The 288,358-nt window shown below is 38.9% G+C and overlaps 13 protein-coding genes, 1 long non-coding RNA gene and 3 pseudogenes across 18 annotated transcripts; 7 read left to right on the top strand and 10 right to left on the bottom strand.

The window, feature by feature from the left end:
- Positions 1-18,048: 18,048 nt before the first annotated feature.
- LOC129763737 (U4 spliceosomal RNA) lies at positions 18,049-18,222 on the top strand (annotated as a pseudogene).
- Positions 18,223-19,117: 895 nt separating this feature from the next.
- On the bottom strand, positions 19,118-21,615 carry LOC129774308 (phosphatidylinositol-3-phosphatase SAC1). Its single transcript, XM_055778025.1, has 6 exons — positions 21,420-21,615; positions 21,252-21,343; positions 20,739-21,185; positions 19,945-20,675; positions 19,615-19,884; positions 19,118-19,544 (listed from the first exon to the last, which is right to left on the bottom strand). Exons 1-6 carry the CDS (start codon positions 21,452-21,454, stop codon positions 19,344-19,346), a joined length of 1,776 nt encoding a protein of 591 aa, XP_055634000.1. The 5' UTR covers positions 21,455-21,615; the 3' UTR covers positions 19,118-19,343.
- A 7,712-nt stretch (positions 21,616-29,327) lies between these two features.
- LOC129763079 (protein NATD1-like) lies at positions 29,328-30,131 on the top strand. The gene is made up of 2 exons (XM_055761836.1): positions 29,328-29,619; positions 29,684-30,131. The coding sequence occupies exons 1-2, from the start codon at positions 29,377-29,379 to the stop codon at positions 29,798-29,800; spliced, it is 360 nt and encodes a 119-aa protein (XP_055617811.1). The 5' UTR covers positions 29,328-29,376; the 3' UTR covers positions 29,801-30,131.
- A 17,752-nt stretch (positions 30,132-47,883) lies between these two features.
- On the bottom strand, positions 47,884-60,177 carry LOC129761779 (aminopeptidase N-like). Its single transcript, XM_055759538.1, has 10 exons — positions 59,765-60,177; positions 59,419-59,703; positions 58,682-59,355; positions 58,549-58,623; positions 50,342-50,422; positions 49,971-50,279; positions 49,726-49,906; positions 49,070-49,661; positions 48,741-49,018; positions 47,884-48,686 (listed from the first exon to the last, which is right to left on the bottom strand). The coding sequence occupies exons 2-10, from the start codon at positions 59,665-59,667 to the stop codon at positions 47,979-47,981; spliced, it is 3,147 nt and encodes a 1,048-aa protein (XP_055615513.1). The 5' UTR covers positions 59,668-59,703; positions 59,765-60,177; the 3' UTR covers positions 47,884-47,978.
- Positions 60,178-79,312: 19,135 nt separating this feature from the next.
- On the top strand, positions 79,313-93,290 carry LOC129774873 (aminopeptidase N). The gene is made up of 8 exons (XM_055778909.1): positions 79,313-79,443; positions 88,466-88,547; positions 90,050-90,972; positions 91,032-91,110; positions 91,168-91,931; positions 91,991-92,374; positions 92,432-92,746; positions 92,798-93,290. The coding sequence occupies exons 2-8, from the start codon at positions 88,476-88,478 to the stop codon at positions 93,063-93,065; spliced, it is 2,805 nt and encodes a 934-aa protein (XP_055634884.1). The 5' UTR covers positions 79,313-79,443; positions 88,466-88,475; the 3' UTR covers positions 93,066-93,290.
- On the bottom strand, positions 79,431-102,866 carry LOC129774865 (uncharacterized). Its single transcript, XM_055778899.1, has 3 exons — positions 101,318-102,866; positions 80,994-81,897; positions 79,431-80,938 (listed from the first exon to the last, which is right to left on the bottom strand). Exons 1-3 carry the CDS (start codon positions 102,825-102,827, stop codon positions 79,558-79,560), a joined length of 3,795 nt encoding a protein of 1,264 aa, XP_055634874.1. The 5' UTR covers positions 102,828-102,866; the 3' UTR covers positions 79,431-79,557.
- A 17,153-nt stretch (positions 102,867-120,019) lies between these two features.
- On the bottom strand, positions 120,020-131,926 carry LOC129761905 (tubulin alpha-2 chain). The gene is made up of 5 exons (XM_055759749.1): positions 131,766-131,926; positions 121,831-122,053; positions 121,456-121,757; positions 120,457-121,134; positions 120,020-120,394 (listed from the first exon to the last, which is right to left on the bottom strand). The coding sequence occupies exons 1-5, from the start codon at positions 131,766-131,768 to the stop codon at positions 120,251-120,253; spliced, it is 1,350 nt and encodes a 449-aa protein (XP_055615724.1). The 5' UTR covers positions 131,769-131,926; the 3' UTR covers positions 120,020-120,250.
- A 19,654-nt stretch (positions 131,927-151,580) lies between these two features.
- Positions 151,581-152,970, bottom strand: LOC129762939 (nanos homolog 3-like). Its single transcript, XM_055761572.1, has 3 exons — positions 152,812-152,970; positions 152,343-152,750; positions 151,581-152,275 (listed from the first exon to the last, which is right to left on the bottom strand). The coding sequence occupies exons 2-3, from the start codon at positions 152,736-152,738 to the stop codon at positions 152,003-152,005; spliced, it is 669 nt and encodes a 222-aa protein (XP_055617547.1). The 5' UTR covers positions 152,739-152,750; positions 152,812-152,970; the 3' UTR covers positions 151,581-152,002.
- A 5,534-nt stretch (positions 152,971-158,504) lies between these two features.
- On the top strand, positions 158,505-159,475 carry LOC129762492 (uncharacterized). 2 transcript variants are annotated; one of them, XR_008740642.1, is made up of 4 exons: positions 158,505-158,605; positions 158,667-159,053; positions 159,109-159,158; positions 159,218-159,475. It is a non-coding gene; the product is annotated as an uncharacterized LOC129762492 (long non-coding RNA). The 2 variants fall into 2 exon arrangements; XR_008740641.1 differs by having other exon boundaries at positions 158,566-159,053.
- Positions 159,476-162,534: 3,059 nt separating this feature from the next.
- Positions 162,535-164,381, bottom strand: LOC129771942 (26S proteasome regulatory subunit 4). The gene is made up of 2 exons (XM_055776095.1): positions 164,257-164,381; positions 162,535-163,944 (listed from the first exon to the last, which is right to left on the bottom strand). Exons 1-2 carry the CDS (start codon positions 164,257-164,259, stop codon positions 162,631-162,633), a joined length of 1,317 nt encoding a protein of 438 aa, XP_055632070.1. The 5' UTR covers positions 164,260-164,381; the 3' UTR covers positions 162,535-162,630.
- Positions 164,382-167,741: 3,360 nt separating this feature from the next.
- Positions 167,742-172,988, bottom strand: LOC129761676 (uncharacterized). Its single transcript, XM_055759407.1, has one exon. The coding sequence runs from the start codon at positions 172,986-172,988 to the stop codon at positions 167,742-167,744; it is 5,247 nt and encodes a 1,748-aa protein (XP_055615382.1).
- A 7,612-nt stretch (positions 172,989-180,600) lies between these two features.
- On the top strand, positions 180,601-181,994 carry LOC129765825 (zinc finger protein-like 1 homolog). Of its 2 annotated transcripts, none has more exons than XM_055766270.1 (5): positions 180,601-180,801; positions 180,861-180,972; positions 181,038-181,231; positions 181,297-181,504; positions 181,563-181,994. In XM_055766270.1, the coding sequence occupies exons 1-5, from the start codon at positions 180,700-180,702 to the stop codon at positions 181,844-181,846; spliced, it is 900 nt and encodes a 299-aa protein (XP_055622245.1). In that variant the 5' UTR covers positions 180,601-180,699; the 3' UTR covers positions 181,847-181,994. The 2 variants fall into 2 exon arrangements, with proteins under 2 accessions (XP_055622245.1, XP_055622238.1); XM_055766263.1 differs by having other exon boundaries at positions 181,560-181,994.
- Positions 181,940-184,395, bottom strand: LOC129765815 (sperm-associated antigen 1). Its single transcript, XM_055766253.1, has 3 exons — positions 182,591-184,395; positions 182,387-182,514; positions 181,940-182,322 (listed from the first exon to the last, which is right to left on the bottom strand). Exons 1-3 carry the CDS (start codon positions 183,333-183,335, stop codon positions 181,978-181,980), a joined length of 1,218 nt encoding a protein of 405 aa, XP_055622228.1. The 5' UTR covers positions 183,336-184,395; the 3' UTR covers positions 181,940-181,977.
- A 2,127-nt stretch (positions 184,396-186,522) lies between these two features.
- On the bottom strand, positions 186,523-263,570 carry LOC129765802 (aminopeptidase N). 3 transcript variants are annotated; one of them, XM_055766239.1, is made up of 12 exons: positions 263,432-263,566; positions 262,733-262,972; positions 251,180-251,247; positions 240,757-240,789; positions 212,042-212,201; positions 211,293-211,577; positions 201,355-201,494; positions 200,633-201,293; positions 191,688-191,880; positions 190,388-191,625; positions 190,182-190,325; positions 186,523-188,873 (listed from the first exon to the last, which is right to left on the bottom strand). In XM_055766239.1, exons 3-12 carry the CDS (start codon positions 251,223-251,225, stop codon positions 188,618-188,620), a joined length of 3,156 nt encoding a protein of 1,051 aa, XP_055622214.1. In that variant the 5' UTR covers positions 251,226-251,247; positions 262,733-262,972; positions 263,432-263,566; the 3' UTR covers positions 186,523-188,617. The 3 variants fall into 3 exon arrangements, with proteins under 3 accessions (XP_055622214.1, XP_055622211.1, XP_055622223.1); XM_055766236.1 differs by having other exon boundaries at positions 262,733-263,570; XM_055766248.1 differs by lacking the exon at positions 240,757-240,789 and having other exon boundaries at positions 262,733-263,568.
- On the bottom strand, positions 216,160-216,321 carry LOC129763882 (U4 spliceosomal RNA; annotated as a pseudogene).
- LOC129763802 (U4 spliceosomal RNA) lies at positions 242,950-243,119 on the top strand (annotated as a pseudogene).
- A 3,011-nt stretch (positions 263,571-266,581) lies between the features above and the next one.
- Positions 266,582-269,591, top strand: LOC129761674 (uncharacterized). Its single transcript, XM_055759406.1, has 2 exons — positions 266,582-269,293; positions 269,565-269,591. The coding sequence occupies exons 1-2, from the start codon at positions 266,582-266,584 to the stop codon at positions 269,589-269,591; spliced, it is 2,739 nt and encodes a 912-aa protein (XP_055615381.1).
- The last annotated feature ends 18,767 nt before the right edge of the window (positions 269,592-288,358 follow it).

Genomic DNA, 288,358 nt, shown 5'->3' with positions numbered 1-288,358 from the left:
TGATTCTCTTCCAATCAAATTTCTGAAGGCAATCAATCCACTTGTGATTAAACCCATAACCCACTTATTCAACTGCATCATAACAACAAGCATTTTTCCCGAGGGTTGGAAGAAGTCGAAAATAATTCCGATCAAAAAGAAAGCTAATTTGGACAGTATTCAGAACCTACGTCCAATAAGTATACTTTGTGCGTTATCTAAGGTATTCGAACGGATTGTCAAAAACCAAATCTGCACTTATATAAATCAAAATAATCTGTTAAGTTCAATTCAATCCGGATATCGTCCTAAACACAGTACAAAAACTGCTATGCTGAAGGTATTTGATGACATTGGGATGGTCTTGGATAAGGGACGACCAGTTGTTCTATTACTTCTGGATTTTTCTAAAGCCTTCGATACAATTTCCCACGAAATGCTTTGCAAAAAATTGGCTCAAAACTTCAATTTTTCTAACCATTCAACCACACTTATTCAATCATATTTAACAGATCGAACCCAGACAGTTTTATGTAATGGAGATTTTTCTAGATTCCTTCCTATATGCTCTGGAGTACCTCAGGGCTCAATTCTAGGACCAACATTGTTCTCCTTATATATTAACGATCTTCCTCAAGTGTTGAAATTTTGCAAAATTCACATCTTTGCGGACGATGTGCAAATTTACTATGATTGTCAGGATAATTCGGCAACAATGGTTTCAAAGAAAATCAACGATGATTTAGCCAGAATATATGCATGGTCGAACATGAATAAGCTTGTGTTGAATTTTAATAAAACCAATGCTTTATTCATAAACAACTCTCAAAACAACATCATACTAAAACCGACGTTGCAGTTTAACAACTCAACAATAGAATTTGTTGAAGATGGTGTCAGCCTTGGCATCACTATTCAATCCAACTTTAGTTTTGATAAATATATATTCAAACAATGTGGGAAAGTGTATGCTGGTCTTCGTACATTGTATGCTACTACATCTTTCCTCAGTGCGGATATGAAACTCAAGCTTTTCAAAAGTCTTGTATTACCTCATTTCATCGCTTGTGATTTCCTGCTTTCCGAATCATCAATGTACGCTCAATCGAGATTACAAATAGCATTGAATGCATGTGTACGATATGTATTCAACTTGAATAGATTTTCCAGGGTTTCTCATTTACAGTATCGTCTGCTTAATTGCCCATTTATAAAGTTTGCGCCTATGAGATGTTGCTTATTCTTATTTGATCTTGCGAGAACAAGCCATCCTGGCTATTTACACGAAAAATTAAATATTTTGAGAACCGCGCGCGCAAGGAAATATGTTATCCCTCGACACTCCACTTCCAAATACGGCAATTCATTCTTCGTGAGAGGTGTTTCACATTGGAACTCATTACCCAATAATCTTACTCTAATGAATTCGAAATTTGCATTTAAGAAGAAATGTTTAGAGCACTTTAACCGTTAAATTAGTAGAATTAGTCAAATTGAAATCATAAAAGTTATATTAGTGACGCACTGTTCTGTATACAAATCATTGTAGCATTTAAATGAGACCGAAGTCTCAAGTTACATAATACAAATTAAATAAATAAATAAATAAATAAATAAACGCCTCATAACGCCAAGGGAATTGACCGTTCGTATCTTCACTTTTGATCGATTTTGACTTGATTGCGATGAAACTTTTGAAGAAAATGTATCACTTTTGGCACTAGTCGTACTGCGACTTTTCTCATGCCCAAAACATAAATCAAAATATAACGAACGGTCTCGTGCAAGATATTTGATTCACGAGTTAGCTTTCTCAAACTTAAATGACAATTTCCGAGCACCATTCCTGTTTATTCTGTCGAAGCTTTCATCAGTTTAAGAGGTAGATGGTCTTTGACATAGCAAATCGTTTATCGCTTCTCGGCAGTCTTTGAATGTCTTATACCATTTATAGACCGCTAATTTCGACATAGTTGAGTAACCAAATGTACTCTGAAACATCTTCAACGTTTCGGCACAAGAAATATTGTTTGGAACACAAAATTTCACACAATAACGTTTGCATTAAAAAAAATTGACAAAAATTGCCTATTTTTGATTGGTTTATCTTCACACGTACTGACGAAACTACCCATGCAGTATCATAGAAACCCATGAATCAGCAGAAAAAAATTGACAGCTCTATCAGTCGAACTCAACAGTGACGGTGAAAACAGTGAAGCTACTCCGTTCAGAAGTGGGCGCGTTCAAAGAACGAATTTGTGGACGCCGGATCCGCCCGTTCCGGGTGTTATACAATAGTGCCACATCTTGGCACTATTGTATAACAACCAAAGCATCGATAGACAGCCCGGTTTCAGACGGCCGACGACTCTGTGCGACAAGAAGCTCCAAAGGATCCTGAAGAGGAAGATCGAGGGAAAAGTGGCTACATCGTTGCGTGCGCTTGGCCCGGAGGTCGGTCCAACCGCCTAAACAGTGAAAAAGTACCTGGTGAACATGGACATACATGTCAGGAAGCGGAAATCCCGTCCACTGGTCCCGGAACTGCAGGCAATGACGCAGCGGCAGCGACCAAGTCAATTTTCCCGGCGAATCACGACGTGGCGTTGGTGATGGTAGGGCATTTCGTATTTTACTTCCCCCAGGAAGGAAGTGAGCTCTGAAGTGAAATTTATTTCACCCACCAAGTTCACTAAGAAGGTACTGCTGTATCTGACAATCAGCGAGAAGGGAATGTCAAAGCTCCGGACTGACCGTGAACGTGGAAATTTATAGTACGAAGTGCCTGCCGGAAGTTGCGTCGTTCATCAAGAAATACCATAAGGGCGAAGACGCGGTGTTCTGGTCGGATCTGACGTCGGTCCACTACTCGATGCGATCGTTAGAGGAGATGGAGCAGCTGAATATCAATATGGTACCCAAATCGACGAACCCGCCCAACATCCCATCGAGAATTTCTGGGGAAACCTGAAGCGTAAGATCTACACCAAAGATTTTGTCGCGAAAAATTGAGAAGGAATTGATAAATAAAACGAAGAAAGAATTCAAAAACATGCCTACAAGCATGTCTTCGTCCGCCATGGCGAATGTTAACTGCCGGAAGGCCGCTCACAAGGGCGTAGATTTTTTTTACAAGTAAGATACTATAATTACCTTCCATGGGAAATTTATCAAACTCAATTATTTGTTCTAGTTTTCTTTTATCATCATCCGAAAAAAGTCCTTTTTTTTTAAACAAACGTTAATGAGTTTTTAGATAAAGTGATAAAGAAAAAAAAAGTTTCCTTTCATGATGATTTTTTGTAAAATTGATTTTTCGCACTTATTTCAATAGTAATTACAACTATCCGATTACTGTTTCAACTCGTGAAGAAACGGCTGGGCATGACTGAATATGTTTAGCGACTGTATTTGTTAGTTTAAGGTGTTGAAAATATGTTTCTTTAGCATGCTTGATAATGGAAATGAAAATGCTTTTCAGAAAAAAATGCAATTCAATAAACGATTCGTTGGGAACCATTGACGAAAAGAATCTTCAAATGATTATTGATTACATAATACCTCCAAAAATTTCAACTTGTTTTTAGTAGTACGATTGATCTATTTCACCTCGGTGATCAATTTGCCCCCGGATGACGGTACTTTAAGTTTGAATAATGTAAGAACTTTATTCGGTGGATGAATTAACTATACCAGTTCTGGATGAGCGGAGGAAATGAAGTTTAAATGGAAAATTTCCGTGGAAAATCGCTTCAGAAATCGCTTGGTTCAAGTGAGTTTTGCGATGAACGCGTTAGCAACTCAGCGTGTTCGAGCCGTAACGTGATTTTTCGAGTGATTCTTATACCTTTCGCTAGTGAAAACAGTGAACTTATTAGTTATGTTATTCCGGAGATGTGCATGCAATCAGGAGATGCAGTGTGTTTCATAAATAATCCCAGGCCCACTGACAATAGCGAGCCAATAAAAATCATAATTATTACCTGTGAAGTGCCAAAATTCCCTCGGCATTAAGGTGATAATAATCACCTGCTCAATCAAAAAGACCTTGTGAACAGTGCACATTGGTCAAGATTTTTGATGCTACGATCACAACATTTTTCGAATTGGCGTTCACAATCACCAACGCTAGCTTAACTTAAATCCTTAAACCATCATTTCCCATGATGTAACAAGCCTGGCTTTTGATGGTGTTCCACTGAAAAATGATGTACACTCGGAAGAAGACCTTGAAACGGTTCGACCGAAATCCCAATGACGAGAAGAATACTTCAATCGTCAAAAAACTGTTGGTCCATGATCAAATGCGTGATCAGTGAAATTAACATAAAACAGGCGGAACAATTTGTTCGGCAAAGGTCAGCAGGACTACCGCAATGTTAAAAAGTGGAATCACACGGTGGTGGCAATTATTTGCTTTGATCATTAGACAACATCAAATAGAGATTGGTGTATGACAAAATTTGTGTACGCAAATAGCGGGCAAATTTGGACAAGATATTGCCGCGTATGAGCATTAGCAAGATGAAATATATGATCTTAGCATACGATCATATGATCTCAGAAAAAGGGTTTTAAGAAGGCTGATTATCCTACCTGACGGAGTGGTGATAGATTATGTATGGCTGGTGAAAATCATTTATTGCATAACAATCAAACGACCTCACTTTTTGCGGTGACAGCACAGTGTTATTGTTATCGATCCACTTATGTTTCAAATCTAGCTAAGCTAAATAAAATAGACAACCGGCTTACTCCATACCTTCGGGCCAATTTCTTTTTTTATGGATGACAAACTTGATGCCGACACCACGAGGCGTTTCCCACGTGGTATTTTTATACGCGACGCGGAGTCTGGTTTTAGCGTGCGGCTTTCGGAAAAGGAAATTGAAGCAGTTCAGATTGACTGACCTTTTGCGCTAATTGTGCAACTGGGGACAACCCCAAATTTGCACAAATTTATATTAAAATGCCATTACCGGGGTTCGGTCGTTATTCTATTTTGTGTGTTATTTATAGGCGTGTGTTTTAAACAATTGCTTTTAGTATTGATTTTATCTAGATTCTGACAAAAGTGTTAATTCTCCTCCAAATTCAAGTAAAAGTAAAAGATTGGGTGGTATTTGCGATAGCGAAGGTACAATGCGGACATTTATCAAAGTTTCTCGTTGACATGAATCTCAACCAGATCAACACGCTTGAAGGCCATTTTAAACTGTTATAATTTGCATGAAAATAACTACTTGACGTTCTTCGAATACTCACAAGAAGATCTCAGAATAATTTAGACTAACGAAACTGTTGAAGAACACAAGTTCAAAAAAGTACAATAAAATGTTGCGGTTCAACACATTTTTGATGAATAATATTCAAATCTCTGGGAGGTCACGACCGGTTGCTGAAACTTTGTCATCTGTCGCAAAACAGACAGCTCAAATGTCGCAAACATTTGTTTCACAATCGAAACAATAGCGAGATATTTGCATAAAATCGCAATCTCTGTCGATGGGGTGTAACCAGATGTGCGTTATTTCAAACACTCAGATGCTGTCCATCATAGGCAAGCAGCGGATGGACGAATGATTAGCTGCACCTCATGAGGGTCACAACTTCTACTCGCGTTGACGCTTCCACCCTCCTGCACCCACTTGCTCCTCCTTCAAGGATGACTCTCCGTTGACTTCACCAGTGTATTACAATGGAGTGCCACTAGGAAAATGGACTCTGTAGAATCGCCCGTTGACCTTGCTGAACCGAGAAGAAATTTTGTTCCATTGGATGCGCGTTCGCAGATGCTGCTACCATGCTATCTCCCCCAGCGGACAGCATTGTGCAATGGATATGTGAGATGATAAAAGATAGGTGCATGGATATCGATGAACGACACGTCGGAACTACGCTCTGCCTTCCTGGGTACGTGTTGGAAAGGGCAACATGTACATACCTTTCGCAAACAAGCGTCTCTTTCGAAGAGACGCTCAGTTTTGAGCGAGAAAAATGAACTGGGGTCTATTTACTTTCAACCAGTTTCTGCCTCGGAATCAAATAAACTTTATTCAAAAGTAAAAAAAGGCCAGCTCCAATTACAAAAAAAAGGCAACGACAGTATGCGACGAATGGAAAGCACAATTGTGATCAGCTATTCTGCACAGCTTTTCAGTAAACTTAAATGAACTCGTTGCATAAAACTGCGAATATTTATAATGTTTTTTTTTTGTGTTAACTATTCGCGCATAACTCTGATATATCACGGTTACGTGTGAGGAAGAAACGCGAAGCTGACTTTTGGTTAAGGTCCCCTCAGTGACTAGCTGCAATTCAATGCATCCTAACTTCTCCGTGTAGTCTTTTTCGGCAATAAAATTATAGTGATTAAGATCAATGGTTGTTTTATTACAGAGTTCAGCGTTCCGTTGTTCGTCTGTTCCGGATTCAATGTTTTTGACCACGGGCTCTTGCAAGTGTATGAGATGGAATTTACTGTTCATTTCAAATACTGTCTTTTGAAAAAAGAAATTTGTGAGTCTTTGCTGCCGTCTGTCTAGGGACCACATAAGGTTGCAAAAGAGTCCACGTTCTTTTGTTTGGCATATTCGAGTTCAGGCCAAAGCATTTATGCTTTGATGATCCATTTCGGGAACATTTTCATTCGATTCAGCCGAATTGAGGATTATAATAGTCACAGTCTTAGTTTAAGGCCATTTAGATTAGACTTTTTATTCGTTCATCATTTATTCCGAGATATCGAACATTTTTCAGTCCCACTCTACTGGCATGGTGCACAAATTAAACCTGCTCCCTCGCCTATAGTGACGAACACACCCGTTAGAGAATGACCACTGCCCGGTCAAACCAACTGTAGGGGATTGGAATTGAACACATAAACAATATAAATTGAAAAAATATAAACAAAAAAATATATATGAATAAAATAAACGGAATGTCACGAGTTTGAAATATGTATGTACAGAAAAGTTGTAGAATTAATACATCAATGAAATTATCATATTTGAGAGCCCCTCGTTCGTACTCGCATGCGAACGAATATCGATGAGAAACATGAGTGGAAATGAAACGTTCGAGATTCTCTTGGCTACTTTCTCGGCGAACAGACGTGCAACACGTAGAGTCTTCGGCTACGGTTACGAGAATGGCGCAGTAGACGCTTCCCAACGGTAAGTGAAAAAAAGTGCATTTGCTGTTAAAAGTGCAGTGCATCTAAAATGAAACAAACATATGATTTTGGCCATAGATTTTGTGTAGTTTGAGAAATGAACATGCCTTAGCCAACAAGTTCAAGTGCAAATAAAATTAAAATGTAATATGTATATATATATATATATATATATATATATATATATATATATATATATATATATATATATATATTTCAGTGCGAGAAAAATGGCGAAAGACCTTGTACCTCGATAATATGCATAGGGCGATTGGTCCCTTTCATTTTTGCATAAATGTATCATATTGGGCGACAGGTCCCAATTGATTAAAGAATCATATGGGCGATAGGACCCATTGAATAAAAAAAAGATGATAGGTCCCTTGCATGAGAAAAAAAATGTATCGGACGATAGGTCCCATGCATCTTAAAATAAAAGCGTTGGGCGATAGGTCCCATGGAACAAGAAAAAAAGGAAAAATACTTGTTATCGATCATGTAGAAAGAAAGTGTTGTAGGTAATGTGATTATTATTTCGAGTGTCAAAGTTATATGAATCGGCATAATAGAGTATTAGTGATACTATCACACATATGTTCAGCGGAATTGGACTAACAATTCTTCTCCGTTTCGGGTTTGAAACGAAAACAAACCATCAGGAGAAAAAAAAGATGCACTGCAAAATAATGTGAATAGAGTGTTATTTGGGGCTATGAGCGACATCACCGATTTTAATAAAAACTTATCAGCTTCCAGTGTTCGGAACGATGTCATATTACTGTCATTGTGTAAGACAGTAATATTAAATTCATGTCATCTATTCCTCAAGTGTCGATATCATCTATAAATATCCCGGAATGCACTCTATCCGAAAGAAGAAACTAAATTCATAGATACACTACTGCGGGAAGGGCCTCTTAATCATTCATTGAAGCTGGCGGTTATTGACGATGAGATGATAAAGTTCACGATTTTCAAAGTTAAAGCCGAACATCGACTGATGGGAATTTATCGGAATACTAAATATGATGATAACGAACCGAACGTTGAGGAAAAACAATTTGAAAATGTTATGTCGTTATGTCGACCTCAATATTATTTTGAATCGTTACTACTATCTTACTTCATCGTAGATTGGCACTGATGATGAAAAAAAAACCAGATTAATCTGATTTTAACCTTCATTTCATGAGTTAGAACAACCTTCAATGTATGTAATTTTAGTGAAGAGAACGAATTCCATAGCGGTGCATTCCAGAACAGAGGAAGTTCGTATAGCTGCTTGAAAATGAAAAATCGAAAAGGAAGATTCACCGACTTAGTCGATAAAGTTCAGGAGATTGAGACTATTCGTATTTCACGCGATTCTTCACGCAGAAATACGATGTTTCCGATCGTACAGTTATCGCTTCGGTTAGCGCAGAATATCCTTCGAATTCGTATAGTCGAGAACGACCTTATCAAAGTACTGTGACTCGTGCATATTTTCCGTATCGAACAGGACATTTCCCTAGAACTCTCTACGTCTGTCCTGGAAGTGATCAGCTAAGAAATACCACAAGACAAATGGAATCTACTTCCATCAAATGATGCTAGATATGTAATAGTGCTCATCATTTGCCTCCTGTATGCATTGATAAAATAGAAAATGGGTTATTTTCAGAGAGCATGCCGTTATGCTAATAATTTTCAAACATTAAAGAGATCAGCAGAAGACAACGACTCACAAACAAATCAGATTCAAAAATGATTTGCATCCTTTGCAAATACATGAGGTGATCCAGAGATAAAAGAATATGTAAATGTTCCTGAAGTTGAATTATTATGAATTATCCGTTTATCTTTCCTTATAAAACAAATCGAATCGAAAAAGAATTCCTTAATTATTCCATTCTATGTTGTTATTGAAGTTATGTATGTGAAATAAATACAAATGAAAATGCACTTGAAGGTTCATGTTCGTAATCTTTTAGCATCTAGTAAAATTTTACTTCTATTGTTTCGACAGTTTGAATATGATGCGAAACAGGATGATCATTTGATTGCATCGATCTCGAGTACAAATTACGGTGCTGTGGTACATTCTCATTGATTCAGGAGCTCAAGTCAGCACACTGTCAAAGGATAATTTCTGCTTAATGAAGAATAAGGAACAGTACAAGCATAAAATATTCTACATGCAATTTGAATCAGACAGTCCATTCAGAGCGTATGCTTCAGTTGGAAAGATCCATGTAATGGCAAATTTGGAGCTTATATTTTCATATCGGAAGATAGGCCAGTTCTGATTAATAAATGCATATCCTCAGAAAAACTCTTACTTTATTAGTTAGGTCAACAGAAATGAGTTATAGTGTCGGGATGTTGGGATTAGAAGTCCCAATGAGAGACAATGATAGATTAAGGACAACTTACAAAACAGAAAAGATTGTTATGTCTTCCCTGAATTTAACATTTCACCGGTCAAAATAATATTTGACAAATCGAAACCACTTTGTAGAAACATTTTTACGAATATTCCGCCTGTAGTAAAACATCTTGTTGAACGGAGAACTCGACAGATTGTTCTAGCTGACATTACGCCGATAGCATGAATACATCGTTTTGTTCATCAATGATTATTGTGTCTAATGGTAAAGACGACATACGTTTGGTAATAGACTTGAGGGGACCAAGCCAATACATTCATAGGACACCTTTCGTTATGTCATCCTTAGAAAAATATTGGCCGAGTTAAATGGAGCAACTTGGTTCTCAACGATTAACCTATCGAACGCGTTTTTTTTTCACATAGAACTCGACGATGAATCTCGACATTTGACAATTTTTTTCACCGAATTTGGAATGTTTCGTTTCACTAGATTTCCTTTTGGGTCTTTGTAATGCACCTGATTTGTAGAAAAAAAAAATGTGACCAGTTATTTTTGATTATATGGTAAGTGTGAAGAATAATTCAGATGACATTTTCGTTTATGGAAAATTAAGCACTAAAATTTGAAGATGGTGTTGCATAAATTACGAGAGCATGATGTTAAGCTGAATTATTCCAAATGTTTATTTGATAATCGGGTCGTGAAATTTATTGGTTCCGTATTGACTGGGAATGGCTGGATGGTAGAGGAGAAAACAGGAAGTGGGTTATATCTATGGTATAACCGCAAGGGTGACGTAGGACTATCGTTGATTTAGAGATCATTTGTATGAAGTTGAATCTGAATTCATTCTGAATGAATTAATATTTGGAGAACTTCGAAAACGAGAGCGTTATGTTGGAGGCACAAGGTTTTATGCATCCAATATTGGATACGGAAATATCCTACTGATGGGGAAGAATAATCTTCAGAAGCTATCCTGTTGATTGCGATTGATTGAAAAATCACAAAACCTAATGTATTTGGTCACAGGGTTACATGGATAGAAAACATTAAAATAAACTCTTTCATATGAATGTAATTTTAAATTCCCAGAGGAACTGGCAGATTATTTTCAGTAACGATTATATATTTCCACATTTTCCTCGATACTGGAAGCCCACCAGTGGTGCTAACTCCCCTCGGCGTATTCGCATGCGAACGAATATCGATGAGAAACATGAGTGGAAATGAAACGTTCGAGATTCTCTTGGCTACTTTCTCGGCGAACAGACGTGTAAGGCGGCGGTGACACTGGATGCAGAAAAGTGGTCGTACGAATTGTATGCGATAGTGAAGCTAAACAACCACATTGAGTTGTATTGGTGTGGTTACATTGCTTCCCCCTTGCTTCGCTCGTATTCGTCAGCTTCTATCGAACAAAATTGTTTGTTTCTATTCGTACAATCAAATTTTCGTGCGTACTCCTATCCAAAGTAACCTTAGCCTAACACGTAGAGTCTTCGGCTACGGTTACGACACCAACGTCCGCAAGTTCCTAGACATTCGGAACCATGACTTAACAACTTTGCAGCTCTCGTAAGGTTTGCTTCCCGGAGTGTTCACATCCATCGACGGGCCAATCGATGGTGTATCTAGCAAGAACACAAGAACACATGGCGATGCCCTTTCAGAGAACAGCAAACGCTAGGGCCTCACTCTGCCCGTGGGGAAATGGATTATTTCCGATCTACTCGCAGTCGTAAACTCCCTGGAATACTTCTACCATTTGCTACCCTGAAGATTTCACCAAAAAAAAATGGGTGGGTTATATCTATGATATAACCGCAAGGTTGACGTGGGACTACCTTAGCTTAGTAATCATTTGTTTGTATTGATTAAATTTTTGATTGAATGAAACAATTTCCGAATTCAATTGAATTTAATATATTTGCGTTGTGAGACCGTGTTAGGGAAACGACCCATAGTCTGCACAAAGGCAAGTTAGGGAAACGACCTCTAGACCAAAGGCAAGCGAGTTCAAAAGTACTCGCAGTTTGCATGTATTTGCAATGCCGATTTCCCCAGACACCTTGGTTTGGAAGCCTATATTGAGGAAACACATTTTAGTCGGAACAAAAATGCCCCCGACTTGCATGAATTTGCAATGCCAATTTTCCCAAGCTCCTTCGATTTGAAGTCTGTGTTAGGGAAACACATTTCGGTGGGAACAAAAGGTCCCCCGACTTTCATGTATTTGCAATGTCGATTTCTCCAACGCTGCTTGGTTTTGAAGTCTGTGTTAGGGAACACACTTCGGAGAGAAAAAAAAGTCCCCCTACTTTCATGTATTTGCAATTCCGATTTCCCCAAGGCTGCTTGGTTTTGAAGTCTGTGTTGGGGAAACCGTAAAGCGGGCCAATCAAAACGAGGCAGTTAGGGCGTTTAGATAACGCTAAACATTCTACATTTATTCAATTGTTTATCTAATGAAAAATAACATGTTATTAATTGTGATAGATGCGTAGAAATATTCCCTATCAATTGATGCAAACATCTTTCCGATCCAGTAGAAAATGTTCGAGTTATAAGCATTCGAAATCTTGAATTTTTTCCTGCATGTTCAGTGTTTATGTTTTCATTTTGCCCCCCCATATATTCCGGTTAGACGTAGTCCCACGTCAAAAAAAACTCTGTCATGACAGACTCGATAGGAAGATACAAAATACAAAATAAAGAGTCCAGCTCGCATCTCAACCAAGGTCAAATCGGCGAGACTGGTCCAGGTAGGTCACCCACCTCTTGAGAAAATTACACCACAGGAAAAGCGAACCTGCTGTAGATTCATACCCACAATTGGATAGAACGTGATTTCCTGAGAGAATGACCTTCCCAGCCTGGTTGTTCCGATCAAGAAACCAGACAAAATCGGACACTCGGTGGGAGACTATCGCCCCATATCATTGACGGCACCAAGATTTTCGACCGAACACTTGAATGAACATCCGTCACACAACTTTCCTCATTCGAAAATCAGCTGAGAAGCTACTGGGGACTCAGTACCTTAACCACACCGTCCGATACTCGAAATGCCTACTTGTACTAGGGAGGGTAGGGAGAGGCGTATCGGTACCCGTCCTCAATACCGGTTACCGCCTCCCAAATGTTGTCTCAGCAGAGGCGGCGGTCGCCTTCATTGTTTCGACACACCACTCAGATCGATGCATTGCCGTATGTACTGATTTGGCCAGGGTCGATATTGGAGAGGCCGAGGTACCTTTGGATGGGGAAATGGTCAAGGATGCCCAACAAGACACATCATGAATGTGGATTTCGGCTTGCGTCGGTGTTCCACGTCGGTGGAAAAGCACGACAAACTCGCCGAGTCTAGAGTTGTATATCATAATAAGTTCTGGATGAACGGAGGAACATGAACTCCAAGAAAATTGGTATTAGGATATATTAGGAACACTCTTGGAGACGTTAGTTTAGTTTAATTTTCCAAATCATAATTCAAACCAGCGCACACATTATCATACCGAGGGTTGGGGTTCGATTCCCGCTCTGGCCAGAGAACTTTTCGTCAAAGAAAATCTCCCGACCTGCGCTGGAACATGCGTATTCTAGAGTTAGCCACCCAGAATACAATCAAGGCGTGGCATAGGAAATCTCAATTTAGTACTGATAAGCTAGCTCCAGCTTGCAGACAGCAGTCTATCTCAATGCTGATGTCAGACACAGCTGCTCGATACAATGCACAATGGTCCAGGAGGTGCATTTAAGTGGAAATTAGTATTCAGAGCTCGACAGTTATTCTCTAGACAAAAACTGTCTTCGACGAAGTTGTTACATATGAAAGAGCGCTCATTGTTATGTTGTCAAAAATAGGGTGACCAAAATTGTCGATGAAATAAAAAATATTACTTTCTTATCTTTATAGATAGAGGTAAATATAGTTCGACAATGTTGTGGCCTCAGTTATTTAATACATTATATTACACCTCCCGGACCATTGTGCAATGGTAGAACGGAAAAGAGATATTGCACACAATGGTGCAATTTTGTTCGCTGAATGCATGGCGCCTATTTTCATGTCGTCTGATGGAGAGTGCTTCTGCATTTTTGCACCACATTATTTTTGCATCTGTACTGGAGTGTGAAAATTTGGGTTACTTTTGGGGAACAAGGATTTCAGCGTCAATACCTCTGTGTGTTATGACAATCAATTTCAAAAGATAAAAAAGGTGTATGAGTGATGTTCGTTAGTTACTGGTCCAAAATCTTTTTTTCCATAGCTCCAAAACTGCTTTGAGAGCAAACTATTAAAATAAATAAAAAATATTGTATTGATGTATTGAAGGTATTACAAAAATCTAAAAATAAGCTTGAAATTCCATCGAAGTCAATATTGATCGGCGATCGACGCATGTCGTTGAATAGCGAAGTAAGCATAGTGCACAGTTTGCAATGATAGGTAGTGACAAAGCAGATAAGAAATATTAAAAAGGACGTGTCGCGTCGTTTTTCACACCGTTATGCAGAGATTGGTGGTGTATGATTGAATCACACGTACGAATCGTTGATTTCATGCGTTGACAAATATATAACGGTGGTGGGGAAAGAAATTACTTATTTACTTACTAACTTAACCTAACTTTACCATATTATATAGAGCATGAAATTGAACTGGTTGCTGAAGAATTAATTGTCTAAGATACACCGGCAGACCGAATTTTGTACGTCTAATTAATATATGCTTATGAACTATTGTGAAACTAAATTAAATAAAAACTTACAGCTAAAGCCGAGTTACAACGAAAAACAAGGTTTGTGACTGGCTCGAAGAAATCGGTCCAAACACAATCTAAAAACATAATCCAACAAATAGAATAACGGAAAAGAAGGGGACCAAATGGATCGCACACATATCTTATCGTGCTAAGTTCGTTGCCCTTAGGATGCAGTTATGAGTCAAAGTCAAAGTCTAACCAGGTTGTATGTGGTGAATCGCAGATAAGCGATAGGTAGAGGATTTATATGCAAAGGAGTAAGAACGTTTATAGTTTTCTCTTTCTTTCACGCATTAGATTTGAATTTAGGCTAGAAAAAGGATAGAATAAAAATTGTATGCAAACCCAAGGTTCTCTAAATAAAGTAAGTAGTCTTTGGAATCGTGTCGTACGATTTAAGTCCGAAATTTCCTGTTGAATCGACTGACGAGAGTTCTTCAGATCCGCAGCAATAGTTGTATAATTTGCGCTCGGAGTTCGTGAAGATTTTGTACTCGTTGATCCTCCTGCTTAGTTGAGATTTAATAGATTGATCAGCTCTCGTTCGTTGCTCGTTCCGTACGGAATTGGTGCGAAGGCAGTCAATTCAGTTTGTTCCAGGAACAAGGGTGATTCACTCGATACATTTCCGTATTCAACCCTGTAAAGTGCCAGATTCGCAAGGTTGATTCCTTCGCATCAACCGAGTTTGCGTATTGGGCATCATTTACAGGTTCGATGTGAGTCGTCTTTATTCTGTTGTATTCGTCTCTGCCCTTAGATCAATGTTATGGAGAGAAGAATCGGAAAACTCTGAAGAAAGGTCTGACAATTCGAGAAATTGAATTCTCATATGTTTTACAATTATATCTTAATACACGTTGTTAGTCCATTCGATGTTTGCGCTAATGTTCGAAAGTGGAAATGGATTTTTATGTGAAATAACGCACTCTGATCTATATAGATGAAAATGGAATGCCTAATATGTTGCCAAGCGCGAAACCCGAGGAAGGATATAAGTTGTCTTTATTTTGACGTGGGATTACGTCTAACTGGAATATAAAGGGTGTGTCACATCAAATTGCATCACGGAAAAAATTCGCCCAGTAGACCGATCCTTTTGAAAATTTTAGACAGTAAAATAAAAACTATTAAACAACTTTTGGCATTTTCTTTTTATTCATACTTCGAGCCCAAGCCCGTATGCTCGCACCTTCCTCTTTACCCCGTCCATAAGGTTCTGTACAACGTCAGGTTGTAGTTTTTTTTTGAACAGAAACCCATTTTCTCTTGAAGTCCGCCTCCGATTTGACTTTTGGGTTCTTCCGGAGGGCCTGCTTCATAATCGCCCAATATTTCTCTATTGGGCGAAGCTCCGGCGCGTTGGGCGGGTTCATTTCCTTTGGCACGAAGGTGACCCCGTTGGCTTCGTACCACTCCAACACGTCCTTTGAATAGTGGCACGAAGCGAGATCCGGCCAGAAGATGGTCGGGCCCTCGTGCTGCTTCAATAGTGGTAGTAAGCGCTTCTGTAGGCACTCCTTAAGGTAAACCTGCCCGTTTACCGTGCCGGTCATCACGAAAGGGGCGCTCCGCTTTCCGCAAGAGCAGATCGCTTGCCACACCATGTACTTTTTGGCAAACTTGGATAGTTTCTGCTTGCGAATCTCGTCCGGAACGCTGAATTTGTCCTCTGCGGAGAAGAACAACAGGCTCGGCAGCTGACGAAAGTCCGCTTTGACGTAAGTTTCGTCGTCCATTACCAGGCAATGCGGCTTCGTCAGCAGTTCGGTGTACAGCTTCCGGGCTCGCGTCTTCCCCACCATATTTTGCCTTTCGTCGCGGTTAGGAGCCTTCTGAACCTTGTATGTACGCAGGCCCTCCCGCTGCTTGGTCCGCTGGACGAATGAACTTGACAAATTCAGCTTATTGGCGACATCCCGGACCGAACTTCTCGGATCACGTCTAAACTGCTTAACTACGCGCTTGTGATCTTTTTCACTGACGGAGCATCCATTTTTGCCGTTCTTCACCATCCGGTCGATGGTTAGGTTCTCGAAGTATCGTTTTAGTACTCTGCTGACCGTGGATTGGACGATTCCCAGCATCTTACAGATGTCCCGATGTGACAACTCCGGATTCTCGAAATGAGTGCACAGGATTAATTCACGACGCTCTTTTTCGTTCGACGACATTTTTCCAAATTTACGAAAAATTGACAGTGAAGCAAGATATAATTCCTAAAAATTAAATTTATACAGCGTTTTTTCCGTGATGCTATTTGATGTGACACACCCTTTATGGGGTATACAAGAAAAACCTAAACACAGAACATGCAGGAAAAAATTAAATATTTCGAATGCAGTTATAAAACTCGAACATTTCTTAATAAATCGGAAAGATGTTTGTATCAATTGATAGGAAACATTTCTACGCATCTATCACAATTAATTAAATGATATTTTCCCTGAGATAAGCAAATGAATAGCTGTAAAATGTCAAGCGCTGACTAAACACACTGCCCCGTCTTGATTGGCCCGATTTACAGTTTCCCCGACACAGCCATCTTCTTGGGGGAAATTGGCATTGCAAATACATGCAAGTAAGGGGAACCTTCGTTCCCGACGAAATGTGTTCCCTAACACAGTCATCAAAACCAAGGTGCCTTCCATTACATGGCGTTTGTTCAAAATCCTTACTTACACAGCAAATATGTTGAATTCAGTTGAATTCGAAAATTGTTTCATTCAATCAATAATTTAATCAACACAAACAAATGATTACTAAGCCAACGGTAGTCCCACGTCAACTTTGCGTTTATATCATAGACATAACACACCCATTTTTGTTTTATTCATCTCTGCCCGTAGATCAATGCTATGGAGAATAACAAATGAACTTTTTTAAAAACTTTAAGGTAAAAATTGTTTTAAAAATTAGTTTTCATATGTTCTACAATGACATTGTTGTAATTCCAATTGGATTTTGGATTTCAGATTTATGCTTCGTGTTCCGTTAGTGTGAAGCGGAAATGGCAATGAATTACGCGCTTTGAAGATAAGAACTTTTCTGTAGCAAACATGTATTTCATGTTACGGAGAAACATGTTATTTGCAAGTGAATTAAAAATCTTGAGCGTGAATTGTGTTGGAAAACGAACTTGTATTATAATGACGAGTTTTGGTAGAAATACTAAAAAGAAAATTTGCGGTTAGACAAGTAGGTACACTTGTGAGATGCAATAACTTTAGAGGGAAATGTAAAATACATTAATCGTTTGACAATTCTTCCGCGCACGTATTCTACAAGTCCACGGTAAATGAATGAAATGACCAAGGCATCATGTCATACGTGGAAGAATAACGGACAGTCAGGCTTAGTCATTGGATTCACTTGCTACAATGAACGATGTATGGATTGACCTAAATTGGGATTTGTTTATATTTGAGGGGTTTAGAATGAAAGAGGTGTAAGTGATTTGATCGATTTCTCTACATCGACTCTCTCTTAGGGTCATAGCTTAGCTGCAAATACATTCCCAGCTGTATTTACCAACGTGGAAAATAGGTCAGAGCCTCATCTATCGGATTCTATAGCAAACTTAAATTGGAACGTTTTTACAGTTGAGTTATTAACTAAATAAAAAGTTGATGAAGAGAAATCGATCAAGTCACTTACACCCCTTGCATTCTGAGCCCCTCAATTGAATTCGTAATTTGTTTCATTCATTCACTAGTCTTAATCGATATTTTAATCAAGGCATCACAATGATAGCTTTGAGCAGTGGCGATATCGTACCCAATGAAGAACATCTGAGGTGCGATTATTGCTAGTTGTAAAAACACAAATGATTGCTAAGCCATCGGCAGTCCTGCGTCTACCTTGCTGTTATATCATAGGTATAATCCATCCATAGTTTTTCAAGAGCTTTAGTGAATTTAGAAGCGTGTTCGTATTTATTGGCGTAATGATGATGATGTTTAGAATTATAGAGGTTTTAAAAGAATCTCAGACTTATGGAACAGTCGTATGTTGACGCATTGTTTCCGGGTTAAGAATGGCTTCAAAGTGCAGCGAATTTCAAGTCGGATCTGAAGAAGATATTTTTCAGCGATGAGAGCTGCGTTCTTTGGTGGAAAACTGAAGGTGGAAATTTGTTCCGCAACGGCTGCTGTCGACGCCACCACTCCACTACATACCCGATTCGATTTGGATTTTCTGTTGGATTCTTTGTGTGGACACCGACTGGACAACATCGTTGCTGGACGGGCTGGACGGCGAGGGATCGAGTGCCTTTCTCAAGGCAAGAGGGCGGAGGTGGTAGCGCTGGAGTAGAATAGAGTAGAATTTTCAAAGGGCCTTTCTCAAGGCTAGAGACGAATGAACTGCAAAAGTTTAAAGTCTCTATAATACAATACCTTCCTTCCTTCCTTTTCTGTTGATGTTCTGAGTATTTTTGGGAGCGTGCTAATAGATACGGAAACATTACTTGGATATTCAGTAAGTTCAGAGTTTCAGTGTCGCTCTAGACAACGAACAATTAACAGTACATGTTCATTCTGAGAGTTAATTTGGAAATTTGCGTAAATTGGCGTTCTTTTACTTCGCTAAACGCTCACTCAGTTTTATCAAATGTTTGTACCAAAGAGATTCATTCTTGAAGTTCTGGCTTGGCTTGGACACCACCCTTCTGATAAGTGTTTGTGACCCTTCTGGAAAAAAAGTACCGCTGGTCTAGTCATTTACCAATCCCCATTTATTAATGCGATCCAAATTATGGTTGTCATTCGCCATCCACGAGTAAACACCAGTGCATCGAGTGTGTGCCTCGAACCTACGAATTTATTCTTGTTGTGTTTTATTTAATTATCGTTTACAATTCTGATTGTGAATGTTACCTACATGGAACTGTAAATATCCAAAATATTTACAACATAAAACCGACTAACCACCGAAAAGGGAGGGACATTTTTTATGCACTTTCGAACCTTGTGACCTATAAAACATTAGAAAACCAACGAAGATACCAATGGGTAAGTGCTAAAACTGTTGTTTTCAGCAATATCGTCAAGGTTCCATTTTCGTCCGCGTTGGTAGCAGCTTAGGCCAGTCGACGAATTCTACGCCGTATTTGAGGATTCCAACACCGGTTAACCCCACCATAGAACCCCAGAACAGGATGAACAGCGAGTTCTCCGTGTTGTATTCCTGTGGATAAACGGCCGAAGTGAAGAACATGGCAAACGCGAATAGCAGGACCACTGGGAACTGAAATGAAAAGTGAGGAATAGTAATATTAAAGCATTCTTTTTTCAATTTTGATGTCAGTGCAACTCACTGTTCCATATTTCCAGCCCTTCTGGATGACCAGCGGGCACGACACGGTGAGACCCTCTCCATCCTGGACAACATAACTGCCCAGGAAGAGATCCAAAGCATCCTGTCGGAATCCATCATTGAAATTGTTCTTATAATACCGCGTCAGGGAGTTCATCCCATCCCGGAGCAGGCCCATCTTGGTTCGCTTCCCGGTGCGCGTGAAGTCCGTTTTCAGGGCGCCAGTTCCCGAGTACTGCGTCGATACCATGTCCGCGTTGTCTGCCCAAACCTGTGTAGATTTTCGGGTGATAAAACGTTCATTCAAATGAAAAATGTGTTTCATAATCACCCCCTTGAAAAGCCACTCGAACGTCGAATGTGGATCAATCTTCTGGCCACTAGTCAGCACACCAAGCTTAATCAAAGACTGCTCCAAGCTCCGCTTTGCTAGCATACTCTGCACGACATTCGTCCGGTCGAGACAATCGATGCAGTTGGTCCTGAAGACGCCATCCTGGGACGATAGCAGCGTTCCGTCGCGCCTCAAATGGAACACACTGAACTCATCCTGTTCGTGCGCCAACCGGGCGATCAGATTATGCAGTCGGTCGTATCGCATCTTCCGACACTCCGCGTGAAAGTCATACGACTCGTACCGCACATTCTGATTGCCTAACGTGGAAATCGTTGTAGCGAAAGCCTTCTCGAGAACATCCTCCGCCCCGCGATGATCGATCAGATTGACTAAAACCTGGCGCCCATAGTGAATCAGTTGGGTGTCCAAATGCTTTGAGCAGGCGATCAAGTGATCCCGGCCGGGCACCAACTCTGGGGGCGGTTTGTACTTGAGATTTGGAGTCTGCCTCCAAAACAGAGGAATGCTTCCACGCGTTTGCACAAAGGATATTTTATCACCCCGAACATCGATGATTTGCTCCGTTTCGACGTAGTTTGCCACGTTCCCGGTTTGATCTATGCCCCGGCAGAATAGACGCGTACCCGCCCGATACACCGATCGCCGTGAAATCAGAGTCCACTGGAAATTGTGTCCGTTGACCACAACATCATTCACCGATACAACTGAAAACGAGGAAAATATATTGCAAAATATCGATTACAACGGCCAATTTTAATTCTACTTACAGCCCAGTATGATCGGAAGACAGTACTGCCTCAGCTCCGGCCTGTGGAAATGTTTCAACAGAAACCCGTTCCACACGAACCTGGAATCCGCTCGCTCGTACAGTCCGGTTTGCATAAAATCTGGCGGCATCGAGTGTAGCCTCTGCAGCGTGTGTGTGATGTCGTACGTATAGGAAAAATAGTAATACGGTGTGTCCAGCACCTGCCTGATCATGCCCAAATAAACCCCATTTTGAACCTTTTGCGTTTCACTCAAATGCGTCAACGAGGGAACAAATGGAATGATATCGAAGCCTGCCAGCCTCCAAATCACTTGCGAATTGATAATCCCAACAAATATCCGATGGGTCACCACAATCAGGTGGAATCCACTTATCAGCTTGATCACCCCGAGGATGCCACATACTTTACGAATCTGAATTCCGTGGGGAAGCTGGTTTGTTTTCACTGGAACAATCAATCATCATTGGACAATATTATTTACATTCTCGGAAAATCATTGCCATCACTCACCTTGGAGGGAACAGTCTCTGCTGATTCGATCGATAATAAGCACTTCGTTCTTTCCGTTTGGTTCGATGTAGAATTTGTCGGCTGTGATGTAGCTGCAATCAAATCGTAAGAATATTAGCAAAATATGTTGTTCCATCCCACTGCAACATCTCAGCAAGATATACTTACAAATTCATATCATCGTGAATGTCCCAGAGCGTCATTTTCGTCGTTTCGTGTTTTTGCTCCTTTCTATACACTACACAAAACACGGAAAATCAGAAACTTAAAACGAGAATTTTGCCTTTTGCTATTCGATTGAACCACGAAAAATCGATGACGTGATTACGCGAATGGCAACAGAATGAAAACAAAAACGAGCTGTCATCGGGTCAGGGGTGGAAATTGCGAAAATGAGCGCAAGATCTCATTAAGCTGGTAACATAAACTAACCAATTTTTCAAAAAAAAGTCATGTAGAAAGAAATATCTAAACATATTGGATTAATTTATGATTTATTTTGTAAAAAAGCCTGAAACATTGAGTTATAATCTAGCAACAACCGAAACTACGGTCATGCTAAGAACATCAGCTTTGAAAATGTCCTATCTCGAATTTATGAGGTTCGCTTGAGCTCTATAAAATTACGAGGATAACCATTATCTCGAGGTGTGATGGGACAGAGAAATGAATCGCAAAGGGGACTCGAAAACACACTGTCTTCAACAAAGCTTGCGGAGTACCGGAGCGGCCTCCACAATAATCTGCTCTTGCTGTATTATTGCGAGCTCTGGCACAGCGAACTGTTGCATGAACATAAGTGCGTATTTCCGAGTCATCATGGCGTGATTCATTTGAAATTATGGAATAAATACGAGATAGCCCATCTCACTTCGGTTGTACGATAATAAGCCATAATCAGGGACTGAGGGTTTGAATATTGGTGCATCCGCCGTACTCGCCCGACTTTAGCCCAGCATGGTTGACTTGCTCAGGTCTATGGAATATGGAATTATGATCTAAGCAGGAATTGATAAACTTCGTCATGGAGCATTACTTTATGGTAGATATTTTGACGTAGGATTACGTCTTTCGGGAACATATTGGGGTATAAATTGAAAATCGAAAATCGAGCACATCGTGAAAATTGTCCAATTTCAAACGCTTATTGCTCAGTCATTTCATGATGGATGGATGAAATTTTTGCTTCAATCGATTTCGGCACTCCATAACAATTTTTTATATTGAATAAAATAATATATATCATGAAATTAACTATCGAATAATTGAAAATTCTCAACCCCTATACTAACGGACATACCCACTTCTGATTGATCGAAATTGACGACACTTATGACGGTTCCCTAACAGAGACATCAGAACCAAGCTGCCTGGGGGAAATCGACATTGCAAATACATGAAAGTAGGGGGAGCTTTTGTTCCCACCGAAATGTGTTCTTTAACAGAGACATCAAACCCAAGGTGCCCGGGGTAAATCGGCATTGCAAATATACGCAAGTCGAGGGCATTTTAATTTTGCAAGTAAGAAGAAATAAAATATAAATTTGTAACTTTAATATTGGTTGCTTCGTGAAATTTCATATAAAATGACTGATCATGTATTTTGAAAAATTTACCACAAGTGTAAGTGTAAAATTATATATGTTAGCAGTTGTGTTTAAAATTAATTGATATGGTTGGTGTTAAGTCAGACCGAACCATATGACATTTTTATGATTTCGAGAAAAACGAGCCTGAAGTTTGGTGTTCTAAAGGGTTTTCATAGAGCATTCAGAACAATTTCGAAACGTTATTTCTGCTGCATGCACGATTTTTCAAATCTGATACGACTAATATATAGGAAATTTCAGTTTTGCGACTTGGTCCCCTCTGACTTAACACCGAGCATATATGAAACGATTTATTTCAATTTTCATAAATAAATATCAAGGTATGTTCCCGCTCGAGAACGGGTCGTTCGGTTTAAGCTGTCTGTTTCGTTGTGTTCATTTTCACCCAAGAAAATTCCATACGGCGAGAAAAATTGGAAAAGTGAAGAAATATTCGAAAAAGTGATTTCCCATATGCTCTACATATAGTATTAGGTGTTGTTAGTCCAATTAAAATTCACATTGGGTTGAATAAACACTCAGAAAGTAAAAATTATAAAACAAAATTACGTTTTCCATTTCAAATATGTTTTCTCTATATTGAAGTATTATGTTTTTACTGATGATAAAAATTGATAATTGTGTTCGGTATTGGTAATTATCTTATAGTACATTGATGAGTTTTTTTTTCTTTATTTCATACACACATAACACAGGAGGCATCTCGTCTAGGGTCGAAGATGGCGGTTTTCATCATATCTCATTCCACTTCGGCATCTTCTATCTGATACGCACCATCCAATGACTGTTTACCATCCTTCTGTCATCATTACTGTCATCAAAACTCGGTAAACACTGGTGGAGTGAATAACCAATACCCAACAACCAAACAAAACCGCCCTTTTCAGGGCCACCAAATCATTATCAAATAGTTCAATGATATAATTCTTCAAACATATCCAAAATCAACAGATAGCCTAACTTTCTCTAACTATGTAAACAACTATTCTAGGTTTATTCTAAAGACGTGGTTAGACGCATTCTTCAAAATGAAAGAGAAAGAGCACCTTCTTCGAATGCAGAAGTAAATAGGAAAGGAAAGTACAAGTCCACACGTTGTTGATGCTCAACATGTGTTTACCAATCAAACGCACCACTTCGCTCGGTTCACGTCGGATTACGCAATCATAAATAATAAACAGACCCTTAACCCAGTTTGGAGCTTTGGGTGCCGTTATGACGCTTTATGATTGTATTGTCCGGCGCCCTCGTGGGAAATTTATTGCCTTAGGAGCACTGACTATTAGAAAGCAAAACTACGTGTGTGATTTTGAGTAATTATATTACAGTTTGACCGAAACAACAGTCGAAAAAGACTGGTTTCAACCCGTCTTCGTCTTGGTCACATTTTCTTTACTCAATTCTATTTAATGATCACAACAGAACAATTCTTATATTTAATTAATCATCCGTTCCCGTAAACCGTCTGTTGTCATCAAGGACTTAAGAGTCATTATCAATCGAAAAGAATCTCAAGAAACCAATTGCAATGCGTTTCTGAACGAAAAAAACTTCTTTGATGAAATTTAACTTAACTATGGGAGAAGCATGAATCGAAAAATTTAAAGTCTCCGTAAACAAAAATACGAAGAAGAAACACATACCTCAACCACGATTCATCAGCCAGCTAGCAACCGAACGGCTGCAGCAGCGGCAGCGAGACTTGAAAATGGTTTTAGTTTTCCGAATTGGCCTTTTTCGATGCCTAGCATGCGAATGAACTGAAATCATTTGGAGCCTCTATAATTCATAACCAAACCAACCAAACGCATATTTCATAGCGAACCTTTATTCTGTTCAACAAACGCACAATTCATTGCATAGACGTAGTCCTATATCAAAAAAGGGTCTTGGATATGCCGCTTCAATTATTTCAATAAACCATTCCACATCTGAATGAACGCAGCATAATATAACGGCAAAGTATAGGAAAAAAAAAACATTTAGTCCTGGGTCATGCGGAGTCAATAAAATTTATTTTTCAAGTGCATTTTGCTTGGAAAATAAATTTCTTGCACCTTTTTCCCCATGTTGTCTCTTTCCGCATGCTGTCGGATGTTTGTCCTATAAAACGAGCAAACGTTTTCGTGACAACGTAAGACTGCAATATATGGCTTCTCGTTAGAGTGTTTTACTGAGGCACATCAAACGAATGTTTGCTTACTTGGGAGGAGTGGTTTTTATAAATATTTGTTTTGGATCATTGATGAAAACTGGATAGTCTGTGAGTAAGTTCGGATTCTTCATGAATAAATGAATAAACGTGATTTCACTACCTGACTTACAAGAAGAGAGCAATACAAATTAATAGCGAGAGATAAATATGTGCTGTTTTATGAGCATAAACGAGAAATTTCTAGGACTCGTGAATGTATAATTTCTCTATTACCGAAGTATGCTGCGATTCACTAGAAGATGATTCTCTCACATATTAAGATAGCCAAACTCTTCTTCGTTACCGGATTAGGCTAGGCGCAAACTGAGAAGCGTATAGCGCTCGTAAGCGAACGCGAGACTACCAACACGACTCATACGTGCCACAAACGTAGCGTGGTGGAGCGCATATTGAGTCGCAGTTTGGTGTAAATGACATGCCACTCGCATACAATGACTGATTAACCCAGAGTTGCGCGATATATTTATTTACTAACACAATCACCCGACCAGTACAGCCATACAGTGTCAAACCCACGGCGCTATATGATTGTACACCAACACAACTACCACAACCGGCATGACCAGCACGAGAAACTGTGGTTCAGCCACAGCGTCGCGCGAGTCGTGTCTCACGAGCGCTCCACCATCTCGCGTCATCTGGCCAATTTGCGCCGTTCTATCCCAGCAAACATTAAATCCTATAACTTTGCACATGATAAGTCACATATAATTTCGTATCAAATCACAATCGCATAAAATATCAATCAAAATATCGATCATATATATCTAAATTCGCATAAAATGCAAAAACACGATTTTCCATGTCATCGATGGATTGAGTGGTAACGTTGTCGTATCAAATCGCATATCAGTCCAAAAAGCATCGCATATCGTTATATACGGCTTTATATGCGTACAAAATATGGCATATACGTATATCGCCTCCACTTTTGTGTGTATATGCTAGTTATCTGCATCATATATCATACAAATGTGTCTTGGTTGTATGTATATCGCCTCCAATTATAGCTATTCATACGACTTAATGTTTGCTGGGATCTGTTCCCAGCAAACATTAAATCGTATAATTTTGAACGTGCCAAGTCTTACAAGAAATCCGAATAAATCATAATCGCATATAATATCAATCAAAGTATGTATCGTGTATATTTGAAATCGCATAAAATGTAAAAACTCGATTTTATATACCATTATCAAATTAAGTCACATATCGGAATAATAAACATCAATTTTATGATGTACATTGTCGTAAAATATATTTAATCCGCATCATATGCGTATATTACGCTGATGCAGTTTGTGTGTCGTATAAGCGTATAATTTAAATCGATTCAGTACTGTAGAAAATCGTGTTGCATGCTGAAGAAAATCATGAAACAGTAAATCATATTAGATCCTAATAAAGGACATATTACATCATATTGAAATGTCAATGAAATGCTGACCCAGCAAACATTAAATCGCATAACAAGCGTATATATAACATCATATGCCCTAAAATTTGGTTGGCATATAATGCGCCTAACTGACATATGCATGCAAAAGTGGAGGCCATATACATACATGGCAAATGCTTACCGAATTTGTTTGGATGAATATGCAACTTTGACCGGCTATAATAGCGATTATGTTGGAATTGAATTGCGATCTAATATGAATATATTCATGAATTGTCAAAGCACCAAATACGACTTTTGCCATACTTATATACGATATATTACAGACATAGAAAAAAACTAATGGCGCAAAATATTTTCGTGAAACGTTTATTACAACCTCACGAATCGCCATTTTTACATATGAGTATTTATGTTCGTAGAAATAATAATTGTTTGATTGACTTGTGTTGGGAGTGGAATATGTTTAAAATGCCACAGAATGATGTTTGGTGAAAACTGCTCCTATGTGGGTTCGAACTCCGGTCGTCTGGATTATCATCCACCAGCTATCTCGCGCGGCTATCTGAAATTTAATTCAACGGTTAAACGGTTAAAACTTTCGAGTGCATCAGCATTTCAATGACATTTCAATATGATGTAATATGTTCTTTATTAGGATTTAATATGATTTACTATTTCATGATTTTCTTCAGCATGCAACACGATTTACTGCAGTACTGAATCGATTTAAATTATACGCTTATGCGACACACAAACTGCATCAGCGTAATATACGCATATAATGCGGATTAAATATATTTTACGACAATGTACATCATAAATCTGATGTTTGTTATACCGAATTGCGACTTAATTTGATAATGGTATATAAAATCGAGTTTTTGCATTTTATGCGATTTCAAATATACACGACACATACTTTGATTGATATTATATGCGATTATGATTTATTCGGATTTCTTGTAAGACTTGGCACGTGCAAAATTATACGATTTAATGTTTGCTGGGGATGCACTCGAAAGTTATAACCGCTGTTGAATTAAATTGCAGATAGCCGCGCGAGATAGCTGGTGGATGATAATCCAGACGACCGGAGTTCGAACCCATATCGGAGCAGTTTTCACCAAACATCAATCTGTGTCATTTTGAACATTCATATTCCACTCCCAACACAAGTCAATCAAACAATTATTTTTTCTACAAACATAAATACTCATATATAACAATGGCGATTCGTGAGGCTATAATAAACATTCCACGAAAATATTTTGCTCCATTTGTTTTTTTTCTATGTCTGTAATAAATCGTATATGAGTATGGCAAAAGTCGTATTTGGTGCTTTGACAATTCATGAATATATTCATATCAGATCGCATTTCAATTTCAACATAATCGCTATTAAATCCGGTCAAAGTTGCATATTCATTCAAACAAATTCGGTAAGCATTTGCCTTGTATGTATATGGCCTCCACTTTTGCATGCATATGCCAGTTAGGCGCATTATATGCCAACCAAATTTTAGGGCATATGATGTTATATATACGCTTGTTATGCGATTTAATGTTTGCTGGGTTTTCATTAGCCACAAAAACAGGCGCTATATCGCGCCAAGTTACTCGCGCTATATGCGTCTCAATTTGCGCCTTGCCTTAAGGCCCATTTATACGTTGCTAGTAGCTGACTTGACAATGAGCAGCTACTGACCCGGTGGACTCGCTTGACAATTGGTTGACTCGCCTTGTCCGTTCACATAGTGTGAGCTGCTGGCGAGAAACTAGATACTACGGCACGGGTTTACCTGGGATGCCAGGCGATTTTTCAAATGTCCATCAAATAGTCAGAAACAGCAATCAGGTCCGAATTTGTCAAATGATTGGTCCGAAATCGACTTCTTTATTGGTAGTTTTCATCTTAGGTTTTCAGTTGAATGTATCATTACACAATTTTATAGAGATTACAGAGCAGTGTTGAGAATAACACCTGAACAAGTGGAAAAACTGTTGAATTTAATTGCTCCACAAATACAACGCCAAGATACACTCATGAAGGATGCTGTACCTGCAAGAGTGATAATATAAATGACATTGATATGCCTTTCTTCTGGAATATTGTTCAGATTGTTGTCGATATTTTTTAGAATCTCGAAAGCATCCATAGCTAAGATAATTCCGGAAGTATGTGATGCTTTAAATGATAGTCTAGAAGACTTTTTAAAATTTTATTCACACGCGTCAAAAATTAAAATAATGAATGAAAATGTACTTTTTTAAATCGAATATGTATTCTGTTTCTTAGAACCTTACTTTTTTTCGCAAGTTGTGAGTGAATTTTGAATGAAAATTGTGCCTGATAATGATTCTATATTAGACATTCTCCAGAAAACTATCTCAAAAAGAAAGCGTGCCCCGCCAGCGTGCAAAACAGAATAACAATGATTTCGTTAAGAAACTATGAGGGTTTTATTTGTTTTTCCAATAATTTTCAAGTCTATAAATATCTTCGCATATTTTCAAATATCTTAAAAATAGAGACATTTCTTTACATTTGGCATCCCTGATTCGAACGCTAAATTCTGTTTTTGACGTTTTGAAGCATGCGAGTGCGAGTAAATTCAAAAAACTTTGAAGTAGCTCGCACGCCGGATCACACATGACAATAACTGGCATGATGTGTTCACACGGTGTGAGTAGCTGCACTGCAGTAACTGACTAGACCGACTCGTATGCTTGCTCGCACCGTCTGAACCCGGCTTTAGGCCGTGAGGTTTTTTTCGTTATGGAAATTAACACAAAGCTAGACATTTTGGTATTCGTGTGTAATTGCAATAAAACAACATTGGCATCACTGCTTCGATTGATGTTTACAAAATATATTTATCGTCGTTATCAATAGTGGTGATGCTGTCGAATGCTGCACTATCGAAAGCGCGTTATTTTACGCGTCTCTCGAAGGCGCAATTCTGCTCGAGTGTTTTAAAAATCCAGCATGACCCTGTGCGCTCCGAATTCAACGTATTTCTAAACGACCACAAGGCTTACTTGAGTTACACAATCGACGACAGAAACAAGCGGATCAGTTTGAACCACACGGAAGTCCCGGAAGTGTTTCGCGGCAAAGGAGTTGGAAAGAAACTGGTTGAGGTGGGTGCCTGTTCCAGTTCATGTACTCCATGTATGTTTATTTAACGAACGATACGTTTTACAGGCTGCTTTTGACCATGCGAGTCGTGAAGATATGCAAGTGAAGATTGTGTGCGAATTTGCTCAAGAATACTACGAGAGGAATGAGGCAAAATTAAAACATATTAGAAAAGAGGATTGAACAATTTAGTTTATGGAAATAAAACTGTATACTATTAGCTCACTGTACATTGTTTTATACCCTTATATTCCTTATCATTTTAAAATTTCGTTGTCTTCATCTAAGGCTGTGTTTGAAATCGTTTTAGAGATCATCAAAAGGGATCGAGTTCGTACTTATCACAACATATGTTTTCTGCAGGTAAAACCGGTGTGGCGCATTAACCCATTAACGACCAAGCCAGTGGCGTAGCGTGGCCGGGTGACACCTGGGGTGAGTTACTAGGGTGTCACACCTTCATAATACTTAGTTTTCTTTATCAAATGAAAAATCAAACTTATCTAAACAAGAATCGTATTTATTGTGATATTAGATAGGACGAACAAGAAATCACAATGTCTTCATGCGTTGGTCACAGGGACTGACAGTTACAAAATAATTAAATTAATAAAATATTGTTTATTTGTGGATGTCGAAATGTGACTCAAATCAAATTTATCAAATACATATCTTTGGGAGCTGAGATCGACATTAATATTGTACAAGTGCTTCCCGTGCGCTTTCGCTCCCTTGTTGTGTGTTAAATAGAATGCGCAGCAATAACGGTACGGGGCTTAACGTGTTAAACATGTCTGACCCTTCATTGACCGCAAATTTTAAATTAATTTAAACTCTGGTAAGCCTTTCTACAATATGCCGCAGAAACGTTTGAATTCACTGTAAGATTTTACATCGTTTCTTGGAAGTCCCAGTTCATGATGAACTATAACACATCCAATGCAATCTCATTAATTACAACAATAGAATTTATTTCAGCGATAGAGCAACAGAAATATTTCAAGTGTCTCCGGAGTCTTGGAATCTCTAGTAAAAGCTGTGTTTACGAAACTTCGTAGTTGTCAGATCGTCAAATCGATTCTTTCAGTTCACTGTTAGGTACTCATAACATGTGTCGAGCTTGAATTGTTTAAAAAAATTTGGGTTTTTCTTTGGACGATTTTGAACGTTCTTGTGTCCCGATGAAAATGATCAACGCACTACAACATTCCCTCCTCCATCGTTGGACCGGATCCGGAAGGTCTTTCGTCTGGTTTGCTCATATTATGAGGAATTCTCCTTCCAGTAGCAAATTTTTAATCGTTGGATTTTAATAAAACCTTCTTAATGACCATTTCGACTAGACTGTTCCTTTCAACAGGGGAAAAATTACCAGTGCATTGAGTCTGATCACAACATTACTCAGAGATGGTCCTTTGTTTTGCAAATTTTCTGCGCTAGATCTACTTCATGTAAAGGGTGTGTCACATCAAATTGCATCACGGAAAAAACGCTGTAGAAATTCGCCCAGTAGACCGATCCTTTTGAAAATTTTAGACAGTAAAATAAAAACTATTAAACAACTTTTGGCATTTTCTTTTTATTCATACTTTCGAGCCCAAGCCCGTATGCTCGAACCTTCCTCTTTACCCCGTCCATAAGGTTCTATACAACGTCAGGTTGTAGTTTTTTTGAACAGAAATCCATTTTCTCTTGAAGTCCGCCTTGTTGTGATTGCAACTACTGTGCCACCTATTTCTCGATACACCTTGGCTCTTCGTGCTGTCATGTTGGTATTGTTGGTTGAACGGGTGGCAGCCCTGTGTGAAGAGGAAGCAAAACGGTGGACAACACCATTTTTCATTCGTGTTTAATTATTCAAAGTGTGAACATCGTTCGAATAAAGATTATTTGTTTGTCGTGATTAGTTTAAACTTGTCCTTTCAATTCCGCTGGAAATAACAGTCCAATAGGTTATGGGCCCAGTTGATTGTGGAAAGGTTCAAGTTTTGCAGTTCTTCGTCGCGAAAAAGTGTTTATCGTGAGATTGCGTGTCAAGAGTGAACGTGTCCGTGCGGGTCGAAAACAAGATGGCGGAAACACACGTTTCAATTGAGAAGCTGAGTGACCAGAACTACACCATTTGGAAGTTTAAGATGCAGCTTCTGTTATCACGTGAGAAAGTGCTCAAAGTTGTGTCCGATCCAAAACCCGAGAACGCTGATGCTACGTGGTTTGCGAACGACGAGAAGGCGAGGGCGCTGATTGGTCTGGCACTGGACGATAGCCAGTTAATTCACGTGATGCAGACACATACGTCGAAGGAGATGTGGGATGCTCTCAAAGGTTACCATGAGCGGTCATCTCTTTCGAGCAAAATCCACATCGTGCGCCAGATGTTTGCTACCCGGTTGCCGGAGGCTGGTGACATTGGAGAACACCTGAAACAGCTTACGTCATTGCGGCTTCGTTTGATTGCACTTGGTGAAGAGATGAAGGATCCATCGTTTGTGGCCTTGATGCTATCCAGCTTGCCTAAATCGTATGACGGTTTGATAGTGGCACTGGAGAGTAGGCCTGATGTGGACCTTACGGTTGACTTCGTTAAAGGGAAACTTTTGGATGAAGGTCGACGTCGAGCACAAGATAGTGTGAAATCGGAGAAAGCATTGGTGTCCAGTGGTGCTAGTGACAATCGATTTAAAAGTGACAAGAAAAATGGCAAGAAAGAAAAAGTTTGTCATTACTGTGGGAAAGGAGGCCATTTTCGGCGGGACTGCAGAAAATTGATAGCGGACAGGAAAGAAAGGCCTGGTGAAAAGGCGAACGTGGCCGTAGAGGCTGAAGAAACAGTGGATCTGTGTTTGTTTGTTGGGAAAGCTGAAGACGCTGGGTTGTGGTATTTCGACTCAGGTGCTACTTCCCACATGACAAACGACGCGTCTCTCCTGAAGAACCTGGACAAATCGAAACAGACAGGAATCTCGCTGGCTGACGGTCAGTGCATTAAGTCACTTGGCGTAGGTAGCAGCAAACTTGTGTCCGTGAACGGAAAGGGTGGCCGGATGAACGTTTCGCTGGACAACGTGTACCACGTACCATCGCTAGCAACAAACCTGCTTTCTGTAAGTAGAATTACCGATTTGGGGTTTCAGGTTTTGTTTGAGAAGAACGAGTGCAGAGTCCTGAAAGGCGAAAATGTGCTTCTGGTAGGCCAACGTTAGGGCGGCCTATATCATCTGACGCAGTTTCAAGAGCAAGCCAAGTTAGCAGATTTTAATCACAGAGCTTCGTGTATACATCTGTGGCATCGTCGTCTTGGGCACCGTGATACGGAGGCATTGTTAAAGATTGTTCGGAACGATTTGGGACACGGTTTGAAAGTGGATCGATGCGACGTGAAATCTGTTTGCGGTCCCTGTTGTGAAGGCAAGTTGAGCCGTGAATCGTTTCCGAAAGTGTCATCGTCGAGGGCTACCGCCGTTGGGGATTTGGTGCACACCGATTTGGGAGGTCCGATGGAGGTGTCCACAGTGCGTGGTAGTCGATTCTTCATGACTATGGTGGATGATTACAGTCGCTATACAGTCATCTACCTGCTTCAAAAGAAGTCGGAGGCTGAAGATAAGATTCGAGAATATTGTGCACTGATGCATACCCAGTTTGGACGTTATCCGAAAGTAATACGATCGGATGGCGGTGGAGAGTTTGGCAGTCAGTCTCTCCTACAATATTTGACGGATCGTGGAATCGTGCACCAACGAACTGCACCGTATTCCCCACAGCAAAATGGGGTAGCTGAGCGCAAAAATCGGTACCTTGTTGAGATGATGCGGTGTTTGTTGGCAGATTCGCAAATGGATAAGCTGTTCTGGGGGGAGGCGATTTCGACTGCGAACTATCTGCAGAATCGCTTGCCTACATCTTCAGTGGAATCTACACCGTACGAGCTGTGGTATAGGAAGAAACCTTCGTACGGATATCTTCGTGTGTTTGGATCGGAAGCCTATGTGCATGTTCCAAAGGAGAAGCGTCGGAAGCTTGATAAAAAGGCCGATAAACTAGTGTTCGTTGGTTACGCCGAGGGGCAGAAGGCCTATCGCTTCGTGAACCTGGAAACGAAAGGAATAACTATAAGCAGAGACGCAAAGTTTTTGGAACAACGTGATGATGATATTTCCGAGAAGGAGCTTTCGAAGACAGGAGGAGTAGTAGTGGTGTCACTTGAGCCTACTCCATATCCAGATGAAGCAAACGCAGATGTAAGCGATGCCGGTACTAATAATTCTAATGGAAGTGAACCCGATCTTGATGAGTCGAATTACGATAGTGCGACCGATGATGAGCCGTCGTTTCGAGGTTTTCCCATGAATGGAACAGCTCGTAGATCGTCACGTCCGAGCAAGGGAATTGCGCCTGTCCGATTCATTGAGGAGGCATACGCAACGGGTACTATGCAAAGGGAAGTTGAACCCGGGAATCTGAAGGAAGCGTTAAGCTGTGAAGAAAATGCTAAATGGAGAGCAGCAATGTCGAGTGAGTTGAGATCTCACGCGGAAAATGGAACCTGGGAGTTGGTGGAATTACCTGCCGGACGGAAAGTAGTTGGTTGCCGCTGGGTCTTCAAATTGAAGCGGAACTCAGCTGGTCTGGTGATCAAACTTAAGGCGCGTCTGGTGGCTCAAGATTATTCGCAGAGATTTGGTGAAGATTATGACCAAGTTTTCGCTCCCGTTACAAGCCACACAACTCTTCGCGTGTTGCTTTCTGTGGCTGCCAAGAATAAAATGACACTCAAGCACTTCGACATAAAAACGGCCTACTTATATGGAGAGCTCGAGCAAGATTTGTTTATGCGGCAACCACCTGGATACGAGGTAAAAGGCAAGGAGCACTTGGTTTGTCGCTTGAAAAAGAGCATCTACGGGCTCAAACAGTCCGCGCGTGGCTGGAATCAAAAACTGCAAAGTGTTTTGGTGAATATGGGTTTCCAGCAGAGTAGTGCTGATCCGTGTCTGTACCAGAAGTTGGAAGATGGTAAGAGAGTTTTCCTGTTGGTGTACGTGGACGATATAGCTGTTGCTTGTGAAGATGAGAACAAAATCAACGCAGTGTACCAATCGTTGAAGAAGCATTTTGAGGTCACTGATCTGGGACATTTGAGTTATTTTCTTGGTCTAGAAATTGAACGACAGAACGGTGACTACAGTGTGAGCCTCGAAGGCTATATTGATAAACTGATAGACAAGTTTGGTTTGAAGGACGCAAAAGTTGCTAAGACGCCAATGGACGAAGGTTTTTTGAAAGTGGAAGATAGAAGCGCTGTTTTCAATGACGAAACCAAATACAGAAGTCTCGTTGGTGGTCTTCTGTATGCCGCGGTGTGTGCGAGACCGGACATAGCTGTTAGTACAGCGATACTTGGCCGTAAAGTGAGTGCTCCGACAGAGGCTTGTTGGGTTGCGGCAAAGCGAGTGGTTCGCTATTTGAAAGCAAAAAAGCATTGGAAATTAGTTTACAATGGAACTGGAGGTGGACTGATGGGCTTTGTTGACGCTGATTGGGCAAGCGACGCGATGACGAGGAAATCAACAACCGGATATGCGTTCTTCTATGCTGGTGCGGTTGTTTCATGGGCCAGTCGTAAACAGACGTGTGTTACTTTGTCTTCCATGGAGTCAGAGTATGTAGCTCTCAGCGAGGCTATGCAAGAGTTGATCTGGCTGCAAGGGTTAATGAAGGAGATGGGGGCACCCGTTGATGATCCCATAACGGTCATGGAAGACAACCAGAGCTGTATAAGTTTCGTGAACTCCGAAAAGATCAACCGTCGGTCTAAACACATTGAGACAAGAGAGCGTTTCGTTAAGCAGCTGTGTGAGCAGGGTCTCCTCAAGTTGGAGTACTGTCCAACTGAGCACATGGTAGCGGACGTGCTTACCAAGCCTTTGGGAACAACGAAGCAACGTAGGTTCTCAAGTATGTTGGGCCTGTCATCAAATGGTGGCACTAAACGTTGAGGAGGAGTGTTGTGATTGCAACTACTGTGCCACCTATTTCTCGATACACCTTGGCTCTTCGTGCTGTCATGTTGGTATTGTTGGTTGAACGGGTGGCAGCCCTGTGTGAAGAGGAAGCAAAACGGTGGACAACACCATTTTTCATTCGTGTTTAATTATTCAAAGTGTGAACATCGTTCGAATAAAGATTATTTGTTTGTCGTGATTAGTTTAAACTTGTCCTTTCAATTCCGCTGGAAATAACAGTCCAATACGCCTCCGATTTGACAACTTTTGGGTTCTTCCGGAGGCCTGCTTCATAATCGCCCAATATTTCTCTATTGGGCGAAGCTCCGGCGCGTTGGGCGGGTTCATTTCCTTTGGCACGAAGGTGACCCCGTTGGCTTCGTACCACTCCAACACGTCCTTTGAATAGTGGCACGAAGCGAGATCCGGCCAGAAGATGGTCGGGCCCTGGTGCTGCTTCAATAGTGGTAGTAAGCGCTTCTGTAGGCACTCCTTAAGGTAAACCTGCCCGTTTACCGTGCCGGTCATCACGAAGAGGGCGCTCCGCTTTCCGCAAGAGCAGATCGCTTGCCACACCATGTTCTTTTTGGCAAACTTGGATAGTTTCTGCTTGCGAATCTCCTCCGGAACGCTGAATTTGTCCTCTGCGGAGAAGAACAACAGGCCCGGCAGCTGACGAAACTCCGCTTTGACGTAGGTTTCGTCGTCCATTACCAGGCAATGCGGCTTCGTCAGCATTTCGGTGTACAGCTTCCGGGCTCGCGTCTTCCCCACCATGTTTTGCCTTTCGTCGCGGTTAGTAGCCTTCTGAACCTTGTATGTACGCAGGCCCTCCCGCTGCTTGGTCCGCTGGACGAATGAACTTGACAAATTCAGCTTATTGGTGACATCCCGGACCGAACTTCTCGGATCACGTCTAAACTGCTTAACTACGCGCTTGTGATCTTTTTCACTGACGGAGCATCCATTTTTGCCGTTCTTCACCTTCCGGTCGATGGTTAGGTTCTCGAAGTATCGTTTTAGTACTCTGCTGACCGTGGATTGGACGATTCCCAGCATCTTACCGATGTCCCGATGTGACAACTCCGGATTCTCGAAATGAGTGCATAGGATTAATTCACGACGCTCTTTTTCGTTCGACGACATTTTTCCAAATTTACGAAAAATTGACAGTGAAGCATGGCCAACGTGATCTATACACTTTTATCTGATTATAAGCGAAAGCTGAAGATATAATTCCTAAAAATTAAATTTCTACAGCGTTTTTTCCGTGATGCAATTTGATGTGACACACCCTTTAGTACAACGCATCAGGAGTACAGATAAAACAGAAGTATGAAATCATAAAATTCTGATAGAAAGAACCGTGCATTTGACCCAGTATTTGAGTCGCACAATACTCCAGTGGCTTAAATTTCACAGCATTATAATGAGCATCGAGTTTGTGATAATCTTTTAACAACACACCTGTGTGACTCAGAAACATTTCTCAGCGTTCAGTTGAAACTGCGAAAAATAAGTAAACAGATTAAACAGCTCTAAAAATGTCACATACTGTAGAGTCTTAGCAAAATCATGCTATCCTCATAAGCCCAAAAAGTTGTCTACAAACCCTATGGATACGGTCTTTTTTTTATGTTCGACACTCAAATAATCAAGACAAGTTTATTCAATCCTCCGTTCATCCGAGTTACCTTTTCCGTGATATAAAAAATTATAACGGGAACACTTAGTGAACTGCCCAAATGTGTGCGAAATTATATTCTACCCCTTGGGTGCTTTCACAAGCAAACTCTTTTGCATGTCCGTTCATCACGACAGTAAAAGAAAAAAACAGACAAAGGTTGGCCAGCCGACGCATCATGTATCATAGGGGAACCGCGGGTAAGACGGACAGTGGGGGTATGATGGACAGGTGGTTGATTTGTATAGTTGCATTATGAATTTCGAATATCTGTCGATGGGAACCCCTTCTACGTGCTATTCTAGAATATTTAATCCATCCTATGACAATAAATATTAATCAAAAGTGAAATAGGGAAACAAAAACCGAAAATCATACATGATTCCGCGTGTGGATGTAATTTTTGCGGCTACGATATTAAGCATTTTGAGTGATTTAATTGCAAAATTGAATTCGCTGATATATTTCGGTTTGTGAGTTGAAAGAGAAGCGATATTAGGTATGTACGGAAAAGTAAATTCTTTCGTAAGTGGTAAATTTCAATTATTGAAATAATTGCACTGTGGGGTTGAAATGGACAGTCACATCCATAATCACATCCAATGCATGATGGAAAGTGAAGGGAATAATATTGAACTCTCTTTCATATTGCTTTCTCTTTTTGTTCTATTTTAGCTACTGGACGCACAAACACAGAGAGAGAGCGAAATTATTCCTCTCGCGAGCGATAAACTTCTACGCTTCGTATATTATTGACCTGTCCATATTTCCCCCACTACGATAAAAATGTTCTACTTTTCGGCTTGTTTTAATTTCAGTAAAAAACATGGAAAAACACATTTTTATAAAAAAATTGGCCAATTATTTCGAAAACCAGTATATTGAACTGTAATAAACTGCTTTTAAGTTTTGGAAAACATGAGTATTTAAAAATACAATTGAAGTTTTCCTTAACATGTCCGTCTTACCCCCATATCCCCTACATCAACCGCAGACCAATCGAGACTGGAATGAAATTTCAAGAAGCTATCGCTATTTATAGTGATTTAAATAGTTTGCTTTCAAAGCAGTTTTAAGCTATTGAAACAAGTTTTTATGACCAATAAGTAAAAAAAACATCTCTCGTAGATCTTTTTTCTTTCGAATAATGTTATTTTCCACTTCGTTCATCCGGTAGAGAGACATTAATTCGAGAATTTACACCCTAGTACAGACATGAAAGATGTAGTATGACGAAATAATGAACATAAAAAACCGAGAAAGATTCTATAACATGGACTGTTCCATAGTGACTTGTTTTGTTAGATAATACCATAAGTAATAACCGGTTACCTCCATTCAAATAATGATTTTGAATGAAATTGATTTTTTGACGCCAAAACCTTACCATATGCTTTCCAAAGCCATGAAAAATTATCAAAGTTGCTGTTCGATTTCTCGGAAACTTGGCCTAAAATTGGTTAATTTTTTTAAACTTGTAGATTTGATCAAACAAATTAGAAGCTTAAATACGTTTTTCTTTAATATTTTATGAGGCAAAAAGTTTTAATACAGGAAATGTAAAGTAGAAGCTGCACAACCGAGCGTCTGTACTACAGGTTAGAGGCGTCTCAAACAGCGACGGTAAGCTTTGCAGCTTCCCGAGGACTGGTAGTTCAAAGTACCTTCTTCCCCCGCAAGGACATCCATAAAGTCACATGAAAATCACGTGACCAACGAACGGCAAATGAAATTCATCAGGTTCTCGTCGACAAACGTGGAATAAGGCGCAACATCTCTTGAAGAGGGTTGGTGAAGAATCCGCACACCCATCAGAGAATCCGCAACGAATACACTAGGAGTGGAGGAACCAATCGCCAGAAACGCCTGGTATGATGAGGTGGAGGAGAAAAATCGTACTTGGGTACCTGAGGGCCCGGAGGGGGGTGATCTTGAGCAAACACAGACGGGCTAGGAACGACATGAACACGATTTTGAGACGAAAGAAGCGCCAACAGGAGGTTCATGATCATGGACAGCTGGAAGAGCTGTTCAATGAAACGCGGAAGTTCTACGAGAAGGTAACTCGATCCCGCAGAGGCTATATGCCGCAAGCCGACATAAGCACGGATGTAGAAGGAAACCTGATCACGAACGAAAGTGAAGTGATCGCAATGTGGAAACAGTACTTCGACGAGCACCTGAATGGAGATGCGAAAGCAGAGTGTGAACTGACCCGGGTGAGCCAGCAGCAGACAACGGGGTACTAGCCCCCGATCTCCATGAGATACAGCGTGAGATTGGTAGGCTTAAAATAACAAAGCCACCGGTGAAGACGGTCTACATGTAGAGCTCTATAAACATGCTAGAGAAACGCTTGCTAGAGCACTGCACTGGGTTATTTCCAAGATCTGGGAGAAAGAAAAATCACCGGAAGAGTGGATGGAAGAAGTCGTCTGTTCTATCTACAAGAAAGGCGACAAGCTGGAATGCTGCAACTACCGTGGCATTATGCTCATAAACGCCACATACAAAGTATTCTCCCATATTCTATCCCAACGTCTATCACCTTTAACGAGGGGGTTCGTGGGTCAATAGGAGGTGGGCTTTATTGGATCCCGCGGTACCACGGACCAAATCTTTTTAATCCGACAGATTCTACAACATGGCCACGCAGCACGTTTTCATTTTCTTCAGCACAGCATACGACATAATCTACTGAGAACAGCTATGGCAAGTAATGCACGAACTTCAAACAAACAATCATTAGCTGTTATTAAACTAGTCCGTTGAATGGTTGAAGAAAAGAATTGAGTGCTCAATATTTTTTTAAACATTATTTTGTTGATCTCCAAAAACTTAAAACATACGTCTTTTGTGTTCAAGTGCCGCTGGTAAGACTAAGTGATCCATTACATTTCGTATTACATAAAATTCCATATTCACAAAAAATATACTTTTGAAAGAATAAAAACTATATCTAATTTTGACTGAAATATTCTACACACGCTCTCTTAAATCTCACTGCTGAATCTATTAATTGGATATAAGACGGTAACTCATTCCATATACTAACACCTCTTACAAATAATGAGCTTCCATAATGCGATGTACTGTAACGGGGGATTAAACATTTTCTACCTCGCTGGCTTTTCATAGGCATCAGTTTTGTATACAGGTATAGAGGAGTTCGACTAGATACTAATTCATGTAATAGGATAACCGATCGCATTTTAGAAAATTTATCTAATCTTGAACCTATTAAAAAGTGCTGCAAGTGAGTCACGCTTGCAAACCGATTTAAATTGAAAACAAAACGTATGCAACAATTTAATGCAACCCTTAGTCGGTTTATGACGTTTGCTGGGGCTTGCATTAGTACAAAATCAGGGAATAAAAATGCGGGTAGATTAGAGTTTTGAAAAGCATCTGTTTAGTCCGAGAACTAAGAGAGACTTGTTTTCCATCTAAGAGTTCTCAAAGACGCGTAGATTTTTCCACATTGTTTTAATACAAAGGCATCCGATTCAAAATTACTGTGAATTGTCACTCCTAGACTCACGACTTCATTTGAGAATAAAATTCTACTATTATGAAGCGAGATGTTAAGTTCACTGAAAACATTTCTGCTTCGAGAAACGAATATTGCTTGCGTTTTCTGTGCATTTAGAATAAAGAATCAATAAGACGATATGCCAGACTATATGTTGTATGAAAGCTTATTCAGACTAAATTGAAGCTTTTGTAATACACCAGTGAAAAGTTTTAAGGTTGCTTCTTATCTTATCTTCTTTGTATTTAAGAGGCTTTAAACTTTGCAGTTCATTCGCCTCTACAGGTTGCTTTATTTGTTCAACAACTCTTGAAAAAGCTGAACAGACGCAATTTGAGTCTGAAATATATCTTTTATTCGATTATTTACACTCTGCTCTACCTGGACGAACCGAACATTAGCTGTAATAAAATCAATCAGTTTAATAATCGTTGAACAATAGTATTTAGTGCTCAATAAGACAATATGCTGAGCTATACGTTGAATAAAAGCTTATTTATACCAAATTGAAGCTTTTGTTCAACCATCGATGTTTACCGTATGCCAGAGAAACGATTTGAAAACGTTTATTCAACTGCAGCTTTTGTACAACACATGACGGACTACGAAAATGAGTATTTGCTGTCAGTGTTTTGAAGCTTACGTTCGACTACTTGGCATTATATTTTTAAGTGTTCTAATGGAGTAAATGGTTTGATGGAGGATCATCGATGCAAAGGTCGTAAGTTTTCAAAAATCTATCAGAAACTGAAGTTTATCTAGCAGCTGTGAATGACTCTAACAAGTGTCCGTCAAGGTTCTAAAAAACTAATTCTATTTATAGAAATTTGGTAGAAAATAACTCAGGCAGACAAAGATCATTTGCGATATCGCAGTCTAAGTAGAGTTAATCAAATCAGAACATGGTCGAATAGACGTTTTTACCACACTTTGGGGTTTGATAAACGTTTTCTATTTGACTTTAAACTGCATTTAACGAACAATATTGACTATAGCTTAATAATTTCTCCTAATTTACTTGAACAATGCTCGAATAGAAGTTTTGATGACAATTAGTTCAGACTTTATAAAGCATAAAGCTGAATAAACTTTTGCATGACAAAAACATTGATAAAATTACAGAAAAATAATTATATATCACACCTGTTTTCGCACTCAATGCAAAACATCCAATTGAAACCTTTTGTTTATCCAATTGCCGGTCCAGTTAGCAAGCGAATGTAGATAACTGGGCTTCCTTTCTCGCCCAGTTACCGAACGAATACCGAATATTCAAAATTTTTGTTAGTTTTTTACTATGGATATGTAATTGTAGATCAATTTCATTGTACTCAAGTGAAAAAGAAGGCTCTATTCTATTCAAACATCAAATGACTTAGGTGAAACAATACCATTTTGAGAGATGAGTCACTACTTAATGGCCAACAAAGCTAAAGTGTTCGACAAAACAAAACAATTTGATACAAAACGGTACGTTCTTCTTTACCATTATTCGAAGAAAAAAGTTATAATACAGATCTGGGAATTCGGAAATCCTTCAATTTTTCTTTATAATCGATTGGTTATTCTGTTTGCTGAACCATCCTTTAGTGGATGAGATTTAGGAGCCAAAAATTGTCAGGAAACGAAAATAAGCTTGATGTTTAGTGAAATGCAACATTATGTGTTTTTTGAAGTAGAACTACGTCTTTCATTAAGGGTGTCAAATCAGAAAACAGGTCACGTTATTATGAAATAAAGTTAACGTTAATAACTATTTTTGCCGCGAACGGATTTTGGCGATTTACATACTAAACTAAACTGACCAGACGTCCCGCATTTCAGCAAAATGTCCCGCGAAACGTCCCAAATTTGGCAGAAGAAACGAAAATGTCCCGCGATATCAATATATTTCAAAATCACAATTTGATCATGTTGATTTTCTAAATGGATGACCCACAAAAAAAACTTTTATTTGACAGACTGTTCAAGAGATCTTCCAATGCATCCAAAGATTAATACGTTGAGCTGGTTTCATCGCACCGACAGTGGACTTTTTGTTTAGAAAGTCTCAAATGGAAACGACAGCAACAAAATTAGAAAATGATTTTTATAAAAGTCCCCTATTGATCCGCAGGGACCAACGTGAGTCAGACGAAAAGTTCATCTTTGGTTCCCTAGCTCGGTCAGGGCTTAACGTGTTGAATAAGCCGGAATAACTAGTGTATACGGGACAGGAAGAGACAGGGTTGTTTGATGAAGTATCGTAAATGAAACGCTTGGCGGCCTTACGGAAGTTGGCTGGAACCTCGGCCGATGAGAAGATGTATGTTAGCGTGTTCTTTTACCTTTTCGTGGCTTTGGTGGTCGGCTGTCTCTCCATTTTGGCCATTCGCCCAAAAGTTTTCTATCGGTCGCAGCTAGGGGATGTTGGGAAGGTTGGCGTTTTATCTCCAGCCGATCCATCCTCCAGTGATCTTTTGGCATAATGGGCTGATCCCAGGTTCGACCACATCACCTTCGCAACTTCCGGCAAGCACTTCGTACTGTATATCTCCCAGTTTACCATATGACTCGAAAGAAGAGCGGCTTGGACATTCCCTTCTCGTTTGTCAGAGAATGACCTTCTTGGAGAACTTGATGTGGGTGATATATTCGTCGCCACCATTTATCTGGGGAACGTAAAGTATCCGGTCCCTTGCACTCGTTGAATTCTATTATTAAACACGTGTCGTCTTCCATTATGAGCACGAAAAGAAGTTTTTCACTTCTTTCGCCGGAAAGAAGTTTTTTACCAGCACCTGTAACTACTCCTTCTGGGTGATTGACTGCTGCTCAAATACGGTCAGTCTCGTCTGACGCTTCCGTATAAAAATGTCCATTTTGACCAGATTCTTCTCCACCGTTTGACCGGTTGCTTGGATCTCCCGGCATAAGGAGTGGCAAAGAGATGATATTGTAAATACCAGATCGGCTATATCTGGCGGACACAAAGTGCCTCAGGATGTCCAACTCCTTCGCTGTGGGGTGGAGCTTGCAGTATGGAAAAATCATCAAGTTGCTTGACAGTGCTTCTGCTGCAAATCAACATCCTTGAAACATTTTTGTTGTAGACTTAATAAACGTGAGATTTGAAGAAAATTTGTTTCTATAAATTATCTTTTGTAGTTTATTTTCATCGCCATCCATTTTTTTAATGCATTTAGTGTTAACGCAATGTCCTTGAAAAAAGGTAATGAAGATGGTCGAATTTCGAGCGACATAGCATGCGCTGCCATAACTATTTCGCAAATAGTGACGTCAGTCGTTGTGTTTCCCTTTGATTGCCCACCGCATCCATGTAAAAATGCCATTTTCAGGAAGTAATTTATCAATTAAAAACGTACATTTTTTTAGAGTTCCCGCTGAATATAAGGCTCATGTGATAACGTGCAGTGAATATTTGTGAAATGACGTCGAAAAATACGGATAAAATGTGCCAGTTTTAACTCCCTCACGCTCATACAAACAAACGAAGTTTCATTATTTTAACGTTATGAAGTTGATGTTTCGAAGGCTCTCAGTGTCGGTGTGTATGTTGTGAGACAATAAAGGGTGTGTCACATCAAATTGCATCACGGAAAAAACGCTGTAGAAATTTAATTTTTAGGAATTATATCTTCAGCTTTCGCTTATAATCAGATAAGAGTGTATAGATGACGTTGGCCATGCTTCACTGTCAATTTTTCGTAAATTTGGAAAAATGTCGTCGAATGAAAAATATCGTCGTGAATTAATCCTGCGCACTCATTTCGAGAATCCGGAGTTGTCACATCGGGACATCGGTAAGATGCTGGAAATCGTCCAATCCACGGTCAGCAGAGTACTAAAACGATACTTCGAGAACCTAACCATCGACCGGAAGGTGAAGAACGGCAAAAATGGATGCTCCGTCAGTGAAAAAGATCACAAGCGCGTAGTTAAGCAGTTTAGACGTGATCCGAGAAGTTTGGTCCGGGATGTCGCCAATAAGCTGAATTTATCAAGTTCATTCGTCCAGCGGACCAAGCAGCGGGAGGGCCTGCGTACATACAAGGTTCAGAAGGCTCCTAACCGCGACGAAAGGCAAAACATGGTGGGGAAGACGCGAGCCCGGAAGCTGTACACCGAAATTCTGACGAAGCCGCATTGCCTGATAATGGACGACGAAACCTACGTCAAAGCGGACTGTCGTCAGCTGCCGGGCCTGTTGTTCTTCTCCGCAGAGGACAAATTCAGCGTTCCGGAGGAGATTCGCAAGCAGAAATTATCCAAGTTTGCCAAAAAGTACATGGTGTGGCAAGCGATCTGCGCTTGCGGAAAGCGGAGCGCCCCCTTCGTGATGACCGGCACGGTAAACGGGCAGGTTTACCTTAAGGAGTGCCTACAGAAGCGCTTACTACCACTATCGAAGCAGCACGAGGGCCCGACCATCTTCTGGCCGGATCTCGCTTCGTGCCACTATTCAAAGGACGTGTTGGAGTGGTACGAAGCCAACGGGGTCACCTTCGTGCCAAAGGAAATGAACCCGCCCAACGCGCCGGAGCTTCGCCCAATAGAGAAATATTGGGCGATTATGAAGCAGGCCCCCCGGAAGAACCCAAAAGTTGTCAAATCGGAGGTTTCAAGAGAAAATGGATTTCTGTTCAAAAAAAAACTACAACCTGACGTTGTACAGAACCTTATGGACGGGGTAAAGAGGAAGGTGCGAGCATACGGGCTTGGGCTCGAAGTATGAATAAAAAGAAAATGCCAAAAGTTGTTTAATAATTTTCATTTTACTGTCTAAAATTTTCAAAAGGATCGGACTACCGGGCGAATTTCTACAGCGTTTTTTTCCGTGATGCAATTTGATGTGACACACCCTTTAGTCGCCAATTAATCAAAATTTCACCGAAATTGTTACTGCTTTCGAGAACTAAGCATACGACTGCTCTTTGGACCTTTTTACCACATGAATAATTGAAATAAGCCACGATAAAATTGTCATCTGTTAAGAACAACCAGTTGAATGATATCATGAGAATTTTGGCTCAAATTGTCATGCAACCGTAAGTACTTTCAACATTGTTTTGTTTCTTCCATATACATTCCATATTGAATGCGAATAATTACGACACAATATTTGGCTTGTCAATACAGATACACTTCGCCTACTGATCCACCTCTATATGTACCTCATTGGTGTTAACGTATGATGAAAAATGAATTGGAATTTCCAAGCATCCCATTCAATAATTGCAAGAAAATTGTAGAATTGCTTGCCAGACCTAAATGCTCTGACCGAGTGAGAGATTTTCAGGCGTAAACAAAATCTAAATCACCGAAAAATAACAACTGAGTGATTACAGGTCAGGTTTAATTGCTAGGACACATGTTAAGAGTTTCACGAATAAATGAGACTCTCTAAACTATGGTTTATGTTCACATAACGTATATACATAACGTTTTGTTTTTGTGTCCCGCGTTAGACCTCTGACCATCTGGTCACTTTATACTAAACGAATCGGAAATTCCGTAAGATTTGTTTAATATGCCATACATTAGAATCCCCTTGTTAGTAAATGGTCAAAATTCATGAAAACTTTAAGTGTTTCTATTTCCCCATACATTTGTTCTGTCCATTTGAGTGCTTTCACGAACAGAGATATCAATAACGAGCAACTTATCGACGACCAACGGAGTGGAAATCGTAAGATTTAAAGTCTCCGTGAACAAAGGAAGAGAAGAAGAATGAAGGGGAATACTTGCCTAGAGTATAAACAGTGGATCTCGCTGAGGCAAACTTTCATTCGGCATCGGACTGTTGAGTAATCCAGTTCACTTTGCTTTCGTTGCGCTTCGATCTAAGATTGGACCCCACCAGTGGTAATCCAACTTGGAAATCGTCGCCCGCTGGTGGTGAAGGCGGTCGCTCTTGACAAACTCATCAGCGAATTCGCATCGATGGGTGTTACAACAGAGTACAAGCTGTGTGGCATAATTCGGTCTTTTTCCAAGCAGTTAACATTGTTTATTTTCCGTCCTCATAAGGGCTTCGTTTGTGCCTTTGAGAATGCATCAATGCATTAAACTGACGTTATGGCGAAGCAGACGTTAAGGTTGTGCACCAAAAAATTATTTGGGAATACTAAGCATCTTGAATATCTTACTGGAATGTTATAAGTTATTTGGGTTCGCGTGCCAGTCGCAAAACTGCCTTCAACTAGGATTGCATTTGCGCTAATATTGATCATAATGAAGCATTGCTACTGTTTTCGAGGTTGTTATTAACAAAAAGAGTTTATTTCTCTTGTTTAGTCATCAATAAAGTAAATGTTCTGGAATTTTGTATGTGATTAGGTTTTGCTTGCCAGTAGCAAAACTTCCTCCACTAAGGGAGACAGCTGCGCTTATCTCGAGCATAAGAAAGTAATGCAACTCTTTTCGAGGCCAGTTATATTAACAGAAGCGTTTCTTTTGAGAATAGCGCAAAATGATGAGAAATGTTTATATTGCTAGTAGTTTCAAGCCACCAATGTATGGCTCTGTATGCATGCTATGGTGAACGCTTGTTTGGCGCTTGGTTTACGCTTAGTTTGTATGAACGGTATCTAGAGGTGCGATTCCTTTGAGGCAATACTAAATAACATGTAGCATGATATTTGATGCTTGCAAGTGTTGTCATTGCTGTTGTTTACATGCGGTGCCAAAGATAAATTGCAACATACGATTGTTTTGCGAGGGCAAGAATGAATCATCAATCAAATATCGTCAACTGATTCTACAATGAAAAAATCATTCCAGAGATTATTCTACTAAGCAGTTGTTTCTAAAATTTCACAGCATTATAAAATAATATCCGAAGGTATAAACAAGCGACTTATATAAAATAACAGCATAGTTCTACGTCAACAATGCGGTCGTATCTTGGACACAACCTCCTATAATTTTTTATGTATATTTTATGTCATTTGTTTAACCATGCGGCAATGTCTACTGCCGTCGCTACAGAGGCGAACCAGCCCAGGAGGCTGAAAGCCTCTCAAATAAAGAATAAAAAAAAACATGATGTGTTATTTTTGTTTATTATAATTCATAACATACAATATTCATGGCTAAATAAATTTAACTGACTATTTATGTGTTTCCATAGGGTGTTCTTCAAACATCGAACGAGAATGGTGTGTAATGAACAGTGGGACCTATTTCTTTTTTCCATCTTATCAGCTTCATTATGGTATCCCGCATTCGTTTCAATATCTCCTTGTCCATCGTTTGAAATGTGTACGAATAGCGGAAAAATATTTGCTCATACATTGTGAATTCATTTTCGGTAGAAATTTTTCTCAGTAGTATTGATATATCGGTCAACGATAGGTACGATCTCACATCGATCCACTCATTGTACAAGAAATCCAGCGTATACTTGAGAGCAATTTTGTTATCACTGATTGACGAAAGAATCTGATGGTTATACATGTTGAAGAGGGGATCCTTGAGCAGCGCCAGTGTTTTTTTGATCAAACTTATTTCTCGTGTGCAACCCAGGGATTTTATCAATATTTTTTGCATACTGATATCATCAGATTGCATGAATCTATCCTTTATAAGTTTCCACTCATTAATGCCACTGTATTTTATAATTGTACATGTAGACAGGTACAGTTCACGCTCGGAAAATTCAAACGGAGATGCGATGCCTTCAAGGAAGATGTTTTTGAAAACTTGTTTTTGATCGTCTATGCATGCGGCTACGCCTAGTTGACATGCCCAATCTACCAAAAGAGAACCGATCATGGAATTACTATCGTTCACTGGTGAACCAGTAATGTTTTCATAGTTATTTATGATTAGATATTCCAGGAAATGCTGAAACATAGAACATTAGAAACAAAAAAAATCTAGAAAAGGTGTATGTATTACCTCAACATAAACGTAGTTCGGGTGATCTTCCAATGCTTTATATAGAAACTTAAGATTATCCAAAGCACTTTTCCAAGGCTGATAGAGGTCATTGCATTTTGTGAGGAACGATATTACATTGAAAGCGACTGAATAATCCAGTAAACCATGACGTGCTAAATTTAGGGCATCGTCCACAATAGTAGTCAATGTACTGTAGGGTAGAGATCTGAAACCTTTATGGAGGACATGTGCCAACTTTATCCAATGGTTTAGCTCATAATTGACTCTGTAGTAACCTGGAAGATTCAATTGTTAAACCAAAACCAGTTGCTTAAGATACAGCTTACCTATTCCGCTGGGATTCACAATAACCCACGTGTCGTTACTCATCAACTCACAACGAGTCTCGATCGTTAGCACGTTGTTCGAAGCCAATAGCCACTGAACTTTCTCCGAGAACAGCTGTTGATTGGTGTCGTTTATGAACGTGACCGGTATGGTCCACACTTGTTCGCTCATCTCCTCCTCGAACGGAATCATTCGCTGCTGTAGATCAAAATGGCCGCTCAAATTATTTCGTTTGATGTCAATTATAGGATACTTCTCGAAAGTTGTCCAGCTGTGCAGAAAATTGTTAAAGGTTCCGTCCGTATGGCGATTGTTGTTGTTGAGAATTTCAATAATATCGATAGACTCGTTATTGATGCGCTGGACAAAATATTCTCTTACGAACGCATTGAACGTTTGCTCTCCAAGAGTGTAATTCATCATACGCAAAATACTGAGACCTTTGAAGCGAACCAGCTCGAAATGCGCATCTTCCTCCCAATGGTTCGTGAAAACACTGAGTGGGGAGGTTTTGGTGTTGATCTCTTCCTGCATGGCACGTGATTTGCCCTCCAGTAGGAAGTCGTCCATATCATATTGGCTATTGTTTAACTAGAAACATACATAGTGTTAATGAGGCTTTCTTCTAGATTTAGGATAACGCAATACGGTTTACCTTTCCCAATGCGACTGATTCCAAATAAAGTGGAATCGATTCGTGTAACCAATAAACTTCTTTATTTTTATAATCTGCTAGATTATGAATCCAAAGCTTGGCCAGTTCGTTGGAAACAACTCGAAGTAGTGTGCCCTCCGATGTTGGGAAATACGTAGAATCCTTGATCAATCGTTTCTCACTGTATGGTAGGGATAGTTAACATCGGAACACACAATGGGGCACCCACAACCAATTTCACATACCTAGACAAGATCATGCCTTCTTTAATCTCACGAACCGTGCTCTCCATGTTCGGAACGGCAACATACTTTATCGTGTCGTACGGATACTTCATCTTCAAGTAGGTCTCGTACACATTTATAACCGACGCGAATACTGAAACTATTTCCTTCAAGTAATTGTCATAGATGTTTCGGGTATACGCGATGAGATCAACTTTCTCAGTTAGTTCATATCGTTCGGGAGTCATATCCGTAACGATGAAACCAATTTCCGATGCTCGTACCATTCCGGTGGTATTGTATGTATCAACTATTATGGATTCATCCTCCCTGGAAGCAGAGGGATAGAAGCATTACATGGATTGAGTTTCGTTTTGTACAGCTTCACTTACATGAATTCCGACATCTCCAGGTTCAGGCTAGACGCAGTATTCATATCAACCTTCCTTGCAACGTTAATCTCAAATGGTGAGCTGAAAACTGTAGCTGTTAGTTTTTGTTCATAATCGCATAAACAAGTCTATTAATTTGTTGAAAATAAGTCATTAATTATTCTTTAACTTTGAACCATGACTCTCGGTTGTGACACGAATTGTGTCACCACTGAGAATTAGCACCTGTTTGTTTTTACTTTTCAGCGTTGAGTATTGAGTTTTGAACTCGGTCCCAGGTCTCAGGTCCCACAACGAGTCAAATGGATGCTCTCACTTGGTCACTCAGTCGACAGTAGTAGTGTTACGAGTGGACACGTATCAAGATGCGTGGTTAATTAGAATGGAACCATGCGCCATCTCAAATAAAATAAATATTTGGAATATTAGGAAGAAGCTTAAGCCAGCTGAAACTGAAACGGTAGCAGTGGGTCTTTTGAAGCGGTATCGGACCTGCCATCAATGGGAATGGCGAAAAATTCTACATTTAACGAGCGGAAATAAGCGCTGTATTTTGAATATGCCAGACTGGTACGCAAAGCAGGATCTGGAGACAAAGAAGCGTTCGGGGAAACTCTACTCAAATTTGTTAACAAAATGTGATTGAGTGGACATGGTAGTTTTCGATGAAATTCCTGGGCAGAAATTGTATACCACGGTAGATCAGAGAAATTTTCCTCTGTAAATTCCTTCAAAAAGTTCCTCGTCTGGCAAGCAATCTGCTGTGGTGGACTGATATGCGAATCTTTTGTTACTTCTGGTACCATGAACCACCAAATTTACCAGAATAAACGTCTACGAAAGAGACTACTGCCCTGTCTGCAGAAGGATGAGGTGGATTGTTTATTCTGACTGGACTTAGTAAGCAGCAACTACTCAAATTCCACGAGAAAGTGGTACAGAGAAAATGGTGTCACAATTATTTTCAAAAAGGTGAATCCAGGCAATACTCCGGAACACAGGCCAATCAAGGAACATGGGTCGATTGGGAAGTGCATACCGAAGAAAAAGGGTGGGACTGCATTCGAATTGAAGGATTTCGTGCGGTAATGGAATTTTGCAGTTAATCAACAGGCCTTATATTCCTTACAAATACTAGCTGACCCGGCAAACGTTGTTCTACCATATAAATTATTTTTAGTGAATATTTTGGGTGTTAAATAAACCATAATTAATGTATTGTAAGTGTGTTTCAATGTTCAACGGAGTTCCGATCGGGCAGTCGTCGGGTGTAGACATTTTTCAGTTCGCTCCGTATCAGTGTCATAAATTATCAAAATTTATTCACGATAGTAAGAGTTAAATTTTTCCCAGTGTCTGATGAATTCTCTTCTGCTGAAACACAACATCATATATCTCATAGCGAGTGTAACGCAAGAGTTTATTTCAATCATGTCAAGGACGCGTCAGCTTTGTTTACTACAGGGTGGGCCATTTAAAGTGGAAGGATTTGTTTTTGCAATAGCAAAGTAAAGAAGTGGAATTTTAATTTTTTTTTGAAATTCATTTATTTTGGTCCAAGGAGATTTGTTCTAACTACTTTTTCATTATGATATCTCGTAAATGACCGCCTCTGGCCTTGACCGCAAAATGTGCCCTTTTTTCGGCATTTTCCATCACTTTGCCCAATGTTTCGGCCGATATGGCAGCAATTTCTTGTCGGATATTGTCTTTCAGCGCAGCCAGGGTCCTTGGTTTACCAGTGTATACTTTGGATTTTAAATATCCCCATAAAAAAAAGTCAGGAGGCGTCAAATCAGGTGATCTCGGTGGCCAGTTATAATCGCCGTTTTTCGATATTAATCTTCCGGGGAACATTTCGCGCAATAATTTGGTCGTGGCAGCCGCTGTATGGCATGTAGCGCCGTCCTGTTGGAACCAGTAATTGTCCAATTCATTTTCACGAATAATTGGCAATAAAAAATCGGTTATCATTGTCCGATAACGCTCCCCATTCACGGTTACCGTTGCTCCATTTTCGTTTTCAAAAAAGTACGGGCCGATGACTTTATCGGCATAAATGCCACACCACACAGTAACTTTTTGGTCGTAAAGAGGTTGCGTTTCGATGAATTGAGGGTTTTCAGTAGCATAAAACCGACAATTTTGTTATTCACTCCTCCATTCAAGTTGAAATGCGCCTCATCAGACATTATGATTTTTTGCGAAAAGCCACGTTCATTTTTGGCCATTTCGATGTTCCATTTCACAAAATCAAGTCGACGTGGTAAGTCAGATGAGTTAAGTTGTTGAGCCATTTGAATTTTATACGGAAACATTTTCAAATCAACACGAATTATGCGTCGGAGAGTGGTTCGAGCGATGCCTAACTCTTGCGAACGATGGCGACCTGATGTCGATGGAGTCTCTGCAACACTGGCTCGAACGGCATCAATATTCTCGTCGAAACGTCTTGGTCGTTGTCTGGACAGATGACTGGCATTACCAACACTACCAGACGATATAAATTTGGCATATAATCGACGTATAGTGTTGTCTCCAGGCGATGTTTTAACTTTATTTTTATTTTTCCACGCACGTTTGGTTAACACAATTGAGAAGTTATTTTGAATGTACAGCTGAACAATTTCAGCGCGTTGTTTAGGTGTGTATTGTTCCATGGTTAAAATTGTACTGAAATGACGCTTCCAACGCGGTATGACATTTGTTAATCTGACATCTCTGTCAAAAGTTATGGGGTTGCCAGATGCTTCCACTTTAAATGGCCCACCCTGTATATTGAATGAAAACAGCACGAATGAATTTTGATAAACCTGCATTCGCGCACCTTCCTTACTGTAAATAATTTGAGATGATTATCACGCAAGCCAAATTGATATTTATCGCTTGCAGTGATTTTTTATTAACTAGCGTGTCGGTAGAATGTTTTCATAAGTTTTCCGCATATTCGTTGGAATAGCTTTGCACTCGAACAGACTCTCGTATTTTTTTCTTTTCTTTCAATTTCTTCTTTTTACTCAAAATGTCTCTATGTCTCTTTTCATCAACTCTTTCCCTGCGCTCAATTCTTGCTCTTTAAATTTTGACTATAACTTTCAACTTTCTACTCTTCTTTCGTACTCTCTACTTTCTTCTCGTTACTCGCTACTCGCTACTCTCTACTATCTGCTCTCTGCTCTCTGCTCTCTGCTCTCTACTCTCTGCTCTCTACTCTCTACTCTCTACTATCTACTCTCTACTCTCTACTCTCTCTTTTTTTTGTTGTAGAAGGTGGGAATCTTGCATAGACACCCAGTCGCCATGTTGAGGGAGTAGTGTGAGATTCCTACTCACTAAAAACCACCTCCTTCTTCGTGCCATTTCCCTCCCGAAACCACCGTTTGGTATTAGGCCAGGCCGTTTCAGGAGGTGGCTATGCTTATGCATTCATTTCAATGTGCGATCGTTACTCTTCTCTCCCTTTTCGTTGTAGCTCCATCATTATTTTGTTTACTGCGTGGCTCGCTACATTTGTTCTTATTGCTGCACTTTTTTTTTGCGTAAAATTTCCCACGTTCAGATCAGTACCACCTCGCTCGAACATTTCGTTACGTAAAACTATTTTATTAAATACGATTCTTATACTGATTGAGGGGCTTAGAATAAAGCGGTGTAAGTGATTTGATCGATTTGTCTACATCGACCTTCTCTTTTGGTCATAAGTTAGCTACGAATACATTCCCAGCTGTATTTGACAATGGAGATGATAGGTCAGAGCCTCATCTATCGGATTCTATAGCAAACTTAAATTGGAACGTTTTTACAGTTGAGTTATTAACTAAAGAAAAAGTTGATGAAGAGAAATCGATCAAGTCACATACACCCCTTGCATCCTAAGCCCCTCAATTATGAACAAAGAATGCTCCTACGTACAGGAGATGTAGGATGTAGGTAATTTTACCCGCCATTTCCTCACCCAGTATACATATACTGCGGTTAAATGTGGCTTGTTAAATGAAATCGATTTTAATGCGAAGAAGCTAAGAATAGTGGCGAAGCGTTTCATGGCCGTCTCCAATTCAAACACTTCTAATTTTTTTAATTTTATTAAATCTCTTTCGTTTAAAGAAATAGAATAATGGATATTTCAAAAACATGATTTGTTTTTTTTTTGTTCAGAGATCAAAACACATCCAAAAATCGTGCCTTCACACTAGCATACCCTCTAGTCGATTTCACTCTCAATTGGTTGACATTGAATTTTTATGTTTTGATTCTCACCAAAACGCAATGATATTCAATTCAGATGACTCAAATGTCGAGGTGAAAATGAAGACGCAATGAAAAATGAACTTCATATCATGTTCACGTTGATGTTCATTCCACTTGTTTTCATTGATAGTATTGTTTCAGCTTTATCGATAATCGCTTGAGCAGTAGGTTGTCGATACAAGGTAGGTTGAACTTCACCGTATTTCAATGTTGTGAACGTGAATGATGCCCTTAGAAAAATCCTCGGTCGAAAACTACTAAATACATTTGGTAATGCAAAATTAGCAGAATGTACAAATTTTTTGTACATATTGTCAACAAACCCGCATCCCTACCAGAGATTAGTATATTTTACTCGATAACATTAGTAAGCTTGGATATTGTCATATCTGAAAATTCGTGAGAAAAGCGCGTATTAACCATTTTAATTGTTCCCATAAGGCAATACGGAGGTATAATAAGGATATAATTCTGATACGTGCATTTTCGGCGAGAAAATGTAGCCGATATTGGGCTTCCGAATCATGGTTCTGCTTGACATATGTGTTTATTAGTACGGTCGAAAATGACTATAGATTGGTAGTATTTACCAAAAAATTCGTTATATTTACTAATTATTTCTCTCAGTGTGAGAGACGAAAAGGCATTCTCGTTGAACTTCAAAGGGAGAGATTTTCTCACATCTCTTTCTCTCTGAAAACGAATTTTCGGTGAAAAGGAAGACACGAAAATTCCAACATAACACAACTCATCGAAAACTAGTTTGATTGACTGAATATTTTTCTAACAGCTGAGCGAGAATCTCGATCTCTGTTTGCAAATGAATCAAGAATCTCGAGCGAAAATTGTGTCTGAAAATAAATTTATATTGTAATGGTAAGTTTTGGTTCAAGTAATTGGAACGTTATCTTCTTCTTGCATGGCACTAACGTTCCCAGTGGAACTTTTGCCGTCTCAACGTAGCATTACGTGCATCATTTTTATTAGTAGTACTTGGTTGAGATTTTTATGCCGAATAACACGACTTGATTTTACTCTGAAGTGGCAAGCTCTAGAATACGCGTAACCACATTGCAATCTGGAAGAATTTTCTTTGACGAAAAATACCCCGGCCAGAACGGGAATCGAACCCGAACCCCCGGCGTGATAGTGTGGGACGCTAGCCACTCGGCCACGGGAGCACTAATAGGAACGTTATAGTAAATGTAAATAGCCAAAATGGAAATTGTAAAGATCAATCGGTAAGAAAACGTGAATGCTCGAAAGAATTCATATTAAAAAAATTATTTTGAGCGGAACGAAATTCGCCGGGTCAGCTAGTTCAGAATAAAAATCGAACCCGAATCTTCGGCATGGTAGGTGTGACGTCCGCGTTCATCAATCGTCCACGGGAGCAATATTTTGCTCCTATTGCTCCCTCGGTTTACTATTTGTTCCGATTCATGGCATCGGGTCTCTCTGAAGAGTGGTTCTGGGAATTTTACCTGAAAGATGGGTCAAGTTTTGGCCTCCGATGGAGTATACTTTGAATAAAGTAGCAGTAGATTTGATTTCTCAAACGATTGTCTTTTTATAAAAAAACAGGAAGTGGGTTATATCTATGGTATAACCGCAAGGGTGACGTAGGACTATCGTTGATTTAGAGATCATTTGTTTGATGTTGAATCTAAATCCATTCTGAATGAATGAATAAATGAATATTTGGGAGACTTCGAAAACGAGAGCGTTACGTTGGAGGCACAAGGTTTTATGCATCCAATATAGGATACGAAAAACCTTGTTCTGAAGAATAATCTTCAGAAGCTAACCTGCTAACTGTATTTGATTGACAAATCACAAACCCAAATGTATTATATGGATATTTTATGGATAGAAAACATTAAAATAAACTCTTTCACATGAATGTAATTTTAAATTCCCAGAGGAACTGGCAGATTATTTTCAGTAACGATTAGATATTTCCACATTTTCCTCGATACTGGAAGCCCACCAGTGGTTAATACTAACTCGATAACCACCTGTTAATTGTACTTGATTGAAAAATATTTGGTCACAGTGTTACATGAATAGAAAACATTCAAATAAACTCTTTCACATGAATGTATTTTTAAATTCCCAGAGGAACTGGCAGATTATTTCCCAGCAATGATTAGATCTTTCCGGAACTTTCTCGATGCTGAATGGCATCCAAACGGAAAGAATTCTGCGCGTGTATGTGTCGATCCTTCGCCGTCCACCTCCTCCAGCACGTTAGGCAACGATGTTGTCTTGTCGATGTCCTCACGAAAAATGAATGTGTCTCACCACCAGAATATCGCTTAAGTATGCTTTTTGTGTGTGATTGAATCGAGAGAAGGTGTGGTTTACGATGGCAATTTGGAAGGCAAACTAGAGGGGAATGAACTCTCTGAGCTCGGAACTTTCGGTGACTGAGCAATAATCGATTGCGGGCGCATAAAATATTGGATACGGAAATATCCTACTTATGGGGAAGAATAATCTTCTGATCCTGTTAATTGCGATTGATTGAAAAACCACAAAACCAAATGTATTTGGTCACAGTGTTACATGGATAGAAAACATTCAATTAAACTCTTTCACATGAATATATTTTGAAAATTCCCAAAGGAACTGGCAGATTATTTTCAGTAACGATTAGATATTTCCACATTTTCCTCGATACTGGAAGCCCACCAGTGGTTAATGCCAACTCGATAACCACCTGTTAATAGCCGCGCGTGTATGTGTGTGTAGCGATGTCTTCCCAGGGAACCGTTTGTGGCATCACTCTCCTCCTGATAGATTCCCTTCTGGCCTAGGGTGCACAAACAGGCTCTTGGTGACACCGTTCATCCGCGCTTTCATGATAAATAAAGAGCTTCACCGCAACAGCGACAACATGCTCCAATCGCTGTTCAATTAGAACTGAGTGGATTTCCGAGCGCCGCTCGCTTATATACCGATTGGTGATTTCAATAGCCTGTTTTGAAAGCAATTTTAAGACTATTGAAACAAGTTTTTGGATCAAAAAGTAACAAGTATATAACGCGTAGACATTTTATCTTTCGAATGAAGTGTTTATCATACCATTTCGTTCAGTTGTTTAGGAGCTATTAACGCTCAAAATCTCGGTTTCCGGCGTAACGCTTTCGTTTTCGAAACTTTGATTTTACACCCCGGTATAGAAATGAAAGACGTAGTCCTACGTCAAAAAAAAAAATAGAAAAAAATAAATCATGAAGTCATATTTGTACACTTAATAGATCATATCCCAACATATTCATCGGATCTGTTCACAACAATTGCCTGACTATTCGAGCCTCAGATGAGTCATCATTAAATTTTTGCCGAGAGAAATACTTTTCTAGGTCGATTCTGACGTAACAGTCATCAATAATACTATAACTGGAAGAGGAAACGTGAATTTATGAGAATTACACATCACTTATGTTGATGGCTAGCCAAATATGGACCAAATTTAACCAAAGAAAAAAAACATGCTCACGTGGCCAGACAGTCAATAAGAAACATAACCTAGTTGTCATGACACATGAAAACCTTAATTCGTGGTAAAAAAAACAAGTTGTTGATTTTAGTAGCAATATATATCATATGCATTGCTGATTTTTGAGCTATAAGCGATCACATATTCAATGATTGGTGTGATTAACGTTGGTAAAATACACGAAATGAGTGCGTCTTACTCCTTTTACGATTTTAACCAGTAATTACCTAACCGTAAGTTTCGGTTTCAATCTCCAGAAAAAAGTTGATGTTCACAAGATAATCCAACCAAGACCAAGGCAGATCAAGATGGATTTTGAAAAGCTTCTAACTACGTACTTCTGCTACATAAATCATATCATTCGAATATATGCCATCGTTTTGATGGCATGATGTTTTGACAATTGCGCTTGTCAGAGTGTTCAAAAAGATTAATTATCTATTTAACAAACCGAAAATTGTGATCATCCATGCATGGGTATAGTTTCCTGGCATTATTTGGTTCCAATATTGTTGCTGCTATGAACCTGAAACCGAACATTTTATGAAAATCTTCACAAATACACTCGCTGTTATGTCTCATACTTATGATCTCCTTCTCCATCCTTATAGTGCGTGAAATAAAGCCCCTTGTCGTTGGTCATATTTCCGGTAAAATTGACCTTAACTATGTAGTAAATATCCTTCTTCATCTCCGTTCCTAGGTAGATGATCATCTTCTCGTTGGACTCATCAAATTCCAGATCCAATATTTTGATGGTAACAAAATCATCGGAAGGAAACACCGGATGATGGTAGTATTTGGACTTGTCAATCGGTGCGGTCACGTTGGAAGGATCCTCCGATTCCCCGCCATTGTTCTCATCGTTATCACCGGACGTTATTGATTCTGTTGCGTTAACAGCAACACTTCGTTTTTTCCTCAAACGTGGCAGGATATCTTCCTCACTCAGATCCCAATCGAGATCCTCGTCAAAATCCAGATTCGTTAGTCTTATACTTTTCAGCACCGCCACGTCATCTAGCTTGATATTCAAATTTTTCACGTTCAATTCGATTCTTTTATTATTGTGCTTTTTGGAGGTGACTGTAATCCATACAATACCATTGTAGGAAAACGGGTTGAGGGTTTCATTGAATATTGGGTGTATAAACAAGCGGTAGTGCTTTGGGATAACATGCTTCGGTATTCTGGATCGTTTATCGATTAGATATGCACGATGATTAAGGAAATCTTCCAAGGTAATATTTGGCTTATGCTACAGATGAAGAAGTTATTCAGTCGATCTCTGGATCACAATGCTCTATGGTTACAGACTTACCTCGTAGGCGTATTTTGTGCTGAAAAATATGGTGAACGACATGAAGAAGATAAAAACGAATATCAAAACGGCTATGCTTATTCCGCGACATATCGACACGAAGCATCCTCCCTTTCTGGAGTACTCAATATTATTTTCTTCGGGGGAAGTGAAAGCAAAATTTGTCTTTCCACATTGGTACTCCGAGTTCCCGTCGTAACGATATATGATCGTACGATCGCGTTCATTCGAGCTCATTTTGTTCAACATGTTCAACAAGTGTTTATAATTTACATGAATCCATTCCTAAGTGATAACATAATACTGATAATTTGAGAAACAACTACTGCTATCCGTATGGTTATACGTTAACTGTTTGCCTCGGGTAATCTAAACTAAATAAACAATACAATCGAAAAACCAGTCTGCATCAACCGCCGTCGAAAAGCCGCCTGTCCACGTTCAAGTGTATAATTTGACTGAATTTAAGATTCAGTTTATTTACTATATTTTTGCAACTAGATGGTGATCTTGTGGACGGTTTCCGAATGTATCACTGAATAGCGCACTAGCACAACCGTAGGATGATGGCACTGCGCGAATTGCTGTTCCGACTATGGTGACAACAACAAAAGCCCATCAAATAGATTCAAACGATGATCAATGCCTGGGATACATAAAGACTGCGCAGCATCACTTTGCTATCACGAATATAAACGCAAAAGCCAAACTAGTTAGAATCAGACGCACCTACTTATCTTTGTGCAAATACCTGGCACAATAATGAATGGGAGGGAAATGAATGAGACTGGTTTCATGGTTTCGTTTTGAGCCTTAAAATACCGGCGAAGCGAGTTTATTCTAAGGGGCATTGTGTTGTGGTGGACACTGTGAAAAATACACGTGCCGTGTAGGTCACAACGCTCGAGAGATCAAGTGATTAGGGGGAATGGATGAGATTTTTCATGCGCGTTTTTTGTAGTGCCCCAGCCTCATAATGAAGCATGAATTCAAATTCGATTTAGATCGATTCAGGTGTATACCGTGGTTCGGGGCTTTTTCCGATACTGTTTTTGGATTTTTGTTCATTTCATATCTGATATCAGTTTGGGCTCCCTTACGCTGTTCAGCGGGAGTGTTCGACGTGGGTCATGTTTAGAAACACTTTCTTTACATTTAGTCTTTCACAGTTTTTTTAAACTTTCTTACGTTGTCAACCTTATGGGGCATTCCTTAGTACAACTCCATACAACTCAAAACTAGGATACAGTAGGGTAAATGATCTTGGTTTGTCTGATTTGGGGTGTTTTTACGCAACTAGTAAATGCAAATCGATTTTGACGTAGGACTACGTCTTTCATTTCTATACCGGGGTGTAAAATCAAAGTTTCGAAAACGAAAGCGTTACGCCGGAGACCGAGATTTTGAGCGTTAATAGCTCCTAAACAACTGAACGAAATGGTATGATAAACACTTCATTCGAAAGATAAAATGTCTACGCGTTCTATACTTGTTACTTTTTGATCCAAAAACTTGTTTCAATAATCTTAAAATTGTTTTCAAAACAGGCTATTGAAATCACCAATCGGTATATAAGCGAGCGCCGCTCGGAAATCCACTCAGTTCTAATTGAACAGCGATTGGAGCATGTTGTCGCTGTCGTGGTGAAGCTCTTCGTTTATCATGAAAGCGCTGATGAACGGTGTCACCAAGAGCCTGTTTGTGCACCTTAGGCTGGACATGAATCCATCAGGAGGAGAGTGATGCCACAAACGGTTCCCCGAGAAGATCTCGAAGCAGCCGCTACACACACACACATACACGCGCGGAATTCTTTCCGTTTGGATGCCATTCAGCATCGAGAAAGATCCGGAAAATAATCTGCCAGTTCCTCTGGGAATTTAAAAATACATTCATGTGAAAGAGTTTATTTGAATGTTTTCTACCCATGTAACACTGTGATCAAATATGTTTCAATCAAGTACTATTAACAAATGGTTATCGAATTAGCATAAACCACTGGTGGGCTTCCAGTATCGAGGAAAATGTGGAAATATCTAATCGTTACTGAAAATAATCTGCCAGTTCCTCTGGGAATTTAAAATAACATTCATGTGAAAGAGTTTATTTTAATGTTTTCTCTCCATGTAACACTGTGACCAAATACATTTGGTTTTGTGGTTTTTCAATTAATCGCAATTAACAGGATAGCTTCTGAAGATTATTCTTCCCCATCAGTAGGATATTTCCGTATCCAATATTGTATGCGCCCGCAATCGATTATTGCTCAGTCACCGAAAGTTCCGAGCTCAGTGAGTTCATTCCCCTCTAGTTTGCCTTCCAAATTGCCATCGTAAACCACACCTTCTCTCGATTCAATCACACACAAAAAGCATACTTAAGCGATATTCTGGTGGTGAGACACATTCATTTTTCGTGAGGACATCGACAAGACAACATCGTTGCCTAACGTGCTGGAGGAGGTGGTCGGCGGAGGATCGACACATACACGCGCAGAATTCTTTCCGTTTGGATGCCATTCAGCATCGAGAAAGTTCCGGAAAGATCTAATCATTGCTGGGAAATAATCAGCCAGTTCTTCTGGCAATTTAAAAATACATTCATGTGAAAGAGTTTATTTGAATGTTTTCTATTCATGTAACACTGTGACCAAATATTTTTCAATCAAGTACTATTAACAGGTGGTTATCGAGTTAGTATTAACCACTGGTGGGCTTCCAGTATCGAGGAAAATGTGGAAATATCTAATCGTTACTGAAAATAATCTGCCAGTTCCTCTGGGAATTTAAAATAACATTCATGTGAAAGAGTTTATTTTAATGTTTTCTCTCCATGTAACACTGTGACCAAATACATTTGGTTTTGTGATTTTTCAATCAATCGCAATTAACAGGATAGCTTCTGAAGATTATTCTTCAGAACAAGGTTTTTCGTATCCAATATTGTATGCGCCCGCAATCGATTCTTGCTCTGTCGCCGAAAGTTCCGAGCTCAGAGAGTTCATTCCCCTCTAGTTTGCCTTCCAAATTGCCATCGTAAACCACACCTTCTCTCGATTCAATCACACACAAAAAGCATACTTAAGCGATATTCTGGTGGTGAGACACATTCATTTTTCGTGAGGACATCGACAAGACAACATCGTTGCCTAACGTGCTGGAGGAGGTGGTCGGCGGAGGATCGACACATACACGCGCAGAATTCTTTCCGTTTGGATGCCATTCAGCATCGAGAAAGTTCCGGAAAGATCTAATCATTGCTGGGAAATAATCAGCCAGTTCTTCTGGCAATTTAAAAATACATTCATGTGAAAGAGTTTATTTGAATGTTTTCTATTCATGTAACACTGTGACCAAATATTTTTCAATCAAGTACTATTAACAGGTGGTTATCGAGTTAGTATTAACCACTGGTGGGCTTCCAGTATCGAGGAAAATGTGGAAATATCTAATCGTTACTGAAAATAATCTGCCAGTTCCTCTGGGAATTTAAAATAACATTCATGTGAAAGAGTTTATTTTAATGTTTTCTCTCCATGTAACACTGTGACCAAATACATTTGGTTTTGTGGTTTTTCAATTAATCGCAATTAACAGGATAGCTTCTGAAGATTATTCTTCCCCATCAGTAGGATATTTCCGTATCCAATATTGTATGCGCCCGCAATCGATTATTGCTCAGTCACCGAAAGTTCCGAGCTCAGTGAGTTCATTCCCCTCTAGTTTGCCTTCCAAATTGCCATCGTAAACCACACCTTCTCTCGATTCAATCACACACAAAAAGCATACTTAAGCGATATTCTGGTGGTGAGACACATTCATTTTTCGTGAGGACATCGACAAGACAACATCGTTGCCTAACGTGCTGGAGGAGGTGGTCGGCGGAGGATCGACACATACACGCGCAGAATTCTTTCCGTTTGGATGCCATTCAGCATCGAGAAAGTTCTGGAAAGATCTAATCATTGCTGGGAAATAATCAGCCAGTTCCTCTGGGAATTTAAAAATACATTCCTGTGAAAGAGTTTATTTGAATGTATTCTATCCATGTAACACTGTGACCAAATACATTTGGTTTTGTGGTTTTTCAATCAATCGCAATTAACAGGATAGCTTCTGAAGATTATTCTTCCCCATCAGTAGGATATTTCCGTATCCAATATTGTATGCGCCCGCAATCGATTATTGCTCAGTCACCGAAAGTTCCGAGCTCAGTGAGTTCATTCCCCTCTAGTTTGCCTTCCAAATTGCCATCGTAAACCACACCTTCTCTCGATTCAATCACACACAAAAAGCATACTTAAGCGATATTCTGGTGGTGAGACACATTCATTTTTCGTGAGGACATCGACAAGACAACATCGTTGCCTAACGTGCTGGAGGAGGTGGTCGGCGGAGGATCGACACATACACGCGCAGAATTCTTTCCGTTTGGATGCCATTCAGCATCGAGAAAGTTCCGGAAAGATCTAATCATTGCTGGGAAATAATCAGCCAGTTCCTCTGGCAATTTAAAAATACATTCATGTGAAAGAGTTTATTTGAATGTTTTCTATTCATGTAACACTGTGACCAAATATTTTTCAATCAAGTACTATTAACAGGTGGTTATCGAGTTAGTATTAACCACTGGTGGGCTTCCAGTATCGAGGAAAATGTGGAAATATCTAATCGTTAAAATAATCTGCCAGTTCCTCTGGGAATTTAAAATGTGAAAGAGTTTATTTTAATGTTTTCTATCCATAATATATCCATATAATACATTTGGTTTAGTGATTTGTCAATCAAGTACAGTTAGCAGGTTAGCTTCTGAAGATTATTCTTCAGAACAAGGTTTTTCGTATCCTATATTGGATGCATAAAACCTTGTGCCTCCAACGTAAAGCTCTCGTTTTCGAAGTCTCCCAAATATTCATTTATTCATTTATTCAGAATGGATTTAGATTCAACTTCAAACAAATGATCTCTAAATCAACGATAGTCCTACGTCACCCTTGCGGTTATACCATAGATATAACCCACTTCCTGTTTTTCTTCATGAAAATCACATATAATCGATACGAGTTTGGTTTTGTTGAAAAGCCCCAAGTCTCTAGTTGCTAATACTACCAAAAGGTGTTGAAATTATTCAAATTTTTGTGTGTTTTAACGATTTTCCTCAAAGAGGAATTATGATCATGGTTTGACCACCTCTGATAATGGTTTGTCCAAAAAATGATCATGGTTTGTTCGGCTTTAGAAATCACCATTCTTGAATGAAAACATTCTCAAGTAGATGTTGCATTTCTCATTGCTTGAGTTTACTGTCATCATATTGATCCATTTATACTTTATGCTTCCTTCAGAATATTGCATTTTATTGGGCATTTTAAAAGTGTTGACCTCAAGACACTCAACATAGAGAAACTTTATTTTTGCTATGCGCGAAGGACACAATAAACAAACTGCAGCACGCCAAGCGGTTGCCATAGAAATCATGTGGACAAAACAACATTATTCAATTGGACAACTCATGATCAGAATTGAGTTCAACAAAATGCGTTAATTTAATGGTTTAGCTATGTAAATCTGATACAAATGGTGTGCAAGAATGATGTTTACAATATATGTAAGTGTAACAATCCAGAAAAGGTCTGAATACGTGCGAAAATGCTGAATTAGAGCATTCAAAAAAGTGGACAAACCATGATCATATCCAAAATCATTTACCTAAGGCAGTATTTGTGCTTTTAAATATTCATTGATTATTTTTCGGAATCGATTTTAGCATTCCTAGAACCCTTACGGAAATAAGCATTCCAAAATCAGCATCACCTTGCATCTTCTCGTGGGACATCTCGCCGTTGTTGATTGAGACATTCCCTCTAATCCGCAGTCTACAGCTTTAATCATTTAGAAATATGGCACTTTCGAGTGCGTGGCGTGTATTTTTTTTAACAAATGAAAACACTTTTCAAGTGACGAATGCCGCTGTAGAGTAGTGCGGGGCAAAAGTGCGCATTGACCTTTTTGAAGCAAACGAGCATAAAATTTCGACAACAGTGTATTCGTTTGATACATTATTACACCAGCAGCTCACACATATAAACAAGATACATTTCATGAAAGTGGCAAAAAGTTATGAGGTAGAAAGAGATTTGCAATGTTTTGATCTAATTTTTTCAGTTTAAGAGATGATGATTAACTTACCTAAAAAAACTGGAAAGTTCGAAACTACACTGTCAAGAAAACCTTCATTCTATAGTAGATGATAGTGCGTATTCCTTTTTTGTGATAAAGTTCAAGAGCTTTCTTTAAAAAACCGATTAGTCCAAAAATTGCTTGTGGGGCAAAGGTGCGCAGTGGCTATGGGGCCAAAGTTCGTATCAGCGTTTTGCTCTGAAAAAAAATTATAAAATGTTTTCAACCAGATTTTAACCAGAATGGCTCAAATAGCCCGACAGAAGCTTCGGAAGGGAGTCTCGGAGCGTCGGATTGCGGCAGACCTCGATATTTCTGAATCAGCTCTGAGGAAGAGGCTCATATCAGTGAATGATTTATTATTTGAATCTTCTTTTATTGACATTTCTACTTCTGCTGGGATGTGCCAGCGAACACCTAGAGCGGTTCAGACAAGTATTTACGAGTGAGCAGTCTGAGGATCTGGTGGACCACTGCAGAGCACTGGACAAAGCTTTCTATGGTATGACTCTCAAATATTTTCGTCGTCTGACGTTTAACTTTGCGGAAGCCAATAATCTCCAGCACGAATTCAATCAAGTTGCAAAACTGGCAGGAAGAGATTGGGACTCTAGCTTCATGAGGAACCATCGTCTGTCTCTTCGAACCCCACAACAGCGCCACGAAGCAACAGCACTCCAAGGCAAAGCGTCGGAATCCTCAGAATCGAAATACAAGATGAGGAAGAAAAATAAACAATTGCTTAAAAATAATTCAAAATGAATTTCAAATGAAAAATGTTTTTATTTTCACCATGTATTCAATTCAATAACGGTTATGTTTCGTTTATGTTTATGTTTTCACAATGAACTTCAAATAAATATTGTTTTGTTTTTTCAACAATGAGTTCCAAATAAATAAAGTGAGGGTAACTATGTATTTATAAACTTGATCTATATTAATAAAAATGATTTTGTATCCGTTCCACACGATTTAACTCAAGAACGGAGCAACGGATTTAAACAGTCAGAATCAGGATTCATGCGTCTTAGTCTGCATCTGGTTAATATGTCAAAAAAAAAATTTATACCACGAGTATAGACTATGTATTATTATTATAGATATAATTTCTGTGGGGACTTGAGTTTTCGGAATGATTTATATCAATATATGAATTGTGGGTGGGACTAAGTTCACCGGGTCAGCTAGTTTGTTAATAAAAAAGAATTCTGTTTCAAATGTTGGACATTTTCAGACATCTTATATTGTCAGTCTTCTTCTCTCTCTCTCTCTTCTCCAATGGCACTAACGTTCCTAGAGGAACTTCGCCGTCTCAACGTAGTATTACTTGCGTCATTTTTATTAGTACTTAGTTGAGATTTCTATGCCAAATAACACGCCTTGAATGCATTTTGAGTGGCAAGCTCTAGAATACGCGTGATCACAGTGCAAGTCGGAGGAAATTTCTTTGACGAAAAATTCCCCCGACCAGAACGGGAATCGAACCCGAACACCCAGCATGTTAGTTATGACGCTAACCACTCGACCAAGGGAGCACATATTGTCAGTCTCCTCCCTCCCAACATTTTCCAAGTGGTATGTTCGACCATAACACCCACTCATCTCCACCCATAAAACATCATACAGCACCTCCCTCCTCCCCACTGGGCTGTGCCTAAACACTCTGGTAATGATACTTCTTCCACTGGTAATGATGAAGCATTCATTTTTGTTACAAGTCACCTCAGAAGTACAATTCAATAAGTGCGCACTTTTGCCCCCACTATGGGGCAAAAGTACGCGTTTGCTATTTTGTATTAAAATAGGTTTTTGTCTAACTACAAACAAAACTCGAGATATTCTTGTACTACGTTTCGAGGGTAATATATATAGTTACAATTTGGTAAGCAAATTGAATTTTATTTGCTTTTATTTAAGAGTTATTGGACGACAACATTTTGGTGCGCACCTTTGCCCCGTACTACTCTAATGCTCATGCTGTAATGGCAGCTGGCTAGATATGGTCAAAGCTTGATGAAACACCATAGAATTAGGTGTTCAAAGCCCTTAAAAATATAAGCAGAACATCATAGGACTAAATGAAGGATAAAATCCGTTTGTAGAGACACTTCTTTTTGTATACTTCCGAATCCATGAACTTATCCGTCACATAAACGCTGATTTTCTTGTAACGCTTATCACTTATTAAATCAGAGATATTTTCACAAACTTAACCGCGAAAACAATCTTGAAACTGCTAAGAACCTTGCTGCGAGTCAGGGTCTTGTAGAATTTTACCCCAGGGATTTGAAACAAATCGGCTTTCGCATTAGTTTCATCGTCGTTCAAGTGTTTCATCAGCATCTGGTCCTACAGCTTACGAGCCAGGATTCTAGCCCCTGTTTGTTGTTTTAGGCTGCGGATGAGTTATTTACTTGCTCGGTAACACTTGTAACGTCCCGGAGATAGAACGGCAGTACCGACCATATTTTTTTTGCCGTAGAACTACGTCTTTCATTAAGGGTGCCAAATCAGGAAACAAGTCACGTTTTTATGAAATAAAGTTAACGTTAATAACTATGTTTGCCGTAAACGGATTCTGGCGATTTACATACCCTCTTCGCAAAGTTCATTCTCGATTAGAACGAAAAAATACTGTCTCGATTCCGCTCATCTATTCTCAGAAATTTTTGCATTCCCTCATTTGCCTCTCGGAATGACTTTAGATGGTGATAGAATCAAACTGGAAACTTTTGCTTGAGCCAGCGAATGTCTCTGTAAAATTATTCGTTTTTCACTCAAATAGCAATCATTGAGCCTCGATCGCGGCAGTAAAATATAGGAAGATAGTTGAAATCGAGTTGTTTCCTGTGTTTTTGTTTTAAGTATGAAACGATTTAAGCCAACGCAAAAGACCATATTAACGCAAGTTATTGGTGAGCGGGAAGGTGGATTCATGTGCACTTGAATGCTGACAAGGAAAAGAGTACAAGGGAAAATAAAATCATACATACACGCAGTCTATTTTGACTCACTTGTTATTTTGTTTCGTGCGATCTTTCCAAAGGAGTATTCATTCATTGAATGTTGTTTTCCACTCTTTGTTTTGTTATGTTCATTATCAGTCACGAATGAAGATGGTCGGGGAGTGTAAAATGATTCATCGTGCAATCTCACGATTGCTTGCTGCATTCTTTTCGCCATGATTATTCCAAGCATATACAAGATTGATTTATAATTAGTTGTGGAGAAATGAGCGAATGAACTTTTCCATACTTGCCAGCAATATTAACAGAAAAGGATTCTGTCGAGAATAGCGCAAAACAGAGATAAGTGTTTGTATATTTAGTTGCTTCAAGCCATATATGGATATTTGTGTGCGTACGTGCGTGCTTCATAACCCGTACATAAATATAGTGCATCTTCGCTACGCTGAAACCCCATTTATATAGGAGAAGTGTGTAATACGCACCCCCTTAGCGAGAATGAATTTATCTTGACCGTGCTCTTTAAATTGAAGGTAACAACTACGTCAGTTCGTAGATTAGTTAACCCTCAGTCATCTATAATCGTTCTGTATTTTAGATACTGAACAACAAAAGTGTTACGAATTTTATTTTGTAAGGCGCCCAAATTGAAAATTTTCAATCATACGGTGTTACATGGCCCAACAGAAGTATAATATGCCCATGAGTTGTTTCTCTCAGAGACTGCAAAGCTCAGAGGAACAGCTTGTATGAATGAGAGATTCCATCAATCTATTCCCTTCATGCCCACCAGAGAAGAATAGAAACCGTTTCTCCGGTGAGCGTGTTCTCCCAGTATTCGTGCATTAATTCTCCAGAACACGCTCTTGTTTTCCTGAATTCTCTGAGCACATAATATGGATGCCAAATGTGTTTTCGTTTTGAAGACATTTAATTTTGTGAAAACATACTGAGGTCATTTTATAGTATGTGAAAACAATTGTTTGTGTGATTTATCGAACATGATTTAAAAATATCGTGATGGTTTGCTCATTTTTGTTCAATATGATTACATTTGAAGACATTTATTCGTGCCATGCAGAGATATTTGAAAAAATCATCTGGCATCCCTCACATACAAGCTATTTCTCTCGTGAGAATGTTATCCGGCCGAAAGCGAGCAAATTGCCCCGATCGAGGGTATGCCATACTGCCTGATGGTAAGCCGCTGCGGAAAATATCAAATTGAGAAGGAAATGAATCCCTTCTTACCATTTTCTACATCTGAGATATTCACTGGGAACTCGACTCAATAAATATGACCCACAGTTATCGCATCTGGATCGGTTTCAAGCAACATCGAGAATCGCTTCCATAGAAATTATTTTTCTTATTTTTTTGAATCATGTTACAAATGTAAAACATGCATGGTAGGATTCTATCATTGATTGGCACGGTTGCCTATATCCATTGCTTTTCTATTCTTGCTGGTTTACGAGGAAATCAGGAGGTTCAAATTGCCTGGCAGGCGCGTTTAGACACATCTCCTCTAATGATAAATATAAACAAGGAGGGGAGATAGCGGGCGGGAATTATTTACGCTAGAGTATTAGTAATGAATCTCTGCTGAGGCAAATATTCAGCCTTTTTCCAAGCAGTTAACATTGTTTGTTTTCTGTCATCATAAAGGCTTCGTTGGTACCTTTGACATTGCATCAATGCATTGAACTGACGCTATGGTGAAGCAGGTGTTAAGGTTGTGCACCAAAAAAATATTTGGGGAATACCAAGTTATTCAATGAGTCACAATAAGTCATTAATTTATTCGGGTTCGCGTGCCGATAGATTTTATTTCGCTTATTTAGTTACCAAGAAAGTAAATGTCATTCTGGAATTTTGTATGTGATTTGGTGTCGCTTGCCAGTAGCAAAACTTTTCCCACTAAGGAGCTGCGTTTATCTCGAGCATGTATTGTTCTGCGAGCACAAGAATAAATCATCAAACAATTATCGTCAAATGATTCTACATTAAAAATAACATTTCAGGGCGACCAAACTGGTAGAATGGTTATTTCAAAATTTTCGTAGCATTATAAAATTATATCCGCAGTTATAAACAAGCGACTTGAACAAAAATGCGGTCGTGTCTTGAACACAACCTCCTATAATTTTTGCTGAACCATAATCCGAGAAGTTGGGATCAGTTTTGACTTTTCGAATGACTTCCAACTGCAGTTGACGATCAAGGATTCCACTTCGAAGTTTGGTTTGCATTTGCGGGCAGTCGTAAGTCCCATCCTTCTGCTCTAGTACTGTAATATTCTAGTATTCGATGTTCCACTCAATTCGTTCGGTTTTGATTGCATTTTGCACATTTATTTGAATAATACATTGAATTATACATTATTCATAGTATTGACCATCGCTAGTCACTACCTTTTCGGTTTTTTACGCCAATAATGAATCCAGCCAATTTTTGATACCCTGTTCTGAAGTAAAGCGTACTCCACTCAAAGCGTTCTGCATCGATCGGAACTAATGGTAGTCGGAGGAGACAAGGTCTGGGCGACAGGGCGGGTGAACCAGAATTGGCCATCCGAACTGCGGATCATCCGCTCGCGGATTATCGGAGTTTCACTGTAGTGCTCGACTCGAACAGCAATATGAGGCTGAGCGTTGTCATGATGGAATATTATCGAATCGTGTCCGGTCACATAATCTGGACGTTTTTGCGACTGTAGCTCACTTTTAACACTAGATTTGCATACAAAACCGTGTCATTTGTTGTTGGTATATCAGCTTCGTGTGGATTTTGCCTTGAAGTCTGATTTTCTGAAGCAAGTTCTTATGCTTATCGCAACAGAAAGTCTTTCCGTGAGATATTTTCTCCTGCTGTGTTTTTGTACAATATCCAGCTATTTATTCCGGCTATCTAAAATATTGAAAAGCACTTGAAGTGACCACCTTCTGGAACCTGATTTCACTGTACAGGCACACCTTTTTTTTGTGCGGGGGATAGGGACCGCACAAAAAAGTCGCATAAAAAAGAATCGCGCAAAACTTCACTAGCAGCTTTAAAAAATCGTGTTCGGTACACATTTTGAAAAAAACTTTTTTTGTGCGGGGGATAGGGACCGCATAAAAAAAGTTTCCCCAAAGAAAATAACTCAAATCCACACCATTCACCGTTCAATTTCCTTTTAATTCCCTGCTTTGCGATGGACACTTTGCCTTTTCGGTTGCGCGTGGTTGTTTTGTTCTTTTAGTTGCATGTCGAAACGTGTTGCTGTTAGAAATTATGTCATGCAAAAACTCAGAAAAACTTAGAGCATTTGATGAGAGGAGGGAATGATTTCAGAAGTGGATAATTGAGACGCAAATATGCTTGATTTCAGTAGTGGATAATTGAGACAAATATGCTTTTTCGCACTGAAATGCATATAAACCATCGAAAAAAACTAAATGGACGATAACTTCGTCAAATATGCTTCTTTTCATACACCGCACAAAAAAAAATCGCACAAAAAAAATTCGCACAAAAAAAAACCGCACAAAAACAGGTTTTACTGTATATTGTTGTGCCATTTGATCAGTGAAATCGACGCCAAATTTAATTCTATCATAAAACGATACAGTTTTAGGTAATTTCTTAGCAGCTTAATCAATTTTGATGTGTTTATGTGTTGTACTTAGTATAAGTACATTCTTATTTGGTTCGGTCTTATAAACAGTAAGTGTACATCCATTGGATCGGTACAACAACGTTGAGAAACGTGCTTTGCTGTCTTTTTCCAGTTTGCAAGTTTTCGGGAGCTCCCTCTTGTTTGCGCGTACTGTTTCAAACAACGAAGTATTTTTAGTTCTTAATTTTAACGCCAAAGGAATACTTGTAAAAAAAATAACAGTTGTTACAGTTCTACGGTCCAAGAAGTTTCATTACGACAAACTCACTTAAGGGGTTTGATGCATTCCGAGTCTCATATTTTTCTAAATACGGAAAGCCATTCACCACATAATTCGTCTCTACATTAGATGCTAAACTTGATTCTATTCCAAATTTATGGAGTTTGTTTGGCATATACTGAGTAAATCTGCATCTGGCGTCCGATGGAGAAAGTTGCTCATCCACGGTAATATAAGCTCCCGGTTTGAAGCAATTTTGACTGTTTACAATAAATTAATTCTGAACTGCTGAGACTAAAACGAACTAGTCTGTTTTGCAAACAATGACTCCTCTGATTTCTTTTGTCGAAACGAATCTATTGCAGAATCTCATTAAAATCTCATCTACTCGTAGTGCTAGAGAAAATTGATGGTCCCACTTGTCCCAAAGTATTTCTTTGTACGCCCCACGTGCGTACAATATTGCAAGAAATGCCTTCAATTTTTCTTACGCCTTACGTAACTGTCCAGCTTTTCCCTAAAAATCGAGAGGCTTCCAACTCAACACAACGGTAGCCATTTTGACTGGTACTGGTATAAATGTCAATAACAAAAAATATTTTTTTTTTTATCCAAAATATATATTTTTATTAAGGCTCATAAGGCGTCAACCTGACGGGGCCGGGAGTTCAATATTTCGACAATGTTTGCCTTATAACTATGTTAGTAATATGTAACCGATTACTCGCGGTTGGCTCGAGGTTAGTATTACAAGTGTTTTCGTAATTGTGATGTTGCTGTCTCCAATGCTCTGTACCTGTGCCCGACACGGGATACTTCCTTTTGGGATGCAGCTGACCATTAATCAGCAACGCCCCCTAGTCTGTACCCCATATCTAGCGTGGTGCGTCTTCTCGACTCGAGGAATCCAGGATAGAATGGTCACTAGCCGGCGCAAACATCAGCTCGTGTAGAGTTGTCATGAGCGGTACAATCTTTAACTCTTGTTGAATGATCAGTGGACTGCACAACCTTTGGCCCGTGTATCTGTAAGAAGTGTGTGTAGGTATTGCCGCGACTAAGTAAAAGTTTATCGATCGGATAGGAGGGATATAAAACGGGGACACAACGAAGGAAACATCATTAAACGTTGACATCGGCGTTCCTGAGGAACAGGTATAGATGAAGCAGAAGATCAGGATCACGGCTACCTAAGATATCCCGGACGGGGATCTCCGATTGTCTGCCTTGTGCTCTCAGTGCTCTAGAGAGCTGAGAGCGAGCAGTATGGAACCGGATACACGACCAGACAACATGCTCGATGTCGTGGTAGCCATCGCCACAATCACAAAGATTGTTTGCTGCGAGCCCAATGCGATAGAGATGCGCGTTTAGGTTTTAGTGATTGGACATAAGCCGAGATATCACGCGAATGAAATCACGACCTACATTCAATCCCTTAAACCAAGCTTTCGTCGAAACCTTAGGAATAATCGTGTGTAACCAGCGACCGAACTCATCTTCACTCCACATGCGCTGCCAACTAACGAGTGTGTCCTGACGAGGAATGTGAAAAAATTCATTATAGGCAATTTGCCTTTCAAAAAGTGTGCCTTCTGAAGCGCCCACCTTAGCTAGCGAGTCCGCTTTCTCATTCCCCGGAATCGAGCAATGAGAGGGAACCCATGCTAAGGTAATCTTGAATAATTTTTCGACCAAAACACTCAATAGTTGTCTTATTCTTGTTAGGAAATAAGATGAGCGTTTATCAACTTTCATTGAGCGGATTGCCTCTATTGAGCTGAGACTGTCTGAAAAAATAAAATAGTGGTCGATGGGCAATGTTTCAATGATCCCCAGTGCGTAGTATATCGCACCCAGTTCAGTGACATACACGGAACAAGGATCTTTGAGTTTGAAAGAGGCATTGGAATTTTCATTGAAGATGCCGAAGCCAGTGGACCCGTTTATGAATGAACCGTCAGTAAAGAACATTTTATCAGATCTAACTTTCCCATATTCTGCCGAAAATATCGGCGGAATATAATCGGAGCGTAGATGATCTGGGATTCCATGGATTTTTTGTCGCATGGACAGATCAAAAATGACAGAGGAGAATATGAATCCTGGCAGCTGATCGGAAGCAAAAACTGCCATATTCTAACACTGATAATATCGTTGTTTTGTATAACTGAATGAGGTCTCCTTGATGGGCACCCCACCATGTTCCGGTTATTGTTTGGAGAAAATTGATTCTTTGCTGGCATTTCTGTTTCAAATACGCAATGTGTATTCCCCAGGTACATTTAGAGTCAAAATATACTCCAAGGTATTTGAAAAACATCGAGTGCCTGATCGCTTTACCGGATAGGTGAAGCTGGAATTGGGTGGGTTCGTGCTTCCTAGAAAAAACGACCATTTCGGTTTTCTCCGTAGAGAATTCGATACCCAGCTTGAGGGCCCACGTGAACAGGTTGTTCAGGGTATCTTGCAAGGATTTTTGCAGAACGGCGGGATTAGTACCGGTGATGGAAATAACTCCATCGTCTGCAAGTTGTCTCAGCGTGCAGTTTCTAGTTAGACAATCATCCATATCATTGACGTAAAAACTATACAAGAGGGGGCTTAGGCAGGAGCCTTGTGGTAGGCCCATAAAACTGTATCGAGAAGATTTCAAGCTGCCATGATTGAAAAACATGTGCTTTTCTGAGAGTAAATTGTACAGGAAATTATTCAGAATTGGCGAAAGTCCACGATTATGAAGTTTCTCTGAGAGAAACTATTTGTATTTGTTATATATTTGTTACTAATATATATAAAGTAGCATTAGGTTTATAAGATGCATTCTCTACTCATAGCTTCAAAAGTCGACATCATTTCATTTCAGACATCATTTCGGAAAGCAAACGTTATATGTAGTTGGAATTTTGAATTGTTGTTGCACGACCAGTCAAAATGGCTGGTCTGATAAATCTAGTGTTAACGGATCACTTGTTGCCTGTAGAAGTCCCCATTTTTATAGTTTTAGCAGCTCATAGTAGATCACACCCGTTTGATCCCACCCAATATAGAGCAGTACTCTGGCACCGCGGATATTCGTCTTCGGCGTAGATGTTCCTGGTTGGCAGAGCTTTACACTCTATCTACTGCGTTTTGGGTAGTCGTAGTGAATTCATGTTTCGCCACCGGTGACAAACAGGTGCACATGGTTTCTTTTGTGCCGTTGAAGCAACATTTCAGACTTGAAAAATCGCTGTTTGACATCTCTAGCTTTTAATTAGGCTTACGAAAAAACCTGAAATAACCAAAAACTAGCGTTGGCAGAAAATATTTCATCTTCGGCAGAAAAAATGCTTTTTCTTGTCCTAGATGGTCAAATGAGCAAATAAAATCATCTGTTTCAAAAGCTTCAAAATGTTTGTATGTATGTGAGCAGACATCTCTTTCTCTTTTCTCATTTCATCTTTTTTTGGGATTGCACAAAAAAAAGTCTCTACGATGCCAACGGGGATCGAACCAAGGCTGGCTGGAATGCAAGCCTGTTTTACACGACCACTCTATCCACATAGCTACTGGTGCTGTTGCATAAATACGTGGTAATATTACACCTCATTATAAGGTGGAAAGTATTTTCTAAGAGTAAAAAGGAGAGCTTAACGTGATCTATATCCTTCTCGGTCTGGGTCGTGTATGTGGCAAAATAAGTGAAAAGCTTTAATGCGTGCTAATTTGCAATGTGTCTCTTGATTATCTCGCTCATATTGATCTTATGCCGCAATACCAAATATACATTTGACAATAAAACTATGCGAATGCGAAGTCGGAAATTTTAAGTGATTTTGGAAAAATAACTTGATTCGTGAAAAATCAACGCATATCGATGGGATGTAAATCATTTTGAAGCTACAAATCTCAGGTACTAGAATATGTTTCGTACATATTTGTACCTTGGTGTGTTTAAGTGTAGTGGGTAACAATATCGGGAAGAAATGAAAAAAATAATTTTTCTCTATTTTTTCAAAAGTTTTTCTGAACTAATACATTTTTTTTTCTAACCAACTCAACCAACAATAAAATTAGAGGAACAGAATGCGAAGTCGGAAATTTTAAGTGATTTTGGAAAAATCACTTGATTGATTGATTCGTGAAAAATCAACGCATATCGATGGGATGTAAATCATTTTGAAGCTACAAATCTCAGGTACTAGAATATGTTTCGTACATATTTGTACCTTGGTGTGTTTAAGTGTAGTGGGTAACAATATCGGGAAGAAATGAAAAAATAATTTTTCTCTATTTTTTCAAAAGTTTTTCTGGACTAATACAATTTTTTTCTAACCAACTCAACAGCAAATCCAATCAATCTTATCAACCAGCTTTGATTTGGTTTTTAGAACGTTCCTGTAGAACCTTTCCGTACAAAGATATTTAAGTTTTAATGAAAAATTACCCCTTCATCTTCGATGGTGAATTATTCAATAAACAACCATTGCACCGCAAATCGAAAAACAGATTTGAAAACTCCAATAAATTCAAGGGTAATTAGTTACTTTGACGAAAAAATTTTTTTTTATTTTTTTGCATCGATTTCAAAAAAGCGGTGGAAACAAGATTTTTATACTGCTTTGCAAAATCCACTGTTATTCTGCAAATATCGCAGTGAGATCTAATGTTTACCGGAAAATTTTTAGCCTACTGTATTCCCTAAATATCTGTGATCGTTTCATATTGATACGTTCAGCAGTTTTTTTTTCTAGCCGATTTATCAAATTTTGGAGTAAATTAGAGAAGCATTCAATCGCGAATCGTACCAGAAGTACAACATCTTACACGATTGTCATAATGAACGATTCTGGTTTTGAAGATTCAAAAAAATTAATTTTTTTTTCGTCAAAGTAACAAATTATCCTTGTGCAGAATTTATTGTAGTTTCCAAAACTGACCTTCGATTTGCGGTGCGATTGATGTTTCTTGAATAATTCATTATCAAAGACGAAAGGATAATTTTTCATTCAAACTTAAATATCTCTGTGTGGGAAGGTTCTACTGGAACGTTCCAGGAACCAAATAAAAGCTGTTTGATTAGGTTAATGGGATTTGCTGTTGAGGTGGTTAGCAAAAAATTGTATTGGTCCAGAAAAACTTTTGAAAAAATGGAGAAAATTTGATTTTTCATTTCTTCTCTATATTGCTGCCCACTACACCTACACATACTAAGGTAGAAATATGTACAAAACATATTCTAATACCTGAGAGTTGTAGCTTCAAAATGATGTACATCCCATCGTTATGCGTTGATTTTTCACGAATCAATCAATCAAGTGATTTTTCCAAAATCAATTAAAATTTTCCGACTTCGCATTCTGTTCCTGTAATTTTTTTGTCGAGTGTATATTAAATTGGTTATATCTCGTGAACGGTTAGTCCTAAGATAAGAGTCTAAGTTAGTCCTAAGTTAGTTATGTGTAGTTTTTCATGCAGAATTGCATGTAAATTCCATTTCCATGTTACTTATTTTTATGTTACCTATGTTAAGATTTCACAAAGTATTGCAATTTGAAAATTTTTCCAAAATTCATATATCCATTTCGGTGAGTTTAAGCCGTACAACGTAAATGGAATAATCCACGCGGATGTTTACGTTAACAAATGCCTGACAAAGGTTTTGTTGGCTGTTATTCGTCAACGTAAATTCGTTGTTTTGCCATTACGCTCATTACGCTTCTGTACCAATGACAATAATCTCTTATAATTGTCAAGGGATTTTTGGAACTTAATAAAGGCATATCTTCACATATATGTTAAACCTTGCAATATAATTGATTAGTTAAAAAAAGCTTCCAAATTGGACAAAAATACCGAAAACAACCTCGAATAAGTCTATGCAAAACTTTATGAAGAGAGCCAGAGAAAAAGATCAAGAACTTGCACACAACTGATAATTTCATCAGAAACTATCCATAGAATGTGAATAAATAAAGTTCAAAATTCATCAGGGTGAATAAATTAAGAAACTACTTACTATGAATGATAAGTTTTACTATTTTGAACAGTCTATATGTCACCAACAGCGTGCAGGTGGTGCTCCCAAATGGCCTATGCTTCGTTCAGCCGAGAAATGTTGGGCTATCGTCAAGCGGAACTGCCAGAAACGAGAAGCAGTTCAAGGCAAATTGGCGTTTTGCGTTGTTTTACAGAATCTGATGGCATCTGAGTTAAACGAAGGCCCGGCAATTAAGATTCGGTCACCCAGAAGCTCAGCTGAATATTTCTCTTGTATGTAAAACTGATTGAACTTCAAAAAGAAAAATAATCTGATTTTTTGAACGAAGAATTCCAACAATTTAAACCAATTTTTGTTTGACCAAATTTTGATCCGACCACCCTTTATGTAACTGAGTCTGTATGAATGAACGATTTGAAAAAAATAATTTATAAAAAAAAACACTATTCTGGATGAGACATTGACGTAACTGCTGCGGTTCAAATTATGATTGGATATCAACTTATCGTAATTCTTGAATGGTGATAACAATGTTTATAGAACAATTTTTTTTACGTTAGAAATTGATCAGTATCTGAAGCGATTCCGCGTGTCAAAAGAAGCCCCATAAGACGGTCGTCGTGTATTACAAAACACAAAGTTATTATAGCAGCATTCCCCACGAACCAAAAACTATAATCCCAAAATCACATCAAAATAAGGCATACATTTCATTGATCTCTAGTTTTGTCAAATTGCTCCGTTGTAAACGGATGATTTGGTGTAATTCAGCAATAAGTCAGAGCATCATCATATTCTACGCTCTGTAAGAATTTTGCATCATGACACAATAAAGTCCCGTTCCTTAATTGAATAATGGACCGTTTGATTGCCGAAGCTCGGTAGCTTCTAACATTCGGTGAGGTTTACTAAGCAAAGATTTGAGCCGGCCACTTTCAGTCGATTGTGTGATTCGTGGCTTAACGGACGTAGAACATCCCTCCCCGAATACGCTGACGGATTATTTCTAGTGAAAAGTGAGTTTTGTGATGGATAAAATGTCTACAAATGTGCTTATTTGGAGATTGTTTATTTAACATATCAGTATTTTTAAGTTTACGAAAAATATAAAACTGTGCAATTCCAAGTTCTTACTTGACTGTCATATCGAACGATTTCTTCAACTGTTTGCCACAATAGCAACTCATAAATTTGGCGCGCCACATTTTCCTGGCGATCGGATCCATTACTATGAAATATAGGAACAATATGAAACCCTGCAGTGGAGCCGTTATGCAGAACAGGTATGAGAACACCTCCCCTGCCTTCACCGTGATTAGCATCCCAAAAATCCACGGCAAACCCAGGAGGAAAAACAGAAAAGACGAAAGTCTCAACTGCGAATAAGTGAGATCTCTGTCGGAAAACCGTGTTGGATTATCCGCAACGCTGAATACACTGCAAATGATCAGTGAATAGCTTATCAAATTGATAAGTATCACAACGGAGATTGGAAGAAGCAGCCCATAGTAGAGGGCAGGACCGTGCGGATAGCAAATATCGGAAAAGTTGTCCTGCTTGTGATACAAAGTGTAGTCGAAGGTTGTGAATATCGATACAGGGATCAATGGAGCCATCCAACTCCAGATGGATGCTTTCAAGATCCAATGGGCTGGACGTAACCGTCCAAGAACTTTTACATACCGCAGGAATTGAAGATACGCAATAACAAGCATCCACATAAATGTGACTAAAATTACATAGTGTAATGTTGCGCCGAGTAAAGTGCAGTACACTTTACTGGTATGATCGTTGTAATTGATATCCGGTCCATCGAAGAATATTATTATCATTTCGATGGCAATTGCTGAAGATAGTTGCAGCAAAATCTTGGAATTTGATGTACTTCTCCATGTAGGAAAAAGCGTAGCTGTAACGAATATACCAGCCACGCCCATAACAGACAGAGCACACCCTATCGCAGTGATGATGTCCAGCGAAATTTTTACGGAATCGATAACGAGTGTTTGGGACACTTCTGGGTTTCTGCTGTCCACATTCTGTATATCCATACAGAGCCGTGAGAAAGCTGTTAAGTGGGAGCACTTGCAAAACGATACATTCCCAAGTTGTCTCGCCAGACTGCACCCTTTGTATGACCACCTGGGCATCGAATCGGCATCAACGGGCTCGAACTCCCAGTATCCACAATTGCTGACCAACTGATCGTCGTTGTTCCTGAAATAGATCGGCAATTCCCCGGGCAAATCGGAACTATAGCCAGGCACTGTGACGCTGATAATTTTGCTGTTTGATCTTAAAATAGTTCCGTTGGTTGTTTCTTTGAAAATGTTGTCGTTGAAATAAATTGAAATAACAATACGCAAGGCACTTCCAGCCAATGTGGTATTCACATCGATGTGTTCATTCAGCTGTTGGATCTTCTCAAGTAAATGTCTCGGAATGTAACTGGCAATTTCCAGATTTTCCTCCAGAAAAACATCGTCTTCCAACTCATCAGCATATATTAGTCTGTGGGAAAGAAAATATAACATGATACCTTACTTCCATACCACATCCAGAATACCTTGGTTCGAATCCGTTGAAACTGTTCAACTGAACATCTGACTCTTCAAAACTTTCGTCGATACGCGTTAAAGCCAAACCCGAAATTCCGCTGGCATTAGGATCCGTTATCAACAGAATGAGTCTAGGTGTTGTGAACAACACCGTGCCATTCCCACTGCCATCGGTAACGTCACCTCCCGACGACCAATCTCGTGCTCCGAGACAGTCCCGACTACCACCCCGGAGAACATCCTCGAAGCCGCTCGTTGTCGATAATTGATTTATTATGTCGTCTGCGGAATCCAGGAGAATGTTCGTCGTGTTGAGTGCTACTTGCGAACTGAGCACAATAGATTCATTAACAAACATTATCCGATTAAGAACTCCAGCTACACCGCAATAGTAGGTTTCCTTTTGATTGGCAATTACCGTCACATTAGTGCTGCCATTATTCAATAACGTTGCGCGTATATTGTCGACGGTTTTCGAAAGATAGAATATGTCAGCAGGAATTAGGACGGTGTTGGTCATAATTTGATCGATGTCAGCAAAAACATGTCCTATCTCCGTGACATCCAACGGTTTGGAGTGATAATTGAACAGACTGAGGGTGTGGGAGCTAACGTTTGCGGAGCACTGAACGGGATTGCTTATCTGCTGCCATGCTCCCCCGTATATCCTATCTCCAACACACTTCCTGGTCAGAGGAAGTCCGCTGGATTGCACTATGCACAATTTTCTGGGTGCGACTACCTGTCCGATACGCGCAGACGGCCAGTTTAGGGTGTGCTGTGTTGTATCCGGCAAACAGATCTCCGTGCTATTGATTCCTCGGACACAGTACTGCTCGCTGCATGTTTCTTTGAACGTGAACAGCAACAATCTCCGGAGGTGGAATTGTTCTGCTAATCGATCGTCGGTTTCTGAAATGCAATGAGTAGAAGTATTATAATGTAGAATTAGATGAAGAGGAATCATCTAATTTCACAATAATGATTATGCCCAAAATATTATACTGAATTTATTACGTTACCACGTTTCATTCTTATTTATATTAATTGGAATACAAGTACAACCTATGTTTTGAACAGTCTTCAGATAGCTTACGCTGCGCCGCCTTTGAGTTTAATTTTCATCTGCGTGCGTTCACGTCTAACACGTATTCTCTCTTGGTACGGAGTGTACTAAATCGACAAACAAGAGAGTCCCCAATGGACACAGCGCAGAATTCAGATACTAAACATCTCATCAAACGCGTCTCATTTTATATACACAAACTTCCAATTCTTCGCTTCGCGTTTTGTCTTCGCTCGTTCAAAGAAAAATTATAAAAACAGTGCGCCTCCACACCAACCGTATACGCTTGTGTGAAGAAAAATAACTCAACAGAGAAAACAAATCAGATTCAAGCGCGGTCTAAAACAAGTATAGAAATACGGTGCAAATCATGACGCAAAACATGGCGCAAAAACGGTGCTGACAACTAAACATTTGATCTGTGTTTCGGAGCGTGCTCATTCGCCAGAGAGCATGTGTATATATGGAGTGAGAGCTCAATTGAGTGCAAAACTTGTTACACATCAGCACCGCGTTGCATACTAAGGAGTGGTTTTGAAACCACCGTTTAGTCTTTTTCATAGATAACACGCACGATATATGCATTCAGCCGTTCAATTCCAAACCGATATAGTGTTTCTCAGATTTTCGTAAAAGTAGGTAGTTCTGTTCCTATCGCAAAATTTTAGACCCGTATTTATTCTTTCATTAGAATGCCTATTTCCATTTTAGGGGGGTCTGGAAAATCATTTCTTTCTATTTTTTTTTCCAAAAATTCATAACTTTCGAACTAATGAACCGATTCAGATGATCAAAGGATTTTGTTTTCGTAATTATTGATTGTATTTGTTTTCTATTGTTTACATGGCTTTGACTAGAGAGCTCTATATCTATCTTTATTTTTTCATGAAACCTAAGTTTTTTTTTTGCTTAACATATTCAAATATTTCTCTTTTTCTTTGAAAAATGAATTTGGTTTTCGTAATTATTAATTTTGTTTGCTTTTCATAGTTTGCATGGTTAAAGATAGACAGCGCTTTTTTATATTTTTTTCATCGACCATCGTTGAACTTTGAAAAATCATAACTCAAAAATGACAAAAAATCACATGACATCACAATTACATCACATCTGATGTTTGGATATGTTATGTACAAACAGCTTTCAAGAATAAATATAAAAAATATACCGCTCTATCTTTAACCATGCAAACTATGAATAACAAATGCAATCAATAATTACGAAAAAAAAATTTCTTTTTTTTTACAAGTATGACATTTTTTCCAGAAAACTATAGTTAATTGGTTTTAGTTTGATACATCGATAATCTGAAGCGGCCCAGTAATTCGAAAGTTATGAAGCTTACAGAATAGTCGTTTTTGAAAAAAAGTGAAAAAGGTGGTTTTTCGGACTACTCTTAAATGGAAATGGGCACCCTTATAAAAAAATAAAAAAATGCTGCTCCAACATTTTGCGATAATGAACAAAACTACCACGTTCCACGGAAATCTGAGAACTACTATGTCGGTTTGGCATGGAAAGGCTGTAATAGAATGCTAATGCTAGTGTATGGGAAAAAGTGACCTTCGAATTTTCAAACGGAGCTTTTTTAAAAAGGTTGATTTCGAGACAAAACGTATGGATTAGGGTGCCAATGAAAATGGCCAAATTGATTTTTTAAGCGGGACTTTCTGCGAAATGTTGGGTCTCACGATAAAATACCCTATGCAAAATATTAGCCCAATCAGACTTCATTTACTTGTGTCGCAAACGTCTAAATTTGAGTTTTTTAAGAAAACTAAAAATAACCTGAGGGAAGAGCACATGAAATCGGAGTTTAAAAAAAAATCCAAATGTCTTAAAATTGCATAAAACGTCGAGATTTTGTCAAAAAACGATTTTTCAGACGGAAAAGCGACCGAGTGCCAGGGTTGCCAGAATAAAATCTGTGTTTTCGACCTCAATTTTTTTTATCTTAGTTTTTTCTCAGAAAATTTGTAATGAAATCTGTGTTAAATTTATAAGTTCAAATTTGGAGCATTATCTTAGCTTTAGTATCATTGATTGGCATAGTTATTATGAATTCGATGATGTTCATGGTATCCACGTAGAGCCGGTACTGTAGTAAAAATAGAAAAAAATGCAAATGAAAAATTGTTATAAAGTTGCTTTGAAGTCATATGCTTAGAATACACACAGGTTCTGATTTTGTTCAATTTTTTTTTCTGTATTCGCTCAGTTAAGTAGTTTCTATTTCTACAGCTTCAACACCGACGTGTGCCTTCTTCAGATGCTCTTAAAATATCCGAATCTTTCGGTCATAGTCAAACCTCTTTGACAAAAAAAAAATCTCGAGATTACAGTAAATCTCGACATTTCATACAATTTGAAAACGCTTGGCATCAAAAAAAAATTTGTAAACACCGATTTCATGTACTCCATCTCTCCCCTTGGGTGATTTTTCGGTTTTCAAAAAACTCAAGTTTTGACGTTTGTGACACTAGTAAATGAATCAACATTTTTAAGAACGTTCCGTTTGAAAATTCTAGATGACCACTTCATTAGAATTAGCATTCATTGGTATGTATAAAGCGATTCTAAGACAATTTTTTTAAGTGCTTCAATTTTTCTCAAATTTGCAGAGATAGGACCTGTTTTTTATTTGGGTGTCCAGTCTTAAAATAGGATGACAAAAAAAAGTGACATTTGAATTTTTTTATAATTTCCAAACATTTTTAGCAGCAATTAAAAATTTGAAGAAGGACGGGGGAAGTAATTAGAGTATGAGAAAAGGGGAGGGGTACAGCTTACGAAGGAAGGGGGTAGGTAAATTCAGTTAGTATTTAGCCCTTTTAATGGCCCTTTCAATAAGTTGACCGTGAAATATACACAAATTGTCATAGATGACAAGTTTCAACCATATCAAAAAGAAAAAACGTAAAAAGGGTAAAAAACTTGATTGTCATACTCTTTAACAGATGACACTTCTATCGTGGCTTATTTCGATTATTCATGTGGTACAAAGGTCCAAACAACAATCGTATACTTAGTTTTTGAAATCAGTAACATTTTTGGTGAAATTTTGATTAATTGGTGATTATTCTCTCACAACATACACACCGACACTGAGAGCATTTGAAACATACACTTCATGACGTTAGAATAATGAAACTTCGTTTGTTTCTATGAACGTGGGGGAGTGAAAATGGCACATGGAAATATCTTATTTATCCTTCTTTTTCAACGTTGTTTCTCAAATATTCACTGCGCACTACCACATTAGCTTCATATTCAGCGGGAACTCTAAAAAAATGTACGTTTTAATTGATAAATTACTTCCTGAAAATAGCATTTTCACATGGATGCGGTGAGCAATCAAAGATAAACACAACGACTGACGTCACTATTTGAGAAATAGTTATGGCAGCGCATGCTGTGTCGCTCGAAACTCTACCATCTTCATTACCTTTTTTCCAGGACATTGTTTGTCATATATGATTGGAGAACACATTTTTAATTTGGTATGTTTCCTATAGGGACCAAAAATTTTCGAAACGCTATAAAACACGTCGTCGCAGCAATACTCTTCAGAATTTGGTAGTATATACTTGAAAAACTTGAAAAAACCTGGATCCGGCCCAAGAGCACCTGGGAGTAAAAAGATACCGACCAAGAAAGTTAAAATCATTATTTTTGTTTTTATTTTCTCCTTTTTTTATACTTTATCATCTTATTTTCATTTATAAAACCACTTTACAACAAGTGCTTCGGAAAGCCTAATCAATCCCATTTATCAGAATATAATACACTTATATTTTTTTTTCTCTTTATAGTGACTTTCAACAAATTTCGGCTGGTTCGTCACTTTTACTTCCATTTTTGGAAGAATGTCGGGAGTGAGAATTGAACTCGTGATCTCTGCGTGAGAGGTATGGATGTTACCACTACGCCAGATCGCCTCCGCAATACACTTATAAGTTATTCTGTCATTATGATAAGAACATTTTTTTAGAATTCCCTTTAAAAAAAAAGCATTTTTTGCAATTTTTCATCTTTATTTCTCGATGTCTCAGGTAAGGTACCTGCCATATTCCTGAAATTTCGAACTTTTGTCTACTATCCATAGGAAATAAAGAGAAACAGATCGGTGACAGAACACTCACTTTACCGGTCACTGATTTTTGTCCGCCTGAAATCCCATTGTGAGTAGTACCATTGTGTGTCTTCCAACACCACAATCTCAGTGCGCTGAAGTATCAGGTTTTCAATGACATTGAAAACTGCTCGAATGGACTACATCCATATTATCATTGTCGGAGAATTTCATTTCGTATGCAAAAGAACGCTCGCAGTTTTCAAATGAAGGATTCATCTGTTACGTTTCACAAAAATGAATTGTTCCGCACAGGCATCCGAAAAAGTCACGCTTACCACCAAATTACCGCCACCGGCAACTGTTTACTCATGTTGGCCTACTGCACAATTATTCATATCGCCGTTTTCACTAGTTTAATGAGTATGTTTCGTTTAAAACAACGAAATAAGAATTTGAATATGAGCTGCACGAATTAATTAATGCTTCGATTTGATAAGACGATTGAAAGATTATCTTCAGGGTGAAGAGTGAAACGAACGAACATGAAGATGGAGTAATATTGGCTATCCGGTCTCACTATAATTCACGACTACAGTTCATGAAAGTCTGTCAATTGTGGGTGACTCGACGCTCTTCATATTTGTTGTGTCTAATGGACACAACCCAGCAATTGAGGAGGGAGAAGATGAAGTTCTTCTAAGACTGGAAGCTGTCACCAGTTCTTCAACTGTCACCAGTGTCACCAGTTCCTCAACTGGAAGATGTCATCATCGTGGATACCCCAGACTTACTCCGCAAGAAAAATCAGCAGTATTTTCAGCAATGAACTGTCAATGATCGAAAGAACGTAAGCCGCTGTGCGGTACCAGATACCAGAAACTACTGTAGGCGAGCCGCGACATTGCGATGACAATCTTCAATGGAGATCTACTTCAAGGTAACACCGACTGTACTTTGCTGTTAAGCTGTCTGACTGTTTATCAACGGCGTAACTTACTCTCGCCGTTTCTCACGAACCAATTACGGATTTAACGAGCTCATACGAAGGATGCACCGTATCCTCAACAGATACCACGATGTATTTGACTTTAATGTTTCTCGTAACAGAAATAAGAGTAGTGCAAGTAGAAATTCCCGCGATTGTTCTCGATACGAACTTTAGCAGTTTTTTCATGTTTGTGTATAACTTCTCCTGCGGAAAAAAGCAAGAGTTTTCTTCAATGCATCATTATTGTGGATGAACACCGGATTCAATAAAACAACCCAAAGCAAAGGATGTCATAGAGTCTGTCCGTTCATACTTCTACGCCGTCGGTTCGGTCAAATACTGACGCTGCATCGGACTAGGTCAATGTTATTGATTATCAGCTGTTGAACCCTAAGGAATCCATCACTGGGAAATGGTGTCAAATTCAAAGCATTCCAAGAAAAACAGTCATCGTACGAGGAAAGGCACGAAAAAGTACTTCTACAGCATGATAACGCTTGGCAAATCAAACGCAAATCCGTTGAAACGCACTTGAAAACACTCCAAAGGGAAGTCAAATGGTTACTCACTCTACTTGCCATATTTCCCGTATGCATACGAAACAATACGGGATTTGATCGTCTTGCTAGAAGACATGAAAAATGGCTTTCGTAGATTCGTAGATAGCTTCAAAGATGGTGACTTTTATCATTTCTATATTCGACATTCCGATTTATTACATTAAATGAGCTGAAAAATAACAAAAAATATTCTACTCCCCAATACATGTATATTATTTGTATAATATATATGCTAGAGCCAATATGAGCGAGCGAAACAGGAGACACATATAAATGAAAGCATATGAAAGCTTTTCGTATAGTTTGTCAAATACACGGCCCAGACAAAGAGAGATATATTCTCGTTCATGTTCCTCTTTATCCTCTTGAAAACACTTTCCAACTTCATGTTATGATGAGGTGTGATATTATCACACTTCTTTATAGCAGCACTGGCAGCTATATGGATAGCGTGGTCGTGTGAAATAGCTTTGCATTCCAGCCGGCCTTGGTTCGATCCCCATTGACGTCGTATGAACTTTTTTTGGCACAATCCCAAATGGAATGAGAATAGAAAACAGAAAGAGATATCTGCTCGCATACATACAAATCATTTTTAAGCTTTTAAAACAGCTCATTATTTGCGCATTTGACCCTCCAGCACACGATATGGCATCATTTCTGCCAAAGACGAAATGTTTTCAGCCAACGATAGTTTGGGTGTACATTCTGTGATGTACTAATGAACTCAAAATAAGAACTAAAACACACGTAACGAAACGTCTAACATACTTTCTATAATTATATTTCAGCTTCAACACCATGGGGTGTCGAAATATTTCTGTTGTGATGGTAATTTTCATCCTTGCGGCGCCCGCTCTTTCTTGGCGAATGGTAAGTCACAATTGTTAGACGTATATAATAATATTGAACTATTTGTAGCTCACGTTTCTGAAGTAATGTCCCAGTTTTCCATGAATATACTACATCTACACCTGTAGGTAACCACAATCACGTTATCAACCCTTATCCCTTGACAGGTTTGACGCAAGAATAATATTGAAGTCAGAATGATAATAGAATGCCACCTTGATCAAAAAGTTCCCAGAATTTATTCAAGAAACGAAAGATACAAGATTATACATCAATATCGATATTGTCCCCTTCAAAGTACTCCTCATCGACTGCATCGTACTTATGTCAGCGCTAGATCCAATCCTCGAAACATTTATTATAGTCGATTTGCGGTATGGCCATCTGCGCCATCTTCGATGTTTCCATTATCTCATCTCGGGTGTTGAAACGTGATTTCTTGAGTCGTTCGAGTCAGGTGAATTCGGTGGTTGCTAAATGGTGGTAGCCAAATGTTAACGAATCACGATTGATTTTGCAAATTTTGCAAATTGTACAAAATCGAGGCACGCACAATAGCATATATACTCAATACAGCGTAACTTTCAGAAATGAAAAACTATCACACTAATTTTTTTATAGAATGTCAATGACAGATGTGCCAACCTACAAAAAAAAAAAAAAAATTAAAACAGGTGACTGAGAGCGCCACACGGTGGTGATTCCGGGAACTTTTTGATCAAGATAGTATTCCGCATCATATCTTGGCATGGGATTTGCTCTATATTCCTCGATTGGTCACGGTTTGGAGTGAATCAGTGTATGAAGAAAACTGTTCGATAATGTCCACCCTGTTGTTACGGTACCACGTAATATCTGTTAGATAATCTCGATCACTTTTCGCATCAATGAATATTGACTTCCATAACATGAATCGTTCGAGGTTTATCGGCGTTGTGAAAGTTGTCCAATGCGCAAACTCGGATGGGCGAAGGAAAGATCCGATGTGAGTCTGAATTGGCACTTTACAGATTTTGAGTAGAGCGTTCGAAAATTTGTTACCTATTTCCCGTAACTAACTGTATTAACTGCCTTCGCACAAATTCTTTTCGGAGCAACTAACGGGACCTGATCAATCTATCAAATCATCAACTAAGCGAGAGGATCAACAAGTACACAATATTCGCTAACCCCGAGTGCAAATTGTTCAATTATTGCAGTCTATGAAGCGCACCTAGCGACGTCACGTATCGTACGACGATTCTAACGATCCGAGCTATCCTGTACAGCAAAAGTCGATCAGACGCTCAGACGATCTATGATTGCTAACATTAATTTATCGGTTGTACGATTATATCGACGACTTCGTAAAATTTACGAAGAGCGCTATGATTTCTTCGAACTGATTCATGGTTATCGTATAAAATCTGCACAATTTGCAGGCGTTTTCCAGGTTTCTGTCTGTTCATGATGTAATGGCATCTCAAGCTAAACACAAAACAAATAACAGCTGTCAATAGTTACCTAGTTTGTTACCTTTTCAGTATCGCCTCCGTCGAAGCATCGATCTGTCCGCTACTAATCCGTTGATACCCGATAGCAAACTGCCGACTGAGCTGGTCCCGATGAATTACACCCTTCGGTTAGAACTCAACGTGGAACGACTCACGTTCGAGGGCTATGTTAAGATCGCAATGACGTGCGTCAAACGGACAAACCAAATAAATCTTCACGCTCACCAGGATTTGCACATAGACGAGGAAAGTATGGAAATCTGGCGGCACGGAGACGACGGAGAGAGGCATTTGTTGAAAATCCGTCGTATAGACAGAGTCCCTAAAAAGCCGCTGCTGGTAGTGTATTTCCACGACGATTTCGTCGTCGGGGGTTCGTACGGAGCACGGGTTCCATTCAAGGGAGGGATATGGGAGAACACGGATGGACTGTTTCAGGGTAAATACACACTGTCGGATGGAGAGCATCCGCAAGAGCACCAATACTTTGCGACACATTTCCGACCGCACAATGCGCGCCGTGTTTTCCCATGTTTCGACGAACCAAGCTACAAGGTACCCTTCAAAGTGTCAATCGTTAGACCGAAAGGATACCATACGCTGTTCAACACGGAACTCGAATCTACCGAACCCGCGGAAGATGACCTGGAAGAAGATCACTTCAAGGTGACTCCTCCCATATCCACCTATAGCTTAGGATTTGTGGTGTCCAATCTGTCGGAAGTAAAATGCTCTGAAGATGGCGCGAGTTCTGAGTCCCCCATTGTAAGAGTTTGGGCCCGACAAGAGCTACAAGAACCGATGCAAGATGTGCAGAAAAAGATAAAGAGAGTGTTGGACTATCTGGTCGATTATTGGAACGTGAGCTATCCGTTGACCAAGCTGGATATCGTGGCGCTGCCCAACTTCTCGGCTGTGAAGCCTGCTGACAACTGGGGATTGATTGTATTCAAGTGAGTTTTGTAGTCGCAAGATGGTACTTGTTTATCCATTTTTGTTCTCCAATTTACAGAGAATATGAGCTACAGCACGGATACTACGGTATCGCACAGGAACTAGTCTACCAATGGCTGGGATCATGGGTAACACCGGTAAGGAGTTCGTAAGGTTCCTTCAACTAGATGCTAACAAAGAGATTTAATTTCAAGCGTTGGTGGAGTGATGCTCACGTTAATAAGGCGGTTGCTGGATTCCTTGCTGCATCGGCGGCCATTAGCATTGATAGTGGGGTGGAGTTCGAAGGTAAATGGCCTATGACTACTCTGTATTCAATTTATTACGAGTTCAGCAAACGCTATCCCCATTCACGCATCACCGCCATGAAGCAGGAAACCACATGTAGCAAAACAGAGCTGGTTCTTCGTATGCTCAATTTTACGCTGGGGGCGGATACATTCAAAAAGGGCTTGCAGAAAACCATTGAACACCGAGAGTACAAAACCTTTGTTAGTAACGATATTTGGGAGGCTCTCACAAAACAAGCTCATCTAGATAATCGACTGTGTGAATCGGCCAGTGTGAACGAGATCGTCGATTCGTGGATCACGCTCGATCGTATACCAATGGTGACCGTGATCAGATCGTATGCCAAAGGGACGGCCACCGCAACCCAAAAGCTGTACCTTCGAGAGCGTCCCCATGACGTTCCGGATCAGGAGAAAATGTTGTGGTGGATACCGTTGGTGTTGATGAGACAAGATCGTTTGAATTTCGCCAACACAAGTGTTAGCAAATGGATGAAGAAAGTGAAGGAGGTAGAACTGGAGAATTTACCCGATGCGAACAACTTCATAATCGTAAACCCGGAGGAGATAGGTCCCTTTCCGGTGAATTATGATCAGCATAACTGGAATTTATTGGCAAACTATTTGCTGACGGAGGAGGGACGAATGAAGATTCCGGTGTATACGAGGTACGACTTTTTGAATAACGAAATAGCAGCATGTGCGATACAATATTTGTTTTAAACAGAGCGAAACTTCTTCACGATGCTTGGAACTTGGCCTACGCCGGAGAACTCAGCTTCGCTACAGCTTTCAACATGACTTTATTCATCCAATACGAGAGAAATCATTTAGTGTGGAACCCTGTTTTCACATTCATCGATCACATTGGTAGACACATTGATATGTCAGCTGTTCATAAGAAGTTCGAAATTTATGTGAGGACCTTGCTTACACCGTTGTATGAGGGACTGATGAACAACCAACACGAAGACGAGGACAAGTCGACGGGTAATCTCCGTACACTGGCAAAAACTTTCCTGTGTAAAGCTGGGTACAAACCATGTGTCGAGGAAGCTCAAAGTGTATTCAAAATATGGATGGACAGTCCGGAACCTGATAATGGAAACCCGTAAGTGTATCTTTTAAGGCCTTAGAACTAAAAATAATAATATTCATACAATTGAAGCGTGGCAAATCAATTCATCTGCCCGGTGTTCGAGTGGGGTACCCAGGAGGAATGGGACTTCGGGTTGCAACGGGTGATGAACTTCCCAGAGTCTCGGATGAAAAGTGAGCGTACGTATCTGCTGAAGACTCTGGCCGGATGTCCCGTGCAAGCAGCGAAGATAAATCGACTGCTCAACCTGACTGTTTTGGAGAACAATGAAAATTTCACAGATAACGATATAAGTCTCATACTGAAAATGTTGTCCGGCAGCTCACACGGTTACATGGTGTTATTCAAATTTCTCCAGCAAAATTGGGATACCCTCAAGCTGAGGTACATTACCTGATAATATTTTCTGTGCTCTACAAGTGCTTCCATTTTCAGATACAAAGATCGTGAAGCCCTGTGGGACAACCTGATCAGTTCCGCTACGGGGCTTTTCACAACACAGGAGGGTTACGACATGGTTTCCCAATTGTACGTCCAACACCAGGGCGAGTTTGGAACGGCGGAGCACATAATAGAGAAATCGCTGAAGAACATCAAGGAGGAAACCAAGTGGAGCAATGAAAATCTGCCAGTTATCGAGGAATGGCTCGATAACCTCCTGAGCCACAACCAAGCGAACGGGGATAAGTTTATGGATCAATGAAGTTGTGAGACCTGTTTGGGGGTATTGCTCTTTCGATGCTCTTTCAGTGTTCCGATGTGGGATGCAATGCAGTTCCAATATTAACTTCAAATAAAGAAATGTAATAAATGGGTGTCAACATCAGGTATGACAACTGGTGATGTAAAAACATGATTGTATGTATAACGAATAGAATGTCCTACATTTATCGATTTTTCTAAATAAAACTTTGTTTTATGTTGGAAAGATTTGTTTTGATTGTAAGTTGTATTTACGTATGTTTCTAGAGACGAATGAACTGCAAAAGTTTAAAGTCTCTATAATACAAGACCTTCCTTACGTATGTTCTAAACCGGAACGTATAAGATCTCCTTCGGAGATTGAGATACACTCAACTGGAAAAAAGTTTCTCAACTGATACTGAGTCTTGAAAGGGAAGTAAACGTGATGTGACATTTCACGAATTGAAAATACGCTTGCATGAGCGAACTTTGTCTATTCCAAATTGTTTTCATCCAAATCTAACTTTGCGGTTTTCAGATTCTCTCATTTCAGTTTCCTCCATCGTTACACACAAACTAGTGTTGCCAGAAAACATTTCATCTTAGGCAGAAAAAAAATGCTTTTTCGTGTCCTGAAGCGTCAAATGAGCAAATAAAATGATCTGTTTCGAAAGCTTTAAAATGTTTGTATGTATGGGAGCAGACATCTCTTTCTTTTTTTTCTTTTTCATCTCTTTTGGGATTGTACCGCAAAAAAAGTCCAAACAATGTCAACGGGGATTGAACCAAGGCCGGCTGGAATGCAAGGATGTTTTACACGACCACGCTATCCACATAGCTACTGGTGATGTTGTGTAAAGCCGGGTTCAGACGGTGCGAGTAAGCATACGAGTCGATCTAGTCAGTTACTGCAGTGCAGCTACTCACACCGTGTGAACACATCATGCCAGTTAGTGTCATGTGTGATTCGGCGTGCGAGCTACTTCAAAGTTTTTTGAATTTACTCGCACTCGCATCCCTCAAAACGTCAAAAAACAGAATTTAGCGTTCGAATCAGGGATGCCAAATGTAAACAAATGTCTCTATTTTTAAGATATTTGAAAATATGCGAAGATATTTATAGACTTGAAAAATATTGGAAAAACAAATAAAACCCTAATAGTTTCTAAACGGAATCGTTGTTATTTTGTTTGGCACACTGGCGGGGCACGTTTTCTTATTGAGACAGTTTTATTGGGAATCTAAATATAAAATCATCATCGGGCACAATTTTCATTCAAAATTCACTCACAACTTGCAAAAAAAAGTATTGTTCTAAGAAACAGAATACATATTCGATTTGAAAAAAGTATATTTTCATTCATTATTTTAGTTTTTGAGACGTATTTATTCCTCCGGCGAATCTACTATCATTTTCATTTCACAAATTGGTACACGAAGCTGCTGTCAACGCGAAGTAAATCAAATTTTGAAAAATCTTTTAGACTGCCATTTGTAGCACCACATACTTTCGGAATTAATTAAGCTATGGATGCTTTCGAGGTTCTAAAAAATAGCGACAATAATCTGATATATATTCCATATTCCAGAAGAAAGGCACATCATTTCTAGTTTCACTCATGAGTGTATATTGGCGTTGTATTTGTGGAGCAATTAAATCCAACAGTTTTTTCACTTTTTCAGGTGTTATTTCCAACACTGCTCTGTACTCTCGGGGATCATCATCGTGGAGTTACTCCAGTATTGTATTTGTTACTCCTTTTCTTTGCATCCAATTCCTGGCCCGAATCCTTTTTTCTTTCTGCTTTTTTCGGATAGTACCCTCAGTTCAAAGAAATTCAGCACAAAGTATTTGTAAACACGGCCAGCGTGTGTCTCGCGATAAAATTTAAAATTGTGTAATGATAAATTCAACTGAAAACCTAAGCCGAAAACAGCCAATAAATAAGTTGATTTCGGATCAATCATCTGTCAAATTCGGACCTGATTGCTGTTTCTGACTATTTGATGGACATTTGAAAAATCGTCTGGCATCTCTGGTAAACCCGTACTTAGTATCTAGTTTCTTGTCAGCAGCTCACATTGTGTGAACGGACAAGGCGAGTCAACCATTTGTCAAGCGAGTTCACCGGGTCAGTAGCTGCTCGTTGTGAAGTCAGCTACTAGCAACGTATAAATGGGCCTTAAATCTAAGTGGTGCGGACTTAATCCACTTCATTTTCAAGCAAATTCATGCATGTTTTCAAGCGATTTCTTGCAATAAATTCTCAGACCACCAGAGATGCCAGATTTACAAATATGTTTGTAAATTTATAGACATATCTGTAAAACACTTTCTATTTTTGTTGTAGACTTTCTGGATATAACAATATTTCACAGGTTTTTGAAAAATAAGAGGCTCTATCCATCACATCAAAGATATTTGACTCACCATATGACATTTTTAGACAGTTTTAATACAGAAAAGATATTATATTTAGTTTATATCAATACACATGACGTTAGACCAGCGATACTCAACCTGCGGCCCGGCAGTCTTTCTGGTTGGCCCATCTGGTGTGTATAAAGTTTGGAACTCATATACATAAGTACTTTTGCCCTGACATCATTGCAGACGAAAGAGAGGATACGGTTATACACAATTAATGAAAAATTGCATTCTATGCAGGTAAGGAAAAATCTTGAACGAAAATTGTCTCTGATAATTATTTTCTGTTCTAGATAAGATTGTTTTGCTGAAATGCAAGGAGATTTATTGAAAATAGTTAAGTTAGGGTCAGGACTTTGTCTTCTAAGTATTTGAACAACATCGAATAAAAATGTTCATTCTATTTTCAACAACTTACATTCGCTTTCGGGTCTGCTTATGACGAAATATGGGTTACTGTTCGATATTGTTACCACAGACATGGTTCATGGCCGTGTGGTGAACTAAAACTTGTATAGCCTTGCATGGCGGATGGAAAATATACACTGCATTTTCTTATAAATTTCATCAACGACAAGACCGCAATCCTTGGTGGATGTCCAATATATCAACGAAGAAATACTGATTTTTATAAAAAATTAACAACGCGTATGTATGTGTAAGTATGTATGTGTAGATCGTTGAAACATTTAAACACACTTACAATACATAAGTTATTAAGTGGTCCGAAAAATCAATTTTTTCCACCTTTTCCCGAAAATGACAAACGAAAATGAATAACTTTTGAACCACTGGAACGATTTAGATGATCGTCATATAAAATTGAAACTATTGACCTAGCCTTTTATTAAAAAATATGGTGGTTCAAAAAAAACATTTTTCCCCCTTTGTCCAAAAATAACTTTCTGCAAAAAATCATAACATTTGAACTACTGCACCGATTTAGATGATCGATATATTAAATTGAAGCCAATAAGCCAATAAGCCAAGCCAATAATGTCACACTTTTGGGTTCAAGTAGCATAGGTCTAGTTTAGCCACATATGAATATGTTAAATGTTAAATTTACAAAATTATAACTTAAAAACGATAATTATGGCATCTTTGATATCGAGATATGTTAGGTAAATAATCCTCAGCTTTCCATAAAAAATATAGAAAAATATAGCGCTCTTATCTTTATCCGAGAAAACTATGAAAAACTAACTCAATCAGTAATTACAAAAGCAAAAATTATTTTTTTTCGAAAAGGAATATTTTTTCAAAGAAAAATAACTCGTAAGCTTCAATTTGATATACCGATGATATGAATCGGTCCAATAGTTCAAAAGTTATGACTTTTTGTAGTGGGAAAAATGGGGAAAATTGTTTTTCGAACCATCGATTAGTTTTGAAAAATCATATTTCAAAAACGAAACAATAGCATATCTGATATCAAGATATTTTATGAAAAAAATTCTAAGCTTTCAAGAAAAAATATAAAAAATATGGTGTCCCCTAGTCCAAAACCATGAAAACATTAAAAAACGACTACAATCAGTAATTACGAAAATAGGATCCATATTGTCTGCAAGTTCAATATTTCTCAATTAAAGCTCATTGGCTTCAATTTGATGTGTCGATCATCTAAATCGGTTAAGTGGTTCGAAAGTTATAAATTTTTGAAAAAAGTCATTTTGGGAAAAAGTGGAAAAAATGATTTTTTGGATCACCCTAAAATGGAAATGGGCACCCTAATGAAAAAATAAAAAAAAAAATACGAGTCTAATGTTTTGCGATAAAGAACAAAATTACCACTTTTGACGAAGATTTGAGAACCACTATATTGGTTTGGCATGGAATGGTTGTATATATATACGAAATACAATCTTACGTGCATCGCGATGTACAAAGTATTAATGAATATGTGAAAATTAACGTTAAAAGACATTTCTATAGATCTGCACACTTCCACAGACTTTTCCACATTTTTAACAGACATTCACATGTTTTTACAGACTTTTTTTAAAAATCATCTGGCATCTCTTCCTTCCACTTTTTATCGAATATTTTAAAATCGCAGGAGTAAACATTTACGTGACTCTGACTTCGTTTGTTTTTATTTCGTTCGGAAAAACGTTATGTCAAAGAGAGGGGACATTAAAAATGCGTTGCTCAGTGAAAGGCTGAGATGCTCTTTCAGAGATGCAATGGTTAATTGAACGATTGACGGAAAAATGTAGTTCGTTCATTTTATAATTTTAATTATTTTTGCCCTTGACAACAATACCTCTTTTATAGTGTTGATTATCATAAGAAAAATAACACTCCTAATCGTTGGAACTCTTTTGACATTTCAATTGGATCTTTTTTGACAACCTAAAGGGTGTGTCACATCAAATTGCATCACGGAAAAAACGCTGTAGAAATTCGCCCAGTAGACCGATCCTTTTGAAAATTTTAGACAGTAAAATAAAAACTATTAAACAACTTTTGGCATTTTCTTTTTATTCATACTTCGAGCCCAAGCCCGTATGCTCGCACCTTCCTCTTGACCCCGTCTATAAGGTTCTGTACAACGTCAGGTTGTAGTTTTTTTTGAACAGAAATCCATTTTCTCTTGAAGTCCGCCTTCAACACTTTTGGATTCTTCCGGAGGGCCTGCTTCATAGTCGCCCAATATTTCTCTATTGGGCGAAGCTCCGGCGCGTTGGCCGGGTTCATTTCCTTTGGCACGAAGGTGACCCCGTTGGCTTCGTACCACTCCAACACGTCCTTTGAATAGTGGCACGAAGCGAGATCCGGCCAGAAGATGGTCGGGCCCTCGTGCTGCTTCAATAGTGGTAGTAAGCGCTTCTGTAGGCACTCCTTAAGGTAAACCTGCCCGTTTACCGTGCCGGTCATCACGAAGGGGCGCTCCGCTTTCCGCAAGAGCAGATAGCTTGCCACACCATGTACGTTTTGGCAAACTTGGATAGTTTCTGCTTGCGAATCTCCTCCGGAACGCTGAATTTGTCCTCTGCGGAGAAGAACAACAGGCCTGGCAGCTGACGAAAGTCCGCTTTGACGTAGGTTTCGTCGTCCATTACCAGGCAATGCGGCTTCGTCAGCATTTCGGTGTACAGCTTCCGGGCTCGCGTCTTCCCCACCGTGTTTTGCCTTTCGTCGCGGTTAGGAGCCTTCTTGTATGTACGCAGGCCCTCCCGCTGCTTGGTCCGCTGGACGAATGAACTTGACAAATTCAGCTTATTGGCGACATCCCGGACCGAACTTCTCGGATCACGTCTAAACTGCTTAACTACGCGCTTGTGATCTTTTTCACTGACGGAGCATCCATTTTTGCCGTTCTTCACCTTCCGGTCGATGGTTAGGTTCTCGAAGTATCGTTTTAGTACTTTGCTGACCGTGGATTGGACGATTCCCAGCATCTTACCGATGTCCCGATGTGACAACTCCGGATTCTCGAAATGAGTGCACAGGATTAATTCACGACGCTCTTTTTCGTTCGATGACATTTTTCCAAATTTACGAAAAATTGACAGTGAAGCATGGCCAACGTGATCTATACACTCTTATCTGATTATAAGCGAAAGCTGAAGATATAATTCCTAAAAATTAAATTTCTACAGCGTTTTTTCCGTGATGCAATTTGATGTGACACACCCTTAACTCCGGATGATCGAGTCTAAAATTCCGGATAATTGAATCCCGGATAATCGAGTCCGACCTGTATAATGAATTACAGAATATTTATTAGGGGGTCTGAGAAAATATGTAATCCGCTATTTTGTAGTGGCCGCCATCTTAGATTTGCATTTTTCATAAATAACTGTATTCTACTAAACAAGCCCTTTCATTTGATACCCATATTGATAGGGTTGTGAAAAAAAATATATTTGGCGCCATCATGCGGTGGTGGCCATTTTGGATTAGCATTTTTCATAAATAACTGTGTTCTACTAGTCAAGCCCTTTCATTTGATACCCATATCGATGGGATTCTGAGAAAATATGTAATCCGTCATTTTGTAGTGGCCGCCATCTTGGATATGCATTTTTCATAAATAACTGCATTCTACTAGTCAAGTCCTTTCTTTTGATACCCATATTAGCTATTCAATATAGAATTATTATACAAATTTCCGAAAATCAAAAATAAAATACTACGGATAATCGAATCCCGGATAATCGAGTCCGACCTGTATTTATGTTTTATTTAACACCTAAAATATTCACTATAAATCATTTATATGGCAAAACAACGTTTGCTGGGTTAGCTAGTTATCTATATTTCCAGGACATTGCCCTCAAACCTCCAAAAGAAATATGATTCGTTTAGTGATGTCCGATTTTTGAATTTAATCGTTCATCAACTAATCCAATATTTTTCAGCTGTTTGTTATTCGATACGATTAATCGTCTCAAAATAATCGATGAATCGATTAATCGCCACACTGAAAGAAATAATTAGTTAGACTAATATTACAAATTTGCTAGAATTGTTTGAAAAATTGGTTTTATTTTTGATTATTTGGTTTGCGAACGTTGGAACCGCTATTACTCGCTAGATTAGCAAGATTAGTCGTTCCATAAATTACGTAACGCGGTCACAAACGTATTTGTAAAATTTGTTCATCGGCTGTAGAAAGAAGAACAAACTAAGCATCGTGCAACTAATTTTACGCGATGCTAACTCCTATTAAAATTTAAATATATTAATTAAAGTTAAGTTTTCCGTATCAAACATGTATTCAATGATATAAGATTTTCACATTGAACATCTAAACGTCCGTGGGCCGTGGGAATTAGGCACTACATGCTAAACTCAATATAATGAAAAAATACCTGTAAAAAATTAACTGCAGTGTCCGTACTGTTTTTTTCTCTGAATTTGAATCGAATCATTGACGTACATTATTCGATTATCCATTGCACAGTAATCTTTCGATTAATAATCGATTTTGTAGAAAATATTCGAACAATCGAACGATTACCAGACATCGCTAGGTTCGTTGACATCCTGCTGCGATATCAAGATATTTCGCACAACGTTCGATCGGCTAACTTATTTGTGCAAATGGTACAATCAATATTATGCATGCCAAAATCCAAATGAAAATAATATGCATACGACAATCGAAGTTATGGAAATTGATCTCGATTCTATGCGGATTGTAGTCTCACTGAACAAAAAAATGCAGGAAGCAATCAAACGTATAACCGAAACGGTCCCAATACGTAAAACTAAAACAATCTTCAATAGTTGAGAAGCTATATCCGAAGAAAGTAACGCTGACTTATCGGCTGATAGATGAAAACCCAAACTATGTCGTAATCGATAAGACTTCGTGCACTTACTATGTAGCGCAAAAAAATCCGAATTCTAGACCCTCTCCCTTCTTACGAAAAGCAGAACATACCACGGTTTCACCACATTTCACGTATTCTAGTACATACTCTTTGATCAAACGAAGTTCCATGAGGTTTAAAAGTTCGCAGTATTCATACAACTGCAGTTTATCATACCACTTTTTAGCATTTTTTCCAGTTATCGAATACCGAATCCGAATCAGACACAGAACCTGTGCGCATTTAGATAAAACATAGTATTAGTTCCTGTATGTATTTTTCGGCGAAAACATAGTCTACACAAAGCAATTAATTGATAAAAGCCCATAGGAAGATTATCCGAGTTCCTGTAGAGTTCAGCTTTTTCTATGAGAAAATGAATGGAATACAAAATCGAAAGATGATGCATTCCGTTAGGATCATCACGAATTGTTATTGAATCAATCATCGTATATGGTACGCAAAGATTGCATATTCTTTCCCTGTCGCAAAATGCAAAATAATAAACAAACTCACCATTTTCTTGTTCCTGGTCATCTTCGTCATCCGCGTCATCGCTATACTTCACAGCAACATGAACAACTGCAGTGAGCCTTTGCTTGGCATAGTCAACCATTTCAATCTTCATAACTTTCATTGCTTTGATCAATCTTACCGCATGCTTAATTTTCTCATCGTCGAATGATTCAATATAGTTGATGAACGATTTCGTGAGCTGCTTGAGATACTGCTTATGCAGCACATTGTCATCTTCGTATAAACTAACATGAAGTAGTACCGAGAAAATGACCACTTCTGAGGGTTTCCTTTGCGCAACAATTCTTTCAGTTTTCACAACTGTAAAATTCGGAACCGAATGTCCTTCACACCAATACGATCCCGGAAAGTCTCCATACAGCTTCAACTCATAAATCTCCCGATCAGTCCGCTGCTTTTCTTGCTTCGGTGGCCATATCCGGCGGCTAATTTTGACTTTCTTGATCAATTCAGCATCAGCATCTGTGTAGCAGACCACGCCAACATCCCTGTAGTCCTCTCTCCAGAGAAATCGACCTTGGTCGATGGTCAGCATAAGCTTTTTAAAAATTTGATCGAATTTAAGGAATATTTTTGGTTCTCCAATCGCTGTATTCTCGTACTGATAAACAAAACAGTCGATTCGACTGGAAAGGGTCATAATACCATCCTCACGAATCGCTATGTGTAATGCTTTGTTAATTTGACCCGCCGATTGCAGGACCTGTTGTAGTTGGGCGGTCGTATTCGATTGAACAGCACTGTAATCACACCGAGCATTCGATACTCGGGCCAAACTATGATACAACCGGTATTTCCGGTGAGTATTAACGTCGTACAGATCCCAGTCGTTGCGAACGTTTTCGCTTGCTCTTATAGAGAAGCAATAGTTTTGGAAATAACTGTAGCGGGTGGTGAACTCATCCGGTGAACAGTACAACTGTAGCATAGTGTCTCTTTTGTATACACAAAGCTGCGAAAACTCCTTGTTGCAATCCTCAAAACGTGCTTTGGAATAATTGTTTGAGATGGTCGTTTTCATACATTCTCCCGATGAGGTTCTGTTGACCTCTATATCGTAATCTTCCTCGAAGTCCAATGGTTTGCCCCATTCTTTCCCGGGAAGTTTCTTGAGAGGCGGACCATATTCACTTTCTTTCCGAACTGATATCCAAAATTCCGTCACAAACGTTTTTCTCAAAAATGCGTTCAGAGCGGATCGTTCCGTCACACTTATCTCGTAGTAATCATCCGTGCTTCCTGAGGAAACACAGATTTCACTCCACGGCTGCGGTTTCGTTAGCATCACACAGAATGTCCGCTTATGGTTCTCAACTGCAAGGGACACATAGTTGGGCGGACAGTCACAATCAGCCGAGATGGAATCACTTTTCTGCCACAAAGCCACTTCAGTTTGTTTGCACTGATCGCGAGTGACGAATGTCTCCTGGTCCAGGAGGTGCACCGATCGAAGCACAAGAAAAAACGCCGCGACGTCAAGCGCATTCATATCGACTGCCCACGCGCGCCTGCTCGAGGTTTGCGGTCAGAGAACTATTTTGCCCGGTGCGATCTGCAGAAATGACATAATTAACCCACAACCGCAATGCGCACAGGTAAGATCCCTGTGCTCACGTTCCGACCACTTCGTGTGATATACACGAATCGGTTATCAATTGAAACTTCGTTTCTTCCCGACCCGACATCTCGAGTTGTTTATCTGTGAGTGCATGTAATTAAAGAAGCAAACAAGAATGTTTTTTTTTACGTTTCTGCATTCGAAATATTTCCAAGTTGTAGCAGCTAAGTAAGTGGTACACACAGTTAGTGGTTTGGAATGCGCGGATTCCTCCTGTCTACTTCAGTTAGTTGATAACAAATAGGCCTCTACTTTGCTAAATATTAAACCGCATGAAGATCTTAATCAACTAAGAAATAGTTCGAATCTGACCATAGTTAAAAAAAATTATCTAAATATTAACTTCGGTAATGGGTGTGTGAATATTTTTCGAACACATTGCTTTAACTATTAGTGAATTTCGTGTTAAATTTTATAATTGTCACCATTTTATTGTTTTGACACATTGCAACTTATTCAAATCAGAGCAAAACATGTTTTACACGATGGTATGCCTTTAAAGTACCACTCTCGAATTACATAACTCATTATTCCAAGAACCCCAAGCGCTGAAGATCGTCCATCAACATCGACTACAAGGAATAGATTAAGGAGTTTGTTTGGAGAATACAATCCAACTGCTGTCACTGCGTTTCACGACTATAGAACCACTCATTTTTTCTGAGTTTCCAGAGATATGTAAGAAGTCGGTTGAATTGAAGTATATAGTGTAGGATATAACAATTTTCTCCATTTAAAAGACTGGCCATTTGAATTTGATTGTAGTGCTCAGGCGCGAAACATTCAAAAAACTAAAATTCCAGTGTTTAATAACTATAGAACCAGATGAGAAAACTCTCCCTCCTTTACACAATTAACGTCAATACCACATGAATTACAATGAATTTCTAACACGTAGGTCATCTTTAGTTCTCAATCAGTTCAAATAACCCATTCGGGGTGGTTTCGACCAAGCTATGCCATGTCGTAGTGTGTATCTCGTTCTACGCAAAGAATACTGCTCGATCAAGCTCTTCAAATCACTGATACTACTTGTAAACTGCATCTACTTTTCGTACGATCACTCCTCATATGTTTTTGATAGGGTTTTGATCTGGTAAACGAGCTGACCAATCCAGAATCCAGAAGTCCCTATTTAATAGTCCATGCCTTGACTTTCCGGATGTTATGAATTGATGCCAAATTATCCAATTATCACATTGTTTTTTATGTAAAACAGCAGTAAATGATTCTGAAATACATCGTTGTACTTCTGACTGTTCATGGCTTGTACTTCTGATGGTAGGCTACCTAACCCAGCCCTTTTCGAGAAAATTCTTCCCTAACCATAAAAATCTCATCTCCAAAGCTGCGGGTCCAAAATCTAATGTGGAAGCTAATTCCATGCGTTTCACTATTCCATACACTTCTTTGATAAAGCAAAAGTCAACTTGAATAGAATTTTTCATACTGGAAGGACTTATGGACCGTGTCATGTAATTTTTCAACTCGTAACTTTGCAGGAGGCAGTTTGATGGTTTGAGGAACATACAACATATCAACACCAATGTACGATCAGAAGTGCAGCGTAGTACTTGAGCATCATTTACAGCTGTTTTTGCATAAAAAACAATGTGATAATTGGGTAATTTGGCATCAATTCATAACATCCGGAAAGTCAAGGCATGGTTTATTGAATAGGGACTTCAGATTCTTGACTGGTCTGCTTGTTTACCAGATCAGAACCCTATCAAGAACTTATGAGGAGTGATTGTACGGATAGTAGATGCAGTTTACAAGCAGTATGAGTAATTTGAAGAGCTTAATCCAACAGTATGAAACACTGGAATTTTTGTTTTTTGAATGTTTCGCGCCTGAACACAACAATAAAGTTTAAATGGCCAGGCTTATAAATGAAGATAGTTATTATATCGTACACTATATACTTCAATTCAACCGACTTGTTACATATCTCTGGAAACCCAGAAAAAATGAGTGGTTCTATAGTTGTGAAACGCAGTGTATAGTGTAGGACACAACAACTTTCTTCATTTATAAGACTGGCCATTTGAACTTTATTGTTGTGTTCAGGAGCGAAACATTCAAAAAACTAAAATTCCAGTGTTTCATAACTATAGAACCAAATGGAAAAACTCTGACTCCTTTACAAAATTAACGTCAATTTCACATGAACTACAATAAGTTTCTAATTCGTAGGTCATCTTTAGTTCTCAATCAGTTCAAATAACCTATTCGGGTTGGTTTTGACCAAGCATGTTGTAGTGTGTATCGCGCTCTACGCAGAGAATACTGCTCTTAAACTCCTTAAATCACTCATACTGCTTGTAAGCTGCATCTACTATTCGTACGATCACTCCTCGTAAGTTCTTGATAGGGTCTTGATCTGGTAAACGACCTGACCAGTCCAGAATCTGAAGCCCATTCAATAATCTATGCCTTGACTTTCCGGATGTTACGAATTGACGCCAAATTACCCAATTATCATGGTGTTTTTGATCCAAAAACAGAAGTAAACGATTCTGAAGTACTTCATTACACTTCTGACTGTACATTGATGTTGACTGATTGAGAACTAAAGATGACCTACAAATTAGAAACTTATTGTAATTCATGCGAAATTGACGTTAATTTTGTAAAGGAGTCAGAGTTTTCCCTCTGGTTCTATAGTTATGAAACACTGGAATTTTTGTTTTTTGAATGTTTCACTCCTGAACACAACAATAAAGTTCAAATGGCTAGTCTTTTAAATGAAGATAGTTGTTTTACCCTACACTATATACTTCAATTCAACCGACTTCTTACATATCTCTGGAAACTCAGAAAAAAATGAGTGGTTGTATAGTTGTGAAATGCAGTGTATTGGAACAGGCGGGACACGGACTTGTTGAATTTTGCCTTAAAATTTGGTGGAAACCTGTTTTACCATATAAAATTGAATTGAATTCTAATTTCGATGAAACTTTTATTTCAAATTAAAGTTTGGTTTGTGCCATTATGTGTGAAATACAACATCATTCAAATGTCCACCTAGGGCTTCCTCGCACACCTTGATCCGGAACAGGTAATTTTCGATGACTTTTCGGCACATATGGGGCGGTATCTCGGTCATAACTTCACGAATGTTGTCTTTCAAATGTTCAAGAGTTTGCGGAGAGTTGGCATAGACACGGTCTTTCGCATAACCCCACAAAAAAAAATCTAACGGGTTCAAATCGCATGATCTGGACGGCCAATTGGCATCACCAAAACGCGAAATTATGCGTCCCTCAAATTTCGTTCGCAATATGCCCATGTTCGGTCGTGTTGTGTGGCACGTGGCGCCGTCCTGCTGAAACCACATGTCATCCGTATCCATATCTTTAATTTGTGGCAAAAAAAATCGGTTAACATGCGGCCATAGCGCTCACCATTCACAGTTACCGTCTCGCCGTCCTCATTTTCAAAGAAATACGGCCCGATGACTCCACCAGACCATAATGCGCACCAAACAGTGACTTTTGGCGGATGCAATGGCCTCTCAACAATCACGCGTGGATTTTCTGAGCCCCATATACGGAAATTTTGGGTGTTCACATAGCCACCGATCTCGAAATGTGCCTCATCACTGAAGAAAATTTGATGCGAAAATTCAGCATTTTGCTGCTGTTGTTCGTTCACCCAATCGACGTATGCCCGACGCATTCCATGGTCACCACGCTCTAATTTTTGTACCAGTTGAACTTTATATGGATGTAGGTGCAAGTCCAAATGCAAAATTCGCCACAATGATGTGTTTGACAAGCCGTATTGCTGAGCACGCCGTGGAATCGAAACATTCGGGTCATCCTCCACACTGGCACATTACGATGATGCACAGGTTTCACAATATCCGCTACGGATCCAGTTTGTTCGAATTTACGCACTACATTAGCGATTGTGTGCTCTGTAGGCCGTCCATGGCGACCAAAATCCGTCCGTAATGCTCGAAAAACATTTGCCGGTTTATCATCATTTTTATAGTATAATTTAAGAAAATTAACACGTTGTGCGATGCTAAAACGATCCATATTGTAATATGGCAGACATTCAAATAACGATATGACGCTTTAGTTGACAGCTATGTCAAACGGTTGTCAGCGCAGGGCTGTATACTTTCGGAAGCCCGAAATGGTCCTCGCAGACATAGAATCAGATTTGGCGATTCTCCTGGAATACTTCAGCGGCAATCATCTTACCTTGAACCTAACTAAAACGAAATACATGATTTTTCACTCGCCACGCAAAAAAATATCTCAACACTCCGATCCGCGTGTCAGGAACCTATCTATTGAAAAAGTTACAACTTTCAAATACTTAGGGCTACATTTAGATTCCTGTCTTTCATGGGATTCTCATACAGAGCATGTATCGAAAAAAGTTTCGACTCTATGTGGCCTAATGAAAAGAGTGCGTTGTTTCGTACCGAAAGAAGCATTGTTGCAATTTTATTATGCGTGTATCCATTGCATCCTTCAATATTTAATAATTGTCTGGGGTCATGCTGCAAAATCTAAACTTAAAAAAGTACAAACGCTGCAGAATAGGTGTGTAAAAGTAATCTTCAATCTTCCTGTATTATATCCGACAATTGCACTCTATACATGTTTACATCACCGAATTATACCAGTTATAGGTTTGTGCGACACTCAAACAATCGCATTTATTCATAACAGCTTACACAATCCTAGATTTCATCACAACATAAGTTTTTCGACTTGGGTTACCCTCACAAATACGAGAAATGGCAATGATTTATTGAGAACCAGAGCATACACAAACTTGGGTTTTGGACGTATCATGAGTTATTAGGAAGTGCGTTATACTTTAATGGACCATATTAAAGTATAACGCACTTCCTAATGACTTGAAAGCCGTCACAAATATTAGAGTTTTCAAATGCAAGCTGAAACACTATATGATTAGGAATGTGAATGAATATATTCTTTAATTGTGCCAACCGCCTAACAATTTATACAATTTTTTTTGCCTTTATAACAATTTTCTGTCTTCTTCTATTGTTGTTTAGTTCAGTGTAGTCGTTTGAAGCAAAAATGCTTTTACTTTTAAATCTTTTAATCTTTCCATTTTTATATAATTTTTTCCTGTAGTGAATCCCTTCAAAGGAACTAAGTTCCACTGGGAATTCACTGTTGCTTACAATTAGATTCTCCATGCTTTCTTTTTTTTTTTGTTGTTTCTGTTAGTAAGTGTCCACGACCAGTGGGCTCTTTGTCTGAGCCTTCTGGTGTGGGGGTCAGTGGAGGGTAAAAAAAAAATCTCGTTAACGGCTACTGTCAAAATTTCAGCCGAATTGGACTCGTTGTTTCGTTTTGACCGTGTGTGGAAGCGGGCGTGTCCGCGGATTTTAGAAAAATGGAAAAAAATGGAAATTCCGCCGTCGCCACGGTCAAATTGGTCGAATTGCATTACGAACTGCTGTCCCTTCCACCGTATTCTCCAGATTTGGCCTCGTGCGACTTTTTGTTGTTTCCAAACTTGAAAAAGTCACTCGCCGGGCAGAAGTTTGAGTCGAACGAGGAGGTCATCGCCTCCACGGAAGCCTACATGGCAGATCTCGAGAAAACGTATTTTTCAGATGGAATAAAGAAGTTGGAGCATCGCTGGGTTATGTGTATTGAGCCAAAAGGAGACTATGTTGAGAAATAAATCGCCACTTTTCCAAAATTTTTGTTTTTTTTTGTAGGCTAAGTACTTAACGGACTGTATATTTATTATTAACTCCTTCAACAAAACAACACTTAATTATTACTCGAAACATGCAACACTTATTTAAATAAATTCACTTTCACGACGCGCACTCCTACTCTCGGGGAAAGTCGACAACAGAAAGAACCAGTACGGAATAAGTCGAGAACAAAAATTGTAAAATGGCGTGAAACCGGACACAAAATCCTGTCCTGTCAGGTTGAAAAGTGGTGTGAGCTACTCAACTCCTGGACCCACAAAGGGTCAATTCACACCACTCTTTAGCATGTCCGGTAGGGCCCCCTACTACCGAGATGGAAAATGTAAGATGGGAAGATTTATAAATCTGTGACGTCTTAGATTTTGTTTATGTATGTTACTGTTCTTGTAATAGAATAGGAAAAAAATTGTTATTAAAAGTAAAAAAAAATCAAACTAGTTCTTTAAACAATTCTAGTTTTCAAAATCATAGATGCCTAACTGACATTTTAGCAGAAACAAAAATTTCAGTATTATTGAGGTGTTCTAAACTTAATTTCAATTCAATTTTACTTCTCGTTACGTTGATCAAAAACGTAAATGAACAAAGTCAGAGTTGCAGAATCGTTTGTTCCTTTGAAGGAAAAACATTTGACAGTGTATGGGAAAAAAGTTGCAAGTTTTCTTGATGTAAAATGCACTTGAAAAATTGATTTGATTGAGACGAAAAGTTTCCCGCTTGCATCCTAGTTTTAGACGAATGGAGTGTCCGGCACTCTAATTGTGAAAAAAGTCATTACAATTGCTGATACGGAAGAAACTACTTGATGGAAGTGCTCTAAAAGTAGACATTGATAGACATTGTAGACATTGGAATATCAATTCTGATAGAATAAGAAATCAAAGAAAAAAATAAACGTTTCAGTTCGTGACATATTCTGTTTATTTTTAAATAATGAATGTAATGCGAAATATATTTTTTTGGAAATATGTAATTATTTTCTGTATATCCTCTTTCAACGTTATTCGTTGACTTATTCAATTTTGTACCATTTGAGTAACCGACTGTTATGCCTGGTATGTGAACTTCCTATCTTCCTGGCTACGAACACAATCAAAGTTTAATACAACCAAAACTCGTGAATCTTCCCACCTTCTATTCTTCATCTCGCGCTACTACTACATGCTTGTCACTTGTCACTTGTCAAGTGACAAATTACATGAGCAGTTGAGTTTTGGGTGATTCAATTTGTGGCGAAGTTACAAAGATGGTTTGTAACCAAAGGTTACAATTCATATTTTTTTTTCTGGAAGAGAGCTTTGGTGAATTTATTAGCGTGTTCGGATTTATTGGTGTAATGAAGATGATTTTATGAATTTTAGAGGCTTGCTCAGACTCTTTCTCTTTCTAAGTTCCTATTCAAGCCTCAGATATTCTTCCCATTCTCCTATAGGCTTAAAAAGACCAATTTGGAATACAAAACTAAACACTCGGTCTTGAGGAAGATCATTTGGAAAGCCTCACTGCCGATTCGGTTCGTATTTTCTGTTGCTGTTCTAAGTATTTTTGGAAGCGTGACTTTTGCGAATGTAATTTTGTAATTTTGCTATGCGATACAGAAAAACTACTTGGATATTCGGTAAGTTCAGCGTTTCAGTTCCGCTCTGGACAATCAATAATCAACAGTACATGTTAATTCTGAGAGTTTTGATTTTTTGAAATTTTGTTTAATTTGTTATTTTATTGCATTGAAGACATCTACTCATTGGTTCTTTTCAGTGGTGCCAAAAGTTTGTATAAAGAGCTTCATGAATATGTTTGTTTCTCGCCGATTGTATATTTGTAGTCCCACGTTAACAATGTGGTCGTGTTTTGGATACCACCCTTCTTTCGAGATTTTTTTGCGGCTCACGAATGATTAACATGATTAACACGAGTATGTGGCCCCTCTGGAGAAGTAGAGTATCACTGGCGTAAAGTAATACCAATGATGGATGAGCGAAGCAAAACAATAAGGCCCATTTATACGTTGCTAGTAGCTGACTTAACAGTGAGCAGCTACTGGGCCGGTGAACTCGCTTGACAATAGGAATGCCCGATGATTTTTCAAATGTCCACATTTAAATGAAAGCATATGAAAGCTTTTCGTATAGTTTGCCAAATACACGGCCCAGACAGAGAAATATATATCCTTCTTTATCCTCTTAGAAAACACTATCCAACTTCATTTTATGATGAGGTGTAATATTATCACGCTTTTGCATAACAACATTGGCAGCTATATGGATAGCGTGGTCGTTTGAAATAGCTTTGTATTTCAACCAGCCTTGGTTCGAACCCCATTGACGTCGTATGGACTTTTTTTCAGCACAATCACAAATGAAATGAGAAAAGAAAACAGAAAAATATATCTGCTCGCATACATACAAACCATTTTTAAGCTTTTAAAACAGCTCATTATTTGCGCATTTGACCTTTCAGCACACGAAATGGCATTATTTCTGCCAAAGATGAGTTGTTTTCAGCCAACGCTAGTTTTGGTATACTAAATATCCGGAAAAGTAGAAAGGCAAAAGGATTTGGGCCAGAAATTGGATGCAAGAAAAAGGAGTAACAAATACAATATTGAAGGAACTCTACAATGATGATCCTCTAGAGTACAGAGCAGTGTTGAGAAAAACACCTGAATAAGTGGAAACACTGTTGGATTTTTTTTTTCCAAAATATATATTTTTATCAAGGCTCATATGGCGTTAGCCTCACGGGGCCGGGAGTTCAATACTTTGACAATTTTTCTTATTATCTATGTTAGTAATATGTAACCGATTACTCGCGGTTGGCTCGAGGTTAGTATTACAAGTGTTTTCGTAATTCGGATGTTGCTGTCTCCAATGCTCTGTACGTGTGCCCGACACGGGATACTTCCTATTGGGATGCAGCTGACCCTCAATCAGCAACGCCCCCCTAGTCTGTACCTCATATCTAGCGTGGTGCGTCTTTCTCGACTCGAGGAATCCAGGATAGAATGGTCACTAACCGGCGCAATCATCAGTTCATGTAGAGTTGTCATGAGCGGTACAACCTTTGGCTTGTTGAATCATCAGTGGACTGCACAACCTTTGGCCCGTGTATCTGTAAAGAGTGTGTGTATGTATTGCCGCGACTAAGTAAAAGTTTATCGATCGGATAGGAGGGATATAAAACGGGGACACAACGAAGGAAACATCATTAAACGTTGACATCGGCGTTCCTGAGGAACAGGTATAGATGAAGCAGAAGATCAGGATCACGGCTACCTAAGATATCCCGGACGGGGATCTCCGATTGTCTGCCTTGTGCTCTCAGTGCTCTAGAGAGCTGAGAGCGAGCAGCATGGAACCGGATACACGACCAGACAACATGCTCGATGTCGTGGTAGCCATCGCCACAATCACAAAGATTGTTTGCTGCGAGCCCAATGCGATAGAGATGCGCGTTTAGGTTGTAGTGATTGGACATAAGCCGAGATATCACGCGAATGAAATCACGACCTACATTCAATCCCTTGAACCATGCACTCGTCGAGACCTTAGGGATAATCGTGTGTAACCAACGACCGAACTCATCTCCACTCCACATGCGCTGCCAACTTACGAGCGTGTACTGACGAGGAATGTGGAAAAATTCATTATAGGCAATTTGCCTTTCAAAAAGAGTGCCTTCTAAAGTGCCCAACTTAGCTAGCGAGTCCGCTTTCTCATTCCCCGGAATCGAGCAATGAGAGGGAACCCATGCTAAGGTAATCTTGAATAATTTTTCGACCAAAACACTCAATAGTTGTCTTATTCTAGTTAGGAAATAAGATGAGCGTTTATAAACCTTCATTGAGCGGATTGCCTCTATTGAGCTGAGACTGTCTGAAAAAATAAAATAGTGGTCGATGGGCAATGTTTCAATGATCCCCAGTGCGTAGTATATCGCACCCAGTTCAGCGACATACACGGAACAAGGATCTTTGAGTTTGAAAGAGGCACTGGAATTTTCATTGAAGATGCCGAAGCCAGTGGACCCGTTTATGAATGAACCGTCAGTAAAGAACATTTTATCAGATCCAACTTTCCCATATTCTGCCGAAAATATCGGCGGAATAGAATCGGAGCGTAGGTGATCTGAAAAACAGAGGAATTGCAGAAGTATGGGAAGCAAACTTGGTTGGAGATGCCTGGTGAAGGGTGCACGTCGTGTGTAAGGTACTCATGGTATAAAGACATAAAACTTGACTGAGGAGTCAGTTTGAGTAGATTTTCGAAGTTATCAATCACCAATGGATTCATGATCTTGCAACGGATGAGAAATCTGTAGGATAATTCTGTGAACCGAAGAGTAAGCGGGGGTACTCCTGCCAAAACTTCGAGACTCGTCGTATGTGTCGAATGCAAACACCCCATGGCTATACGCAGGCAACGATATTGTATTCTCTCCAGCTTGAGAATATGAATCCTGGCAGCTGATCGGAAGCAAAAACTGCCATATTCTAACACTGATAATATCGTTGTTTTGTATAACTGAATGAGGTCTCTTGATGGGCACCCCACCATGTTCCGGTTATTGTTTGGAGAAAATTGATTCTTTGCTGGCATTTCTGTTTCAAATACGCAATGTGTATTCCCCAGGTACATTTAGAGTCAAAATATACTCCAAGGTATTTGAAAAACATCGAGTGCTTGATCGTTTTGCCGGATAGGTGAAGCTGGAATTGGGCGGGTTCGTGCTTCCTAGAAAAAACGACCATTTCAGTTTTCTCCGTAGAGAATTCGATACCCAGCTTGAGGGCCCACGTGAACAGATTGTTCAGGGTATCTTGCAACGACTTTTGCAGAGCGACGGGATTAGTACCCGTGATGGAAATAACTCCATCGTCTGCAAGTTGTCTCAGCGTGCAGTCTCTAGTTAGACAATCATCCATATCATTGACGTAAAAACTGTACAAGAGGGGGCTTAGGCAGGAGCCTTGTGGTAGGCTCATAAAACTGTAACGAGAAGATTTTGAGTTGCCATGAGAGAAATTCATGTGCTTTTCTGACAGTAAATTGTACAGGAAATTATTCAGAATTGGTGGAAGTCCACGATTATGAAGTTTCTCTGAGAGAATTTCCATGGAAACTGAATCAAATGCCCCTTTGATATCGAGGAAAACGGAAGCCATTTGTTCTTTGCGAGCAAATGCGATTTGGATTTCAGAAGATAGCAGCGCGAGACAATCATTTGTCCCTCTACCTCGGCGGAAGCCAAACTGCGTATTTGACAGCAAATTGTTCGCTTCAACCCACTTGTCCAAACGAAGTAGAATCATTTTCTCTAACAATTTGCGAATACAGGATAACATTGCAATCGGCCTATACGAGTTGTGATCGCAGGCCGGCTTGTTGGGTTTTCCTATGGCTATCACTCTCACTTGCCTCCAGTCATGTGGGACAATATTCAGCTCCAGAAACTTGTTGGACAAGTTCAGCAAACGCTGTTTCGCCAAGTCGGGAAGATTCTTCAACAAGTTGAATTTAATCTTGGCCGACCCAGGAGCTGAATTGTTACATGAGAGGAGGGCAATTGAGAATTCTACCATCGAAAAATTCTCATAGTCGCATTGGAGCGGAATGTCGCGTACGACGCTTTGTGCAGGAACGGAATCGGGACAAACCTTTCTTGCAAATTTGAAAATCCAACGGTCAGAGTATTCCTCACTTTCATTTGTATGGTTCCAGCTACGCATTCTCCTAGCCGTATTCCAAAGAGTGCTCATAGCGGTCTCCCTTGACAAACCATTGACGAACTTTCGCCAATATCCACGCTTTTTTGCTTTAATCAGACCTTTTAGTTTGGCTTCTAGAGCTTGGTACTTTCGAAACCATTCCACTAGTCCAGTTTTCCGGAATTTTTTGAAAGCGGATGATTTTTCAAGGTAGACCTTTGAGCACTCCTTGTCCCACCAAAGTGATGGAGGACGACGTCGGAAAGTGGTAGCCGGTACACGTTTCTTTTGAGCTTGAAGTGCGCTTTCGTAAATCAAACTCGATATAAAGTTATACTCTTCGAATGGAGGAAGTTCATGCATTGAAACAAGTGCTTCAGATATTATTTCTGCAAATTTTCTCCAGTCAATATTTTTCGTGAGGTCATACGCAATATCGACTGACTCACGAGAACCTGATTCATTGGCGATCGATAAAATTATTGGCAGGTGGTCACTACCGTGGGGATCTTGGATTACCTTCCACGTGCAATCCAGGGATAACGAAGAAGAGCAAAGTGATATGTCTAGCATGCTTGCCCGTGCAGGGGGGTTGGCTATTCTAGTTGCTTCCCCAGTATTCAAAACTGTCAATTTGAAGTTGTCGCACAGATCATAAATCAAAGTGGCACTGTTGTCATCGTAGAGTGAACCCCATGCTGTTCCATGGGAGTTGAGGTCACCTAAGATTAGCCGCGGCTCCGGCAGTGCCTCGATGATATCAAAAAACTGATGGCGGCCAACCATAGTTCTTGGAAGAATATATATCGAGGCAATGCAGAGGTCTTTGCCATTGATTTGTGTCTGGCAAGCGACAACTTCAATGCCTGTCATCGATGGGAGAGTGACTCTATAGAAGGAGTGACATTTTTTGATCCCCAATAGTACGCCACCAAACGAGTCATTTCGATTGAAGCGAATAATGTTGAAATCGTGGAAATTCAGTTCGTCGGCTGAAGAAAGCCATGTTTCACAGAGGGAAAATACATCACAGTTAGAACTATGAATTAAAAATTTAAATTGATCTAGTTTAGGGATGATGCTTCTGAATCGGTTTCATTGGTCCAAAATTCAACGCCAAGATACACTCATCAGCAATTCCAAATGAAATCGTCCTAAAAATGCAGATATTAAAAACTTGTATTTTTGATTCCAATGAAAGTGTGTATTCTGTTTGGGTTGGAGGAAATATGAGTTTTTCACAGCAATTGGGATTTTTTTAGCTCAAGCGTAACTTTTGAAAAGGGCGTATCGATTTTAGTAAGAGAAATCTTCGATAATTTATATCTCAAAAACTATGAGTCGTACCGTAATAGTGTCTTAGAAAGAGTTATAGAGTATTAATGATTGAATATGAAAAAAATGTACACTGAGGAAAAAAATTAGTACTCTTTTTTTTATTTACAAAATAAAAATTCAATTTGCAATATTCAAAATACATATTTTTTAAATTTTTTCATACAAAATAGAAGTCATGTAGAAAATTTAAAAAATGGGCCCTAGATGGTAAAACTATTTTTGACAAAATTTGTGAAACATCGAGTTTTTAGGAATTTTCGAAACTTCGAATTTTTGTATGTTAGTAATCAATTTTAGCTACAATTTATGAATCCTGATGTGATTTAAAACAAAAAAGGTTACTATCAATATCCTTCTGAATGTAGCCATTCTCGAGATATTTAAAAAAATATTTGTAATTTATTGTCTTTTTAATAGTAAATAGGCCCTTTAAATATGTTTGTCGTGTTATACCATCATTCGCTTATAATTTCCAACAACTTTTCCAAAATACATCGTTGTGATAAAGACATATGTTTAGGAGTTACGTTACAAAACATTCGAAGACACGTGGGTTAATACAAAACCTATTGAAACTAAAAAATCTTTTTTATCTTAATACAAACTTCAATCAATCATAAAAATTGTTGGAAGTTATAAGAAAATTCATAAAATTTCATGAACATGACAGTATAACACGACAAACATATTAAAAGAGATTATTTACTATAAAAAAGATTATAAATTAGAAATATTTTTTTAAATGTCTCGAGAATGGTTGCATTTAGAAGGAGATTGATAATAACCTTCAGAATTCATAATTTGTGGCTAAGAATGATTGCTAACATACAAAAATTCGAAGTTTCGAAAATTCCTCAAAATTCCATGTTCCACAAATTTCGTCAAAAATAGTTTTACCATCTTGGGTCCATTTTTTAAATTTTCTACATGACTTCTATTTAATATGAAAAAATTGAAAAAACAAAAAACAAATTAAAATTTTATTTTGTAAATAAAAAGAGAGTACTAATTTTTCTTCTCAGTGTATATTTTTTTCAAATTAAGCCAACAATACTCTATAACTCTTTCTAACACACTATTTCGGTACGACTCATAGTTTTTGAGATATAAATTATCAAAGATTTCTCTTACTCAAATCGATACGCCCTTGTCAAAAGTAACGCTTGAGTCAAAAAATTCCCAATTGCAGTGGAAAACTCATATTTCCTCTAACCCAAACGGAATACACACTTTCATTCGAATCAAAAATACTCATGTTTTGTCATTTGTCGATTTCATTTGGAATTGCTCTCATGAGAGATACTATACCTGCAAGAGACATTGATGTGCATTTCTTCTGGAATATCGTTCAGATTGTTGTCGATATTTTTTAGAATTTCGAAAGCATCCATAGCTAAGATAATTCCGGAAGTATGTGATGCTACAAATGGCAGTCTAATAGATTTTTTAAAATTTTATTTATTTGCCAGCAGCTTTGTGTACCAATTTGTGAAATGAAAATGATAGTAAATTTACAGGTTGAATAAATACGTCTTTTGGTCTTTTTTAAATCGAATATGTATTCTGTTTCTTAGAACAATACTTTTTTTTTGCAGGTTGTGAGTGAATTTTGAATGAAAATTGTGCCTGATAATGATTCTATATTAGAGATTCTCAAGAAAACTATCTCAAAATGAAAGCGTGCAAAACAAAATAACAACGATTTCGTTTAGAAACTATGAGTGTTTTATTTGTTTTTCCAATAATTTTCAAGTCTATAAATATCTTCGCATATTTTCAAACATCTTAAAAATAGAGACATTTCTTCACGTTTGTCATCCCTGATTCGAACGCTAAATTCTGTATTTGACGCATCCCTCAAGCGAGTGCGAGTAAATTCAAAAAACTTTGAAGTAGCTCGCACGCCAGATTTCACAGACCGACTCGTATGCTTACTCGCTTCGGTTGAAGCCGAAGCGACTGTCCATACTTGATCGGGTGAACGAGTCCAAGAAGTCGATTTTGACAAAAAAAAAAGTAGATTTCGACGTTTTATACAATTTGAAGACATTTGGCATGACATTTTTTTTTTTGAAACCCCCGATTTCATGTATCAACACTACTTTTGCAAGTGTGATTTATTTAAAGAAGACTAGCTAATCGGTTTCCATTTTATACATCGGTCATCTGAATCGGTTAACAAAACTCAAAAACGAAAAAAACACATCTCTGATTTTTGGATATGTTATGTGCAAAACCTCAGCTTACAAGAATAAATATGAAAAAATATAGCGCCCTTGGTCCCTATGTAAACTATAGAAACCAAATACAATCAATAATTATAATTAACTAATTAATTTTTTTTTGAGAGTGTAGGGGAGGTGGGGGTAAAACGGACATGTTAAGAAGAACTTCAATTATATCTTTGGAAACTCATGTTTCCCATAACTTTGATGCAGTTTCTTGCAATTCAATATACTGTTTTCCTACCTAACTGGCCAAATATACAAAAAGTGTTTTTCAATGTTTTATACTAAAATCAAAACAAAAAAAAGTGGGGGTAATATAGACAGGTTTGTAATATGAAGCGTAGAGGTTCATCGATCGCGAGAGGAATAATTTTATTCAACCAACGTCTGAACTCATCACGAATGTCCGTTGAACGATGAAAAAATCGAATGAATCCCCCTAGAAGTTATATCGTGCTTTTCAGCAGTATAAACGGACAGACCCACGACTATTTTGCTTTTGGTTCCAGTCAGCTTCTAAACAGTCCACACATATGGCAATTTGATTTCCATTTATAAACGCAGAGCATTCCTTAGGAATAGATTGAACAGACTTTTCACAGTTCATCTCACTCCCACTGGCAACTGTCCGTTTTACTCCACCAGTACAATTATTTCAATAATTTAAATTTTTCCACTCAAAAAAGAATTTAATTTTACGTACATACCTAATATCGCTCCTCTGTTAACTCACAAATCAAATATAACCATCAGCGAATTGAATTTTGCTATTAAAGCACTCAAAATGCTTAACATCGAAGCAGCTAAAATTACACCCACACGCGGAATCATGTATGATTTTCGGTTTTTGTTTCCCTTTTCCACTTTTGATCAGTATTCATTTCCACAGAGTGGCTTAAATATTGTAGAATAACATATACAGGGTGGGCCATTTAAAGTGGAAGGATTTGTTTTTGCAATAGCAAAGTAAAGAAGTGGAATTTAAATTTTTTTTTTAAATTCATTTATTTTGGTCCAAGGAGATTTGTTCTAACTACTTTTTGATTATGATATCTCGTAAATGACTGCCTCTGGCCTTGACCGCAAAATGTGCCCTTTTTTCGGCATTTTCCATCACTTTGCCCAATGTTTCGGCCGATATGGCAGCAACTTCTTGTCGGATATTGTCTTTCAGCGCAGCCAGGGTCCTTGGTTTACCAGTGTATACCTTGGATTTTAAATATCCCCATAAAAAAAAGTCAGGAGGCGTCAAATCAGGTGATCTCGGTGGCCAGTCATAATCGCCGTTTTTCGATATTAATCTTCCGGGGAACATTTCGCGCAATAATTTGGTCGTGGCAGCCGCTGTATGTCATGTAGCGCCGTCCTGTTGGAACCAGTAATTGTCCAATTCATTTTCACGAACAAATGGCAATAAAAAATCGGCCTAACTCTTGCGAACGATGGCGACCTGATGTCGATGGAGTATCTGCAACACTGGCTCGAACGGCATCAATATTCTCGTCGAAACGTCTTGGTCGTTGTCTGGACAGATGACTGGCATTACCAACACTACCAGACGATATAAATTTGGCATATAATCGACGTATAGTGTTGTCTCCAGGCGATGTTTTAACTTTATTTTTATTTTTCCACGCACGTTTAGTTAACACAATTGAGAAGTTATTTTGAATGTACAGCTGAACAATTTCAGCGCATTGTTTAGGTGTGTATTGTTCCATGGTTAAAATTGTACTGAAATGACGCTTCCAACGCGGTATGACATTTGTTAATCTGACATCTCTGTCAAAAGTTATGGGGTTGCCAGATGCTTCCACTTTAAATGGCCCACCCTGTAGAAGGTTTTTTCATTCACAGAAATCTGAAATTTAAAATGTAACTATACAAATCAACCACATATCAATATTATTCCCCCACTGTCCGTATTACCCGCGGTTCCCCTAATACTTATTCAAAAAAATTGATTTTTAGTACCATCCTAATATGGAAATAAGATTAGAGATTAGGGAGCTGTGATAATAACGAACCTCATTCAATATTTGGAAGAAGAAAAAAAACACAAACATTTACTCAGTCATGATGTGCATTTCTTGTAAAACTGTTTAGTACAATTATGATGAGAACTATGTAGAGCATTATTTCTCTCTCCGGTGAATAGTGATCTAAAATCGGTAAAGTGGGGGGCAGTTTCAGCTTCCATTCTCGCGATTGTCCGCGTGTTAACAACAAATCAACACGAACAACAAGTCCACAATTTACTTCTGGCGTTTCGTTTGGTCCGTGTGCGCTAGTATGCTTAGTATTCATCGCCTTCGCCGACTTCCTCGGTGGAGTCAACTCCAACTTCTTCGTAGTCCTTCTCGAGAGCGGCCAAATCTTCGCGAGCTTCGGAGAATTCTCCTTCCTCCATGCCTTCGCCTACGTACCAATGTACGAATGCCTGAAAATGTACAAAAAAAATTGAAACAGTTTCTATGTCGAAAACCAATGAATTGTACTCACTCGTTTAGCATACATCAGATCAAACTTGTGATCCAGCCTAGCCCAGGCCTCAGCGATGGCGGTTGTGTTTGACAGCATGCAGACGGCTCTCTGCACTTTGGCCAAATCCCCTCCTGGTACCACAGTTGGAGGTTGGTAATTGATACCAACTTTAAAACCAGTTGGACACCAGTCAACAAATTGAATCGAACGTTTAGTTTTGATAGTGGCGATAGCGGCATTCACATCTTTCGGAACAACATCGCCACGATAGAGCATACAACAGGCCATATATTTGCCATGTCGTGGATCGCATTTGACCATTTGATTTGCTGGCTCGAAACAGGCATTCGTAATCTCGGCCACAGTCAGCTGCTCGTGGTATGCCTTCTCGGCGGAAATGACCGGTGCGTATGTGGCCAGCGGGAAATGAATTCTCGGGTACGGTACCAGATTTGTTTGGAATTCCGTGAGATCAACATTCAGTGCACCATCGAAGCGAAGCGATGCGGTGATAGAGGAAACGATTTGCCCTATCAATCGATTCAGATTGGTGTAGGTGGGCCGCTCGATGTCCAAGTTACGGCGGCAAATGTCGTAGATAGCTTCATTGTCGACCATGAACGCACAATCGGAATGCTCCAAAGTGGTATGCGTCGTGAGAATTGAATTATAGGGTTCTACCACAGCAGTCGAAACCTAGAAAACAAGGACAGAATTTATTACATACTGGACTGACCGAAATAAAGGCGGATCTAGTTCGGCAATTTTCCCCTAGCCTTCAGCCTTGGGCATCGTGCCGACACGAACACACATAATTAATGTTTGAACATAACCAGCCTCCAACAACAGCGGTGACTCATTAGGACTACGCTATATATTCGCACATAACAGGATAACCTAGATTCATGAAAAACCTTTAATGATGCAATCGCTGAATAAATTACAGTGAGAACTGTTAGTCACCCCTCGCGGCTTGAGGATTGGAGTTACATTTCCGCCCGCTTCAAGTTTACTCACCTGCGGTGCCGGGTAGATGGAAAATTCGAGCTTAGATTTTTTGCCATAGTCAACCGATAAGCGTTCCATCAGCAACGAGGTGAAACCGCTGCCGGTGCCACCGCCAAACGAATGGAACACAAGGAATCCTTGCAATCCTGTGCACTGGTCGGCAAGCTTCCTGAGGCGATCCAGCACGATGTCGACGATTTCCTTCCCGATAGTGTAATGACCACGTGCGTAGTTATTAGCGGCGTCTTCTTTGCCCGTGATAAGCTGCTCGGGGTGGAACAGCTGACGATAGGTTCCGGTGCGGACCTCATCTAGAGAGACAGGAAAATATCAATTCATTTTCAGCACGCTCGAATCGATCCGAAAAATCCAGTGGTTACTGACCTACGACAGTGGGTTCCAGATCTACGAAAACGGCACGTGGAACATGTTTACCCGATCCAGTTTCGCTGAAAAAAGTGTTGAACGAATCATCGCCACCGCCAATCGTTTTGTCCGATGGCATTTGTCCATCCGGCTGGATTCCATGCTCCAGACAGTACAGCTCCCAACAGGCGTTTCCGATTTGGACGCCAGCCTGGCCGATGTGAACTGAAATGCATTCTCTCTGGGGATGAAAGTGTTGATTGAAAGGGTGAAACAATTAATGGCTCAACATTATCTCTACACTCATCAATTGCGTTTGCTTGCATTTGAACAATAACGTTTCAAAGGGTAAGTATGGAATTATTGTCTGCAGCTTATTTGTCTCTGTGCATCTTGCTAATTACGAAGTTGAAGGCAGGAGTGAAATAATTTTATCTAAATCTATCTGATTGTGACTTGAAAAAATGTTCAGAATATCCAATTCAACTATTTCATTCCAATAAAAGATTCCAGGATTGAATGACATTGGATAGCCTTGATGTAGCCAAAAAGATTTATGCATCACGGAATCCACCGGATAAGAGATATTAACCGGATAAGATGAATTAAAACATTATTGAATTAAAATGCGTAAACTAAAAGGTTTTTATAGCAGTTTTGTTATTCAACGGTTTTATTCAGCTGTTTGTATGTTTGGACCTTTATTGCTTTGTTACTTTGTCTGTTTATTGTACCGTTGTTCCACATTAATAGAAATTTTGACCGATTGATCTGAAATGCATATTTAACTGAGGATAGTCAGAAGACGACGAAGACATCGGTCTTCGCATTCAATTGGAAATGAATTATTGCTTCTTCCAGCAGTTTCTCTGTCCACATAAATCAAAAGTCATTCGGGCCCTATCGTCGCTATCTGTTCTACGACGCTGCGTGTTCGTTTAATTATTCACCGTCAAATGAACGTCTGGACCTTTGTGTTCCTTGAATGATGGAAGTAAGTGCCAATGCAATTGTCATCTATTAAAAAACAATCGGTTACAAGATTTCATGCGCATTTTGGCTCATGACATCACCAAATGTAAGTTATTTTAACGTTTCTTCCTTGTACATTCCATATTGAATGCAAAAAACGACGACACCATATTTTGTTTATTAATCCAAATATACTCTGCCTACTGCTCCACCTCATATGTCCCTCATTGATCAGACACGTACCGGCCGACGAACCGACAAATACATATTATGTTCATGTTTTCAGACATGCCGGGTTCTCAATACGGACCGGCAGCACAACCGGAGCGAATATATTTATTTTTGGAGCGAGAAGGTAACTTCGTGTTGACGACATTGAGCTTTCTGTCAAGAGTTTGTAAAGCGACAATAACTATAATGGATTTTCAGGTGAAATGAATACACTTCCAGTTTGCCGTAAATTTGGCAACACTTAAATCAAACGAGAGACTTACAAGCGAATTGAGCGGGAAAGATTAGGATTATCTATGCTAGATGGTAGATTGAATCGAGTTGCAGATTCATTCTGTAAATGATTACAGGAGAGTGAGGTGTCTCTCGGATCGAAGGAAAACATTTGCCAAATGACCACCAACTAACCCACCCCTGGTCACGACACAAACGTTTAAGGAAATTTTTCACCAAACATTTCATATGGCTTTGTGATCTTGGCACCAGTAGGGTAACACGGGGTAAGTTGGACATAAGGGGTGATTTGGATCACCTCTTTATCTCAAAAAGTACGGCTCAACTTGGTTTTTTTATAATGTCATCTTCTTTTATTGTTGAACCGTATGTACCTAACGTAAAAAAAACTTTGGTATAATTCTACAGGTGGAAGGAAACGGTATCATGAACACAACAAGCACTTTGATGGTCAAAAAATGATGTTTTTGATGGACAAAAAACTTTTCTTGTATTGTTGATGATGATGATGGTCCCGCCACCTTCCCCTACAAAGGTTTGAGCAAGACGAGTTATCTAGAAGATAATATTTTTTCCCTCAGCTTTGAAATCAGTTCAACAAAGAAAAAACGAACTGATTTTACTTACAGATATAAATTCAAAAAAATATTTCATTACATTATCAAAAGAGAAGCCAATACTCAGTCTCGTCCGCCACAGAGCCGATACGATCCCGACTAGGCCCTTGCAGCCAAATGGTCTACCAGAGCATAAGTCCAACCGCCAGCCTAGTTTTGGATAGACAATGAGTACCCCCATACAGAGATGTCGAGAAATTTTCCATCACGAAAAAATCCTAGACCGGCCCTCACAAAACTTTTATTTTATATCCTTTATATCTGTGCGATGCGCGAGGCTCAAACTTTTGTAGACTACTTTTATTTTTTTTTAACTACTACAAAAGAAAACAACAAAATAAAAAATAAAAATAGTCATGACAGACATAATACTGATGAATACAATTTTTGAAAAATAATATTTAAAAAACAACAAATTCTACACAGAATAATCCGTTCAAAAAAAAACTTCGTCAGTTACAATCTTCGTCAAAAAATTAAAAAAAAAACATTTTTCGGCTGCTAAGAAAACCCAGCTTTAATGTGTGAAATACAGTGCCTCTTGAATTCTGTAAGTGTTGTTGCACATTTAATATGTCTTGGCATCGAGTTGAAAACATTTATTCCCTTTGAAGTACAACGAATTTTGTAAAGCACATGACAAGTTATTGGGTGTTCTCAATTCATTCGCGTTTCTAGTGTTATGTCTATGAAAATCACTTCCTCTTTCAACTCGATCACTCAAATATCGAGGCAGCAAACCGTTAACTACTTTAAAAATGAACACCATAGTTGAATAAACGATTCTTTGCTTCACGGATAACCATTGCAGAGCGTCCAGCATCAAAGATGAGGGAGTGGACCTATTACATTTAAGAATCAATCGCATTATTTTATTCTGCAAGCGCTGTAACCTCAATATTTGTGTGACATTGGCTAAAAATAGAATGGAAGAACAAAAGTCCAAATGAGGAGAGATGATCGATTTGTACAATAGTATTTAGCTGTGAATGGTCAAATCGTTTTTAATCGACATAAGATTCCATACTTTTTGGCAATTTTCTTGATGACAGTGTCAATGTGAGTGTTGAACTTGAGTTTGTCATCAATAATCACGGCAAAATATTTAATTTCCCGAACACGATCAATAGTCTCATCATCAATCACAATATAGAAGTTTTCATTAGGGCGATTTCGCGAGATTATACAATATTTAGTTTTACTCATGTTCAATTTTAACTGTTTATACTTCAACCATCTACTTAAAGAATGCAAATCTCCATTCAAATGATTTAAATCATTGGCTGCAATGAATAACACAGTATCATCTGCAAAAAGATTGATGTCACAAAACCGTAAAACTCGTCGCATGTCATTGATGTACATAATAAATAAAATGGGCCCTAATACACTTCCCTGAGGTACCCAAGATTATTCCCTACGGGACTGCAAATGAAATCGTTAAATAGAGTCCGCTGAGTTCTGTCATACAAATAGCTTTCAAACCATTTGTATGTAGTACCCGTAATTCCGAAGCGTTTAATCGTATTCAACAACAAGGGCCTAGCAATTGTCTCGAAAGCGCGTTTTAGATCCAAGAAAACAGCAATGATAGTATCTTTACATTCTAATTTCTCTTTCCATTTTGCTAACACCAGGTTCAATGCGGTTTCACAGGAATGAGCTTCCCGATAACCCGATTGTTCTGGTATTAGCAAAGCGTTACAGTTTAAATAGTCCAACAAGTTGGCCTTGAACAACAAGTTCCAAAATTTTCAAAATTTTAACAAGTTTATGGGACGAAACTCTTCGGCTTTAATCGTTCCAGCAACCTTTTGAATAGGAACTATGAAAGATTGTGCAGTAAAGTTCTGTACGCCTACAGAAGAGGAACAATTTGATGCAGCAAAACTGTATGTTTGATAACAGTAAATGAAATTAATTGCATTTCAATTTTTGCATCTTGTGTGGGGTGTCATGGACACGTTACTATAGGGTAAATTGGTCATACAAGTTTGGGACCTTTCTTTGGTCTAATTGATTCCAGGTGTCGCGGAATTACAAAAAAAAAGATGAACAGTCAACGTTGGAAGAAGAAGAAGCTCGCAAAAAAAAATTCGAATAGCTCCTTATATTTTGTTTTGCTCCGTCGATTTTTTTTTCTTTCTTTATTAAAGAGATTTTCAGCCAAAGGCTGGTTCATCTCTAAAAGCTCCGTCGATGGTAACACTGCATTCCCCACTTCGGGACAATAATATTCGACTACTCGTTCAGTCTGATCAGATGGTTTTCAGTGTCAAGATGTACAATTTACAAGAACCTGTATTTTTAGTGAAATCGTATTACTCGAGCAACCGAAGCCTTAATGACTTGACTTAATGAATTGCAACATTTCTCGTCGTCGATTACTTCCTCTGGGGGACGTGAAGGACCTTTGCTATGTTAGTAAGCCACAAAATTTGGAGGAACTTATAGAAGAAATAACTCGGATTTTCAACAGCATCGAAGTCGTAATGTTAGAAGAATTTTGTTCACCGTTTAAACGCATTATCGAAAAAATGGGTGGTCAAATCGAAAATGTTCTAAAATAAGTTTCATTTTCTTTTTTTTTAAATAAAAATCGGTTCACTTTTGAAGAAGTTATTAAAATTTGTTGCGTGAGCGTTTAATCTGAAAGACCCTGTTTTTTTTTATTAAACACACACTATTTAGATCAAATCACCCCACAGACGGTCCAAATCACTCCGCATCAAAATTCAATGTCCTAAAATCATCTCTTTTATTTTATGATATATTTGGTAATTTGAAGCTTAATATAATGATTAAACATTATTGAAACAAGGGAAACAAGTGTAGCTCAGTGTACAATGTGACATTCTTCATTTAGACCATATTGGTTTGGAAATATTAGGCGATTTGCTTAGGGGGTTCACATTCCCCCATTTCCCCTACAAGATAACACGGAAGCCGAGTCACGCGAGATGTGAAGGTTGCCAAATTTTATAATATAAAATTTCAGAAGACTATTTTCCCACCAGAGAAACATATGTTCTTCGAATATCAGAAAGTGTACAGAAAATAGATTAAGTTAGGGGAAGACGTGCTTTCAGTGAATAAACAAAGCCAAATATATTTTTTATTAGATTTCCACAATTGCAAAACTGCCTCCGGGCCGGCTAATCTGATTGGCGATCTAACGTACAAATCTACACCTAGGCGGCGCTGCGGTGAAAGTGATGATGGTTTTAAATTTTCCATGTGAGCTTATGGAAGGTTTGTAGTTCTCTCCATAAATTACAATGTTATAATCATAAAAGATTATTTGATTGCGATGAGTTTGTAAGAAATTTAATTTATATATAACATGTAATTTATTTACCTCTTTCAGTAGTGAAAACTATAAAAATGTTGACAATGGTTGAATTGAAGAAGGAAATTCGAGAGCACAATCAAACACAAGTAGAAAAATGCATGATTCCTGCATGTGAGAACTACCTTGGAAAGCCCGGAAGTAAAATATACGTGATTTGTTTTTGAGTTTTAGGTTACATTAGCATCATTTTCTTAGTTCAAAAACAAAATCCAGATGTCTCACCGATCGTTTACGTTTTGCGTTAGATCGCCAACAGAGAGTAGTAAGTCTTGTTAGAAACTAATTTCATATCTAGATGTCCACACCGTACCGTTGTCATCGCGGATACACTTGAGGGAGCTCAAAATGAAAGGGGTGTAAGTGACATCAATGATTTCTCTACGTCGACTCTCTCTTTTGCCCATAACATAGCTGCAAACACATTCCCAGCTGTATTTGACAATGTGGAAGATAGGTTAGAACTTCATCTATCGTTTTTTATAGCAAACTCAAATTGGAAAATGATGGTAGTTTAGTTGTTAAATAATGAAAAAGTTGATGAAGAGAAATCGATCAAATCACTTACACCCCTTTCCTTCTGAGCCCCTCACTCCATTTCGTTTTCATCGTGAAGTGTATACGAGAATAGGGCCTTCTAATTCAACCCCGAAATCGTTCAAATACTAACAGTACAGAAATATCGAAAAAAATATACATTCCCAAATTATAACATAACCCTTGTTCAGGTTTTTTTTTGTTTGTATGTATGTATGATTGTATGTTTATTCAGGTCCCAACATGATTTTGAATATTTTTCTGCTACCTTGGTTGTTATTTGTTATTTGGCCCCAATTTTATGGCTAACTGCTTTACAGTTGGAAAGTAATTGAATGCTCTTCTCTGCAAGGCCGCTGCTATTATGCTAAGCTAGATGGCAGGAGAATCACAAAAAGGTGTAGGGTATAAATTCTAATAGAAACGAAAGTATACCAAGAATCGATAAAAGAAGTTTTTGCTAAATTTGAATGTGAATGCAACTATTATTCAATTTTGTATATATTTGGCAACAGGGATCGATTCTGCCTATAATTTATAATACAGTAGAGCTCCGATTATTCGTGAAATAGTCGGGCTAGCTCACCGCGAATAACGAAAATCGCAGATAACACAATAAAGGACCAAAAATGAGTTCCAAACTCCAAAAACTCCAACTTTGAAAACTATGTTTTATCAATACAGATATCATAAAACTATCCATCTACAAGGTCCTGTACACCAGTGGTCAGATAATGTGAAAGCCATGACCAAATCAAAAGTACATGATCCTATCATTTACTGACAAATTCCGGGAAGTCCGCGGATCATCAGCATCCGTGGATAATCGGAGTTCCACTGTATCAAGCATTTGCTAAACAATGACGGTCAAAACCAGTAAAATGTTTGCGTTAGCAAATTCCTTAAAAAAGTTATAAAGGGTGTGTCACATCAAATTGCATCACGGAAAAAACGCTGTAGAAATTTAATTTTTAGGAATTATATCTTCAGCGTTCGCTTGTAATCAGATAAGAGTGTATAGATCACGTTGGCCATGCTTCACTGTCAATTTTTCGTAAATTTGGAAAAATGTCATCGAACGAAAAAGAGCGTCGTGAATTAATCCTGTGCACTCATTCCGAGAATCCGGAGTTGTCACATCGGGACATCGGTAAGATGCTGGGAATCGTCCAATCCACGGTCAGCAGAGTACTAAAACGATACTTCGAGAACCTAACCATCGACCGGAAGGTGAAGAACGGCAAAAATGGATGCTCCGTCAGTGAAAAAGATCACAAGCGCGTAGTTAAGCAGTTTAGACGTGATCCGAGAAGTTCGGTCCGGGATGTCGCCAATAAGCTGAATTTTTCAAGTTCATTCGTCCAGCAAAACAATGCTGACGAAGCCGCATTGCCTGGTAATGGACGACGAAACCTAAGTCAAAGCGGACTTTCGTCAGCTGCCGGGCCTGTTGTTCTTCTCCGCAGAGGACAAATTCAGCGTTCCGGAGGAGATTCGCAAGCAGAAACTATCCAAGTTTGCCAAAAAGTACATGGTGTGGCAAGCGATCTGCTCTTGCGGAAAGCGGAGCGCCCCCTTTGTGATGACCGGCACGGTAAACGGGCAGGTTTGCCTTATATAGTGCCTACAGAAGCGCTTACTACCACTATTGAAGCAGCACGAGGGCCCGACCATCTTCTGGCCGGATCTCGCTTCGTGCCACTATTCAAAGGATGTGTTGGAGTGGTACGAAGCCAACGAAATGAACCCGCCCAACGCGCCGGAGCTTCGCCCAATAGAGAAATATTGGGCGATTATGAAGCAGGCCCTCCGGAAGAACCCAAAAGTTGTCAAATCGGAGGCGGACTTCAAGAGAAAATGCATTTCTGTTCAAAAAAAACTACAACCTGACGTTGTACAGAACCTTATGGACGGGGTAAAGAGGAAGGTGCGAGCATACGGGCTTGGGCTCGCAGTATGAATAAAAAGAAAATGCCAAAAGTTGTTTAATAGTTTTTATTTTACTGTCTAAAATTTTCAAGAGGATCGGTCTACTGGGCGAATTTCTACAGCGTTTTTTCCGTGATGCAATTTGATGTGACACACCCTTTAGTTAGTTAATTTTTCAGTTTTTGCAGTTGATTTCATTATTTTTTGCGCTGCTTCATGTTAAGTGCTAGTAGTAAGTCGTAGTTTAGTAGTCGATTTTTCAAACCAATGAGAGCTGCCTGAGATACTACACTCGTTAGGTGGCGGTTTGAAAATGGAGGTGCAATGATTTCAAAACAAGATTTAGCTCCACTACTAAACAAAGCATTGGAGTCAATGGAAAATATAGACACAATACTGATCAATTGATTTCTAGAATACCGCCCGCATCCATGGAACGTCGAGGCCGAGTTTCCTAATCCAAGTTCAGTTATCCAAAGTAAACTGCAAAATAAAAGTCCTTCGTTGATTCCCGCTGATCCTGTGGATAAGACTATCCCTGCCACAATATGTCCCTGCATATCTGTACTCTTCGGAATTTGCGATAGTCAGTGAAAAAAATTGTGTTCGGAATTTGAGTCAAATATATTTGAAACTATTGTTAGTTTCCTGCCAAGAAAAGAGATTTACAAATCAATTTTATGACGATCAAGCGGAAAGAAGGCTCTATTGCAATTAAATTATTCTCACGAAACAGTACGATTCCGACTAATGAGACGCAATTTATTGGCCACCAACGTTCTGATAATCAATTTCCACAACCAATTGTCATCGATAATTGTCAAAACTAACATGTGGACTCGAATTGAAGATCAAATTAAGTGATGGAAATTTGCAGCATAAGAATCATAGGAAGCAAATACCAATTATGCGATATTTATAAATAGAAGTTTGCAATATCTCGGAGTCATATTGCTTCTTCCATCCCATCCGAAGCAACAGCATCACTCCAGCTGCCGCTATGGTAACACAACGGTCTCCAACACGCACTGAGCTGAGGAACCATGAATCATAGTTTTGCGCTAAGCTTCATTGCGCTCGAATGAATACCCTGGATGATGGCCCGGATGTCGCGCCTGATATTCGCAGCAAGCGCAAGAAACGCTACAGAGTTCACATTTGATGTGATTGAGATTTATGGTTCATGCACACGCGTGGAGAAGACGAGCGGAAATTTCGCGAACCGGGTCATTCCCGAGTGCAATGTACGGAATGAAAGTTTCAATTTATTCACTAGTCTTTCCGATCAATTAACCGCTATATATGTGTAGCAACAAACGGGAACTGGTCGAGGGATGGAGGAAACAATCAATCTTTTCTCTGCATCTCGAAAGGTGCGGCGCGTCTGCTAGACACATAACAATAAAGTCGTCTCAAATGAACTGAGACGAACACAGCAATGAATTGACAGTATACATAATATCTGCAGACATAATTGCATCAATGAAACGGTCGATTTCAATTTGTTCTCAATTTTTGAATCATCACGATACATTCTAGTTCAAATTAACGACTGGTTCTATTCACGATAATTATAGTAACAATCAAAACCATTTTTCCTTTTGTAACTGTATCGATCCTTTCAACGGATTTCGTCCTGGTAAGAAGTTAAAAGCAATTAGTTATGCATGCGTGACATGCACGTATATTTGACCGCTGCTGGAAAGCCGAACACGATAGTGAAATTAGCTCTGGTTCCTTTTTTATAGGGGGGAATGGTGTTAATGCCCGGCCACTTCTCGAAGCCACCCATCAAACAAAAGGTGGATGGCAGGAGTGCACAAAAGTTAATATACCACAAAGCAGGAGAATCGATATGAGATTGCATGTTTCATTCTTCACGATATAACCAACGTTTTCTGTGATAATGTAGACAAACACCGTAATCATCCTACCCATTTGTCATATTTCCAAAAAAAAAAAGTTATACCCATTAATTTCAAATTAATCGTTTGGAATTTCCATTTACTACACACTTTGAATTTCTAGTGACATCTCATGTGATTTAATTTTTCAAAAAACTCGATTATAAAAAATTAACATACCATATTTTTGGTTTTGTTTGAAAAACACTACAATCAAGAAATAACTACAAAATTTATAGAGAACACTATCACTCGAACTGATCGGGAAAACTGCGGAGTTGGAAAAACTGTCACAAACAATATTTTCGTCCACTGTTTTGTCTGTAAGGCAACAAATGTGAAGAGAGACTGACATGGATGGAAAACACTGGAGTACTTATATACCCCAGCCGCTCCTTAACATCTAACCGGCGAATAAAGAAAAAAAAACAAATCTCTCAGGCATATTTACAGTAGTGTCCAGACGATAATCCCCATTATCGTTCCAGCGGATAACCACAATCGACGGATTATTAGTCCCTCTCAATTGTTAGATTTTTTGCAGTATACATTGCAACCCAGTTTGAAGAATTGCGTAACGAGTCTGTATCTTTTTTGCGTTCAACACTGTAATCCGTATGTGTCGTTAGTATACACGAAAAAGCCACAGCGGAAAAGCGGAGAAAATCAGCCCTACATCAGAACTCTCAGAATAGAATTATTCCGTGCCCCTCACCTACTTAGTTCTTAGTTCTGAGAAATGGATCCAGAAGAGTGTGCCCACCCAGCACCGGGAGCCGCGAGCCACGGTGTAGGAGAGGTGACGTTCCGTTCCACTTTGTAGGCGGCGATGCTGCAGTATACCATTTTTGGCTACTACAATTATTATGAAGCGAGGTCAATTAAACTTTTATTGTTATACCAAAATTGCTGCTACTAGTTGTCTATCCGCGTGCTCCAACATATTTGCACGCCTGCAAGATCTAGTGGATAATGACAGAGACCTTACACGGTAATGTTTAATTTCCAAATTAAAAGATGAAACACAATCGCAGATCGTTTCCAAATAATTGGTAATGTAGTGTATGCTTCTGAAGCCAGATGGCAACACTTGCTAATGCAATGTCGTACATCAATGACAGCTAACTCGCAGCTTCAAAGGGGCTGTCCACATACCACGTGGACAGAAAAAGCATGATTTTAGACACCCCCCTCCCCCTCCCCCTCCGTGGACAAGCGTGGACATTTCTTATACCCCTCCCCCTGTTGTCCACGTGGACATTCCTCCGGTTTTGAGGAAAAAATCAAGAAATTCTATTTTTTCGCTTAAATTTCCATATGTTTATTGATAAAAATTATAGCCTTACCAATGGTAACGATTTGTCTTGAAATCTTCGATGTTTTTCAACATTGTCCGAGAGCTCATTATTTTCTTCCGAATTCCATTCACGTTATCTCCATATCCATTTTAAAATACCCTTTGTGAGCTTATTCTCGAGTATTTTTGTTAAAGCTGGCTGGCTGCTTGAGTTTTCAGAAAATCAGACAATGAAATCAACCACTTTGTTTGAAAACAGAATGTTCTCGTCTAAACATCAATGACTTTCGCTTTTACAGGTTCGGTAGTGCCTGATGGCTATAACGAACCTAGTAAAAACAAAAAATCTGCAGTATCATCGTGATCGATGATTCCGTGGACCTACAACCCTTAATTGATAAATCATGCTGAATATTGGCCTGAAAAATTCATGCCGATTCTAAGGAAAAAACCAAAAGCATATTTTTGTAGGCATACATCTTTTCTATCATAGATTAATGGATATTTCAGCATCCTTCATGCAACTTGAGAATTCCATCCTCTGGTTCTGGATCGTTGATTTTCATACGTTCAGCTGCTAGCAGTACTTGTTGGAATTCATCGAAACTAGTTGCTTGGTAGAAGCTCATGATACAGATTTTCTTACAGTCCTACCAGACCCAGCCATAACTTTCTTCAAGCGAAAACCTGCTTCGGGGTTTCATTCACTTGCTAAGATTTTTTTTAACTCAACATTCTTGTAAATGATTTGCCCTTTACAATTCGCTACAAATATGAATTTTCGTCGCGTTTATAAAACGAATCGCAGATTGAGATAAGTCCCTTCAAGTGTTTTTCGGTAAAATAAACCCTTATTCCTGAATCCGGTCGGATTTAAAATTAGCACAATGTTGCGTTCTTTAAGAGGGTATTCTAGTCTAAAAATTTGAAAAAAATCAATTTTGACGTAGGATTACGTCTTTCGGGAACATATTGGGGTACAAATTGAAAATCGATAATCGAGCACTTCGTGAAAACTGTCCAATTTCAAACGCTTATTGCTCAGTCATTTCATGATGGATTGATGAATTTTTCGCGTCAATCGATTTCGGCACTCAATAACAATTTTTTATATTGAAGAAAATAATATATGTCATGAAACTAACTATCGAACAATTGAAAAATCTCAACCCTTATCCTAACGGAAATACCCACTTCTAATTGGTCGAAATTGACGACACATGCGGCGGGTCCCAAACAGAGACATCGAAACCAAGCTGCCTGGGGGAAATCAACATTGTGAATACATGAAAGGAGGGGAAACTTTTGTTTCTACCGAGATGTGTTCCCTAACAGACACATCAAAATCAAGGTGCCCAGGGGAAATCGGCATTGCAAATATATGTAAGTCGGGGGCATTTTTATATTGCAAGTAAGGTGAGTGACACGTTTAATTCTAGCAAATACATTTAAATTAACTTTAATGTTGGTTGTTTCGTAGAATTTAATATCCATGACCGATCGTGTATTGTGAAAAATTTAGCACAAGTGTAAGTGTGAAATTGTATATGGTAGAAGTTGTGTTAAAAATGAATTGATCTATGAAACAATTTATTTCTATTTTCATAAATAAAAACCAGATCGTGTTCCCGCTCGAGAACGGGTCGTTTGGTTTAAGCTGTCTGTTTTGTTGTGTTTATTTTCATCCAAGTAAAGTTTATACGGCGAGAAAATTTGGAAAAGTAACAACCAAACCAAACGGCCACCAAAACATTATCAAAGAGTTTAACGATGAAATTCTTCAAACATATCCAAAATCAACAGACAGCCTAACGGAATCCTACGTCAACTATGCGGTCGTGTCTCGTACACAACCCTCCTGTGACTTTTTAATTTTTTTTCTTCATATTTCTCTAATTCAGACATTTAGGAATATACCATAGAAGAGACTTTTTGAAAATCTCATTATTTACCAAGTTATAGCCATTTTAGTGATGCGATATCTTATCTAGTACGGCTATAACAATTAACTTCAAACGCGTTTTTCTCGAAATATGTTTTTCAAACTGGTTTACACGATATCTCAAGTTCTACTTATCCGATCAATGTTTATATGTATACAATCTGTATGTATCTTTCTATCGCGTGAACCTATAAAAAATCATAATTTCGTAACTTTACTATTTTAAAAAAAAAAAAAAACTAAAAAAAAATTTTTAACAGCAGTTTTTTCCTTCAAATTTCCGCCATTTTATCAAAAAACACATTTTTGACTTGTCCGAGGTTCATACGATAGTGGCATCTTTACTGATTCAGAATCTGTTCAAATTTCCGCCATTTTATCAAAAAACACGTTTTTGACTTGTCCGAGGTTCATACGATAGAGGCATATTTACTGATTCAGAATCTGTTCGATTTGTTTGTTTCAGAGAACCAGAAGTGCTGGAATCTTGTACGCCATGGCACAACTTTTTTTTGAACCCCCTTACTCGATCAGCTTCTAATTATGGATATATACTTTTCCGTTCAATTTTTTGTTTCATTGATATAACAAATAGTGATATAATGGATGGTAAACATATTCTTTGTTTTACTTTTTTGGAGCTCGAACAAACGTCCGAAATTCGTGTCTCTATCCCCCTTAATCTCATCGAGTCAAGTCCTATCGGATTGTACAAATATTGCAACCTTGAAATCTGTAGTGAATCTACTAATTCATGTGCATGAAAGATTAATCTTTTCTTTTAATTAATCAGCAGTAGCAGCATGAACTTTCCAGACAACTAAAAAAAAGCGTATTACAAAAATTACCAGACATCAATGAAGAACAACATCATTGCAAGAAAAAGATCTCCAGAGATACGGCCCGTACACTCATGGAAGAATTTGTTTTTCGTTTCAATGTTCAGAAATCCTTGAGTTCTCGAAAACAAACCAAACAGTTTTGTCATCAAGAGCAAAAGCTGAATTCAACCCGCACTTAAGTCGTGATTTTTAATACTAAACAAAATCCAACATTCTTTGTGTTATTGGGTGTCTTTATCCTGGCGGATTTAATGGCCCTCTATTACCGATTGGAATAAATTGGACTCTAGTTCATGTGCGTTACCTTCAGAATATACATCTCAGGAAAGAGGTTCAGTCATATGAAAAAATATGGATGTTTGACCGAGCAGCACTCTCAGGCAGTTCAGTATTTTTATTGATGAATACTGAGTACTCAGGGCGGGCGTGAAGTTCAAAGAATCGTGTAAATTTAAAACAGATCTCATTCAATTTTGACTTCTAACTTGAATGTTCTACTTTAAAAAATACTTAACGTTTCCACGTGGACAATATCAAAACCCCGTCCCCCCTCACCGTGGACAAGCGTGGACATTTTCGTAACCCCTACCCCCCCTAAAGTTGTCCACGTGGTATGTGGACAGCCCCAAAGCTGTAATGTGTTCTAGTATAAATTCAAAGTTACAAAATTTTATTTCTCGCCTACACCACAATATTTAGGAATGCTAAAAATACAATTTAAAAAAATTATTAAAAAAGGATCTTTAAATCAAAAAAAATTAAAATACATTTAATAATTTTTTCAAATTTTTCTTTCGGAAAAACTTCGGAAAAATCATTAAAAATTCAGAAAAAAATAGGAAAAATCTGAATAAAAAAAATTAAAAAACGTTCAGAATTGTTCTGATGAGTTCAGAAAAAAAATCAGAACAAATCAAAAAAACATCAGAAAATGAATGAATGTCTCAAAACAACAAAAAACAAATCTGAAAAATTAACAAAATTGGAAAAATTCAGTGTCAGAAAAAATTTGAAAAATCACAAAAGTTCGAAAATTAAAAAAAAGACAAATATAACGAAACCATGAAGCAAATCTAAGCTCGAAAAACATTGAAAACATCAAACGAAGCCGAAAAAGTTCGAATGAATTCAGAACGAATCAGAACAATTAAAAATTAAAAGTTTAAAAAAATCCGAAAAGTTTAAAAAAATCTCAAAAGTTTATCAGAACAATTTAGACAAATCGAAAAATAAAATAAAGAAAACGTCAAATATACTTGAAGAAGTTCTGAACAATTGAAAAAAAATGAAGGGAGAAAAAATTGTAAAAAGTAACAGAAAAGTTCAGACAAACTCAGAAAAGATCAGAAAAAATCGAACAAAATCAGAAAATAAAAAAAAAACAAACTAAAAAAACAGAAAAATTCTAATATTTTGAATTTTCCTTGCAATCCTGAAAAATTAGGGAAAAAATAGGAAAGAATCAGAATAAATCAGATATGCTTAGGAAAATTCAAGAAATTTCAAATAAACTCACAAAAAAAATCAGAAAAAAACAGAATACAAATTTTAAAAATTAGGAAAAATTGGAGAAATTCAGAAATTATGTACAGACAAATTTGAAAAAAAAATTTTAAATAGTTACAAATTCAAAAAATTCGGAACAAATACAACAAAACCACGAAAAGAAAAAGAGAATACAGAAAACATCCAACTAATTCAAAGAAGCTGTTGAAGCGAGAACCAACGATAGTAAGAATGTTAGAACCACCACGTTGTGGATCGCGTTAGTGATCTATTGTTGTCTCACTCAGACACCCGTTTCGATCCAGGCATTCGGAACAGATCGAGTCAGTTTTTTATTAGCCGGTCAGCTGTAGTGTTTGCCTGTATAGTGTGTCTGAATAAATGTTTGTCGAGGCAGGTTGATTTTAGCTATTCACATACCGGATTTGTATGGTTGTAATTATCGTTAATAAATTGAGTTTGTAAAAAGTGTCCGAAGAAATCCGTTTTTTGTTGTTTGTGTGTAAACAGAAGCTAGGATGAATTCAGAATTAATCAGATAAATGGAGGAAAATCAGGACATTTAACACGTTGACTGACACCGTGCTTTCCGTTCAGGCTGAAATTTATTTGTTTTTTTTTTTTGCAGAAATTTTACTGATTTCTAGCAGAAATACCTTCTTACGATAAGAAACAATGGCCCTAATACATTTAAAAAATTTTATCGAGTAAATTCTAATTTTCCAGTATTGCTCTTCGCATTGCTGTACTACGGTATCAGCGCATGGCCTGACGGGAAAGCCGCTATAAAACTGTGTGGAACACAACGTGTTAAAAGCAATTGGAGACAGAAAAAATTAGATAACGTAACAGAAAAGTTCAGACAAACTCATTGAAGATTAGAAAAAAAACAAAATAACAGAAATTCATGAAATTTACAAAAAAATTAAAAATCGAAAAAATTATAAAAATAAAATAATATCAGAAAAATTTTCGTTTTCGTCTTAGGAAAGATTGTACATATAATTGTAGGAATAATATATTTTTAAGGAATAAGTTTTACTAACCGTAGTACTATATGAATACTTCAAGGAATATATTTTATAAAGGTTAAAAAAAATGAGTGCCAGCGTTTTATCATCTAACTTTTCGTTCTTTATTCCACATGACACACAGAGTCAGAGATGCCAACCTTCCGGATTTCTCAGAATTTCCCAGACTTTTAGGCACGCTCCCTAGTATTCTGACAAATACCTAAATTTGCTTGATTTTTTTTTCAGAAATGATCTTGATGTTTGTACTTTTACTTCATCAGAATGAAAAAAAAATATCCGCAAGAATATACTGTCAAAATTTTCTTGGTTGGAATTGAGAACTATCATAATAGCTCTCCGGTCCGCACATGTATAATGCTTACATTAAAGGGGGGACTCTACTCTGGAAGGTCGAAAAACAACGTCTTTCATTAAGGGTGCCAAATCAGAAAACAGGTCACGTTTTTATGAATTAAAGTTAACGTAAATAACTATTTTTGCCACGAATGGATTTTGGCGTTTTACGTACCAAACTAATCGGAAATTTCCTAAGATTTGTTTGATAGGCTATACATTACAAGCCCTTAGTGAGTAAATGGTTTAAATTGATGAAAACTAGAAGCATTTCTATTCTCCCATTCATTTCTTCTACTTATTTGTAAGCTCTCCTACCCGTGCTGTCGATAACGAGCAACTTATCGACGAGCAACGAAGGGGAATATTTGCTAAAGTATAAATATTGGATCACTGCCGAGGCAACATTTTAGTCTCGTTCTTTACTCGAAGCAATGAACCACGTTTGTTCTTCCTTGTTTTGCATCATCACATGTGATCGGTGTTAAGTCAGAGGGGACCAAGTCGAAAAATAAAAATTTTCGAGTTATTGATAGCATTAGGTTGAACATTTCGTAAGCTAGATACCACATGTATCAGATTTGTAAAATCACGCGTGCACCAGGAATAACGCATCGAAATTGTTTTGAATGCTCAATGAAAACCCTATATTCAAACTTCAACTTCAACTTCAACTTTTGAGATAAACCAAACTTCAATGTCGTTTATCTCAAAATAAAAAAAAAAAGTCACATGGTCCGGTCTGACTCAACACCATGTTTTTGTTGCGACTTGAGCTGTGGCCGCGACAAAATTACTCACTCGTTGATGTTTCTGGCATGTTCTGGAACTTTGTGTGTGATTTGGAAAACTGCCCTCAAGGATGGCATTTGCGCGAATCTTGATCATAATGAAAGCAATGCGATGCAACTCTTCTGGAGGTTACTAACAGGAAGAGTTTATTTCGTTTATTTAATCACCAAGAAAGTAAATGTCGTTCAGGAAGTTTGTACGAGGTCTGTTCAAAAAGTATCGCGACTTTCGAACTTACGAGGATTTTTTGTGACATTATGTTAGTATTCATATCTCTCACTTATGCTGACAAGTACGGCTATTTCTATTGTTCAGTGATTTTTTGACAACTGCTTTTCTTACATGTGTTTTGGTTCATCTTCGATTTTCGCCTATTACAGAATCTAATAGAAAATCTGTATCAAATTTTGTGTGAAAAACAAAATTAAGTCCGCGAACACATTCCGAATTTTACCCTGGAATATCGTGTCTACGTGCCTTCCCATGACGTAGAAATCTCGGGGGTGATAACCGAAACGGGTCTGACGTGCAAATCAATTATGGAAGGAGATGGCAGATTTAAAAAGCTGCCTTTGATTAAGGTTAAAATCTTAGAATGTCGACAACTCGGCAAAGTTTCCCAGGAAGGGAAAGAATCGAAATTTACGACGTCCGAGTCGTTTAGAGTCACTTTTGCTGGCTCCGCCCTCCCTGACTACGTTATGGTGGACAAATTGAGGCTACCGCTGCGACTCTTCGTGCCAAAGCCCATGACTTGCCTGAAATGCAAGTCAGTTGGTCACACAGCAGCTTACTGCGCCAACAAGGAGCGCTGTGCCACTTGCGGAGAGCAACATGTGGACAAATCCTGCAGTGCGATTGAGCAAAAGTGTCCATATTGCGGAGGAACTCCGCACGTGCACTCGGCTTGTGAAACTTACAAGAGTCGCTGGGAGAAGCAGAAGCGCTCTTTAAAGGAACGCTCGAAGCGCACTTTTGCTGAAATTTTAAAGGGCGCTTCTCCATTGGCCCAACAACAACAACCTTTAACCGCAAACAATGTCTTCGCTTCGCTGCCAGTTGACGAAATGGAAGCGGATACAGCTAACGAGGGTACACCGTACATCTTCCAAGGGAATCCCCGGCGCAAAAATGTGACCACTCCCAAAGTTCAAGGACAAGCTCCTCCGGTAATACCCTCTGTTAGCATTGCCTAAAAAATCGAGTGCAGCGGACAAGCAAAATCAGGTTCCTCCTGGCTTCCGTGGGAATAATTCACCTTCGAACGACCCAGCACTCGAAGGGACATCAAAAACCCAAACTGTCCCTATTTTACCGTCAAGTTCAACTTCCCAATCGGGATTTATAAAGTTGACTGACCTTGTGGCTCAAATCTTCACACGCTTTAATGTTTCCGACTCCATCAGAACCATTGTCATATCAATGCTTCCAGTATTAAAGACAATTTTGCAACAATTGATGCAAACATGGCCCCTCCTTGCAATGATTATCTCTCTTGATGTCTAATTCAAATAGAGAGGTCGGAGATATCACTGTTTTAAAGTGGAATTGTCGTAGTCTTATCCCTAAATTGGATACATTCAAACTTTTAATTCATAAGTTCAATTGTGATGTTTTTGCTCTGTCCGAAACATGGCTTTCTTCGCGAGATGATCTCTCTTTCCACGATTTTAATATTATACGCTTGGACCGTGATGACAGATACGGAGGGGTGCTATTGGGGATCAATAAGTGCCACTCATTTTTTCGAATTGACCTTCCATCTATTGGAGGGATCGAAGCTGTTGCTTGTCATGCAAACATCAGAGGCAAAGGCCTCTGTATTGTCAGCTTGTATTGGCCTCCGAGAGCTGCGGTTAGCCGCAAACAACTTGATGACATGTGCTCACTCCTTCCTGAGCCACGATTGATCTTGGGAGACTTCAACTCTCACGGAACTGCCTGGGGGGAACAGTACGACGACAATCGTTCATCGTTGATATATGACCTTTGTAACAGTTTCAATATGACCGTTTTGAACACTGGGGAAACAACACGTGTATCTAAACCTCCTGCTAACCCAAGCGCTATTGACCTCTCGCTTTGCTCGAATTCACTATCGTTAGATTGCAAGTGAAATGTAATCCAGGATCCCAACGGTAGTGATCACTTGCCAATCAAAATTTCCATCACCATTGGGTCGAATTCTTCTGAATCTATAAACATGGCATATTACCTCACAAGACAGATTGACTGGAAAAAAATATGCGGACGCGATTACTCTAGCCATCAATTCCAGAGATGGTTTACCTCCATTGGAGGAGTATAACTTCCTTTCTCGTTTGATCCATGACAGCGCGGTTCGCGCTCAAACGAAACCCATCCCTGGTTCCACCATTCGCCGAAGGCCTCCCAATCCATGGTGGGATAGCCAATGTTCAAAGCTTTATGTAGAAAAATCGAATGCATTTAAAGCTTTTCGGAAACGTGGAACCCCTGAAAATTTTCAAACGTATTTAACCCTTGAGAATCAGTTCAAAAATTTGACCAAAGGGAAAAAACGTGCGTATTGGCGAAATTTCGTGGGAGGTTTGTCACGAGAAACGTCAATGAAAAAATTATGGAAAGTGGCTCGAAACATGAGAAATCGCTCTTCAACAAATAAAAGCGAAGAATATTCACATCGATGGATTTTTAATTTTGCACGGAAGGTTTGTCCCGATTCCGCACCTGTGCAAAAAATTGTTCGAGAAATACCACAAGATAGGTGCGATCTTGATTCCGAGTTTTCGATGGTAGAATTCTCTCTTGCTCTCCTTTCATGTAACAATTCTGCTCCGGGATCGGATAGAATTAAGTTCAACTTGCTAAAAAACCTTACTGATGTGGCGAAACATCGCTTGTTGAATTTATTCAATCGGTTTCTGGAGCATAATATTGTTCCAGATGATTGGAGACAAGTACGAGTTATAGCTATTCAAAAACCCGGAAAACCCGCGTCCGACTTCAATTCGTACCGCCCAATAGCAATGCTGTCTTGTATACGGAAATTGTTGGAGAAAATTATCTTGTTTCGCCTTGATCGATGGGTTGAAACGAATGGCTTACTCTCAGATACACAATATGGGTTCCGCAGGGGCAAGGGGACGAATGATTGTCTTGCGTTGCTTTCTTCAGAAATTCAAATGGCTTACGCCGGAAAAAAACAAATGGCTTCAGTATTCTTGGACATAAAGGGGGCCTTTGATTCAGTTTCAATAGAGGTCCTGTCAGACAAATTACACTCTCGGGGTCTGCCGCCTCTATTGAATAATATGTTATATAACTTGCTTTATGAGAAACATTTGAATTTTTCTCACGGAGATTCGGCAGTAAGTCGGGTCTCTTACATGGGCCTCCCCCAGGGCTCATGTTTAAGCCCCCATTTGTACAACTTCTATGTAAGCGACATCGACAATTGCCTTACACAAAATTGCAGCCTAAGACAACTTGCAGATGATGGAATGGTCTCTGTCGTAGGATCAACAGAATCCGACCTACAAGAACCCTTACAAGATACTTTGAACAATTTTTCAACCTGGGCCATTGGGCTAGGGATCGAATTCTCCACGGAGAAAACAGAGATGGTGGTTTTTTCTAGGAAGCATAGACCAGCAAAACCAAAGCTTCAACTTTTGGGTAAACCGATCACTCATGCTATGTCATTCAAGTATCTTGGGGTTTGGTTCGACTCCAAATGTACTTGGGGGGCCCATATTAGGTATCTGAGTAAAAAATGTCAACAAAGAATAAACTTTCTTCGTACAATTACCGGCACCTGGTGGGGAGCCCATCCCGAAGATCTTATAATGTTGTATCGAGCAACTATTCTCTCAGTGATGGAGTATGGCAGTTTCTGTTTTCAATCAGCTGCCAAAACACACTTAATTAAACTCGAGCGAATTCAGTATCTTTGTCTCCGTATTGCGTTGGGATGTATGCCCTCAACGCATACCATGAGCCTCGAGGTTTTGGCAGGCGTACTCCCACTAAAAGATCGCTTCAATTTATTATCTCTTCGGTTCCTCATCCGGTGTAAGGTTATGAACCTATTGGTGATCGGAAATTTTGAGCAGCTGATCGAGCTAAATTCTCACTCTGGATTCATGAGCCCATATCATGAATTCATCTCCATGCAGGTTGATCCTTCTTCGTATATTCCCAACCATGTTTGTTTTCCTGACTACATCAATTCCTCTGTACATTTTGATCTGTCCATGAAGCAAGATATCCATGAATATTCAGATTATCAACGATCGAGGATCGCTCCAACGATCTTCGATGCAAAGTATGAGGGTATCAATTGTGGTAATATGTACTTTACTGATGGGTCCACTATAAACGAGTTCACAGGATTTGGAGTGTTCAACAAAATTTTCAGCACCTCCCATAGTCTTTAGTTTCCTTGCTCAGTGTATATTGCTGAATTGGCAGCAATACACTGGGCGCTGGACAGCGTCACCTCACGACCTATTGAACACTATTACATTGTAACGGATAGTCTTAGCTCTGTCGAAGCTATCCGTTCAGTGAGGCCGGAAAAGCACTCGCCGTACTTCCTTGAGAGAATACGAGAAATTTTGAGTGCTTTATCCAGACGCTATTATGTCATTACCTTTGTGTGGGTCCCTTCTCATTGCTCAATTCCGGGTAATGAGAGGGCTGACTCATTAGCAAAGGTAGGTGCGATTGAAGGCGATATTTATCAGCGTCAAATCGCCTTCAATGAATTTTACTCTTTAGTCCGTAAAAATACCATCGCTAACTGGCAACGCAAATGGATCGAAGATGAATTGGGCCGGTGGTTTCACTCGATTATCCCTAAGGTTAGCCTCAAACCATGGTTCAAAAGTCTGAACTTGAGTCGGGACTTTATTCGCACCTTCTCCCGACTCATGTCCAATCACTGTTCGTTAGACGCGCTACTCTTTCGTTCCAATCTGGCCGGCAACAATATCTGCGTTTGTGGCCGAGGTTACCACGACATCGAACACGTTGTTTGGTCGTGTGAGGTGTATCTTGTTGCCAGATCGAATTTAGAGAACTCCCTTCGGGCTAGAGGAAGGCAGCCCAATGTGCCGGTGAGAGATGTGTTGGCTCGGTTAGACCTTGATTACATGTCCCAAATATATGTTTTCCTTAAATCTATCGATGTTCGTGTGTGATTATCCTTATATCCTTATATCCTCCATTTCTTCCTTTGTGAGTAATTGGTCCGCTTGCTATAAACAGGAGAATGAAATGTAAATTCACAATAGATGTACGAATAGATTTAAGAATTGAGTGTGTGTGATTATCAACATTGTAATAATTTCCTTATACCCCATCCTTTTCCTGAGAAAAATATGTCACCCTTCTAATCTCGAGTCCACCGCGAGTAATTGGTTTCCCACATTACTAACCATAGATTTATGAAAATAGTTCATATATATAGTTTTAAAAATATATTTAAGATTTCGGCTCCTTTAAACTTATGTAACTGAGCCTGTAAAAATAAACGAATTTATAAAAAAAAAACACATTCCGAATGTAAACGCTGCAAAGCGTGCCGGAAGCCCGAGCACGTCAACAACTGAAATCGAATATAAGTTATCCGTCTTCTTCTTCTTCTTCTTCAGTGGCACTAACGTTCCTAGAGGAACTTCGCCGTCTCAACGTAGTATTACTTGCGTCATTTTTATTAGTACTTAGTTGAGATTTCTATGCCAAACAACACGCCTTGAATGTATTCGGAGTGACAAGCTCTAGAATACGCGTGATCACAGTGCAAGTCGGAGGAAATTTCTTTGACGAAAAATTCCCCCGACCAGAACGGGAATCGAACCCGAACACCCGGCATGTTAGGTTTGACGCTAACCACTCGGCCACGGGAGCACAATATACAAAAATCGTAATACTTTTAGAACAGCTCTTGTAGATAGTGTGGTCCACTCCATCCCATTCCATTAAGCATTTCCACAGCCATAGCCATATTTTGCTTCAACACTATGAAGGGATTTCTCTAGAGATAGGCAATAGGCAAAAATCGAAGATAAACCAAAAACACGTATAAGAAAAGCAATTGTCAAAAATTAACTGAACATTCAAAATAGCAGTACTTGTCAGCATAAGTGAGAGACATGAGTACCAACATAATGCCACAAAAAAAATCTAGAATCGAATATACGTAACCGGCGTAAATTCGAAAGTCACGATAATTTTTGAACAGACCTCGTATGTGATTTGGCTTTGCTTGCCAGTAGCAAAACATTCTTCACTAATGACGACAGCTGCGCTTATCTCGAGCATCAGAAAGTAATGCAACTCTTTTCGGGGCCAGTATATTTTGACAGGAAGCGTTTCTTTTGAGAAAAAGTCAGAAGGTTGTGTCCGAGGCACGACCGCATAGTTGACGTAGGATTACGTTAGGCTATCTGTCGCATGCTGATTTTGGATGTTTGAAAAAATATATTGTTAAACTCTTTGATAATGATCTGATGGCCCTGAAAAGGGCCGTTTGGTTTGGTTGTTGGGTATTTTTTGTTCATTTCACCAGTGTTACAATCGAGCTTTCGGTATCAGTGATAGAAACTTTTTTCAGCTCCAAGGCACGTTTACGAGATTGGCGCTCATATTGCGTGAACATATATTCCGACATATTTACTCGCGTAAAAATTTATGAAGCAACAAAAACAACAATTCACTTCTGTTGTTTTTTCGGCAGCGGTAGCTTTTTCGGAGCCGCTGCTGCTTATTTCTGTTTTTATTTTAGTGGTTTTCGTTGACACCATCACGTCGAGCTAAACGGCGAATAGCGAGTTTGATACACTGGATATTGTCATGTTGAACCTTGCGATACGCTTCGATCCTCCTTTGCCTTCCTTGCCGCATGAAGTCATGTTGGTTGATGTTGATCTGATGTGACCACACTTAAAACACTAAAAACATATATGTTTACCGATCTGAGCGTCGAACAAAATGAGAAATCTGACTGAGCAGCAGCATCAGCAGAAAGAGAGAACATGCCTGAAACTTTCTGCTCATGATGTTTGCTGTTGCCATCAGTACTGGACCGATGCGGGACACAGCTCGATTGTTGATGTTAGGCCTCGATGTTTATCGCCGCTGCTGCTGCTACTGCCACTTAAGTTCGATATGAGACACAGCTCAATTGTTGGCCGCTCAGATTCGATGCTCGTCTTGAAGTTCACTGCTGCACTTTCACGATTCCAAGAAGCGTGTGCTCGCACTTCTGATGGAGAGAGCGTGCCCGAAATGCTCCGCTCGCGATGCTTGCTGCTGCCACTAGTAGAGTAGTAGTAGTTTGCCGCTGCTTATACTGCCATAGAAGCTTGATGTGAGGCACAGCTAGCCTATTGACCACACAGCTTCGATGCTCGTCTATATACTAGCCGCGTCCACTGCTGCTGCTCTCCACTGTTGTCCGTTCCACGTCCGTTGTAAAAATGAATAAAATCCACGAACGCTCCTTCCTTTTATATCATTTGGTATGTGTGAAGTAGGCGCCTCCTACTCGATTGTCATGCAGCTTGCCGGTGAACGAACGAATCAGGCGCGAAAAAGAAATGACGTCAATTTCGATCAATCAGGCCTAGGTATCTTCTGTTTGGATAGTGGTTGAGATTTTTTAATTGTTCGATTGTTAGTTACATGATATATATTATTTTATTCAACGTGAAAAATTATGGAGTGCCGACAACGTATGATGCAAACATCTCATCAATCCATCATGAAATGAATGAGCAATAAGCGTTTGAAATTGGACGGGTCGCTCATTTATTTTCTAACCGGGAAGCAGTTGACATACTACGCTGCGTTTTTATGTACATGAAAAACCACTTTTAACATGCGGGGGAAAAATCTTATATGAAAATTGCCAGATGTCAATGTTGCCAAGCGTAGTTATGGATGGTTAACCCTTCCGTTACGAGCGTCGTCTATAGACGACATCCGCGCGACGAGCTGTGTGTACGAGCGTCGTCTTTAGACGACATGAAATTCATACTGCTCTTCGATCACACCAGCGCGATGTGCATACTTTTCGGCGCAGTGCTCCGTACAGGGGTAGCACTTCGGCGGAGCACACTGCCGTAATGAAAGGGTTAAACCGACGCCGAACCGAATAGCGATGAACGCACTCATATCACGAACTTCGACATTTGATTTGCTATTATGGTGCTACTCGCCCGTGTAGTTCGCGCAAAGGCATCGGCAAAATATTATTTTAGAAAATTCCTTGAGGCATGACCGGAGCCGTTTCGCTATATATATATGCATACATATGTCATTCGCCTCCCTTACCGCATCCAGTCAGGTTGGTTGATGGAAAGTATGTTTCTGACGTGATAAGTTTCCTGTTAGTTGCACATGATCAAAGAAAATTTAAAAGTAAACAGTATTTTTGATCGTAGTTTTATAACATTTTTATGATAAGTGGAAAACAATAAATTAAACTCTTTCGTTTCAAAGCAATATTGAAAGTCCTGAAAAGGACTGGAATGGTTAAATGGGTTGTACGGAATCTGCTGCGTGCTAATGTGAGGTTTCAGTCGGATGTAGCAGTTGTTAACTTTTTGGCAGCGGTAGTTTTTTCGGAGTCGCTGCTGCTTTTCTTGGCTTTGGCATCTTCGGCTTCTGTTCGTCGGTTTGCAAGAGTTTCGTTGACACCATCACGGTGAGCTAAACAACGGATAGCGGGTTTGATGGAACATGTGGAACCTTGCGATACACTCTTCCTCAACCGGATCCTTTGTCTCCTTTACCTCCATAACCGCATCCAATTGTATTGGTTGATGTGAACAGGAGTACCAGCAATGCACACTAGAAACACATATGTTTATCGATCTGAGCGTCCAACAAGAATGAGAAATCTGACTGAGTAGCAGCAGCAGCAGCAGTAGAGAAAGAGAGCATGCCTGAAACTCTCTACTCATGATGTTTGTTGTTGCCAACAGTAGAGGACCGATGCGAGACACAGCTCGATTGTTGAGGTTCAGCCTCGATGTTTACCGCCGCTGCTGCTGCTACTGCCACTTATGTGAGACACAGCTCAATTGTTGGCCGCTCAGATTCGATACTGCACTTTCACGATGCCAAGAAACGTTCTCGCACTTCTGACGGAGAGAGCGTGCCTGAAACGATCCGCTCTTGATGCTTGCTGCTGCCACTAGTAGTAGACCGGTTTCAACAACCGTTGCTACTGTTTACCGCTGCTTATGCTGCCATAGAAGCTCGATGTGAGACACAGCTCGCATTTTGACCGCTCAACTTCTATGCTCGCCTATATATTAGCCGCTTTCACTGCTGCTGCTCTCCACTTGTTGTTGTCCGTTCCACGTCTGTTGTAAGAATGAATGAGATCCACGAATGCTCCTTCCTTTTATATCATTTGGTATATGTGAAGTAGGCGCCTCCTACTCGATTGCCAGCAGCTTGCCGGTGAGAGAACGAATCAGGCGCGAAAAAGAAATGACGTCAATTTCGACCAATCAGGACTGGGTATCTCTGTTTGGATAGAGGTTGAATTTATCCAATTGTTCGATAGTTAGTTATATGATATATACTATTTTATTCAATGTGAAAAATTGTTATGGAGTGCCGTAATCGTTTGATGCAAAAATCTCATCAATCCATCATGAAATGAATGAGTAACAAGCGTTTGAAATTGGACATTTTTCACGATGCGATCGATTTTCATTTTTCAATTTGTACCCCAATATGTTCCGTAATCCTACGTCAAAACGCAAACTGCTGTGAAGTGTTTATATTCTTCGTCGCATTAAGCCACCAATGCATGGCTCTGTATGCATGCTATGTTGAACGCTTGTTTGGCGCTGGTTGGTTTACATTGTACAAACAATGTCTAGAGGTGCGTTCGATGTAAATTCTCAATGCATTGACATGAAACAAATTGCGACATACGATCAGCTTGTGTATTGTTCTGCGAGGGCAAGAATGAATCATCAATCAATTATAGTCAACACAAAAAAGAACCATTTCCGGACGACCAAGCCACTCTAATAAACGTAGCACTCTAAAATAATATCCGATGTAGTCTTACCTCAACAATGCAGTCGTATCTCGGACACAAACTCTTAAAAAAAATTTTCGAATGTTGGAATTGAGGATGTGTTCCTATTTTTTGGATGCCATGTCTGGATGCTGTTTATCAACATTTCATTGCTGGTGGTACGTTTTTTGGATATTAGGATATTAGCTGTACTTTTTCGACAAAAATCACACTTTTCAATCTTTTATGTTAAAGATAGGAAGGAAGGTATTGAATTAGAGAGACTTTAAACTCTGAGAGTTCATTCGTCTCTTATGTTAAAGATAAAAAAAAATAATAATATATTAGGCTGTCAAAAAAGTCCTGCGGTATTTTTTTTGAATTTTCATTTGTTCATAAAATTAGTTACAATCATCTGTTTTAAGTCAAATATGCGCCGTTTTGTTCGATGACTTGTTCCCAACGAGATGTCAACTTCATAATACCCCTGTTATAGAAGCTCGCTTCCTTATTGGCAAAAAACTCGGATAGCCAATTTTCACAGGCCTCTTTTGTTGCTAACTTCTGACTACCTAGCTCGTTCGCCATGGACAAAAACAGGTGGTATTCACTTCGTGTAAGGTCCGGACTATACGGCGGATGCGAAAGAACCTCCCATCCGAGCTCCCGGAGCTTCTGGCGCGTCACCAAAGAAGTGTGTGGCCTGGCGTTGTCCTGATGGAAGACAATGCGGCCTCTGTTTATCAAAGATGGCCTCTTCTTCATGAGTGCTACCTTCAAGCGGTCCAGTTGTTGGCAGTACAGGTCCGAATTGAGCGTTTGGCCATAGGGAAGCAGCTCATAATAGATTATTCCTTGACAATCCCACCAAACACACAGCAGAACCTTCCTGGCCGTTAATGAGGGCTTGGCCACCGTCTGAGCCGCTTCAGCGGGCTTCGACCACGACCGTTTGCGCTTCACGTTGTCGTAAGTGACCCACTTTTCATCGCCAGTCACCATCCGCTTCAGAAACGGGTCGATTTTGTTGCGATTCAGCAGCGATTCACTTGCGTCGATACGGTCAAAGATGTTTTTTGCGTCAACGTGTGTGGCACCCATACATCGAGCTTCTTTGTGAATCCAAGCTTCTTCAAATGGTTAATAACTGTTTGATGACTTATCCCCAGCTCTTGGCCGATGCTACGGCTGCTACTATGTCGGTCTTTCTCGGCTAATTCAGCGATTTTGTCGCAATTTTCGACGACAGGCCTTCCGGAGCGTGGCGCATCTTCGACGACCTCTACACCAGACCGAAAACGTTGAAACCATCGTTGTGCAGTGGAAATGGAAACTGTATCGGGTCCATAAACTGCACAAATTTTATTGACAGCTTGAGATGCATTTTTGCCTTTGTCATAGTAGTACTGTAAAATATGTCGGATTTTCTCTATATTTTGCTCCATTATTGCGACACTATAACTCACGAACGACTTAACCAAACAAAACACTGTCAAGGACTATATTATAGCTCGCAAAAATACCTTTCCAACAAGCTATAGTATGACTCGATACAATGAATACAACTAGAACTACGCGCTTACAACGACACCTCGCGGAAATACCGCAGGACTTTTTTGACAGCCTAATATAATATCAAAAAATATCAAAAAAAAGTTGATTTGCACTATAATATCTTCTGTGCAAAATATTAGCTCATTCGGACTTCATTTACTGGTGTCACAAACGTTAAAATTTGAATTTTTTTTTTGAAAAACTAAAAATCACTGAAAATAGAGGTTTTCAAAAAAAAAATTATGCCAAATATCTTGAAATAGCATTACTCGTCGAGATTTATTGTATTATTATTATAAAATATTATATATAATTATAAAAAAAAATAATTTTTACATATTTTTAATTTTTTAAGTATGATTTTTTAACAGTGCATTTAAAATGTTATTTTTCCAAAATAGTTCGATAATATTCCAACAACTTTGTCAAACATCATATTTTAATCAGACTTCTGGATTTCGAGGTACGATTTTTTGTAAGAAAGATGAATGATTTTGAATACGCCCTTTTAAAGTAGCTGATTTGGCGTGGAATTGCTCTATGACTGGAAAACTGAAATGTTTTGTGCACCAGCCAGAAGATACTCTGTTGATGTAGAACTGGAACAAAATTAGATGAATAAGAACGATCTGGTGAATTATCATTTCTTTAATTGTTTTTTTTTTTTTAATTCCAGTAAACATATAAAACAAAACGATCGAAATGCTTATAAGAATATAATTTATGAATCTATACGTTTTCTTTGAAAACATATCTATCTTTCCTACCAATGGAATTAAATGAATATATTAAACGAAACATTGATATACGTTATTAATGAATTAAAAACAGATGACAAATTATCAGAAATCCCTGTTTTAGACAAGGGAAAAGTAAGTTTAGATTCGAAAGCAACATTCTTTCTATAAGAAATTGCTCTTGGCAAGATTTCATGCAATGCCTTCTGTACACATTTCGTATCGAAATGGTATTCTCGATAGTTTTCATCCTGAAATCTACACATTGATCTGAGCTTTGCCACTCATAGGGACTAGAACATTAAGATATCAAAAATGGCTTAATTAACTATAGATCCACAAAACAAAACAGTCTAAAATCGAGGATGCCTGCCTCCCTGTCTTTTTGCGTTCGGTCCATAGCGTGATGCATCTCCCACATATCCCATCCCCAACAAATCCTCCGGTTTGATAATTGGCTTCATCGGACAGTACTTCTTTGTGTGAGCTTGTTTTCCGGTGGCTTTGCAAATCGGACACACGTATCTGCGCAGCTTGCTGCAAGTGACATTGCCTTTTTTGTCGCGACATTTGTGGCTCAAATATTTCGTTTCTCGTTCACCGTTGTTGTAGCAGAAAACGCAATACTGGAATTGAAGGTACATTTCTGGTCACAAATGCTCAAGATGTTCTGCTTGTGTGCTTTCTACTTACGAGGGCGTTTTCCTTGCGCTTTTGACTGTATGGTTTAAGAACTTCTACCTGTCGCTCTTCGGATGATTCCTCAACTCCAAGCTCCGGTTGCAACTTTTCGTTACCGCTTTGAGAGCAGCTTTTTGCACTTTCGACGGATTGTTCGTTTGTACTTTCGTCAAACGACGAATCGATGCCGTTCCTCTCGAACTCTCGATAAATTGAACTGATATCTTTGTTATCGAATACTCGCATATCCTGTCCGATTCCGTACATGTTTACTTTAATTTCCTGCGAAGAGGATGTCAGCTCTAAAAGTTCATCGATCAGTGCGTCGTGATGACATGCGAATGCTAAAAGTTGCACACAAAGCGGACAGTGAACGATCACCGATTTGTCCGAATCTGTTGGGAACATGTTTTAGAAGTTCTGTAAATGTAAATAACAAAGAATTTTATAACGATGAACATGGCCCTAAAATATGTCTTACCGTGAAATAATACAACACAACAGTCAACAACGAAGATAGTTAAATGTTACGATTTTTACAAGGCGATCTCTGTGTACTGCAAGACTTCAAGAGGCAAAAAGGACATGCATATACGATGTTGAAACAACTACGAAGTAAAACCACTCATCACAACTCATGAAAAGGGAGATGGAAGGAAAACAATAACATTCAGAATTCATTGGAATAACTCATTCGATGCCATAAAAAAGAATCCCCAAGGGAGGTAAAGTGATAACACTAAGCCAAAGCCAACATGAACACAAGCTCTTATTATTTTCAATGCTTGAAAACATCTACGGAGCTTGTATGTTAAATTGTTAAATCATTTGATTGGATACTAAATAATACGAATTTATTAAGATCCCGATATAGTAAAAAAAGGATAAAAACCTTGCTGTTTTTTTATGATTCGTTTATTATTACAAGTTCAGTTACATAGATTTCGAGAAGCCAAATCTCAACTATATTTTTATCATCATACTAGCTGAACCGGTGACTTTCTTCCCGCTTGAAATTGATTTTCTATATGAATGCTTTCGAAACTTTACGTTTTCATACTAAGCGAATTTCGCGGGTTCTATCCCGAAACTATTCATTAATTGATCATCTAATTGGCCCTTTACAATTTCCTTTTACTATAAATTTCCAAGTACTTTTACCAAACATCGTCATTATAATGTTTTATTTTCGAACGCGTTATTCCACCAGAGAATCCATTGCTATTTTCACTTCAACGAAAACGAAGCTTAATTCCACAAACGCGTAATCCAATTGGATCACCAACAATATCATTGGAGAACATATAGGAATATTTTTTTTAAATCTTTCCCTCAAAGATTTTCAAAAATTTCAAACAAAAATCTCATCAAAACATCGATTACGGGCAGAGATGAATACAACAAAACAAAAGCCAACTCAAATCAGACGACTCCTTCCTCGAGTTTACGCTTACCAAATCCTTTTTAGTTATATAGATAGAAGATATAGGAGTGCGTTATTTCACCTGAACATCCATTTCCACTTTCGAACAATTATCAATATCGTTAGCGCAAATGTCGTATGAATTAACAACGCTTATCACAATGTAATTGTAGAACATATGGGAATTCATTTTTTCCGATTTTTCCGAACTTTCTTCAAAGATTTCCGAAAACTTTCCGATTTTTCCCTCCGTAATATCGGTCTACGGAAAGAGACGAATACAACAAAATAGAGACGAATCAAATCGGACCATTCCTTCTTCGGGTTTTACGCTTACCAACACATTTGACCTTCCATTTTTATTTATATTGATACAAACATTTTTCTCAATTCTATGGTAGACAACCGATTGCGCGCGGTCGATTCAAGTTTAGAAGGGGGTCATATTTATAGTCCCGACTCAAGTCCAGACTTTTGAACCACGGTTTGAGGCTAACCATAGGGCTAATCGAGTGAAACCACCGGCCCAATTTATCTTCGTTCCATATGCGGTGCCAGTTGTAACCGTTCGGTTTCATAATATTCCAAATAAACACTCTAGACACACTACAGAGACCACACACCATACTGTAAATAAATAAAAACTCATCAGCATGTCAGACCCCTGCTCATTGGCAACGAAAAGCTCAACTGGTTTGAGCTATTGTTTCTTCTAGCTTTCGTGTGTTCATTCACAATGCTTTATGAGCAGGGTTCCCAACCATCAGCATGTGTCAAAACCCGATTGTCAGAGTTGGGGTTTTCCTGCGGATTCTAATAAAGAGACGAACTCGGCAGATTACGATATCCGGTCTTTCCGCCTAGAGCTAGAATCGGGAGTAGTAGTGCGCGTCGTGTCTAGTTTAAATTGTGATATCTCTTTGTCTTTTTTGTAGTACTTAGTTTAATAGAAGAAGTTTTGTTCTAGGTGTAATAGCTGTGGAAATTATGTTTTGTGTATTGTTGAAAAGAAAATACTTACCTTAGACGTGACCATATTAGCTCAAGATACCTGAAAACAGAAAAAAAACCAAATTATACTTACCAATGTAACCGACAAGAAGTACAAACTTGAATGTTAAAGAAAAATAGATAGGAAGAGAAAAAGGTAAGAAAAGCACATAACGAGCATGTGGTTAATGAGCGATGGTTGGTATATTATAACCTGAACTGTGTAGGTCTGCACAGTGGACCTTTTTTTTTCTTCTTATTACGCTTAATCTAGCACATGGCGGACGAATAGACAAAAGTTAGAGAACATCACCACCAAACACAGCACACACGTGGATTGAAAAGGCTAACCCAGAAACCAACAAGGGAAATCCGCCGAACTCTAACCACATTGCTCCAAATTGCGCAAGTATTACATAAAAATGTGACGTCACAAGTAGGATAGAATAGTAAAGAGGAAGTAGGAAAATAAGGAGTAAATACACATACCAAACACTTATAATAAAACATATATTCTTCTTGGAATGGTTCTTCTTCTATACAATCTTTTTCTTACATCGTAATCGAACTCGAAAGGGGTTACCAAGCCTCCCCCATATAGTTTGGTGGAAAAAGGGACCATCACAGCCTTTGAGGTGAAGTTAGAACGTGGTTGAGGACCCTAACCATTGTGGACTTGTGTAGAACGCAAGAGAGAATTCCCCTCAGCTCCCAACTGACGTCAAGTAGTTGACAGTGAGCGTTGGGGTAACGACCCTGCTGAACGAGCTAGTCATTCATGAAGTAAACTCCAAATTACACAGTTTCCATCGTTTTACGGACTAGAAAATGAAATTGAGGACCGCACACATCTCGTGGTATATCTCGAACAATTTTCTGCATGGAGACGAAATCGAGACTAACCTTCCGTGCAACATTAAAAATCCATCAATGTTTCAATTTCTCAATTTCATTCATCGGAGATCAATTTGATCAAGTTTTAAAATTGTTTCTCAAATTGAAATTTTTTATCGTCAGTGGTTCCACGTTTCCGAAAAAAGCATTAAATGCATCCGATTTTTCAACATAAAGCTTTGAACACTGGCAAACCCACCATGGATTGGGAGGCCTTCGACGAATAGTGGAACCTGGGATAGGTATCGTTTGAGCGCGAACTGCGCTGTCATATATCAAGAAAGGAAATTGTGCTCCTACAATGGAGGTAAACCATCTCTGGAATGAGTGATTACAGCAATCGCGTCCGCATAATTTGTCCAGTCAATGTGTTTTGTAAGGTCTTATGCCATTTTTATAGATTCAGAAGAATTCAACCCATTGGCAATAGAAGTTTTGATTGGCAAGTGATCACTACAGTTGAGGTCCTGGATTACATTCCACTTGCAATCTAACGACAGTGAATTCGAGCAAAGCGAGAGGTCAAGAACAGTTGGCTTGGCAGGAGGTATAGGTACACGTGTCGTTTCCCCAGTGTTCATAACTGTCATACAGAAGCTGTTACAAAGGTCATATAGCAACAATGAACGGTTTCCGTCGTACTGTTCCCCCCCCCCCCCCCGGGCGGTTCCGTGAGAGTTGAAGTCAATTAAGATCAACCGTAGCTCTGGAAGAAGTGAGCAAGTTGTTTGTGGCGGAGCGCAACTCTCGTAGGCCAATACAAGCCGATAAAAAAGAGTCTCTGATGTTTGCATGACAGGCACCAGCTTGTCACGGGCGGGATCTTGACAGAGGACTGTGATTGTGTGTTGTAATTGCATTTGAATTTAGTGTTTTCATTGTTCAAAATCTGTAATTTATATCAAATAGTTACCCTGAAAAAAACCGTTTTCTGCATGAGCTTGTATCTTTTAAACGGGTTAGATGAGATAACGTGGTAGAATCCGGAACATCTTTCAGTTCAAAAATGTACACAAAAATAGCATTATAGCCATGCATGCAGAAGAAGTCAAGTAGTCATAATTTATCATTTTTAAATACAAGTCTAAATATTTAAGATCTACATAAATAAAACCCTAAATCAAATAAATATATGACTACAGAAATATTTATATAGATATAAACAGCATTTTCTCCTCCGTTGCCACGTTGTCCGGAACATTGTTTGCAATAACTTTATAGCCAGGTGATGTATATTGAGTATGTCCATAAATGCTCTCTTGGGAAGTTCGTGTGGCTCCTGTAGTGAACTGATCTCATTGGGTGCTAAGTACTGATTATGTATAGAAAAGAGAAAGTAGAATGGGTAAGCGCATTCGAGGAAGTGAAGCTAAGGAAGACATATATGGGGAACATAATATTGATAACCAAACAACATGTTCAATATTATGGCATCCTGGACCACAATTATATAAATTGTTAGTAGCAAGACCTATACGATAAAGACGTGAATTGAGCTCGAATTGATTGATCTTTGGAGATAATAGAGTAAAACCATCTTCTAAGATCATCTCTCCATTGATCTGGCCAGCCTATAAATGCCTGTTTGTCCGAAAAATGGAGAATAACTCCTGAAGGCGAAAAGATTGCTCGTTGCGTCGGGAGGAAAGCGAGTGGTTAGTGCGATAAAAAACATACCCATTTTAATCCTCAAATTGTTCAATTTTTTAATATATTTACTGCTCGTGTTTCAAGCAAAAAATTGCTGGATAATTTTTCTATCTAATGATATATAACACAACATATGTCGCAATAATGATTTTGAGTAATATGCGTTTGAAAACTCTTAATGAATCGTTACATTTCTCGTAGAGTGATTCCCTTATATAGAAATCAAAGACATAGTCCTATGTCAAAATGAGTGTCATTTATTGATCTCCAATTATCACGATCCAAGCGTATAATAATCGTAGAAAGAGAGATCAGTTCCTGAAGTAAGCTATATTTCGGAGAGAGAGCAAAAACATCACAATTGAAATTATGAGTTAAAAATTTGAACGTATCCGTTTTAGGGATAAGAATACGACAATTCCACTGTAAAACAGTGATATCTCCAACTTCTCTATTTAAATTAGACATTGGGACAAATAAGTCTCAACATTGCGGGGATAATGATTCTGATGGAACCTGAAACATCAAAGAAGATTCTATCTACGATGTCTAACTTTATAAATCTCGATTGGGAAATTGGAATTGAAAGTAAAACAGGGACAGTTGGCGTTCTTGATGTCCCCCCGAGTGCCGGGTCGTTTGAAGGTGAATTGTTCCCACGAACACCAGGAGGAGCCTGATTTTGCCTCTCCGCTACCTTAGATATTTGAGGCAATCTAATTGTACACCGATGGAACTTCCCACAATCCAATCGACGAAAAAATCATCGACCTAACACCGACCGTAACGCTGGTGCCTATTCGGTACGATGTTGACATCTGGATACGCCATTAGTTTGTATGAGGGAACTTATTCTCTATCAGATTAGTCGGCCCGAAGGCAGTTTTAAATTGGTAGAATTTGTATGAAAATTGTTTCTTGGCTTTATTTATCTACTTGAAGTACGTTTTCCTGACCTTAGTTTAAATTATTTTCTATAAATTTTCAGATATTCTCACAAAAACTTACCTTTATAATATAAAATTATCTTTAGGCATAATTTTTGTATGACGTTATTTCATCACTTGCATGCAATAGTGATTTTCATTTACATTGAGTACTAATTTCATTTGAGAAAAAAAATGTTCATTCATAATTTTTTTTTTTAAAGTGTGTTTATTCCTTTTGAAAATCCATACTGTCATGCCTATTCCCCAAATACGTAACATCGAAAATTCGTTGGTCGAAAATACAGAATGATTAACAAAACGAATCGGCATCACTTTTTCTTCAACGATGAACTGTCATCTCACACCAAAACAACCGGATCATATAACTGGTGAGTATGGAATCTTTTTCTGTTTTTCATTTTATATTTTTTTTCAGACTCATCTCAACAGATTTTCCTCTAGTGGAGTTTGTGGAATAGATAGGTTTTTACTTTATGAATCTGGAAGATTGCTACCGGCGGCATTCCTGAACCCAATTGGGTCCAACACGGAAGCTAAACTAGTTCATATGCATCCGGACAACGTTGCCCAGAAGCAGGCACAACAAGCAATGAATTTCGATACGGAACAACTGAGCAGATGCATATCAGTGAAAGTTTATTCCGTTCTGAGACATTTCTACCAACGAAGTAAGGACACGAACGGTATTGAATTGAATGATGCTAAGCCAGATCAACAGTGTGGGGAGACTGACGGTGTAGATTCACCACAGGTGGAAATTAATCACAAACGCAAGATGTGACATTATCAGATTCTCCCAAAGTGGTTTCTTACCAGGTATACTATTAGATAGCAGACATTTTAAAATACTAATTTTTTTATTTTATTTCAGCTATGAATACACCCGTTCGGATGATGTGACTTTTTTGCTTCCATCAACTGGTGAATGAGAAAAATGAATTCCCCCATCACCACAGTGCTTATTTCCACTTCTATTACAGCAGTCAACAGCATCGGCTTTCCCGTAGCAGTATCCTCCAAGCCATGGTGGCTGTTCCAGGGGACAACATTAACAGCAGCAGCATCTGGACCTGACCATCGATAGTGTTTCGAGCAACTTTCCATATCGGAGATCTTGTGCTTCGCGCACATTGAAGAAACCTCCTCAGCCACATATGTGTGTCAAGGAGAAAAAGGAGCTGGATTCGAATCGTCAATCCAGACAACCCGAATGCACCGATTGCATTATATATCTTGTTTATATTTTATATGCATTTTGTGTTTTTTTTTGAATAAAATGATTAAAATCGATCAATGTTTTTCCTTTTCATGTTTCATAACAAACCAATACAAACAAGAGACGATCAGTGTTGGAAGCAGCGTTACATGCAGGTCGACGCCTTGCACATGTTGGCAAAAAAGTGGCGTCAAGTTGTTCGATGAATGCATATGAAAGGTCGATAAATCGATTGCAAGGTGGCAGCATTTGAGGTCGATTGTTGACATTTCATCGACCCGATCTTGGCAGGCAAAACAGATTGTGGGTTGTCTTTGAATTTATCGAGTGGACACATTATCGCTGCGAGGATTCCCTTGTAAAATAAACGGTGTGTCCTGTTCAACTTCTATTTCGTCAACTGACAACGTGGCGAGAACATTGTGTGTGTTTATGGGTTATTGTTGGTCGGCTTCTTCTTCTTCTTCTTCAATGGCACTAACGTTCCTAGAGGAACTTCGCCGTCTCAACGTAGTATTACTTGCGTCATTTTTATTAGTACTTAGTTGAGATTTCTATGCCAAATAACACGCCTTGAATGCATTCTGAGTGGCAAGCTCTAGAGAATACGCGTGATCACAGTGCAAGTCGGAGGAAATTTCTTTGACGAAAAATTCCCCCGACCAGAACGGGAATCGAACCCGAACACCCGGCATGTTAGTTATGACGCTAACCACTCGGCCACGGGAGCACAATTTAGGTGCTGGTCGGCTAGTATAACTAATAATTAACTTAAACTTGTATGTTTCACATACCGAGAACTCGTGTTGGGTTCCCCTGCAATATGGACACTTTTGCGTCTTATCTTTGCCGCGACTGGAACGAGAAAGCGGGCGATTTCCTGTGAGATGTGTTCACTTCAGCTGTCATGCCGAGCTCAAGGTTCGCTCGTTGGGTTGCTGTGATCGGAGTATGTACGAATTGTGGGATGAGCGAATATGGTGAGACAGTTATAGCTGGCAGTGTTATCAATGTACATTCTGTAATCCAGAAAGTGGCACAAAAAGTCACACCGGTAGCTTAAATTTTCTACCATATCGTAGTCAGGGAGGGCGGAACCAGAAAAAAATGAATCGAAACGAGACATGATTTTCTTTTTTGACGTAGGACTACGTCTTTCATTTCTATACCGGGGTGTAAAATCAAAGTTTCGAAAACGAAAGCGTTACGCCGGAGACCGAGATTTTGAGCGTTGATAGCTCCTAAGCAACTGGACGAAATGGTATGATAAACACTTCATTCGAAAGATAAAATGTCTACGCGTTCTATACTTGTTACATTTTGAACCAAAAACTTGTTTCAATAGTCTTAAAATTGCTTTCAAAACAGGCTATTGAAATCACCAATCGGTATATAAGCGAGCGCCGCTCGGAAATCCACTCAGTTCTAATTAAACAGCGATTGGAGCATGTTGTCGCTGTTGTGGTGAAGGTCTTCGTTTATCATGAAAGCGCGGATGTACGGTGTCACCAAGAGCCTGTTTGTGCACCTTAGGCCAGACATGAATCCACCAGGAGGAGAGTGATGCCACAAACGGTTCCCCGGGAAGATCTCGAAGCAGCCGCTACACACACACACATACACGCGCGTAATTCTTTCCGTTTGGATGCCATTCAGCATCGAGAAAGATCCGGAAAATAATCTGCCAGTTCCTCTGGGAATTTAAAAATACATTCATGTGAAAGAGTTTATTTGAATGTTTTCTATCCATGTAACACTGACCAAATATGTTTCAATCAAGTGCTATTAACAGATGGTTTTCGACACCATCTTGTGGGCTTCCAATATCGAGGAAAATGTGCAAATATCTAATCGTTACTGAAAATAATCTAAAATTACATTCATGTGAAAGAGTTTATTTGAATGTTTTCTATCCATGTGACCAAAGACATTTGGTTTTGTGATTTTTCAATCAATCGCAATTAACAGGATAGCTTCTGAAGATTATTCTTCCCCATCAGTAGGATATTTTCGTATCCAATATTGGATGCATAAAACCTTGTACCTCCAACGTAACGCTCTCGTTTTCGAAGTCCCCCAAATATTCATTTATTCATTCATTCAGAATGGATTCAGATTCAACTTCAAACAAAGGATCACTGAATCAAGATAGTCCTACGTCACCATTGCGGTTATACCATAGATATAACCCACTTTCTGTTTTTTTCTTAGAGACGAATGAACTCTCTGAGTTTAAAGTCTCTTTAATTCAATACCGTTACCGTTTTTTTCTTTCATAATGGAACAATTTTCCGAGTTTCTCATTTCAGTTATCCTTTACAATTACCAGTCACCAAACTTCGAAGTCGTGGGAAAGAATAAATACGCGTGTGCGTGCTTCCGTTCAGATACGACAACTCGCAGTTTGTTCGATTTTATTTTGTAAATTTCTGTTACGGAGGTATACCTGTCCAGATCTCTCATGATCTCTGTGACCCTCAAGGTTTTACCGTTCAGTTTGGGCCGGAAAAAAACGTCCCAACGACCAGTGCTGGGTGCATTGTCCGGATAAATCCTTACACGAGGTGTGGAGACTACAAAGGTGAAATGCGAGTACGAGGATTAGGTGGGAACGGTGACATTAGTAGGGGGAAACAAAATCGATGGGAGTATTGGAGGGTTGGGCGAAGAGGTTTGCAAGGTTTTTAGGGGGTTCATCCCCGGAAGAAGTATCTTTCATTGCAGGAACGCGTTTTAGATTTTTTTTCCTTCCGCTTTTCTCGTATTGGTCTCAGTGCCGGAACAGCACTATGCCACTATGTCACGTACAAATCAGACTAATCGGTCTGAGTTCTAAGACGACTACTTGACATGCCACAATGAAGTACCCTCTTACACAATGTACAATCGAAGTTTTGGGTAAATTCAACATGACCAGACCGCAGTCTCAACTTTGTAGACCCATGGCTAAACTGTGCGGTAGCATGCTCAACATTCAATACCCTCAAGTGGCCGAATACAACTTTCATATCTGAATTGAAATATTTCACATCATTCATATAAAAATGACCAACCCATCGGATAAAAAAGAAACGAACAAAATCTAGTTTATAATTCCGAAATATTTTATTGAATGGGACAGAATACAAAACAGCGAATATATATGTTGTGTTATACTGCTTGAACCTGACTACAAATTTATAGATATAGCCCTTCGGGGGTGCCTTCCTTCTTACGATAAAGAACACTCTCCTTAGATTTCTTAAAATCTTCATTAGTTACTTTCATGCGGCGCTCGCGAAGGGCCATCAAGCCGGCCTCAGTACAGATGGCTTTGATGTCAGCCCCTGAGAGATCATCCTTGGCCATGATCAACTCCGACAGATTAACATCTTCCGCCAGAGTCATACGCGCTGTATGGATGTTGAAAATACGGCGTTTCGTCTTCTCATCCGGAAGCGGAAACTCGATCTTACGATCAATTCTACCAGGACGAATCAGAGCCGGATCGAGCGTTTCGATACGATTAGTTGCCATGATAACTTTAACGTCCCCACGTGAGTCGAATCCATCCAACTGATTAAGCAGTTCCAACATAGTTCTCTGAATTTCTCGCTCTCCGCCAGAATTTGAATCGTAACGCTTCGTGCCGACAGCATCAATTTCATCGATGAAAACAATCGAGGGAGCGTGCTCTTCCGCAACACGAAAAAGCTCTCGAACCAATTTGGGACCATCACCCAAATACTTTTGAATCAACTCGGAACCCACAACTCGTAAAAATGTTGCAGACGTTTGATTGGCTACGGCCTTCGCCAGAAGAGTTTTGCCAGTACCCGGAGGTCCGTATAGAATAACTCCCTTAGGCGGCTTGATTCCCATCTCTTCATAGTATTCAGGATGAGTGAGGGGCAGTTCAACCGACTCCTTAATCTCTTGAATTTGTGTATCTAAGCCACCGATGTCTGCATAAGTTTCTTGCGGTGCTTTCTCCAGTTTCATCACCGTTACCATCGGATCAGTATCATCTCCCAACACACCAACAACGGCGTGAACTTTGTGATTCAACAGTACCGAGCATCCTGGTTCGAGCTGATCCTTATCAACGAAGGACAGAATGCTCACATAGTGTTCACTGCCAACGGACGTGGAAACTATCGCATGATTATCGTCGATGATTTCTTCCAAATTCCCCACGGACATAGGCGTTCCTCTCAAATCATCGACCTTGGAACGCTCCTCCTCATTCTTCTCATCTTGTGGCTTCAGACGCTCCTGATTACGGATGAATTCTTCCTCCATCAGGAGGTAATCCTTTATGCGTTCCAACTTTAGCAGCTTCAAACGACACCGGGTATGCGGGGTGACTTGGGGCAGTTTCATGGCAGCATCTGGTCCCTTCACCTTCCGCTTCTTCTTGCCAACGCGTGTGGGAATCGGTGGCTCATACTTCTTCTTCTTGTCCTTATCGTCCTTCTTGTCGCCACCACTTCCGGCAGATTGATTTTGGCCCTGCGAGAAAAAAAATATAATCAATGACTCTGGTTTTTGATGATAACATAACCTCAAACGAGGATATACACAACATTTTACTGATTGCAAACAATAGTTTTCAATGAACATAAACAGCCAGAATATGTAAAAATTACTTATTATCCGTCATTTTACGAGAAGAATAAAACGGGTTGGTTCTTTTCATTATGCATATTCAGCATAGTGCAGAATGTAAGCTGAAATTACATATCAACGATAGAACAACCCCGACCGAATCATCCATCTTGTTCTTTATTCTACTAAACGAAAGTGATTTTCCGTAAAACTTACCATTTTCGTGACCAAATCTCTTCAGTTTTTGAAAAAATACACGGAGCTCTAGCAGAGTTGATTCGTGAGTTTACACTTTTTCCGAGAGCAATGACAATGACATGACAACTAATGGTTTCTCCCTGTTGCTGAGCGTTCGAGTATGAATTTAACAGTCGAGGCTCCATGCTTGGAACGAAATATCGACAGATAGATCTAGTACTACAAAACTAGACAAGATCCGGCATATGGTTCCGTATCCTATTTTAGCATCGTATTCGCTTCAATTATTCATTTATTATGGCTAAACCTCTTTAGAACATGGCACAATTCACAATACTTGTTTGTGTATCGTTCGTTTTGAGTTTTTTTTATCTGGCGTGGCTTGCGAAGCCTGCGACTAGCCCCATTACCGCAGGGCGACCATTATGACGAAACTGCTGTTTACGCCTCGAATCCCACCAGGATTACTGAGCAGATTAAGAATCCGACAAGTCCGCAAGTCTTATACCAGCGTCTGCTCAATTAGAGGAGCTGTTTTCAGGGTATTTGTAGCTTTTATTGCCTATCGTTCATCCCGCGAAAGTTCCCCCGAACTAATGTAAGCCAAAGAAACGATCTTTGACGATAATTTTTTTACAATAATTGGATTTGAACCTGAGTCGTTATATCTAGCAGTGAATTTATATTACTGACTAAATTTCAGTGGAAATGCTAGGAAAATTATAGAAAAATAATTAAGTAAGGGTCAGAAGTACAGTTTCAGGTCGTTTGTCTGGTCTAAGCCACCACAGCAAGAAATTATACTAAATTCTTAACTCAAACCAAACCAAACAAAATATTACTTGCATGGAAAGATAAGAACTCTTTCAAGGAAAATTAATTCCGACCGCAAAAGGTTAACAAGTCAAAATTGTTTTCGAGTCTGTTAATTTAAGGCCGTCTACACATTAGGCAACAGCAACCCGATCTATGTTGGCGATGTCAATCGCATCGCCAACTCAGCTCTGCACATTGAGACAACTCGAACGCGATGAATTCGTTAAGTTTTTATCCGTCATCATAAACTGCCTAATCGCTGGCAGAGATGCCATTTATTTAACTGCCGAAAAAATCATACGGAGAGCAAATTATGAAAAATTGGTTTGAAAAAAACTACTTTACTTGGGATTTTTCTTGACACCAGGCAAAGAAAAAAATAAATAAAAACTTAATTTCACAAATCATCGATTCAAATTGAATGCATACGCGGCTTCTTAAAATTACAATAGAATCAAAAGGGCACATTTGAAATACAATTTACACTATAGCAGAAAAAAAAATCTGCTTATCTGGCATTCCTGGATGTACTTTTTTCGAAGGTGTTTCATCTCATATATCAAACAATAATACCATTTTTATTTAAAAAATGTACCGTTGTGTTAATATTCCTTCGTGTGTACAATAGATTTCAGAATTTCTTTTGGGTTCTGCTTTTTTTCTAAATTCTAAATATTTCTAAAAAATGGATGTATATATTTATTTTTCGTTGGAGTAATACCACAAACCAGCAAACAATATTTACAAACATAAAAAAATCATTGAAATAAGAATACAGCCGAAAAGAATTATATAAAGAAAACAGAAAAATTTTCAACAATTCTTCTAAAGAATGATTTATGTGTACACTAACGCTAAATATGAAAAATTCTCCTAGGGGTCACATATTCGCAGACCGCACCTTCGCACATGGTACAATCGAGAATCAGGGATGATAACGGTTTCCCGGGAAATCTGACCAGAATTATCCAATCTTAGGCTATCTGTTGGTATTTGTTGAATCATTATTATAACCGACGGCATCAAGCTAAAGGTGACATATTTACCTAACATACTTATTTCGGCTCGCTGATAACAACAGACAGCAACAATTGCTGTTAACTTGGAAAAAACACATCCAGCGGATTCTGTGCTTATAATCTAAGGAACTGGAGTTCCCTAGATGCTTGCTATGAAGGCAAGACTTTTCGCTCGTCCTCTCTCGAGCGCTTCGTGATTAATCTAGGGAACTTATTTCCCTAGATGTCGGCAATTGAGGCCTGAGAATCACGGTTTAAATTTATTAAAGCCAGGGATCTATTTCCCTGGACTTGGTTGGTCTCTTATGGGCTAAGCCCCTTTGCGTGAACAAATCCCGGCTAGGGCAGCCACAAAACTTCAACCTCTTCCGGCTCCAGTGCGGTCCGGTGAAGCGAAGCAAATGGTCTGCTTTTCGGATTGGGATTTGTTCCTTTTGGTTATACCTTTTATAGCGTGGCGCCTGGTTGCCAACGCTTGGGTGTATCCGGATTCTGATGCGTGACGCCTGGTTGTCAACGCTTGGTGGATTTTCGGATCACGAATTGAACTTTGAACTACGAACCTTGATTTTGAACTAACGAATTAGACTTCTGATTTGAACTGTGAAATTGAACTGTTTGATTTGAACTGTGAAATTGAACTGTTTGATTTGAACTGTGAAATTGAACTGACTGGTTTGAACTGTCTTCCTAGGCCAGAATCCCCAGTATATATACCCAAGAATTCATTCCTAGGCGTTAAAACTATAAAGGAGAGAAGAGATCTCTCTTTCCTTCTCAGACAACCGAGCCCATATCGATTGTCTGCCTGCTATTTCCCTACATGTTATTACTACCCGCTTATCTCTGCGGACCTTTGTCGCTCTCGCTAGAGGGGTACAATTTAGAAAGTTTATTACTCATCGTCGGCTTAAAATGTTATTTTTGTTTATAGCCCTTCGTATATTCGATAATGGGCGAGGCCAGGCTTATTACCAGCAATAATCTTTCGCCTGGTGCCTTGTTGTCTTTGTGTATTCCAGGCGCCTTATCTGTCTATGCTGCCTGCTCACGGTCTCAAATGAACACGTGATTTCCTATCTTGTATGCCTGCGCTACACTATGAGTAATACGATCTATTCAGAGGATCGTGCGGGTCACAGATTTGTTTATTTATTTGTCCCTACTTTCTGGTGCGTCATGCACCGCTTGTCTGAAGCTATACAAAAGGAAAAGAAAAATAAGAAAGGGATGAATCACATGGCCGTATCTGGTGATTCATTGGGCTATAAATTTTCTATGCGCTCGTTTGCACTTCAATAATATTATTTTGTTTATTGGCCGGCCTTGCTATCTAAATTGGGTCCGTAACATTCCGGCCCTGATAAATCTACTTGTTCGATTTATAAAATTCCTGAACGGACCCTATGCTACCTGTGTTACTTATATCTCTATTTGTTTACATGTTTTCGGAGCATCATTTATTTTACATTCATCCTTATATTCTAACAGAGTTTAAAAACACTTTTAAATTTCAATTCTTCGGCACGTTGCCTGGTTCCAAAGGATGTCCTCTTCAATGCTTGGTCCATGGATCATACATCTTAGCTCTGACGCGAGCTTACATCAGTTGGCTGCATCTTTCGGATATTGGTGCTCTGGTAGCGAGCACTGACGTCTTCTTCCTGATTAGTTGATGGCTGGATCATTTCCCTTGATAATGTCCAGTACTGCAATTTTAACTGCCGGTCGTTTCAGGACACCTTTCGCGGTTTGGATCTTTGCTTGGCGAACTTGCCCGTCGCTCGCCACAAACGTTTCGATGACTCGTCCTTTAAGCCATTTTCCTGGTGGTGCGTCGTCGTCCGTGATTAAGACGATGTCGTTGACTTTGATCGGTTCTACTTTCTGCGTATTTTTATTACGCTTTAACAGAGTTGGTAAGTACTCCTTCTTCCATCGGTTCCAAAACAACTTGGAATAATGTTGAATGCGTCTCCATTGCGCTGTGTCATACTGACTGGTCGTTGGTGCATACGGTGGGGCATACTCTCCTGCTCTTCCTATTAACGCGTGGAATGGCGTCAACACTTCATCGTCGATGCAGGAGACTGGTATGTGTGTCAACGGTCGAGAGTTGACTAAAAATTCCGCTTGGATGAATGCAGCTTGCAACGTTGCTGCTGATGGCTTGCTCCTACCCCAAACTTTCAGGATCTCTGCTAGTGCTACTTTGACGTTTCTTATTAATCTCTCCCAAGCGCCTCCAAAATGTGGTGCTGAAGGTGGGTTGAATCTCCACTGGATTTCCATTTTTGCTGCTTCATTTTTGCCCATCTTCTCGTTGATTTCATTGACTAGCGACTTTAACTCTCGCTCTGCTCCAACGAAGTTCGTTCCGTTGTCGCTGTAGATACTGGTGACCTTTCCTCTTCGGTTCTGGAAGTTCCTTAACACGACCATGAACGCATCAGTACTGAGATTTTCTGCCATCTCAATATGTACTGCTCTTGTTGAGAGACAGGTGAATATGACGCCCCATCTCTTCTCGAGCGATCTCTTTACCGCTACTTCGAAAGGTCCGAAGTAATCTACTCCGCAGTTTGTAAATGGAGGTATATGCGCTTCTGTGCGGAAATGTGGTAAATCTGCCATCATCGGCTCTACCGGAGTTGCACGTCGTATTTTGCACCTATTGCAATTCTTCTTGACGTTTGCTAATACTGTTCTTATATGCAGTATCCAATACTTCTGCCGTAATGCTGCTATGACGGTGTTTTCGCCGTGGTGGAAATATCTTTCGTGTGTTGCTTTCACGATCAAATATGTATATGGATGCTTTTGTGGGAGCAATATTGGCGTTCTTGTAGTCCATGGTACTGACATGGCTTTCTTCAAACGTCCTCCACTTCTCATTACCCCTGCCTCGTCTAGGAAGGGTGCGTAACTGACCAATGGTCCTGACGATATTGTTCCGCCATTGAATAAAGTTTCCATCTCTGTTGGAAATGCTTCCCATTGCATCTTTCTATAGAGCACGTTCTCAGCTCTTTGGTAGTCCTTGTACTCAATGTCTGGAATATATCCACGACGTAATCTTTCCTTTGTCCTGTTTAATACACAAAGGTTCTTCACCAATTTCCACCAATCTGAGTATTCCTTGTACTTATCGATGAAACTAAGTTTGCTTAGTTCTTCGTGAACTAGCACTGTTTCTCTCAACTCTTCGTCTGTTTCCTTCTCTTCAATGGAAGGCCATGACGATTCTGAGAGCTTTAGGAAATCAGGTCCCTCAAACCATTGTGATTTTCCTAGCTTTTCCTTTGTGCCTTCATCGGCTGGATTTTCATCTGTTGGCACCCATCGCCATTCATTTTTCCTGTTATCTTCCAGGATTTCACCTACTCGATGCATCACAAATACGCTTCTTTGTTTTGGACTCTTGATCCATGACAATACGGTCTGTGAATCACTCCAAAATGTTTTGCTGACGATTTTCAACCTCGTTTCATCTATTATCGTTTTGGTTAATCGGCTTCCTAACACGGCCGCTTGTAGCTCTAGGCGTGGTATGCTCAATGGTTTGACTGGTGCTACTCTAGACTTTGCTGATAGAAGTCTTACGTGTGGTGTGTTTCCAGATATACTTCTTACGTACACACATGCACAAAATGCTTTCTCAGAAGCATCTACAAAGGTGTGTAGTTCTACTTCACCTGTTCTTTCTTCGAGGATGTATCTTGGTATCGTTACGCTATCAGCAGATTCAATAATTTCTAACCAGTGTTGCCAGTCTGACTGCAACTTCTCGGGAATTTCGTCATCCCAATCTATATTTTCTATGTGCAGCCTTTGCATGAGGATTCTTCCATGCACAGTTATATTTGAGATGAGTCCAAGTGGATCGTAGACACTCATCACGAAAGCTAGTACCTCTCTCTTTGTTGGTAAACGTAGCATTTGTGTAACATCACTTCCTAGCTTGTCTAATTTGATTTGATAGCCGAGTGTGTCAGACGTGGTGTTCCAATATACACCAAGTACCTTTTCTGTCATTGAATCCTTTTCTTCGAACATTTTGATTCCGGAAATTTGTACACGTTCCGAGGGTAAACTTTGCAGAAGTTCTCTGCTGTTTGACACAAAGTTTCTGATGTGGAAACCCGCGTGATCGTGAATTTTCATAACATGTAGTACTATCTCTGCTGCCTTATCAAGCTCTTCGAAACTATCCAAATAATCGTCGACGTAGTGTTGCTTGATGATTGCTTCAGTCGCCACTGGACAATATTTTCTGAATTTTTCTGCGTTGTGGTTTTTAACCGCTTGTGCACATGACGGTGAACAGGTTGATCCGAATGTCATCACCTGCATTACGTATACATCAGGTTTCTTACTGCTATCACAATCTCTCCATAAGAATCTCTGAGCGTGTTGATCTTCAGCTCGGATTCGTACTTGGTGGAACATCTCTTTGATGTCTCCACATACAGCAATTGCTCCTTCTCGGAATCTTACTAAAACACCGAACAATGACGTAGTAGCATCCGGCCCTGATAACAGTTCCGTGTTGAATGATACACCTTGTATCTTTGCCGCCGCATCGAAAACCAACCTTGGCTTAGGTGGCAACTTGTTTTTGTTGTGCACAATAAAGTGTGGAAGATAATACACTCTTGATATCGGCTTCATAATTTCTTCCTCTGACAGTTTGCGGATGTAGCCTTTCTTCTCGTAATCCGCAAATGTTTCTATTGCCCATTTTTTCAACTCTGGGTCTTTTTTTAACGTTCTCTCACTCGTTGTCAGCCTCTTTGCTGCATTGTTGTAGCTATTTGGAAATTTCGTTTCCTCATCTTTCCATAGAAGTCCAACTTCGTATCTACCATCCTTGTATTTCATAGTACTTCTTAGAATTTGTTCAGCCTTTTCTTCTTCAGCTGATTTTGGTAGATTCTTGACTACCTTAACGCCGAAGTCTTCGGTGGAGAAATATTTCTGCAAAGCCTTGTTCATTTCATCTTCTTGCTGAATGACCATGATGTGTCCGCCTTGCACATTGGACGATATGTTGCCGAACATGAACCATCCAAGTTTGGTTCGTAGCGCTGTGGGCTCGTTCGGTTTTCTCATTCGCCTTTCGAATGGAATTAACAAGTGACTGTGACTCAGTCCAATTAATATCGTCGGGCGTATACTGCTGTAACTGCTCAACGGCAGATTCTTGAGGTATGGATACCTTTTCTCCATCACCTCCTTGTTGAAGCTTTGCTCTGGGAGTTGGAGATTCTTTATCGTTCTCACTCCTTTCATGACGTATTCTTTTTCATTGTTGCCGTTGATTCGTACCTGAACTCTACGGCTGTTTTGTTCGTTTCTCGTGACGTTCTGCGTCCACTTTAGCATTAACGGATCAATTCTTCCGTTGAGCCCTAACTTGTTCGCAATCTCCTCGTCTATTAGAGAGAGTGATGACCCCGCATCCAAGAAAGCGAACGTGTTGATGATTTTGTCATTATTTTTCAACGTCACAGGAACTATTTGGTAGAATACGTTGGATTTTGTTAGTTGTTGGTGATTGTGTATCTCACCATCTGCTTGTGTATCTGGACTATGCTGTCCTTCCGACTGATTTGAATCACTTGATTCTCTCTCATGAGATTTATGAATTAATGGATGATGTTTGAACTTACATCCATTAATTCCACATTGTTTTGCTCTTTTGCAGTCTCGCATCATATGGTTTGTAAATGCGAGACAGCTCAAGCATACCTTTGCCTTAAAGGCTAATTCATTTCGCTTTTCAGGCTTCATAGCCTTAAATCTGGTGCATTCGAGGAGTTTGTGGTTTCCCCGACATGCTTCACAATTGCGTTTTATTATTGTCGATCTATTTTCCTGATGCGTATTTACGTTAAATCGACGCTCAGGCCTCGTGTCTCGCGGCTGCGATCTGTTAATTTCTCGCGGCTGCGGTCTGCTTGTTTCTCGCGGCTGCGGCCTGCTGGTGCCATTCAGCAGTCTATTGGTTCTCGAATGAGGCTTCAGCCACTCATTGAGATCAGCTAAAGTCTTTGCCCCGTCGTACATTTCTTCAGTCCACTTCACCTGTAGACCGTAGGGCATTTTCCTTATGATCTCTTCCACCAATCGGTGGTCAATCAGGAATTCTTCTCTATCCATAAGAGAAACATTACAGACGAGATTATCCAGTGCTTCGGATATCTCGGTAATCAAATTCCGACTCTCCCTTTTGATATTGGTGAGTTCGGCTAGTAGTTCTTTATAGACTAGTTCGGGTCTTCCGAAATTATCTTCTAGTCTATCAATTATTTGGTCCATATTATTTGGATCCATCATTAACTGTCGGACGCTCCTCTCTGCGTTCCCGTACAGCACTGTTTGCAGGCGATTCAAATTTTCAAGCCTGTTAAATTGACCTTGTTTTGTGGTCTCATCAAAGGCCTTTTTAAATTTCGGCCATTCTCTGGCCGCACCTCCATATTTTGGCAAGCTCATGAGTGCTTGTCGCTTTAGGTAGACAGTCCATTCTGGCTCTGCCTCCTGATTTTGACCTTCGATGCTGTCATTATTGTGTGCTGAACTTGTACCTGGTTCAGCTTCGAATCTCGTTGTCCTCATGGACTTTACCAGAGCCTCCATTGCTGCTCTGTTCTCTTGCAAAATTTCTTGCAAGCTGTCTCCGGAAACTGATTGTCTGACTTTGACTTTCAGTTCCATCATTTCCCTTTCTGTGCTCATGCACTTAGGGCATACCCACCTTTCATCTTTCTTGGGTAGGTATGTGAGTCCCACACATGAAATGTGGAACCACCGATCGCATTCATCGCATGCGACCATGTCCTCTTTCTTGTCTTTGTCCGTACACAGACGGCAGTGCCCATTAGGGTTGGCTTTATATGCATATGTAGCCATTTTAATTAACGTGATTCCTTCTTGAATACACGTGAGTTCAATTCAGATCTTTTTTGAGTGCTTAAATTTTCAAGTCTTATCTCTTTCTTATAAACGTGATTCCCTTTTGAATGCACGTGTGTTCAAATCAATTTCTATGAGTGCTTGAGTTCCAAGTCTTATCTCCTCTTACAACGTGATTCCCGTTTGAATACACGTGAGTTCAATTTCACTCTCTGGCGCGAGAGTTCAAATTTCAATTCTTGACTTCTTAGTCTTTTCAAAAAGGCGTGATTCTGAGCCTCCCGATTTACTCCTCTTGCGCGAGGGATCGTGGTTCTTGTCTTGGCGAAGGTGTGAGTTTTAAAATCTCCTCTCTGGAGCCACCAAAATATAATCTAAGGAACTGGAGTTCCCTAGATGCTTGCTATGAAGGCAAGACTTTTCGCTCGTCCTCTCTCGAGCGCTTCGTGATTAATCTAGGGAACTTATTTCCCTAGATGTCGGCAATTGAGGCCTGAGAATCACGGTTTAAATTTATTAAAGCCAGGGATCTATTTCCCTGGACTTGGTTGGTCTCTTATGGGCTAAGCCCCTTTGCGTGAACAAATCCCGGCTAGGGCAGCCACAAAACTTCAACCTCTTCCGGCTCCAGTGCGGTCCGGTGAAGCGAAGCAAATGGTCTGCTTTTCGGATTGGGATTTGTTCCTTTTGGTTATACCTTTTATAGCGTGGCGCCTGGTTGCCAACGCTTGGGTGTATCCGGATTCTGATGCGTGACGCCTGGTTGTCAACGCTTGGTGGATTTTCGGATCACGAATTGAACTTTGAACTACGAACCTTGATTTTGAACTAACGAATTAGACTTCTGATTTGAACTGTGAAATTGAACTGTTTGATTTGAACTGTGAAATTGAACTGTTTGATTTGAACTGTGAAATTGAACTGACTGGTTTGAACTGTCTTCCTAGGCCAGAATCCCCAGTATATATACCCAAGAATTCATTCCTAGGCGTTAAAACTATAAAGGAGAGAAGAGATCTCTCTTTCCTTCTCAGACAACCGAGCCCATATCGATTGTCTGCCTGCTATTTCCCTACATGTTATTACTACCCGCTTATCTCTGCGGACCTTTGTCGCTCTCGCTAGAGGGGTACAATTTAGAAAGTTTATTACTCATCGTCGGCTTAAAATGTTATTTTTGTTTATAGCCCTTCGTATATTCGATAATGGGCGAGGCCAGGCTTATTACCAGCAATAATCTTTCGCCTGGTGCCTTGTTGTCTTTGTGTATTCCAGGCGCCTTATCTGTCTATGCTGCCTGCTCACGGTCTCAAATGAACACGTGATTTCCTATCTTGTATGCCTGCGCTACACTATGAGTAATACGATCTATTCAGAGGATCGTGCGGGTCACAGATTTGTTTATTTATTTGTCCCTACTTTCTGGTGCGTCATGCACCGCTTGTCTGAAGCTATACAAAAGGAAAAGAAAAATAAGAAAGGGATGAATCACATGGCCGTATCTGGTGATTCATTGGGCTATAAATTTTCTATGCGCTCGTTTGCACTTCAATAATATTATTTTGTTTATTGGCCGGCCTTGCTATCTAAATTGGGTCCGTAACAGTGCTTCTTGCTCAATCTCCAATATTATACGCATCCTTGACCAATTCAGCACTCTTCCCGGACGGTATATCAAGAGAACTTGCATATTGATGGCATTTCCTAACGTCAAACGAATATATATTATATATAAACTAAACCAAAGTAGCAAAATACTTACATCTCGTTCGTTCATAGAAACAGATGCGCCAATATTGTGAACACTGTTTTGCATCATCACTGACAGATATTGAAATTCAATGAACGCAGAAATCAAAACGTCAACAGCAATTGAACGAAAAAGTTGTCGACACAAATCGCGCGCGACTCGACATGCTAGGTTGAATCGAAAAAGTTGGTCCGACCTAAGTTGCCAGTTGCCTAGTGTGTATGCTCTCATTTGATTACACATGCTCTCATCTTATTTGACATATTCGTTAAGTTGCTTTCCAACTTAGGTTGCCTAGTGTGTAGATGGCCTAAGAGGTCAAATGCTTCATGAATACGAATGAATTATTGTGACATTTGTGTTTTGTCAAAACAAGGTTCCCACATTTGAATATGGTCGATTGGTGTGAGTCGAGTGGATTTTCGTAGTACAAAAATCAATCTCGATCGAACTGTGAGATTCGTTTGAGTTTTAAATCTGATCAAATTTCTAAATATAGGCAAACGATTTTGCAACAATCATGGCCCGGAGGTTACATTTCTGTAGTCGTTTAAAATTAATTTTGATAAAGTGTATTTTTAACCATAAATTAAATTTCTGTTCGAGCAAAATTAGAAAAAAAAAAATCAGAGAATGCGACTTAGAAAACCGTTAAACCATAAAGATCAGGAATTTTCATTGATGGAGGAAGCGCTTTATCTATTAATATTGCAGCAAAGTAAGTCCAATATTTTTGTTACTCAAGATGCCATCAGAGTCAAAGCAGAATTGCTATTTCAATGCGTCCAAAAACATGGTGTTTCTGAGGATCACGCTTTGCAGTTTTCGGATGAATGGGTGCGCAATTTCAAACAGCGTTTTGGATTGTGTATGTTGGTAGTTACAGGAAAGAAAGCTTCTGGAAATAGGGAGAATAATATTAAATTTAAAAGAATACTCATAAAGAAAATATTTGAAATGGATTCGACAAAAACTCATTTTTTAATGATATAAATAAGTCATCTAAATAAAGCTTATGGCATCACGCACTATCGCGCTATGAGCGCGACAGTTGCTTCGGGACGAAAACTCAACTTTTTGTATCATCGACAGACGGTGCAGCTGAAACTAACACAACAAACGAGCAAATTAGAAATACTTTTTTGAAGTAAAGTGGAAGAAACGAAGTTTCTAACTGTTTTTTTACGTAGGACTACGTCTTTGATTTCTATATATGGGTTACTCTGATTCGTTCAAAAATTCGTTCTATCAAATAAATTATGCATCCAATTAATATGTATGAATAATGGTGATGTAGATGGTGGAATGGATTAGTAAGATGGCTGCAATTCAAAGAGATAAAATCATTATTTCAACAATACCAAGGTGATATTGTCATGGCTCACAGTATTAGTGTATGTGACGTATGTGAAATAAAGTCTGCAAATTAACATTATATCACCAAAGAAGCTTCAACAAGGGAAAAGAAATAACAATACCAAAGCTATCCAATACCAAGCATATCCAAAATCAAGCAGTTTTAGGCTATGTTCTCATTGCATTGGGGCATCAGCTTGGCTTGGGCGGGGCGTGTGACGCTTACGATTAATCGTGTGTGTGTGTTCTTACCGATGTGTTCACACTAGACTGACGTGCCGTGAGCGAGGTTTTGGCGTGTTGCTGGCGTGTAAACAAAAACACTTCACGCCGGCGAAATTTTTAGTTCTCCGCTCTTCTCTTGCATATGTTTGCATATAAGTACGCCGAATGCATGTTCTGACACCCTTCTTGCTTGACTCAGACATCAATTGGAAATACGTTTTTTACTGTCGAGGTTTTGATTCAACGGTGCTGGAATGTTTCAAAACAAAACTAAATGTAATTCGTAAGAATGAAACACACACATTGACAATTTTCATAAAACACGCTGCTGGTACGGTACAATATGAGTGAATCGAAAAATAGTTGGGGAAAGTAAACATGCCCCGTTCAAGCCACGTTGACGCCGCGCTGCAGTGAGAACAAGGCCTTATGATTTCATATGTATTTTGCCTCAAAATATCACGGATTCTTGAAAATTCTCAGCATTTCTCTATTTCTTCTCCATAAACTTCATATTCAATGTAATCAATGATGACATTATTTTTTTGTTCACCGACCCATCCACTTCGTCCACTATCCACCCTTTTATGTGTTTCAATGATATTCATTAATCATTTTCAGTTAATCAATTGAATAGTCGAGAGGTCACATCATATGACTGCTATTTACAATCGGATTTATTATCGCAATAAGCGCAATTGCGAAAGTGGTGCTAGGCGGTACAGAACAGACATCTGAAGCTGCTGGCCTATAATCCTCCGTGTTGCACTTAGATGCTCAAGTGGGAAATATGATCATTCTGAACGATAATGTTGCGGATGATACATCTTACCACTTCAATTATTACCACCCGTTTGAGAGATATCACTAACAAACAACTGAACAATGAAAAGAATAACATTGGAAAAACTACAAGCATGGTCCTACGTCAATTTTACGTCCGTGTCCCTAAGCTCAGACATATCTACTTTTTTACTATTTTATTTCAGACCATTTGATTGCATTGCGTCATTATTCAAAGAATATAGTTGATTTGTAACCTTTGGGTGAATTTATATTGACGTAGGACTACGTCTAACCGGAAGATATAGGGGGTGAAATGGAAATCTAGGCACTGAACAAGTAGGAAAAAATGCAAGATTTGGAACGCTTATAACTCGAGCATTTCTCAATAGATCGCAAAGGTTTTTGCATCAATTGATAGGAAATATATCTACGCATCTATAATAACGAATAACATTTCATTTTTCTTGAGATAAATAATTGAATAATTGTGAAATATCAAGCATTGTCAAAATGCACTATGTGCCCATTTTTGATTGGTCCATTTTGTGCTCCTCAAATCGTACCGACCAAAACGGGCAACCAGAGCAGCAGCGAAATAGAATGAAGCACGATTGGAAAGGAAAAAGAAAAAATATGAACGAAACAATGGTCGCAGTCTGACACATGCGTAATTCTCGAGCCAGCCAGTCAGCTTAAAAATCCCCGCTCCGCTACCGTAACGATCATTCTCATTCAAACCGTACACCACATCGGTTCGCATCACAACACATCAATAAACCAACCCAAGCAGCCATGTCTGGACATGGTAAAGGAGGAAAAGTGAAGGGAAAGGCGAAATCCTGCTCGAACCGTGTTGATCTGGAGTTCCCCGCAAGGGTAGCTAGGCCGAGCGCGTTAGTACCAGTGCACCAGTCCACCTAGCCGGCGTTATATAGTTTCGGCCGCCGAAGTGATCGATTGGCTGGTAAAGCTGCTCGCGACGATAAGAAAAACCGCATTCAGAACAGAACACATCAAGACAACAACAGGCAGTTGCAGCGAGTGGCGAGTGGCAAACGCAGTCGCAAAACGGCATCAGGTAGCAGAAGAAAAAAGTTTTATACAAACTGCTTTGGTGGCAAATCAAGAACAAGGCGGCATCGAGGGCGTTCGAAATGGTTTTTTTCAAAACCACGAGTACTAAGTTTTCTAAATTGGAACCATTCCATAAAACAAGGCGCTTTTCAGGGCCATTAAACCTTCCAAAAAATAGTTTAGGAAATACAGTTCAATGCTTTCTAAAACAATAACCAAAATAATAATAAAACACAAATTGATTTTTTCATAATTTGTTTGCCAGGATCTGATGAGTATGTGAATTTGGCAGTTGTTCTGAGCTTATTGATTTTCACCAATTCTTAAATTGCTTCTAGATTGAAAGTACAGTAATTTACACTTATCTAATTGAACGGACCTGTAATGCGACATATTTAGTTGGATATTTTTGTAAACATAGAGTTCGGGGTCCAAATTATGACCCCACATTGAATGTCGACACTGTACCACTGTCATCGCAAATGTTCAATTACAGGTTAAAATTACCTCCAATCCGACACTGAGTGGTGGTAATGCGACGTGCCATTGAATGTAATTTACTGTACAATATGTCACAAGCCGGATGGGAAGAAATTTCCCAACTGTGAAAGATGTCGCGAGTGGCAAACGCAATCGCTAAACAGAAAGGTTTAGCCGAACAAGATGGGGATATCGAGTGATAACAAAACAATAAACTCTTTAGATTGAAGATAACTTTGTGATCCTGAAAAGGACCCTTTTTAGCCTGCATGTGAATCCAACGAGCGATCAAATCGTAATGAATGTATTTTTTTGCCATCGCTCCCTTTTAACGCTCATTCGTTCGTCTCGTTGGACTCGCCCCTCTGGCTGAGTCTGCCGATTTGTCTCTATCCTGTGAGTGTGTACCGCTAGAGTATAAAACACGCGGACCCCAAAAAATATCTTATTTTCTTTCAAACCGTAAACCCGTGTGGTTGTACGGCATCGGCATCGTGGACGTAACAAAGGAGGACAAGTTAAGGGAAAGGCAAAGTCTCACTCGAACCGTGCAGGTCTCCAGTTCCCTGTTGGTCGCATTCACTGATTGCTCCGCAAGGTAAACTAGGCCGAACGGATTGGTGCCGGAGCACCAGTATACCTAACAGCGATTATAGAGTTTCGGCCGTTGGAGAGCTCGAGTTGGCTGGTAAAGCTGCTCACGACAATCAGAAAACCCGCATCAAGAACAGAGCAGCTTCGGTTCGGCCTTGGTGAGGCAACAATTAGTTTCAGTGAGTGGCAAAGTGTTTCTCCGGCACGTCGCATTAAATGTAATTTACTGAACAACATGTCACAAGCTGGATGGAAAGAAATTTTCCAACTGTGAAAGCTGTGGCGAGTGGCAAACGCAATAGCTAAACAGGAAGGTTTAACCGAACAAGATGGGAATATCGAGTGATAACAAAAACACAACACCAAAGGTTCTTTTCAGAACCATCAACATGTTCATAAAGAGTAAACAGTAAACTAATCCATTTTTCAGGTAGATAGGTAGGTATTCACGTAGGAGAAGAAAATAAAACAATATATTAAAAATATATATTTAACAAAAGCTGTCCCCTTTGTATAGTCCTACGTCACTCCGGTTATGTCCCCACCCGTCTTTTTTTTAATTTTATTTTTTAATCTAAACTTTGAAAGATCTCTCAACAAAAATTATATTGAAACGGCAGAGCAAAACTGATATAAAATTCTGACAAATAAGTACCATTTGTTTGGATCACGCCCTAGTTAACGAATTCCCAATTAAAAAGCATCCAACTAAAAATCTCCTATAGGGGGGTCTCCGTAGCCACATTGGTTGCGCGTTCGCTTAGTCGGCGATCGATCGTGAGCTCAAAACTCAGGGCCCTCATTGACCATCTTTGTGTTGTTACAGAATAACTACGTCCACGCAACAATCATCAGCGATGGAGATCGATCCACGGTCGAAATAAGATCGATTCATCCATACAACTGCTCTGCTCTGCAAGACACATCGGGCTGCTGTTCTATAAATAACTCAACAATGATCAATTAATTGTCTCCACTGTCCAGTCGTACTGGATAATGGAAAAACAGAAGGAGAACTCTTACGCCTAAATGGCTACTGTGCAAATGTGTACCTTATGCAATGGTATAGCAGGGAATACTCAACGCCGAAAAAATGGCAACTGTGTAATGTGCTAATTATAGATATAATAAACATGTGACATGTACACAAATAAAATTCGGCTCTGTTACAGCTAAAATGCTAATGAGCCTAAAATAAACAAAAGGGATAAAAAAAAATCTCCTATTAGCGAATTGTAATAAAAAAAATCGATACAGCCATCCTTTTTTACAGGACTCCTGTATTTGTCCGAGCCGTGCATTGCGCAAATAAGCTCAGCTCCAGGGCCGCTATCAATGTCAAATCTTTGCTATCTCGGACGGACGTGGCGAATGTTTTTCCGATGAGATTTTAGGAAAATCTTCAAAATTTAAACTATTTTGAGCCTCTGAGCATCCCGAAAAATGGGTCTATGTAAGTGTCCGAAAAGGCAAGTTACCACCCAGTTTTGCTTCGAGCATCGGGTGAATGTTTGCGAAAACTGTATGGTCGTGAATCATACGAAGGTAGGTGTTCTCATAGATATTTACATTTTTTTTTTGATTACTGAAGATTCCGGGTTTAGTGTACAGTCCAGTCCTACATACAATGGCTAAAGGATAGTGATTTCGATTCGACCTGCACGTTGTGTGGAAGTTTGTTGGACAACGAAGATTGTGTGCGTTTGATATGCTATCGTGAGTAAATTGTGAATATCTCCGGGGTGAATTGTATTGCTTGATTGAATTACGATTTATTTCAGATGTTTTCCACTGGAAATGTTTGAATGCGAGACAGCAATCGTTACCAGCCAATACAGCACCGCCGGGACATACGTGTCCATCGTGCAGTGATCCCATATTTCCTCCCGCTAATCTTGTTTCGCCGGTCGCTGATGTTCTACGAATGAGACTTGGACAAGTCAACTGGGCTCGAAATGTGCTAGAATTGCCTTTGGTAGCGTAATTCATTTCAACTCGCTCTCGAGTTTTGAAATAGTATAGTCTCATTGCATTTTCTAGCTGCTAGACGAAAAACAGGACTATTCCAACGTTGTTGCGACTACAAGTTCCGCTGCGGTACACAATGGGAACATTTTTGCAAATAGTGTCACTCAAAGCAGAGCTGCGATGTCAAACATGAGCAACGTGGAACGACCAGAGAGTCCCCATTCGGTTGTTAATATGGATACATTCAACTCTGGCTCAGGAACTGCGCTAGATTTTCAAGGTAAAACGTTGAGCGCTTGTTTTGTAAACATTTCAACATAAATGATGCCTTGCAGCAGCGAGTAGTCGACGTCCTTTGCTAGCCCGCGAGTCCCCGATAGGAGGGTCCGATCGGGATGATAACAAGTATAAAAGACGCACTCCTCAGGAAGTTTTCTCTCGGTGGTCTAGAAGGTTCTACGCACCTTCCTCGAAACCCCCGTGGCGTCGGACTTGGTTTCTGGTGCTTAGCGGCTGCCTTGGATTCGTTTGTATTATCTACGTGTTATCATCTCTTGGCCGTCGTGGCGGTGACAGTGAAATGGGCTTTATTTATAATAGAAATTTACCGCACGAGGATTGAAAACATCAGTTTTGCGAACAAGCATCATTCCCCCGAACGAAAAAGTTTTCAATTTTGCGTATAAACATATTACTCTAGACTGTTATTTTGTGCTTCAAACTATCGAGAATATAACAAATTAATATAACTAATCAGTACAATTCTTCAATCAGGTTTTTATTGGTCTCAGTATTTGATAGGATCTCAATATTATTTGATCTTTGCTTCCGAGCAACAGTGTCTTTAACCATTTTAGCAGTTTCTGTTTTGAGCGCCTTCACCGTTCCCGGAAGTGGATCCTTAATAATCTTTTTTGGTTTGATGAGAGCTGCAAAATCGTCGGCCGCCTCATTTGCGTCACTGACTTCCTGTATTTCGATTCTGAATGCATTCGGTGGTGGTAAGTCCGGAAACTGTCGCCGCAGATCTGCGACTCCTTCCAACGCCAGTTTCCAGTTGGGGTCGAATTGTAAAATCTTGCAAAACACTGGATATGCCTAGGAATAATTGCGAACTTGAAGAAATATTTTAGATAACTCCATGTTGATGAGTATATTTTACCTCGCGACGTTTATCCAACGAAATTAACGCCTGTACTTTTCGGTACAAGGCTTTCATGTTATCAGGCTCCAGCTGAAGACACGCGTCACAATCCGAAATAGCTTCCTTGAAGCGGAGTAGTTTCATCTCTTACTCATGAAACGAAAAGTCATCAGTTGTCAATACTTTCGATCATTGAAAAGAAAAATAGTTCTAGCTGCTTACGAGTTACTGCACGATTGTTGAAACCGGCTGCCGTTGGAGCAATGGCAACACTACGGTTATATTCCGAGAGCGCTCGGTCATATTCCTTACTGCGGTAGAAATCATTGCCCTTTTCTCGATGTTTCGACGCCAGTACGAGTTTCTCTTCCGACGTGAAGCATTCTTCATCGTGGTACGAATGGGCAATGGCACGAGTATTGAGTAAATTTGCGGCATTCCGCTCATTAACCATCTCTCTTTGACGTTCATCTTCCAGGTCCATTTTTAAAATCTCCGCATCGGCATCGAAACGATCCCAACGATCATACTCATGCGATTTGATCCTTTCCCTAGTGGATTCTGTCTTGGTCGGAGTGATTGCGCCGGAAGCTAAGGCATTTGTGCACCTTACGGGCGGTATTGCCGGTTTCGTTAAAATCCCTTTTTGGTGCGAAATATCGGCGTGAAAACTTTTAATTTCACTCTCCCACGTTTCTATGTCTTGATTGATTTTATTCCACTGATTAGCCGCTAGGTTTTCTTTCGTTCCCAGAGGGGTTTCCTTCCATAGCAGTTTGCTTCCCGGTTTGATTGCTTCGAGGCGTCGTTCCGCAAATGTCGTGAGATCCGGGTAGTAACCCTCTTCGCCAGAACGCAAGACTTTGACTATCTTCTCCAATTCGTTGCCATTTTCACACGTTCTGATGTAGTCGAAATCGAGATGTTCCAGAAGGATTTCGTATTTTTCAATTAATCGCTTCGACATTGTTGCTTCGAGAGCCCGTACGAATATTCTACACTGAACTAAACGGCTGTGGCACGAGAATCAATAAGTTCGTTGCTATGGCGTTTTCGGGTTCAGAGCAAGCGCTCGACTGTTAATTGTACATATTCCACATGAATGCTGTTCATGCTGTTCTGCTGTTCATAACAACTATTTTTCTTCGGTACAAATTTTTCAAATAGGGGTAGTGGGGGTAATCTGGTCACGTGAGGTAAAGTGGTCACCTGCTTGTTTGGTAGTATAACTATTGACTATTGACACCGTATTGATAGTCATCTTATGTTTGAAGAATTTCATAACTTTTGAGTCACCCTGTACTACAGTGGAGCTGTCGCATATCAAGATATAAATAAAAACAAAAAACGCTCTCTCGGTAGCCATTCGGTCGTAGTTTTGTGCGTTTCGAATTTAAGGAATTTCTAGTGAAATTTAGTTTGTTTGACCTGATATTTGCGACAAATCAACAGTTTGGACAACTATTCACATATTCTAGGGGAGGTGATCAGTTTTTCGTTCCATTTCAGCGATTATTTCGCATATTCCACATTTCGTTGTTTGGGGGGCAAAGTGGTCAGTTGAGGATTACTACTGACAATGTTCTGTTTTCGAAAGCTGATATACCTTAATACCTTCTGCTCCTAGAGAGCTCCCTTTTGTGGTTTTGACCTAGGAAAAATATGCCACCTCAACCAGAACCAAGCCTTATTTTGAAAAACGTTATGTGTTTCCTACTACGTTTTGTACGCATGAGAAAATTTCAATTACGATTCTAGGTGAATAGGCCTAGCTCATTTCATACATGTACCTACTATTTCAACAATGATTTAAACAAATTTGGCCAAAAAAACACGCATAAATCTATCTCTTCTAGCGTGATATGTGCGAGTGACCACTTCGCCCCCCACAGGTGACCACTTTACATCCTCACTAAAAAATTGTTCGATTTTCACCTTTTTGACGTAGGACTACGTCTAACCGGAAGATATAGGGGGTGAAATGGAAATCTAGGCACTGAACAAGTAGGAAAAAATGCAAGATTTGGAACGCTTATAACTCGGGCATTTCTCAATAGATCGCAAAGGTTTTTGCATCAATTGATAGGAAATATATCTACGCATCTATAATAACGAATAACATTTCATTTTTCTTGAGATAAATAATTGAATAATTGTGAAATATCAAGCATTGTCAAAATGCACTATGTGCCCATTTTTGATTGGTCCATTTTGTGCTCCTCAAATCGTACCGACCAAAACGGGCAACCAGAGCAGCAGCGAAATAGAATGAAGCACGATTGGAAAGGAAAAAGAAAAAATATGAACGAAACATTGGTCGCAGTCTCACACATGCGTAATTCTCGAGCCAGCCAGTCAGCTTAGAAATCCCCGCTCCGCTACCGTAACGATCATTCTCATTCAAACCGTACACCACATCGGTTCGCATCACAACACATCAATAAACCAACCCAAGCAGCCATGTCTGTGTTGTGATATCACCTTTCACCGCTCCAACTACCTTGAGTCGGACTACCTGATAGCACGGAACAACCATCACCCATGTGTCATTGTTCTCTCTCCCCAGTCTACTTTGTTGTGCCGGATTGGTTCCAAAATATGGTGTCGACAACGGTACCGATGTCGTGCCATTTTGCAATGATTTTGTCGACCTATTCTTCGTATTCGACAATCAAATACGGGCCAACACTGTGCCAATCTGGCACCGCGTCGACCGAACGAAAAACTACTCGACCCTTATTATGGCTATATTCGTATTTAATAAATATGAAACAAAAAATAAAGAAAAGTCGTGGTTCACTAATAATCACTTTAATATGATATTTTGAAATTCTTCTGTTTTTTTCAATTTTGAATATAAACTAAAAAATAAATACAATAGTGTCAATTGTCTTCGTCATATTCGTGCTCTACATGATTTGTACAGCCGCAGCATTCAGTATCAAAAATGTGGTCTTCAATGCAGTTACGAAATTAATTTGCTGATCATTATCATCAATATCGTAACCAATCTCTTCTCCGGCTCCGGCTACTAACGAGGCGTTCAGTGTATTAGATTACCTGGAATTCTAAATGTGTAAAAATAGTGAATATCACCAATAAAATGAAATAATCAATAGTAATAGCTACCTGTGACTTTTTTTTCGAGAGACAGAAATTTTGTTGGGATTCGGATTTATTGAAGGTAACACATCCTCATAACCTCAGCTGAGATTGTCGAGTGCCTGGCAGTTCCGCTAGATCATCCAGATGTACTGCAGCTTATACCGAGTCTAGTGGCAACTGATTTCCTCCATCACCTGTGGTGGTATCTTGAGGGATGAGAATCAATTGCATAGAAGAACTTTACGTTTAAAAGTATCACTACTTATCAGAATAACTAAACTTACCATTAATTTCACGATGATCATTCAAGTGTGTGAAGTGATGATTATCAAATTTAATTCATTATCATGGGTAAGCTGAACAAACGTTATATACGTTAGTTGTTGGTGATTGCGTTGAGATGTGTTCATTTGTCCGGTTTAATCGGCAATCCTTCCAAAGTTGGAGGCGGAAGATGGGAGTCCAGCGAGTGTTGTCTCGAATATTCCTGTAGACAATGTAGTGAACGGTAATCAATGGCCGCTACATTAATGTATAATAACTGCAATAACTATTGAAATAGATTGAGTTTTTACCTCTTTTACCCATCTTCTCCATTAAACAGTCGAACGGAAATGGACGCTCAATTTCTTCGATTTTGTTTTATTCAGGCACCGCTATTTATTCCTTCAACCGCTTTTCAATTACGTCCGACTTTTGTAGGATTGTTCTACATGAAGATACGCATATGCTTTTGAATGTTCGTAGAATTTGCGCATTTTTTTCAATAATTTCTGCCGTTGTGCAGATGAATTCGTTACCTAAAATAAACAGATAGTTTTACAGAGACAAATACAACGAAATAAAGACGGCTCAAAAAGGGTTTTTCGTTTACCAACACATTTGACATTCCATTTTAATTTATATAGATACTAATTAATGAAACGTTATGAAATTTGGAACGAGGGGACTACAAAAGAAGGAATATATGACTTATTATTAAACGAGATTACCATTATGAGCTACAACAAAGGCTTTCGGATGTGAGAACAAAATGTCGCAAACAAGTATTAGGCTGTCAAAAAAGTCCTGCGGTATTTTTTTTTGAATTTTCATTTGTTCATAAAATTAGTTACAATCATCTGTTTTAAGTCAAATATGCGCCGTTTTGTTCGATGACTTGTTCCCAACGAAATGCCAACTTCATTGAACCCTCGGATACTCGGATAGCCAATTTTCACAGGCCTCTTTTGTGGCTAACTTCTGACTACCTAGCTCGTTCGCCATGGACAAAAACAGGTGGTAGTCACTTGGTGCAAGGTCCGGCGGATGCAAAAAAACCTCCCATCCGAGCTCCCGGAGCTTCTGGCGCGTCACCAAAGAAGTGTGTGGCCTGGCGTTGTCCTGATGGAAGACAATGCGGCCTCTGTTTATCAAAGATGGCCTCTTCTTCATGAGTGCTACCTTCAAGCGGTCCAGTTGTTGGCAGTACAGGTCCGAATTGAGCGTTTGGCCATAGGGAAGCAGCTCATAATAGATTATTCCTTGACAATCCCACCAAGCACACAGCAGAACCTTCCTGGCCGTTAATGAGGGCTTGGCCACCGTCTGAGCCGCTTCAGCGGGCTTCGACCACGGCCGTTTGCGCTTCACGTTGTCGTAAGTGACCCACTTTTCATCGCCAGTCACCATCCGCTTCAGAAACGGGTCGATTTTGTTGCGATTCAGCAGCGATTCACTTGCGTCGATACGGTCAAAGATGTTTTTTTGCGTCAACGTGTGTGGCACCCATACATCGAGCTTCTTTGTGAATCCAAGCTTCTTCAAATGGTTAATAACGGTTTGATGACTTATCCCCAGCTCTTGGCCGATGCTGCAGCTGCTACTATGCCGGTCTTTCTCGGCTAATTCAGCGATTTTGTCGCAATTTTCGACGACAGGCCTTCCGGAGCGTGGCGCATCTTCGACGACCTCTACACCAGAACGAAAACGTTGAAACCATCGTTGTGCGGTGGAAATGGAAACTGTATCGAGTCCATAAACTGCACAAATTTTATTGGCAGCTTGAGATGCATTTTTGCCTTTGTCATAGTAGTACTGTGGTGCTCCCTTGGCCGAGTGGTTAGCGTCATAACTAACATGCCGGGTGTTCGGGTTCGATTCCCGTTCTGGTCGGGGGAATTTTTCGTCAAAGAAATTTCCTCCGACTTGCACTGTGATCACGCGTATTCTAGAACTTGCCACTCAGAATGCATTCAAGACGTGTTATTTGGCATAGAAATCTCAACTAAGTACTAATAAAAAATGACGCAAGTAATACTACGTTGAGACGGCGAAGTTCCTCTAGGAACGTTAGTGCCATTGAAGAAGAAGAATAGTAGTACTGTAAAATATGTCGGATTTTCTCTTTATTTTGCGACACTATAACTCACGAACGACTTAACCAAACAAAACACTGTCAAGGACTATATTATAGCGCGCAAAAATACCTTTCCAACAAGCTATAGTATGACTCGATACAATGAATACAACTAGAACTACGCGCTTACAACGACACCTCGCGGAAATACCGCAGGACTTTTTTGACAGCCAATATAATTTCAACGTTGCAAGAAATCAATTTCGTTTTAATTTCCTAGATGTAAATAGTGATACCTGCGCACATTTGCGTTATTCATTTGCATTACTTATAAGGCCGTATTTAAATTTATCCTATTGCTCCTAGGAATTATGTCTAGTTAAAAATATGGCGATTTTCACTTATTCAATTTCTTTGAGAAATTTATCACGCTAGCGGACTATTTTGCCATATGCTCGGTAAAATTTCAGCTCGACTTCACGTAACCTAACCTATGAATCAAATAAATACTGTCGCATTAAACTCGTTTTTAACATTATCGCTCATCTAAGCTACCTATTTAGTATAGTTCCGAGCAGCCAACATTATAAATTTACACACATACATACACAGCCAGAACATCCGTTGTTTTCTAAATTGCGTCGAATTAGCTGCTGGTGGGGCGCCTCAGCTTGTTCAAGAGTTATCATTGTCCAAACATAATTTCTCGTATTAGTCTTAAATTTGCGAGGCTGATCTTGGATCTCTTAAACCATAAAAAAGTCTATTCTCTTAATTGCGATGTTAATCTTGTGTAACTTAAGTAGCTAGTACATGTTCATGTGCAGATCCTGTATCAGTTGGTTCAGGAACTCCTGCAGCTTGTAGTAGGATGTCGACCGCCAGTGGATGTTGTTGGAAATCTGCTCTTCCGCCATACGAATACTTTTCTCGATCGTCCTCAGGCCCAGTTTGTGTGCCTTGCGAGCGAATCGGTCGAACTGTTCCTTGTGGTGGTGTTGATTCATCAGCAGCGTAACCGAATCGATGATTCTGGTGATGGTCGAGAAGCCGTTGCCGAAGCTGCTCGGAAAGAAGTTTGTAATCTTTACTATAGATAAAAACGCTAAAAAATAAAGCGCGGTCGTCGCGAACCGTCGTAAACGGTCGTATTCTCGACGTAAACACAAACAGAGTTAGAGAGTGAGCAGCTGCGATGTGTTTTTTGTGTGAAAGAGTGTGCGCGTCTGTCTGTGTGTTCGTTTGTGCGTGCATGTGCGTGTGTTTTGGTTATTTTGGAGGTTAATAGTAGAGAGTAGACTGTAGAGTGTAAAGAGTAGTGAGTAGTGAGAGAAGAGCAGAGAATATAGAGTAGAAATATGAGAGCAGAGAGATGAAAGTAGAAAGAATAGAGAAAGTGGAGAGTAGAAAGAGTAGAGAGAGAGAGAGAGAGAGAGAGAAAGAGAGTACAGAGTAGAAAGAGTAGAGAGTAGAGAGTAGAGAGAACAGAGAGTAGAAAGAGCAGAGAGTAGAAAGAGTAGAGAAAGTAGAGAGTAGAAAAAGTAGAGAGAGAGTAGAGAGTGTAGAGAGAGTAGAGAGAATAGAGAGAATAGAGAGTATAGAGCAGAGAGTAGAGAGAGTAGAGAGAATAGAGAGTATAGAGCAGAGAGTAGAAAGAGTAGAGAAAGTAGAGAGTAGAAAAAGTAGAGAGAGAGAGAGAGAGTAGAGAGAGTAGAGAGCGTAGGGAGAGTAGAGAGAATAGAGAGTAGAAAGAATAGAGCGTAGAGAATAGAGAGTAGAAAGAGTAGAGAAAGTAGAGAGTAGAAAAAGTAGAGAGAGAGTAGAGAGAGTAGAGAGTAAAGAGTAGAGAGTAAAGAGTAAAGAGTAGAGAAAGAGAGTAGCAAGTAGAGAGAGTAGAGAGTAGAGAGAAGATGCTAGAGAGAGTACAGAGTACAGAGTATAGAGTAGAGAGCAGAGAGAAGAGAGTAGAGAGTAGAGAGTGCAGAGTAGAGAGTACAGAGCAGAGAGTAGAGAGAGTAGAGAGTAGAGAGCAGAGAGCAGAGAGTAGCGAGTAGAAAGTAGAGAGTAGAGAGTAGGAAAAGAAGAGTAGAAAGTTATAAGTTATAGTCAATGTTTAAAGAGCAATAATTGAGCGCAGGGAAACAGTTAAAGAAAAGAAACATAGAGACATTTGGAGTAAAAAAGAAACCTTGAAGAAAAGAATTTGAAGTAAAAAAGAAACATTGAAGAAAAGAAAAGAAAAAAAGTTGCGAGAGTCTGTTCGAGTGCAAAGGTATTCCAATGAATATGCGGAAAACATATGAAAACATTCTACCGGGCCGCTAGTTGAAAACAAACGGAGCAAAATAAAATGCGGGAATTGATACTTACTACTCAGCAATTTTTTCGATGTTTTCGTACAAGAAGTTGAAGGCAATATCATTGCCAGCGTAATTTCTTGCCACAGACTGGAAGGCTCTCGCCCCATCCTGTTTTGAAATTCCAGATGTAGGGTCCAACGTCATATTCAAATATCTGTGAATGATATGAAAACGTAAGTTTGTATCCCGAATGTGTGTTTCAACAGCGCTTCTTACTTCGATAGTAACCATGGCTTAACGGTACAACCCAACGCGTTCAAAATCATTTCTTTCTCGGACGCTGAGTCAGTCTCCTTGTACCGCTTGTAGGCAAAGTTCCACTCTGGAACACCGCCATCCCTCAGGGAGGTGCAATAGATCACCCCCTTCAAGTTCGGCGGAATTTGATTATCCCTATGATCCGTCATCCAGCGGCGATACAGAGTTTGCGCGCGAACCGAACATTTATCTATTCCAAACTTACAAGCCAACCCAACAATCCTCTCGCGATGTATCATCTGCAAGTGATCGTCGTCGGGCCGATCTTCGAATCCTAGCTCATCGAAGGACTTCCGAAGTACGGATCGCATCACCGCTAGGAAACTTTCGTAAGCCGGTTGACGAGCCATCATGGCATCTATGAAACCTAAATTCCTAGCCAGCGAGGACCACGCCGAAATGTCCTGTGGATTCTGTGCCACAATCAGTATCAGCGTCAATGGAATATCGTACTGGATGAATTCGGCACGGGCAAGGTTGAAGGCATCATCAACCAGTATCGAGCGTGTGAGGGGTGACAAATTTAGGAAGTTGTTTGTTAGTTTCTTCCACGAAGCATAATCATAATTCACCCGATAATAGCCCGTTCTATCAACATTCAGATACACAAAATCACCCTCATCTGCTTCGATATCAACATCGATGGTTTTGTTCTCGTAGCTCAACCAGAGTGCCGGGATTGCATCTTTCGAAGGAGAAGACTTCGTCACGATCGTTATCGGGACATACCAACGAGTGTCATCTGTAGAGTCTTTCGAAGGCAGCAAATACCGCTGTTGAGAAATTCTCAGCTGCTTAGCGCCGATTCGCTGAGCCGTAATGACCGGATATCCCGGTTGCAACGTCCACGTGTCCATGATTTCCTTGACGTCCAGGGTATCCGGTAGCGTACCATACTTGTGGCCACTCATCGTTAATGTCTCCCACAAGTCTTCCTGTTCCGCGTTGTCATATTGATACTTTTTCAGATACTCCGCTATGCCAGCTTTGAACGCATCGGGTCCCAAAAAGCTACTCATCATCCTTATGACTGCAGCTCCCTTCGAGTATGAAATCGGGTCGAAAATCCTCCGAATGTCCGAACCGCGGTTAACCGGGAACGATATAGGGTGCGAGTTGCGATCCGAGTCCTTATCGAAGGCTTTCTGCAGCTCGCTTTGTACGAATGACTCTGACACGCGCCACTTTTTCTCGGCCTGCGCACAATGATAATATTCAGAGTGGAACGAAATGGACATTCAAGAAATAAGTTACTTACAAAATCGAGACACTCATAGCTCATATACGTTGCGAAGCCTTCCTTCAGCCACAGATCGTTCCACCAGCGGGGTGTCACCAGATTTCCGAACCATTGGTGAGCCAGCTCGTGGGCAACGACCGAAGCGACGCCCTCTATGTGCTTGGCCGACGAGCTCTTGTTGTTGTCCTCGGGGACGAGAAGGGCGGATTCTCTGCAAACAAAAGGGCAAACAACAAAAATGTAATGTTTTAAGGCATTATTTATATTGTCTGTTGGATGTTGGGGAAATTCGCCTCTCGCTCCAATGATTATATACAGTAATTGGCAGAATAAAGTACCCAGCCCGTTTTTTTTCATTTCTTTCATTTTTCCGGTTAAAATATAAAGTAAACACATCCTCATCATTCCTGAAATCTTATTTATTATGTGCTTTTTAATTTTTCTTATATTGTGAACAGTCAAGTAACTGTTGGATTCTGAGGTCATTTCAGCTAGCTGTTTAAATCGTCGCTTTTCACGAGGGGTGATTTAATCCGAAAATTAAAACAAACTATAAATAAATTAACTGGTGAAATAGTGTTAAAAAAAGGTTCGATGTGTAATTTTGCGGTTGGACTACAATAATTTTCCTGTATTTTTTTGTAATAAAAAATATTTATAGCATTCCAGAAGACGGATGATATTCCGAGCAAGTTTCTTGGTGAAGATGCTGATTTTCGTAATTTGAAGTTCCTGTAGTCAGAACATGATATAAACGGCTATGAAAATACCGAGAAAAACAAAATAGTAAGAAAATATAACATATCACTACTATCTAACTTTGATACTAAAGAAACCAGTGATACCAAGACTCTTTCATTTTTTTCAGATCGGGAGATATGCGTTCGAAGGTCATGACAGAAGCTCCGCCGGATCAATACCTTCACCTGTACCGAACAGTGTCACTCTCGGAAGGAAACCAACTTCAAGCGACATATCATAGTCTACAATTGGCTTATAATATTATCGAGAGTATTTTGTCATCTAACGATACTTTGTATGAACGAACTGACTCCCTCGTTATGAAAGCTTCCTATGTTCATGCAAAAACGAATTCAGAATTTAGCATTGAAAATTAATTATGCTAACGATATTAATCACTAATTTTAGTACCGATTTTCTTGCACGGATTTATTTGATGAATAAAATAAACAAAACATTGATCATTTTTGTAGCTTTTAGTACATAGCCGATTAATTGAACTTATCGCCAAAAGTATAACAGCATTTTGGAAATAATTTCATGCAGTTATTTAAGGTAAATTTTATAAGTGTGCGTTGAACAGCACTCAGAAGAGAGGAATTTTATAATATTCGCATCACAATGTATACAAGCACCATCCGTCATCCACATTGAAACTTTATCTGGATAGTCTGGACCTGTCTGGACGTAGTTTCCGTCCAAGGGTTTCGAAGTCATTTGATATGCATGTAGTATAGAACCAGGTTCATCAGCCAGGTTCGTTTGTCCACATCAAACTTTCGGAAAAACTCTGTCGTTTGCTAAGACTTATTATATTTTCTCGTTCATAAAATACGTTCTAGAAACTAATGGTTGATTTACACTTTGCGTGATAATCGTGATAATCCTAGGGAGTAGCAGCCGTATAAACAATGATATTTTGTGTCTATATTATCCCAACGATGCTGAACGTTTTTAAGAATTGGATTTTGCGTGCTGTTATCAATCATTCAAATTTCTCGAAAATACTTGCTTGCAAAAACATATGCAAACACGATAATATGATTTGTCACATATGACATATTTATTTAGAGATATACCACAAGATAGGTGCGATCTTGATTCTGAGTTTTCGATGGTAGAATTCTCTCTTGCTCTCCTTTCTTGTAACAATTCGGCTCCAGGAACGGATAGAATTAAGTTCAACTTGTTAAAAAACCTCCCTGATGTGGCGAAACATCGCTTGTTGAATTTATTCAATCGGTTTCTGGAGCATAATATTGTTAGAGATAATTGGAGACAAGTGCGAATTATAGCTATTCAAAAACCCGGAAAACCCGCGTCCGACTTCAATTCGTACCGCCCAATAGCAATGCTTTCTTGTATACGGAAATTGTTGGAGAAAATGATCTTGTTTCGCCTTGATCGATGGGTTGAAACGAATGGCCTACTCTCAGATACACAATATGGGTTCCGCAGGGGCAAGGGGACGAATGATTGTCTTGCGTTGCTTTCTTCAGAAATTCAAATGGCTTACGCCGGAAAAAAACAAATGGCTTCAGTATTCTTGGACATAAAGGGGGCCTTTGATTCAGTTTCAATAGAGGTCCTGTCAGACAAATTACACTCTCGGGGTCTGCCGCCTCTATTGAATAATATGTTATATAACTTGCTTTGTGAGAAACAGTTGAACTTTTCTCACGGGGATTCGACAGTAAATCGGATCTCCTACATGGGCCTCCCCCAGGGCTCATGTTTAAGCCCCCTTTTGTACAACTTCTATGTAAGCGACATCGACAATTGTCTTACACAAAATTGCAGCCTAAGACAACTTGCAGATGACGGAGTGGTGTCTGTCGTAGGATCAAACGAATCTGACCTGCAAGGACCCTTACAAGATACTTTGAACAATTTTTCAACCTGGGCCATTGGGCTAGGGATCGAATTCTCCACGGAGAAAACAGAGATGGTGGTTTTTTCTAGGAAGCATAGACCAGCAAAACCAAAGCTTCAACTTTTGGGTAAACCGATCACTCATGCTATGTCATTCAAGTATCTTGGGGTCTGGTTCGACTCCAAATGTACTTGGGGGGCCCATATTAGGTATCTGAGTAAAAAATGCCAACAAAGAATAAACTTTCTCCGTACAATTACCGGCACCTGGTGGGGAGCCCATCCCGAAGATCTTATAATGTTGTATCGAACAACTATTCTCTCAGTGATGGAGTATGGCAGTTTCTGTTTTCAATCAGCTGCCAAAACACATCTCATTAAACTCGAGCGAATTCAGTATCTTTGTCTCCGTATTGCGTTGGGATGTATGCCCTCAACGCATACCATGAGTCTCGAGGTTTTGGCAGGCCTACTCCCACTAAAAGATCGCTTCAATTTATTATCGCTTCGGTTCCTCATCCGGTGTAAGGTTATGAACCCATTGGTGATTGGAAATTTTGAGCAGCTTATCGAGCTAAATTTTCATTCAGGATTCATGAGCTCATATCATGAATTCATCTCCATGCAGGTTGATCCTTCTTCGTATACTCCCAACCGTGTTTGTTTTCCTGACTACATCAATTCCTCTGTACATTTTGATCTGTTCATGAAGGAGAAAATCCATGGAATTCCAGATTATCATCGATCGGGGATCGTTCCTACGATCTTCAATGCAAAGTATGGGCGTGTCAATTGTGATAATATGTACTTTACTGATGGGTCCTCTATGAATGAGTCCACAGGATTTGGAGTGTTCAACGAATTTTTTAGCACCTCCCACAGTCTTCAGAATCCTTGCTCTGTGTATATTGCTGAATTGGCAGCAATACATTGGGCGCTGGACAGCGTCGCCTCACGACCTGTTGAACACTATTACATTGTAACGGATAGTCTTAGCTCTGTCGAAGCTATCCGTTCAGTGAGGCCGGAAAAGCACTCGCCGTACTTCCTTGAGAGAATACGAGAAAATTTGAGTGCTTTAACCAGACGCTGTTATGTCATTACCTTTGTCTGGGTCCCTTCACATTGCTCAATTCCGGGTAATGAGAGGGCTGACTCATTAGCAAAGGTAGGTGCAATTGAAGGCGATATTTATCAGCGTCAAATCGCTTTCAATGAATTTTATTCTTTAGTCCGTAAAAATACCATCGCTAACTGGCAACGTAAGTGGAACGAAGATGAATTGGGTCGGTGGTTTCACTCGATTATCCCTAAGGTTAGCCTCAAACCATGGTTCAAAAGTCTGGACTTAAGTCGGGACTTTATTCGCACCTTCTCTCGACTCATGTCCAATCACTGTTCGTTAGACGCGCTACTCTTTCGTTTTAATCTTGCCTATGGCAATATCTGTGCTTGTGGCCAAGGTTACCACGACATCGAACACGTTGTTTGGTCGTGCGAGGAGTATCTTGTTGCCAGATCGAATTTAGAAAACTCTCTTCGGGCTAGAGGAAGGCAGCCCAATGTGCCGGTGAGAGATGTGTTGGCTCGGTTAGACCTTGATTACATGTCCCAAATATATGTCTTCCTAAAAGCTATCGATCTTCGTGTGTGATTGTCCTTATATCCTTATATTCTCCTTTTCCTTTTCCTTCGCGAGAAATCAAATCCCTTCTTACTAACAATAGAATAAGGTGAAATGTAAATACATGTTAGATATAAGATAGGCTTAAGAATTGAGTATGATGAATGTGAGTGCGAATGTGAGTGTGAACATTGTCAACATATCCTTATATCCCATCCTTTTCCTGAAACAAAATGTCACCCTTCTAAACTCGAGCAAGCCGCGAGTAATCGGTTCTCTACCTCATTAACATTAGAATTAATAAAAAATGTTTATGTATACTTGTAACTATACAGATAGGAGTTTGGCTCCTTTAAACTTAACTAACTGAGCCTGTAAAAATAAACGATTTAATAAAAAAAAAAAAAAAAATATGACATATTTATCTGTCAAATGCAAACGCGACTATTTTTACGACCGTTTAAAGTGCGACTATTTCTAAACGTCGTGTCCAGTTAGGGAATAGAAAAAACAAAAAAACAGTGACGAAATAAAGTGCCCACTGTGAAAATCGATATATTTTAGATAAGTTTTCATCGATTGTTTATGTTTTAAGTAAGGCGCCTAGAAGAATATCCTGAGGTGGGACAATATCCCAAAACCACTCTGTAGCCACACACAATACGCTTGTGCACAACCTCGCTTGTGATCAGTCTGTCCCTCTCACGTTTCAAGCAAATGATTCCCCTTCTGCTTTCTTCCGTACTGTTTTTAGAATACCGCTCCGCTAACCAACTTAGTGATGAAACGATCTCACCTAGTACCATATATTCATCTTGGTTTTGAGCGCTTCGTTTTTCATCAGGATAACGTTCACGGCCAAAGTAATTCTTCCGGTCGTGTAGCATCAAACCTTTTGAATGGCTCTCACAATGCTAGAATCTTAACCTTATTGAAAACCTGTGGGCAATCCTCGAGGCTAGGGCCGACAAAACCGGTGTCTCCAACAAAAGCAATGCTTTTGAGGCCCTGGAACGCCCGTGGGAAAGCGGCTTACAACACCTGAAAATCCTTGTAGAGAGCAAGCCGAAGTGCTTACAGAATGTCTTGAAAGCTGAAGCAGGTCAATTATTGAAATGTTTTTGTTTGCCTTCAGTTAATCTTATTTGAAGCACTTTATTGTCACTGTTTTTTCCCAGAAAAAAACTTATTTCTCAATGAAACAAGAATGGAATTTGAAAAGAACACCATAAATAAGAATGATTATGATGTGTTTAATTTTTCTTCTCCTCAAAAAAAGGAACTTTATTTTGCCAATCAGGAAATACAGGAAATAGACAAAGAGAATGAAACTATCAAAATTCGAACTATTCCAAAGTCCACTTATTTAGAACATCTCCGGTGCCCATTTTCCATCCGAAGTTAAATACATTAAACTATCATTGATCAGTGTTTAACCCTTTATAGGGCCCACTATGGTTTTTCACGCGGTCAGAAAATCGAAGAAGTGACTGCCACCGATTTGTTTTTCTATATTTCCTATGAAAAGTAGACACTCTAGCTATAAAAAGGGCAATATTTCGGGACTGGGTCAGGTACTATACCTGAGATATCGAGAAATGAGTATGAAAAATTGCAAAAAAATAATTTTTTCGAAAAAAGCGAATTTAAAAAAAATTGCTCATAATAACTCAGAATAATTTATACGAGGGAAATTCCGCCGTCGCCACGGCCAAATGGGTCGAATTGCACTACGAACTGCTGCCCCATCCACCGTATTCTTCAGATTTGGCCCCGTGCAACTTTTTTTGTTTCCAAACTTGAAAAAGTCACTCGCCGGGCAGAAATTTGAGTCGAATGAGAAGGTCATCGCCGCCACGGAGGCCTACTTTGTAGACCTCGAGAAAACGTATTTTTCAGATGGATTAAAGAAGTTGGAGCATCGCTCGGTCAAGTGTATCGAGCTAAAAGGAGACTATGTTGAGAAATAAATCGCCACTTCTCTAAATTTTTTGTTTTTTTGTAGGCCAAGTACTTATCGGACGTTTTGCATTATGTTATACCGTAATGCTTCAAGACCTGTACAGTTTACTACGACTACTTGACAACCTAATCAACATGAGACATAATTTTCCTTGGAATCCAGGAATCTTCACCGATCATGCGGTAAAAGTTGACTTTGAATTCACAGAATGTGCTGTAAAACACTACCGAATAAGTCTGGTACTTGATATTTGGTTAAAATTACAGAAATTTTGTAAACGAAATTTGATGTGGGTAACTAAAGATGTCCGCCACGTCCAATCCAATATCCAATTTTTATTACGTGTGCAAATAGCGGATGTTACAAAAATAAATTTATGTATTGATGCGTGCACTAAATAATGATATAAATTGTGAAGAACTCTGATATCAATTGACGCTTGTTTTGCTCAGAACAGATACAGAGGTGTTTTATTTGTCCAAAATTTCAAACGAAGCACCCATTGTCATGATACGGAAGCATTTTTTCCATGTCAATACACCAACACACTGTGTGTTGAGTGTGGTAGTGTGGTGGCCAATTCGCTTCTTCTACTCTACACACTGCCGTTGCTCGAGGTGAAAACGGAAGAGAAACTGTACACCATGTTTGAACATCATGTGGAACATTGGGATCAAACAAAGTATCCATACGTACCACGAATTCAAACAATGTCACACTTTCAAACTTCTTCTTCTTCTTCTTATATGGCACTAACGTTCCTAGAGGAACTCCGCCGTCTCAACGTAATATTACTTGCGTCATTTTCATTAGTACTTAGTTGAGATTTCTATGCCAAATAACACGCCTTGAATGCATTCTGAGTGGCAAGCTCTAGAATACGCGTGACCACAGTGCAAGTCAGAGGAAATTTCTTTGAAGAAAAATTTCCCCGACCAGAACGGGAATCGAACCCGAACCCCCGGCATGCTAGGTTTGACGCTAACCACTCGGCCACGGGAGCACACTTTCAAACACAGGAACGAAAAAATGATGTGCGTGTGCAAACACAAAACTACGAAAACAGCGTGATCGTGTTCTTCTAGTACACAGTGTTTTATGAGAAGCACGGAAGACTGGTACCCCAATAAATTTTGATTGGGCGGATTTCCTGGCAGTTTGGGGAGTTCATATTTTCCTTAACCCTTTAGCGGGTACCGGCATCTATATTGCCACCAACGATTTTATTTATTTTTTCTTCTTTAACAATAAATTATCACTTCTAACCTTATGTGGTAACTTGTTCTTATGTCTAGCGACATTTTTTTGAGCGCGAAAAAATCAAAAACTATTCATTTTGGACCCATTTTTGTGTAAACAACTCCCAATTTAGAGCAGCAAGAGCTAATTTCCCGTAAATTTATTGAAAAACAGTCATTTTGTTGAAGTTTTCAATACATATGAACTGTTTATGACCTGTTGAGTCTGATCATGAATTTTATTAATTGATTTTGATGAAACCAACATCAAAATTTCAAATACAAAAACAACATTTTTACCATCAATTTTTTTCCGCTAGACGGGCAGGTGGCATCTATATTGCCACCAACATTTTACGCTAACCGGGCAGTGGCAACTATTTTGTTACCAATTTTTTCAATGTTTTTGATTGTTTTGTGTATTGAAAAAAAATATTTTGTGTATTTTAGCATCTAAACATGTCGTTGTATTGGAGTTTGCGTTGATTACATGCCTAGTTCTCACGGCCCGTTGAAGGGTTAATGACGTTCACACCGTTATCGCGATATTATTCTTTCTGTAGTGGTAACTCACTCAAGTCCGGTCAGTACGGGACCATCGTGGAACCTAATTAACGGTAATACATTTTTTTCAATCATTAATTGCTGTATGGCTGTCCGTTTATATTGTGAAAATCGGAGTCTTCCTGCCCCAGCTGTGGATTTCCGGCCAGACCATCGGCCTATCGGCAGTCCACAAAAATAGTTTTATATTTCTTGTGAATATCTCCGCAGCCTTCTGTCTTGAAAACTGTTTGTTTTTGCACGGAATTTCAAATTTTTGCATAGAATTTCAAGAGAAACAATTCCCTATCGTGGCACAACGTTTCATAACATTTCGACTTGTTACATTTTTTGTATTTTATTTTGCGCTTCAAAATTTCAAAGACTTTGCCACATGAAAAACAACTAGTTAACAAACTACGACAACCGGAAACGACTTGTCGTAAATAATTCGTCGGAAATGGAAGAAACAATCACGAAATGTTGAACTTTTAGTGGCAATAAACAAATCAGAACGCCTCTAGTGGTGAAAATTACAATTCTGTGACAGTACATTGGTTACTCTTTTACGAAAACCAACTGATGAAAGTTTTTATCGAGATAAATGTCCGCAGGATGATACTCGGAAGTTTCTCAGAAAGTGTACAAAAAAAATGAAATCTAGAGATGTTCGGATGATCCGTTTGCTATTTCTCCAAAGCTATGATAAAATATTAACTCAGCTCATTATGTTGATTCAGAACCGAAACAAATAAGCTCTCTCAATTGTTTGTGGAAACATTCTGCGGACATATCGAGTGTAAGCTTCGACGAAGCGGTGAAATCTTATATCACTGTATTAAGGAAACAGGAAAGGTTCTCACGAATTATACATCATTTTGTGCGTCCAAATCTGCTTGTGGTCAGATTTTAGATGTCTATAAATTCCAACTAGTAAACTGACGCATTCAATAAAGAATAACGAACAGTGGTGTATACTCACCGGAACGTAATCAATCCCCAGTTTTCCATGGCGCTAAATCCAAAGTCCGGAACTGCTACCATATCGATTTTCTTCAGGTTGAACTTCAAGTCGAAGTATCGCTCCAAAAACGGCAGAATTTTCATTGTCAACTGATGCACATACTTTGTCATTCTGCTAACTTCTGGTCTGGTCCAGATGTTGATTTGGGGAGTGAATCCCACCGAGCTTTGAACCATCTGTAGATCGGAAACAATGAACGCCACGAGGTACGTACTCATTCGGGGGGTCACTTCGAAGTCCTCTCGCAGAAAACCCGGTCTGGACACGGTTGTCCTCACGTGCTCCATATTCGAGAGGACCATTTTTTTCTCCTCCGGATGGACCAGCGATATATCGAAGGTTGCCTTCAAATCGGGCCGATCGAAGCAAGGAAACGCACGTCGAGCGTCGATCGGAGAAAACTGAGTGCTAGCGAACCAGCTTTTCCCGTTGGTGTGTTCCTTTAGGAAGTATCCCCGGTAGAACCCTTGCAGGGTGTCACTTAGCGTACTCTCGAACTCAAGCACGATGGTCACATTTTGCGAGTGTTCCGTTCGCTCGTGGAGTTTGATGTCGTACGAGAGATTGTTCGCTCCGTAGTGCGCGTTGAATGGAATGTCGTAGCCGTCGACACCCAGCACTGGAAAAGGCGATTAAATTGTTAACATTGAATGATACACTGGCACATTTTACAAACTTACCTCTGGAAGACAAAATTTCAATTTGATTTAGGTCAAGAATGATGGGAAGATTTTGATCCGCGTAGGATGGGTCTCGCATTACGTCTATCGTAACCGTACCATTGTTGGTTGAGCGTTCAAAGTTTGGTTCGATCATTAACCTATAAAATAAAATAACAAATTATGTTAGGATTTAATTTGTTCTAAAATTCAATCACTGCTACATTTCGGCATGGCAATTTTAAACACATTGTAATTTTTCAAATTCGTTCAAGATCACGCTGCAAGGAAAATATGTTTGTTTAGTTTAATAATGTATTAATGTTTGATTCACAATTAAAACACTGTATTCGTGTATTTTTAGTGAAAACCTCGAAATTTGTGCTCGTGATTCATCTCCGAATAAAACACATACCAAACGCCAGCATATTACAACTGAAGCGGGAAAGGGGAAGGTGGCTCTGACCCGACCCCCTAAACGACAATTTATCACATAAAATTATTGTTTTTTTTGCGAATTCAACATTGAAATGGTCGGGGCGGTTCATGAGTGCTAAAAAAGGAGAGAGGAGACCACCTGGTGTCGAAAAAAGCGTTCCTAAACATAGTCCTAAACGATAGTCCTCCCATGGTCCTGAACCGACCTTCGATTTTCTGCAGATTTTTTAAATTTTGAAAATAGATTTTTTTTTCCAATGTGCATACAGTGACTCAAACCCGTAGTCTTACTCCTTCATGCAGATCTCTTTCCCCCCTTTTTTTTTTTGAATGTCGAAAACAAGCTTTCGGGACATTCTATTTAGATGAAGTCATAGTGTCATATATGAGAGTTAAACGGTTTGCTATCTGTTTTGAGAATAATGGTTTTTATTTCTCTAAAAATGGCGAATGTATGTTCTAATGTATGAAAATCGACTCAAACTCATAATCGTACGCTGGTTGAAATCTCTGCTCGGTTTCGAAGGCGTTGGCCAATTTCCGAATTTCATCATTAGTATGGTATCCCTTGTTCATTGCAACTATCTTTAGCTGTTCTTGGCCTTATCAACGAGTTTTTTGGTGTATTTAGAAGGAATATTTATCAATTTTTTCATCAAGTGGTTTTTAAAATCGTTATTTTTGGAAATTTTATGGTTTCTCAATTTCCTACACAGATAACTTCCTTAGTTTTTTTACTGGGATTGATTGACTTTTGAGTAATTGTAATGTGTTCGAATTTCATGTTTGGCTATTGTATATATTTAGGCGTTTTTGAAATGTCAAAGTACTGCGCATTTCAAGCCTGATGGGAGGAAGATATTTTTTAGCGTTGAGACCTACGTTCTTTGATGGTAAACTGAAGGTGGAAATTGGTGCTTGGTGCTTTTGCCTCCGCCACTACCTCATACTAGATTCGATTCGGACTTTTTGTTGCGTTTTATTGCTCCGCGAAACGTTCGCATCCTTTACTCAGTTAAAGCATCAATTTATCGGGTCTCTCAGTGCTATCTAATGTTTGTACAAAAGAGTTTCATTGTAATTTTGACATAGGACTATGTCTTTGATTTCTATATAGGGGGGTCACTCTACGAAAAATGTAACGATTTACTAAGAGTTTTCAAACGCATATTACTCAAAATGGTTGTTGCGACATATGTTGTGTTATATATCATTAGACAGGAAATTAATCCAGAATTTTGTTCGCTAGAAACATGAACAGTGAGTATAGTAAAAAAGTTAACAATTTGCCGATTTAATTGGGTATGTTTTCTTTCGATTGCACCACTATCCACTCGCTTCCTCCCCGACGCAACGAGCAATCTTTTTGGCTAGAATCGGGCGTTAGCCCATAATGTGAGTTGATGCGTAGAATGTATTATTCTCCATTTACCGATAGTAAAGGGTGTGTCACATCAAATTGCATCACGGAAAAAACGCTGTAGAAATTTAATTTTTAGGAATTATATCTTCAGCTTTCGCTTATAATCAGATAAGAGTGTATAGATCACGTTGGCCATGCTTCACTGTCAATTTTTCGTAAATTTGGAAAAATGTCGTCGAACGAAAAAGAGCGTCGTGAATTAATCCTGTGCACTCATTTCGAGAATCCGGAGTTGTCACATCGGGACATCGGTAAGATGCTGGGAATCGTCCAATCCACGGTCAGCAGAGTACTGAAACGATACTTCGAGAACCTAATCATCGACCGGAAGGTGAAGAACGGCAAAAATGGATGCTCCGTCAGTGAAAAAGATCACAAGCGCGTAGTTAAGCAGTTTAGACGTGATCCGAGAAGTTCGGTCCGGGATGTCGCCAATAAGCTGAATTTGTCAAGTTCATTCGTCCAGCGGACCAAGCAGCGGGAGGGCCTGCGTACATACAAGGTTCAGAAGGCTCCTAACCGCGACAAAAGGCAAAACATGGTGGGGAAGACGCGAGCCCGGAAGCTGTACACCGAAATGCTGACGAAGCCTGGTAAATGCCAGGTAATGGACGACGAAACCTACGTCAAAGCGGACTTTCGTCAGCTGCCGGGCCTGTTGTTCTTCTCCGCAGAGGACAAATTCAGCGTTCCGGAGGAGATTCGCAAGCAGAAACTATCCAAGTTTGCCAAAAAGTACATGGTGTAGCAAGCGATCTGCTCTTGCGGAAAGCGGAGCGCCCCCTTCGTGATGACCGGCACGGTAAACGGGCAGGTTTACCTTAAGGAGTGCCTACAGAAGCGCTTACTACCACTATTGAAGCAGCACGAGGGCCCGACCATCTTCTGGCCGGATCTCGCTTCGTGCCACTATTCAAAGGACGTGTTGGAGTGGTACGAAGCCAACGGGGTCACCTTCGTGCCAAAGGAAATGAACCCGCCCAACGCGCCGGAGCTTCGCCCAATAGAGAAATATTGGGCGATTATGAAGCAGGCCCTCCGGAAGAACCCAAAAGTTGTCAAATCGGAGGCGGACTTCAAGAGAAAATGGATTTCTGTTCAAAAAAACTACAACCTGACGTTGTACAGAACCTTATGGACGGGGTAAAGAGGAAGGTGCGAGCATACGGGCTTGGGCTCGAAGTATGAATAAAAAGAAAATGCCAAAAGTTGTTTAATAGTTTTTATTTTACTGTCTAAAATTGTCAAAAGGATCGGTCTACTGGGCGAATTTCTACAGCGTTTTTTCCGTGATGCAATTTGATGTGACACACCCTTTATAAGATTTATACGAGCGCGCGAAACAAAAGACAAATAAGATTTCCGCATACTTTGCCACAAACACGGCCCAGACCGAGATAGATATTGTTCTCCTTCATGCGCTCCTTTTTAACTCTTAGAAAACACTTCCCAATTTCATTTTATAATAAGGTGCAATATTATTACGTATTTGCTGAAAACCTGCTGAAGCATCATTAGCCATGTGGATAGCGTGGTCGTGTAAAATAGCTTTGCATTCCAGCCGGCCTTGGTTCGATCCCCATTGACACGTCGTATGGACTTTTTTTGGCACAATCCCAAATGAAATGAGAAAAGAAAACAGAAAGAGATGTCTGCACGCATACATTCGAACCATTTTTAAGCTTTTAAAACAGCTCATTATTTGCGCAGTTGACTCTCCAGCACATTAAATGGCATCATTTCTGTCAAAGATAAAATGTTTTCTGCCAACGCTAGTTTGGGTGTATGAAAGTGAAACGATATTCTCTTTATGAGGCGCGAAGAGAGAGTAGCACTATTTTCAGCCAACATGAGTATGCATGAAATTGAAAGGCGATAGGCTCATTATTGAGGGACGATGTGTCAATTGAAGTGAAATTGCAAGGCCCTAACTGTAACTCTTGAACATTTAATCTTTCGAATAAAGTGATTATCATACCACTTCGCTTAGCCGGAAAAGAATGATCAATGCTCAAATGAGGAATCGATTCCCCCTCGGAAATACCCAGCGCAAATAATTGCCCCGTTCCCAACAATTCGAATCATCGATCGATTGCGGCGTTCGTAAAAATTAGATAATAGAAGTGCTGCTTTGGACATTTTATCTTTCGAATGAAGTGATTCTCATACCACTCGTTTCAGCCGGCGACAGGGTATCAACGTTCAAAACCTTGCACTCCAATTGGGACGCTCTCGTTCTCGAAACTTTGCACTTACACCCCGGTGCAGAAATTGAAAAAGGAATTCCTACGTTAAAACGTGTTTGTTCAGTTGAGTAATGTATTAATGTTTGGTTCATAATCAAAACATTGTATCCGTGTATTTCTAGTAAAAACATCGAAATTTACGCTCGTGATTCATCTCCGTACGAATGCAATGATAATCAAACAACGGCAACATATTAGTAACAGACAATTCGCTCAGTCACTTTCCCGAACTTAGTTCAGAAAATGAAGCTATTTGTTTGAATTATTTTGTCTGAATAGCGCCAACAGCAATATACTCTTCCACTATCGCTGGAGGGGAACCCATTTACTATAAGTAGTGTAAACAAAAGCGTGGAACTCGTAAACTAGTCCGTAAGTGATGGGTGCCTTGTCCATTCACACCATCGAGAGACAGCCATTGCCGGGCTTTGGCGGCCTTTTCGTCAAGCCCGGAGTTGATATGACATCATCGTATCATACGCGCGTACAAGAGAGGAGCCTCAATGTGCGCTAATTGGACCATGTTCGGTACATTCTCTGTGCTCAAAGCTAATATTTGCATTAGAGGGAAGTGATACTTGTACACTTGTCAAAACTTCAAATGCATATTCGAGAGCCGTTCGTCGGCATTTTGCTTGCAACTTCAAAAAAGGCAGTGAATTCCGTTCCCTCCAGGTAGTGCCTGTATTTACATGTTTTCGATCAGTTAAGAGATCTCGATTAATTCAAAATATGCAAGGGTCGGCACCAACAGCTACTTGCGATATATGAAAAAGGGAGGTCTATGTGATAAATGAGATAAAACAGTTTGATCCGCCTCATAGATATAACTCTAAGTATAATGAACAATTATATAATTCCATTATGTCACTTCCCCCCAAGTGCATAGCTTCTTAAATTAGGCGTTACGCCTTTGAATGACTCGTGCGTGTGTGTGTGTGTGTGTGTGTGCGTGGGGGGCACTGCCTCGAGAAGATATCTCGATCATGGAGAACGCTCATCGCCCTAGTTGGGCGGATCAGTGGGGGAAATCAGCGTAATTAATCATGACGAGTAATGGAACTTGCATTCATTGCAGCTGCGTTCATTATGCTTCTTAACACTTATTGGAACGCTCTCACGCCCACCAAAGTATCCCATTTGGCCATTGATTAACAGCAAATTGTTGGCTCATTGACTCCTCTGTAATGAATTTCGTAATTGAATCGTTCGTTAATTTGTTTGTAACGTTGGATATTATCGATGCTTTGCATTCACATATGAGCAATTCCAAATGAAATCGACAAATGACAAAACATGAGTATTTTTGATTCGAACAAAAGTTTGTATTCCGTTTGGGTTGGAGAAAATACGAGTTTTCCACAGCATTTGGTAATTTTTTGACTCAAGTGTAACTTTTGAAAAAAGCGTATAGATTTTAGAAAGAGAAATCTTTGATAATTTATATCTTAAAAATTATGAGTCGTACCGAAATAGTGTCTCAGAATGCGTTACAGAGTATTGATGTTAAAACATGAAAAAATATACACTGAGAAAAAAAATTAGTACATTTTTTTAATTACAAAAAAAACTTCATTTTGCAATATCTAAAATATGTATTTTTAAATTTTTGCAAATAAAAAAAATGCATGTAGAAAATTTAAAAAATGAGTCCAAGATGGTAAAACTATTCTAGATGAACTTTGTGGAACATCGAATTTTTATGAATTTTAGAAACTTCGAATTTTTGTATGTTCACAATCATTTTTAGCCACAAATTATGAATCCTGATGTGATTTAAAACAAAAAGCTCCGCATCAATCCCCTTCTAAATGCGACCATTTTAAAGATATTTAGAAAAATATTTCTAATTTACTGTCTTTTTTATAGTAAACTAGCTGACCCGGATACCACAGAATCATTTATTGCCCCCTAAAATCTCCACATGCCAAATTTCGTTTCATTTGCTTGATTAATTCTCGAGTAATGCAGAAATTTATGTTTCATTTGTATGGCACCCCTCCCCTGAAAGAGGGGGGAGAAGTATCTAACCACCACAGAATCATTTATTGCCCCCTAAAATCTCCACATGCCAAATTTCGTTTCATTTGCTTGATTAATTCTCGAGTAATGCAGAAATTTATGTTTCATTTGTATGGCACCCCTCCCCTGAAAGAGGGGGGAGAAGTATCTAACCACCACAGAATCATTTATTGCCCCCTAAAATCTCCACATGCCAAATTTCGTTTCATTTGCTTGATTAATTCTCGAGTAATGCAGAAATTTATGTTTCATTTGTATGGCACCCCTCCCCTGAAAGAGGGGGGAGAAGTATCTAACCACCACAGAATCATTTATTGCCCCCTAAAATCTCCACATGCCAAATTTCGTTTCATTTGCTTGATTAATTCTCGAGTAATGCAGAAATTTATGTTTCATTTGTATGGCACCCCTCCCCTGAAAGAGGGGGGAGAAGTATCTAACCACCACAGAATCATTTATTGCCCCCTAAAATCTCCACATGCCAAATTTCGTTTCATTTGCTTGATTAATTCTCGAGTAATGCAGAAATTTATGTTTCATTTGTATGGCACCCCTCCCCTGAAAGAGGGGGGAGAAGTATCTAACCACCACAGAATCATTTATTGCCCCCTAAAATCTCCACATGCCAAATTTCGTTTCATTTGCTTGATTAATTCTCGAGTAATGCAGAAATTTATGTTTCATTTGTATGGCACCCCTCCCCTGAAAGAGGGGGGAGAAGTATCTAACCACCACAGAATCATTTATTGCCCCCTAAAATCTCCACATGCCAAATTTCGTTTCATTTGCTTGATTAATTCTCGAGTAATGCAGAAATTTATGTTTCATTTGTATGGCACCCCTCCCCTGAAAGAGGGGGGAGAAGTATCTAACCACCACAGAATCATTTATTGCCCCCTAAAATCTCCACATGCCAAATTTCGTTTCATTTGCTTGATTAATTCTCGAGTAATGCAGAAATTTATGTTTCATTTGTATGGCACCCCTCCCCTGAAAGAGGGGGGAGTAGTATCTAACCACCACAGAATCATTTATTGCCCCCTAAAATCTCCACATGCCAAATTTCGTTTCATTTGCTTGATTAATTCTCGAGTAATGCAGAAATTTATGTTTCATTTGTATGGCACTCCTCCCCTGAAAGAGGGGGGAGAAGTATCTAACCACCACAGAATCATTTATTGCCCCCTAAAATCTCCACATGCCAAATTTCGTTTCATTTGCTTGATTAATTCTCGAGTAATGCAGAAATTTATGTTTCATTTGTATGGCACCCCTCCCCTGAAAGAGGGGGGAGAAGTATCTAACCACCACAGAATCATTTATTGCCCCCTAAAATCTCCACATGCCAAATTTCGTTTCATTTGCTTGATTAATTCTCGAGTAATGCAGAAATTTATGTTTCATTTGTATGGCACCCCTCCCCTGAAAGAGGGGGGAGAAGTATCTAACCACCACAGAATCATTTATTGCCCCCTAAAATCTCCACATGCCAAATTTCGTTTCATTTGATTGATTAATTCTCGAGTAATGCAGAAATTTATGTTTCATTTGTATGGCACCCGTCCCCTGAAAGAGGGGGGAGAAGTATCTAACCACCACAGAATCATTTATTGCCCCCTAAAATCTCCACATGCCAAATTTCGTTTCATTTGCTTGATTAATTCTCGAGTAATGCAGAAATTTGTGTTTCATTTGTATGGCAGACCGTCCCCCCTTAGAGAGGGGGAGGAGTCTCGAACTATCATAAGAACCTTTCCCGACCCCAAAAACCCCCTACACACTAATTTTCATGTCGATCGGTTCAGTAGTTTCCGAGTCCATAAGAATCAGACAGACAGACAGAAATCCATTTTTATATGTATAGAAGATAGGTACGCTCTTTTGATAGGTCGTTTTATACCGCCATGTTCATGAAATTTTATGACTTTGCTTGTAATTTTCAACAACTTTTCCAAATACATCATTATCGTAAAAATATATGTTTAGGAGTTACGTTGAAAAACATCATCGCTACGTTTTGTATTAACCCACATGTCTTCAAATGTTTTTTCAACGTAACTCCTAAACATATATTTTTACCATAATGATGTATTTGGAAAAGTTGTTAAAAACTATAAGCAAATTCATAAAATTTCATGATTTCATGACAGACAGAGCTTTTTTGTTTTGAATCACATCAGAATTCATAATTTGTGCTTAAAAATAATTGTTAACATACAAAAATTCCATTTTTCTAAAATTTATAAAAAATCGATGTTCCACAAAATTAGTCCAAAATAGTTTTACCATCTTGGACTCTTTATTTTAAATTTTCTACATAACTTCTTTTGTACATGAAAAAAAGCACATATAAATTTAAGAAAAAATCGAAATAGAAAAAGATAATAAATTAGAAAAGATTTTCCAGAATATATCGAGAATGGCTGCACTTAGAGAAGATTGGTAAAGAGATTTTTTTATTTTAAACCACATCAGAATTCATAATTTGTGCCTAAAAATGATTGTTGACATACAAGAATTCGATGTTCCACAAAGTTCGTCAAAGATAGTTCTACCATCTTGAACTTTTTTTTAAAATTTTCTACATGACTTCTATTTTATATGAAAAAAATAAAAAAAAAAGTAGTATTTTTTTTCTCAGTGTATATTTTTTCACGTTTGAACCAAGGCGCTTGTATAAATGTATAACAGGTGAAGCAACATCATCACTTCAATAAGAAGGGGATTACGGTTTGTGGAGCGGCGGTTGTTTGTTCTGTTCAAGACGGGTCTACGGTACTAGGTGAGGCCGTTTCGTCACTAAGTTGGTTAGGGGAGCGGTATATGAAAACAGCACGGAAGAAAGTAGAAGGGGAATTATTTGCTTGTAGCGTGAAAGAGACAGACTGATCACGAGCGAGCTTCGGCAATAGCGTATTGTGTTTTGTTTACAAACAAAACACAGTAGACTTCCAAGATGGCTGAAGAGTGGTTTTAGCAAGTTGGCCCACCTTAGTATATACTTCTAGGCGCCTTGGTTCTGTTATTGCTAGGATACGCCATTATTGCATTTTCACATGCGAGAGTAGTGGATGAACTGGATGAGAATGAAATTCTACAAAATCATCCCTTCTTTTTCACATAAATTCGCGAAAGCCGAACATAGTACGCATAGTTCGAATAAGCGTCGTGGCAGTTTGTAGGGAGCCGCCGGCAGCTGTTTGTAAACAATACCGACAGCAATTCCAATATGGCTGAAAGTGCATTTCATATGATTGTTTCACCTGGTATATATAGAGGTGCCTTGGTTTGGACATCAACACTCTATAACTTTTTCTAAGACACTATTTCGGTACGACTCATAGTTTTTGAGAAATTTACGTCATAGATTTCTCTTACTAAAATCGATACGCTCTTTTCAAAAGTCAAAAAATTCCAAATGCTGTGGAAAACTCATATTCTCTCCAACCCAAACGGAATGCAAACTTCCGTTCGAATAAAAAATACTCATGTTTTGTCATTTGTCGATTTCATTTGGAAATGCTCAATAGAATCGTACGTTATTTTATTTGTAACGTTGAATATTATCGATGCTTTGCATTCACATATAGGCGCATCGAGAGTCTGAAATCGCGTGAAACAAGCGAAATTAGGGGAGATCTCGTACCCCCGAGCGAACTCGGAACTAACGGGAACGATCAACGGGTCAACAAACTCCGGTCAAACGCTATTAATTTTGTTTATACAGAGGCGTGAAGCAGTTCCACGGTGAGTTTATATTTAGCCCCGGGAAGCACTAATGTGTGCCTCGAGGCCTTTGAACTGGGTGTTTGCTGTTGTTTCACACTTACCTGTAGTGCAACGGAATCCATCCTTCGCTACGCAGGATAACATCCTCCTCGTCTTCGTCCTTTGCTCCGAAACTGCTATCGTCATCATCGATGTAATCATCGTTACGTATCCGTGGCACCTCTTGCGGGTTTGTGTTCAGTCGGGGATCGTGCGAACATTTTTTCGTCTGTCCGCTGGCAGGTTCCTCTCTGCGTCCATTGCTAATCAAGGAATTTGAAACCGATCCCGTCAGAACTGTGGAGGACGCATTTGCCATGGCGTGGCCATTTTCCGAAACGCATAATCTGAAACGAAAAATTTATGCTGTTGTAAAACCAAGTTCATGGCTGACACAGAGACCCGAACAGGTTCTCCCCGAACCGTTAAAAAGGTGTATTAAAAACTTTGAGCACGTAAGTCGTATTAAATTATTGGGGGGATTGGCAGTTTGAATTTAAACGATGCTTCGATTTGTGCATAATTAGGTGAATGATTCAGCTGTTACATGTTTCCAGCCAACCCACGCTGTGAGGTACAAAAAAATTTGACTCGAAGCAGAATCGAATAAAATCCAATGCGTGCATTAAATCATGTGCTAAAAGAGGCATCGCTTAATAACATTGCTTTAAACGCCATCGGGTTAAGTAAAGTGCCAAAAGCAGGTGCCACCACCGGCAGAAGGCGGTTAGAGACTTACTCACGTGTTGTGGTTCATGAATGAAGGCGCGACGACACCACGAAATGTTCGTAAAAATAGAAAATTACTCACCGTTGCTGATTAATCAGGAGCACCAACAGAACAATCGAGAGTAGCATCAGTGCAGTGACTAGAAATAAGGTGAAATACCAGCACCAGCTCGGGACGTATTTGCCACGGTGGGAGCTATTGATGATATACTTTTGGCCGTTTTTTGTTTTCAGCTGACCTCCTAAATAGCGTGAAAAATTGGCGAAAAAAAAGTATACACAAAGTTAAAAACTTGTTGCAGTTTATTCGGTCGGATGGAATAACGGTAAAAAATCGAGAGAAGCCGGTTCGGATGGCGTTAGTATGGATACATCTGAACACGGTGCTTGTTTGATTATAACTAAAGTTCAATGTCTGAGCATCCGTGTTTTAAAACCTGCTTCAAAGTCGCAAGCTGTGGACCCGGTGGTATCCGGATAGGTGCTCTGGATGGAGGTTAATTTATTAACTGTTATATGAATATGACATTTTAAGTGTACAATGTTAGTAAAATAGAAATGATAACGTTCAATACATGCAAATTAGAATTCTACCAAGAAGAGTTCAGTCACCTGATTTTTTTTTAAATTGAAGCAAATAACCCTAGTTGCAAATGAGCTTTTTTCGGATCTCGTACGCAACAGGTGGATTTAATAACTCTAGCTTATTTTGGGTCGTGTGTACTGTGACTGTTAAAGATCAAAGGTCTTTCATTAAGTTTGAAATTTTGAGCGGCAACAACTTTACATGAAATACGCAAAATGTTAAGGTGAAGGTGGAAGCTAGCCATTGTAGTGGTATAGGTAAACCTACGTGTAAAAATGGGGTAATAGTTTTTGTGAGAGAAGAGCAAAGCACACGTAAATAGATCAATTCACTTATCAGACTGTGTGGCACTTCATTGACACGAGTCTTTGTATACATTTGAAAAAAAAAAAAACAATTCAATACTAAAATAAAATGTATGAACGATATGTTCCGATGAACAATTGCAGATATACATATATAGAGAAGGTGCATTTGCATATGAAGTAAAATTCTGATTATACGCGAGCGTAACATGAGCAAATTTATAACACATGCGAATTGGGGCTCTTTTGGTATTAACAAGTTCTTCCGCATAGTAACTCGATGTTGATAATTCCTTAATATTTTCTTTCGGTGATCGTATTGTTTTCACATATATTCACGTTGGAGATCCTTAACCCTCCTCTTCGTTGGCCGAGGCATTTTGATTGAATGTAATACTTTTCCGTTTACTATTTTTGAAAGCATAGGCAGCCGTGGCAGTGTTCCGAGCTCTGCAATACAATTTTCTCACCCAATGTTAAAGTTGCTAAAACTTACATTATAGACCCAATAAACGTAAAAATAATAATTGAATTAATTTTATTCTGTTGATTTTCATGACTTGAAACGCTATGACTCAGGAATAACATTTTATTGAGTTTGAGCATTTTATAGCTGTTTCGATGATGTTGTCTGGCATCAGTGTCGGAAAAATAACGATGCTTTCACCAATACAAACAAAACCATTGCCGAAAATTGAAACATGAAAATTTAACTATCAGAGCACTAGCTCGAGTTTTCCGACGTTTTTCACTATACAGTGCGACAGCAGATGAAAATTTAATATCCTGTGAGTAATCGATTAATGTTTGGTTGATATTATTTGATGGGAAGTGTGCGTAAACGATCATTTTCCTCACACTATTTGCAAAATTATTGATTTTCGGGCGAGGGGTGAGGGAGGGAGATGAAAAAAATGAGCACCATTGTGGCAGCCATTTGTGGCTAGCTTCCACCTTCACCTTAAGGTTTCCAAATATTATAAGAATTCTGAAGATAATTTTCACAGGTTTTGAGGTTTCGTTCACTGCTTCAGAAAGCGAAAACAAGTATAGTTGATACTCCTATACTGCTGTTCTACGCATAGTTGTCCCATAGTACTTTTTGAAAATTTTCGCTTTTCTTCATAAAACGATTTCTTATGCATAACTAACTGACCCGGCAAACTTCGTCCAGCCAAAATTTTGTTTTTTGTTATTAGTACCTTCAAACATTTACGTTTTCTTACTATGAGCAAGTTCATGGGTCCAATCGCAGAACTGTTCGTTGATTGATCTTCTATTCGTCTCCGTTGAATTTACATTTTACTATAAAATTCCTAGTATTTCTAACAAAACTCATTATAATTACAGATTATTTTCAGACACAATTCTCGTTTAAGACTTTTCAACCACTTGTACATTACATGTTTCCCCGTTACATGGAATAAATGTTTTATACAGAAAATATGATAGAATAAAGACAGCCCTGAATCGGACAATTCCTTCCTCGAGTTCTGCTCTTATCAACACATCTGGCGATCCTTTTTTTTGGTATAGATAAAAGAAGATATAGTAGTGCGTTTCATCACATGAAAATCCATTTCCAGCATCGAACAAAGATCAATTTCGCTAGCGCAAACATAAAATGGACTAACAGCACTTGTAATGTAATTGTAGAACATATGGGAATTTAATTTTCTCCGAACTTTCCCTTTTTCCTTCAGAGTTTTCCGAAAAGTTTCAATTGTCATGTTTGGCTGGAATATTTTTGGTTGAAAAATGCGTAATATTTTTATGGGACCCTCTCCATTCCAGAGAAGGTTTGGGGGGGGGGGGGTTTTGTCATACCATTATAGAAACATCTCTCATACCCAAAAACCCTCACATCCAAAATTGTTCTTGATTAGCTTTCGAGTTATGCAGAAGTTTGTGTTTCATTTGTACGACAGTCTAGAGAGGTGGGTGGAAAGTCTAACCATCTTAGAAACATTTATTGCACCCTAAAACCTCAATATGCTTAGTTTGGTTCCATTTGCTTGAATAATTCTCGAGTAATGCAGAAATTTGTGTTTCATTCGTATGGCAGCCCCCCTTAGAGAAGGGCGTGGAGAGTCTAACCACCATAGAAATATTTAATGTACCCTAAAACCTCAACATGCCTAATTTGGTTTCATTTGCTTGATTAATTCTCGAGTAATGCGGAAATTTGTGTTTTATTTGTATGGCAGCCCTCCCTTAGAGACAGGGGTGGAGTGTCAAACCCCCATAGAAACATTTATTGCGTCCTAAAATCTCAATATGCCTGATTTGGTTTCATCCCGAGTAATGTAGAAAATTGTGTTTAATTTGTATGGCAGCCCCACCTTAGAGAGGGGGGAGGGGTCTCAAACTATCACGAAAACCTTCCCCGAGCAAAAAACCCCTACATACCAATTTTCATGTTGATCGGTTCAGTAGTTTCCGAGTCCATAAGAATCAGACAGACAGAAATCCATTTATATATATATATATATATATATATATATATATATATATATATATATATATATATATATACACAAAACACAAAAAAAAATTGTTTATTTCCAGCTTTTAGAAAGAAAACATCAAGCCGAATTGTCCATGTTGATATTCTAGGCATAACTAAGCTGACCAAAAAGTTCAGGTATAAAAACGTTTCAAGTCAAACCAAGACGAAAAATAAAGCGATATAATGTTTTTTCAAGAATTTTGTTGAGTAAATAAAATCGACAATAAAAACAACCAATCAAACATACTTAGATGTACCTGCTTTGCTCTATACAACGAAGGAATATTTAAATGCTGGGGAGACATTGCGAAGGAGATTATGATTTTCATCATAGAATTTGTTAAGATCAAAGTTCTGTTTAACAATTCGTATGAAAATCGTATAAAAATCCTTTCAGCTGTTGTAATAATACCAAGCATACACGAAATATAATCAGTAAGCATCGCCGATTCCTTATATTCTAGAAATTTATTTTCCCTTTTCGAAAATATTTGATTATTTGTTCACCTTTTTATCCTATTAATATTCTAGAAATATTCTAGAATTTTTTTTTTCCTTTTTCGAAAATATTTGATTATTTGTTCACTTTTTTATCTCATTAATTATAATTCCTGCAATCAACATGAACAAGATTTTTTTATTATTGCCCCTCTGAATCTCTGGCAATTAAGGAGATATAAAGAATATTCAGGAAAATATGTCACGTTTTTTTTTAAATGTTTGAACTATTTTTGCTGTCAACGGATGCTGATGATTTGCATACCAAACGAATTGGAAATTCTCTTAGAGTCGTTTGATATTTTATACATAACGAGTCTCTAATCCATCAATGATTTAAATTGACAAAGATTGGAAACATACTCATTTGTTCAGTGCATTTCTGTCCTTACCTTTTTTTCAACTAGCAATAATCGCACCTCGGTAAAACCTCATTGGTTACGATATCGCCACTGCGCAAAGCTTGTCCTTACCTATCTGTGTTTATAATTTATCGGGTATAGATGAGCTATTCGTGATGTCGAATACTCAGTCTCGCTCCAACTAGCAAGAAATCATCAGTCTTTCCTCATGCTGATTTCACGCACAACTGTTTTGCTCGATACAAAGTTTACAAGCAAAATCACGGAAAAGATTCGATCAGTGATTGCGATAAAAAAGCCACGCTGAATCGAGCTCAAATTCTGAAACGGTGTAACTGGATTACCAAAACCATATACCTTTGGATAGTGTAAATACGGTAATTTGGGTTCCCTTGGATCGGCACATGACCAATACCAAAACTTCTGCTTGTTTGCAATCCCATTCATGTTAAGGATACCGTCTGTCCTGGTTTAGCAGGACATGTCCTGAATTTGAGATGTTTTTGGGGCGTGCTGATTTATTTTTCATATCAAATGCTATATCCTGATTTTTATAAGAAACTCAAATTGTTCACGAATCATAACCAGAGCCTTACAATTCCGCTTCAATTGACACATCGTCACACTCTAATGAGTCTATCGCCTTCCAATTCGCTGCAAACTCATACAGGCTGAAAATAATGCTACTATCTCTTCACGCTCAATGAAAAGAATATCACTTGACCTCTGAACAACTTTGTTTCATTTCACGGTTTATTTTTTTCAATCTTCACACTGAAGCGAAGTTATCAAATCGTCAAATGAAAATGAACGTGTATTATATCTAAACGAAAATTTCATTCGAGTTCGAAACGAATTCACTGAAAGTAATGAAAATGACGATCTGGAAGGTTGTGCAGTATGCCAACAGTTGCTGGCGATGGCTGTAAGACTAATATACCCTCATATGCCGTGTTCAATTCCACTTTTTTTTTTGGAAAGACCGCGAAAAACCCAGTTTGGAGAAATGAAAACGAATGAAACATTCAATTGAAAGCAACGATCGTCATTTTACATGACAAACTGAAACTGACACATAACCCATTCAATCGATGATGGATTGGAGCAGTTTCAATCTTCAAGTGAAAACGTTTGTATTCAAATTCAAATGAAACGACAGCAAAAAACAAAAACAAAGTTGAAGAATCGATGTTTCAATGTGAGTAGAGAATACTCACAATCGAAAATGATTCTGGCTGAAGAACAAGGAAAAAGAAAAAAATCATTTTCATCTTCTTGTTTCGAAGTTGTTAAGCCCTCGAAAATCCATCAGCAAATGAACTTATGGTTCATAATTTTTTTTTTGTATTTTGTTTTGAAGAAAAAAAATGTTTTGACGTAGGATTACGTACATCGGGAACATGTTGAGGTACAAAATGAAAAAAAAATAAAAATCTGCCGTTTATTTTACAGTTCGAAACTGATGAACAAAGTCGACGAGATCACTGTAAAGGGTGAGTCGATAAGTATTGCAACCCTTTCAAGCTGACGTAACTTTTTTCATAATTGACCGAAATTAATCAAATTTTGTCCAGTTTCTCTTTAGAGTGTTTCCTCACTTCGGTTCAGTTTTGCAGTTATCAACAAGATTTCGGTCGAGATGAAATAAAATCAGCAAACCGTTCGCGAAAGGATTGTAGCATCGCACCTTGGGAAAATTAATGAATATATACATTCGACATTCGACCGTCTTAAGGACCCTCTGAAGGTTTCAGAAACGGACCACAAGCCAAATTGGTGGCAAAACGCGCGCCTGCAAACTACACGAAGCTGCCAGAGAAACATCGGTATTGCGTCATTTATTATGATACTTATATCAAAACGGATTCTAAGCAGTTGCTGGAACAGGAATATTTCACGGGTAAGGATAAGTTTGCCGTGGGAGACAGTTTCAGATGGAAGAAGCTGTCGAAATTCATTTTGAAGTACCTGATTTATGACCCGTCTGTCACTCCACTTGCGGCAGGAATAATATGCAGCTCATTATGTGGATTGTGTACCGAAAGACATGAACCCACCAAATGATATAACACAGCATTTCCGATTCATCAGTCATCCAATTAGCGAGCGCCCAGACGGCTGCGAGCTCATCCCAATGGCTCTTCTCAAGGCCAAGAGTTTAGTTTAGTTTTCCAAATCTTTTTTATTTTTCAAGGCTAGATGCAAATGAACTGAGAAATTTCATTCAAGTCACAGTCTCGCTCCAGCTAGCAGACAGCAGTCTTTCTCAATGTTGACAACAGACACAGCTCTTTTGCTCGATAAAAAGGAAGAATTGAAGACAGGTATCGCACACAGTGGAGCGATTTCGTTCGTCGATTTTCTTTCGTCTGGTAGAGTGCTTCTGTATTTTTGCACCACACCATTCCTACATCTGTAGAGTAGTGTGGGGAAAAGGTGCGCACGGGGCAAAAGTGCGCATTGGCCTTTTTGAAACAAACGAGCTTGAAATTTCGACAACAGTGTATTCGTTTGATACATTATTACACCATTAACTCAAACATATAAACAAGATACATTTTTTTAAAGTGGCAAAAAGTTATGAGGTAAAAAGAGTTTTGCGATGTTTCGATCTAATTTTTTCAGTTTTGGAGACGACGATTAACTTACCTAAAATAACTGGAAAGTTCGAAACTACACTGTCAAGGAATCCTTCATCCTATAGTAGATGATAGTGCGTATTCGTAAAAAAGTTCAAAACCTTTTTTTAAAAATTCGATTAGTTCAAAAATTGCTTGTGGGTTATGCAGAGGTGCGCAGTGGCTGTGGGGCAAAAGTTCGCACCAGAGTTTTGCTCTGAAAAAAATATTATAAAATGTTTTCAACCAAATTTTTAACGGAACTCACAAGAAGATAACTGATTTAAAGAAATGCACTCCAGAGATGCTCAAATGGCCCGACAGAGGCTTCGGGAGGGAGTCTCGAAGCGTCGGATTGCGGCAAACCTCGATATTTCTGAATCAGCTCTGAGGAAGAGGTTCATATCAGTGAATGATTTATTATTTGAATTTTCTTCTATTGACATTTCCACTTCTGCTAGGGCGGCTCATACAAGTATTTACGAGTGAGCAGTCTGAGGATCTGGCCGACCACTGCAGAGCACTGGACAAAGCTTTCTATGATATGCGTCTCAAATATTTACGTCGTCTGGCGTTTGATTTTGCGAAAACCAATAACCTCCAGCATGAATTTAACCAAGTTGCAGGAAGAGATTGGGATCCAAGCTTCATGAAGAACCATCGTCTGTCTCTTCGTACCCCACAACAGCGCTCCAAGGCAAAGCATCGGAATCCTCAAACCGAAATCCAAGATGAGGAAGAAAAATAAACAATTGCTTAAAAATAATTCAAAAAGAATTCCAAATGAAAAATGTTTTTATTTTCACCATGCATTCAATTCAATAATAGCTATGTTTCATTTATGTTTATGTATTCACAATAAACTTCGAATAAATATTGTTTTTTTTCAACAGTGAGTTTAAAATAAATCAAGTGAAGGTAACTATGGGACCGATTCAGATGATCGATACATAAAGTTAAAGCCTTTCTAATTGGCTATCTTTTTTGAAAAATATTAGACTTGCGAAAAAAAAAAATGGATTTCTATTTCGTACTTATTGATTGTATTAGTTTTTTTTGTAGTTTACATGGTTTCGGGACCAAGGATGCCATATTTTTTTATACTTTTTCTTTTTTGGATATGTTCAAGCTTGAAAGCCTGAACATATCCAAAAATCAGAGATTATTTAGCATTAGCATTAGCATTGAGCTAGTTGCACAATATCGTAGGTGGTACGAATTCAGAACTGTAATGTTAAAAAACTAGCCTCCATCCGTTGCTGATGATTAGTAATATCTCTTAGATGAAGGTATGTTTTCTCCAACAGTTATGAATTGTCCTGGCCACGTCCTTGCAACTGCTAAGGAAAGAGAAGGAATGTTAGTTCGACATTTACTTAAGAGAGATGCAGAGAACTCTACGACCTCTCATAAATGTCTCGGGAATTTAGGATTGTGTTAGTACGGAAGGTAAGCCATAGGATACACTCAGCAAGTGTTACTGGCGTAGCTTGTTATTATTTTTACTATTACTATTACTATAACTATTACTATTACTATTACTAAAACTATAACTATAACTATAACTATAACTATAACTATAACTATAACTATAACTATAACTATAACTATAACTATAACTATAACTATAACTATAACTATAACTATAACTATAACTATAACTATAACTATAACTATAACTATAACTATAACTATAACTATAACTATAACTATAACTATAACTATAACTATAACTATAACTATAACTATAACTATAACTATAACTATAACTATAACTATAACTATAACTATAACTATAACTATAACTATAACTATAACTATAACTATAACTATAACTATAACTATAACTATAACTATAACTATAACTATAACTATAACTATAACTATAACTATAACTATAACTATAACTATAACTATAACTATAACTATAACTATAACTATAACTATAACTATAACTATAACTATAACTATAACTATAACTATAACTATAACTATAACTATAACTATAACTATAACTATAACTATAACTATTACTATTACTATTACTATTACTATTACTATTACTATTACTATTACTATTACTATTACTATTACTATTACTATTACTATTACTATTACTATTACTATTACTATTACTATTACTATTACTATTACTATTACTATTACTATTACTATTACTATTACTATTACTATTACTATTACTATTACTATTACTATTACTATTACTATTACTATTACTATTACTATTACTATTACTATTACTATTACTATTACTATTACTATTACTATTACTATTACTATTACTATTACTATTACTATTACTATTACTATTACTATTACTATTACTATTACTATTACTATTACTATTACTATTACTATTACTATTACTATTACTATTACTATTACTATTACTATTACTATTACTATTACTATTACTATTACTATTACTATTACTATTACTATTATTATTACTAAAGGGTGTGTCACATCTAATTGCATCACGGAAAAAACGCTGTAGAAATTCGCCCAGTAGACTTTTAGACAGTAAAATAAAAACTATTAAATAACTTTTGGCATTTTCTTTTTATTCATACTTCGAGCCCAAGCCCGTATGCTCGCACCTTCCTTTTTACCCCGTCCATAAGGTTCTGTACAACGTCAGGTTGTAGTTTTTTTTGAACAGAAATCCATTTTCTCTTGAAGTCCGCCTCCGATTTGACAACTTTTGGGTTCTTCCGGAGGGCCTGCTTCATAATCGCCCAATATTTCTCTATTGGGCGAAGCTCCGGCGCGTTGGGCGGGTTCATTTCCTTTGGCACGAAGGTGACCCCGTTGGCTTCGTACCACTCCAACACGTCCTTTGAATAGTGGCACGAAGCGAGATCCGGCCAGAAGATGGTCGGGCCCTCGTGCTGCTTCAATAGTGGTAGTAAGCGCTTCTGTAGGCACTCCTTAAGGTAAAGCTGCCGTTTACCGTGCCGGTCATCACGAAGGGGGCGCTCCGCTTTCCGCAAGAGCAGATCGCTTGCCACACCATGTACTTTTGGCAAACTTGGATAGTTTCTGCTTGCGAATCTCCTCCGGAACGCTGAATTTGTCCTCTGCGGAGAAGAACAACAGGCCTGGCAGCTGACGAAAGTCCGCTTTGACGTAGGTTTCGTCGTCCATTACCAGGCAATGCGGCTTCGTCAGCATTTCGGTGTACAGCTTTCGGGCTCGCGTCTTCCCCACCATGTTTTGCATTTCGTCGCGGTTAGGAGCCTTCTGAACCTTGTATGTACGCAGGCCCTCCCGCTGCTTGGTCCGCTGGACGAATGAACTTGACAAATTCAGCTTATTGGCGACATCCCGGACCGAACTTCTCGGATCACGTCTAAACTGCTTAACTACGCGCTTGTGATCTTTTTTACTGACGGAGCATCCATTTTTGCCGTTCTTCACCTTCCGGTCGATGGTTAGGTTCTCGAAGTATCGTTTTAGTACTCTGCTGACCGTGGATTGGACGATTCCCAGCATCTTACCGATGTCGCGATGTGACAACTCCGGATTCTCGAAATGAGTGCACAGGATTAATTCATGACGCTCTTTTTCGTTCGAAGACATTTTTCCAAATTTACGAATTGACAGTGAAGCATGGCCAACGTGATCTATACACTCTTATCTGATTATAAGCGAAAGCTGAAGATATAATTCCTAAAAATTAAATTTCTACAGCGTTTTTTCCGTGATGCAATTTGATGTGACACACCCTTTAGCATTAGCATTAGCATTAGCATTGAGCTAGTTGCACAATATTAGGTGGTACGAATTCAGAACTGTAATGTTAAAAAACTAGCCTCCATCCGTTGCTGATGATTAGTAATATCTCTTAGATGAAGGTATGTTTTCTCCAACAGTTATGAATTGTCCTGGCCACGTCCTTCCAACTGCTAAGGAAAGGGAAGGAATGTTAGTTCGACATTTACTTAAGAGAGATGCAGAGAACTCTACGACCTCTCATAAATGTCTCGGGAATTTAGGATTGTGTTAGTACGGAAGGTAAGCCATAGGATACACTCAGCAAGTGTTGCTGGCGTAGCTTGTTATTATTTTTACTATTACTATTACTATTACTATTACTATTACTATTACTATTACTATTACTATTACTATTACTATTACTATTACTATTACTATTACTATTACTATTACTATTACTATTACTATTACTATTACTATTACTATTACTATTACTATTACTATTACTATTACTATTACTATTACTATTACTATTACTATTACTATTACTATTACTATTACTATTACTATTACTATTACTATTACTATTACTATTACTATTACTATTACTATTACTATTACTATTACTATTACTATTACTATTACTATTACTATTCTGTTACTTAATGTATGTGGTATTTGCTGAAAAAAAGGATAGTAAAATTATATGATGCTGAATTGTAGAATGTTCTCAGTCCGGTCTTCCGATCGTTGTCTCATTAATAGCTGAATGGAATAAATTGCGATGAGATTTGACCCAGGAGTTTACTAAATTGTTAACATATAGGATATAATATAATATTAGATTGAAAATATACATATTAATGAAAAATGATCAATGATATAATGGGCAATGAAATACCTAAAATATCCTAAAAACACATATCCAAAAATCAGAGATGTATTATTTTTCGTTTTTAATTTATGATTTTTCGAAGTTAACATGTTACCAGTTTTCGTTCAATCTTTATATGCGACTAGACTGGATGTATGCGACTAGAATTCAATTAATTGGCAAATTTGTCAGGCTAGCTAATTGGCTTTAATTTGATGTTTCGATCATCTGAATCGGTCCAGTAATTCAAAAGTAATAAATTTTTGAAGAAAGTCATTTTTGGAAATAAGTGAAAACTGTTTTTTGGACCATCGGTTAACTTTGAAAAATCATAACTTAAAAACAAAAAAACACCTCTCTGGTTTCGACATATGTTATGCGAAAAATCCTCAGCTTCGGACAACCCTAGAATGGAATTGGTCACCCTACTGAAAAAATTAAAAATACGGGTCTGATGTTTTGCGATATAGAACAAAACTACCACTTTTCGCGAAAATCTTAGAATCACTATATCGGTTTGGCATGGAATGGCTGTATAAGGATGTACACACGATGAGAGCATAGTGCATAGTGCATGCGCTAACGAACAGATATAAAGCAAATGAGAAATAATAAATAGGACATGCCATGTGCCTGGAGAAGGGCCATTTGGAAAGCCTCACTGTCGCTGTCATCAGGTCGTTAGCAGGATGAGTGATAAATCGTGAAAGACTTGTTGGTAACATTTCGATCGATCAACTAATTTTCGTTAATTCGAGCTTTGTTGTCCGGGATAACAATGGCGTCAATGGAGGGTAGAATAAACAAACTACGCGCATTTTTCATCGACTAAATTATGATCGTTCCACCCTTTACTTCTTGTTTGCGTGAACCATTCCAATAAAATATGAACGGATTTTTTTTTAGTTCATTAATATGGTTTGTTAAAATTCGCCAATCAGTACAGGCACAGTTTTTCCGACAAACACTGTGCGTACGTGAGAGCAAACGAGTGAAAACGATTTCGCACGATACGTTTCGATATGAGTCAACTGTCTAATTTGAATTCATATCGTACATGTAAATAAACATGGCTCAAGTTCACGCCGTCGCGCGGCTTCTGTAATAACCTAGACGAATTCAGAAGCAATGGTTGTGCTCATCTTCAACCCACGCCACGGATACTTACACCGTACGATGACATCATGTTTTTTGGCGTTAAATAGCACAGTAGAACGGGCGCCATAAGAGCGAGCTCGGGACAGTGTTTCGCTGCGTTACATTCCAATTAACACCTTATATTTTCAAGAACGGTTCAGAGCGATCGAAGTCGCAGTCGCAGAACAAGGTTACCGAATTCTCGCATCTATAGATGCGCGAGAGTTTGTATTTATAGCAACGAGAGAAATGTTGTGCCTACCTCAACAGTTACAATCTTGCAATGAATGGGCTTCTTTATGTGATGTGACACGCAATTGATTTCAAGTAAATTCAAATGATCCAATAAATTATATTTATATTGATAGCAATTCCGGAACTAGTTTCAGTTTTTGGTAGGAAGCTTCTATTTTGATTGCGCGAGATTCGAAGCAATATTTCGAAATAGGGAAAACATATATTTCATCCACCTCTATAAACTCAAGTATGCGCTAAGAAAAATATTTTCGACTCTATACGCCCGCGCGTAGATCGGCAGCTCAGCGATCTTCGTCATCCATCCTTCGGGTTGCCTCAAATCGATGCATCCTACAATTGTATATTAAAAATAGAAATGTTGTTTACCGCATGTCAGTCGACCGTTTCGAATTGGGACAAACGACTATCGATGTTTTAGATGCACACGTTTTATTATTCAAAGAAACTATGCATTTGAAGACTCGTTCTATTCTAATAAATAATTGTGTTAACAAACAGCCGAATTTGGCGCCGACCGATCGGGTCAATTTAGTTCATTCATCGACCTCTAGCTCGCGCTGTTCATGGTCAAGTGACTCCCAATCGCAACCCGTCGCAACTGATATTATTACACTTTTTTTTACAAAATGTGTACCATTATGTATACACACAAACTCGCATCAGCTTTTATTGGAGGCAATAAGGAAGCTATTAGTAACGATCTCGTTCATTTAACTGGTCCTGCATTGCTGGATGCTGAGTGGCTTGGAACGAAAACCCCTCTCGCGATGGTGTTAATAATCAATTTCACATTTATTGCTGTTGATTCATTAGCAAAGTGGCGAAAAGTGTGCTACTGGGTGGGTTCCCAATTGCACCCGGTGATGATGGTGTCGAAGGGGACAATTAATGTTGACACGTTTCTTGAATTTGTATGAACAGGGGGCGAGTGTGTGCGCGTTAAGGAGAAAGCAGCTGTCAGTCAGCTTCCAAAAATGTACCAAATGGTCAATGCACAAACTGCATTTGGGGGTGTACAAATCAATTCCTGTGACAATCTGGCATTATTTGCCTCCGACGAAGCTACAAACAAGTGGGAAACACTATGCCATAATCGCAAATACAATGTAAACATATTTAGTCAGAAAACTACCGTTGGCAATGAATTGAATAATGCATGCTGTCGCAGCTTGTGCTGTGCGGAAAACTTCACGTCGTTGTTTGTAGATTTTATGAATGAGCGTCTGTTGCCTCAAAAATAATTTTGTCCAAAAGAGATACGCGTGTGAGCGCGTGGGTGTTACGCTTCACACATTCGGTCACTCTCTAATTCGTTGATAACGCATCAGGTGGCACGCACTTCCTCCCTGCCTGCCTGCTCCGTGACCAGTTGGAGCGAAAACAAAGTTGTTTTCAAGCAACGTTTCACCCCGTTTTGCGTAGGATGATCCTCTAGAAGCCGGCATGCCTTGAACTAATCACCGTGTAATAGTATCGTATCACGTAATACCACGTGAGACCACAATTTGCATCGCGACACTCACTCTCCGCCGCGAGAGAGCGTGCGAAATGTTGGTCTAGCAATTGGCAAATAACATACAACAGAACCTCCCAGACATGGGTGTAGAGTAAATTTAAATAGTGTAGATCGATTTACACGATGATGTCACCCGCAAAAAATAGCGCAAGATGCTTATCAGACTGACGCAGAGGTATTGTTGGCCACGGTAGGTTTGCACGAACATAAGTTAAAGCGGGGCCCTATCGTGCCTTTTCTTCCTCTTTCGCGAGCCGTTCAATGTTCAATGTCATGTTTATTTCAATGTATCTCTGATTTATATGTATATTCATGAGATAGATAAACATAAAATCGTGTTCCTTTCTTCGATGATTTCACAACGAAGGACTATGTTTAACAGGAAAGTATAGGGCATTCCAGGTGTGCAAGTTGGGATTGTGCAGTTTTTTCGGTGAAGAAAACACAATTTCCAGGAGAACATCAACATATTTTCTGTTTTTAAGTAATCCCCGTTTGATTATTTACTAGGGATTGTTAACCGGTTTTACCGGTAATACCGTGTCATTTTCCATTACCGAATTACCGGTAATTTAACAATCATTAACCGGTAATTTCGGTAATTTTCATTTTTACACCAAAATTGCATCACGGAACGCTGTAGAAATTTAATTTTTAGGAATTATATCTTCAGCTTTCGCTTATAATCAGATAAGAGTGTATAGATCACGTTGGCCATGCTTTACTGTAAATTTTTCGTAAATTTGGAAAAATGTCGTCGAACGAAAAATAGCGTCGTGAATTAATCCTGTGCACTCATTTCGAGAATCCGGAGTTGTCACATCGGGACATCGGTAAGATGCTGGGAATCGTCCAATCCACGGTCAGCAGAGTACTAAAACGATACTTCGAGAACCTAACCATCGACCGGAAGGTGAAGAACGGCAAAAATGGATGCTCCGTCAGTGAAAAGATAACAAGCGCGTAGTTAAGCAGTTTAGACGTGATCCGAGAAGTTCGGTCCGGGATGTCGCCAATAAGCTGAATTTGTCAAGTTCATTCGTCCAGCGGACCAAGCAGCGGGAGGGCTTGCGTACATACAAGGTTCAGAAGGCTCCTAACCGCGACGAAAGGCAAAACATGGTGGGGAAGACGCGAGCCCGGAAGCTGTACACCGAAATGCTGACGAAGCCGCATTGCCTGGTAATGGACGACGAAACCTACGTCAAAGCGGACTTTTGTCAGCTGCCGGGCCTGTTGTTCTTCTCCGCAGAGGACAAATTCAGCGTTCCGGAGGAGATTCGCAAGCAGAAACTATCCAAGTTTGCCAAAAAGTACATGGTGTGGCAAGTGATCTGCTCTTGCGGAAAGCGGAGCGCCCCCTTTGTGATGACCGGCACGGTAAACGGGCAGGTTTACCTTAAGGAGTGTCTACAGAAGCGCTTACTACCACTATTGAAGCAGCACGAGGGTCCGACCATCTTCTGGCCGGATCTCGCTTCGTGCCACTATTCAAAGGACGTGTTGGAGTGGTACGAGGCCAACGGGGTCACCTTCGTGCCAAAGGAAATGAACCCGCTCAACGCGCCGGAGCTTCGCCCAATAGAGAAATATTGGGCGATTATGAAGCAGGCCCTCCGGAAGAACCCAAAAGTTGCCAAATCGGAGGCGGACTTCAAGAGAAAATGGATTTCTGTTCAAAAAAAACTACAACCTGACGTTGTACAGAACCTTATGGACGGGGTAGAGAGGAAGGTGCGAGCATACGGGCTTGGGCTCGAAGTATGAATAAAAAGAAAATGCCAAAAGTTGTTTAATAGTTTTTATTTTACTGTCTAAAATTTTCAAAAGGATCGGTCTACTGGACGAATTTCTACAGCGTTTTTCCGTGATGCAATTTGATGTGACACACCCTTTAAGATCGGAAAATCACAACCTACAGTGTTCCGCCGATTCTACGACCTCCGAACTTCAGTTCAAAAATCGCTGTTCGGTCTGAAAACGAACACAAGATAAGTTTCAGCGATGAAGAACTGACAGCGATAAAGGAATTGGTTGATGCCCTGGAACCAGTTCTGGTCGCTGTTAAACTGCTGTTGCGGAAGAAATGCAGCTTTATGAAGCTTACGTCAGATTGCAATTTGTACTAGAACAGCTATCGGAGCAACCATCAGAAATTTCGTAGCAGCTGCTTGAAGCCCTGATTGGAAGGATTGCAGAAAGACGTTTCGTATACGCAGATTTATTCCCATATATGAATAATCATTTTGCTCGAGGTCGTGACACAGTTAATGATGACTTTGATGTCCTCTATCAAACCTCACGGACTGCATTGATCAAACAGGCATTTGAAACAGGATTTCTAAATCTACTGAATAATCTGTATTTATACAGATTTTTTTTAGACTTTCTAAAACCCAGAATCTGTAGATATAGATTACAGATTTTCAGGATTTCATACAGAATTTACAGATTTTTAAAGATAAGGTTCCAATTTTATACAACAATTATTTTTATTCAATGAATTTGAATAATTTTGTCCGATCACTTCACGAAAATTCTTGATGAATTTACGAGATGTCGATATATATAATGCAATCGATTTGAACACTCCCTAATCATCTAATACTGTATAGATAATTATAAAATTGCCAAATGTTCTCAAATGGCGTTGCAGTGGAGTTGCAGTGTTTCAAACATTTGTTCAGATTGCAAGGCGTTTCTTTAACACGGAACAATCGGTATAGTCAATGTTAGGAACAGACATTGCGGTCTACACAAATGAGGCAGCCAACGTGGTTAGGGATTCTAACAATCCGAACATTGAAAACTATTCCTTTGGAGAAAATTGAAAATTCGGACTCTTCAATCATAATTGATGAGTCTACCGAACTGGGAATCTTGAAAATTTTAGCTATTGTTGTTCGAAGTTTTGATGAAAATAAGTTTCAGATGAAAGATACATTCCATAGATCTATCGAGTTGCATTGAGTTCAACTCAATTCAACAAATAGTAGAGCTCAAATTATTGAAAATTCTGAAATTATCTGCAACAAGCTTGCTCTCACTGGAATCCGTCGTTGAACGCACGTCTGCGGATGTTCAACGAACTGTTCAAAAAATGTTGATATAAATGAAAACATACCGATTAATTTATGTAGCATAAAAGTTTCTATCAGAACCTGTCCTTATCCTGAACACATGGTTTCATGCCAATTAAATGTCCCCTTTTCATTCGTTGACAGTTAATTAGTTTTTGAATCTGCAAGCTACCATTGCAAGCCTTACATTTTTGTGTGTGCTCAAGAATATGTTATAATAAGAGTATTTACGTTGCGCAATGCAAACAAGCATGAAAAAATGCAACTGTTTAAACTTTCATTACACCTCAATGAAGCATTGTGTTTTACTACAATGTATATGTTTACTAGCGCTACGTGGTTACCTTAAACATCGTATAATAACTAAAGCTCAAATTATGGCTAAAAATTAGACTTATAAATACAATACAGATAGGGTAAATGATCTTGGTTTGTCCAGTCGAAAATATGATCATGGTTTGCCCACTTTTTTGAATGCTCTATTTCAGCGCTCCTGTGTCAAATAAGGCCTTCGAATGTTTCGAAACATATAAATGAAATTGCCTTTTACATGATTTATAGTAGTTTGATAGTGTATTTTTACGAAATCACATGTTTTAAAGGATTATAAAATACAACTTCTATTTGTGTCAATGCGCCCCTCATTCGAGCTAACTTTTAATCGATCACCAGATGACGTATTCAGACCTTTTCTGGATTACAACACTTATAAATATTGTAAACATCATGCTTACTCACCATTTGTATCGGATTTACATAGCTAAACCATTAAATTAACGCATTTTGATGAACTCAATTCTGATCATGAGTTGTCCAATTCAATAATGTTGTTTTGTCCACATGATTTCTATGGCAACCGCTTGGAGCGCTGCAGTTTGTTTATGTTTGTTTATGGTGTGCTTCGCGCATAGCAGAAGTATGGTTTTTCTGTGTTGATTGTGTTGAGGTGAACCCTTCTAAAATGCCCAAGAAAAGGCAATATTCTGAAGAAAGCCTAAATTATGAATGAATCAATATGATGACAGTAAACTCAAGCAATGATAAATGAAACATCTAATTGTGAATTCGAATGTTTTCATTCAAAAATGGAGATTTCTAAAACCGGACAAACCATGATCATTTTTTTGGGCAAACCATGATCAGAGGTGGTCAAACCATGATCATAATTCTTCTTTAAGGAAAATCGTTAAAAAACATAAAAGTTTGAATAATTTCAACACCTTATGGTAGTATTAGCAATTAGAGACTTGGGGCTTTTCAACAAACCCAAACTCGTATCGATTATGTGTGATTTTCATGAAGAAAAATCGATTTGCATTTACTAGTTGCGTAAAAACACCCCAAATTGGACAAACCAAGATCATTTACCCTATCCATACATACAAAAAGATTTTTTCAGGTCGAAAACACAGATTTTATTATGGCAACCCTGATTTGAAATTGATCTTGACTTGATCAAATTTGATGATGATGATATTTATTCTGTAGCTCGACAACAGGAGGGAAAAAAATCCACTTGGCGATGCGGAACCTGCAGAACAGTTGAGCATCAAGGAAAAATTTTAACGACAATTGCAACAAACAAAGGTAACATCGTCCAGCCCAAACTGAACGTCTATAAACGGATAGATGAAAACCCTCGAATTAGAGTTTCCGTAAAAGGGATCAGAGACAAATACATGACAATGGTACTGGACTTTGAACGGGCGTTTTCCTCTTTTGGAAACTTTGTTAATGAGATCCGATCGAGATTAACCAACTTTTTGTAAAACCAACTTTTGGCACGGTAATGCAATCCCTATTATTAACATGTGGCAGTGGCGTCGAGTGAAGCTTTTGCACCCGGGCGGAAGAGTTGATTTGCACCCCAATCGATTCATCCAATTTCTTCATACAAATTCGGTTCATCCTGCACCCTTAAAATCGTGCACCCGGGGGCGGTTGGCCCCCTCCGCACACTTCCCCCGTCGACGATATTGACATGTAGTTCATCTCTCAGAAAAATTGTGGACTCTTTTCCAATAAAACTATTCACCAGGTGAACGCCATGATTTTGTGCGCTTGAGGTTCTCGAAATAATGTTATCACAAGCGGACACAAATAAAGAAAATCGGTAGCGTCGCTCAAATTGTCCGAATTCGAACGCTATAGATCAGTCATTTCCTGATGGATCAACGATACTTTTACATCAATCGATTTGTTAAGTCCATAACAATTTCTAACAACGAAGAAAATTTTTGAAACTATCAAACAACTTAAAAATCTCAAGCATTATTCGAACGAAAATCCCACCTTCTGATTGGTCAATTCGCAAAGCAGACAGACAGTAATGAGAACACGGGACTGTACAATGAAACATGCGTGTGGGTTTGAATTTCTGATGATGCGTGTCACGCATATCACATGTTTCTGAAGGTTCAGCTCAAATTGTTGTTTTTGTTGATTTTCCGAATTGTTTAAATTTATTTTTGACGTAGGATTACGTCTGTCGGGAACATATTGGGGTACAAATTGAAAATCGAAAATCGAACACATCGATTTCGGCACTCCATAACATTTTTTTATATTGAAGAAAATAATATATGTCATGAAACTAACTATCGAGCAATTGAAAAATCTCAACCCCTTATCTTAACGGAAATTCCCACTTCTGATTGATCGAAATTGACGACACATGTGGCGGGACCTCAACAGAGACATCAAAACCAAGGTGCCATCGGCATTGCAAATATATGCAAGTCGGGAGAATTTTTATATTGCAAGTGAGTGAGTGATACGATTAATTCTAGCAAACAAAATTTAAATTTGGAACTTTAATGTTGGTTGCTTCGTTGATTTCAAATTGTATATGGTAGCAGTTGTGTTGAAAATGACTTGATATATGTAACGATTTATTTCACTTTTCATAAATAAAAACCATTTGGTATAAGCTGTCTGTTTTGTTGTGTTCATTTTCACCCAAGAAAAGTTTATATGGCGAGAAAAATTGGAAAAGTGAAGAAATATTAGAAAAAGTGATTTCCCATATGCTATAGTATTAGGTGATGTTAATTAATATTCGCATTGAGTTGAATAAACACTCGGAAAGTAAAAGTTATAAAAGAAAATTACCTTTTCCTTTTGAACCTTTTGATGTTTTATCTATATTGGAGTAACATGTTTTTACTGATGAGAAAAATTTATAATTGTGTTCGGTATTGGTAATTATCTTATATTACATGGGTGAACTTTTTTTCTTTATTTCATCCCTACATAACATAGGAGGCATCTCGTCTAGGATCACAGAGGACGGTTTTCATCATATCTCGCTCCACTCCGGTATCTTTTATCTGATACGCACCATCCAACGACTGTTTACCATCCTTCTGTCATCATCACTCGGTAAACCCTGGTGGAGTGAACGAACAATACCCAACAACCAAATAAAACGGCCCTTTTCAGGGCCACCAAATCATTATCAAAGATTATCAAATTTCTTCAAACATATCCAAAATCAACAGATAGCCTAACCGAATCCTACGTCAACTATGCAGTCGTGTCTCGGATACAACCCTCCTGTGACTTTTTACTTTAAAATTTTAATACTTCTCCCAGAACTCGACATTACAATATCAGATTATTTCCAGACACAATTCTTGTGCAAGATTTTTCATTCACTTGCAATTAACATGTTTCTCCGTTACATGGAATAAATGTTTGATACAGAAAATATGATAGAATGAAGACAGCCCTAAATCGGACAATTCTTTTTTCGAGTTTTGCTCTTATATCAACGCATTCGGCGATCCATTTTCATTTACATAGATAGAAGACGATATAGGAGTGCGTTTTCTCACATTAAAATCCATTTCCACTTTCGAACGAAGATCAATTTGGTTACCGCAAACATCAACTGGACTAACAACGCTTGTCAATATGTAATTGTAGAACACATGCTAATTGAATTTTTCGAATTTTCCCATTTTCCTTCAGAGTTTTCCGAAAATTTTCAATTGTCATGTTTGGTTGAAGTATGTGCATTATTATTATGGGACCCCCTCTCGTTCCCAGAGGAGGAACGAGAGTCATATCATCATAGAAACATTTCTCGTACCCCTTCACATCCCGAATTTGGCTCCATTTGCTTGATTAGTTTTCGAGTTATGCAGAAATTTGTCTCGCATTTGTATGACAGAAATTAGTTTTTCATTTATTTGGTAGATTTCAGCGATACCAAGGTGATATTGTCATGGCCCACAGTGTCAGGTTGTGTGAGATGAAATACAGTCTGCAAAATAACACTATTTTACCGAAAAAGTAATACTTCCCGATGACTAAGAATAAGACTAATAATGACTTATTCTCATTATTCTCAATGGAAAGAACGCACAATACCATAGATATCCATTGAAAATAAATCTACTCCGTGATTTAATATGTACTTTGCCTCAAAGTATCACAAAATCGCAAGTATTTCAACATTTCTTCATTTCTTCCAGTTTACAGAAACTTTATATTCAATGAAATCAATGACAACATTTTTTGTTTACCGATCCAATATACTTCATCTAAATTCATTATTCACATTCATATTCACATTCATTCATCATTTTCAGTTGTACAGTTGAACCTTCTGCCAAAAGCTAAGTTATATTTTTTGTTTGTTACAACCCGTTTCACGGTTATGAGTCCATATAATAAACGGCTCTGTCCATGACCAGCTTTTGGAGCATCAAAAGAGTTAAAGTAACAGATTTCTGAACGATGAAAAAAATTTCATAAAAGAATGATTCCGAACAATCGCAGTCCTACGTCAAACTTACGTCCGTGCCCCTAGGCTGAGACCCTTCAACTTTTTTTCGGTTACTCCGCATTCAGTTTGAGTTTTTTTTTGCGGTTTGTTAGGAAAAGTGCAGTTTCTTGGCCGGTCCGAGAGAGTTCTTTCATTTGGTTTATTTTTGTAGTGCTCTCACAAAGTGAATTTTCACCAGAATAGTGTAGTGAATTTTTAAACACTGGATTTACTGGATCGATTCTGAAGATATACATATCACATCAATCCCAATGAGCTTCTCTAAAAAATACCATCGTTGCGAAAAATTGAACTTTGTATTAGTAACTATTGAGTGCATTTGTTTTCTTTAGTTTATACGGTCTTGGGTCCAAAGGCGCTATTTTTTATATTTTTTTCTTGAAAGCTGAGGTTTTTTACATAATGTATCTAAAAATCAGAGAGACCTTTTTTGTCGTTTTTGAGTTATGATTGTTATGATGCTCGTCTATTCATTTGTAGTCAATTCAATTCTAGAGAAAGGTTATTCCAATTGACGTGACGAATGAATACAAAACTGCCTCTTCATTCAACTTGACTTCAATTCACCATTACTACTCCACCCTGACATGTTCCTCGTTGCGCAATTTGTTGTTACAATCCTATTTGAACGTCCATATAACGTGAAACGAAAACTTGTTGTGTGCTGCCTAAAAGTAGTTTCACCATAAATGGAAGGCCCCATTGTTTACCAACCGTGAATTCAAACATCGATACATACATACATGATAAGAAAGGAACGAATTCAGTCTAGGGGGAGTCACTTGAATGTGCCGTGAAGTCCGTGAAGTGAGGGTGAAAAATAAATTCAGCACGGAGCGTCGTAGAGTCGATCACGATGAAAACGCCCGAATGACTGTTGAATGATCTCAATTAATCACATAAAATCGTCAATCTTCCATCAGTATCTTATGGATAGAAAGCAATAAAGTCTTGTCCAGTTAGAATCCGTACGCGTTGCACATTTTACAGCGGCACAGTCAGTGGCCGCTGCAAGAAAGTTTTTACAGCGGTTTGTTTACAAATGTTTCCTCTTCTGGTGGTAAAAGTTTCAAATTTTTTCGTGCCGTAAGTCCGGAGTTATTCCACATGGAAGACAGAAGAAGAAAATTAATCTTGCACACCCACGTTGACAATCCAACGTGGTCGGGTGCGAAGATCGCGAAACAGTTGGATATCGCTAAAACTACCGTATGTGATGTGCTCAGACGATTCCGCGAGCGGAACAGCGTGGACCGGGCGGTTCAAAAGAAGCGTCGAAGCGGAACCTACGATCGTCAGCTGAATTGGAAGGTGTTGAGAACCGTCAGAGCAAACCCTGGACTGTCCGAACATGATATCGCTCAGAAATACGGTGCCGCTCGTAGTACCGTTCGACGAATCATTCACCGAGCTGGACTTCATTCCTACAAAGCAATCAAGCAACCAAATAGGACGATGAAGCAGAGTCTAGTGACGAAAACTCGCGCTCGTAAGTTGTATTATCAGGTACTAACGAAGTACCATGGATGCCTGCTCCAGGATGACGAAACTTATGTAAAAATGGACTTCGGCCAACTTCCGGGACAAAAATTTTATCTTTCCACGGCACGAGGCGATGTCCCCGCCAAATTCAAGTTCATGTTCATGGACAAATTTGCCAAGAAGATGATGATCTGGCAGGGTATATGCACCTGTGGTGCGAAGACGCCGGTTTTCATCACTACAAAGACCATGGATTCGAAATTGTACAAGGAAGAGTGCCTGAAGGAGCGTGTGTTTCCTTTCATAAAGGCACACAATGGTCCCGTTAAGTTTTGGCCTGACTTAGCGAGTTGCCACTATAGCCGGGAGGTTCTCCAGTGGTACCGCGACAACGGGGTGGATTTTATCGAGAAGGAGTTCAACCCACCAAACTGCCCCCAATTCCGCCCAATTGAAAAATATTGGGCGATTATGAAGCGGAAGCTAAAGAAGACCGGAAAAATGGCTCGGGACGCTGCAGGGATGACCAGATTCTGGAAAAAACTGGTCACAGAGGTCGACACTGCCGCTGTGCAACGTTTGATGGGAGGAATCACCAGAAAAGTGAGAAGTTTCATCAGAAATGAAGAAAAATAATTTTAAGGACATTTTTTTGTAAAAGTGCAAGAATATATCTTTCTTTTGGTTGATCACTCTTTTTTGTATGTCATTCTATCTCCGAGATATAAATGATTTCTTCCGTACGGATTCTAACTGGACAAGACTTTAGATACGATATTTTACAAGTTTAACCCAAATGAAACTAAATTTTCTAGAGGTTCTAGATCAACCATACACAACATGCGGGCCGCATATGGCCCGGCGAGCTCTTCTGGTTGACCCATCTGATGTTTTTTCTTTACTTCAAATAATTTTGTATGTGTAACAATAACGAAAAACTAAGCAAATGTAGTATTCGTTGTACGGACAATGTGGATAGAAAAAATATTGCAATTCAAGCTGCGCCCGTTTACAATTTATCGAGTATGAACAAGCTTTTCGCGATTTCACAGCATTTACGTTTCACCAGTCATCCAATTAGCGACCAGACGGAAACGAGGCTTTTTTCAGAGTGTGCTCCCGTGGCCGAGTGGTTAGCGTCATAACTAACATGCCGGGTGTTCGGGTTCGATTCTCGTTCTGGTCGGGGGAATTTTCGTCAAAGAAATTTCCTCCGACTTGCACTGTGATCAAGCGTATTCTAGAGCTTGCCACTCAGAATGCATTCAAGGCGTGTTATTTGGCATAGAAATCTCAACTAAGTACTAATAAAAATGACGCAAGTAATACTACGTTGAGACGGCGAAGTTCCTCTAGGAACGTTAGTGACATTGAAGAAGAAGAAGAAGAAGAAGACGGTAACGAGGCTTTCCAAGTGACCTTTCTCAAGGGAGAAAGTTTAGTTCAGTTTTCCAAATTGAACTTCTCCAAGGCTAAAGGTGATCAATCTGTTAAAATTTAAAATCTTTATAGCTTAAATCATGATCATCATTATTTAAGTCATAGTCTCGCTCAAGCTAGCAGACAGCAGTCTTTCTCAATGCTGATGCCAAACACAGTTGTTTTGTTCGGTACAAAGGAACAATGGAAGATAGATATTGGACACAGTGATGCAATTTTGTTCGGTGGAGGCACCGCGCTGATTTTCGAGCCGTCTGATGGAGAGTGCTTCTGCAGTTTTGCATCTCATCATTTCTGCATCTGTACTGGGGTGTAAGTTTGAAATTTTTTGTGTTACGTTTGGGGTGTGGGGTGCAAGGATTTGAGCGTTTATACCTTACCGGTTGAACGAAATGGTATGACAATCACTTTCGAGAGACAAAAAGTGCATGAGTGATGTTTGTTACTTATTGACCCAAAAGCTGAAGAAAAAGGTATTTTAGCGGTAAGAGCTGCGTTCTTCGGTGAAAAACTGATGGTGAGAATTTATTCCACAGCCATCCCACTTCACATTCGATTCGGTTTGGATTTTCTGTGGCTGTTTTGAATGTGTTTTTGGAGTGGTTGATTGTATTTTTTTAAGAGTTACTGAAAACTATTTGAAAATACAGTAAGTTTAGTGTTTATGTGCCGCTCTGGATGGCGACCAATCAACAGTACATGTTTGCTTTGAGAGGTCATTTGAAAATCTGCTCAAATTGGCGCTTATTACATTTATTCATCGGTTTTTCTCAGTGCTATCAAAAGATTGTAAAAAGAGATTCATTTTTTGTTTGTCTCTCACCGTTTATAATTTCGTAGTCCTACGTTAACAATGCGATCGTGCCTTGGACACAACCTTTCTTTCTTTATTTTTTTTCGGCCCAAGACATCATGTCTATCATGTGTTCGTGATCCCTCTGAAAAAAAAAGTTGAGTACCACTGTTCTAGATGGGAAGATCCTCGAACCAGCCAAAAATATTGGAGATCACTATAATACAGGAAGAAAAAAAAATCATTTTCTAAACTACATATAAATGCTACACGAAGTTCTGATAGAGATTTTATTCCTCCATTTCTATTGGAATGGGTAAAGAATCAATTTTTGATGAATCAAAGTCGATCTTATTAAAAAAATGGTTTTACAGGTTCCAGTTTTCTTCTAGTTTTTTTTTCAAAACCACTCTTCTAGTTCATTGAAAAAATATTATTGACAACCCAGATGGTTACCCATTAGTAATTGAAAATTGTAAGAAGCTTTTCGTATTGAACCAACGGTCGAGAGTCATAGATATATACTCTCACTACATTTCTCAAGAAATAAAACCTTCATCAGTAATCTTCAATAATTGCATTAAATGCATTAAATATTCTTGTTGATAAAAGCTTTCGCCCCACAGCACGACACACTATCGACCCTCCAAAGTGATGTTGATATTTCGCTGGCAAGAGCAAGACTGGTTAATAAAAGCAAATTCCACTTTTACGGTCTTGTCTTGTAAGAATTTGCCAACGGGCGGAGCTTGTAATGCAAATCAAACAAATTTTAGAGAGCATTTCCAATTCGATTAGTATGCACATATTCGAAATCCTTTCACAATGAAAATAGTTGCTCTTTCGTTTACTGAAGGATGCATAGAACACATTGAAGCACCTTTTCCAAGAGTTTTGAAATGTTACTCGGGATGGAGCATACCTGTCTTCCTCTCAGACTGAACGTCAGCTTGGAATTGTTCCCAAAAAAAAGTTCAAACGATGCCAAACCGGATCTCGGTTCTGGATTGTAAGGCTAGTTTACACAATCATGCAACCACGCAACCAGGATTCATACCCACTGGTGCTTTTGCCCAAATACGTGAGAATATTATCCTTTCTAAGTATAAAAATGAAGCATAAACGTGAACCTGGAACGTTCTCGCGACTAGCAGTTCGTCGTTTTCGATTTTTTTTCGCACGGTTTGTCATTAAATGTTGGATGTTCTTCACACAAATGAATGTGTGTGCTAAATGAAAGTTATTGAGAAATGTAATCCAGAAAAATATTATTTTAGAAATGGACATTTTTGATAATCACAATTGTAGAAATCATTCAATTGCCAAAAGCAGTCGAATACTGTTTCATTCATAGAACGTTTGCCAGTATTCTATTCAAAAATAACGTATTATCACGCTACAAGAAGGTCGTCTTTCATTAAAAAAAACAGCTTCAGAACAACTCGACGCAATTCAATAATAATATAAACGATACATGTGACAGTGTATAATGTTATGGCCAACACTGTACGTAGGCGTATAATAGATATGCAAGTCCGTTCGATGTCAACATGATTTGCCGTTTGCGATTGCCATTCGAAACTATTCACTAGCCACATCCAGACCACACGGTTCAAATAACGGAAGATAGTTTTGTGGTCAGTGCTGTAAACTATTAAATTCCGAGTTTGAAAATCAATATTCTACAGAAGATAAAAACGCATAAATATTTGTTCGGCTTCTGGCTGAGCTGCGACAAACCACTAAACCGAATCAATGCCTCTTTCTCTAGCTCTTCCCCTTTAAGATTCCTGAGCTGAACAGATGGACATTCGAGTCCGCTCCGCTTATGTTTACGAGCTGGTTTGTTTGTTTGAAACGTTGCAGATAATAAGAATAGACTAATTGTCCTCCTTTTCATAAAATTGTGTACACTGACGAGGCAACGTGGGCATTACATCATCATTTTTGGCACAGAAGCACCGCTGCAGCAAGCATTTTCTTTTTCGAATTCATTCGGTTGATTATTAGATTACGTCCAAATGCGAACGAGTTAAAAAGGCCCCGAACAAAAAAAAACAGTATTGAGGCCCTCGATTTAGACGCAGGGAGTATATAAAATTCCTTTCACTCGCTCATCTCAATAAAGCAGCCCAACTTGGGAACAAAAAATCATTCAATTCAACTCCCAAGCGAAGGAGTCTTAACCCTCCTCGCATCGGGACCACAAAAACTTGTTTGTTGCTTCTTCTTGGTTCTCGGGGTTTTTTTCCCTTGGGTTGGCAGAAAACGCATCGCGTGAAAAATAATCATTTAATTTCTGCATACGATGCACAAGACGAACATAATGGGTGTGCGTCATCTGAATGCCAATGTCGACGCGACGCCAATGCGCTTTACGTTATGAGTGCCCGTGTGCGAGAAAAAGGTTCTGCCGCGCGATCACCCAAACGAAGGAGTGCGCACATTTCCTGATAATGATCGGTTCCATTCGGGCCCGCTTTTGTCAACGCGGTTCCCGCGGAGATGTGTCGAGCACTATCCTTTCATAACTATCCTGGGCACGTTTCGTAAAATAGATGTGGAAGTAAGAGCTTTCCGCTAAGAGCGGAAACCTGAGATATTGATCATTTAACGCATTCGATCAAACGTCAGAACATCGGTTTCCCAGCTTAGCTTACTATGCCACTGAAATTTCGTCGGTATACTATAAGTCTACTAGCTAAAATCGCAAATCATAACTATCTAATACAACAACATCCACCAAATCGTCTCCGATGGTTTGGCTGAAAAAGCAATCATCTAAAAATGCAACCTTTAACTCAATTACCTTCGTCTTCCATAACCGGCTCCAATTCATCATCTGTGGTTTATTCATTTGATATTATGTTTTGACGGCGAAGTGAATAGGAACGAAATTCCGGCGACGAATCCATGGGTAAGCATTTTAAAAAGAGTAGAAAGTGGAACACATTTTAAATTGCGCAATCTTCACAGAAAATAAAGAAAAAGGGAGATGTTTATTTTAATTGTTCTATGCTATGAGGGTATGCTAGATCATAATACCTAACAATGCTAGATAATCAAATTGGTTTCTAAAATGCATTCATTGTTCCTTCATTATTTACAATCATTTTCCATTATTAACTATAGTCACCGTTAAAATTACCGTGCCCACAGTAATATTTTCAATTTCTTTCAAATATTTCATGTGTACGTAGATAATAATATAGTCGTATCGTTTGAGATCATACTGATTGTGTTCTTCGTGTGAACCATTTGTGAATCAATGAGAAACCTAGAAGAACACTTTGTTTTATCGACACGGGCATCGAGAAGTGCGCCAAAAATTCTTGTAGGGGTATAAATCCGGGCACCGTGCAGTCATTCCATGGATTCGATACGGTATGAACGGAAGAACGAATTGGTTCTCTTTGATGAATGTTCAGGATTGTTATCCTGTTGAAACACAAGTTGCTTTTTTTTGGATCAATTTTATTTAATAAAACCTTCAAAGTTTCCGAACCATGTTTTGCGATTCTCCTGCAAATACTTCTGGCAGAAACTGGCTGCGTATAATTTCCTGTATTACCTTGACGGTGATCCTTGGGGTCTTCTCTACTTCTTCAGACCAACATTTTGTATATTTATATTTTTTGAGAAAAAAAAATTTAAAAAACTCGAAATTTCGAAAAAATTCTCACTCGAAAATATGAAACTTACTAAATGTTGGTAGAAGAATGAAATGTAGGAGATAATTTGTGTTTTCAGTAAAAAAAAAGTCAAACAACTTAAAAAAAGTTATTGAAAAAAAATATTTTGAAAATCAAATTCATTCTTCTCAAAAATAGGCTTTTGACGCAGGACTACGTTTAAGCGGGATATATAGGGGGTAAAATGAAAATCTAGGCAATGAACATGTAGGAAAAATGAAAGATTTCGAACGCTTTTAACTCGAGCATTTCTTAATAGATCGCAAAGATTTTTACATCAATTGATAGGTAATATTTGTACGCATCTGTCATAATGAATAACATTTTATTTTTCTTGCAATAAACAATTGAATAACTGTGAAATGTCAAGCATTGTCCAAACGCACTATATACCTCGTTTCGATTGGTCCAATTTGTGCCCCTCAATTGGGTCCGACCAAAAGGAGCAACCAGAGTAACAGTGGAATTTAATTTGGATACAAACAAATAATTATATTGTAAGCCACTCCCCTTGTGATTCTACCGCCAGACGAACTAAATCAATTTGGCAGTTGTTTTCCGAAAACATCATTCATTTTCTAACCGCGAAGCAAGAGGATGTCGATGGAGTGAATCAATCAAAACCTACAAGTCCCATTGAAAAGTTGAGCGTGAATTATTTGTTTGGAAATGATGTTTTTGGGAGCGTTGGAGATGTAATTTTGCTAATAGGTACAGAAAAACTACTCGGATATTCGAGAAGTTATTTAAATTTACAGCCCTTGTTGTAGTCCTACGTCTCTTCGCTTATGTCCCCGACATTACCCACCCGTCTTTTTTGACGTAGGACTACGTCTTTCATTTCTATACCGGGGTGTAAAATCAAAGTTTCGAAAACGAAAGCGTTACGCCGGAACTCGTTTGCGCTTTTGCAAATCGGAATGTTTCCCTAACACAGACTTCAAAACCATGGAGCCTGGGGAAATCGGCATTGCAAAATAGATACAAGCAGCGGGTCCTTTTGTACTCGTTTGCATTTTTGCAAATCGGAATGTTTCCCTAACACAGACTTTAAAACCATGGAGCCTGGAGAAATCAACATGGAAAAATAGATGCTTTTGTACTCGTTTGTTGAACACAGATTCCGAAACCAATAAGTTGGGAAAATCGGCATACCAGATCTCGGCAGTGCTTTTTATACCCCCATGCATTTTTACAATCCAGAATGCGTTTTGCGATAACCGCTACCATAATGCATGTATTGACCTAAATTGGGATTTGTTTGCAATTGAATTCGTAAATTGTTTCATTCATTCACTAGTTTAATCAATAGCTTTGCGCAGCGGCGATATCGTACCCAATGAGGAACATTCGAAGTGCGATTATTGCTAATTGAAAAAACACAAATAATTACTAAGCCAACGGCAGTCCTTCGTCAACCTTGCGGTTATATCACAGGTATAACCCATCCATAGTTTTTAATTCTGAAAGAAATATATATGAACTGCTCACACAGTTATCAACAAGTCATCCATACATCGGAAGCAGATCACTGCTACAGGGAAAAAGTTTTCCCAACAACAACTTTTTCATGTTTTCTTTGAAAAATTCCTATGAATATTTTATTCGTAACATTCGATTATCGCGATTGACATATTCTGCAAACTTTTTCCTATTTAGAAACACAAACGCGATAATTTACACACAAAAATTTTACGAGTAACACATTTTCAGGAGTCTCTATACAAAATATATATTCCATATTCCAGAAACTATAAAAGATGGAAAGTTGATGTCTTCGACAAAAGTTCATATTTTAACAAGATCTAATTCTTTATCGTATACACTTTATCGCTATGTTGACTTTAAACAAAATAAGTATTAATTGTAATTTTTTCAAAGAAATTATAAAAAGGTGGTGGCTTTTTCCCTGTAAAAGTGTAAGTAAAAGTTGTAAGGGCTATTCATATAATTTTTTGAGAATTTATGAAAATGTTTTTTCGAAAAAAAATAATTTCATTTTTTTAAAGAAAATTCAAACAATTCCCTACTTGTTATCCTTTGACGAAAATTTTGTAGGTATCATAGTTTTTGAGTTAGAATTTTTTGTGAAAAAAAATTTTGCAAATTTTGAAATTCTATGAAAAGTTCATTTTTCATTGGCTCAGGATCAAACGAAAACCTTTTTTTTTAATTTATTTATTGTCAACTGGCTCAGCAACGTTAAGCATCAATGAGCCGTGTTTATAAATAGAGAAAAGCCCTTGTGAGTAGAACTATGCAAATTTTCTTTCTCAAAAAGGCATAAAAACCCTATAATTTTTTTTTTGAAGATGATACAATATAAATAATTATATAACAATTCATAATAAAATTCTTTCTTCTTCTTGTGGATTTTTTGATAGAGATAACCACCTCGGTGAAGATTGCGTGCGATTGCGGAAAATCGGTTGTTGGAGACAATATGGGCTTTATTGTGCCAAACATTAGATTTTGAAAAAATGTAGTTTTTGAGATATTCCATTTTTGAACCATATTTTAATTTTTTTTTTTTCTAGAACTGAACACGAGAAATATCGAAGGGGAATTAAACGTGAGTAACATAATTATCATTGAGAAACAAACAACGCATAGGAAGTAAATCGAATGAGAAACGGCCAGTTTAATCAATGATTTGATCGAATGAATGGATTAAGTCCATAGAGAGAAAAACAATTACCCGGAGGACAATGAATGAATTATCGTCATGAAATTATTATTACCATGAATGAAATATCATCATTATTGTAAATATGAATTATATACTGTTATTATCACCAATGCTGCAACAATCACTATTTTTGTGCTTCTTTAGGTTCATGCGAATTGTAGTACATTTACTATTACTATTATTATATTATATTATATTACTATTATTATTATTATTATATATATCATTAATACCAACATAACTCTGTAATTCAACAGGAAAATTATATTCTCCATTTGACTAAACGGATCAAGTGTATTTAATTCATTTCCGCTGCGGAGAATTATAATTTTGGAATCCCGTTGGAATAAATCCAACAGCCCTTTTCAAAAATTAGCCGTGATTGCATTTAAAAAAATGATGCCATAAAATGGTATCGTACCTAGCGCCGAACAAGTTGATAAAGTTTCAGCTAAACCAAAAATATAAAATTAAAATAGTTCCCTGTTGATTGGTGGAATGCCTTCAATGCGAGATTATAGCATTTCCAAATGTCAAACCATAATCAATCGAGGGGTTGCCTGATGAGTATTCGTAGGTTCGCTATGCACAAACTTCTTAAATGGCACTAACGTTCCCAGAGGAACTTCACCGTCTCAACGTAGTAATTACTTACGTCATTTTATTAGTACCGTAAACCAGCGGCAAATTGATCACTGATCATTGATCAAATTTGAATATTTCCGAAATTATTTGTTAAATTTATACCCATTTTTTTAATAAACCAGCACTGGTGCCAAAGCCACAAGACGTTATGGAAAGTTTTGTTAAAAAAATCCTTTAGCGTTAAATTGGAAAAAAATCAGCGAAAAATTTCAAAACTTCAAAGCTTCGGGGGTGAAAATAATCAATCTATGTTTTTCATGATTTTCTCGTGTGATATGCCCGTAAATGAATAGAAAATCATTGATTTCTTCACATACGGTAATTTGAATGATGATTCTAGGGTTTGAGGATACAAAAACCTGATTTAATCCTCTTAAAGGTGTGATCTTGCCTTTCCATAAATCGATCTGCAAACTGATCTGCAGGTCATCCTGGGACCATTTGAAAAAAACATGTGAAGTCAGCAGATTCCATCGTAAACTTCGCAACAGACTGGAAAAAGGTGACCAAAGTCATCGCAAATTAGCCTGTGCTGAAGTTGATGGGCAGTATTCGGTAGAAAACTTGATCGTTGGTCTACGTTTGACTTACATTAAATTTTGTATTGAAGCACTGGTACAAGAAGACTATAGTGAAAAGCGATGTGAAATAAAAATAAGAATTTTTGAAATTTCAATACTTTGTGAAATAGTTACCATGTAAGAAAAGCAACATGAAAAATGGAATCTAAATACATGCGATTCTACATGGGAAACTATATATAACGTTTTATCCTAGGATCGACCGTTCTCGAGTTAAAACCATGTTTTGTAGTGAAAACAATGTTCGTGAAATTTCTATACTATTTTGAAACCTTAGTCGTAAAGTCCAGCAGCAGTATGCATTTTCTAATATTTAACGAACAAGATTTTAATTATATTAAATTGAAAGAAATAACAATTTCCCAAATAGTCTGTTGATTTTCCAACAACTTTGTCAAACATCATATTTTAATCAGACCTCTGGATTTTGAGTTACGTGATTTTATCGGTCTTGTTCTCCTGGACTCTTTCACTGGAAAAATTGAGCTTTGGTTCCAACAACATAACCATATACCTCCAATTAACCTTTTTGACCGAATCAGGATCTCTTCATCTTCTTCTGGTCAAAATTAGGTACGAGCTAGCCGATATTCCAATATCTTCCACAACTTCTCTGATAGCGATTCAACTTTTTCCAACACTGTTCCCTTCGCTGTTTGAATGTTTTCATCAGCGTCCAGAGCGAAGCTCGTCATTGGCATCATCTAGATCATTTTGGAAGAAGTTGGTCATAAACCATAGGCATTCAAGTGTTTTGGAGTACTTAATTCTTTTTCATACACACATTTTGATGCAATTTCGTTGATCCAAGAATGCTCATCAAGTCCTAGAATCTACAAAGAGATCAATGCTTCAAGGACATAGACACAATTGTTCGGAACCAAAGGTGCCGCAAACTTCTCCGCCGTGCCGCAGTGGAAACGGTTTAACCCGTAGAACAGGCGTAGTATTGATACAACGACAGGTACTATTTCATAGAAGCTCCATGCACCTCTGCAGTCGACGAACATCGTCAAAATCCATACTAGATCATGGTAAGGGATTTTTGTGGTTCCAACATGGCATGTAAAATAAATACTTCAATAAGACCTGAATCACAAAATGAAGACTTAAGAGTGGTGCAGAATTTTTTCTCGAATTCGCTGGATATCATTCTCAAAGATTGGTCAATTTTGGAAGCCAATGCACTCGTAGAACACCACAAGCCGAGGGAGAGGAAGAGGGAGACCGCCTGACGCCCAAGGTTCTGTTGTGTCGTAATTTTAGAAGTACCGAATGCGGATACTCTTGGAAGAGTATCCGCAATTCGTATGCTTAGTTCTCGAAAGCAGTAACATTTTCACAACAAAATGGCACATGTAAATATCACTTTTATCCATCTTGTTTGACGTGATTTCACAAATATACACTGCACGCTATCACATTAGTCTCATGTTCAGCGGGAGCTCTACAAAAATTTACGTTTTTAATTGATAAATTACTTCCTGAAAATAGCATTTTCACATGGATGCGGTGGGTAATCAAAGATAAACACAACGACTGACGTCACTATTTGCGAAATAGTTATGGCAGCGCATGCTATGTCGCTCGAAATTCGACCATCTCCATTACCTTTTTTCCAGGACATTGGTTGTAAACATAACTAACATATGCTTTCTGGCTGTAACGTGATGGAGCTACTATACGAGATGGAAAATTTAAGGTGGGAAGATTTGACGTCACAGATTTTGTTTATGTTACCTTACTTTTCTTATATTAATCCAGTACACAGGAAACAAATTGTTATTGAAAGTAAAAATAATAATTAAAAATGGAGGAACTACATTTTATCATAAATTAATGCTAGCGAAATTCCAGTATTATTGAGGTGTACTAAACTTGATCACAATTCAATTTCAATACAATTTTAATCTCTTTTTAGAAAGAAAAAAAAACTCTTCAAATCGTGGCAATATAACTATTTTAAACCCGGAAAGAATTTTAATATTTCTAATAAATGTTTCCTGACTTTTCTATACCTTCGTCTCTTAGCAGCGTGTAGCAGAAACTTAACGTCACAATGTAATGGAAGATTTTTGCAGAAGGTTAATCTTTCTTGGTTGAAATACGGACTCGACCAAACGCGTAAATAAACAAAGTCCGAGTCACAAAATCGCTTGTTCCTTTGATCGGAGAAACATTTTACAGAAGAAACAAAAGTTGCAAGATTTTTTGTTTGGAGCAAAATACACTCGCAAAATAATTTTGATTTATTCTGCATAACTCCGCATGCGATTGAGACTGAAAGTTTTCCGCTTGCGTTCAAGTCTTAGAAGAATGAAATGTTCAGTACCGTAATTATCAGAGAAAAAATTAAAAAAAAAAGTTCATGTCACGTTCTGTTTTTTAAAATGATGATTGTAATGCGAAGAATATTTTTTGCAAATATGTGATTAGATTCTGCATATCCTTTTTCAAAGTTATTCGATGAGACATTCAAGTAAATTTTCCCATCTTCTATCCTCCGTCTCGGTTACTATGCATTATATTTTCGGTTACGTATTGCTTCCAACCCGTATCATAAGGTAAAGAAGACAGGACCGTCAAGTAATGTTTGTTTTAGAATGAGCGATTTTTCAGGTGCAAAATTGGTTTTTTCTTCTTCTTCTTCTTTCTTTGTTTTTAAGAGGCTTTAAACTTTGCAGTTCATTCGCCTCTAGATCAAAATTGGTTTTTGCGAAATGTTTTCGTCCTTACGAAAGCAAGATGTACGAGATTGGTGAAACAAATTCATACTACTTAAAAAATGTGAGTTCAAGTATATCTCGAACTCGAACTTAGCTCTTGGCCAATGCTCGGAATTTCTTCATATTACGTCAGCTATTGCGAATATTTTCCCGCAAACCGATTTCAAAAATTTTGATTTGGCTCGGAGCTTTGAGCATAGAAGTGAAACAACTCAAATTCGAGTACCCGAGATGCCTGGGTATAAATTTGGCACCCCATTTTTAAATTTTTTTCAAATTAAAATAATCGTCCTGAAATCTCTGAAAAATGTATTTTTTGACATTTTCATACAAAATAGAAGCGAAGTACACTATCTTACGAGAATTAACTCAACTTTGAAGAAAAAGGATGCAATTTTACAAAACAAAGAGGGACAAAAAAACGATTTTTTCATCTCGATTTATTTCTAACTAAAAAAGTAAAGTAAAGTAAAATTTTGCTGCATGGGCACTTAGCATAGTGTATCATCACCACTATGTTTACATTGGGGTGCCAAATTACTCGCATGCCGAATCACTTTGGAATGAAATCTATGAATTTTGTGATTAAAATCTCGATACACTTACTCGAATTCGTTGAAGAACATCAATTTCTTGATCCAAATCAGCTTTAATATTTAAAATCGGTTCACTATTCGATTTTTGATGATTTTTCAAATGACGCACATGAAAAATTTTCGAGATTTCAAAAACAACAAAACTTGATCTTTTTTTTTAAAACACAGATATTTTGGGTTTTTGGCATCTGACGTTTGTTACTACATTACTAGAACACTTTTTTTTATTCACCACCAGGGTGCGCTCATTACCACCGGAGATCCGGGTGGGTACCAAATTACCCACGGGGTACCGAATTTGTACCAGTTCCTCTATTAGAAAATTCAGTAGAGTATAAATAGAAATTCCGAAAATTATTTAGTATCCTGTAGCAAACTTTAATATTGCTTATATCGTTTCATCGATGTGAAGCTGAGCGATTTTTTATATTTTGTTGCACCCATCTTGATTGTCTTTCTGATTGTTCTATCCAACTTTCTGATGTGGACAGAGGCAACTGTCAAAGCAAGGCGAATTCGTAGATTTTTCGCAGCAAAAGCTTGGGAAATTCAATCTTTTTTCGCTCCTTCACAAGAGATCCTGTGCTCTGTTCTGATTGATTGACGAAAAAAAATCGCACAAACTTGTCTTCGTTATGAAGGGTTGAATTTCGCCGAATTTTTTTTCATATTTTCCTGCAAAACATACAGATTGGTGTGGAACGAAACATAACTTTGCCCGATACAGGTTGATTCCAAAGTCAAGCAAAGCAATATTATAATTGAGCCGTAAATAACACACCATTGTTCGACTTGTAGTTTTAATTGAGTTTTTTTCTTGCCAAATCAGCCAACTTATCCAGTTTATTACAATTATTTAAAAAAAAAAATTCTGTGAAATCATTCCCGGCTGTGACGCAAGTTTCCAATGTGTCTAAAACATGGTTTCCAGATTGGACAGAGGCAGCTATAACAATGATTAACAGCTGTTACAATCAATGAAAAGCTGCTCAAATTTAATTAACTCAGCAACAAAATAACAGAGCATGAACTTCGTCTATCCAATAATAAAACATAAGCTGTTGTTCCACGTTTCTCTACACATTGCTGCCTCTATTGGACACTTCAGAGACACATCAAGCACCCCATCAATCTATTTCCGTTTTTGGTCCGAGACCTTGAAAGGCCACAAAGCATACAAATGACTCCCATAAATCATATCTGTGTGTTGTGTGTGTGTGTGTCTTATCAAAAAGCAATTTTTGTTGCTGCTTCTTGCTTCTTACAGGCACAGGTAGCATTATATATCGTTGTCACACTTCTCTTGCGCGCAGCCTTAACATGAAAGGTTTCCGACAACGTCTAATCATTCGCTTTTTTCACCTTGGCGCCAGACCCGCGCTGAGGCAACCAAGTTTTTTTGTTTCTTCGTTTGTGCCGATTATGTTTCAACTGATTAATGTTTTCGCTATCTTGATGCGTGGTTAGACCCCGAAAATGGAGTATTGACATCGGGTGGTTCGCTGGTCCAGCTTCCTATTTGTCTTATCGCTTCGTCCAATCCGTTATCCCACTCCCATGACCTTAGATCATTGAGCGGAGATTGATTCCGCTCTGTATAGTTGTACTTTTCAGTAACATATTGACACTCAAGATAACATGAACCGGTACGATCGCTCCGCGTCTGATTCTCTGTGATTGCACGCGATGCTGCGAAATACATCTTCGCTTGATTGGAACGTGAATCTAATTCTGTTTCCCCGCGCACGCAATCAATTATTCTTGAAACCTGCCATTCCTAGTTTTTATACTAACTGATTGTGTCGTTGATCTTTCTCTCCCCCCTCTCGGATGGACATTTGTCTTCGTTTGCTGCTGCGTGTTTGGTTGTATCGTAATGATATTGGAGGATATCGAGGTTGAATTATTTTGCTACCGGCAGTTGGAACCGCCATGGGTGGCCAATCGCTTTGACCTTCTAAATATTCATTTGCTATAGTTTCACACAATATCAGATCGAATTCTGGGAATGAGAAATTACAGGTGCAATAAACTTTTCGACTCATATTATCGCAGGCTGATAGAGGTACATCGTAAACGTAATTCTGCTTGCATAGATGAGCGATTGTTTGTGAATGAATCATAAATACCATAACTCAGAATCGGCATAATCAAGGTCACACTGTTGTTGACATAAAGATAAGATTAGCGTACGACACGTTGGGTTAGGGTTAGGAAATGCTGTTTGATAACGTTAGTGTGGGGGATGAGAAACATTACTAGTTGATTCTGTTATCTATTGAAATTCGTACTGTTCCAAATACCTTCGTTTATGTATCCGCCAACGTCCATATCGTTGTGTGATTTCATTTTTCCACTTTTTTATGTTTTCCTGAAAATAAAAAAAATTGTGAGTATCATTCCAATTACAAATATAAAACGGTCTCACGCCTTATCATCTACGTGCTTTATAGTAGCTTGCAAGTGACGTTTTTTCATGCTCTGTTTTTCTCGGCCGCGCTTTAATCTAAACTAAAAACTAAAAATTTTACTTTTCGGACCACAAAACACTTTTGCAGAACTCCTTGCGCTTCCGAGTAAACGGCAAACGCTTCACTTTATTTATTTCTGTGGATGAATGAACATCTCTTCGTGAATCTGCTCTTGCATCTATGTTCAGCTAATCTAGGACGGATGATTCTGTCAGAAATAGACAGCGAGTTTACCTGGATTAAACGAATGTTATCTTTCGGAGTTTTTTTTGTTTTTTTTTTGTAATTCGTGACGCAAATAATATTATATTCCCTATTCTCTTTTTCTCATTTCCTATTCCCTATTCCCTATTCCCTATTCCCTATTCCTTACTCCCTATTCCCTATTCCCTGTTCCCTATTCCTTATTCCCTATTCCCTATTCCCTATTCCTTATTCCCTATTCCCTATTCCCTATTTCCTATTCCCTATTCCCTATTTCCTATTCCCTATTCCCTATTCCCTATTCACTATTCCCTATTTCCTATTCCCTATTCCTTATTCCCTATTCCCTATTCCCTATTCCCTATTCCCTATTCCATATTCCCTATTCCCTATTCCCTATTCCCTATTCCCTATTCCCTATTCCCTATTTTCTATTCCCTATTCCCTATTCCCTATTCCCTATTCCCTATTCCCTATTCCCTATTTCCTATTCCCTATTTCCTATTCCCTATTTCCTATTCCCTATTCCCTATTCCATATTCCCTATTCCCTATTCCCTATTCCCTATTTCCTATTCCCTATTCCCTATTCCCTATTCCCTATTTCCTATTCCCTATTCCCTATTCCCTATTCACTATTCCCTATTTCCTATTCCCTATTCCCTATTCCCTATTCCCTATTCCCTATTCCCTATTCCTTACTCCCTATTCCCTATTCCCTATTCCTTATTCCCTATTCCCTATTCCCTATTTTCTATTCCCTATCTTATTACCTATTCCCTATTCCCTATTCCATATTCCCTATTCACTATTCCCTATTTCCTATTCCCTATTCCCTATTCCCTATTCCCTATTCACTATTCCCTATTCCCTATTCCCTATTCCCTATTCCCTATTTCCTATTCCCTATTCCTTATTCCCTATTCCCTATTCCCTATTCCCTATTCCCTATTCCCTATTCCCTATTCCCTATTCCCTATTCCCTATTCCCTATTCCCTATTCCCTATTCCATATTCCCTATTCCCTATTCCCTATTCCCTATTCCCTATTTCCTATTCCCTATTCCCTATTCCCTATTTCCTATTCCCTATTTCCTATTCCCTATTTCCTATTCCCTATTCCCTATTCCCTATTCCCTATTCCCTATTCCCTATTCCCTATTCCCTATTCCCTATTCCCTATTCCCTATTCCCTATTCCATATTCCCTATTCCCTATTCCCTATTCCCTATTCCCTATTCCCTATTTTCTATTCCCTATTCCCTATTCCCTATTCCCTATTCCCTATTCCCTATTCCCTATTCCATATTCCCTATTCCCTATTTCCTATTCCCTATTCCCTATTCCCTATTCCCTATTCACTATTCCCTATTTCCTATTCCCTATTCCTTATTCCCTATTCCCTATTCCCTATTCCCTATTCCCTATTCCCTATTCCCTATTCCTTACTCCCTATTCCCTATTCCCTATTCCCTATTCCTTATTCCCTAGTCCCTATTCCCTATTCCCTATTCCCTATTCCTTATTCCCTATTCCCTATTTCCTATTCCCTATTTCCTATTCCCTATTCCTTATTCCCTATTCCCTATTCCCTATTCCCTATTCCCTATTCCCTATTCCCTATTCCCTATTCCCTATTCCCTATTCCCTATTTTCTATTCCCTATTCCCTATTCCCTATTCCCTATTCCCTATTTCCTATTCCCTATTCCCTATTTCCTATTCCCTATTCCCTATTCCCTATTTCCTATTCCCTATTCCCTATTCCCTATTCACTATTCCCTATTTCCTATTCCCTATTATTTATTCCCTATTCCCTATTCCCTATTCCCTATTCCCTATTCCCTATTCCCTATTTCCTATTCCCTATTCCCTATTCCCTATTCCCTATTTCCTATTCCCTATTTCCTATTCCCTATTCCCTATTCCTTATTCCCTATTCCCTATTCCCTATTCCCTATTCCCTATTCCCTATTCCCTATTCCATATTCCCTATTCCCTATTCCCTATTCCCTATTTTCTATTCCCTATTCCCTATTCCCTATTCCCTATTCCCTATTCCCTATTCCCTATTCCCTATTCCCTATTTCCTATTTCCTATTCCCTATTCCCTATTCCCTATTTCCTATTCCCTATTCCCTATTTCCTATTCCCTATTCCCTATTTCCTATTCCCTATTCCCTATTTCCTATTCCCTATTCCCTATTTCCTATTCCATATTCTTTTTTCCCCATTCCCTATCAGGACTCGGCATAGTCATATTCAACTGAGGATAGTTAGCGGGCTATAAAGAAATTCCACTTCGTATTCAATTAGAAATGACTAGTGGCTTCTTCACGCGATTTCTCCTTCAACATGCCTGAATAGCCTATCCCCTATTCCCTATTTCCTATTCCCTATTCCCTTTTTCCTATTTCCTATTTCCTATTCCCTATTCCCTATTCCCTATTCCCTATTCCCTATTCCCTATTCCCTATTCCATATTCCTTATTCCCTATTCCCTATTCCCTATTCCCTATTCCCTATTCCCTATTCCCTATTCCCTATTCCCTATTCCCTATTCCCTATTCCCTATTCCCTATTCCCATTCCCTATCAGGACTCGGCATAGTCATATTCAACTGAGGATAGTTAGCGGGCTATAAAAAAATTCCACTTCGTATTCAATTGGCTATTCCCTATTTCCTATTCCCTATTCCCTATTCCCTATTCCCTATTCCCTATTCCCTATTCCCTATTGCCTATTCCCTATTCCCTATTCCCTATTCCCTATTCCCTATTCCCTATTCCCTATTCCCTATTCCCTATTCCCTATTCCCTATTCCCGATGCCCTATTCCCTATCAGGACTCGGCATAGTCATATTCAACTGAGGATAGTTAGCGGGCTATGAAGAAATTCCCCTTCGTATTCAATTAGAAATGACTTTTGGCTTCTTCATGCAGTTTCTTCGTCAACATGCCTGAATAGTCAGCCCGGCGTTTGGTCGCTATCTCCCTCTACAACTCGACTATCTCATTTCATTCTTCCGCTTCGAATGGACTTCATTGCATTTTGAAGTGACTCCTCTCGAAATGAATTCGTTGCTCTCTCTCATGTATCACGTGTGCATGTATCGCTATTTAATAGTTATATAACCAATTTCATATAATGAAAACAGTTTCAGTAGAATATCGAAATCGCAGCCGTAGTGAGCAGCAACAGTATGCCGTTTCTGATATTTTAATTAGTTTAAATTGGTTATATCTCGAGAACGGTTAGTCCTAGGATACAACGTTATATATAATTTTTCATGTTCAATCGTATGCATATTCTTTTTCCGTATTACTTTTCTCGAATGTTTACGTTTTCACAAAGTATCATAGATGAATTTCATAAATTTTCAAAAAATTATATCTCCATTTTGGTGAGTCCGACACGGCACCACTATACGACAAACTTTGCTAAATTAGAAGGGGTTTTCAATAAAAATATAAAAAGAAAAATCGAAAGAGGGGTGTTTTGCGATTTAAAAGTTTTCAAAATTAAATTAAATTTTTGAGTAAGATTTTTTAACATTTTTTTAACAGTGTAAAATCAGTCGTAATTTAAATTGGTCATAATATAATGAAAATTGTGATTTTAAGTGGTTTTTCATCATAAGTACCAAGTTTAAAAACATTCGAAGAGAGTCGGGTCAGTGGCCGGATGATTTGGCATGGAATTGCTCTGTATATAAAAAAGGGTTTTTTCACGTACGTATAACACATCATCACTGTAGAACGGCCAATCAGATTTGCGTCGTCTATATATCGTCGAGTTTGTTTCCACCAAAATTAGAAAGATAGAATACTTTGGAAAATATAAAATAATAAATAGAAAAAATTATAGGAGGTTGTGTCCAAGATACGACCGCATTGTTGACGTAGAACTACGCTGTTATTTTATATAAGTCGCTTGTTTATACCTTCGGATATTATTCTATAATGCTGTGAAATTTTAGAAACAACTGCTTAGTAGAATAATCTCTGAAATGATTTTTTCATTGTAGAATCAGTTGACGATAATTGATTGATGATTCATTCTTGCCCTCGCAAAACAATCGTATGTCGCAATTTATTTCATGTTAATGCATTGTGAATTTACCTCGAAGGCTATTCCGGTGGCCTTTTTCGAAATTGACATAGACTCGGCTACAGTCGATTGTATACATGTTGCACCAGCACCATTATTCCATATCTCATAACTACATCAATATATCTTTGGCACCGCATGTAAACAACAACAATGACAACACTTGCAAGTATCAAATATCATGCTATATGTTATTTAGTATTGCCTCAAAAGAATCGCACCTCTAGATATCGTTACAGAGCCATACATTGGTGGCTTGAAACTACTAGCAATATAAACATTTCTCATCATTTTACGCAATTCTCAGAAGAAACGCTTCTGTTAATATTACTGGCCTCGAAAAGAGTTGCATTACTTTCTCATGCTCGAGAGAAGCGCAGCTGTCACCCTTAGTGGAGGAAGTTTTGCTACTGGTAAGCGAAACCTAATCACAAACAAAATTCCAGAACATTTACTTTCTTGATGACTAAACAAGAGAAATAAACTCTTTTTGTTAATAACTTTCGAGGTTGTTATTAACAAAAAGAGTAGCAATGCTTCATTATGATCAATATTAGCGCAAATGCAATCCTAGTTGAAGGCAGTTTTGCGACTGGCACGCGAACCCAAATAACTTATAACATTCCAGTAAGATATTCAAGATGCTTAGTATTCCCAAATAATTTTTTGGCTTAACGTCTGCTTCGCCATAACGTCAGTTTAATGCTTTGATGCATTCTCAAAGGCACAAACTAAGCCCTTATGAAGACGGAATATAAACAATGTTAACTGCTTGGAAAAGGACCGAATTATGCCACACAGCTTGTACTCTGCTGTAACACCCATCGATGCGAATTCGCTGATGAGTTTGTCAAGAGCGACCGCCTTCACCACCAGCGGGGAGAGCTTGATTTTGGTTGCTGCCTGGGCGTTTACATTTTCGACCGACGCGCCGAAATCGCCTTCTTCGCTGTTATTCGGTGCGGTGTCACATTCGCGAAGCCTCGGTTCAGTGCGAGCGCTTATCACTGCACCAACCCCGCGTGCATCATTAGATGACGCTTACCTCGAAATTTTATTGCCTCTGGCAATGCGTTCGTTTTTTGCAGGGCTTGAGCCTGCCTTCCTCTTCTTCTTGCTCATCGCACACTACGCGAAGCGTCCAATTTATGACGCGGAAAGAAGAACACACGATACGAATAACGCGAAAAACGAACCGAAAAATCAAGCGACGATTTCCAAGTTGGATTACCACTGGTGGGGTCCAATCTTAGATCGAAGCGCAGCGAAAGCAAAGTGAACTGGATTGCTCAACAGTCCGATGCCGAATGAAAGTTTGCCTCAGCGAGATCCACTGTTTATACTCTAGGCAAGTATTCCCCTTTATTCTTCTTCTTTTCCTTTGTTCACGGAGACTTTAAATCCTACGATTTCCCCTCCGTTGGTCGTCGATAAGTTGCTCGTTATTGATATCTCTGTTCGGGAAAGCACTCAAATGGACAGAAAAAATGTATGGGGAAATAGAAACACTTAAAGTTTTCATGAATTTTAACCATTTACTAACCAGGGGATTCTATTGTATGGTATATTAAACAAATCTTACGGAATTTCCGATTCGTTTAGTATGTAAATCGCCAAAATCCGTTCGCGGCAAAAATAGTTATTAACGTTAACTTTATTTCATAAAAACGGGACCTGTTTCCTGATTTGACACCCTTAATGAAAGACGTAGTTCTACGTCAAAAAATAGATAAATAGAAAATTTGAAAAATCGACTAATTCGAAAATCGACTATTCAGGCATATATAAACGCTGGTGAAGAAATCACTGGTAAGAAATCACCGAAAATATGAATAGGGTAAATGATCTTGGTTTGTCCAGTCGAAAATATGATCATGGTTTGCCCACTTTTTTGAATGCTCTAATTCAGCGCTCCTGTGTCAAATAAGGCCTTCGAATGTTTCGAAACATATAAATGAAATTGCCTTTTACATGACTTATATTAGTTTGATAGTGTATTTTTACGAAATCACATGTTTTAAAGGATTATAAAATACACCCTCTATTTGTGTCAATGCGCCCCTCATTCGAGCTAACTTTTAATCGATCACCAGATGATTATTTGGCACGTATTCAGACCTTTTCTGGATTACAACACTTATAAATATTGTAAACATCATGCTTACTCACCATTTGTATCGGATTTATATAGCTAAACCATTAAATTAACGCATTTTGATGAACTCAATTCTGATCATGAGTAGTCCAATTCAATAATGTTGTTTTGTCCACATGATTTCTATTGCAACCGCTTGCCGCGCTGCAGTTTGTTTATGTTTGTTTATGGTGTGCTTCGCGCATAGCAGAAGTATGGTTTTTCTGTGTTGATTGTGTTGAGGTGAACACTTCTAAAATGCCCAAGAAAAGGCAATATTCTGAAGAAAGCCTAAATTATGAATGAATCAATATGATGACAGTAAACTCAAGCAATGATAAATGCAACATCTAATTGTGAATTCGAATGTTTTCATTCAAAAATGTAGATTTCTAAAACCGGACAAACCATGATCATTTTTTAAGTCAAACCATGATCATAATTCTTCTTTAAGGAAAATCGTTAAAAAACATAAAAATTTGAATTATTTCAACACCTTATGGTAGTATTAGCAACTAGAGACTTGGGGCTTTTCAACAAACCCAAACTCGTATCGATTATGTGTGATTATCATGAAGAAAAATCGATTTGCATTTACTAGTTGCGTAAAAACACCCCAAATTGGACAAACCAATATCATTTACCCTATATTCATAACATACGTTCGCGTTAGTGTAAACGGTAGATGCGATATCTTTAAATCTCATCATATTTCTCCACAAGAAAATATCATTAGCCCAAGCCCACCGTAAAACACAAAACATGGTAATGGTAACACCAAGGCGCCTAGAAGTATATCCTAAGGTGAGGCTGCTTCGTCACTAAGTTGGTTAGGGGAGCGGTATATGAAAACAGTACGGAAGAAAGCGGAAGGGGAATTATTTGCTTGAAGCTTGAAAGAGACAGACCGATCACGAGCGAGCTTGGCACAAGCGTATTGTGTTTTGTTTACAAACAAAACACAATAGATTTCCAAGATGTCTGAAGAGTGGTTTTTGAAAGTTGGCCCACCTTAGGATATACTTCTAGGCGCCTTGGGTAAAACAAGAACACAATTAAACGAATAAAACAGGTATGTTTTGGTAGCGAATGCGAAGGAAAGTTCTGTATTATGAAAGCTTTTTTTCAGGTTTAGTGAATGTGACGGTGATCCAGCATCTCTTTGTTCACAACACGAACCGTGTTGCTAGCAACATCTCTCTATCGCATAAATCAGTAAAACATCATAATTTTTAAATTTTACTATTTTTAAAAAACTGAAATTGCGAAAAAACAAATTTTCTTTTCAAATGGCAATTATTTTGTCAATTTATTGACTTGTCCGAGGTTTATACCATAGTGGCATCTTCACTGATTCAGAAATTATTGCGCCTTAAAAAGTTCTTTCATGCTTAGAAGGATGGTGCGATGGTTATGAATGACGAGACTTACTTGACGTTGGGTGGACACGAATAAAAAGGAACCGACTACTATACATCTCCGAGAAAACTAGTTGTATCTATGATATAAACGCATGGTTCACGTAGGACCACCGTTGACTTAGTAATCATTTATTTGTATTGATTAAATTAATGATTGAATGAGTGTTGCGTTCGTACCCACCTTTATAGTCCGTGTTAGGATAACACATTCCGGAGTACAAATATGCATGCGGATGCATAAGTAGCCTTGGCTAACTTCAACATCAGTTTTTTACACTATAGAGGCTTCAATCTCTATATCTTTCATTTGCCTTCAGTATCAGTAATGACGGTTTTCCTATGCTCTACGGTTTTGTAGTCCATGCTGGGGAAGCACATTCCGGCTTGCGTGTATTTGCAATACCGATTTCCCCAGATACATTAGTTTTGAAGTCTATGTTAGAGCAACACATTGATTCCGTTATGCATGTTTTTATATTTTTTCTTGGAAACTGAGGTTTATTACATAACAAAAAATTTCAGAGGTGTAATTTTTATCATTTTTGAGTAATGATTTTAACATGTTTTCAATCTTCGTTCAATATTTCCATGCACCTAGACTGCCATGCGCCTAAATTGATATTCAGCGACTATAACAAGGCCACATTGTCAATACTCATTATATTTTTCCAATCATATCATGTTATACGTTGAAACATGAATCAATTTCGATGATTGCTTCTGTATCTCATTAATGAACTGGAATGAATTTAGGCAATACATCTTTCCCGGGCTCCATATCGATTCCCTCCAAGATCCATTTGGATTGGATTAAATGTTTGGATAAGACAAAGTTATGGTTTTTAACTATGCACATTGCAGGTTCGGAATAAAATTAGTCCATCTGTTATATTTTTCATTAAGCTACTTGCGCATCCAATACATGTTATCTTTGAAAAATCATAACTCAAAAACAATAGATATCACATCTCTGAATTCTGAACATGTTATGTTAAAAAACTCAGCTTTAAAAAAATATATAAAAAAATTAGCGCCCTTTTATGCCAAAGCCATGTAAACAATAAAAAAAATCGTATCCGAGACACGACAGCTTGGGACGTAGGACTACGCAATCTTTTTTTTTTTTTAAATTTGTTGGTTTATCATTTCGGATATTATTTACGAACAGTCGAAATTTCATAACTAACTCTTTAGTAAAAAGTTCCGGAGACCCTGAAAAGGTTCAATGGCTTGCGTGGTTTGTAGAATCATTTCGAGAAGCAACGATTTTTTTTGCCTTTGCGAAAACCATACACTAATTGGTCATATGTCGCAATTTGTTTCTTTATATCAATGTACGCATTGCACTGAGTATTTAACAAGCACCAAACACGCGTCTAACAGATGCACACAGTTGCAGCGATAAAAATGAAACATCGCGAAAATGACCGTTTATGAAAAATCGTTTCTCGACTCTCGGTCAAAACCGTCAACAAAGCTAGGAGCTTATTGCATCAGAACAGAGCCGATGCACACGAGAGCAAATACGAATGGCAAACAAAAGTATCGAAGGTGTGCCATTCACATGTGCAGGAAATGAACAAGTTCTAAGTTTCGCGCAACGAAATGGTTGTGTTAATTGCAATGACAGGTGCATTTCAAGTGAAATATTCGCTAGCGTTCACAGCTCGAGGGAAAACATAAAACACAAGACGAGCAGAATTAGCGACCTTTGTTGTTTCGGGCACAGAAACATTCTGAGAATATTCCTCAGAGGAGATGCAATACTTATACGCGACAGCTTTCTTACTATGCAAGGGTGGAGTTTACTTCGGGAATATTCTCTTTTCGCTATCCCCCTTCGTTCTATTCTAACGGCTGCAAAAGTTGCCCGTTATTGACAGCTCTGTTCGGGAAAGCACACAAATGGACAGAAAAAACGTATGGGGAAATTGGAATGCTTCCAATTTTCATCAATTTGAACCATATACAGACTATGGGATTGTAATGCATAGCATATCAAACAAATCTTAGAAAATTTCCGATTCGATTGGTATGCAAATCGTTAAAATCCGTTCGCAGCAAAAATAGTTATTAACATTGGGCCTGATTCTCGAATACACTACGAATACACTTCACGGTGGAAACGGCATGAAACGCATTCGCGATGACAAAGGTACGGTGTCGACATCTGGATGCGAGTTTAGTTTCCCACTAAATTTATCATTATAATATCAAATTATCTTCAGATTAAATTTTTGTATGAGATTATAATATCACATGAAGAAAACAAAGTTTTCCACTCACATTGAATACCAGTTTGATACGAAGAAGTTAATTTTCATTAATGATTTTTTATTTGAAAAGTACTCATTCTGCCTGAAAACTCATCATTATCTTCGACACTTAACTAACTCGTAAAACGTAGTTCAATGGCGTGCCGTTTATTTCGTTTCCACCGTGATGTATTCGAGAATCAGGCCCATTATCTTTATTTAATAAAAACGTGACCTGTTTTCTGATTTGGCACCCTTAATGTAAGACGTAGTCCTACGTCAAAAAAGAACAAATAATAATTACTAAAACAAAAAAACTACAAATATATTTTTTTACGAAAAATAATAAATGCCTTTAATTTGATACGCCGGTCATCTGAATCGACCCAATAGTTCAAAAGTTATAAATTTGTGAAAAAGTCATTTTAAGAAAAAAGGGAAAAACCAAATTTTTCAGGCCACTCTAAAATGGGCCCGTTAATGAAAAAATAAAAAAAAACACGGGTCCAATATATCGCTAGCCCCCGGCTTGCATGTATTTTCGATGCTGATTTCTGGAGAAACCGTATTCCGCTGTTGCTCTGGTCATTCCTTTCGGTCGGAACCTTTTGAAGACCACAAATTGGACCAATCAGAACAAGGCACATAACGCTTCTGGATGATGCTTGACATTGCACACTTATTCAATTGTTTATCTCAAGAAAAATTCAATATTGCTCATTGTGCTAGATGCGTGGAAATATTTCCTATCAATAGATGCAAACATCTTTGCGATCAATTAAGAAATGCTCGAGTTATAAGCATTCGAAATCTTTCATTTTTTTGTACAGGTTAAGTGCGACAAAAACCTCATCGTGTCTCTCAATAAAAATAAAAATCAGCCTACTTTGAAACATTCAATACTACCGACGACTGTCAAAATGTCGGGTACTTTCACCCTGGTAAGATGAATGATGCTGAGATCGTGAGGAAAATCTCGAGCAGAACTCAATTCAGGAGAACATAGGAGGAAAATGTCCGTGGGAAGCATGATATGTGGGCTCCAGTCAGCTCAAAAGGGGGTTCAATTTAGGGATCACTCACGTGGGTACTTTCTACAACGTGTATAATCTGGGGCGTTTCACCCAGGAGTTGACGCATAATGTACTACTGTGACCCCTGCGTAAGTGTTTCCATGGATACCACTAAAGGTGTTTTTATTTGCCACTTTATTACTGTTACTTTCACAAATTTGTGTCATTGGTGCCATATAGCTTACTTACCTTTTTGGTTATTTCACTGTTCGACGAATAAAATCAAACTGATTCACGTTTTGTTCCTGAATCTTTCGAACCCAAGTAAGAACAAATTCATTTCGCAAATCCACTGATACCACCAAATTATCACCGTACAAAAGTAACAGTCTATTTATATTTTATACTACCATTTTTTACGCTTCAAGACAATGAAGACTGGGCGCGAATCGAAATGTGTTGCGCCGATAATTTGCAGCCCGAGAGAAGCTATGGAATGGAGAGAGAGAGAGAGGCAGTGCTGTTGATCTTATACCTAAGTGTCGAATCAATTACGAGTGAAGTCGTAAACAAACGCTGTTCGATAGATAGATTTTTGCATGAGCACATCTAACGCATTCTTGATTTCATGTACATATATATGGCACTCTGATATCACGCGCGTGTATTTATTTCCCGCGTATCGATTGTAACACGATCTCGCCTTAACACCTCCGCACACACGGTTCTTCTTCTTTTATGGGACATCCAGATGTTCTTCCGAGTGAAACTAATTTACTAATCGAATTCCACTAACACACATGTGTACGAACCAGAGCCAGTCAGAGTCAGCAATCAGTACCTAGTTCATTTACCACGAGTTCCGCTCATAGAGACCCAATTTATTTTTTTCTCTTTTTTTTTGGTTTCACTAAATTATCACATTTTCATGCAGGAAGGTAAAAATACCGGTGCAACACAAAATTAGCTTCCTACGCTCCGCGAATGCGCGGCGAGATCTTCACCGTGACCGCGTCCGTCTATCGAGAGCTCGTACAAGCAACTGAATGATTCGAATTCAGCCAGACGGTGGGAGAGTCTGCTGCTGAATCCGAGGCTTTATCGGCCAACAACAACATAATACATGCGAATGTAACGAATCGCGGAGAGTAAACATTGGGAGGAAAACAAAAAACATTCAGAAAACTCGAACCAGAGAGCGAGCAATATCAAATTAAAGCACGGTCCGTTGCAACAGAGCGGACGAAATATGCTCTGATTCTTCGGCACCGCTTCACTATGGATTTTCTGGCGGTCAAAAATCGGAGAAGTGACTGTCACCGATCAGTTTTTCTATATTTCATACAGAAAGTAGACACTTTCACTGAGAAAAGTTCAGAATTTCTGAAATGTAGCAGGTACTATACATGAGACATCGAGAAAAGAAGATGAAAAATTGCAAAAACTATTATTTTTTTTGAAAAAAACCAATAAAAAAAATTGATCATTAATTGTAAATAGACTCGATTATATACTTACTCGATTTTGTATGATTCGATTATATTCAATTTTGGACTCAGTTTTAAAAAAAATGCATTCAACGGCACCCGAATACCATTCATCCGAAACACGTTTACCCGAAGCACATTTACCCGAATGTAACACATACCCGAATGACATTCATCCGAATGTAACAAATACGCTAATGAACATTTACTCGAAAGCGACAAATGCCCGAATGAACATTTACCCGAATGTAACAAATACTCGAATGCAACATTTACCCGAATTGAATGTTTACCCGAATGAAAAATAAAAATTCCGACAAATAAGAGAAGTTTTGTCGAATCTCCTCTTACGAAGTTACGAATCAAAATGAGAAATTGTAATGAGGAAATTCGAAAAGGATGTTGAAGACTTCGCTGTGTCATTTTTAGAAATTAGTGTAGGCACAATTGGCGATCTAGCTGTCGCATTCGGATATTTGTTTCATTCGGGTGAGTGGAATTCGGGTGAATGTCTTTCGGGCGAGTGAGTTTCGGGTAAATGTGACACATTTCATTTCAACGCCAAGGAGAAATTCAATTGGCTATTATAAGTACGGTGAAGTAAAAATCGCGCTTTTTGAAGATTGTGATTGAGTTTTCATCAGGAATTGTTTATAACTATATTGCAGCGAAATTAAGAAAGATAGAAGTTGGGTGTCAAAGAATAAACCGTAAAGCGGTTTAAGAGATCTAATTTGGTTGATAGAAACTTATCGGCAAGGATTTTACTTAGAGGTTTGAGGAAATTTGGGATTTCCTCAAACCTTTCAGTAAAATCCTTGTGTAATGCATACAAGTGAGCAACATATGAGAATAGAACATCGTCTTGAAGCTTTTGTGATAATTTTAACAAATGCGGAAACTGGGAATATTTTTTCTGCTTAAATTTTGTTCATAAAGAATGAGTTTCCTCACAAATGCCGATATTATTGATTTAGTTTAAATGAAGTTGAGATCGTCATCTAGCAACTGCAAATTAACTTTGTTCACATACCAAATTGTAAAACACAGATTCAAAAATAGCTGAAAATCTTTCTAAGCAAGACCCTCTCGATAGCCAGCGAACTTCAGTATGCAGAGGTAACCGGATAGTTTACATAGTTTCGGGACCAAGGATGCTCTATTTTTTTATATTTTTTTCTTGAAAGCTGAGGTTTCTTACATAACATATCCAAAAACCAGAGATGTGTCATTTTTCGTTTTTAAGTTATGATTTTTCAAAGATAACATGTATTCAGTCTTCGTTTCATTTCATGTATTTATATTTCATAACTTAAGACTTCTGTCTTTTAACGTTACTGTCGGAGTTGGCAGCCCCCTATGGATGATGCGCCACTGGCAAAATGCGAATTATGGCAAAGATATGTGTATGAGTGTATGTAAATAGAGAAGGCGATAGGGTAATTGTCAGTGTAATATTTTGTTATCTATAGAGTGATTGTTGTCTTTGAATTTCAAATGGTTGTGTAAATTAAATAGAAAGTATAGATTTAAATGAAATAATAGGAAATAGATATAGAGTTGAGAAAGGAAGTTAGTCTCAGTCCAGTAGTCAATCCGTTCACATGTAAAAATAAATGTACTTCCTGGTAATAAATCCGTGTAGTTTGTCAAGTACCAAGCGTTTTTAATTGTTGGTTCGAAAGTGAAATTGTGATAAATTCCCTGAGCTATCGTTGGTGGATCGGGTCGATCCAGACATTGGTCCTTCGAACCGGATCATCGGTGCCATTCTACAAGACTGGAAATCAACTTCAATCGGAACGGGTAATCGGTGACACTCTACAAGGCCGGAAGTCAACTCCAATCGGAAATTCGGAAGACAATTGAGGAATTGTCCATCGATTCTATTGTTATCACTGGGAGAGCAATAGACCCAAAAGAATTGCTTTGTGGATAGCATTCTTTCTTCAAGGATCACCGTTGGCCAAGGGAGGACTATCGTGTGTGGACAGGATACTGAACGAGGACAGGATTACAGTTTCTCCAGGTAAAAAATCTACGTTCAGTATATGTCCAGCCGAATTAGGAAGACAAAATACTTACACCAATATTTCGTCGTTTCTACAACCATTCTGAACCGATTTGGAGCATCTGTTGGAACATCAAGCGACAACTGCTGAGCTGTGCGTTTATTGCTGTGGACCCATACAACCGATCTGGAACCCTGGTACAAGGCAAACCAACCAACCCCATAAGTGAGACGGAGAGGAGGAGCCGTAAATTGTTGCCCAGGTTAGTGCAATTTACTGCAGTATATGCTAGCCGAAGCTATCTTCAGAAAATACACGTTTTTGATTGAGTTTTATACCCTCTTCGACTGACTTCTCACACGTATCCCTGGTATTGCAATTGAGTTGCGATATTCCTGAAATTTGGTCAATTTGGCAAGCGAATAGTTTCGCTGGAATTCCATTGAGTGACGTCATTCTTCAGTTTCGCATTCTGCATTGGGTTCAACTGTTTTTCTGTAAGGTCAGTTATACAGTATATGCCTAGCGAAGCTAGGATATTGCAGAATTCTACACCAGTTCCCTTTTAATTTACCGGATTCACAAAACGCTGAGGTAAAATGCCGCCTACATCCAGTTCCACCGCAAAGAAGGCGCCATCATTGAAGCAATTGGTTATTAAATTGAAAGAAATCCAAGCAACGTTCAACGATATTTGGATATTTGTTGAGACGTTCAAAGAAGAGACATCCGCCAGCCAAGTGAACGTGCGCCTACAGAAGCTTGATGATCTTTGGGAGAGATTTGGAGAGACATTGGTTGATGTCAAATCACACGATGATTTTGTAGAAGAAGGAGATTCTTATCAGAAAGAACGACAGGAGTTTAGTGAGCGTTATTACTTTGCTAAATCCTTCCTGATGGATAAGGCTAAAGATAGACAGGAGCCAGGTTTTCTAGATCAGTCCGTTCGTGGCCACGATGCATCTATGTTGGGAACGCTAGATCACGTGCGCCTTCCGCAAATTAAATTGCAAACGTTCAATGGGAACATCGAGGAATGGTACAGCTTTAGAGATCTTTTCACTTCTCTTATACATCTCAAATCGGATCTTCCGGAGGTGGAAAAATTCCATTACTTGAAGGGTTGTCTTCAAGGAGAAGCGAAAGCGCTGATAGATGCCTTGCAAATCACGAAGGCTAACTATCAAATCGCTTGGGATATGTTATTAAAGAGGTACAACAACAGCAAGCAATTGAAGAAGCTTCAAGTAAAATCACTCTTCAAGTTGCCCACACTCACCAAGGAATCTACTTCCGATTTGCAAGGTTTGCTAGAAGGTTTCCAGAGAATCGTACAAACATTGGACCAGGTTGTACAGCCCGGCGATTATAGAGACCTGTTGCTAGTGAACATTCTCACTTCTCGTCTCGATTCAACCACTCGAAGAGGATGGGAAGAATATTCGTCCACGAAAGAGCAAGACACCCTGCAGGACCTGACAGACTTTCTACAGCGACGTGTTCGTATCCTGGAGTCTCTACCGTCGAAGCCAGTAGATAAATTTGTGCATCAAATTCCACCCGCTGCCAAGCAGAAGCCATCCGTTCAGAGGACATCCTATAGCGCAGTACAAACCTTCAGTGGCTGTGTAGCGTGTGAGGGCCATCATCCACTATACCAATGTAGTACTTTTCAACGGATGTCAGTCGCAGAGAGAGATACGTTACTCCGTAAGCGTTCTCTTTGCCGAAATTGCTTCAGACATGGCCACCAAGCAAAGGAATGCCAATCCAAATATTCATGTCGACATTGCAAAGGGCGTCATCACTCATTGGTATGCTTCAAAACACAAAGAGAAGGAAACCCAAAATCAATATCAACGGCAACACCATGCGCTTCCACTTCCGGCGGTAATGAACCATCCACCTCGCAAATGGCTAACGTGGCAGCCACGGATTCATCCATTTCGAATACTGTCCAAAGATGTGCGTCGCAGGTTCTACTAGCAACAGCAATCGTTATCGTTGAAGATGATGAAGGTGTACGATTCCCAGCTCGAGCGCTTCTCGACTCCGGATCAGAAAGTAACTTCATTACTGAGAAATTAAGTCAGCGGCTTAGGGTACACCGAGACAGGGTAGACATTTCGGTGTTAGGAATTGGATCCCTAGCTTCAAATGCGAAGCAAAGAATAAGGGCGAAAATAAGGTCGCGTTTATCAAATTTTTCACGCGGAATGAACTTTTTGGTGCTCCCCAAGGTCACTGTTAACATTCCAACTGCTACAGTGGACACTACTGGATGGAAAATACCACAAGGAATCGAATTGGCCGATCCTTCCTTCCTCATATCCCAACCTGTTGATATCATACTCGGTATCGAATTCTTCTTCGACTTTTTCCATGGGGGAAGAAAGATAGCATTGGGTGATCACTTACCTGCCCTGAATGATTCAGTTTTCGGATGGGTGGTGTGTGGCGGTGCAACAGCTATTGGCCAGCCACTACACATAAATTGCAATGCATCGACTTCAAATAATTTAGAATCGCTTATGAAACAATTTTGGTCCTGTGAGGAAGTTGGTTCGACGTCAAACTATTCACCAGAAGAGGCACGATGCGAGGAAATATTCACTGATACGGTTCAGCGTGACACCAACGGTCGTTATACCGTATGTTTACCCAAGCACGAAGGCATTGTGGATCAATTGGGAGATTCAAAGGAAATAGCGCTTCGCCGTCTTCAGGCAACGGAACGACGATTGGCACGAGATGTTGAATTGAAAGATCAATACACTTCTTTTCTAACGGAATATTGTCGTCTAGGTCACATGGAGAAGGTAACTGATAACGGAGAAATCAAACGTTGCTATCTACCGCATCATCCGGTGGTCAAGGAGTCGAGCAGCACCACTAAAGTACGCGTGGTCTTCGATGCTTCTTGCAAAACTTCTACGAATATTTCTCTCAATGATGCACTGATGACAGGGCCCACCATTCAAGAAGAACTCCGATCGATTGTATTACGCTGTCGTACAAAACAAATAATGGTTGTAGCGGACGTCGAGAAAATGTTTCGACAAATAAATATGCATCCCAAGGACCGACCATTGCAATCGATCCTATGGCGAGCATCACCGGCAGAAGACGTTGCAACATATGAGCTAAACACGGTCACTTATGGAACGAGACCGGCACCATTCCTAGCCACTCGTACGCTAAAGCAATTGGCAATGGATGAACAGGATCATTTTCCAGAAGCTGCCAAGGTAATCATTGAAGACGCCTACATGGATGACATCATCACAGGAGCCAATAATCCAACAGAAGTATGCAACCTGAGAATGCAACTAGAAAGCCTGATGAAAAGCGGTGGATTTTCTCTCAGGAAATGGGCGAGCAATTGCCCAGAAATATTAAGAGGAATTTCTGGAGAGAACCTGGCGATACAAAATTGTATTAATTTAGATACAAAACCATCAGTTAAAGCATTAGGACTTACCTGGTTACCTGATGAAGATTTTTTCCGATTCGATTTTAAACTTTCCACGACCGACGATGAAACAATACTTACTAAACGTCGGATTCTTTCAATCATAGCCACTTTGTTTGATCCTCTCGGGATAATAGGAGCCACAATAACAACCGCGAAAATTTTAATGCAATCCCTTTGGATTTTGCGTGACGATAATGAAAAATTATTAGAATGGGATCAACCGGTACCCAAAACGGTGGGCGAGAAATGGCGAATTTTTTACAAACAACTTCCCCTCCTGAGAGAAATAAAAATTAAACGTTGCATAATAATTCCTAACGCTGTGTCGGTGGAGATCCATTGTTTTTCGGATGCATCAGAGAAAGCGTATGGCGGTTGCATTTATGTAAAAAGTCAAAACCTAGAAGGGAATACTGAAGTTCACCTCTTAACTTCAAAATCAAAGGTTGCACCTTTGAAAACGCAAACAATTCCGAGGCTCGAGCTGTGCGGGGCACTGCTCATAGCACAACTTTACGAGAAGGTGCAGAAGGCTATCAGAGTAGAAGCGCGATCCACATTCTGGACAGATTCTTTGTGCGCCTTAAACTGGATCCTATCCGCTCCGAATAACTGGACTACTTTCGTCGCAAACAGGGTGGCGAAGGTCCAAGGCATAACAGAGGGTTGTGCCTGGCGTTATGTTCCTGGTACACATAATCCTGCCGATCTCATATCCAGAGGCATCTCTCCGGGCGATATTGTATCCAATAAATTTTGGTGGCATGGTCCCAGTTGGCTTGCAGAGGGTCCCGAGAATTGGCCTGAATCCACGACTAACATAAGCCGGAAGGATGGCTCTACAGAACGTCGGCGTACAGCTGCTGTTGTTGCAGCTTCCACAGAAGAAGATTTCATTGGCTGGTATCTGTCAAGGTTTTCCTCCTACACAACGTTGATTCGTCACACTGCAATATGGAAAAGATTAATGAAAATTCTACAAAACTCACCGAAAAAGGAAACTTATCCATTCATCACTACGGCTGAGCTTCGAGATGCAGAAAACCACCTAGTTCTCCTGGTCCAACGCGAGGCTTTTGCTGCCGAAAGGAAGGCACTGGCCAATGGAGGAATGGTATCCAGCAAATCACCATTGAGATGGTTTTATCCATTCCTGTCACAAGAGGGTCTTCTCAAGGTTGGCGGTCGTTTGGCTCATTCAAAGGAATCTGAAAATAGTAAACATCCCATAATTTTACCTGCTCGGCATCGAATCACTCGAATGATAATGCAAACTTACCATCGGAATTTGCTCCATGCTGGCCCACAGCTAATGCTGAGTGTAATTCGCCTTCGATTTTGGCCTCTAGGAGGCAGAAGTGTGGCAAAACAAGTAGTTCACTTATGCCACAAATGCTACCGCACAAAACCTACCACAGCACAACAACTAATGGGAGAACTTCCAGCACCACGCGTGACTGTGTCTCGACCATTTTCGAAGGCAGGCGTTGATTATTTCGGGCCAATTTTTATCCGTCCCGCACCACTTCGCAGATTTATAGCACGCAGGGGTAGGTGCTCAGATATTTACTCCGACAACGGTACCAATTTTATCGGAGCAAGGAACAAACTCAACGAAGTTTTGAAACTTTTGAAAGATTCCCAACATCACGCAAAGGTGACGAAAATTTGTGCAGAAGAAGGCATATACTGGCATTTTAATCCGCCTAGTGCTCCTCACTTTGGAGGTATATGGGAGGCAGCAGTTCGATCGGCGAAACACCATATATTGAGAGTTATTGGAGACACCCCAGTATCACATGAAGATATGTATACACTGCTTGTACAAATTGAAGGATGCTTAAACTCCAGACCTATTACACCGTTATCAAATGATCCAAATGATTTGGAACCGCTGACACCAGCACATTTCCTGATAGGATCGTCGCTTCAATCAATACCTGATCCAGATTTTTCGGCAGTACCATTGAATTGTTTGAATAATTGGCAGCAAATACAACGGAAACTTCAGGACTTTTGGAAGAGGTGGAGACGTGAATATCTTTGTCAGCTGCAAGGCAGAACTAAAAGGTGGCGTCCTCCTATTGCAATCGAAGTTGGTAAATTAGTAGTAATACATGATGATAATCAACCACCCATGAAGTGGAAAATGGGCAGAATTGAACAAGTACACCCAGGAGAAGATGGAATTGTTCGTGTAGTAACTTTGAGAACGGCTACAGGGTTACTAAAAAGACCAGTGGAGAAAATTTGTCTACTTCCAATGCCAGACAACACTGACATTTAATAGCGTATCAGAAACATTCTTTCCTTCCCCATCCCCAGTCGAAGAGGTTTTTTATATATTTTCAGAAATAATCTAATTTCTGGGTGGGCGAGGATGTCGGAGTTGGCAGCCCCCTATGGATGATGCGCCACTGGCAAAATGCGAATTATGGCAAAGATATGTGTATGAGTGTATGTAAATAGAGAAGGCGATAGGGTAATTGTCAGTGTAATATTTTGTTATCTATAGAGTGATTGTTGTCTTTGAATTTCAAATGGTTGTGTAAATTAAATAGAAAGTATAGATTTAAATGAAATAATAGGAAATAGATATAGAGTTGAGAAAGGAAGTTAGTCTCAGTCCAGTAGTCAATCCGTTCACATGTAAAAATAAATGTACTTCCTGGTAATAAATCCGTGTAGTTTGTCAAGTACCAAGCGTTTTTAATTGTTGGTTCGAAAGTGAAATTGTGATAAATTCCCTGAGCTATCGTTGGTGGATCGGGTCGATCCAGACAGTTACATTGATTAAATTGAAGTAGAACAAGCATCACGTGAAACAAAATTAGAAGATAATCAAACTACTTAAACAAAAATAGTATACAACTACAAATTGCTTCAATTCAAATGCTCTATACATCCTCTCTTAAATGCTGCGAACGAATCTACATTAGATAGACTGGTGGGTAAAGAGTTCCAGTGAGCTACACCTCGCACGAAAAATTAGTTCCCATACTTAAACGTATGATGCCTTGGCAAAATATATTTTATGAACCGATTAGTTTGTGTGGCTCGTAATTTACTATACAGATAATTAGGTTTTTTCGTCTTCGAGATTCTATGTAAGAATGAACAACAACGAAGCTTGCTTAAGTTTACTAAAGGGCATCCTATGAGGAAATGTTGCAGGTGTGAAACAAGGGACATTCTATTAAGGTTAAACACATATCGCACACAGGAATTTAGAGCTACCTTGAGCTTATTGAAAGTGACTACAAATACATCATCAAGTATGAAATCACATGCTAGAAAGTGGGGAAGAATGAGGCTTTGAAAAAGTTTCAATTTAGTATCAGTTCCTAACAATGATGATGTCATATAGAGGGATCGTAAGCAAGCGTAAATTTTTCCACATTGTGATGACACATACTTATCCCATCCAAGGTTCGATTGAATGTGAATACCAAGGCTGGTAGCACCATCGACAAATTCCACTGCACTGATGTTTAAGAATAATGATGGTTTTGAAGTGCCATGAAATGATCTGTTGGAAATGAAAATTGCATTCGTTTTAGTTAAGTTCAAGGAAATCATATTACAAGCCGACCAATTTAAGATCCTACTCTGGTCTTCATTAACTTTTTGAGATATTTCAGTAATTGAGTTACTGGAACAATCGAAATAAAGTTGAACGTCGACCGCAAAAACGATGAATATTGCAATTCTTTATTACTTCAGGTAAGTCATTAATGTACAAGGAAAATAAAATAGGACCCAGAATAGAGCCTTGAGGAATCCCTGATAATACAGGAAGAAATTAGGATACGATCCCATCGCAGAATACGGCCTGTGATCGTCTCTTCAAATAAGATTTAATCAAATTTGATGCATGAACGGAAAACCCAAAATTTGATAAAAGCTTTTGACATAAAATTTATGAGACACTGAATCAAACGCTTTAGAAAAATCTAATAAAATCAGAATGACAGGACGACCCCTGTCGAGTACTAGACCTATATCATCAACAATCTTAAGCATAGTTGTCTTGGTACTATGCTTCCTGCGATAACCAGACTGAAACTAGTGTAACAAGTTTTTTCTATTCAGATGTTCGCAAATATTTATTTTAACAATGTACTCAAATACTTTTGATAAAGCACAAAGGATGCTGAATGGTCGTAAATTTTCTATGGTGTTCAAATTAGATTTTTTCTTAATTAGTATAATTTTTTATTTCTTCCACGCATCCGGAAAAAACGCTTGTTGTAACAATTGTATTAAATAAGTGTGTTACAGGATCGATCAAAAGAGGGCAAATTGTTTTCATGAATTTAATTGGTAACATGTCCAATCCGAAAGCGTTTGAACTTATGGAGTGCATGGCTTTGATTATATCAAATTGATGAAACTTGTCAAAGTAAAAAGCCTCATTGGACCATCCGTTTGATCTTGCGAAGTCATCAGTAAGAGCATGGTTCACAGAAAAATTGACACAGAATTTGTTGTTGGTTTCGTTAGCTGTAAAATTACTCGATGGTTGAAATGTTGAACGACCAATTCCAAGAGTTTTTAATTTTTTCCACAAATCCTTAGGCGCTGCATTTGTATTAAGCCGATAAGCAAAATAATTTTGTTTTGCTCTACGAATTAGCAAATTTACCTGATTGCGAGATCTTTTGAACGCAAGATGATCATTGAAATTTTTAGTATTTTTCCTTTTTTTATAAAGCAAACCACGATTCACTATAGCTCTACAAATGGAAGAATTAAACCAAGGATTGCACTTCCTGTTACAAGAAATAGTACGTATCGGTACGAATGCATCATGGAGATTACACAAAACATTGTTAAAATTTTGCAACTGTTAGTTAGAATCATCAATTTGATAAAAAGAGGTCCAATCAACTGAATTAAACGCTTCTGCCAATGAATGAAGCTGTATGGCATTGTAATCACGATACTCGATAGTCTTAGGAGTTGGTATGAAACTAAAATCAAGGGATGCAAAAATTAGGTCATGGTTGGATAACACAGGTACTTCAATTTGACAATCAAATCTTAACACTTTCGACGGATCATTGATAAGCATTAAATCCAGTTGTGATACTCCGTAATTATGAAAAAACATCGGTTCATTACCCAAACAGTGCAAGGAATGAGTGGTCATAATACCACGAAACCTGTCAGGCGAACGATTACCAATATTTCAATATTACCAATATTTCAATATTTCTATGCGACTAGAATTCAATTAACTAGATGATTGCCTTTAATTTGATTTATCGATCGTTTGAATCGGTCCAATAGTTCAAACGTAATAAATTTTTGAACAAAGCCATTTTTGGAAAAAAGGTGGAAAATGATTTTTTGGACCATCGGTTTAATTTGAAAAATGATAACTCAAAAACGAAAAAAACGCCTCTCTGGTTTCGACATATGTTATGTGAAAAATCCTCAGTTTTCAGAAAAAATATAAAAAAATAAAGCGCCCTTAGTCCCGAGACTATGAAAAAAAAAATTATAAAACTACCACTTTTCACGAAAATCTGAGAACCACTATATCGGTTTGGCATGGAATGGCTGTATACAAAAATCGTGTCACGGTTTTTGTGGTCGAACTCCTCCGGAACGACTCGAACGATTTTGATGGAATTATGCATTATGCATATGCATTAATTATGCACAAAAAACTACCGCTAGAGTAAAGATTACCACAGTAGGATGCAGAAAAATATAAATATATTCTTTGAATATTTTTTTTGTATATTTGTTTTTTTTAATTTGGCTTCTGAAAAAAACATGAAAACTGAAATTTTTATCCCCTTAATCTCTTCTTTTGTTTTCTTATTTCGCAATTTTTGTATTTTTGTATACACAATATCCAAATAATAAATTGAATTGCTACTCATTTTCCAAACAGAACGAATTTATTTATGTTGTTGAATGACTAATGGGTCTATTTTCGCTTCATCGAACTTTCAACCACACATGTGCAAGTAGCCTCAGAAGCTTTATCGAATGAGCACGATGAGTTATTGAAATACTTTAGATCACACATGCTCGGATAACAATTGTCATCAATCCAGGTAAAACACCAGCTGGAGAGATTTAATGATTCGAATTAATATTTATGAATATGAATATATTGAACGCGAAGCTCAGTGTCAATATCGCAACTCAATTGGACTTGAGTCGAAGGGATTACAATAGACGGATCTGGGATTTCCGAGTCAGTTACACTATCGATTTCTGTAACAATGCATTGCGCTTTAGCCTGGCAATGGTAAAGGCTGTGTCGGTGTTGCTCATGATAGCGTCTGGTAAGTGGTTTATTCTTGCTCGCGCCGCTTCTGTCAATTATGTCGTAGGAATCGCAGTTGTTCGCTCTCTACCTTCGCGTACATGTCGACCATGAACTGTTGGCACCTCGGTTCCTCGGTTTTACGAACACTGGTTCCGTGCCTTTAAGCACTTTCTTCATTTCGGCATCGTTCGCTACACCCAGCTTTTTTATTTTCTCAGGAAAACACTGGCGATACTCGTTAATCACTTTCAGCAACTGACTAACGTATATTTTTGGTTAGCTTTCGGATCCACTTGTTCACAAGGTTCTCCATCTCTCTTGGCTCTGGCATTTTAGACCGTATCTGTAGGTATCTGTAGCTGGGTGAGCGCATTTTCAAGTTGTACCGTTGTGTTTGGAACAGTTCGATCTGCTGCCGCGGTCGCTCATTTTACTGTTGCAATTTTTCGTTATTTTTCGGCTCTGTTGCGTAACGTTACTGTCCTTATCTCCCGGATCACTCATTACACAGAGGTAATTAACCAATCTAAAAGGTGTAGTAGTGAATATACACCGTCACATTGATGGTCAACTAGAACAAATAATCACTTCTCGAATCGATCCAGACTTTTAAGTTCACGCGCTCTTCAAAGCCACCATAGCCATAGTGACCGGATTATCGATCTTTGGCCAAGCGGCTACCTGCCGTACCTTTTCGTTTCCAATTTTACCCGGTAACGTATTCCCGGGAAAAAAAACTCGATGAATTCCACGTCAAATCCGTTATACCATGAAAACTTCGGTTCCCCGTTCGCAATATCCTGTCTACAGAGATGTGGCCCGAGAGGTAAGACACAAATAAGTCAAAAACATGTGTTCTCTTGAATAGCTCTTCATCTACTAAATTCTATGATATACAAGGTGTAGTATCCAGAAAAAGGAACAACATAAAATGAACCAGGAATTCAAATAGGGTTCTTTAATTATTCTTTACATTTATTTTACACTTTTTATGTTTTCATCTATGACAATTTATGTATATATTTCATGATCAACTTATTAAAGGGACATGATAGGTTTTCATGAAAGCAAGCAGAATTTACCAGGCTTCCATTGAGAATCAAGTACCCCTTCATTCATGGGCTGCACCCCCTCCCTTGTCCCCATACGCTTATGACCTCCCCCTATGTGTAAAAGATAAGAAAATTTAAAAAAATTAAATAAAATAAATAAGAAAATAAAAGAAAATCAATTGTCGATATTTTCTTGTCCCTCTATTCTAAGACCTCTGCAATTTTGAGCAAAATAGAAGCATCTAAAGAACTTTTTTCTGTCTTAGAATCACAGTCAAAAATTATATTCAGCAACTTGTTTCGATCATATCGAGAAGATAAAATGATGAAAATATGTTTGCCCCATGTTTGAACGAAAATCGTCCATAGTGCGCTTGTTCCCCCAGAGAACTCGGAGATTATGTAGCGCCTCGGCAGCGTGTGCAAACGGGAGAAAGTACGGCACTCGAAATACTGCAATTGCTATTGTGGATGTAATCAAATTTCTCATGTAAATTGGGCGGTCGGTTATGATCGATCAAAACAACTGTTTGTGACAGCGCAGAAGCTTAGAAGCATAACCTAGAGCAACTAATCGAACCTTCAAAGCCTCAGTGTCTTCTAATAGCCGATAAACGATCGGATATCGCCGCGGTGACTCTGAATCCGGAACCAGTTTTGCATGAGCGGAGCGAATCACACAGAATGACAAATTATTCACGGGTTTCGCTCATTGGGAAAGTCACATGCTGCGCCAGGCTGACGAATACCCCGGGCTTGAACACAGAATGACAGCTTTATGGTGACGATTTATTTCGCAACACTTGTAGGTTTGATTTTAAGGCTAAATTTGCATATGTGCTGGGAGCTTTATGAATCACTCAGCATTGTCTCGGCTTAAGTTAATACAGCGATTCCGTGGAGGGGACACGTCTGATACTATTAATAGATTCATGATACAGTTCCCGTGACTTTGAACGCACACAAAATTCACTGCCAGTGTAAGGAGCATTCGTGCGAATGACTTTTGACCCTTACACAAATCTATTCCAATTAATTTTCCAGCCACTACCGTTTCGAACAATTATTCAAATTAACCAATCCCATGCGTGCGTGTCAGTGCTCAAGATTCGTTCGATCATTCAATCCACCATCGCACCACATAAATTTTGGAGTTTATTCTGTATAGATGCGGGATGAATGGATTATGCCGATCTGTAGCAGAAGCATATCCAATTTCTACTCCGGCTATTGTGTACAAAACATAGACCAATGTTTTGCCCATTCATAAACACATGTTTCCGGAGTTGCCGTGTACGAAAACAGCTGCCTTGGTGAATAAATATGCTGCCGAACATCTGATGTGTGATGTGAAGAAAAGGTTGGAACTCAGACCGCACAATTGACTATAACTTCACACTCGCAACGAAAAATATGCGAATGAAGAGTTCAATGTTCTGATGATGGTTTTTCCGATATGCTTGAACCGACATAAGCCACCCAAACAAACAATCGATAAAATATTGCCTGCGCAAGCGATTTGAGCAGCATACGAGAAAGTCTCCTTGTTTGTTTTCCAGGATTTAGGAAATCAGCTTCGTTAGTCATTTGAGCAACCGTTTCTGATATCATCAGAGTATTTAGTTGTCACGCGAATAAGTCTAGTCATAACAAACTCATATTTGTAGGTAGGCTTCGATGGTCTTCTGCCCGTTATGAATCAGAATGTAACGAATGAGCGCATGGCAAACGATTTGTGTAACATACGAGAATGTCTCCTTGTTTGTTGGTTTTTTTTTTGTCAACATCCGGATGTTTTTCCAGGATTTATAAAATCAGCTTCGCTAGTCACAAACTTTTATGATATCATTGCCACCAAACGAAAAAGCAAGGTTTCGAGAAAAACGCATTTTGACTTCACTTACACTGCGATGCATTGTAATGTATGAAGCATTTTATTTATAAGTAAGTTACTTTTTGTTTTTCGAATTTTACAATTTTCATGTCATGAGCTAATCGAAAAAGTGAAAATAAAAAGTACGAATCATTCGATTTCACAGGTCGGGATCCCCCTTAATAAAAGTATTCCGGTTCATTTAATCATGAAAGATAGGATCTCAATAGAATTGGAAATTGAGAGGATTATATGCAATTATTCCGCCCAATTTAAGATCGAAAACCTCGCCTCACGTTGCTGGTCATTCTTTCCCATTCGGTGTGGACAATGTGTAATTTTTACTAGCTGGAAGGAGTAGCCTCTCACAGTTGATGCTATAGATCAATGATTTTCAACCGGTGGGGAATTCCCCCCTAGTGGGGAATTTGATCATTAAAAGGGGGGAATTGTGCAAGGGAATATTGCACATTTACTTCACTTTGAAGATGCCAATGATTAGCAAAAACAAAAACATTATTGGATACGAAAAAGACGGGTGGGTAATGTCGGGGACATAACCGGAGTGACGTAGGACTATACAAAGGTGACAGTTTTTGTTAAATATATATTTTAAATATATTGTTTTATTTTTTTCTCACTTTCTTTTAGTTGATTTTTTATTTTTTCTGAAACCTTTGTACTTATCAACGCCGGGCAACTTTTGGCGTATGCACATATCGTACAATCAAAATGATGGCTGTGATAGGGAATGCATAGGTGGAAGGAAGGAAGGTCTTAAATTATAGAGACTTTAAACTTTTGCAGTTCATTCGTCTCTAGCCTTGAGAAAGGCCCTTTAAAAACTCTACTCTATTCTACTCCAGCGCTACCACCTCCGCCCTCTTGCCTTGAGAAAGGCACTCGATCCCTCGCCGTCCAGCCCGTCCAGCAACGATGTTGTCCAGTCGGTGTCCACACAAAGAAGAATGATGCATAGGTGGTCATCAGCGCGCGTTTTGTACTCTAGCGGTACACACTCTCAGGATAGAGACAAATCGGCAGACTCAGCCAAAGGGGCGAGTCCAACGAGACGAACGAATGAGCGTTACAAGGGAGCGATGGCAAAAAAATACATTCATTACGATTTGTTCGCTCGTTGGCAGGCTAAAAAGGGTCCTTTTCAGGATCACAAAATTATCTTCAATCTAAAAAGTTTATTGTTTTGTTATCACTCGATATCCCCATCTTGTTCGGCTAACCCTTTCTGTTTAGCGATTGCATTTGCCACTCGCCACAGCTTTCACAGTTGGAAAATTTCTTCCCATCCAGTTTGTGACATATTTTACAGTAAATTACATTCAATGGCACGTCGCATTACCACCACTCAGTGTCGGATTGGAGGTAATTTTAACCTGTAATTGAACATTTGCGATGACAGTGTTACAGTGTCGACTTTCAATGTGGGATCATAATTTGGATCTCTATGTTTAAAAAAATGTCCAACTAAATAAGTCGCATTACATGTCCGTCCAATTAGCTAAATGTTGAACTAATTGTAAATTACTGTACTTTCAATCTGGAAACAATTTAAGAATTGGTGAAAATTGAATAATCAGGAAAGTCCCCAACTATCAATAAGCTCAGAACAACTGCCAAATTCACATACTCATCATATCCTGGCAAACAAATTATGAAAAAATCAATTTGTGTTTTATTATTATTTTGGATATTGTTTTAGAAAGCATTGAACTTTATTTCCTAAACTCTTTTTTGGAAGGTTTAATGGCCCTGAAAAGCGCCTTGTTTTATGGAATGGTTCCAATTTAGAAAACTTAGTACTCGTGGTTTTGAAAAAAACCATTTCGAACGCCCTCGATCTCGAGCCGCCTTGTTCTGGATATGCCACCAAAGCAGTTTGTATAAAGAACAAACTTTTTTCTTCTGCTACCTGATGCCGTTTTGCGATGGGCGTTTGCCACTCGCCACTCGCTGCAACTGCCTGTTGTCTTGATGTCCTCCGAACCGAATGTGTTCTGTTCCGAATGCGGGTTTTCTTATCGTCGCGAGCAGCTTTGCTAGCTAACTCGATCACTTCGGCGGCCGAAACTATATAACGCCGGCTAGGTGGATTGGTACACTGGTACTAACGCGCTCGGCCTAGCTACCCTTGCGGGGAACTCCAGATCAACACGGTTCGAGCGGGATTTTGCCTTTCCCTTCACTTTTCCTCCTTTACCATGTCCAGACATGGCTGCTTGGGTTGGTTTGTTGATGTGTTGTGATGCGAACCGATGTGGTGTACGGTTTGGATGAGAATGATCGTTACGGTAAGGTAAGGTAAGGTATTGTATTATAGAGACTTTAAACTTTTGCAGTTCATTCATCTCTAGCCTTGAGAAAGGCCCTTTGAAAACTCTACTCTGCTCCAGCGCTACCACCTTCACCCTCTTGCCTTGAGAAAGGCACTCGATCTATCGCCGTCCAGCTCGTCCAGCAACGATGTTGTCCAGTCGGTGTCCACACAAAGAATCATCGTTACGGCAGCGGAGCGGGGATTTTTAAGCTGACTGGCTGGCTCGAGAATTACGCATGTGTGAGACTGCGACCAATGTTTCCCTCATTTTTTTTCTTCTTCCTTTCCAATCGTGCTTCATTCTATTTCGCTGCTGCTCTGGTTGCCCGTTTTGGTCGGTACGATTTGAGGAGCACAAAATGGACCAATCAAAAATGGGCACATAGTGCATTTGGACAATGCTTGATATTTCACAATTATTCAATTATTTATCTCAAGAAAAATGAAATGTTATTCGTTATGATAGATGCGTAGATATATTTCCTATCAATTGATGCAAAAACCTTTGCGATCTATTGAGAAATGCTCGAGTTATAAGCGTTCCAAATCTTGCATTTTTTCCGACTTGTTCAGTGCCTAGATTTCCATTTCACCCCCTATATCTTCCGGTTAGACGTAGTCCTACGTCAAAACATTACGATCCTCGGCAAACATTTCCAAATCTGAAACGTATTATTCAATTGAGCAACTTCTCAATGTTTGAAAGACTTTCGTCAGTGAATTATGATGAAACAGACGACGAAACAGTACAGAAGATCATAAAAAGGAAATTGTACAGCATTTGTCAAGACTTTTACAAGAAGTTAAACTTGAAACATATGTTCCTTATATCAAAGAACAAATTTGGGCATGGTTTGAAATGCCTACCTGCTCGCAGTTACGAAAGATTCGGATCAATTTCAGAACAAACTCATCGGTCTACAAATGGTCGATTCTTATCCTGATATGCGGAATAAACGTTACGAGCAGGGTTGCCAATAATATTTGAAAAAAGTGGATCCTGAAGAATCGTTTTATTTAAAAAAAGATCGGCTTTCGCTCATCAAAAATGCTTTCCAATGCTTGGAAAATAATTTTTTTTAAGTGAATATTTATATGTAGTTCTTGAAAAAGCGAAATAAACCATTAATTAATCATATAATTCAAGCAGATCAAAATAACGTTTCCAGCAACTCGAGCATTACTGTGAAACAATATTTGAAGATCTTTTCATCTAGAATCACTAAAAATTCTTATAGATGAAAGAAAATCGTCGCAAAACTCGATAATGTGATTGATTGAAGTGCATGGGGCTACGGTTTCAGGGTATAGATCACTACATCGAACCATACCTCTGTTCTTTTTCTTCTGAGGCGACATTTTGACATTTCTGTAGTGTTTCTTTTGACCATTTTCGTTGCGAAAACTCACGAAAAACGTACAAAAAAAAACAATATATTTATGCACGGAGCCTAACCTTACCTTTCGTTTGAAGATTTTGCGTGGTTTGCTTTAGCTCCCATCCGTTAACATTTGAATAAGGACATATGAAAATTCCAACGAATGGGAACTGAAACAAAATACTCAAAACTGTCAAACTGACGCCTCCGTGTACTGATTTATGCAGTGATCTATGTGTAAAAATACTGGAATAATATTTGATTGGGTCCCACAATATTATTTCATCACTAAAATGAGCACATCCAATATCTAAACAACATTGCCCAAGTATTACTTTGATATTGAAATTATCAAATTTTGGTATTGAAAAACTACTTCTCTCCACCTTTTTGGTATTTTAATTTTGTACCAGATTTGCTCAAACAAAATTTTGGTATCAAGATCAAAAGGAGGTATCCTCAAGTATTTTGGAAAAATATACATTCTGTCAAATATATTTGCATAATTACTGGCGATATGGCCCGTGTCACTTTTACTTACTCAAATTACCGCTTCGTGGGATTGTTGTTTTGTTTTGAAGGCGATAATATAAATTTAGATGACAAATAAATTATTTTATTTAAAAACACAAATTCTGACCAAGAGAAACCAATTTCCTTTTGTAATAAACGGAAGCAAGGTCGAATGGAGCACATCGACTTTATAATTTTGTGAACTCATTTGGAGAACCTATAACATCTGATGTTTATATTAATTCAAAGCCAGCATAGAACGTGGGCTCAATGAACTATTTTGGGTAAGATTTCTTGCTAAAGGGTGTGTCACATCAAATTGCATCACGGAAAAAACGCTGTAGAAATTTAATTTTTAGGAATTATATCTTCAGCTTTCGCTTATAATCAGATAAGAGTGCATAGATCACATTGGCCATGCTTCACTGTCAATTTTTCTTAAATTTGGAAAATGTCGTCGAACGAAAAAGAGCGTCGTGAATTAATCCTGCGCACTCATTTCGAGAAACCGGAGTTGTCACATCGGGACATCGGTAAGATGCTGGGAATCGTCCAATCCACGGTCAGCAGAGTACTAAAACGATACTTCGAGAACCTAACCATCGACCGGAAGGTGAAGAACGGCAAAAATGGATGCTCCGTCAGTGAAAAAGATCACAAGCGCGTAGTTAAGCAGTTTAGACGTAATCCGAGAAGTTCGGTCCGGGATGTCGCCAATAAGCTGAATTTGTCAAGTTCATTCGTCCAGCGGACTAAGCAGCGGGAGGACCTGCGTACATACAAGGTTCAGAAGGCTCCTAACCGCGACGAAAGGCAAAACATGGTGGGGAAGACGCGAGCCCGGAAGCTGTACACCGAAATGCTGACGAAGCCGCATTGCCTGGTAATGGACAACGAAACCTACGTAAAAGCGGACTTTCGTCAGCTGCCGGGCCTGTTGTTCTTCTCCGCAGAGGACAAATTCAGCGTTCCGGAGGAGATTCGCAAGCAGAAACTATCCAAGTTTGCCAAAAAGTACATGGTGTGGCAAGCGATCTGCTCTTGCGGAAAACGGAGCGCCCCCTTCGTGATGACCGGCATGGTAAACGGGCAGGTTTACCTTAAGGAGTGCCTACAGAAGCGCTTACTACCACTATTGAAGCAGCACGAGGGCCCGACCATCTTCTGGCCGGATCTCGCTTCGTGCCACTATTCAAAGGACGTGTTGGAGTGGTACGAAGCCAACGGGTTCACCTTCGTGCCAAAGGAAATGAACCCGCCCAACGCGCCGGAGCTTCGACCAATAGAGAAATATTGGGCGATTATGAAGCAGGCCCTCCGGAAGAACCCAAAAGTTGTCAAATCGGAGGCGGACTTCAAGAGAAAATGGATTTCTGTTCAAAAAAAAACTACAACCTGACGTTGTAGAGAACCTTATGGACGGGGTAAAGAGGAAGGTGCGAGCATACGGGCTTGGGCTCGAAGTATGAATAAAAAGAAAATGCCAAAAGTTGTTTAATAGTTTTTATTTTACTGTCTAAAATTTTCAAAAGGATCGGTCTACTGGGCGAATTTCTACAGCGTTTTTTCCGTGATGCAATTTGATGTGACACACCCTTTATGTACATAACACCAGTTGTGGTCGAAATGGTAGTTCAAAAAGCACTGCGCGCTAACCATTATGAGCTCAGAAGTGTAAGCAGGAAATAACATTGAATAAAGAAAGATCAATCCAATCCAATATACTTTGGATCTAACGAATGATGAATGTCAAAAAACAAAATTCGTCAGGGGATAGGAAGGCTGGAAAGGGATAATATTAATACATTGTGAATTTATTTTACATAAAATGGTTAAACTGAAGACCATATATAAATAACTGGATAAAAGTGGATAATATATGAAAAACTGGAAGACTTCAGGATTTAACTGTGATCGTGATTAACTGTGATTAACTGGATCGAGTAAAAAAATTGGAAGAATGGTTGCGAGTGTTGTTATCTTTTGCGTACGAGTTAAGGCCGTTTTATATTATCCAGCACTTAGCGTTAACGGCACGTACCGACACCGGCAGACAAATACATGATGTATTCATATCATCAGGCATAGCAACTTCTCTGTAGGGACCGGCAGCGCAGACGGAGCGGAGAAATGCTACTGATGATTGAACCGATGTCGTACCGAAGAGCGACGAACGCACCCATACCACGAACTTCGACGTTTGATTTGTATGTATGGTGCTACTCACCCGTGTAGTTCGGGCCTGCACCGGCAAATTATTCTTTTCGAGAATTCCTTCAGGCATTTGTCTGAAACGTGCGGTGTATGTCCGGAGCCGTTCCGCTATATATACGCATACACATTTGAAACACACGCAATAATATTTGACTTGCATGAAACGTGCCGTGCCGGTTACGCTACGTGCCTGATAATATAATATTACCTTTATGTGAATCTGGATTACCTACTATGCTGCTGATGGGAACAAAACACCGTAACAGAGTGAATATCGAAGACATGAGGTGTGCTTTTCGACAAAGTTCTCAAGAATTACGATTTTGGGGGAAATCGTTCAGGCTCAGGTACCATACTGACTTTCCAAACCTTATATACCTTTTTGTAGTCAGATACAAGTATAAAATCAAATTTGTTGCGAATATAACTTGAACACTGTTTGTATTCTTACATTACTTTACTGATATACTACAAATTTTTTTGCAAAATACTGATAGGGGTGAAGCACTGGAATTAATTTTCGTAAAGGGAGGAATTGAGCAAAAAAGGTTGAAAACCACTGCTATAAATAGTCTATAAAATAATTGATTCAATCGTCGTTCATCCCCATTTCAATGTGACGACGAAAGTCAATACGTGAACAACTATCAAGCGAATCAAAAATTATCCACATAGTAGATCATAAAAGATTTGGCAAAATATACCTCCGTGTTTGCAATGCGTTTGCAGAACGTTTGCATCAATACGTAATTTAGAAAACAGTCCTTGATGATTAACCCTCCCAGCTCGAAATAGAGATAAATTGATGTTACTCTTGCGTTTTTTTGTCCCTAACCTTATGAAATACTCGTAGTGCAACTCAATGGTCCACACAGCGGTTTATTGTATCAACAAGACACGCTATTCCACTTGCGATGAGCAACGATGAATGTGAAGGAACGCTCCAACCGAACTTTTGTGGACGTCCTGAGAAGCGGTCTCCCACTGGCCCAACAACAACAATAACCAATCAAATCAAATCTTGATTTTCGATTTCGATGGTAAAATTATCTCTTGTTCTTTTTGACATAGGACTATGTCTTTGGTTTCTGTATAGGGGGGTCACTCTACGAAAAATGTAACGATTTATTAAGAGTTTTCAAACACATATTACTCAAAATGGTTATTGCGACATATGTTGTGTTATATATCATTAGACAGGAAATTTATCCAGAATTTTGTTTGCTTGAAACATGAACAGTGAATATAGTAAAAAAGTTAACAATTTGACGATTTCATTGGGTATGTTTTCTTTTGCACCACATAGCACCACTATCCACTCGCTTCCTCCCCGACGCAGCGAGCAATTTTTTTGCCTAGATTCAGGGGTTAGCTCATAATGTGAGTTGATGCGTAAAATGTATTATTCTCCATTTACCGATAATAGGCATTAATTCTGTATTATGTTGTATGTTGTCCAATCAAATTGTGCTCAATTCATGTTTGTATCGTGTAGGTCTCACTACTAACAATTTGTTTAATTGTGGTCCAGGATGTCATAATATCGAGTATGTTGTTTGGTTATGTAAAAATGCAATCAATTAATTTAAATGGCTGCTGATTTAGAAGATCGAAAGAGTATACCCACGTAAATCAGATTATGATAGCTTGAGTAGTCGCGATCTTACAGGGCTATAAAGTTATTACAAACAATGTTCCAGACAACGGGGTAACGAAGGATATAATGCTATTTTTATTCATAATATCTTATTGTAGTCATAGATTGATTTGACTCAGGCTTATATTTGCGTTGGTCTTAACTAATAAGACTTGTGTTTAAAAATGATACATGATGACTCTTTGTCTTCTTCTGCATGATTGAATGAACAGAAGAAAAGGGTAGTAATGGCTTTAATGGTATTTTTGTGTACATTTTTGGACAGAATGCGGTACCAAATAATACCGCGTTATGTCATCTAACCCGTTTAAAAGATACAAGTACATACAGGAAACGGTTTTTCCAGGGCAATCATTTGAGGTATCAAAAGAGAAAAAAATACATATTTTGAACAATGAAAAACTCAATTTAAATGCAATTACTACACACAATCACAGTCCTATGTCAAGATCCCGTCCGTGCCCCTAGGCTCAGACCCATCAACTTTTCACAAAACAATTCAACTCTCGGATCGGAAGGAATTGTGTTCAACTTGTCAATACGCCTCCTTGATATACCAAACATTGCTTGTTGTATTGACGTGGGACTACGTCTAACCGGAGTATATGGGTGCTAAAATGAAAAGCCGGGGGTACTCCTGCACCCGTATTTTTTTCTTTACACTCCGTAAAGTGTTTTCCTAGCACGGATTACAAAAGCGGGTACGAACGCAACGCTTTGGCTCGGTTCATTATTGTATTGAAGAATATGCCTTCTGCTCACTGAAATTCTACGCATACCATTTGATGATTAGGCAAAATGTTGTTAACCGTTTGCTGCGATAACGCCTATTGATTAAACAATATGCGTTCGACATACATGTCAAAATCGGAACTGAGTGCCTGAAGTTCATCAAATCAAGCAAATTCGCGGTTCGAGAAGTACATACACTTGAGAGGTGCAAACTTCAGAAGGAAACGTAAAATAAAATAATCGTTTGATAATTCTTCCGTTCACATATTCTGTCCTAGGCATCATACCAACCGTAAAAGGACTGTCATTAAATTTACTTGTAACGAAGAACATCATCTATCACAATGCATGAATTGACCTTACATGGCATTATACAATCTTTTTACTCACAAAGCAAATATATTGAATTCAATTGAATTCGGAAATTGTTTCATTCCATCAATCAATCAATGATTGCTAAGCTAAGGTAGTCCCACGTCAACCTTGCGGTTATATCATAGATATAATCCACCCATTTTTTTTAATTCACTTTCTGGATATTGCAAAAAATCCGCGTCCGACGTTAATTCATACCGCCCTAAAGTGATGCTGTCTCACATGCGGGAACTGTTGGAAAATTGTTGGAGCTTTCTTCAGAAACTCCAATGACTTGTGTCCGAAAATAGCAAATGGCTTCAGTCTTCTTTTTCATAAAGGGGACCTTTCATTCAGTTTTTCAAAAGAAGTCCTGTCAGATAAATCACACTCCCGAAATCAACCACCGCTATCTAATTCCAGCAATACGGAGAATATCGGTTATGCATAACCAATCGTAACAAGCCTGTTGTGTATGGAAAAAAAATGACAGCGTTATC

This window comes from Toxorhynchites rutilus, chromosome 1 (assembly GCF_029784135.1).
Source record: "Toxorhynchites rutilus septentrionalis strain SRP chromosome 1, ASM2978413v1, whole genome shotgun sequence".
Lineage (NCBI taxonomy): Eukaryota > Metazoa > Arthropoda > Insecta > Diptera > Culicidae > Toxorhynchites > Toxorhynchites rutilus.
This window is presented reverse-complemented; position numbering and strand designations above follow the sequence as displayed.

Bases quoted from the DNA above. Each gene is read 5' to 3' on its own strand.
- LOC129774308 (XM_055778025.1), bottom strand. From the start codon at position 21,454: ATGACGCTCTGGGACATTCACGATGATATGAATTT. The intron at 21,344-21,419 runs GTAAGTATATCT...ATTTGATTGCAG, and splicing joins ATTCACGATGATATGAATTT to CTACATCACAGCCGACAAAT. The intron at 21,186-21,251 runs GTGAGTGATGGC...TGATTGTTCCAG, and splicing joins CAGAGACTGTTCCCTCCAAG to TGAAAACAAACCAGCTTCCC.
- LOC129763079 (XM_055761836.1), top strand. From the start codon at position 29,377: ATGCTGTCGAATGCTGCACTATCGAAAGCGCGTTATTTTACGCGTCTC. The intron at 29,620-29,683 runs GTGGGTGCCTGT...TACGTTTTACAG, and splicing joins TTGGAAAGAAACTGGTTGAG to GCTGCTTTTGACCATGCGAG.
- LOC129761779 (XM_055759538.1), bottom strand. From the start codon at position 59,667: ATGTTGAACAAAATGAGCTCGAATGAACGCGATCGTACGATCATATAT. The intron at 49,907-49,970 runs GTATGTGAAATT...CCTACCATACAG, and splicing joins GAAGGCATGATCTTGTCTAG to TGAGAAACGATTGATCAAGG. The intron at 49,662-49,725 runs GTAAACCGTATT...GTATGTTTCTAG, and splicing joins AATCAGTCGCATTGGGAAAG to TTAAACAATAGCCAATATGA.
- LOC129774873 (XM_055778909.1), top strand. From the start codon at position 88,476: ATGGGGTGTCGAAATATTTCTGTTGTGATGGTAATTTTCATCCTTGCG. The intron at 90,973-91,031 runs GTGAGTTTTGTA...TCCAATTTACAG, and splicing joins TGGGGATTGATTGTATTCAA to AGAATATGAGCTACAGCACG. The intron at 92,375-92,431 runs GTAAGTGTATCT...ATACAATTGAAG, and splicing joins GAACCTGATAATGGAAACCC to CGTGGCAAATCAATTCATCT.
- LOC129774865 (XM_055778899.1), bottom strand. From the start codon at position 102,827: ATGAATGCGCTTGACGTCGCGGCGTTTTTTCTTGTGCTTCGATCGGTG. The intron at 81,898-101,317 runs GTGAGTTTGTTT...ATTGCATTTCAG, and splicing joins TGACCAGGAACAAGAAAATG to AAACCGACGATCGATTAGCA. The intron at 80,939-80,993 runs GTATTCTGGATG...TCTTTCCCACAG, and splicing joins TTCAACGGATTCGAACCAAG to ACTAATATATGCTGATGAGT.
- LOC129761905 (XM_055759749.1), bottom strand. The intron at 121,135-121,455 runs GTGAGTAAACTT...CTTGTTTTCTAG, and splicing joins CCATCTACCCGGCACCGCAG to GTTTCGACTGCTGTGGTAGA. The intron at 120,395-120,456 runs GTGAGTACAATT...GTACATTTTCAG, and splicing joins ATCTGATGTATGCTAAACGA to GCATTCGTACATTGGTACGT.
- LOC129762939 (XM_055761572.1), bottom strand. From the start codon at position 152,738: ATGTTCCCAACAGATTCGGACAAATCGGTGATCGTTCACTGTCCGCTT. The intron at 152,276-152,342 runs GTAAGTAGAAAG...CTTCAATTCCAG, and splicing joins AGCGCAAGGAAAACGCCCTC to TATTGCGTTTTCTGCTACAA.
- LOC129761676 (XM_055759407.1), bottom strand. From the start codon at position 172,988: ATGGCTACATATGCATATAAAGCCAACCCTAATGGGCACTGCCGTCTG.
- LOC129765825 (XM_055766263.1), top strand. From the start codon at position 180,700: ATGGGTCTATGTAAGTGTCCGAAAAGGCAAGTTACCACCCAGTTTTGC. The intron at 180,802-180,860 runs GTAGGTGTTCTC...TTCCGGGTTTAG, and splicing joins TGGTCGTGAATCATACGAAG to TGTACAGTCCAGTCCTACAT. The intron at 181,505-181,559 runs GTAAAACGTTGA...GATGCCTTGCAG, and splicing joins AACTGCGCTAGATTTTCAAG to CAGCGAGTAGTCGACGTCCT.
- LOC129765815 (XM_055766253.1), bottom strand. From the start codon at position 183,335: ATGTCGAAGCGATTAATTGAAAAATACGAAATCCTTCTGGAACATCTC. The intron at 182,515-182,590 runs GTAAGCAGCTAG...TTCATGAGTAAG, and splicing joins CAACAATCGTGCAGTAACTC to AGATGAAACTACTCCGCTTC. The intron at 182,323-182,386 runs GTAAAATATACT...AATTATTCCTAG, and splicing joins CGTTGGATAAACGTCGCGAG to GCATATCCAGTGTTTTGCAA.
- LOC129765802 (XM_055766236.1), bottom strand. From the start codon at position 251,225: ATGAAATCACACAACGATATGGACGTTGGCGGATACATAAACGAAG. The intron at 201,495-211,292 runs GTAAGTGTGAAA...TTTATTTTATAG, and splicing joins TGGATTCCGTTGCACTACAG to GTTAATGATCGAACCAAACT. The intron at 191,626-191,687 runs GTAAGTAACTTA...CATTGTGCGCAG, and splicing joins GCTATGAGTGTCTCGATTTT to GCCGAGAAAAAGTGGCGCGT.
- LOC129761674 (XM_055759406.1), top strand. From the start codon at position 266,582: ATGCCGCCTACATCCAGTTCCACCGCAAAGAAGGCGCCATCATTGAAG. The intron at 269,294-269,564 runs GTATGCAACCTG...TTTCAATCATAG, and splicing joins GAGCCAATAATCCAACAGAA to CCACTTTGTTTGATCCTCTC.